The following is a 288,358-nucleotide window of genomic DNA, read 5'->3' on the forward strand; positions in this document are numbered from 1 at the left end:
TACCCACACACCCAAGAAAGCTGGGAGAGATGGAAGTGGGGAGAGTTTGCTACGTTTAAAGAAATCCTCCTTAACAAACCAGCATGACCGAAATAAAAATCATCGAAGAAAAATGATCTCTGAGAGCAGGAGCCCGGCAAAGGACACTGCAGATCAATAAACCAATAAAACAAAGCAGAAACAGTGTAGTTATTTCATTTAGCCACCTGATCTTATTTGTAGTAGTCTGGGAGGTAGAACTGCTCCGTTACAAATTATGGCTGGCTGACAGAAGCGAAAAATATTGCGTGGTGTCAAGCATCTGTGGAGAAGACGGGAGGGGGGGGGGCTGGAGAGATGGCTTAGAGGTTAAGAGCATTGCCTGCTCTTCCAAAGGTCCTGAGTTCAATTCCCAGCAACCACATGGTGGCTCACAACCATCTGTAATGGGGTCTGGTGCCCTCTTCTGGCCTACAGGCATACAGACAGAATATTGTATACATAATAAATAAATAAATAAATAAATAAATAAATAAATAAATAAATAAGACAGAGAGGGCCCTTTGGCGAAGGGGCAAGGCTCGCCACAGTCAGATTCCCTGCCTTAGTTTTTCCCATCGCTGTAGTAAATACTGCAGAAGCAGGTCCAAGAAGGGGGTTTGGCTCACAGTTTGGGGGTACAGTCCACTGCAGTGTGGCAGTCATGAGGGACCAAAGCTTAAGATGAGTGGTCTCATTGCACCCACAGTCTGGACGCCCAGAGATGGCTCAGCTCATTTTCTTCTTCTTTTTATTCAATTCAGGACTCCGACCCATGACTGGTGCCACTCACACTGAGGGTGGGTCTTGCTGTCCACTCGGTCTATGAACTCGCTCACAGGTGTAGGGAGAGGCGATTCTGCATCATTTCAAATGGACAATATTAACTGCCACGCATCTAATCCTCGTCAACTCGATACCCAAACATATCCCTTTTAAGCCATAGCTTTTCCGCCCCTCCTCCCCGTAGACTCAGGGCCAGCTCACATTTCAAAATGCGTTCCATTCAACGTCGAAGTCCTCGCTGTCTTCAACGGTTTCATCGCTATTCAAAAGAGTAAGCGCAGAGTGGTTTCTGAGATGAGCAATCTATTATCTGTGAGCCTGTACAGCACCAATAAACATGTTACATGCTTCCACATACAAGGGAGTACAACGTCAATAAACATGTTACATGCTTCCACATACAAGGGAGTACAACGTCAATAAACATGTTACATACTTCCACATACAAGGGAGGATAGAGTCAAAGCAAGACTGGCGAACACCAAAGCTACCACTGTTCTGTTAGTTGCCATGGAATCTTGTTATGCCAGAGGGAAACACTACTGTATGATACGCCCTGACTCTACCTCCTTTCTCTTATTAGTCAACCCTAGCTAGCCATGTCTAATTTCCCATATCACCCTTGCTCTCACCCAGCTTCAGATAGCCTAGCTTCCTTTCTTTCTACAGATTTCCAAGTTCTTTTGTGCCGCAATGACCTTCCACCCATTCTCTCTCTTCCCGAAAATATTGTCACCGAGTCTCTTCAACACGTAAACTCCGAACTCGTTCTCATTTTCAGCTCTCATCTTAAAGTTCCCCGTATCGGTAAGGGACTCTCCATTCAGGTCTTGGTCTCAACCCACGTCGCCCTGACGCTGCTCCGAGGTAGCTATCACTCTCCATAACGACTGACGGGTTAGTGTCTGTGTCTCCCACAAAGTACGGCACAGAGGCAGCCATTTTGATTTTCTACAGCCCATGACCCAAGAATAGATATTACATATTTTAGTGCTACGACAAAACTTGAGCGTCTTGAAGAAGAATATTTCACGACCTGTACAAGAATAAAACTCGCATCTTATTCCGAGGTACAAAATTTCTAAAGATCTAATAAAAAATATCTCTAGAAACCAACTACCGCCTTTGACAGTTGTCACAGACTAAATTGAAGAATCCCGAGTGAAAAGTTTTTGCAAGCCACGCCCTATGCAAACGACAACACCCAAGTTATAGATTTATGAATGGAGTCACTTTTCCTTTTCCATCGGAGGAGCCGGGGCCGGGGCATGGTGCTTGGGGCGTGGCCGAAGCCCTGGGGCGGGGCAAACCAGGGGGCGTGGCCTTTCTCCCTCCTCCCTTCCGGCGCACTGCGCGTCGGGACCGCACGGGGGCACCGCGCGGAGCGGGCGACGACGGCTCACTTCCGGGTCCGGCCCCGCGGCGTCGGGCGGCTGCGCCGAGGGCCGGGCCGCCGCAGGTCAGTAGGCGGTGGCAGCTCCGCTCCGCCCGCCGGGGTGGAGGCCCCGGGCGCCGGGTGGGTGGCGGGGCTCGGGCCCCGAAGCGTTGGGGGCGTCCCGAGGGAGGCCCGGCCGCTCCGATGCGGCCTGCGCGGACCGAGGAAGACCCCGGCGGGGCCTGGTGATGCCCGCTCGCCCCCAGCTCGCTCGCTCGCCTTGCCCGGTTTGGTCCGGCTGGGCGCAGGGCCGTGAGCCCTTTGAAGTGTGCTCCTCCGAGTGGAGTCCCCGGTCCGCCGATCCCCCGCCTCTCAGGCTCTCTCAATCCTGCCTTGCCCGGGGCGTCTGGCTTTTTGGCAGGCATCCTCGACGGTTCGGCGGGGAGGGTCTTCACACCACAGGAGACCCCAGGGGTTGCATCTGAGCAGTGCCATCCCCGGGACCGGCCTTGGGCAGCTGATAGTGAGGGCAGGGCCGAAAGCGGGAGCCCTGGAGGTGGGGTGAACTGTGGGTGCATCCCCCAGGTTCACTCGGCTGCCCTGGGTTATCTCTGGCTCCACGGCTTACCCCCAAGGCAAGTTCGTGTGGCTGCTGCACAAACCAGTGATTCCGTTGCCCAGTGTTGTCATCTGTCAGTAGGGACAAGGATTCTTGTGTGATCAAGTTTTTTTCTGTGTATTAGGTAATGTCTGTTTAGTTCTCTTCGCAGCGTCTAGTGCACAGTAGGCGTTCAGTAAACGGGATTATTGAGAACGACACTGCCCTTGCCTTCTTGAGTTTAGGGGAACGGGATGGTGTGGGGAAGAAGAGGTTAAACACATGCCATGAAATCTGGGCAAGGATTCTAACTCTGCACAGAAAGACCTTGCAAGAGATAAATGAGACTTATCTAGGAACAGGAACAGCTCCGGGACTTTGAGGCAGCAAGAGGTCGCATCAGTAAGTGTAAGCGTGAATAATAAAAACCCAGAGACAGATATTGGGTTCAACCTGAAGATCAGAGAAGCAAAGCAGCCAACTACTAGAAAGCTCTTACGTCTTTGAAATCTTCAGACTGAAAGAGCAAGTTCTGTCTCATACTGCCTTACATTCCTCTAGTGCGCGACCACTGCCTGCCTGGCCTGTATGGCCGACTAGTGTGTCTGTTTTGAGTTCTGGTCTTCAGGTAAGCTTTGTTGATTAAAATGCAAATGAAATATCACCATAAGTAACTGGTCTTTGGAAGACTGAACCTTGTTGAATTCCTAATGCTTTTCGTTGGTTGGCCTTCCTCAGGCTCTAGTGGTCTCCTCCCATTTTATTGGCATTTGGTGAAGTTGGTGTCTCTGGGGAAGGATTTCAGTTGATCAGTTCGTAAAGCTGAATTGGCATGGATATAGTTGAGTTTGGCAGCCACCTTAAGACTTTCTGTGAAAGTTTAGATACTTTAGATTCTTAATGGCGAGAGTACATGTTTCCAGCCCATTTCAGATTCCGCAGAGAACCATGGTCATTTGTTAACAATGTTCGGAATGGATAAAGAGATTTATAAAAGAACGTCCCCAAAGCGTTGGCCATTTTAGAATGTACGAGCTATCATTTGTAGGTCTAGAGCAGTCTGGCTACCTGTATAAATAGAATTTATTTGTGGACATTCTGTTTATTTTTGTGTATGTGGGTATTTTGCTTGCATCTGTATCTATCTGTGCGCCATGTGCACGCAGTGACCGCAGAGGCCAGACGAGGGCATCCAATCACTTGGAACTGGAGTTACAGACAGTTGTGAGACATGTGGTGCTGGGAATTGAACCCAGGTCCTCTAGAAAGAAAAGCCACATGATATCAACCAGGAGCCATCGCGTAAATACCCCATGGCGTAAATACACTTCTGATCCCAGTTAACAAAGGATATATTACCTAATTATGAAATTAGCTACAATTTCAGGATCACAGTTATCGGCAGTTCCTTATCTTCACAGTGTTTATCTCAAGTTCCTCAGTGTGTACCTTAGGGAAACTTGTGTTACCATGTAGAATTCGTCATTTGCTGCGTTTTGAGTTTGTGCCATGTGTTTTTTTTTTTGTGTGTGACCTTAACTGCTTCCTCCATTTTATATATAAGAAAACAAGAAAATTAAGACAATCGATTGACCCAAGCATCAGAGGTTGATGCCTCCATTTTATATATAAGAAAACAAGAAAATTAAGACAATCGATTGACCCAAGCATCAGAGGTTGTAATTGGTAAAGCCCTGCGCTTCCCTACACGCTGATCTCTTCAGTCTAGATGGTTTCTTCAGACTTGTTCAAAACATACGCCAGTGCCAGAGATCACAAGCATGTTTTGTCTTTGTGCCTGACTGTGTTTTACCTTGTATAATTTTTAGTTATTTTATCAAATGTGATTTATAATCGCTGGATATTTATAAATCCTCAGATGCAAATTTCCCCAGCTTAGTGCATTGCAGATGTCTTTCCTATCACACAGAATAGAATCTGTTTAAACCACATTAAACTATATTTATCTTATCCATTTATTTTCAGCAAGGTCAGTGATATTTGTCCTTTGTTTCTACAGACATCTGGGACGACTGTGATTGTTTCGAAGTGTATGAGAGCTTCTATCAAAACTTTAGGCATCCAAGGGAGCGATGGCAGGCCCCCAAGCAGAAGAGCTGCTAGATATTCTTCGTCTGAACGTGGGCGGCTGCATTTACACGGCCCGGCGGGACTCTCTGTGCCGCTTTAAGGACTCCATGCTGGCATCCATGTTCAGCGGGCGTTTCCCTCTGAAAACAGATGAATCCGGTAAATGTGCAAAGTCTGGAGCATGAGTGTGAATATTCGTCCAAGTGGGGCTCTGTTGTAAAGTCCTTTTCCTAGTTGTGTTAGAATGTATCATATTAGCCCACTAATTTCCGAGCTCACTAGGACTGTATGGAGACTCATTAAGCCTATAGAGAGATTGAATAGCAGTTTCTGAAGTCTGTAGTGCCGCTCCTGCACGGAGACACAGGAGTGAGTTGGTGAAAAGGCCAACCATGACCTAATGATGGGGACGACTGTGTTTGAAAGTTGATGCTTTCCTGTGGCATTCTGGGTGATGGTACGAGGCTGACCACACACTGGCTTCTCTCTGTGTTTCCCTGGAGAAGCAGCTGTCCTATAGTTGACAGAGCAGCCACCGTAGAGTCAATGTTGGGCTCCGTGCTTGGTCCAGTTGTGTGTGCGTATGTGGGAGCTGATGTGCGTGGCTGAGACATGGAGTGTCCAGATTGCTGACGGGTCTGCCCGACTGTCTCGGGACTGTCTTCCAGGGGCATGTGTCATCGACCGCGACGGACAGCTGTTTAAGTACATTCTGGATTATCTCCATGGAGAAGTGCAGCTTCCCTCGGATGCGCAGACCCGAGCCGCCCTGCAGGAAGAGGCCGATTATTTTGGCATCCCTTATCCGTACAGCCTGTCTGACCACTTGGCCAATGAAATGGAGACATATTCTTTAAGGTCAAATATAGAACTTAAAAAGGTCTTGGCATTTTCTCAAGTTTTAAAATACATGTTTATTATGCACAAAGAAGTATATTATTCTGCATAGTTGTGATGTCACATACCGAGCATGAGGCAATTCGTAATCTTTTTTTTTTTTTTTTTTCGAGACAGGGTTTCTCTGTGGTTTTGGAGCCTGTCCTGGAACTAGCTCTTGTAGACCAGGCTGGTCTCGAACTCATAGAGATCCGCCTGCCTCTGCCTCCCAAGTGCTGGGATTAAATCGTGATCATTTTTTAACATGCTTCTTAATTATTCCTACTCATATTGAAAGGCCAAAATTCTAGGAAAATTATATACCGTACTGAAGATGTAACACTTTTCATTCTTTTAGGTAGAACTCTTCTTCTGAAATCGTTGTTTTTATTTTGAGGTAGGGTCTCGCTCTGTAGCCCTGGCTGGCCTAGAACTGGCTTTGTGAACCAGACTGGCCTTGAGCTCACAGCGATCCACCTGCCTCTGCTTCCCGAGTGCTGGGATTAAAAGTACACACCACTACACTTGGTTTCTGAAGTTCTTTTTAAATTAGAGAAATACTGTCATTAATGAGGGTGTAATGGTATTATTTTATTTACTAAGCTAACTTGTTTTTACGAGAATTGTTCTGCTAATAATAAACTCTTATCTGACTTAGGGAGTGTAGCAGTGTAAATGCTGAATTCACTTTGAGATCAGCAAATCTTTCTTAAATGACGTTTTTACTTTACACCACATTTTAAAGATACTTAAAGACTTGAAAGTTTTGTTATCCATGTCCTTTCAATAGGTATTGTATTTGTGGCTATTTAGCACGTAAGAAAATTGTTTCTGCTGTCAGTTGTTGACCCTGAAAGTTGCTGTGCACTGATTTGAGCTTTGGCTTCCAGTGTCAGCTCAGGACAGACTGACGGACAGTTGGTTATCAGGACTGCAGCACAGAATCCCTTAGGAATTTGCATGGGCGTATGGATTCTGCTACTGATGTTTTGGACTTTTAATTGCCAAGTGATAGTCTTGATAATGCTACTTAGCAAACTAGAGAATGGGGTAAAAAAGCCTGCAGGAAGATTAGAGCGGGTTAGCATTCATCTTTTGAATCCCAGCTCTGTAGTCCTCAGCTCCTGATTCGTATTAAAAAGGATAAAGTGTACCTGCATTTATTCCAGCATCGAGCCCTTTTATTTCAAATGTTGTGGCGTGCGTGGCGTTGTGCAGGGGCTGTGTGGAGCACCAAGAAATGGAGTCCAGTTCTCACCCTAGAACGGTTCACAGTGTAGTCTGGGGTTCACATAGGTGCACACATAATGCTAAAGATCAGTATTTAGCCGTATTCAATGAAAGCGCCAGCCTGAGGACCCTGGCTGCATTACTGAGTAGTAGCGGCAGGTGTCATCTTCATGCTGCCTGCTCTCCGGGACACGAAGGATGTCAGTGGACTCAGCAGACAGTGGGTCCTTACTGTGCAAATGAATGCGTGACGTCAGCGTGTGAATGCGGATGAGTTCAGACCCTGCTGGGCCGCACCATAGCAGACCTACAGTGTAGAAGGACAAGTTAATCTTGTTATCCGTAGTTGGAATTTGGAGTAGGAATAAGGACCAGTCGTGGGGCCAGTGAATAGAAAGAAAAACGGAGGCTAAGTGAGAAGTTTGAGGGCATCTCTAAGGAAAGTGGAGAGCTGACTTTTAGTTACTATATGAAGACTAAAATTAAAAGTGATGCTGGCAAGTCAAAAGAAGAGATAAAAGAGAAACTCTCTTTGGAAAAGTATTCTCTCTAAATGAAGAGTTGTGGAGGTTTTTGTTGTTGTTACAAAGAAAAAAAAACCTCCCTCCAGTTAGTTCATTACATTTATGTTTATAGACTAAGTCAGAATTGATGGTCTTTTTATTTCTCTTTATGACCAGCTCAAATTTTAGCTTTACGTGTAAGTAATACAGCACATTTATCTTGTGTTCCATAGTTAAATCTCAGTTTATATACATATTTGCTTTAGGCTTTAACAGACTTCTGTGACTCGTACGGCCTAGTCTGCAGTAAACCGACAGTCTGGGTTCTCCACTATCTCAGCACATCTGGTGCCAGCTGTGAGAGCAAGGTTATCGGTGTCTATGCCACGAAAGCCGACGGGACAGATGCCGTCGATAAGCAGCTGGGCGGAAGGGTTCACAGCAAAAGCATCTTCAAAAGGTACGTTTGGATCGTGTGATAAAGAACAAGGTAAAGTCTGACATCTTTTAGCCATTCTAGGAATCATTACTGTGTGAAATACTGTGCCTAACTCAGGGCATGGAGCCCTGGCTGTGGGCAGCTGCCTCCGGAGCTTCTGCTCAGAGGGTCAAGGACAGTGGTTCTCAGTCACTCAGCCCCCATGCTGGGTCTTCAGAGTGAACGGAAGAAGAGCCACACACTAGCGTCTCACGAACCACAGTGTGGGCAAGGCGCCAGCCTGGAGTCCATGCCCACTGGGTGACCCAGGGTCAGGCTGCGCCTTGGTCTGTCCCTTCCAGGGCTAAGCTGCCATGGCTTGGACGTGTTAAATTCTTACAGGTTGTCCTCGTCCCTGTAGTATTACTGCACCAGGAAAGTCACTTAACGTATTTTCTGTCTTCTTCATGCTCTGTGGGAGAGTGAAGTTGGTCACACGCTCGTCACTAACTCATAGCATGTGAGCTTGCTTTCAGATGACGGGAGGTACTTTCATTTCTGAATCCTTTCCGGGCAGTAGTGTTTCTGCGTAAGACACCCAAACACCTTGCCTGATGGAAGGAAAATGGCATCACAGTTGGATCTTTTCTAATTAGAGCTAGCGGGTTTTGTTTTGTTGGCCTTTTGTTTGTTTTTGAGACAAATTCTCACTATATAGCCTTGGGTGGCCTGGAACGCCTGCCTCTGCCTCCTAAGTGCTGGGATTAAACACATGAGCTACTATATGTGTGTGTGTGTATTTTAAAAATATATTGAGATGAGAGTTATGAGTGCACACTTGAAGCTTAGGGTCACATGGTGCTTAGATGTTTTGTAACTTGCTTATCAAGTATTTGTTGAGTGTATGTTAGCTGGATATAAATAGACACATAAATAGTAGATTTTCATTCCAGTTTTGAATGTTCCTAGAGAGGCGGGAAATAATGTTCAGTACATTTGGAGCTATTACTCAGTAGCCGAGTTGAAGAGAATGATGGATGCCTTTGACGCCTGGGAAGGAAAAGGTACAGTGCCATTCTTCCGTTTCATGTCCTCGGGTGTCCTCTCTCTCTCTCTCTCTCTCTCTCTCTCTCTCTCTCTCTCTCTCTCTCTCTCTTTCTTTTCCCTTTCCCTTTCCCTTTCCCTTTCCCTTCCTTCCTTCCTTCCTTCCTTCCTTCCTTCCTTCCTTCCTTCCTTCCTTCCTTCCTTTCTTTCTTTCCGTTTTGAGACAAGGTCTTCCCCTGTAGCTCAGGCTGGCCTGGGACTCGGGGCTCTCCTGCTCTGCTTCTCAAGTGCTGGGATTATAGGCTTGCATCACCGTGCACTCCATCCCCAAACAGAAAGTGGGAGTAAATGGGGCATCTCTGTCTTTCCCTCCAGCCCATGGCCTGCCCTCCCCTCCCTCTTCCTCCAGCCCCTCTCTTCCAGGGTGTCAGCTGTCTGTCATAAGGAGATAGATGTCAAGGAGCCTGCTTTCCAGTCTTCACACCCACGCATGAGGTGCTAGATCTTATCACCTGTTCATAGCTCAGTGACTTCAAGGATGGCTCTCTGAGCTGTCCCTACTTAATCAGTTTCCGTAGACCTGTGGTGTAGCTGGCAGTGCTCTAAGAAGTGCTTCTGACCTGAGCATGAAGGGTAAGCCAAGGAGTCTACTTAGCAGGCAATGGTGCTTTTCATCCTAGAAACCACGAGGTGGAAGGAAAGAACTGACTCCTGAACCTTGTCCTCTGACCCCGGTGGAGACTGCCACATCCGTGTCTGTGTTCACACAAAGTAAAATACATATGAAAAAAAAGGAGAACAAATGGACAAAGAGTGGAATTGACTGGACACGTGCCTCACTCCTGGACACTGAGCGCTGAGGAGGCTGAGGCTCACTGTGTTCAAGGCTAGGCTGGGCTATATAGTGAGTTTTAGAGCACCCTGGTTTAGATAGCTAGTCTCTGTTAGAAACAAACAGATGGCAGCATTGGGGTGAAGATGCACTGGTGCATTCTGAACTACCATTCCCGGGTGTTGGATGGGGAGTGATTTTGATGTTGTGTTGTGGTGGTTGGTTCTGGGGATCAAACCCAAGTGCTCCGTGCCCACAAGGCAGGCACTCCACTAACTGAGCCGTGTCCCCAAGAGCAGCAAGTGCTCTTACCTGCTGAGCCTTGTTTGGTGACAGTGGCTTGCAGGGTCGTCCACACATGGATGCAGTGTGATGGTCGCAGTAGTGCAGCGTGACAGACAAAGCGGTGGTGTAACCACCATTGTAATACCCTTTACACCTTTAACCAACACCACGACTGATTGTAAAGCCCCAAACGTTCCCAGAGTGCTTAATCTGTTCTAAGGACTTCATGGCTATTAACTTAAGATCACAGCAGCCATGCCGGGTGCATGCTGTGATAATTAGTATTTCACTGAGGAAACAAAACTTAGGATGAGAAAGTAACTTTCCCAAGGTCACATTAGTAAGTGACAGTGGGATTTAGACACACGGTCGGAGCCGCTATCCTTAAAGCCAGCGTACACTCAGTCACTTTCTAGGAGCAGTGCAGAGCCCTGGCTTGCAGCCAGCGCACGAGCTGTCTCACTCTGCCGTCCTGGGGCCACTAGCGAGCTCCTGTTCGTGCTGTGAGCACCTCCATCCATCACCTGACAGGAACAAGCTACAGACGGCTGCTGTGCAGTCATGGATGGCCAATGTTCACCCATGGCTCTTAATTCTCTTTTTAACTTCAAGGTGTAAGCTACTGGCGTGTGCCTCACGAGCTGATAGAGTGCTGGACTCTAGAAGAGCAGCCGTTGCATGGAAGCCTGCGTCATATGGCCCCCATCCGAAAGAGGTTATCTGTGATTCTGTTTGTTTTGAAAGCTGTAGCTGCTAAGATTTGTCACGGAGGAAATAACTCTTGACTTGACTAAGCTGATTAACCACCTGCGCGGGTGTTGTACATGTCAGTGAAGTAAAGTTACCACCACTGTGGAGAAGTAGGGGGCTCTCCTCTAGTTGTGAAGTAAAGTTACCACCACTGTGGAGAAGTAGGGGGCTCTCCTCTAGTTGTGAAGAAAAGTTACCACCACTGTGGAGAAGTAGGGGGCTCTCCTCTAGTTGTGAAGAAAAGTTACCACCACTGTGGAGAAGTAGGGGGCTCTCCTCTAGTTGTGATGTGCCGTATGCTCTTGTTGGAGAAGGCGGTTGTGGGAGTTGTGCTGACCCTTCAGTTGTCCTCGGTGGGAGTGAGCGAGGAGGCGGGTTGCTGCCTGTAAACTTATGCCTGAATGTGAACTCTGGAGACTTGCTCTTTAGTGCTCCCCAAAGCGAAAGTGCTGAAATGGGATGCTTCTGTGTTTCCAGGCGGCTGCTGACCCTCGGTGAGGAGGACGAAGGTGTCAACTGCAAGACTGGTCCTACGCCGGTCAGATTTCTGGGCCCTTCCACAAGCACCCAAATTAAAGTCAAGAACTCTGCTTCTGTGAGAGTGTCGCCTGTCCGTGCTGCCCAGATCTCTTCTCAGGCCACAGCAAACCGGTCTCGAAGAGGCAGCTATGGAAAGGCAGCCCAGTGCCCTGTGGCCACCGAGGCATCCGGGCATGCTCCTGCTTCCCCTCACGCCCAGAGTGCTGAGAACCCAGCCACGCAGCCACCGCCTGCTAAGGTGCTCCTCTCTGACAAGAAGTCTCTGCCGCACCGAGTGATCAAGCTGAGGAGGACTCCACTGTGTCTGGGGCCTTCCCTGCCTACCCCCTCAGCTGGGAGCCAGGGCAGCTCCCCCCAGCAGCCTTCTCCAGAGGTGTCCATCACTTCGGGTGTGCGGACTGAGACCAGGGAAGACCAGCCTGATGGGTAAAGTGGACTGAAAACTGCCTGTCTGTCCTGCGGCTTCCCGCACACCGGTTCCAGCGAGTGCGCTCTGTTCCTGGCAGCAGAAGGGAAACCCAAGTGGATGTTTAGGGTGTTTACAGGGAAAATGAGTTCCATGACGTGGGGTAGAGGAGGAGACTTGGCGGTTGTGGGATTACTTCCTTTGCATTTTCCTAAGGTGTCTGTGTGCAGTTTGGTTTCTAGCTTTTAATGTAAGCTTTATTTAGATGGTTAATTGATGTCAAGGTGACCGAGCAGCGTTCACTGGAAACATCTCCCCTTTTGCAGTAATCCTACAGGTTGTCTGGCTGCTCTTATGATGTTACTCCTGTGGCCCAAGGGTAGGAGTGAGGCCTGGCATAGGTTCCTGTCAGATGGAGGGGACCAGTGTTGGCCACTCTGTATGGTGGCTGGGCGCGTCTCCGCGGGAGTGTGCAGCCACAAGCTGCTTATTCTCCAAAGACAGCCTGAGAGCATGAAGGGGAGAGGAAAACAACACAGTTAAAGACCAGACTTGGGCTCCCACTTGATCGGGCCATTCTCTTTCCTGGACTGCTCCCCTAGGTCTGTAAGCAGGTGTCTTCAGACACACTGGTGCGTGTGGTAGGAGCTGCAGAATGGGTTCTGGGATGGTTCAGATTTTGCTTCAATAGTCACGTTTCAAAGTGCTTTGGAAAAGAGAGGTTGAGCAAGTTTAACTTTTTAACTCAAGTTAATTTGTTCTTAGAAGTGGCCATTGAAGAGTCCTTTGGTTTATACACTATGTTTTATGTATACAGTTTCCATATAACTTGAATTTCATAGTTTTGAACAAAATATTTTGATTAATCCTCTATTTTTTCATGAACATTGAATTGTGTGTGTTTACTCTTACACATTGTTTGGTAACGGGATCGTCCGTTTCTACTTGTCATGAACTCTGTGCTTCAGTGGTTAAAGATGGTTCTAGAGCACTGTTCTCCTTACTTGGGTCCTGGGCACACACGTGGATTGCTCTGGAAGAGTGAGGCAGGTATGTGTGTAATGTTCCTTTTAAATAAATACAACGTATCCACAAAACCGTGACATTTAAGTGACGACTTATTTAAACTTGGCTCCCTGCAATAGTTTAAGAGCTTACTAATTTATGTAGGTTTTCTCTTCGTGTTTCCAAAATCACTTTCTTGTCTTGCTAATCCATGAAATAATAAAGCCAACTTTGAATAGATATCTACTGGTCCCTTTCTCAGAAAGTGGTTTAGCTGAGTAGAAAAACTTTTAATTGTAGATCCATAATGACATTCTGAAATATTTAAACTGTTTAATCACCTTTAAAAACTGCTATTTTAGAGAACTCAAGCAGCTTGACAATCAAAGATGAGTGCATTCTTGGGACTACCAATTTGGACATCACACTTGTTACCTGACCTAGGACATTCCGAATCGCTGACTCATTTACTGACACACACAACCAGGAAAGGGAACTTCTGAAGACTGATCATGGGCGAATCCATCAATAGTCTCCCTGTCCACAGCAGGTAATCTGAGGACATGGCTGCATACAGCACACCTAGCCTTTGTCAGAACACAAGAGGGCCGTGGGTGAAGGATGCACTAGACAGGACAGGAGAGACGCTCTCGGCAGGTAACGGCACCGCCACCACCGAGGCCAATAACCTCCCTCAACCCACGTGGTAGGAGAGAACCAGCTTCCACAAGTTGCTCTTTGACCTTCATGCAGGAGTGGGTGTCGTCCCCTCCACTATTAGAAAAGGAAATAAAGGTAAGACTGCATTTGGGGCTGGTCCTGGGCGGCAGGGGTGGGGTCATGGCTAGGTCCACGGATCCGAACAATTAAGGCCAAGTTCAGAAAGCTCGAGTGTCAGAGAGTATTGCTTGAGAACAGTTCCCCGGATGTTGCCTTTGCCTTTTGTGGGAAAAAAAAAATTTTTTTTTTAAATGTTTTACTTCTTTGTCCTTAAAACGCTTTATTTAAGCCTCTGCAACAAGAGTGGGCAGTGCACCAGAAGCCAGTGCTTTACTGGATTGGAAGAAGGAAAAAGGCGAAAAGGAAAAGTGTGTAGTTTGAAAAGTCGTTTCCTGGGTCTGGGTCAGGAGGCAGTGACTTTAGTCGAGAAGAAGTGTGGGCATTATTTATCCGAAGAAAAATGTGCCCATCCGGGACTCCTTGTTGGAAACTGGTTGGTCCTGGTCAAATCCAGTTTCTTATGAAGTGAAAAGCTGGAGGCTGACTTAACAATGGATTTATTTCTGTTGTGTTGACACGAACTCTAGATCACAGAGTATTTTTCCTATGTTTTGTTTACTTTCTTTTAGTTTCAGAACAGCATCATCATTAAGGAAGTCTTTTCTAGTTCTTAAAGATCCAGAGAACGAGGTTGAGAAAGTTAATCCTGTACAGGAATGAGCACACTCCATCATCCCAGCCCTGGCGTCTACTTGCCAGAGGGAGGACATGGGTGTAAAGCTTGGGAAATTGCTCTACAGCGGGCAAGACTTTCTGTAGGACTGTACTGAAGTAGGATCGTCCGTCTCGTGCGAGACCTCGATGGTCTCTTCTGTAGTTGTAGATGTCCGGTACCCAGGGGTCCAGCAGCACATTTCCGCACAGTTGGAGACAGCCCCTGCCCGCGGATCAGAACATCTGAGACCTTCAGGGATGCAGGCGCGGATTTCTGACGGACCCTGCAAGGGTCCTGCTATCTGGAGAAGGAGGGATGTGCTAATGATCAGTTGCCATTAGCAACCACGGTCCTAGTGATAGTTCTGGTGAAGTCATCACAGTAGTTCAGAGACACAGCTCTCAGGGCTGGAGTAGGTGGGGCCACGGCTTCCTAACCTTGGCCTGGCTTCCCCTACTACCTCCTTAGCGAGTTTATCCACTCAACCTGTGTCTGGTTAAATGTGTTGCAACTGTCTTGATTTCTAAAGAAGGGATTGACTCACAAGCATATTTAACTTGGCCTGAGAAATCTTTTGATGTAGCATTTTGAATACATACGAAGTCCTGTGGTGGGAAATTGCCCCATTAAAGCTAACACTATGAACGGGCGGTTGTCTTATAGAAGACTGTGTTACACCTTCAGCTCCTTTGAATAGGCTTGCTTACTCCACACTGGTACTGATGTTGGTTAAATACTGAATTGAAAGCATGAACGTGATGACGGAAGGGGCTTCTTTCTGCTCCAGCAAAAGTGTGTTGTAAATTCACTAGGACCCTTTCAGCTACGGTGAACACTATCCCTCTTCTCGTGTGGAAACTCTCCCTCGCAAACCATCGATGGGTTGCCATTTCCCCAGCCAGTGAACAGTGGACGGGTGACACTTGGTTCAGATTGTAGTACAGCCAGGGAAAGAAACATCCTGAATAGCTAACGGGGGGAAAAAATATTGGTTTCCAGCTGTTCCCAGAATTACGTATTCACAGAAGCTGGCTGGTGGTGCGGCCTGGAAGGAGCCGTTTCACGTTGCTCCTGTCAGCCTCATGAAATACACATAGTTTACATTGTTACAGAGAAGCTAATTTTTCTTTTTTCGGGTTTCTGTAGACAGCCCCTACACATTTCATATTCGCTAGCTAGATGGCTTCTGCTGCTGGCTGTGGCTAAGACGAATAGAATTTTACAGTAACTGCCAGTCCGGATTTCTGCCCTACTTGTTTATTTAACAGATTTTCCTTCTATAAGGTTCCTTTTGAGACTTTATGCTGGCTTCTTCCACCCCAAAGCCCTCATTATTTTAGTAAATTTCTGCTGAGCTCCAGGTATAAATTTGGGGGGCGCTGGAGCTTAGGAAAGAGAAACTGGTTTCAAAAGCAAAGGGCGAACTTGCTCAAGTTGGAAAAAGGCAAAAGTCACTTCTTTCTGTCAAGGTTTCTTAAAAATTCAGACATTTCTAGCTCAATTACAGATCTTTCAAGAATTCGCCACCTAATTTCTTTATTTGGAAAACTTGGGGACTCAGTTTGAGTGTTGACAACATGGACAGTTTAAGGCCATCAGAAGCCACACATCCAGACCAGGGATGTTGGTCAGCAGAGAAATGAGCTGGACCCAGTAGAATGCAGCCACCTGGTGCCCGTGATCTCCGTCTGTGGGGTCATCTCTTTCTCCAGTACCTAGTATCTATCCTCTTTCTTTTGCTGGGACAGGGGACCAGAGAGACTCAGTGTTTCTAAGGAAGACTTCTTATAGTTCTGGAAGCTAGGAAGTTGAAGATTAAGGAGCCCACAGGCCTTTCCTGCTCCATCCCGTGTTGTAGCAGAAGGGCAGAAGGGAGTGAGAACTTAGGACTGAATGAAAAGCCTCTAGGCCTTTTGTACTGACATTAGCTCACACGAGTGTGGAACGTTTGTCAATTAAATGCTTCCCTTAGGCCTTGTCTCTCAGTACGGTTGCATTTGGGATAAATGCATGATTTGGAGGTGACACACAGCATGGAGCCCTTCTGGATCTCGCAGAGTGATCTAGTGGCATTAGTGACATCTTGGACTAGATAGCCCTTGGTCTATATTGTATTATCTTGTCTATATTGTACATTTTGGTCATTGGGATTGTACTCTGCACCGGAGGGTGTCTAGTGGCACCCGGTCAGCGATCAGAAATATCCAGATGCCTTCTGCAACTGGCGGGAGCCACTTGGCCCAGTTGAGAGCCATTGCTCTTGAGGGGTGACTCAACCTGAGCAAACAATGCCGTCTTATTAGGGGGTACAGGCCAGTGAGAGAACATTGGGGCTGGCAGGGGCAGGCAGGGGTGGGGCTAAGAGGGAGGACGCCAACAAAAAATGACAAAGAATGCCAACCAATGAAGAATTCTCTCCTTTGAGTTCCCAATTACATTTCTGACTTTAGTACAGTGTGAGATAGAAATGCATATTCTTTGAGACAGGGTCTCACGTAACCCCGGCTGGTCTCGAACTTGCTAGGCAGCTGGGGATGACTTTGATTTCCAGGTCCTCTTTCCTCTGCCTTCCAAGTGGGAGGATGATTGCAGTTATGTACAGTCATGCCATGCTCCCTGTTAGAAACATTTTGTTTATTATCTCATCAAGCATTTACCCAATAAGGACTAAGCTCTAGGGCCCCAGCAGTCACTGCTGTTTCCTAACCGTAGTTGCCAGGCAATCAGTAGCCTCACGCTCCTTCCTGCTGCCATGGTGCCCTCATCACGACGGTCTGCACGCTCAAATCATGAGCCGGAATAAACCCTTCCCCTCTTAAGTCACCAGTCGTAGTAACAGAAAAGCAACTAACACGGAATATTGGGACCAAGGCGCGGGGCAGTTGATGTAATACACCTGATTCCGACTTGCAGGCCTTTGGGGCTTGAGCATAGGAGAAACAGAAGTGTCGGGAGCTGCTGGAGCTGCAGGCTAGAGGAGTTCCAGCATTGTCCTGAGTCTAACTCAAAGTTGAGTTCTCAGGTTAAAAATAGGATGGTTTATTTTACCCCTTGACTAGAAGTATGTTTAACAGTTTTCAGTAGCTCTTTGGGCCTTGTTGAGTCACGGCTCTGGGTTTTGTGTGTGTTGAAACTTGCTACTCGCTTCCCCCCTCCTCATAAATAAATTTCCTTTTGAACTGCATTTTATGGACACGTGTGGCGACTTCTCCTGTGAAACGTGAACCTAGTGGTGGAAGTGCCTGGAGCTTTTCTGGGCTTTGGGAAGGGACAGTCCTCAGATAGAGAGGCCTCTGGAAATGAAGCCTGAAGAATGTGTGAGAAGCCTGAGAACCAGGGTGTGAAGCAGCTAGGTTCAGAAGCCACGTCCCTGCCCATGGGACTGCAGCCGTAGGAGTAAACATTGGTGTTGGTCCATCTGCCTTCATGGATGGGAACTGAATCTCAGAAACTATGAATAGACAACAGTCTTACTCAGGACTTATAAAGACTTGTTTATGAAAAACAAGAGGGTTGAAAAAAAAATAACCCTATGTTTTGTAAGTATAGTATTAAAATTGAGCTCACATTTTCATCTAAATGATCCCAGGGACTTCTCAATTCTTCATACTTGTTTTTCTCAACCATTACAACTACTAAGATGTTCAGTAGTTTCAGGAAAACTCAACTATATTAGTCAGTTAGGGAACGATAATTGATTCTTTTGTTATTTTGTTGTTCTTCTGTTTTGTTTTTTGTTTTTTGGTTTTTTTTTTTTTTTGAGACAGGGTTTCTCTCTAGCTTTGGTGCCTGTCCTGGATCTAGCTCTTGTAGACCAGGCTGGCCTTGAACTCACAGAGATCCACCTGCATCTTTGTGAGTGCTGGGTTCTTTTGTTATTTTAAAGGTAGCCTTTTTAAAAAATTTTTTTATCAGTACCTTTACTTCATGGGGCCATTTGGGTCATGACTCTCCTGTGCCTGCATTTTAGGGATTTTCTCTCAATGGAGTAGGGGAAAAAAACATGACATTATTTCTTAAGCTGTCACTAGAATGTCTGCCGGAGAAGCAGAGTGTTTACTCTTGCTAGACACACGAGGGCACCACAACCAGCCAGCAATGCTGGCCCTGCATAAAGAGTGGGAGAGAGAATGAGAGAATGCTGTGTTAGGGGCAGTGAGGAATCCAGACATCTTCTGTACAGCTGGGGAAAAGCCCAGCCTCCTGGTCCTCACTGCAAACGGGTCTAGGAAACTCTGGCCTCCGCTTCTCATGATTAAATCAGCATTGAAACCTAGGCTTAGAAAAATCAGAATTCTCAAGTCTGTTACTTTAACAAAAACTCTTAGGTGGTCACTTTTCCCATCAGCTTTATACAATGAAGCTCCTCTGAGAATGTTTAATTAAAACGTTTCTGAGGTGAACAGAAGCCCTGTCTGTAACCCTAGCTTTCGGTCAGGACTCCCTGTTACTGGTTCCTCCCCTTAAACTCAGTCTTTAGGGAGGGTGAATTTCTTCGTGGTTAAACGCACTGCGTGCAGGCAGGCAACATTCTCATGGCCACAGAGTGGGACCTGCAGACTCCCCAGTGAAGTGTGAATTTGGAATGTAATTGGGCAGCCATCAGGGAGTTTGGATTTCAGAGTCTGGATGGAAGATCTATGTGGTGAACTATAGGGGAGATTTGAAATTATGCACACATTCTTACCATTAAACAGTTCTGACCTCTCTCAGAGACTTGTTAAAGAGAGGGCTCTATTCCGACTTCCCTATGTTAAGTAGAGAAATCAGTGTTCATAAAGCTCTTGGCTTTTGAAAAGGCTTTTAGCACTCTTTATTGAGAATGGCAGAATTGGGCTGGAGGATGGCTCAACGGGGAAGGGTGTGCCATTCTGGCACAAAGAGTTGACTGCGATGCTAATAACCCACATACAAATCTGGGCAGACACCTGCAGCCCTAGTTCTGGGGAGGCAGCCCCACGTGGATCCCTGGGACTCACCCCAGCACAGACAGAGAGTCTAACTAGGGAGCCTCAGACCAGTGAGAGACCCTATCTCAAAGAAAAAAACCAAACCAAACTAAGGTGATCAACTGAATGGTGAACAATACCAGAGCTTGTCCTTTGGTGTCCATGTACACACAGGCATCTACACACACGTGCACACACACGTGTACACGCACACATACACACTTAAGAAGTGAAAATGGAAGACTATGACCCAGATCCACTGGATTAAACAAATGGTTCTACCAGAGGGGAAGAAATATGCTATGGTACATTGGTCTGTACCCTGTCGCTTGTATTTTAATAAAATGCTGATTGGCCAGAAGCCAGGCAGGAAGTGTAGGTGGGGTGACCAGAAAGGAAGTAGAGGGGGGTGACAAGAACAGGAGAATTCTGGGAAGAGGAATGAGGCAGTCTGCAGTGATGACCCAGCTGCAGAGGAAGCCAGCTGAGAATTCCTTGCTGACAAAGGTACCAAGCCACGTGGCTAACACAAACAAGAGTAATGAGTTAATGTAAGATGTAAGAATTAGTAAGAAGCCTAAGCTAATAGTCCATCCAGTTTATAATTAATGTAGACCTCCGTGTGTTTCTTTGGGGCTGAATGACTAGATTGGGCAGGACAGAAACCTCTGTCCACAATCATGAGAGAGTATTTGTTTTAAAGAACTGACATTGGTCTAAAATATCTAATCACCACTTTAAAGTGCAGACTGGGAAATGCCCCCATGACAGAGTCCAAGGCCAAAACTCGAAGGGGGGGGGGCGCCGGGGGAGAACTGTCATCGGGTCTGAGCACTTTTCAGCATTCTTTTGTCCTTCCCAGGGACCTGGGAGTGTTTGCTCTGCACTCAGGAATGTGTCTGAGCTTTCTTAACTCCAGGGCAACTTGAGGGAGCGGGGCCAGGAGAAGAGCAGCTGGCTCCAACTCTGGAGAGGGCACATTCCTCCCTGGCATGTCCATTTTCCTTCCCTCTGTAAGAATAATCTGCCCCATCTTTACGGCTGTCACATTGCGACTGACATTTTTCAGGGGATCAGCAGGATCTTGCTACACGAAACTTGGGTAAAATCCTCCTGCTTTGTAAGCTATGAATTCAGGGCCTCAGATGGGTCAACAGAGAGTGTGGTCCCAAACATTCATCTTTCTTATTTGAACCAGTTCCTCTTCCTTCCTTCCTGGAATGTGACTTGACATTTTGAATTCCTATTAAATCTCTGGGTACACTCAGAGACCTCAGAAAGCTCTGGTGAGAGCAAACATCCTCCTGTACTTGGCAAAAGAAGAAATGGATGCCTGTGTGGCTTGAATACTGGGCTGTTCAGGAGAAGAGAACCAATGAACCTGGAACCAATGAACCTGGAACCAATGAACCTGGAACCAATGAACCTGGAACCAATGAGCCTGGAACCAATGAACCTGGAACCAATGAGCCTGGGCTGCCAGGAAAAAAAATCTCAACACTGAGTTGAAGCATTTGCACTTGGAAGTAGCCAGCGAAGGAAACCATACAGTCAAAAGAGGGGAATTGGGGCTCTCGGTTTTGGGGGTACTCTATTGTAGTTTGTAGTGACGACCAGCGGGCTGTGTTCCTGCCACCTTGCTCCTGGCCGCCTGGGTAGGTTATGCCCTGAAATAACCACACACAAATTGTATTCTTTTTTTTTTTTTTTTTGGTTTTTCGAGACAGGGTTTCTCTGTGGCTTTGGAGCCTGTCCTGGAACTAGCTCTTATAGACCAGGCTGGGCTCGAACTCACAGAGATCCGCCTGCCTCTGCCTCCCGAGTGCTGGGATTAAAGGCGTGCGCCACCACCGCCCGGCCACAAATTGTATTCTTTTAAACACTGCCTGGCCCATTATCTCTAGCCTCTTACTGGCTAACTTTCACATCTTGATTAACCCATTTCTAATAATCTGTGTAGTACCACGAGGTGGTGACTTACCGGGAAGATTCAGCATGTCTGACCTGGTGGCTGGCTCCATGCGTCTGCCTCACTCCCCTTCTTCCCAGCATTCTGTTCTATCTACTCCGCCTACCTAATTTTCTGTCCTATCAAAGGGCCAAGGCAGTTTCTTTATTAACCAATGAAAGTAACACATAGAGAGATGACCCTCCTCCATCGCAATTCTCCTTTTCTGAGGTCACAGCACCTTTACACAGCCAGTGCTTCTGGAGAAGCCCGACATCAGTGTCAAGGACTCTGATTGGTTCATGCTAACTAATAGGCTAATGAGCTTGTTCTGTTAACTCGTTCTCCCCATGGGTGACCAACAGCAATCCGGTCTGTAAGTCATGGCATGCCAGGGTTTTGCTGTGACTTCTAACAAGACACTTGCCCCACACAGAAGCCACGGAGAGAGCTCAGCAAGTTGGTCATCATCATTATTTTGAATACAGTGTCAGCATATAGAAGACAGAACTCAGAATTAAGAGAAAGGAGCGGGAATCGTGATCAAACTGGACCCAAGGCATGCTTTAATTCTGGACTTTGGTTCATGAACAAATCATCTCTAATGAACCAATCATCTCTATTGTCAAAGCTAGGCTGAGGTAAACTTCGTTACATACATGGTTTCTAATTACCATGTAGCATCCATGACTGGGCGTGTAGCACCTATCCAAATAGTAACCGAGGGAATATCATTGCTTCCTAAGAGTTCTTGTTTCAAACAGAGCTTGGCACTAAACCTCTGGTCTTTTTACCTCTGTCTCAAAAGTGCGTCAAAGAACATTCCACACCAAGGTAGCCATCAATGAAAGAACCAAGCCGGGCATCAAATGCAGCATATTTTAATTTGTTTCAAATAAAGCAATATATGTATATATATATTTATCTATATTTCAGAAAAACACCAGATGTTAAATTCTACAAAAGCACATGTGTCTTAAGCAGATCACGCTTGTCTGAGCAGGAATTTCTGGTTCCAACACTGAACTCTCTAAAAGACAACCAACGGATGGACGCCATGGCGGCGGTGGCGACACAGGTCGGCTAGCCGAGGCTCCGATCCCCAGCCTCATCTTGGTTTCCTTAACAACGAGTAAATACGGCCTGGCTAACGTGAGGAGAAGCAACTACGGAGCAAGCAAAGCATGGGCACGATGGAGTGAGCTAGAGCAGGGCATCAGGATGAGTAAAAATGACCGAGAGAGAAGGACACAAACACACAGGGTTTGTATATTCTCACTGACTCTCTTTTGGCAACGGATTGGGTCAGCACCTCGGGCGGGGAACCAAAACCAGGCAAAGCCTGCTCTTTTCTTTCCCGGCTCAGGCCACCAACGTCACAGCTGGGACCGAGAGAACCGTGGCCTCCGTGGAAACCTCTATTCTTGTGGGACAAAGATTGCACTGTGTAACCCTACCCACATTACCCCGGAAAGGCCTGGCCTCTGAGTTGTCTGCAGCGTGCTGCCGTCGACGGGGCTTTTCAGAATGCGTTGGGACCTCTGGGGCCTTTGTCCCCGAGGAGGCCTCTTGGTTTTTGGCACCACCTTTGTTTTTGGGACGGAAGCCGTTGTGCGGCTGTCTTCTGTGTTCGTGCCGGCTGTTGCTCTTCAGCACGGGGTCGGCTTCGTTGCCACCGCCCTGGGACTTGGCGGGACCATTTAGCCTATTGTGATACTGCGGGTTAAATCGTCGTCTTTGGCTAGAAGGTCCATTCTGCTAAAAAGAGACACGAAGTAAGGGTCTGAAGCCAGCAAACCACGAAGACACTGGTATCGGGAAAACCTACCCCCTAAATACAGACAAACTTTTTCAAACCACAGTAGTGAAAGACAGTAGGCAAACAGGCCAGGTTGACATAATTCTCAGTTCTAGCACTACAGTCTTGTAAATGGAACTGGAAGAAAGTTAATCATCTTCAAAGAGAAGAGGAGGGAGAAGAAGAGGAGGGAGAAGAGGAGGAGGGAGAAGAGGAGGAGGGGAAAGAGGAGGAGGGGGAAGAGGAGGAGGGGGAAGAGGAGGAGGGGGAAGAGGAGAAGGGAGAAGAGAAGGGAGAAGAGGAGGAGGGGGAAGAGGAGGAGGAGGAGGGAGAAGAGGAGGAGGGAGAAGAGGAGGAGGGAGGAGAGAGGGGGAGGGAGGAGAGAGTGCTGATTCTGGGTATATATCTCCTTGGCCTCACTGACCCCTAACTCTGAAGAAGGGACAGTGATGTGGGACTCACAACAGTTATTCTGGAACACAGGTCCCTTCCTGCCTGCTCTTCTCTGTTGTGCTTAGATATACAAGGGAATTGCCACTTAAATTAGCCATCACCTACACTCTGACTTCACCGAGCTGAAGAGGAATCTACAGGACAGCAACGGGTTTGGCAGATACTGTGGAGACGGAGACGCACTCAGCCTGTGCGTTTGTACCCTGCTCCCTTAACCAGCCACTACTTTCAGGCTCATGAAGTCACAGAAATGCCGGGCAGTGTCAGCAGCAGGAACTCCTAAAGGCCAAGAGAAGGCGACTCCCCAGGGCACTTGCTAGCAAGCCAGTGGTTTGAAACACAGAGAAAGCTGCAGAGATCACGAAAGCTCCCTCTGCAGTACCCTCAACACCCACGTCACCGAATCTGAATCCCGCTTCTCTTCCATTTTCTAAACACGGGCTACTAATTCCCTCTCAGAAACAGGAGGAGAGGTGGAAGTTCAGGGTTTTTTTGTTTGTTTGTTTTGGTATTTCGAGACAGCATTTCTCTGTGTAACAACAGTCCTAGCTGTCTTGGAATTCGCTTGATAGACTAGACGAGCCTCGAACTCACAGAGATCCTCCTGCCTCTGCCTTCCAAGTGCTGGGATTAAAGGCGTGCACCACCACCAGTGAAAAGCTGTATTTTTAGAGGCCATGGAAGACAGGAGTGAACCAAGAAAGTCATTTTGAAATGTGTGTCCCTCACTGAAATTCCCTGGCAAGACAAGTTTGCCTGACTTTGACCTGTTACTCCAAACCTAAGCAGGAAATTTTTAAAATCATAAATAACAGCAGTGGCCACTTTCCCTCTCACTAATGGTTTCAGTGGACAGTCCAGGACCTGGAGATGCTGGCAAGAAGGGCTTGAGAGGACCTGTTTCCATTAGGTGAATGAGGCAACATGGAGAAGCTCATAAGGCAGGAGGTGAGGCCAGGCAGCCAGTGCTCTCGAGCTTGAGGGAGCCTGGACAGGGCCACTAGCTCAGTGGCTCAGAGCTGTTACTTTCTTCCTCTGGAAATGGGTGGTGCCCTTGCCGCATAGTGTACCAGTACCTGCAGAGGCCCTGCAGGCAGCCCTGTGAGGCCCTCCCGGAGCTGCTTACCTGCTTGTTCGTGGGCATGGTCTGGTGACAGGCATCGGCAGTGCTGGGAAGCCCGCTCACCATCTTGGGGTTTGCCACTTTCCCCTCCGAGGGCTTGCTGTGACCGGACGATTTCCGAGCAAAGTTCCCTTGTTTCCCGGAAGCCACAGCAGGAGTGTTCAGCAGAGGCAGCAGGGAGCTGCAGGGGGTTCTTGAGGAATAGTTGTTCTTTGGATGTGTGACTGCAACGGAGAAGGGTTTGGTGTTAGGGGCTGTGCCAAGAGCGCCACTGCCTGAGGAGCCATTAGAGACTGCCACAGAGGGGAGAAATTGGCAGGAGCTCCATACAGACATTAAGGGTCATTCTCTAAGATGTAGTTCGAAAGGACATATTTCTCCTGCGAGACTCCATGACGACAGGCATTTGCAGGAACAAAGACATACATGTGTAACTTAAAGATTATTCTTTATGTCGAGAACCAGCACGGACAGCGAGATAATGACATTGTGTGTTCCCTCTCTGGCTCATGCATAAGTGAATTCTGCCTTTTAGTTCTTCCATTTATCAGGTTCTGTGTTAGCCCATGCTGCAGACACGTAAGGATGGACAGGCTGGCAGAGTCCTGCGTTCTGAGAGCATGGGCATGGATGGATATTATGCCTTAGAAATTCTGTGGCCCTGGGTCCTGAGTATCCCTGACCATAGGGCAGGCCGGTCAGTCCTGGGCATCTCCTGTACTCCACCAGGACTACCCAGACCAGTCTCTAAGCACAGACCTGCATCACCCCCAGGGCGACGTGCAGGGCAGGCCGATCAGGCAGCTGCTGTCAGGCGTACATTCGGGTCAGACAGGTCTGTTCAATGCTTATTATTGCCAGTCCTGTTGTTTCTGAAAGTGGTGGTTTCGGGCAGGATGATTTCTGTGTGATTATACCGAATCAAGGCCAGAGGGAATCAATTCTAGGATAAAGCCATAACTTCTCTCACAGCTTGCTGGGATTCAACTGCCAGGCTGGACGGGGAAAGACCTTCTTGTGAATTTTAAAATTGCCACCAATTTTTCAAAGCAATTTTCTCTGTTCCCTTTGTCGGATCAGGACTTAATCCTGGGGTTTGGCAGGAGGATTAGGAGTGGCTAGCAGGGCTCTCAGAATGAGAAGTGGAAAGGACGGGGGATGTAAGCTCCGGCCCCTTCATATGGTAGGTGAGGTGTGATAAATGATTCTGGGCTGTCCAAACACAGCCAGGGGATTTCAGCAGCTCACGGGCTCGCCAGGTTCAGGCTCCTGGGGTCGTTATTTCCCGTTTCCACTTCTGGGTCAGTAGCCGCAGCGACGCACACCCTTCACGCAGGATTTTCGTGAGGATTACTGTCACAAACACTTGAGGCTGGCTGTTTTTATGTGGACACTCGTAAATTTGATAAGGGGTGGCTTCTCTCACTAGCTGGCTCCTGGAGGAAAGCCAGTGGAATGCCCCTCCCCCTCCCCCAGCAGAGTCAGGTGGCACAGATTCACCCAGGATTGGAGCCTAACTTATCGTCCGATTCAAGGAGAACCTGGGACGGCAGGTTTCTTCCCCAAGGTCAACCAAACTGCTTGTTTGGAGAAGGGCCAAGAGGGAGGTCCTGCCATCAGTCTGAAGAAAAAAACAACTAAAAAGCACAGCAAGAAAATCAGGTGGCTAACAAAGATGGCCAACAGGAAGCCAAAGGCATTGTTTTCTGGCGCTCAACGGGAGGTTATTTAAAGGCTACAACTCCAGGACTGGTCACGTCAGTTACATAAGTGATCAACTGAACATACGGACACGGAAGAAGGTCTAGCATCTACTGTGACGAAAGTAGCTCGTATTACTACGTACGTATGTGGTATGTAATCGGTAGACAGGTGACCTGAAAGCAAGGCCACATGCTAGTCAACGCAACCTGGTAATTTTTAGATTGCGCTGATAGACTTTTTTATTTCGAGGAGAAAATAAAAAGAAATTTCAACGTAGAAAAAGAAGCGCAGTCAAATCTTAGCTTCCTGCTGACTATGGGGTTGTGGACAGCTGCGGGTCCTCCTCGGTGACTGTCCTCAAAGCCACATTAGCGCTTGTCACTCATCCCCTCCCCCCCTCGTGTGTGGGCCGGAGAATAGGAAAACGCAGCAGCCAATTTAGCTGCACAACAGCCTCTCCAATTAAGGCTTAATAGGGAACAAGACTAAACTAATGGCTGACGCGAAGTCTCTCATTATCTCCGGCTTCACTCAGCAGAGAACCCAGGCTAAGCAGGGAGCGGGGCCCGAGGGCGTGGGGGCGTGGCCGAGGGCGTGGGGGCGTGGCCGAGGGCGTGGGGGCGTGGCGCTCAGGGCGCTCAGGGCTCTCAGGCAGGCTGGAAGCGGGGCAGCAGCGTACCTGGACAAGCTCAGGGGAAGCCTGTGAAAGGTAGCAACCAGCTGACCTGCTCTATTCAGCTTAAATCCTGGGAATCTGCTGACGAGAAGTGGCATCTGAAGAGTCTAAGTTCAAATCCTGACATTTCCAGTGACTTAGGTCATGGCCGTATACAATTAAAGCTCGTCAGACCTCCGTTTAGCCATACCGGGGAGGTTGGGGGGGCGGGGGGGGGGGGGGAGACCGTCCACCTGACGGTTTCTTCCGTCAACCTCAAACGGCGCCAGGCTTACTCACGCGAAATTATTTAGTACGCACACAGAATGCACAACTCACTTTCTCCGCAGATCATGATCTGGGCTTTCAGCTGTTCGATGTCGCAGGAGAAGCGGGCCGCCTTGCCCAGCTCTTCGTCATACTTGCGCTCGCTGACAAAGTGCTGGAGGGAAGAAAAGTGGAGGAGGAGTTCCAAACCGTGGCCAGGACACCGGCACACCCCCTCACTGTGTTCTTCCTGTGCCCACAGATGGCGGGCCTGAGGGGTCTCATTCGTGTCCAGTTGGCCTGAGCCTTGGTTCTGCCTCCCTCACCCTCCACTTTCTTCTGGGAAAAAGTTAGGAGACCAGACGTTCCCCACTGCAGCTTAGACAAGAACAAGCTCTATGTTCAGGCTCATCTACTCAACCCTTTAGCATCCCTCACTAGTGTGGTTTTCCGAGATGCATCCCAGCCTGGACCACCTACCTTGGCCGAGGGCCTGGTACGGTATTAACCGTCAAAAGAAAATATGCAGTCCTCCCTGGACACCTCGTCTCTATCTTAATAAGAAACCAAGTCTTCTGCATCTAGAAAACATAATCTTCCTGACGGAATCTCAAGTGCCGCTATGGGGGAGTGGGAAAGATTAGCTTTCAATTCATTTAAATTCCACTTGAAATTAAAATCGCAGTGTAGACAGCGCAGTGAGAAACACAGAAACAACTGTGACTCACACCCTCCTTGAGTATCAGGGAGTGTACTAGAGAGGAAAGACATGCCATTAAATTCAAGGGTGAAGTGGCTGGCACTTTGGAGACGTAGGAGCAGAAGAAATTATCTCTCGCTGAGTGGCACGTGAAGAGGGTCTTTGAAGAAAAACACGGGAGCTGGAATACTTAAAAAAAATAAATCGGACACTGACTGAATGACTTCTTAAGAAATAACCTCATTTTCACCTGATCACGTTATCATGAAGTCAGTATTCTTATTACCTCTATGTTACAGATGAGGGGGCCGGACTCTAAGAACCTAAGACAATATGTAATTTACCCAAGCCACAGAAGTAGAAAATTTGGGAGCTATCTGGTTTCACGCTGAAGCCTGTGCTATCAACCATGTAATGAAAAGTGGGATTCTGATAGGCAGAAATGAAACCTGGGAGAAAATTGATTTCAATTGACTAGGAAGCTGCGATCCCACACTCCTCGCCTGATGTTCTAACAAGCTGGAATTTTTGGAGGAAATGGGCGCTGCAGTGTGTACTGAGTCCTGTACTGTATTGGATTCTGAGGCTGGGGGATGGCTTGTACTAAGGGAGGCTAGGTCTGTTTGGGAATTTAACTCTGGACCTGGAGCAGAGAAGCTGAAAGAAGACAGTTAGGAGGCTTTTGCAATTGGGTAGGAGGAAGCAAGAGCGGAAGGGGGGTGGAGCGGGGGGGGGGGGGGGGGGAGGGGGGCGGGGAGCTGAGAAGGGAAATTCTTGATGCCCAATCCCCTGCTCCCTTCCACACTTAACCAGGATGGAGGGGGATGGATCAAATGCCACCTGGCCCTTTCTGCTCTTGCCTCGCAGCTTCCTCCTGCGATGGACAGACTGTTCTAACGCCAGCAGCCGCTCTATGCTGAAAGGACCCTGGGTTTCTAGACGCCAGGCGGAAGCTGGGTGCACACGTGTGCAGACACACTGTGTGTTTAATAACTGGGTGTATGTCACCTTCCTACTTTGTTAAAGCATTTCTTGCCTTCCTGGTGACCACCTCCCCTCTGGCCACTTTACCCCGTGCTGTTTACAAGAACCATCTCAGTGGGTCTATAAACTTAAGAACAGTGATTGTTTCTTCACCCTTCTGTAGTCTGTGTTCCGATCCCATGGGAGGACGCGGGGTATATATGGTCTGAGCAGTCAACTACTGACCCAAACCACACACACAGCGGGATCAGAGTGCCAGCTAGGCATTCTGCTGGAGTTTCACAGAACTGACCTTAATCTCCGCTCTGAGTTCGGCCAGCTGCATCTCCGCCATCTGACTGGCTAGGTCGGTCAGTCTCTTCAGCTCTTCCGCTTTCTTCTGACGGGCAGTCAGGATCTCCACTGCCAAGGAGAAGGAACGACATGTCAGGACAGGGACTTAAATGTATTAAATGGCAGGGTTTCTTGGAGTCGGTTCTCTCCCAAGAGGCAGGTCGCCGTGCAGGGCCTCTTCATGTTCATCACCAACAACACATTTCCTGGTGTCCTCATCTGCCAGTCCCCTACGAAAACCCAGTCCCCTGAGTCACCGCTGTCCCCTCAGACTGCTTTCCTTCATTCTCTACCCTGGTCTCTGAACTCACTCTTAATTTGGAGGCTTCAATGTGTTGTCCAGAACCAGCTCTGAAAAAAAAGACGTTCAAATCCTATGGAATGAGATTACGAAGACAGAAGGCCACTCCATATACCCATTTTCCTGAAGGTGTTATAAGACTCTCTAAATCTTACCACATCCAGACTCGGGTGGAGATCAGTGGCAGAGCTCTTAAGCAGCACACAAAAGGCTCTGGAATTGATCCCTTGTCTGGAATATTTCAACACAAAGTCACTTGGGGTAACGAGCTGCGAGACTGGAATATGACATCCAAGATTTACTCTATTAGCTTTTTATGAGCAAAAAAAAACCCAAAACAAACAAACAAAAAAAACCCTGCCTCTGCCTCTGATGTTCTGACACACACTTCTGTTTTCCAAACAGAGCAGTTCCAGGCTAGAGTATCTCGGGTCTCTGTTTGAAGCATCTCTGGTAGAAAAAATTTTGAGGCGAGTCAAGCTACCATGAGGTGGATGTGTGTGTGTTCCTTAGCATCTACACCTGTAGAGATTACAGTCAAGAATTCCCTGGTTCCTTACTTCCTCTTCTCTGTCACGTGAACTCAAGTTTCGGAGAGATGCAGAAACCCAGGTTAACTTGTGTGTTTCCTGAGAGACTACGGTGCCAAAGCAATAAATAAGACGTTTGAACTCTGTACACAGACTTCTGGCTCTCTAGTTCATCATACATGCATTTCCTGTGTTTCTCTTGTCCAGTCACATTGAGCCCTAAGAAACAACAACCCATGTGAGATTACACGCATGTTGAACTGTGCTCCATCCTTGCTGTGCAAGGTGAACTGCCCTGTCAGATTGCATCCTCAGTATAGAGCCAATAATGGATTTTCTTGATTTTGATAGTTTTGACGTATGACCTCATTGTGTAGGTCAGCTGGCTTCGACTGCACATTCCTCTCATCTCAGCCTCCACGGCTGGGATTTCAAGCCTGTACTTGAAAGTCTACTGCAAAACCATGTCTGGATAACTTTATTGACTAATATGTACCCGAATGCTTACAATGTCATACCGAAAGATGTCTTAGGGTGTCTAGTTGTGCCAGAGACCACGGAATAGCAACCTGCTATTACTTTTAGCCAGAGAACACGTTTGGTTGATCTATACATTAGCTTTGCAGCAAACTGAGTGTCCACATTTAGAAAGTAGGAAATACTATTTGAAAGAGATTTCTACAGGTCCTTAGAATAACAGAATGTGGGCTAGGGGCGCGGCTCACTTGGCGGACTCACCCCATAATGAGGCACGGTGCTAGGGGTCCACAATCCCACCACCTGGGCGGGAGAGGCAGACACATCAGAAGCTCACGGTCATCTTTAGCTACACCGTGAGATGAGATCAGCCTGGGATATGTGAAGCCCCTGTTTTTAAAACTGATTTCCAGCCACCCTTGCTCAGCATCCCAAGGGACAACTGACGAAAGCGTGGTGCCCAATGTGCACCGTCCCCAAGGACCCTCTGACAGCATTAATGTTACCGGCCTGGAGAGGAAGACATTCAATGTTCACCTCTAACCTCCACATGTATGCACACAAACACGTATGGACACTTACACGCGTGCCACATATATGAACCAGTATGTCCCGCCCATACTAGCATAAAAAAAGTTTTTAAGATCCACGGCTTTGATTAGTTGCTTACTTGTCATTATAATTCAACATACAAATGGGACTAAAGTCTGTAGCATGAGGAATGATTATTGAGTAAGAATAGGAAATGCTACGCTCCCTTCTTGCGATTAAAAAACATATAAATTCCGAAGGCTGAGATTTGAAAGGCGGTGAGTAAAAGGGATGGGCAGACCACGGTGACGGCGCGGTGAAGCTGATCTCACTTTTCTCAATGGATCATTTGGGAGGCTGGTGACAATTAGAGGTCATTGTTCTTTTTGATTGTGTAGAAGTTGGGCATTCACTCGAGATGGGAGCCTCTGTAAAAATAGATATAAATGGGCCCTAAACTGGGGATGCAGGTGCAAGATCGCCAATAAGTTCCGAGTTTAAACTCATGCAAATCGTGAAGATGAAGACTGCGTATCAGCAAACGCCAGGGTACAGTCTCATTAACATCTCAAAGCCTTTCTTTATGAAAAAGCCTGAAAAGTTAAGATCCAGCGCCGGTGTTCTTCAGGGGCTCACATTTTCACCATCAGCAATGCCCATGACAAAAACAAAAAGCAACGACAAAACCAGATCAGACCTTAAGAACGGGGACCCGTAATTTAAAATCCAGTAACACGTATGTTTTGAAAGCACCACGCTTTCAGAGATCTGTAGAGGGAAACAGTTCCATGCAGCTTGGGTCTCCTCTACATGCAAGACGATATTATGTATGCAACTTTGTAAATGGAATCTGGCATGCTAAAATCCATTTTCTCAACCGGATTTGTAAATCCCTTCAGATTCTTAGGCCACACTGGAAGCGTGGCTCATATTGCTTGAACCACGGACAGCCTAAGCCTTCTCCAATAATACTCAACAGTGCAAGGCTTTGTGCTCAGAACTGTGGGGCCAGGTGTGGACTGCTAGCGCTTCTTCAAGCGTAGAGACTCTTTGAACTCCTTCGTATTCCGTAACGGTTCTTGAGAATTTGCTGTTTTGTTTCATAATGAGCTCTTGTTTTACAAAGTCATGTTTTCTTCCCAAATCGCCAGAAAACCTGTCAAGAATATGTCTGTGTGACCTTCAGTTCCCCGGGGAGGCAGACAAAGTCTGAAGGCCTGGTATGCATGCTGACTTGTTCATCTGTAAAATGTAACAATCCTTCACTCCCTCCAGGGTCGCTGTGTAGTTAAACAGCAACATTTGCAACGCGCTGAAACACACACACACACACACAGAGTGCTAATGTAGTAACAAAGTGAGATACATCCATCTAAAATATACTCTGAGATTAGTGTTCACTAATATGGATATTGCCATCTGTAGACACGGACGCTGACTGTAACTGGGATGGTTAGTTAGTCTTGGTTGTCAACTTGAATACATTTGGAATCAACTAGAACCTAACTAATCAGCTGGGCACACCTGTGAAGGGACGTCTTGACTGGATTACCTGAGGTAGGAAAACCCACCCTAAGTATGAGCCACACCTTCTGATGGTAATCCACAAAAAAAAAAAAAAAAAAAAAAAAAAAGGAAAAGCAAATGTTTGATTTTTTTTCCCTGCTTGCCTTCACTTTTGCTGGCAAGTTCATCTATTCTGCTGCTGAAGCCTTCTGGGAATTAGAGTCTACTTCTTCACCACGGAAGGCTAGGTAAGACATTGAGCCTCAGGACTGAACAAGTACTGAATTCTAGGCTAGAATTTACAGAAGTAGCAGAGCAGGCCCGCCACACACAAGCACCTCCCAGCACTGCACGCCACGGTGGCCCTCCTCCAGGGAACACCAGAATGCTGGCTATTTAATTCCCATGTAACCCAGCACCAGGTCCTACTCCTGGATCACCCTCTTACAGTCTGAAGTTGGCAGGCGATGGCATTTTTGGCAGTGTTTGTAAACAGAACTGGAGTATTTTTTTTTTAAAAAAAATCATTTAGTGATTTTTTTACATTTGAATTATTACTCCTATACAAGTTGCTTCAAAGTTTGGGGATCTTTTGCTTGTTTGGTTTATCAGTGCAATGGAAGGTTCTGAAAATGCTTGAAGAGAGACAGATAATATAAACACACGCACACGCTCCTTTACAAATATTTAGGCAGCCCTAAGTGGCACAAATTTTGTTGTTGTTTTGTTTTTCATTTTATGAAAGTTCTTCATTGACTCTAGATTCCTCCAAACTCACTATGTTGATCTTCTGGCTTCCACTTCCTGACGGCTGAGATTACAGGCATGCATCACCAAGTCTGGTTTAGGTCATGTGGGGAATCAAACCCAGGTCTTCAGCATGCTGGACAAGTGCTCTCTCAAATTGAGCTACATCCTTAGGCTAAACAGGAGCAATTTAAGGGAAAATCAATAACTTGAGTTATTTGAACTTAAAAGAGAATGAGTGTCTCAGTTAGGGTTTTCTATTGCTGGGAAGAGACACCTTGACAAAGGCAACTCTGATAAGGAGAACCTTTAATTGGGGCAGCTCACTTACACCTTTAGAAGTTTAGTCTATTATCATCATGACAGGGAAATGGCTGCGTGCAGGCAGACGTAGTGCTGGAGCTGAGAGTCCTACATCTTGCAGGCAACAGGAAGATGACTGACAGTCACACTGAGGGAAGCTTGAGCAAAAGAAACCTCCAGGCCTGCCCCCACAGTGACATACTTCCTCCAACAAGGCTACACCTCCAAATGGTGCCACTCTCTTTGGGGACCATCTTCTTTTAAACCACTCCAATGAGTTAAAACTACTCTGAATGACATAGTGAGATTGTAAGTTGTATAGACTTCAAAACGATTGTCTTTAGATTTAATGCCTGCTGCTCCCAGATCAATGCCAGGGCTGAGGAGATGGCCCAGTCAGTAGAGCGTTCACTGTGCAATCTGGAGGACCTGAGTTCACTTCCCCAGAACCCACATGAAGAAGGCAGGGGCAGGAGCACTCGTCTGCAATTTCAGTCCTGGGTTGGGGAGTGGCAGAGGCAGGTGGATCTCTGGAGCCTATCAGCTGTCTAGCCAAACCGATGAACTTTGGGTTTGTGACACCCTCTTTCTCAAAAGATACGGTGACATGTGATACAAAACTCAGGTTGATGTCTGGCCTTCACACCCGGGTGTGTGCACACCCTCCATGAAGTCACATGCACACGTTCACACACCCCACCCAAATACACGCTGCACACATCTACATAGATGTGATATTAGATCCATTGTCCTTTTAAATTTAAGTTTAGTTTCTGTGTGGGCACGAAAGTCCTCTTGAATTAAAAAAAACAAACAAAAAAAACAAACCAGTAGACACCTCTTATTTCTTCAGGGAACACCCTGCACAGACAGCTCAGAGGAATGGACAGCAGCTCTATTCTTTTGCCAGACGGTGTAGCAGAAATACAGAGACACAGAGATGAGTGACCTGCTTGGCATTCCAGAGCTTACCCACCAGAATTTCAGTGTGAATTGTAGGGTCTTTGCTCCAACCCAGAATTACTGCTGTCAACCTGCGTGATGGATTGCTTTGGGTTGGGGGGCATCTTGTCATACAGCCACATGCCTACTTACTGGCTTCCTCTTTGACTTTATCCATTTCTGCCATCAGTGAGACTTCTTTGTCAATGATGCTGAGGAAAAACAGAAACAAAAGGGACAGAAACTTAGGAACTTTACCAGGTGATGGGAACACACAAAAAAGGATTGTCATTAAGCAAAATTACCCCAAATATTTTGCGTGACATTGCCAGGAGGACACCCTGCCTCTAAAACAAGCACATGGAAGAGATGTCCCCAAGGATAACACAGTGACATCTGCTGATTAAATCACTGTCAACACATCTGAAAAGAAAAGGCCTTTCCGACTTCCAGAACTGCGTGACTTTGCATTTAATTCTGGCTATATTTTCCCTTTACACACTCTAAAGTTTCCAAACAATAAGTATTGAAAAGCTGGTACTTAGGCCATCAAGGACAGTTCCCAAATGATTCTGAATTCTTGTTTCTGAGATCCTGGCTTAGGGGAAGGGAGGTGGACCCAGTTCTGATGGTTCTAGGACTTGAACAAGCCTGTTCCAGGGTGCTGCTCCTGATAGCTCTGTGATACAAGCGCACACTCTCCCACCCTCCTAGCATGGTGAGGTTCTGGTGAACTCATTCTAATATAGTTCATTAATTAAAGCAATTATTCAAGTTTATTTCTCCCATCCCAACTCCTAACTTCCCAGTTCCACTCCCCAAAGCAGTAAACACATCATAAATACCTTCTATATCTCTTCTCAGATTTGTCTTTAAATCATAGATATAACCTGTGCTTTTAATTTTTATTTGATCACAAATTATCTACTATCTATCTATCTATCTATCTATCATCTATCTATCTATATCTATTGTCTATCAATCATCTATCTATCTATCTATCTATCTATCTATCTATCTATCTATCATCTTCTATCTATATATTGTCTATCAATCATCTATCTATCTATCTATCTATCTATCTATCTATCTATCTATCTATCTATCTATCTATCTATCTCCTGTCTGTCATCTACCCATCCGCACATGCACACATACACATATCTGAAGCTTAAGGACTTGCTGAAATCATAACCACATTTCTTTATCACCTAAAACATTAATGATAGTTTAATGCCTCAGGTATCTACCCTTCAGGTTTCTACAGCTGTTCCCGAATTCTTCAGTAGTTTGTTTAAACCAAGATCTAAAGCAGACTTGTTCTCGTAATCGGATGACTTTCTTCAGTGTGCTTTAGCTGACCAGTTCCCTCTCATCCACTTTCTCGTTTCTTCTGCAATTTATTTGAAGAAACCAAGTTGTCCTCAAGGGATACCCAAAGTTTGAATTTTGCTAATTATTTCTCGATAGCTTTATTAAACCCACTCTTTTTATATTTCCTGTAAAATTATTAGATGTAGAAATTTTTTAACATTCAGGATTGACTTTTTCAGATGTGGAAGGCTTTCTAAATGTGTTGTATCTTTGTGTATGTGCAGACAGAATTATACACTTAAAATATTCCTCCAGAAGACAGTTCCGACCTGATTTTCATCACCTAATAAAGACATTTCACTGAATACAAGACATTCTTCTTTTTGTTATTAGCAGCTGTCAGCATCATTGTCAAGATCAACACAGTCTGTAGGGAATTCTGATTTGTATGAATCTTTCATTTATTTCCTGAACTCTTTCTGTAAAGATAAACTTCACAGGCTTGAGCTCAGCTGAGTGTTAGAGTGCCTGGCTAGCATGTTCAGCTCTGGGTTTAATCCCCATGGTGTCTGTTACTCTGTCTCCCAAAGAGACAGAGACAGAGACACAGACACAAACACACACATAGAGGTGGGTAGAGAGAGGGAGGGAGATTGAGGTGATCAATTGTTTCGTTACCATTAAATATCCTTTGTATAGGTAAGGTAGTTGTTTGATTTTCTTTTTGTAAATTGGTTTTCAAGCTAGTTAGTTTTTTTAATCATCCTCCAAAGGGGTCAGTGAGTTTTTATTCTTGTTTATATACTTTAATTATGAATTCATATAGTGTGTGTTCCAATGCATTGCAGTTATTATTAATTTAGATTGTTCAGTCACCTGTACTTTCAACATTTACAGCGTTGACAACTTCCTTCTTGGTTGTTTGCAAAACTGGGCAAGGCAAGGAGTGGTCTGTGAACATTTCTAACAATTTGGAACTCTGAACGAGATGTTATAACCCAGACGTGGTGAATGATGCGTGTCTGCTCAGCTCTTCACAACCAGGAAGTCACAGTGGAAAGGGACAGGTGCGGTGACAGGCACAATCTCCAAGACTGGTCTTTGAGACTCGTCCCTCAACCACAGACAGGTCACGGGGTTTGAGCACTTTCGTGTAACCAGCCTTCCGTGTTGTCTTCATTGACAATACACAGAGATGACGACGGCCTCTTAAATCTGGGAAATCCGCAACACTGACAGGTTAAATGGGGAGAAGGAAGCCTCTACCCCATCCCTGCCCCAGCTGACCCAGCTCCTGTCTCTAAAAGTCTTCATCGTTCCAAGAGTCTTCTCTTTCTTTTAAGTACAAATCGGCATATACTGAACAACGTGTCAGACTGTGTCAACACACCTTGGCTTCCCGTGATTACCAAGTAGACGTAACTTCTCTTGTCGAGTCTACAAAGGCCACCATAAGAGAGACAAGTGTGGTTTTGGTTTGCGGTGCTTGTTTTAGTTAACATTTTTACAACTCTCTTACAGTGGGTACTTCTGTTTTAGTTTAGGGGAACCAGGGTTAGCAGATAAGCTGTTACGGAGATCAGGTGAAACTGGAGTCAGGAGCTCAAATGGCAAATTAACTACTCTGACTGGGAATATGTTTTGAGCTTTGATTCTCTACTGAAAGGGAGGAGAGAAGATTCAGCGAGAAGGCAGAGAGCCAGTTGCAACCCCAGAGGTGGGGTAAAAAAGACCCTCCAAGAACCAGGCCATTTTGGGTGCCATCTTAAGTGGTTGCTGTGGCCTTGCACAGCAGCAATGGGGATGCCTGTATCACCTTAGTCTTGGTGTGGATAGCTGAAGTGAGCATGGGTATGGGTGCACACACACACACACACACACACACACACACACACACACGCTGTGGACATGACTGGGCTTCACACCTGGGTTGATTTAGGGATAAACAGACAGAAGGAGGCAGAGTCTGAAGGCACAGCAAAGGAGAGAACGTAAACCCACTGGCACCCCCAGAACTCATGCATATCTTGAAATAGGCTTCGGATTTCTGTAGAACCCAGAAAGGTAGGCCAGAAAAAGCTCAAGGGTCCAAGGGCTGGGCAACCTCTGTAGTAGACCTCTGGGTTGACAGAATGACCGAGTCACATAAGACCGGCCTGTGACTCGAGCTACATGTTCTTCCCAAGTAGAGCGACACAGAGGTACGTAGGGTTTAGATGCCATTTAGAGATACGGTGCAGAGAGGGAGAGAGAGAACTGGGAAGAACCACAAAACATGAAATCATCCAGGCAATACTTGCTAAGGAGTTGCTATGTGGCAATCAAGGGTTTTGAAGCTGGGAGTACAGCCACAGGAACAAAGACGGGGGTGGGGGATGGAAGTGGGGGAGAGCAAAGATTTCTTCTATCATCGCGGAATCTACATTCTTTCTGCAGGACTCATTAAAAGGGTAAGCCGGAGAGAAGAACACGATGACGGTCAGAAGGAAGATCTAGCAGACGTCTGAAGAGAGCTGAGGGTTTTGAAGCAGACATAGGACATGTGAAGGGAAATACATCCATCTCAGGCCTCAGGGGGCTGAGAATTGGGAGAGGCTCAGACTATCTTAGGAGGCCGGCAGTCTCCACAAAGCTACCTGCCCACACTACCCCAGTCCCTCTGCAAAGAACGGAGTCCAGGAGCCATGAAGCCTGCAGGTTGTGTGTGTTCAGACCCCGGGAGGTGTGTTGGGCAGGGAACATGTCATGGGGAAGAGGCTTTGCTAGGTTTGTTACCAGCATCTCCATGATCATACTGAGTTTTTGTTGGTAGGATTTGCTAGTATAATTTTGTGCTCAGAGAGTTGACAAGATGGGCATCGGTGGTATAATACATAGCCCCAGGAGGAACTTGTATTAAACAAAGCCAGATAGTGGCACAGTGGTTGGTTCAGATCTTCTCGGCTGGCAACAGGAGGGATGGAGGTTTACACAATAAACTCTTAATCTGTTTAATGTGCGCACTCGGGGATGTGGAAAAGTCCGTGAAGTTGGCATCAAACCAGGCATCTATTCCTCCTCGTGTATTTCAGCACTGCTCTCTGTTAGACCGTTTTCAAAACTCATGAACAAAGGCAAGCCCAAGATTTTAGCTACGATCTGACACCAAGCTCAGGACGCCGTGTAAGGAGGGTCCGTTTGACCAACCCCCAAGGATCTCGTCACACTGGACCTGCGGTCCCTGGGTTTTGGCTTCCAAGGCATTAGGCTTGGGAAAGGGAAACGGATGTGGCAGATGAATTAGTAGAGGCTGGGCTGTCCCTTGTAAGCTGTCAGACAGTAAGGAGCCAGCAACACATCATCCTGAGCCCCAGACGAAGAGCAGGTCAAGAAGAAATGGCCACATCTAATACCTTTCAAAGCCTGGGTGTCCCAGCCGGCCTCGAGAGTGATTCAATCAGGACCGTTTGCATGACTCAGTCTTCTCAGAAGGACAAGGTCAGGCAGCAGGCTGAACAGGGACTGAGGGCCTCTTGGCGAAACTCTGGCACGGAGTCGTCAGAGGGGAATGATGGGAGGCCCCTTGGAGAGGACTGGCATCGGCACACACCACAGGCATGCTGGCACCCATGCTCTGCAGGTAGACATCACCTTGTAGCCGCCTCAAGGTGGCTTAGCCGGTACTGAGTGTGCATTGTCTCTGCCAGGCCCACCAGCTGCAGGGCCAGTGCCATCCGGGACAATCTTACTGAAGCCTCCTAACACCCCAAGTGGCAGGAACCCTGCTCGGTCTCCACCATAGAGCCTTGCTTGCACTCTGCATCAAAGACGATGTCCCGCTTCCTCTCCAAACTCCTCTCTTCAGCTAATGAACTCTCTTCAAATCTTTGCTTAACTGTCAGTGCCTCAGAAAACCCCTTGTTGAGGTTTTAAAACCTTACCTTTGTGTTCTTACTGTGTTATGAATTGTTCACTAATGGCTGAACTATAAAGGAAGACAGCACACCCATACTTCTGTGGCATAGCAATGATGGGGCTCCTGAGTGGGTCTACTATAGTGCTTGCATATAAATCGCGTCTTGGTAAAAATATATACGCTTTTGGACATGGGCTGTCTCTCATCACCTAAGATATAAGCCGAGGAATAAAACTGTAATGATATTCACCAAACGCAGAGGCACTGACACAGAAGCAACACAAAGAGTTGGTGGTACTGTCGGCTGAAATGTGTGCTGTTCCATTTATTCAAGAGCCTAAGGATGGAATGGTCTTGCTTTCCAGTAGTGATGCCCAGTACTTGACAGAAACACGTAACTCTTTAATTGGCTTAGACTTAAGATGCATCCGGCGTGTTCTCCATCAGCAGAATGACCATAAACCCCACGCCAAACTCAAACATTTCAGATGTACCTTTCCACCCTTCCAAACACATCTTCTCCTTTTATCTAAACCACTTGGATAATAAAATTTTAATCCTGTGGCCATAAAAAAGCCTTTATTAACAAGGCAATAAGGTCTAAGGAGGAGATTACCATGGCGAAAACTTTATAGTTTATTATGTAGTTAATCACAAAGATAAAGTGTCATTTCATAAAAATGTTCCCACTGTCTGGATTCTTCCTATAGGGAACTAATACCCATTGTAAAAGGAAGCAGAGGGCTGCTTGTGATTTTTCTGCTCTGTGGAAGACTCCCCTTTAATTCTCAAAACCGAGACACTGGATGAGAAAAACAGCTTCTTCTGGGGGCCTGGGTGAGACACACTGGCCTGTGTTCTTAAAGAGTAAAGATGCTACAGAAGGAAGCACTCACGGGACGATGGTGGTCGTGGGACTGCCTGGTCAACACTAGCCCCAGAGCCGGGGAATTTGCTTTGTTCTATACCAGTCTGAGTACTGAAGGGAGGAGTCTGTGCTGCCCAACATCTTGGGGGGGGGTCTTCGTCCCTCGGAAAAGGGGCTTGTGCCCACCAGGGAAGAGCAGAACTTCCTCTACATGTGAGGCCTCATGCCCTGGTCCCATGGGCCGCATTTCCGCTCCAACTCAAATATTCCAATCGTTCTTGAAACCAGAGCAAAACAAGTCAGAGACTTCAGCTCGGCTACCTCTTAATGATTGCAGCTGTCAGCGGGGCCGCTTCCTGGGCTCTAGGAACACAAAAGCAGCTAGACTATGTGTGGTTCTGTATCCCTAGGCTGGGGGTGCGGGGCAGCGGCTCTAGCTGCAAGTGATGCCCCATCTTCCAAGCTGTCGATCCCAAATTCTGTTCTTCACATTCAGAATCCTGCCACCCCGTCCCCTCTCCTCCACCCTGTGCTGGCTGCAGAAGCCATCCCTCATTCTTCCCTTCCCACACCATTCTGTCCCCCGAAGTCTACCCCAGTAGAGAAATAGCTCCCCTACCTGCTTCCACTGTACTGGGTTTAACCCTGACCTCATTAAAGAGTACTGGGTTGCATGTGTTTAGATCTTAGCTGCGTTGCTGGGATTCCTGGACCGTCTGCCATCCTCCACGCTATATTTTATTTGGATTTTACAACGACTTGGATTCTGTTCATAACTGGAAAGAAAGGATATTTTCCCTTGAACAGAACAAAGGTGACAAGTGGCTCTTTCTAAAGTTTTAAAACCCACACAGGACATGCCCATTTAAAAACCGAAAAAAAAATGCGAAAAGGAGGGTAAGCCAACTATTTCAAAATAAAACATAAGACAGAAATCTTTCTTCGCCTCGTGCACAAAACAGAGCCAACCATTCTCAGCTCCCTGCTGTGTCTTCTTCCACAAACATTCTTGGGAAGCCAACCGCGGTGGGGGATTATCTCTTATCTCTGTGGACGCCATCATGGATGTTCAGCACGAGTGACTGGGACTGGAGAGCATGAGAGACAGCCGTGGTTCGGAAGAACCGTCATACCTAACAAGCCAGACCTAGTCTTTACTGCCCCTGGCTATCTGGCAGGCTTTACAGTTCTGTTGGCTCTTGATGGAGAGGTGAGGAAGGAAAAATGCGTACTGGGACCCACCCTCCAGTCAAACAAGCCACTGTTATCTCAGTAACACCCTCGCTCTACGTAGCTCTACACTGGGAAGGCAAAGAAATATCAAACTCTCAAAAGTAGATCTCTTGCACACAGGTGAATGGTGACGGATTTTCTGATTTGAGAGGCACGTGTTCGCAATTCATCAATGAATTGTGGAGTGAGGCCGGGAGAATTTAATCCTCCCAGGTAAACTGTGGTCTTTCATGCTTCTGCTTCCTTCTGTTTCCTTCTTTATCTGGAAAATCTCTAGTCTTCCTTCAAGATTCAAGGGCCACCTTCTTGATGAGCCCTTTCCTAAACAGCCAATCAAGACTTACTTCCTCTTGCTTCTCCACACCCCACCCCCACCCACACACACCCTCCACTGTACCCCATGCTGTAGAGGATTCAGTGTATCTGTCTGCACCCCCCAGACACGGCTTTGCAGGGAGAGAAACCGTCCTATCCTTCAGTATTTGTCTCGGTATTCTCCAGCTGTGGTGAGCAGACTTGGGGGCTCAGGGTAATTCACGGAATGCAGATTCTGGGGCCCTACGTGGGTGGAATCAGCATCTCTGGGGGAAGGGCTCGGATGCTCCTGAGGCACAAACAAGTCTGAGAAGTGTCACTGAGATGGGATGAATGGATGAGGAAGGAGAGAGAGAGAGAGAGAGAGAGAGAGAGAGAGAGAGAGAGAGAGAGAGAGAGAGAGAGACATGAAGGGAGGGTGAACTGTCTTGGTGGCAGATGCAGCCACTCAGAATTGGGAGTTCCTTTGTTCCACTCCTCTCTCTACCCACAGAACAGTAAAGTTGTGGTGAACTGCTCACAGCTCATCCCCGAGATCCAGCACTTTCTCAACGCCCACAAGCCGGAGGGTAACAAGGCGATGGAATCTTCCAGACCCAGCCAGACAAACAGACACATGAATTCGTAGAGACTGTGACAACACACACAACGTCCGCATAGGTTCAAACCGGGGGAAAAAAATCCCAGCAATGAGAAGGGGGAAGTGGACACAAAGTCCCACCCCTAACGAAGAAGCTCTTTACAAGTGATACCTGCAGGGAAAGGGAAGCCCCGTTTTCTTCAATGGAGGGTCACGGGGTAGATCAACCAGACTTCAGGGCAGGGCGCATGCTCAGGAGTAAATGGCCAACACAAAATGAACTCCACTTTTTAAATTTTTTGGTCCATTTTTTGTCTTGTTAGTTTGTTTTGATTTTCTTTTCTTTCTTTTTTTTTTTTTGAGAGAGAGAGTCAGAGAACAAGAGGGAAAACAGAGCATGAATTGGGTGGGTAGGGAGGTAGAGAGGATCTTGGGGGGGAATAATATGATTATAGTATATTTTATGAGACAACCTTTTTAATTAAGAAGAGCTGAGAAATAACTTCCTGCCATTATCTCTTGGTAGAAGGAAAGAATGTTCCGAAATGCAATGATAGAAAAAAAGAAAGACTTAAGTGAGCACCCGCCGTGGAGCAGGCTAGTAGTTTTCTAGAATGATCTGACATTCTTACAGACTTACATGGGAATATTCACACAACCCACAGAAAGCGGTTAACTGTATCTTGGTTTCATAGCTGAGCAGCTTCTGAGCTGGAATACAGGAAATGAAATCCAAACCCCGTTCTGTCTAACTCCACACCACGGGCTTCCTTATTAAGTGCTTAATAAACCTTGGGAAGTGGGGCTTTTATTAGAATACGCCCTCATAACAATCAAGAGTTTACAGCCGCCGAAATAAAGCTGCGTGCATGGCAAGAATTCTATCACTCCTGCCTCACGCCCAGAGTAACTCCTGACTCCTTTGCCCTGCTAGCCTCACAGGTTAAAGCAAACAAACAGCCCCCCAAAGCAGCAACAACAAAACTCCAAGATCCATTCTCAAATTATAACATCGAATAGTTCTCTTTAAATATTATAATGCATTTGCTACTCATGATAATGCTTAAGAAATGCATCTTAGTTTTCCTAAGGAAGTGCACTATATTATAAATTGTATTATAAATTGTTTTCTTTCTTATTTTTAGTTTTTCTTTCTTTCTTTTTTCTTTTTTTTTTTTTTATTTCAGACAGGGGTTTCTTTGTGTAGTTTTGGCTGTCCTAGAACTAGCTCTGTAGGCCAGGCTGGCCTCAAATTCATAGAGACTTGCCTGCCTCAGCCACCGAGTGCTGGAATTAAAGACGTGTGCCATCACAGCCTAGCTATATTATAAATTCTTAGAGATATCAGACCTAACAGGGGTTTGTAGACAGAACACTTTGCTTAATTTCCCCTTCTATTTCCATTCTAAGATGTAAAACATGCACTTCTTTTCAGAAGCGCATGACCAGCGGGCTGATGGGCAGCCTTCATCTGCTGAAAAGATGCAGATGTATTTTCGGATGTCAGAGCAAACTCAGGAGCAATCCCGAGTCCCTGGCTCTTATGGGTGTACGCTCTGCAAAGAAGCCTGCAGTGGACACGAAGCCGACCCCCAGGGCACGTCGTGCGTGCGTAGCTGACGTGACATATAGCGGTAATCCACACACCGGGCCCAGGGAGGCTAGTCACGTGACGCGCTGTTTATGATGATTTCCTGGGACCATACCTAAACCCAAAAGGCCAGTTCGGTACTTTTTGTATTTATCAGCCTGCTCTTCCTTCAACTGACTCATTCAGTCCCAGTCCCAGTAGTGGGCCCAGGGAACATTTAATGTAGAGAAAAATCCCGAGGGAGGAAAGAGAATAGAAATAGAATTCTCCACCTCCACAGAGCGAGCTGCACCTATTGAGAGTGACATATATTCACAAACAAGGCGAGGTCTGGAGGAGCGCGGGACCACAGGGACATGCCACGGTTACAAAGTCGTAGGCACCTTGAGTTTCTCCGCATCATGGGCATTTGCCGTTTTCACGGTTTCCGATGAATCCTGGAGCCCACTTCTGTTGATTACACTCGTGCAGAGTGAGGAAAAGGAGTCATTTTGGGCCATTTGTCAGCTAGACGGCAGCAGAATCCATCCATATGGCTCTCTTGAGGCATAAATATATTTATTAGCTTCTTTTCTTATTGTGTCCGTGTGTCCTTCGCAAGTGTGGGCTCACGCTCATGCGGTGTTCTTTTAATATTCTCAGATAATATGGACTGTTGTTTGTCGGGGGGAAGGAACAGGTTTAATTTCCTTTGTACAGTACCTTGTGCATGGCACAAACAGGTGGGCACCGAGAGAAACCATCTGATGCGAAAGAAAGGGATTTCTGAGAAAGTCTGGTTCGGCAGGTTTTGATCGTTTGAAAGATTGCATTCCCTTCCAGAGCAGAAAGGCCACGGAAGCCTTCTATTACATTTTAAAAATAAAAGCATAAGTCAAACTTCTGATTTTGATTTAAAAAAAAAAAGAAACAAAAGCAAAAACTGAAAATCACATCTCCTGACTCTCGCTTCTGCTCTTCGTTCCGTGTTTAGGCTAAAAGCTGGCAAATCTAGCAAGCGTTTCACACACTTCTTATAATTAAACAGGGAATTGAAAGCCTTGCACGATCATTATGTAGCGGCGCCGCAGGGCTGGAAACCCTCCTCGGGTCATCCCCATGCTAGCAACCCCGCAAGAAATAGATCTTATTGGAAGGGACATGGAAAAGCATCATTCTGTGACTGTAGGATCACGCTATGCCAGGAGCCAAGACTCTGATGCGCTCGCTCCCTGTCAAGGCTCACTCTTTAAACGGCGCTGGCTTTACAATTGGGATTCCTACCCATTCCCCACGCTTATGTCAAGATCCTTGGAGTGACTGAACTCAAAGCCACATCTACTTTTGATGCCATCTGTTCTGGGACCACAGATCAAATTCTAGGGTCGCTTCTTAAAAAAAAAAACCCAACTATGTGTCATGTCTACCAAAGTATATGTAATTCCATAATGCTAATGGTTCTCTTAATTAAGGGACAGTAAGTAAGCGACCAAGGATTTGTTCAACGACCACTGCATCATCAGCTATCTGAAAAGACCTTCTGCTTCCATCTGGTGTGAACAGCACAAGGGCTTGCCCGCCTGAGTGCACCCCTGCATTAGAGAGACTACCAAGTAACATTGCTGCCCGCCCGAAGCCAAGGAAGAATACCCCCAAAACAGACGCTTAATGAAACAATTCCTGACCATACTTATCTTAACATGCCTCGATCTCTGTCCTAATCCTGGTCCCCGCTGTGATATTTGGCTTTATTGTAAAATGACAAAAGGACGCTGGTAGAGACAGAATCGCCAATGAAAGGGCCTGCCTGTCATTAGCTACAACCTCCAGTTCTTAATTTTTTCCATTTTCTTCTAAGGACTGAGTTGAATTCTTTAATGAAAAACAGACCCCCCAAAAGCGAAGCCTTCAATTTCCTTTACTACAGTGTAATTGTTTTTCTGATCTCAAGGAGGCAAAAAATGTAATTTGACCTTTAAAACACGTAGCTGGAAGGGTTATGTTTCAGGCAGTATGGAAAAAAAAATTTTTTTTTTCTACCACTGATTGAAAAGGGAAGGCTTTGTGGTTCGAAAGCAGCGGGGAAGAAAATCCCCCTTCTCGTATCCCCGTTATTGGCCTTGGAGGATGGGGTGCCCGAAGTTAGATATTCATAGTGTTATAGAGTCTGTCTTTCCCTCAACGTACTGCATTCTCTTCCTGTAGGGAAGCCTCGGTACTACCGACATCTTGGACCGAAGATGCCCTTGCCGTAGGAGCGTGGGAAGGAAGGAAGATGGGCAGAGAGACCATCCCATGTATCCTTGACTGGTTAGCAGTGCCCCTGGTCTCACTTGTGCTACCAGAGACTGGTCACATGCCCTCCCTGTCGCTCTGACAGCCAACGATATTGCCAGACTGACCGTCTGCCAGAGGGGAGACCCTGTGACCAGTGAGAGACACTGACGACACCAGTTTCCGACTAACTCTCTCTTCCACAAGGTTTGCGGCCAGTGACTTTCAACTGTTACAAGACCAAAAAGGGAACCAGCTGGATTTAAACCGACACAAACAAGTTTTCATTACCTCATCATCCGGTGAGGGGCACTAGCTTGGTCCAAATTTCTTGCTATCGTGCATTCCACTTATCTGTTAATGTCCCAATTTCTTGTTATAGTGAATAAAGCAGCAATATGCATGGGAAATTTGGTACAATAACAACAATGAAAATTACATATATTTACTATATATGTACTATACTATATATATGTAGTAGTATATATATGTGAATACTATTTAGTTCTAAAGAAAAATGAAATCACAAAATCTGCAGGAAAATGGATGGACTTGCACAGTGGGGAGAAGAAGCCCTGAGCGAGTGAGGTTCTGAGTGAATGTATATAATGTTGCCCAAGACCCCAGAGACTAAGACCCATGGAGTAACGGCAAAGCCTTCTTCCCGGGAGGGGAGACCCAGAGGGACATGGCACAGCCTTTCTCTCTGGTCCATGTGTGGATGCTGACAGTGTGTGCAGAATATGTCCACCACAGCTCTCTCCCACCTGATGTTTAGGACATGAAGACTGTTCGCCTACAGAGACCACTCCTATCTAGATTGGCTAAACAGTCTCCGTCTCCATGATCCAGCTGTATACCATAAACCCCGCCTCCTTGTTTATCTGTATGCGATAGCCCCACCTCCCTGTTCAACTCTATATAGTGAGCACACTGAGCTGCCAGGGCGCTGCGGGTTTCTCCGTCAGACTCTCGCCCACCCGATCCCAGCTTTCTGTCTGTGTCTCTGACTCTGGGTTTTCCTTCACATCCTTGCTGCCCCGGTCAGGTTCATCCCTGGAGCCACACTGGATGCATTAGATTTAGAATATATAATATCAAGCAAGGACACAAGCTCAGGAAGGAAAATGATGTATGTCCCCGCTTACACACAGAACACTGACCAGAACATGTATGTATAAGTGTGCATGTGGGTACAGTGTAACATGTAGGAAAACTCTCAGGAGTCCAAATCAAGGGGTGAGGATGGCCGTGAAGGAAGTGGACACTCGAGTCATGAGAGAGGAGACACAGCTAATTTTTTTTTTCTAGTTCTAACTCTGTAGGGATTTTTCTGGTGGTGGAGAAATCTATAAAAATACAATCCACACTGCAAGTGTGAAGTCCAGCATCTTCAGGGTACCTGTTGTGAATTTATAGAGGTTCACTGAGATGTAGGATCGGCTAATTCCAGCGTGTGATGGATTTTAAGTTTTTCAGACTCAAGTTGTAATGAAAAGGCCACCCAAAAGAAAGAAGATGACACTGAATTCTGGGACCACAGAAGTAAGTGTGGGGGTGATACCTTTGTAAAGGAGTCTTCAAACTATGGTTTCCACACATGAGGGTGTGACGGGGAAGCAAATACTAGCTCATAGGCACTGTCTCTCAGTAACTACCAAGCTGTGCACAAGGACAGCGACGAAAGACCTTCAGAGCACAGACAAACCAGATTCTGGGCATTGCGAGCAAATCCTGGCACCACACAAAAGCAGCCCCAAGGAGGCAAGAAAGGGTGAGTGTTTGGAGCTGGTGGCAGGGAGTGTTGGTCACTAACAAGAGAACTCGTCAAGGAGGAGGATGGTCTTACTTGGCCTCAGACTTAGGTGGCTCAGAGGATGTACATGTCAATAATTTTACACTCTTTGAGCATCTGAGGAGCGACACTGGGAATAGGGTATCACTCTGAGGAGTTTTTGAGATGCAAGTCTCATGGTTACTTCCCGTCGAGAGGCCTCCTCAAGCTCACACCCCCGAAAACAACACAGGATTTAAAATGTCAAAGAGACGTTATCTGGCTGGTATGTAGGACCATCCTGCCAGTTCGGGTGAAAATGTGCGCAGAAAGGCTTTGCCTAGCTACCACCAAGGCTTCAGGAGCAGGTAAATGATACAGGGAGTTCTTCAGCTTGGGGTTCTCACACTAGAATCCATCCTTTGGTTAAGGGACAGGGTATCTTAGAGAGGATTGTTGCATTCGATTATGTTGCTTTGGGTGTGGAGTACATCTCCACAAGGAAGGTCATGAACTATGGAAGACCAGCAAGGGTCAATGAATCAGAAGAAAAAAAAGGGGTATGGAGACATCAGGAGCTCTGACCTGGAGGGGGTGACAGGAGGGAGCCCCGGAATAGATATGAAGGAGGAGGAGATGACCTGAACGGTGGCAAAGGAAGGGGAAGAGGGCAAGGGCTGAGACTCATATTTCACCTCCTGAATTGGCCTGGACTAGACCTTGCTTCTGTTGTGGCTTAAACATGAAAGCTTGTCATAGGATCATAGGTTTGGAATACTTGGTTTCTCCCTTGGTGGGCACCATTTTGGGAGGTTGTGAAACTTTCGGAGGCAGAGCCTCGTGGGAGGAAGCAGGTAACTAGGGGTGGGCCTTGAGGTTTTACGGCTTAGCCTACTTCCGGTCAGCTCTCTGCTTCCTGACTGCACCATTGACATGACCAGCCTCTTCATGGTCTTGCCCCGGGGCCTTTCCCTCTAGGAGGGATGTGTTCCTTCTTTACTGTGAACTAAACAGATCATTCATTCCCTAAAGTGCTTTTTGTGTTAATTGGCCGTAGCTATGAGAAAGGTAATGAATACAGCCCTATTTCAGGAAAACAAGACACAGAGCCAGTGTGGTCCCATGCTACAGAATGAGTGCTCTAAATGCCCCCCCTTTTTTTTATTTAAAATAAAACTGCTTAAAATGATTGCCCCCTTCATCTCCCCATCTCTACAACCTCATCACCACCCCAACCCACCCTGCCACGACTTTGCTGGCTCGGACCAGTTTCCCTCTTCCTTAGGAGTACTCTTAATTAGATGTTAAACTGACAATAACACCTAACAGGATTTTTATAGCTCTGTTTTGGGATGCTTTCTCTCTCAGCATATGGCAGAAATATCGAGTATTATTATACTTCCCGGATGTTTTTTCAATTCCATGTTTTATTGCTCATTTTAAGCCCTCGTAATCAACTTGGACACACATTCGCCAGCTCTGTGATGAGAAACTAGGCTAGTCTGTGCACAGAGCAATTAAATCTGGCAGCGTTGATTCCAAAGGATGAATATTTCCCAGCTGCGGCAGAGGGCCAGTCGGACAGAGACGAAGCCAGCTGTTTCGCGTTAGTTCCTGATATTATTTTTACGCTCCCGTTGCCAAGTTTATCTTCTGTTCAGGCACAGCGGGAGAGGATCATGTCATAGCTTGGTTACTTGCTCAGATCCCTGGTTTGTTCTGAGAAGATGGGAAAGTCCCACGTGTGGCGAGCTAGTCACATGGGACAGGGTTCCGGTGAAACACCAATGTGCTTTTCATCAGTTAACTGTATCGAGCAAGCATTCTTTACGGCCTGCTTGGGAAGGATCAATGCCCAGCTCATTTAGCTCTGGTGTGTCCTCGGTAAGGCTGGAGGGTGACCAGCCACCCACTTTCTTCTAACTTCTTGAAATCGCCGTTCCCACGAGCTCCATCACGATCTTTGGTGGAGTGTCCTTGAGCAGAATTTGTGTCCTCAAGTTGGCAATTGGTGGCAAAGCGAAATTTTTTTTTAATGTTTCACATTAAATGTATGTTTTTTTAGTCATTTATTTCTGAAGGACACACAATGCCTCCTATTGAGTACTTGGGAGATAGGAGGACTGGGTGTTCCAAACAAGGACCGAAGGGAGGACCTAGGAGTGAGGCTCACTGACTCACGCCACTGAGGGTCACGTGACTTAAGTACCGTTTCAGAATGAATAATTTTTTTTTCCCAGAAAACCAAAGGATGCAAATCATGTGTTTTGTATCTATAAACCTCGCCCAATGAACCCCAAAGTTTGCTTGTATTTAAACTGGTGGTGCCAGGCACACGGCTCCCTCTGTTGCCTATGGCACATGATTTAGCCATCAGTAGGGAAACTTCTTTCCCAAGTCTTCTGTAGTATTTCTATGAGTACCACAATTCCCAAAATTCATCCTCCCCCTCCCCTCTGCAGAGACAAGGGAGGCTCTGTCTTAGTTTGTCACTGTGCTGGCTGGGCCCAGGTCTTATCTGGAACAGAAGCAAAGGTTTCCTCTTGGCAGAGACGCACGCAAATGGTTATGCTTACACAGTAATTTGATTTGATTTTTAAGTTAGCGCACAATTGTGGGATCATTTTTATAAAGGGTGAGGTCAGAAAAAGAGTGTTGGCGCTTACTCAGTAGCCGCCACATCTAGTAAATGGTTGAACTACACACTTTCTTCTTGAGTCTGGAAGGAAGCGTCCTTTTGTCTTGTGGGTGACTTTTTAGCATGGTAAGGCTTGTTCAGGCCCCGTCTCCCCACTAGGTTAAAGAGCAAAGGAAGAATCGAGAGCAGACCTTATTAGACCTGGAAGGAGGTGGGAGGTCCTTGGACTTCCCACAGGGCAGGGAACCCTGACTGCTCTCAGGGCTGATGAGGGAGGGGGGCTTAATTGGGGAAGGGGGAGGGAAATGGGAGGCGGTGGCGGGGATGAGGCAGAAATCATAAATAAATAAATAAATAAATAAATAAATAAATAAGAATCGAGAGCAGAGAAACCACACACCGCTTCCGTGGGCATTGGCTTTCCTGGCCCACACTTTCACCATTTGAGGAGTGAAAGAAACTCAAGCCTGCTGTAAACCTCCAGATGTCTCGTGATCCCTGTGCTCTTCCTTCTACTAACACACAGAATTAAGTAAATAAAAAGCAGTCATAGCAGCTGGAGGAGGGGGGATTAGCGGTCACTGTTACACTGGATAAGCCAGAGCTGGAGTCACTCAGATGCAAGGTATCATGAGGGGCCCTCGGAGGAAGCGCTTACTCTACAGTGGCATCCACATGGATAGGGTGCAGAACTCCCCTCCAGGCCTAGGACCAATCCCCCAAGACCGAGGCTGCCAAGCTGCAGACCCCAGGAGCCGACCTTGCCCCAATGTCTTTCTGCATTGTCCAAGGTTGCTTTCACAAGAGCAGAGCTGAGTGACCATATGTCTGGAATGCTTAACAAATTTACTCGACGGCCTTTTCCAGATAGCCCTGCTGCCTCTGGCTCTAGATACTTGTGGGGTAGACTTATGAGCCACGGAGCAACTGACTTAAGGAGAGATTGGAAAAGTCCTAACTAGAAATCACTGAGAAGTCTGATCTTCAATAGGACAGCACCTTTGCCGTATGTAAGTGCTCACATGCATCCTGGGAGTTGCTTTGGATAACTTAGTTACAATCTGGTCAAGAGGAAAGTTCCACAGACTCCGTGTCTGGGTGAGGGTAAAGGGCTGCTCATCTCAGAAGACCTGCAAGGGACTGAGTGGTGACCAAAGGAGACATTTTACGACAAGTTCCCCGTGTCTTCTGCACCCTCGGGATTGTGTAGGTAGCAGATGACTTAAAATTCATAAATTTTAGATAAAGCTAGTGTGAAGTTTAATCCTTAATGCCACAGCTTCTGCTAAAAAGCACAGCAGCGTCAAAGCAAGGACATGGCGTAGAAAATTATGCAGAAAATGCAACCAGCTGGAGCACCAGGAGAGGTCAAGGAGAGATGGAGACGACTCCCATGAACCTGGGTGCCACCGTTGGGTGGTTTCTTTCCGTGTAAGCGCCTACAGTGTGACCTGGATAACTGTGGCTCTTCGACTTTCAGCTTATAGGGCTGAGCTGGGACTGACCCCGTTGTCAGCTCTACAATAAGCATTTGGCTTGGAAGGATAGTGGGAAGACTGTTTTTCCTGCTGTAGTGGTTGGTGTATAGAGACTTACACGGGACCAAAGCAGCCAATGCTTTTGACCAAAATCCCACTGCTGTTTTTTGCTGGAACTACTTAGCCTTAGGGGTTAAGACTTAGTGGGAAGTCAAGAAGCGGCTGCCCTAGAAGCATCTGTCTAAGAATGAAGTAAGAAATAAACAGAAGAGGAAATGGTGGGAGATCCTGCACGAGAGAGATGGAGGGAGGAAGCGAGGAAAAAGGAGAATGGCCGGCTCCTAATAGTGGGATAATACAATCTGACTTAGAAGTAGACTTACCGCAATGAAGTTTCTGGAATATTTCTGGATGCATCAGCCACGAGATTCTCTTTTGTCTTTAGTGTGTCTTTTCTCATTTGAAATGGAAAGAGTCTTAAGTGGTACACTGAGAAGATTTTCCCCATGGTAATAGCATTCTATGTAATGATAAATACCTCACTCCGATTCTGTCCATAACTAATCATCCAGGGCTCAGAGAGACATTTTTTTTTTTCAGTAAAACCAGCTGAAGGAAGGAAAGGGCAACACCTAAACCACACCAGGGAACCATCTTTTTTTTTTTTTTTAAAAAAAAGAAAGCAAGCATGCTTATTTGGTATAGAACAGTGAGCTGGGTAGTACTGAGAGCAGCACTGTGATTGGCTAAGAGTGATTGTCAACCTGGCGGGATCTAGAGTGGCTGAGGAGGCAAGCTTCTGGGCACAGCCGTGAGCTATTACCTAGATTAACCGAGATGGGAAGGCCCGCTCTATCACTCTATCTGTGGTCGGTAGACTGGAGTCCTAAGCTGAACATAAAGAAAAAGAAGAAGCAAGCTGGGGAGCAACACCCACCAACTCTGCTTCCCAAACACAGACACAAGGCGGCCAGCTGCTTCCAGCTCCCGTGCCATAGTCATGAGTTCCTGCTACGGTGGCCTGTGCTCTCAGGCTGTGTGTCAAAATACATCTTTCCTTCCTTGGGTTGCTTTTGTTACAGGGATGCAGCCACCACAGCCTACATCAAGAGGGGAACTCTATCACTAAGTTTACTCGATAAGATGCTTTTTACTAGGGGCATTTAACGATAATGATGGGAATATTTTTGCTTTTTCAAACATCCCTCATGTGATTAGCTTTTCACGGAAGTCAACGCCACGTAAGCACGGCCCATAAGCTTTCGTCCCTAGCCCTGATACGCTATTAGGTCAGCTTCAAACTCCAGTGAATCCTGACAGCTATCAGAGTTCTTATTCAAATACCATTCCTTTCTCATTTCCAAGATCTATTTTCCTGCCTGCAGAACTTTAAAAAGAGTCAGCCAGAGAGCTGTTCTGTGATGTTTATGCATTAAATAAACCACCTTTTCCATCTGATGCTTTTTAGAGGCCACGGGAACGGCCCAGACGCTGGGAATTTAAGGCTGTGGGGTCGGCTTTTACTCACCAGTTGTGTAGCTCGGCGAAAGCGGCTTTGATCTTCTTCACGGAACTGTCCACTTCCTCCTTGATCATGACACGGTACCGAGTTAGGGAAACGGTGCAGCGCTGCAAATCCTTCACCGATTTCTCGATATTTGGGCCTAAAATGGACGCCAAGAAAAAGACGATCAGTGGGACCACTTTATGTTTTATTTACGAGCTAAAAGAAAAAAATGAGGCAAGCCACCCACCCTACAGAGATCTGGCTTTTGTTTTCTAGAGGAAAAACATTGCTAAAGGGAAATGATTTGTCTGGCCCCCGAGAATGTTTCTCAGAGGAACACTGGCTGTGCCACGTAGGGCCTGTCTGTCCTTCTGCCCCTCAGCGAGTGTCATAAACTTCAGTGCCTTCCAATCTAAAGGTCATTTGTGTAGCTGGCTCCCTCTGTAAGCACCGCTGCGTGTGGCTCAAAGTCAACAGGGATTTGGGGGCAGGACAATGACAGGGGGGGGAGGTACAAACGGGTTCCAGAGAGTGGGGCAAGAGTGTCAGGTGTGCGGGCTCCTGACTGGAATCCTGGGCCAGGCCTGGAGTGACAGGAACAGAGTGTAAGCATCTCTATGTGTGCCCATCTCCCCTGGATTCCTGCAATCCGCACCAGGGTGGAAAGCCTGCCCAGCCAACAGGCTGCTCTTATCTCATCAAGAGTATGTTTCGTCAAAGAAAGCAATCTTCCTAGAGAAAACGGAGCTAGTGTGTCAAGCCAGAGTCACAGAAATCAAATACAACTGAGGCCAAATCAGAAGTCACTGAGTTATTGAGTCTTGGAATCAGAAAGGAAGTGATTTAGCCGTTTCACTTGTACGTCTAGTCAGAAGTCAAAGACACGAAGGTTTGGAAAATGGAAATTCTGTGTGTCAAATAGCAAAAAGCCTTTCAGTGTTAGATTGTCTAAAAGTTCTACTACAGAACCGAGTTCACATAGGGAAGACTGTCTCTCAGGGAAGAGCTGTTAGGATCTACATCCATCTTCATCCACACAGGCCTGGACGTCATATGTCTGGGGGGCACTCATCCGTCCTGTGCTAACGCTGCTTCCTAAGTGACCGAACTAAATGAACACGCATCCATCCACGGTGGGGCAGAGAAGGGGATGCCATTCCACCTTGATTCTCTTAGACCTTTGACAGACATGGAAAGGACTGCATCTGTCTTCCCATTTTCCATCCGAGTGGATCATAGGGGAAAAAATAAAGAAGAAATTCCAATGTAAATAGGATCCTCTTTGCTAAGCAGTATTTTTTTTTCTGGAAAGTTCTGCCATACTGGCACTTTTAGGTGTGTACGGAACATGTCGAGTCATGTGTGCAAAAGAAACCACTTTACCTCTTTTCTTTGCCAGCTCATCCGCCTTTATTTCGAGATGAGCTGCAGGGGCATTGGACTTAACAGGAGATGTTTTTGCCTTAGGCTTGCTTGGGTTACAAGGCTGCCCAGATGACCACTGTAGACCATCTGGCCTCTCTGATGGTCCATGAATAGCTTTGGGGCTCCCATCTAAGGAGATTTTCTGTTGCAGTAGTCTGTTGCCTTCTGTAAGAGAACACCAGATAATGACTGTGAAGGGGATAAAGCAAACACACAGGCAGCCGAGTGATGGGGAAGGGTAGGATGTCTGGTTCCATTTGCAGGCTGACAATAATGCCTTGCCCTGCAAAATACCGAGGAAACCTTCTTCTAGGATTCCCAGGAGGTTTGAGGTAACACCAGAAAGGGCCGTGGGTTTAGAGTCAGAAGACCTGGGTCTGTGTGTGGGCTCTGGGAACTGCTTGCAGTGAAAGGTGGACAAGCTGTTTAATATCTGAACCCCACTTTCCTTACTTGTAACTGCTTAGCAAGGTATTAACAGGCTTGCAAGAGATGAGTATGAGTCCCCATCTCTCCCATTCCAGTAAAAGTTTACACATCTTTCAGGGTGAGCTCGCACTGAAACTGAAATACACAACCCCCCATCCCCCGCATCTCCATTAACACTTTGTGGTACTTCATTCTGAGTTAAGGAAGGCAGGAGAGGAATTGGAGATGGGGCAAGCATGGAGTGACCACGGGCAACATCATCATTTCACCTAATTTATGGCGGGATTAAATTGGTAAGCATGACGGTAACATCTCAACTATCTTTAAATTCTAAGACCTGGATTCTCTCTAGAACTTTAACGGATGAGGCAATAAATTAGCAGCACGTTGCTTTTGGCATCCTTTAAAGGTAGGGTCCGAGGTAGTGATTGCTGGTGTGAATTTAATGGCGCCTAAGGGTCCCAAAAGGGAATGTATCACTCTTTAGATTTCACCACAGAGATCTCTGGTATGAAGAGAGAGAGAGAGAGAGAGAGAGAGAGAGAGAGAGAGAGAGAGAGAGAGAGAGAAAGGAAGGAAAGAAGGAAGGAAGGAGGGAAGAAAGAAAGAAGAAAAAAACAAAACGATAGCCAGTGTGCTTCTGAAGGTCAGGTTCATGGACAGGCATGTGGTTAGCAGAAAGAGTACATTCTGGCTTAGAAGACTCCAATTCTGAGCTACCCTGCATCCTGGACAGTCCAGTAGGAATGCCTTTACCTCTCTAGCTGGCTGTGGCTCACAGTATGCAGAGTACCATCCTCTCTTTGAAGCCCAGCCTCCCTGTCCCTTTCTTAGGCACTTACCCACCCATTTCTTCCTGCTCCTCGTTGGCTTTATATATTACATTTAGTGTAAGGCTCCTACGCCTGTCTCTCAGCACTGCCTTGCGAGAGGCTATGACCTCTGCGAGGGCAGACACTGAGCCAGATTCCCCTTCTAAGCTCCGGGACTTGTGTCTGGTTCAATAGATTTCTGCAGAACTGTGATTGAGTTAAAGTACTCTTAAAATGATTTCATAGGGGGAAAAAAAAGAAAGAGGCAAGGCACACCTTTCCCGATACTGTCACAAGACGGGAGGGAAAGTGTGAGAGAATGCAATCCGGGTCCCAGATAATTTGATTTTAGACATTAGCTCATTTATGATAAATACGATTTGACTCTGATACAATCCATCATTCATAACCTGCATATCAAGGAGTTTCCCTGAACGATGGAAACCTTACTGAAAAGGAAATTATAGCACACAATGAAATGTCCAGAAAGGGTAGTGAACAGCGAGCAAACACTTAAATCGCGTTTCTTGTGGTAACAGAACAGATTGAAATGGTGAGGTGTAATTTAATCCTGAGTCACACTAATGTAGAACATCACTGTGTGAATGACAGTGGCTGTCAAGCTTCGGTGTGAAATGACTCTCCCTCGGGACTGTTCACACAGCAAGTCCCTAAGGACGGTCTCTGGAGAGCCCAGGTCAGCAGCGGGCCCCGTGTTCTGCATCCCAGGTGGCTCTGGAGGAGCGGAGATGGGTAAGCCCACCTTAGGATGGATTTATAAACAGTTGCGTTGAAACAATGTCTAAATCCAAACTGGTTCCAACTCATGCCCTTCCTACATCACAGCTGAAGTTCTACACTGTTGTGCGATTCTACATTCAGAATCTTAAATTCAGCACGGCACAGCAAATTAGTTGCAGTCTTGGAAATATGGGGGCGGGTAGCCTAATGGGAATAATGACCTTAGGGAGAAGAACAGAAATTATTCTGTTAAGATGCAAATGAATTTTAACCAGGAGTCAAGCATGTAAATAAATGTGAGCTCATTAACCTGCAGCTAAAGATATTTTGTTTGTGCGTCAGAGAAATAAATATGTAGGCTATTGATTCCGTTCACCATCCATCTCACAAATATTTATGGAGAAATTTTAATAGTAATATTTTTGCCCTTTGAAAAATCATTATTGGGGGGAATCATCGAACACTGGGGATTATTTACAATGCCCAAAGACCACTTGGATCTATCTGCACACTGGCTAGGTAGATTAGTCTATAAATATGGTGAAACCTTGGGGTTCTCTCGGATAGTTACACAGCCACAATGGAAGGATGGCCATTGGACCACAAGTCCTGGACTTGCAGTCATACAATAATGGAAGTTCGTTCCCGGACATAGTGATTTCCTTTTAGTATCAGAAGCACCATCAGGTCTCCCTCTGGAGTCCAGCTTTAAAACTGAACAGCCTGTAGCTGACCGGAGTTGATCCACACAGGTGCACGATCAATAAGGTAGCCGTTCCCCACGTGTGGCTACGGAATAGCTAAAATGTGATTATCCAAACTGTCATGAGAAGTCCAATAGGAAGCATAGACTGTTGTTTTAAAAAGCTTGGCACAATACTTTACAAAGATTCTTTAATACTAAAAATAGGAGACTGGAGGGTGTAGCTCAGTGGTGTAGTATTAGCCCCGAATATGCAAGGCCCTAGGTTGGATCTTTAGCATTGCAAAAAGTCAACAGATAAATATTAATTACATGTTGGAATGATCGTATTTTAGACATGTCAATTTAGATAACATATTACCCAACTGAAACCACCTTATACCTTTGAATGTGGTTGTTAGAAAATATAGAATTACATTTGGGCTTGCATTGTATTTCTATTGGTTAACACTAGTATAGACTGTAAGGAATGGAGAGTTTGCAGTGATCAGTCACTACTAATCTATATTCTACGATGAGAAGGCATTTATTTTAGTCTGCACTTTCTGCGTGTGAAAAGCGGAGGCAGAGATATAGGCCTTGCTTATTATCCTAGGCTTGATATCGACTGCTATAGGATAAACAATGAATGAATGAATGAATGAATGAATTAAAAATATGTAGCAATGACCCAGCATTACTGAGCACTTTGCATCGCCAGGGTCATTCCAACGGTAGGGCACCTCGTCAGATAGGAGCCTCTGTGGCTTTAATATTCATCCAGGACTTGAGCCAAATTTGCAACCTCTTAGAAAGAGCGAATTTGCTCAGATTTCAGCAAAAACTACACATTTTTACTTAATTCTTTCTCGGGTGTTTATCTTAACAATGGGGCCCAGAAACTTCTGTGGTTGTGAATGTCACAATTACGAGAACCCTTCCCAAATGGAAAATACTTAGCAGTTCCTCACACCGCTAGCGAGTGACTCGCGGAGAAGCAGTTGGCTTTCTGACTCAAGGAGACTCTAGGGACACTTCACGTGGGCTCACTGATGTGCTAGCTCTGCCTTTCCTATAGAACACAGTGAGCCACATCTCCCTGCCCTTGACACCAGTGCATACAATGTAGGAAGCTGATAGTGAGCCCGATGTGACCTTCTTTGTCTCAATTGTCCTGGCAACAAGTTTGGAAAACAACTGAGGATTTGCGTGAGTTGTTGTCTGGACTCTACTGTACCCACTGATGTAGTTATCTGTCCTCATCACATCTATGTAAGAAGTCCCAGGATCAGATAATGTATGTTCTCCAGATTTATTTATTTTTATTCTAGAGATTATTCTGTCTACCATAGGTCCTTTGCATTCTAATATAAATCTAAGAATTAGCTTTTTCAATAGAAAATCTGGCAGAACTTTAGTTGAATTTGTGCTCAAGCTATAAGCCAATCTGAGAAAAAGCTGGCCTATTGCCAATATTGAATCCTTTGATTCTAAAACATTATGCATCTCATCGTTTATTTGAGCCTTAAAAATGATCTTAACTAAATTGTTTTAGTTTTGGGGGGGTCTTAAATATCAATAATCAAATTTATTCCTAGGTATTTTAGACTTCTTTTGTTTTGGTATGTAAGATTTAAATTCTTTTTTTTTTTTTTTTTTTTGGTTTTTCGAGACAGGGTTTCTCTGTGGTTTTGAAGCCTGTCCTGGAACTAGCTCTTGTAGACCAGGTTGGTCTTGAACTCACAGAGATCCGCCTGCTTCTGCCTCCCGAGTGCTGGGAAGATTTAAATTCTTTTAAATTGCCAAATGTTGGTTACAATTACAGAAAAAGGAAACTCTAAAGTGTGTGTGTGTGTGTGTGTGTGTGTGTGCATAAACAGGCCCCCAGATCTTAGCACAACTGATACCATGATGGAAATGCCATTCAGGTCTTGGAACTCAGCATGTATACAGGGAGTTAACACTTGCCAAAATGGGCACAACAACCTAATCCACCAAAGTCAGGAGTTCTGAGACAGTCCCTAGATACATTAACCTTGCTTCCTGGTTTCTGTAGTTGTGGATTTTGGCCAACTGTTGTTGCTAATTGAGGTATGTCAACCCAGGACTTATTTTTTGTGCTTCAATGCCCATCCTGAGAAAGACTTGGGACTGCACTCGGGTCCTGAACACCTAGGGTAGTCTCTGGAAGGCTAATAAAGACTTTCTATTGGTTTGAACACACATCCACGTAGTCTTCTCTGGTTGATACCTCCTAACAGATACCACACAATATTAAACTTATATCCAGAGAATTATTTTATGACCTATTAATTGGTCTATTCTGATGAAAATGCCAGATGTCCCTGAAATGTTGGGTCTATGGCCCTATCAATCAGGTTAGTTGACAGTATTGAGTACTGATCTTTAATGTAGCTGTCTCATCAATCTGTAAGAACATAGTATTATAATCTACAACTACTATGGATTGGTCTTTCTTTAATTCTATCAGTGCTGCTGCATAGATTTTTGAAGCGCTATAATTAGGTTTAGAATCGTGAACTCTAGTTGATATACTGACTTACGTGTTAATATGAAATGGCTCTGACAGCGTTTCTTGAATTGGAATCTCTTCCTCTGTGCTAATGCTGCCACACCTATCCTCTGTATATAGCTGTTTGCACAGTGTGGTTTTCCTATGCTCTACTTTTAGCTTTACATTTACAATATCACATCTACTCTGTCACTATCTACTTTCTAATTGAAGTTTTAGCCGCTTACATTTAATGTAATTATTAGTACTATAGATTATATCTACCATGTTGAGTTTATATTAGTATAAAAATTAAAAACAACTAGAGATCATTGTAAAGATTACAAGATTGTGTTACTTGTTTATCACAATGTCCTTTCAATAAACATATTCTTCATGAATAAGTTAAGAACCATGTAAGAGTATAATTTTACTTAACCACTTCTGTCAATACAAACACATGGGCTTGCATTTATAACCATATATGAACAACTATGTACAGATATAAATTTTAAAATTTCAAAAACCTCTTTTCTCTAGATTTTAGTTGTTTTTGTGTAAATCCGATGCTTTCCTAAGAAGACTATAGGAAGTAGACAGGCAATTTAGCTCTAACCTCAAGGGGTAGAGTGAATACAGCAGCCTTAAAGTCATTATTTTAACTATTAAAATGCTTTCAGAGACTTCCCCAAAGATGATATTCCAATAAAGCCTGATCATGCTTAAGGGTTGTAAGGTAGCTTTATCTGGAAAAATCGATACACAAAGCATAACTTTGTTGCTAAATATTAGGTTTAAGATTCCTAATGTCTGTGTCACTTAAAACATGTCAACACTCTCTTAAAATTACTGAAGTAAATACAATTTCATTTTATGATGACTGGTAATATAATTTATAGCTCTTGGGTACCCAATATTACTGTTTTTCAATATTTATAATAAGAGAAATACAAATGAAAATTACCTTAGGAAATAATCTTTTTTTAAAAAAAACACTAATATTAGTGCAACCTTTCTAGACAGAAGTATATTAAGAACTTAAGCTCACATATATACGTGCAAGCACACACACACGTGCACACACACATGCACACATGCGCACACACACAGGCACACTCATACTTTTTAAACCCAGTAATTACAGGGCCCAGGAATAATCACAGAAGCCTTGCACTACAGTGTGGTTCCTAAAAGCAGAGGTAAACTGAAAGAATCCATACGGACAAACAATTTAGAAACAGTTAAAAGATGTGGCAAATTCATAAAAGTAATACATCCGTTAATAAATACAACGTTTTATATAGTTAATATACACTCATAAATATGACCTCCCCTCTCCTCAGAGAAGCTTCCCTATGGGTGGGATGGACTGTCAGTACTGAGTCTCACAACTTCTCCAAGAGAGAGACTCGGTGACTACGGAGGGAGCTTATCCGTAAATGGACAGCTCTATCGCCGTTCCAGCAAGGCTCAGGCGACGCTATGCTAGAAGAGGTAGGAAAATCTCAAGAGCCAGAGTTCAGGGAAGATTGCTTAGGAAATGGCACTCTGGGGCTCAGGGAAGTGAGGGTTCAGACCCCACCCCCAATGAGGCACTTTGGCAACTGATGGCCCCTGAGGGAAGGGGTGTGAGTTCACCGTGGCCCACAGCCTGTGATCCAAGCGGCCACCTACGTTTATGAAGGACTAGTCTGGACGTGAGCACACTCTGAGCACATTGTTTTTGGAGCTGGAGAGACGGCTTGGCCTCTGAGAGTACTCCCAGCTCTTAGACTGGACCGAGTTCAGTTCCTGGCACCCAAGATGGGTGGCTCACAGCCTCCAGTAATTCCGCAACAGGGGATCCAGCACCCTCTGCTGGCCTCAGAGGGCAGCTGCACGCATGTACATACATCCAGACAAAGACACGTGTACATGCACCTAATTATTTTATGTCTTTAAGTACACTGAACTCAAGTATGAAATGACTGAAGAATAAATAAAAAATTAAAAAAGGTAAGTGAGAAGCAGAACGTTGAGATAGGGTTGTACTATAACAGAACCTCCTCTTTGTTTGTTACAATCATAAATAAAAGATGAGATACCATGGGAAAAATAACCCTAACAGAGCTTTAATGATATGATGCTCATCCTTCCATGCTAAGTAAAGCAGAATGCAAAAGAGTCACATGCTATGTAATTATTTGTGTAAATAGTCTGTGTGTCTGCGCCTTAAACTGATTTTGAAATGAAATTTAACAATGATTGTTTTGGGGAGACAGGATTTATCTAATGGAGTTTTTCAAATTTCCTCAAATTTGGACAAAGTCATCTTAAACACAGAAACACAGACTCTATAATTATCTCTAAAAAGCAAAAGATAATAACTTAAAATAAGACCACAGCAGGACACAGGGTCCCATATGCACCGAACCTTTAGATACAGGAACAAGACTTACTCTTTATTCAAAGAAGTCAAACTTGGGTTTTTGAAAAGAGCACTGTTTGCAGAAGGATATAGGGGGCAAGAAGTGAATGTGGGGGCTTCCTGAGCACACTTCTGTAGCAGTGAGAGAGAGATGGGGCCGTGGTTTGGGTGGGAAGGAAGAGGGAGAGACGGTGAGAAATGGATCCATGCATACCTGGGAAGGAAAATCAGCAGGTCCTGATGGCAGATTGATAACAGGGGCAGGGAGAGAGGGAGCTGTCCCGAGTGCTTGCTAGACCTCTGCCTTGCATGGATATGAACTCAAAAAAAGAGAACCAAGCTTAAAATGGAGATCAACAGATGGTTTGGAGCGTGCCATTGAAGTGATTTCAAATGTCTAAATGAAAATGTCAACTATAGTCCCAAACTTCAGAGAAGAATACAGACTAGGAAGACTGGGGTGAGCCACGTGACTTAATTAAAGCCAGGGCATGGTCCAAATGATCCAAGGAGAGGGCATACCTGCATGATGAAGGACTTGGGGCCAGCCAAGCCTTGATGAGACTTAACAGGCCAACAACCAGACAAAAAAAATGGTTCTCAAAGAAACCGAGGGAAAGCAACAAAGACACAGAGAAAATAAGGGGGCCGTTTCAACCAAGTTGAAAAAGACAAGGTGGGTAAAGACAGAGGCGTAAACAATGGTGTGTCTGCTGGAAGGAAAAGATGAAGGAAAGATGAAACATCTGTCAGATGAAGTCGCTGGGAGGCCACTGCGGACCCTGGGCACATTGTCTTTGGAGAGATGGGGTGGAAGTCATCACAAACAGTCTGATGGGTGAGGTGGGGGTGATGGCATGGAGACCTGGGTAGAAATAACTCCTTTGAGATATTACAGAATGACAGTCCAGTGATGAAACCTCAGAAAAGTTCTTCCTGTTAAAGCCACTTCCCTCCCATCTCCTCTCCCACCTCTGTAGGACAGGACGGCTAACAGACACACCGACTTTGCAGTAGGGACCAGAACACAAGGGTTAGCCAGACATAATGTCAGTTCTGCCCTTTCAAAAATTTCCTTAGTCATTATTATTCCATCCGAATCCCAGGGAACCCGAGCGGCTTGGAGGCCATGAAAATGGGTGATGCCCTGACTGGAGACATTGTATTAAAAGACAACAGCAGCGGATCAAGCTGTCAGAGGTAGAAGACAGACATGTAAAGTCAAATGTACGCCACTGTCTTCATTCCTCGCGAGGCAAGTTCAACGCTCTTTGCATCCGACAGCTTCGTTCAAAGCTTTGCTCAAAGAAAAGTCTTAAAACCTTTTAGGAAACCCCTTCCTCTCCCCGTGTGCATTCTATTCAAGTCCTTTTGGAACCGAAGCCACCATGTCGAGGTTCCGAAGGTAGGATATTCAGAGATGAGGATCAATAGAGGGTGTTGTTGCTGGACAAGATACAATGTGCTTTGTCAGTGATGAAGGGGAGAGAGGCCTCTGGGCTTCACCTGCCTAGGAAACAGAGAAGTAGCTAAGGGTGTTGGCTGTCCGGTGGCCTTGGGTCACTATAGCCAGTGCCTGCCTGTGGCCATTTCTGCTCTCGACTGCCCAGGGAAAGAAAGCAGAGATCTGAGTCACGGAGGGCAGAACCGAAGGCCGCCCCTCAAGTACCTGCCCATTTCAGCCCCAGGATTGCTCCAAGAAAAGGCTGAGCAATGCACATCTCTACACGGAAGGGAACCGAGAGCTTGGGTCCTAAAATAGTAATTGAAGAGGAACATGACGGATAACTGCGTGCTTTGAAACAACAATAAAACCTGTGTTTGTAAGAGGGCACACAATCTCAGCTCTATATAAAGTATGATATCTCTAATTTTTCAAAGACAGCAGAAACCTATGCTGATAATTGTGGGGGCTTCTCTGAGGTGTTCGCCAAGTCCAAACAAACAAAAGCTAACAAAATTGACTGTGGAGCCCACCACGGCCTGGCACAGGATACTGAAGTACCCACAGCTCAGCTTAGACATCTCCTCTTCGGATGCTTATATCAGCGTGACCTCATCCAAAGCCACCGCACATCTACCATGTCTTCAGAGAAGAGGCCTTTGTGCTTTTTAGAATCTCTAACCATTTTAGGATCTTCGTTTTATGTTGGTTTATTATCTACCTATTTTCCCTACCCAACAAAGTACGCAAACTCCTTGGGAGCAAATGCACGGTCATCTGGTTCATCTTCACATCGGGTGTGCCTTTTAGATGCTCAGACAGATTTGCTCATCGAGTAAACCAGGGGCACAGTGATTTCCTCTCTGCCAGACTCTGTGCGGAGGGCTCCGAGCTATTCATTCACTGCTCACCCAAACCTTGGACAGTTAGATTTGTTTGTTTGTTTTGCTTTGCAAGGGAGTAAAATGAAACACAGAGCAGTTAACTTTCCCATGGGCACACAGCCCGTAATTACACAAGACAGAGGCTTGAGCCCAGACATTTCCATGGCTGGGCACCTCGGTTCTTGCTCATGATCTGTTGAGTCATTGGGGAGCAGGCACTTTTGAAACCCTAGACTACACAGATTTCGCTTTGCTAAGAAAGTTCCAGGCTAGCAGCGTTCCTGTGGTCTTCTCTAATCCTGTATCCCAATGCTGGGCTCAGAGGAGCAGGAGGGATCCTGTTGGAGCTCCTGCCAATAGTAACAAGACAAAAAGTCTGCGTGGGAACCGTGGAGGCACCTCAAAACACGGACGTGTTCTGGGTAACAGCCACATTAGAACACAACAAGCCCCTTTCTTTCTCCTGTGACTGATTCCACGTTGAGAACGAGGTGAGAGGCAGTTCTGTGCTTGTGAGACCCTCAAGTCTGGATTGTAAAGGGACAATCTGCAGTCTAGGTTGGGGAGGCCAGCACCCATGGCAGGGAGTACTCCGCTTGTGGCAAACAGGAAAAGAAGATGTGGCTTCCCAGGATGCTTTAGGGATGAGAAACTCTAAAGGGGAGCTGCTGGTAGTTCCAGTCCTGCTTTCCCTCCTCCGTGGGCATGGGTCCAGCTGGAGGGAGACCCGGAGGAATGTGATTTCCTGTTCTGGCCCAAACACAGATAAGGCTTGAGAATCCGAGGCTCAAAAAACATAGCAGGAGGGAGATTTGGGGAAACTGGACCCTAAGGTGCTTTAGATGTTTAGTTTGGAGGCCTTGAGGGAGTAAAAATGACTATCTTTAGCACTGCTTTTGATAAAAATAAACCTCCGTCTAGTCTTTGCTTGAACTTAGTATTTGGAAACAGGACGGTTTGGACTGGATTATATATAAAAGATCTCATCTGGGCTGTTATTAAACATTCTGAAATACAGAAAGAACGACTCTCAGGCCGAAAGCCTACTCCTCAGCCTCCACGCTCTGTGCCGACACGCAGCACTGTCTCAGCTGACAGCGCTATATTTACAGCCTAGAATGATGGCGCTCTGGGCGGTTATTTTTCACGGAGGAAGTCACGCTAACACCCGGAGCCACCGGCATATATCTTAAAGCTAACTTTTCCCCTACCGGAATAATGACTCTGTTTAAGACTTTCAAAAAAAAAAAAAATAAAAGAGAGAGATCCTGAATGTCAAGGTGTTATAAAAAGATAAAACACGCCTTGCACACGTCCACAGCCTGCTGCCCGGAGGGACGTTCGCGGCAGGCTTTGTCAAGCCGGTTTCATTACTGGAGAGCCTGATAAACGTACTGCCACGAGTAGCCGGGAGATTTCCTTCCGGCTCAGTCTGCGACTCCACTCAAGCACAGAATATCATTATATGGCTTTATTACTATTACTTTTCCCTAATTTTTCAATTACACGTTTTTTAAAATTTGTTTTTTTTTTTTTTATAGGAGTTAGAGAGCTTGTGGATTTAGCATTAATTCTCCATTGCAATTTAGATAGACCTAACCGAGTCAAGTTTTGCCAAAATTCATAAAGGGGAAGAGTACTTTTTTGGCCTCTCCATGCAAGCCTGGGTTCCCCAAAGAAACAGGGCTTAAGGCTGCACCTCATCCATCCTTCTGCTCGGAATGGGGCATCATGTATACAAGTTCTGACATTCACCTGCGATTTGTCTGTCACTGGGCTCAGGACTTCTGATAGATTAAACATGTGTTTTAGGGTCCTTGAACAGTTTTGGCATCAACTTCATGATGGGCCTTTACTATCTTTGGGAGGAATGAAACCTAACCAATCACAAACTTCTTTTAAAAATCTATGACCACACAGCACGTGGGACGCCGATGGAGCCAACGGTCAACCTAACGACCTTCTACTCCCATCATGCATTTTTCTGAAAAAAAAGAAAAAAAAACGCTCACAGAAAGCATAAAGATTTGTGAGGAGCCAATGACAGCAACAATACGTTCAGGTGACACTCAAAAGAACCAAAAGGACACCGAGTGACATTTTGTACTGATTGTACAGATTCTTCCCAGAAAGCCTCTGGATATCCCGCCGGTGAGGATAAAGTCCCCTTGCAGAGAGGACAGCTTTAGTTGGTGCTTAGCTGTCAAGGGGACACCCATGGGGAGGTGAAGGGCTTCTGCCTTGCACTCAGTCCATTTACTTGACAGATTTACGGAAACTGTTAGGACAGAGGCATAAATTACGAGTCAATGAGCACACACACGGCTCGGCTTTTAGTTTATGATTGATATCGAAACGGCAACTTGAGTAATTAGACTTTGAAAGTAATTCGTGTGAAAGCAATAGCAAGTAAAGCTGGGAATCTGCCACTTGGTTATTTACTTTCTTCCTCCCGTCCTGACTATAAATCAAAAGAGATTTTGAAAACTGAATTAGAAATTCCTGGAGAATTTGGATTCAAAATCAATGAGGTGGTTCTCGTTGCAGTGGCTGCTTGGTTTTTTGTTTTCTGTTTTTTAAAAATATTTATTTATTATGTATACAGTATTCTGTCTACATGTATGTCTGCACAGGCCAGAAGAGGGCGCCAGACCTCATTACAGATGGTTGTGAGCCACCATGTGGTTGCTGGGAATTGAACTCAGGACCTTTGGAAGAGCAGGCAATGCTCTTAACTGCTGAGCCATCTCTCCAGCCCCGCTGCTTGGTTTTAAGACACTGTCGTGTAGTCGATAAGGATGAGTGACCACAGCACTATGGACGGAGTTTGTAGGAAAGGGGGAGAAAAATGAAGGCTGGATGAGCAACTTAAAGACTTCCGGTGTGATACCGAGTGCCATGACCTGGCCTCCCCTCTCATGTTCCTCAGTCAGTGTGTACCACCATCGGGTTTTGTTTGTATTTTGAAATCCTAGGCAGGGATTTGTTGTGGAACAGTCTTTTTGGACACTGTGAGTATGCATCACTCTGATTGGTTTAATAAAAAGAACAGCCAAGAGCAAGGCAGTATTTTCGGAAACAGGGGAGTCTGGGAAGAAGAAGGGCGGAGACACCAGGAAACAGAGCAGGCAGCATGGGCATTCCAAAGTAAAGGAAACTGACCCAAGTAAAGGAATGCAGATGAAAAGATATGAGTTAATTTAAGTTATAAAAGCCAGTTAGAAACAAGCTGAAGCTATTGGCCAAACTTCTGTAATTAATCAGTCTCCATGTAGTTATTTGGGAGCTGGCAGGTGAGGTAGAGAAAGACTCATTACAGGGATAATCTCACCTTTGGCTTGTCACAGGATAACAACGCCATACTAACTGTAGGGGTATGACAGACAAGGGGACTGAGCAAAATTCTCTGTACCCCTTATAACCTTCCAGTCTTCTCCATCACCTTGTCCCTAGCCTTCCCAGCCTTCTCCGTCACCTTGTCCCTGACCTTCCCAGTCTTCTCCATCACCTTGTCCCTGACCTTCCCAGTCTTCTCCGTCACCTTGTCCCTGACCTTCCCAGTCTTCTCTGTCACCTTGTCCCCAGCCTTCCCAGCCTTCTCCGTCACCTTGTCCCTAGCCTTCCCAGTCTTCTCTGTCACCTTGTCCCTGACCTTCCCAGTCTTCTCTGTCACCTTGTCCCTGACCTTCCCTGTCTTCTCCGTCACCTTGTCCCTGACCTTCCCAGTCTTCTCTGTCACCTTGTCCCCAGCCTTCCCAGCCTTCTCCGTCACCTTGTCCCTGACCTTCCCAGTCTTCTCTGTCACCTTGTCCCTGACCTTCCCAGTCTTCTCTGTCACCTTGTCCCTGACCTTCCCAGTCTTCTCTGTCACCTTGTCCCTGACCTTCCCAGTCTTCTCTGTCACCTTGTCCCTGACCTTCCCAGTCTTCTCTGTCACCTTGTCCCTGACCTTCCCAGTCTTCTCTGTCACCTTGTCCCTGACCTTCCCTGTCTTCTCTGTCACCTTGTCCCTGACCTTCCCAGTCTTCTCTGTCACCTTGTCCCTAGCCTTCCCAGCCTTCTCCGTCACCTTGTCCCTGACCTTCCCAGTCTTCTCTGTCACCTTGTCCCTGACCTTCCCAGTCTTCTCTGTCACCTTGTCCCTGACCTTCCCAGTCTTCTCTGTCACCTTGTCCCTGACCTTCCCAGTCTTCTCTGTCACCTTGTCCCTGACCTTCCCAGTCTTCTCTGTCACCTTGTCCCTGACCTTCCCAGTCTTCTCTGTCACCTTGTCCCTGACCTTCCCAGTCTTCTCTGTCACCTTGTCCCTGACCTTCCCTGTCTTCACCGTCACCTTGTCCCTGACCTTCCCAGTCTTCTCTGTCACCTTGTCCCCAGCCTTCCCAGCCTTCTCCGTCACCTTGTCCCTAGCCTTCCCAGTCTTCTCTGTCACCTTGTCCCTGACCTTCCCAGTCTTCTCTGTCACCTTGTCCCTGACCTTCCCTGTCTTCTCTGTCACCTTGTCCCTGACCTTCCCAGTCTTCTCTGTCACCTTGTCCCTAGCCTTCCCAGCCTTCTCCGTCACCTTGTCCCTGACCTTCCCTGTCTTCTCCGTCACTTTGTCCCTAGATCTCTCCATGCTCACCAATCTATGACACCTCAATCGCTCAGGTGGAGGTGGCATCTTTGCTCTCCAAGCCTGAAATTCACTGTATTCCACAGTCTTCGCTACAAGAATATCAGAGAGCGAGTCCCACAGAGCCTACCCAACAGGTATCCTTCTCAGAGTCCACCTGGCATCTGGTACTCAACTAAGAGTCTCCCAGGAGTGCCCATCCCAGTCCTCCTGGTGTAGACTTGGGCACCCAGCACCCATCAGACTGAATTTGTAACAGTTGTGTTCTCAGAGATTTTACATTGCTTTCTTCATATATTAGACAGAAAGAAACACTGTCTACAATATCCAGCTGAATATTGCCTTTTCCATCTTAAGCCCAAAGTAGCTCATTGTATACGTGAACAAGACCTCCCAGTTCACCTGGTCAAAAAGGTCTTAGGTCTTGATTGAAATTCTGTTTCTAGGCAGGTTCCATCACATATAAATTTTATTTTTAGGATTTTTTATAACCATGGGGTAGTGGGTAGTTTTAATTATTGAAAGTTATGGCTTGGAGGGGGTCCCCAGAAGTACTAGAAAGTGAATTCCTCCTACTGAATGCTGGGAGGTAAGCCTTTAACGTTGTGACTGGGACTGAGGACGCCATACTTATGATGAGATTGCAGTGGTTACAGCAGGGGATTCGTAGTCTAGACCTTCAACTCTCTCACGCCTTCTTTGCCAGTGTTTGATTTCACAGCCTCTAGAGCCACAAGCCAAATAAGCTTCTCTTGCTTACTATTTCCTGTCTATAGTGTTTGGTATGGCAGCGGTCGGAAACAAACCCAAAACGGTTTTCTTATATTACGAAACAGAGACAGGCCAGTAGAGAAGAAACAATGCACCCAAAGATCGACAGTGTATTAAGAAATTGCCTTCTTCCATGCTCACAATATCGGGGCTGGCTTGCCCACGCCTCTGCCAATGGGGTTGGCTAAATTGTGCTGCCCACGCAAGGTGCAGGGCCTGCTCTCCCGAGTGTTGCAGCTGGTGGCAGGCAGGGGCAGCTCTCCGTCCCTTCTGACCTCAGGACCAACTCTCCACCTGTGTCAGGCGTTGGTGGTGGTGGTGGGGGGAGGGGTGAATGAGGAGCATCCTCTGATGCTGCTACTTTACAGATGAGCAAGGGGGACAGCTCTTCCATATTCATAACTTTGGGGCTAGCTCATCCACACCTCCACCAACAAGACTGGTTCTATTGTGCTGCCCAGGCCAAGAGGAGTTCCAGTGAGTGTCCAGCCAAGAAACCAGGGGCCTCAAACCAGACCGATGACTCTTCACAATGAACTCTTGCAAGTTAAGATACACGGACAAAAGGGTTTACGGCATGACTCATTGTGTCACACTGCAGCTTCCGTGACAAGATTGATTTTTTTTTCCTTTTTTTTTTTTTTTGTCTCTTAAATTTTATCCGGGGGAGAGGTGCAAGGGCAGAGGATGGATACAAAGGAACGAGAAATGAATGGGATCCAGATGTGAAAGACTCAAAGAACAGATAAAAAGGAAATTAAAAATAAAAGCACCAAAATAAATAAATAAATAAAATAAATAAAGCACCCTTCTGGGGCTGGTGAGAGAGCCCGGTGGGTAGGCGTACTTCCTGTGCAAACACGAAGACCGGAATTTAAATCCCCAAGCCCCACAGAAGCAGCTAAACATGGCTGTGCACAACCGCTGTGCACAACTGCTGTGCACAGTAGGCAGACAGGAGGGTCTCTGGGGCTTGCTGGCTGTCAGCCTGCCTTGTGGTACAGCAAAAGGCTCTATCTCAAAGGAATGGGTGGAGGGTCCCAGAGCAAGAGACCCCTTACAAACTCCTCTGGCCTTCATACTGGCATACACGCCTGCACACACGTGTACATAGAACACACACATGCATACACGTACACACACACACGTAGACTTCTGAAGTTACTTGAGAGCTGCAGAGTATATAATGAATCCACATTCTAATACCCTCAATTTTCTTCCAGTCCACCGTACAAAAGGAGATAAAATAATCTGGTCTAAAGAAAGAATTTAAAAACATTTTCTTTTGTCATAAATTGTCTTTCCCTTATTCGTGGGGAAGCATCTCTTTAAGCTGGCATTGCCTAGTCCCCCCAATATCCTACTATGACTAATCTGAGGGATCGGGACTCAGAGAGACCCTTCAGGCAGGATAGGGAGAGGGGTGGCTGTTAGGTAAACAAGATGGTAAGGGGCTTCTTCCTCACCCTCCACCCCTGAGACAAAAGTCTGGCAGCTAAAACAACTGCCTTGAGGTTTTTTTCTCCTGCCCATGGGGTCCCTGCTCCACAAGTTCAAGGCTTAATCAGGTTGTGTTTCACAACCACTGTGAGCCAATCAGTCATTCTGCCTTCCTCAAACTGAACAACCCCAAATTAGGGGATCAAGAGCCTTCGAAGACTTTAAAACAGACAAACAAAACACAAAAACAAAAATAAAAAACCCCTAGCCCTTAAGAGAAGCTGGGTGGGCCTCAGGCTCCCAAATCCCCCTCTGCTTTGGGGAAGGTCTCACTCCATGTGCTTGCTGTGTGTGTGTGTGTTTCTTCACCCCTAATAAAAACCTTTCTTTATTGGGGGATTCTGGCTGATCCTCTCTGCGACCTTGGAAGATTCCCCAGCTGTTCCATGTTAACGCTCAAGATATTTCCTGCCTTTTAATTCTTTAACCGGCATAGAACATAACCGAACAGAACAATAATTCTAGACAGGAACAGAACTATGGGGCTTTTCAGTGGGGTGGGGTGGAGGTGGGGATCCTCTGAGTCCGTGCAGGGACAGATGGAGCATCTCTTGGAGGCCACGTACTATGTGGCTTCAGGACTCAATGACACCTACACACTAGCAGTTCAGAGTTTCTCATCCTGTGCAGCAGCAGCAGCAGCCAGAGCTGCAAGGCATTAACCTCTGTGTGCATGCGTGTTGCGCTCTCTGCCCATCACCCTCAGCAAACACACTTAGGAACAACTGACCTGTGGTCCCACGCAGAGCCCTCGGTGGTTCCTCCAGTATCGAGATCTTTCTCTCACGTGGCGGGAGGGCCAGTTTTTCTCGGGCAGAGTCAGGGGATGAGCTGTCCTTGTCACAGCCATTCATGTGACCATTTTGCATCAGCGGAACCTGTGGCTGCAGGGGCCCCACCTCTGACCTTTCTGCCTTGTCCTTGGCATCTTTGTTGCTTTGATGCTGCTTGGATTTGCTTCTTTTCCTTTTATTATTCTGCATCGAGGAACAGATGAGAAAACAGAGCTGTGTTCAGCAAAGACTCCTGAACGTAAAGTAAAAGAAGATAATCCTTCTGACACCCGGTGTTTAACAGAATGGGTGAAAACACATTTTTATTAAACACCCAAATTAATCTAAATATTGTGCTTCTAAAGTCAGTTGTTTAAATTTTTACCTTGCGATTGTAGTAAGCGAAAGGTTCCCTTAATTTTAAAGGAAAAAAAATACAGGAGCAATAATTAAATAGCAGGGAGGTAATTTAAGCAACTTAAGAAATACTCTTAGAGCACGGCTGGCAATAGAGAAAACTTTAACAGCTCTGGGAGAATTGGTGAGAAAAGGAAATAATAGCTCCTGCTTTTGAAGCAGTTCAGGATCAGGAGGGCAGCTGAACACTCGGGTACCATGATCTGGAGGGAGCCGGAGGGAGCCTGAGTGACAGGAATAACCGGCCAGAGCAAAAATAGCCTCGTGTAGCAGTTTCCTGAAACATTGTACCCTTCTGGAAGCTCCTTAAGAAGGAAGGTAAGCAGCTAAAAGTAGCTCAGGAAGTCCCTGAAACTGATCAGATCCACTCTGTGCCTCCATCCTAAGCTCCTAAGAGTAAACAACACTGTTGGGAGTCCCTCCTGAACCGGACCATCTGTCCTGAGATCCTGTGGGGGGGGGCAGACGTGTGTGGTATCCCCCTAGGGGAAGTCCATCACACAACCAAAGCAGCACACAAAGCAAGGCTGACTTGAATCTCTGCAAAGTCACTGACCAATCAGGAAACTAGAGGAGTTGTTGCCAGCGTCCAGCAAAACCAAGGCGGCCAGAGGCTTCAGAATCATCCTGTGGTGATTATTTAAGTCAGGGCAAGCCCTACTACAGGGTAATACCTGGTTTGCCCACTCCACTGTCAGTGGCTAGCGGAAAAGAGCCAAGGTTCGTCTCATTCGCTTTGAAATACCTCCGCGTTACATTTTTATTCAAAGCGTTTTAGATCTTCACAGAACTTTGCTGTAGTTTTCTTCAGTCGCTTGCTTGGTCAACGAGTGTGTAACAGCATCCGGGAAATGAAGAACGTGTTCCTAATTTACACATCTGTTTTTCTTAAATTTGCGCATGCTCTCTCTCTGTTTCTATCCTGCTGCAAAGCAAGTGCGGATGTCAGAGCAGGTTGTCTTCTCCCACCGCAAACTCAGGAGGTCAGGCTGGCAGCAAGTGTCTTTATCTGCTGAGCCACCCAGGAGTCCTTGACGTTGGTATTTTCTTTACGTGGTATTCCGTGTACTTAACAATCAGTGTTGCAGCCGCCTGACCCAAATTAGAAAGTATGTACCCCCTGTGGAGTCTGCGCATGCCCGCAGGGCACCAGCCTGGCTTAATCCTCCAAGCACTCAGAGACCCGAGGAACCTGTTTTTCCCTTTTTAGCCTCCCTACCTCTTGACTCTTCCTTTAAAGTCATAATCATGTCCTGGTTGGTTCTTCTCAGTGAGAGATCTGTATTGTTGAGCACAGGTAAAAAGCGACGGAGGAGACACACACACACCCTCACACACACCACTGACTTCTGGAGTTCCTGTCCAGTGTCCACTGGGTTGGATCTGGAGACCATCTCCCTATGGAACCCTTAGGATGGAACTCAGTAAGGAGCTCTGTCTGCAGCTGCTGTTTGCGCCCGCCTGCCAGCCCCAAATCAGAGAAATTCAAAACCCAAACCACACATCTGAAACTTTCCCACGTAAAGCTAAATGCTGCCTTTCAGTCAGTTGCAAGTCCTCTTGTCTCTGTCTCCCAGGGAAGCCTGGGAAGCTATGATTAAAGACAAGCAGACAGTGTCACAAAGGGGTGGCCAGCAAGCAGGGGAGCCTTTCCTAATTCCTCTTCTTCTACGTGAAACCCGCCAGGACAGGCCTAGTCCAGCACTTCCTGTGATCTCACGGCTCCACGAAAGCAGCCTTGCTTTTTCATCTGTTCAAAATCTGTTGCACAGGCCTGGGATTTTCCCTTTCGGGGGCAGGGTGGGTTGGTATCTTATGTCTCTGAGTAGCAAAACCCAGGGCTGCGTGGTGCCAGCGTGGAAACACAGTGCTGGGTGGCCGTGAAGAGCAGCAGACTCTGTTTGTGTGTGTGCGTGTGCGCATGCATGCAAAAAATACCATGCTGTGCCCAGGAAGCACAAAAACCTGTGACCAGATGGTATAGCCTATCATGTGGATGGGGCAGAGGAAAACCCCCTGGCCATTGCTGTCTAGGAGTGGTTCAGGAGTGTTCCAGAAGGACCATGCTCTCCATGGCTTTAAGACATTTACTCTTTTCACTAAAGACTGACTTCAGGACAGAAAGTACCTTACAGCAGCCTTGGATAGTTTTTTTTTTTTTCAGTTGGAATACAAAAGTGAAAATACATTTAGAGCTTTTTTAAGTATCTTGAAAGCATTCCTGAAATTTTTCCTTTGTGCTCTGGGATATGTTCGGGCAAGTTAGCATCCTCACTGCTTTGAATTCTGTTGCTGGCCTCTCCTCAATACTTACTCATGAAGAAGCACAACTCTGGTCCTCCTTAAGCACCCCTGGTGGGTAAAGACACTGCACAGAAAACAAGGCCATCAGGAGTGGCTAGTAAGGGAAGAGAGGCCTGGATTCGGGTTCTTTCTGGGTGTGCATATTAACGAACATAAAACTGGAAGCTTTGTTGAGAGGATAACAGCTCGGAAGGTTTTATGGAAGATGTTACTAATTCGCCATCACTACTGATCTGACTTACCTTCTTCTTTCCTGTCATGTTCCATTCTTTGAGAACTTGAATTGCACTGCCTAGAAAAAGAGAAAGAGCGTTCAACAAATATCCACACAATCAAGGCGGCAGAGAATTCATCTGAGCCATGGTAGCAAGGGGGAGGGGGTGGGGCGGAGTCCTTCATTTATTTTGATACAGCCGACCTTAATAAAAGTGCCAGTTTCGCTTCTCATTTCCAAGATTTTCATTTAATTCACTGCACAATCTTGGTTTTATAAAAATATTAAGCCCTACTTCGCGAGGCTTACTTTTTTTTTATCGTGATATTGTCTTAGGGAATATGAAATATATCTTGAGCATTTTCTGGTCGCTTCATTGCCATAGGTGGAATTAAAATTGTTCTTTTTGATGTGCGAATAAAGCATTGTACTCTGAGGCGAACATGGGATTTTCTTTTTTTTTTTTTTTTTTTTTTTTTTTGGTTTTTCGAGACAGGGTTTCTCTCTGGTTTTGGAGCCTGTCCTGGAACTAGCTTTGTAGACCAGGCTGGTCTCGAACTCACATAGATCCTCCTGCCTCTGCCTCCCAAGTGCTGGGATTAAAGGCGTGCGCCACCACTGCCCGGCAAACATGGGATTTTCTGTGTTATTAGCCGCGGCAGTTGGGCCTTTCTATGTGGCCGTCCCTTCTCTGTTTCCACTCTTGCTCGCCGTGCTCGAGACTCACAGGGGCTGAGGAAGACAGAACCCATTCTGGCTTCTCTCTGTCCACCAGGAAAGAGGAGAATGTGTTCTTTACATGGCTTCTATTTCACAACCAACCACGTTCACTAAATGACTAGTGGGACCCCAAGTTCTGCCTGGTCCGGTCACATCCATGTCCTGATGAGGACACATGCCACCACTGTCAACTACAGTCAGTTTCCACGCACTTGAACCAAATCATTCCGACTTTCTGGGAGCAATTTCGACAACTTCTTGATAAGGAAGAGTCAGGGGATCCCGTATCACCAGGTACTTCTTCAAGGGTCCCAAGTAGTCCAACAATGTTAAACATACTCAGATCCCATGACACTGACAGCTACCTACAAGGTACTGGCTAACCAGAGATTAATTTAGAATGGGTCTCAATGATGAATTTCCAACTAGCAGGCCCCTGTCATTGATGGCACCGACAGTCGAAGGCTATAGTGTTTAGATAGACTGGTCACTCCTATCTATCCAGAATTTCCAATTCAGGGTCCTCCTTGTCTTGAGTTTGCCATGCCCTTGAAATAACAAGGCTGCACACAAAAGGAAACTAGAATTTATCCTTCCTTCTTCCTCCCTTCCTCCCTCCCTTCCTCTTTCCTTTTTTTTTTTTTTTTTTTGTTGTGGGTGTTTAGAGACACGATTTCTCTGTGTAGCTCTGACTGTCTTGAAAATCTCTCTGTAGACCAGGCTGGCCTCAAACTCACAGAGATCCACCCGCCTCTGCCTCCCGAGTACTGGGATTAAAAGCACGGGCGAACACTGCTCTGCCATGAATTTACAGCTTTTATTAACTGGGTCAGCGTTTCTCTAATTCACCCAAGGAGTTAATATTTGTGGACAGTGTCCTGGTTTGGGGCATTACTCATTGGTTACACATCAGAGTTACTCTTACAGCTAAGCTTCTATCTTCTAAGTAAAGTTAAACTCGAGGAAACAGTCGAAGCCGTTCTTGTCGGGAGGGGGGCTGCTGTGTTTTCGGTCCCACGCCCATCCGGTTCGTTTTCGTATTTTGATGCTGGTCTCATTTGCAATCTGGACAATGAGCTTACACAGCAATTGTCAAGAAATCCTTTTATTTACAAAGGATTCTGAAGGCAGCGTGATTCAATTGACTGTGTCAAAAATGGCTGGAGGTGTGTCCTGTCAGGCCTTTGGGTTCCTGATTTCAGTGTGGCCCACCAAGGACACTCAAAAAGTATTTTTCGACTTTGACTGGGTTTTAAGCATCTTTTCCCATTGGTTTACAACAAAACAGACGAGGAGCCTCAGCACACGGAGAGCTTTAAAAAGGTCTTGACGTGGAGAAACTGAGAGCCGCAGCGGCAGCAAGGCCTTGCGTTCAAATGCCCGCAGCTGCTGGCCTCTGTGCATCTGATTAGGGTCACACTGCAACAGAAACCCCTCGGGATTTCAGGGAGGTAGGGGTGGAAATGGAGGCTGCAAGCAGCCTGGAACGTTTTTTTGTTTTTTTTTCCCCCTCAACCTTTTCCTATGTAAGTGATGCAGCAAGGAAAATCTGACAGGAGAATTTTGAATTTCTCTATTAGGACATGCCTGTTTACAAAATCTAAATAGGGTGCATGTGTGTGCGTGCATGCATGTGTGTGCATGTGTGCATGTGTACATGCATGTAGGTGCATATGTGCGCATGACTGCATGCATGTATGTGGGTGTGTGCATGCGTGCAGGCAATGCATGTGTGCATGTGTTCATGTATGTAGGCATGTGTGTGCAAATCACAGCTACCACTTGGTCCTAATGATTAAAGATTGTACATTGATATCTTCACAGTGTGCATAGTCACCGAAGCAGGGCAAACGTTGCAAACGTCGCACACAGTGGCTTTGCTCACGTTTGTAAGAACGATCATCATCTGCCCCACGCCCTTAGGACCCGAAGTCTCAGGTGCTGAGACAAAATGTGGGCACAGTGCTTGGCTCTGGCCCTGAAATGCTATTCCCCTTGCAGAAAACTCAAGACGGTTATTCCACGCCTCACAAATTAAGGGAATTGTGCTGTCCTTGACACTGCGAGAAAAAGGTATGGCTGAGAAGTGCTGCCCAGTCTTCCCGACCTTGTCTGTCATGTCGCATTTTGTTAGTCCATTACTTACAGGACAGAAAACGATTCCAGGAAACAAGGCATATAAGAACCACGACGAGAAAGAGATCTTTACTCACAATAAAACATAAGAAAGAAAATCTCTCTACAGTTTACAGAAAAGATACCCAAACTTGCAAATGTATAGGAGAAACATTTTTCCAGATCTGAGGTTCACCAGTACCATTGGCAAGGCACTTGCTAAAAAATAAGAGAAGGACTTTTTCCTAGGAAACCAAAATCAATGAAGAGGTAGATGAACTGATGGATATGACGGTCACCAACAGAAAACATTGCAATGGGGAATTCAGTCCACCGAGACTGGCCCCACGAGACATGGGACTTCGGAATCCCAGCCACGACTCTCAGGGGACTTTGGCTGGTTGAAGAGGTAATGCCTTCCAGGTCAGCAGGGTCCTCTGCCCACAAGGACACCACCAAATAAAGGGTATTCTGAGAAAACTGAAATAATTGGCAAAGAAACCAGTAGCTTTATAATTAGTGTCCTCTAGGTCTTTACAGTCTTATTTCAAATGATAAGAAAAGACCTGTCTGTATTCTGTTCTTACAATATCTGTGTTTATTTGATGCCTAGTGTGCTTTTTAGTTTCTTTATTTGTTTTGTTCTCCGAGACAAGGTTTCACTATGAAGCCCTATATGGCCTAGAATTCAGGGTCTCATTATGGATCCCTACCTGGTCTGAAACTCACCACGTTGACCAGGCTGTCCTTGAACTTGCGGAGATCTATCTGCCTCTGTCTCCAGAGGATGGGAATTAAAGGTGTATTGTGTTTTTATTTTTATTTTTTATGAGAAGTATTAGAAACTAAGTAATGTTTGTGTTCAGTTCATTTAAGGGGAAAAAATACAGGGTATCTGGACTAGCTAGCCCCAACGTGTTCGGTTTCAGGAGGGCATGCATACGTACCATCGACAAAGGCTTGCACGGCTTTATCCACGTTAAAATCAAACTGTTGTAGCACCAGGACGATCTCATTATTGCTTTTGTTTGGAACGACTGATCTAACTGCATAGATCTAGAAGAAAAGGGAAAGGAAAGAAGAATGGTAAACACCCGAGTTTTCTTCCTCTTCAGATCTCCCGCTAGACGGAGCAGAAGTATAACTCAGAAAGGCTCTGGAAAGCCAACCATGGGTCTTCTTGCCGACAAGCGTACTCCAGGCCTTGCAAAGAAGCCAGCATTCATCTGGGGGTGATCACCTTGATGGCTACTTTATTTGTGCACACACCTCTACAGAGATCTTCTTGTGAACCCGTAGGAACAAGTGTGCAGTGCCAACCCTGGTTTGGCAGCCAACCTTCTCGGAGACTGGAATGCATATAAGATGTGTTTCTCACCAAGGACACAGACATCTGTCTCCAGCTTCCTTTCCACTGGCTCGGGGGGTATCTTTAGAAAATATACAGAAATAGCTTCCCGCTCCAGCTTCTCGCTGGGCACAGTTGGAGGTAGTCATCAGAGGGTCACAGAAGTGTGCTATGAAACTCCACCAGTGTTTATAAAGATAGGAAAACACGGAGCTCTGCGCTTGTGAAACGGTAATTCTAACTATCTTACAGAATATGCTCCCAAACACCCTTCTGAAGGGGGAAAAAAAAACATTGAACAGAGTAAAAACAAACACGTTATGCACCAAGGAGTCTGATGCTCTTGGGCGTTCAATCCTCCATGATGTCGATGCCTTCGTCCATCAGATTTAACATGGTTTCTTTTTGGTTGCATGCTAGAATTAACTGACCTTTATCTCGAAGATCCTGCGATTATTGCAGACTGTTCTATGTCTTGTAGCAGAACCCATCTCCCCTCTTTCTTTCACGAGGAGGATTTCCATGTAACAAATGCTAACGTCCTGCGCGGGGCAGCGGGAAGCGTTCATTAAAGTCCTGAACAATCCAGACACGATCCACGCGGAGTTAGATCACGGCCAGCGAGTTTTAGAGTTAAATGGATTTGGTTATAATTGGATTCGTGGGGTATGGATTATAGAAGCATGGGGTGGGCGATATGACACTATTGACCAGACATTTCACTGAGCCGCGCAGACCATTTCTTGATTATGTGAGAAAACAGACAGCCCATTGCACACAGAGCCGTGCATAATAGTGTTTAGGTTATGATGAGAAAACACCTAGGCTATGGGCACAGGACTTGTAGAAATGTTGACGTTATTATTGATCAGACGATTGCTTTCAAATCCTGACATTTAAAAATACTGTTTGGGCTTTGCTGAGTTTCTAATAAAACATGTGCTCGTATATGTCAGTCTGCACCCCGTCAGGTTTCTATTATTCTCACATTGTATGGCTCTTAGTTTCTCTAAACTTCATTAGAAAAAACAACTCTTTAAAATTCCAAGTTCCTCACTGTTCTGCTACCCCGTCTCAAAAAAAAAACAAACAGTTCGGTAAATACTATTTATTTATTTATTTGAGGTAGGGCCTCATTATATGGCCTTAAAGACTCCTGTCTTGGCCTTCCCAGTGGCAGATGGGTCACCAAGCTGACAGAATGAATATTCTTTTTAAAATACTTATTGTAGCAGTTCGAAACCTGTGGGTCACGGCCCTTTGGGGGGCTGCGTATCAGGATACCCTGTGTATCAGATATTTACATTATGATTCATAACACTAGTGAAATCACAGTTATGAAGTAGCAAACAAATAATTTTATGGTTGGGGTCACCATGCCACGAGGCACTGTATCAAAGAATGGTAGTGTTAGGGGGGCTGAGAACCACTGACTTACTGCGTGAGGCGGCACCAAACTTCCTGACACCTAAAGGCCACAGGGATGCAGACAACAATCAAATGGCCACAGAGAGAGACTGGACTCACACATTGCACATACATCATTGTGTGTGTGTGTATATATATATATATATACACACACACACACATGTGCTATGACATCATTGGCAGGGGCATCTGACGTGGCAGAAGCTCTCAGAGGTGGAGGAGGAGTGAGAGCAGGTGGGTAGGAGGAGGGGAAAGGAGAGCATTCTGGGAAGAAGGAAGAGCATGGCTGGATGCTACTCCACAGTAAGGATGGAGGGGAAAGGGTGGGGCTGTTAGAGCCCAGTGCAGGTCAGACTTGACAGGGACCACACCAGGCGGGGTCTCCTAGGCTTTGGAAATCACACCTCAGTTGTTTATGGGAGGCTCTTCTTGTGTGTATTTATCATGTTTAGAAAGATAGGTGTTCTTTCTCACTGAACACGAAAATGCTCTTAAGGGAAGCCAAGATGGGGCTGAAGATGGAGCTCAGTTGCCTGGCAAGTACAAGGTCATATTTTCAAACCAAGATGCAAAGACACAAAACCACTTAGCCCAGGAGAGTCAACAGCAATAACAGGTAATCTGTGCTTTGTCCCCTACGAGTGCATTGCATTTACCTTTTAGACTTATAATCTCTTTTAAGTAAATACAGTTTTAGCAGTTCAAGCCACTACAGTTTGTCTATATGCAAAACGTCTTAATAATGACCATTATTGTTTGCCACTTCAAGCATGCCTATCTGAGTAATAAAACGCTTAGCTATTAATTACATTAAGTACATCATTGCAACGCTAGACCAAAGTTTTCAGGCCACCTACACACAGCTGCATGAATAGCAAAGACCAGAATTAGGAAACAAACATAAAAAAATTGCTTCTTGATTACTCTCCTCTGCAAAACATAATGCTCTATCGTGCTTAGGCAAGAGCAGTGTAAGCTACTGCTCGCGTAGACAACTTTCTCTTCAGACATTTATTTGTGTTATTTCTCCAATCCTTCTAAAAGAACAGAAACAAAACCCATATGAGCATGTTCGGCTATGTGCAGGCAGACGGCATTCTGTGTCTTCACTGGCATGTGTGTTGGGGGGGTGAGCGTATGTACATATGTAACATATGTGAGTGCACATATGTAATGTGAAGGCCAGAGGTCAACATCTGGTGTCTTATGCACGGTCCCTCTGCCTTAGATTGTGAGATCTACTCTCTTACGGGTCCTGGAGCCCATCCAGTTGAGTTCCAGGAATCTACTTGACTCTACCTCCTCAGCCCTGGGATTACCGACATGCATCATTGTGCTCATTTTAACGTGGGCGCTGGAGATCAAACTCAGGTCTTCACGCGTGTACTGCAAGCACTTTACCTATGGAACCATCTCCCTAGCCCTCCTCATTTTACATAGCTTAGCTCTGCATGCTTCTCTGGGAAATCATCACCCACAGAGTTGCGATATCAAGTCTGTGAGATCTAGAGCCAACTCCTGGAGGATGATCCTTATGTAGAAGGGGTATTCCAAGCTTTGTAGAAACGAGCAGATAAATGGTACAGATCTTGCCTCTTCTTGGCTACTCCTCAGTGATGCCGAATTCTGGGCTAACTTCTGCTCTGGTCGATGGGCTTTGTTAATATGAAGAGAGCAACACAATTCATAAATCCATCATGTTATTTCTGTAGAGAAGTGTCTTCAAGGAGGATGGAGAAACCAAATGTGCTCCTGTGTGCACATCAGCATGCAGGAACCAACGGGCTGCTATTGGCCACTGGGCAGAATTGAGGGGTCTGAGCATTGACATCTAGGAAAGACCTCGTGTTCAAGTGGCAGCAAACACAGGCACGGATGGCCACTGGGGTGCTCAGAGGCTGCTTCTCTGTGGAAATGCAGCTCCCGAGAGCCGGAGGAACGGCCTCATCCATACATGACTCATGAAATGCATGCGGGCTGTGGCTATGTTGCAGGGATCACCGCTGGTGCTGCTTCTCACACAACTGCTCCTTCCCTGCCACAGCCCCTGGCGCTTCCACAGCTCTACAACAAAGCTGGGAGCTGCTGCCCTTGACAGAGCTCCTACTGGGGTCTCCTGCCAAACTAATAGAGCCGGTCCATCAGTGCCCACCAGGCAGCCATTCGGGCTTTTGGGTGACAATCAAAACTCCTAGTTAGCGCTTCATTTAGCAACGGCCTTAGCCTTCCCACGCCATGCTCATCTGTTTTGTTTCTACTAATGTATGTCTGGTCTGGCGAATTCAATTTGCTATTTGGAAAGGGCTTGCAGTGAAGTTACCTTCTGCGTCGTTTTTATCTGGATTCTCTCCTTTCTCTGGGAATTTTCCTATCCGGCCCCACAGGCTCTGGCATGTTCCATACCTGGCCTACCCGGTTGGCTCATGCACTAACCAAGCGGCAGGATGTTCAGGGTGTTGTTGGGTTGAAGAGCTGGTAGCAGATATCCTTGTTTAGGCTGCACACAATGGAGCCTGTCTGTGATGGCTCCTTAGACGTTCTTCTGGGCTTACCACTGAGTCTTAAACCATGTTGCAGTTTCCAAAGTAATTCAGACAAGAATTTCCAATCTACTCAAACTGCTGTGGGATTAGCTAAGACCCAACGCTATCAATGGACACAAAATAGCCTGTCTCTCTACTTCTAGCTTCTTCTTGAAAATTCTCTCTGAGGCTGCTGCCTTTCCAAAAATATGGCTGTCCCATGGCACAGAGAGATGTGTTCCAGGACCCCTAGATACCAAAGCCATGGGAGCTCAAGGGCCTTATTTAAAAAAAAAAATATGGGTATTTACATGTAACCTGTGCAGATCCTCTGTGCGCTTTCAATATTTATTTTAAAATACCCCCAAAGAATGAAAAGAGTTATACTGCATTGTTTAGGGACTAATGATAAGATAAAATTCTTTCTATGTTCGGTTTCTTCCCAAAATGTTTCTGATCTGTGGTGAACTAAACTCATGGGTGCAGAATATGTGGTCCCAAGTTTTGCTGCTGTATAATCAGGAACGAGAGTGTTTTCAGAGTTTGGGGAAATAGAAAAAAGTGCAAAACCAGAGTCGGCTTAGGAGACAGGCATAGGCTGAGTCCTCTTTGAGTGATAGATGCTAAGGATGCAAGAAAGAGCCAGCTACAGTTCTGCCCCAAGGGGGCGCAGTGGAGCAGCGCATCCAGCAACTCTATCATGAGAGTACCGTAAGGACCACGCTCTCTATGAACAAGGTGCGGCGGCGCTCAGAGATGAGCAAGGACACCTGCCCCAGGACAGAGGATGCTTCTTAGGCGGAACGATGTTGCGGATGGAGCACGGGGTTAACAGAGCTATGTTCTAATCTTGGCTTCAAGCACCAACTCTGTGACATGGGTGAGCTACTCAGAGCTTTGAAACTTGGTTCCGTAACCATAAAACAGGCGATGATCTCTGCAGTCTGTAGAGACGGGGAGAGGTGATGCCTGCAAGGTGTCTGCTAGAGAGGATGACCTGAAACAGATTCACAACAAGCCATGGAAATGCAAGAACAAGTAGCTAATGTGCTGGCCGATACGTATCTGGAAAAGATTACCGTCTGTACCAACTGCTTGGAGAAGTCCTTTCCTCCCCAGACTCAGGGACAGTGGCCTGGCACTGTCCCCCAAGTCCCCTGTCTTTACTCCATCCATTTTAAATGTGGCCAGCGTGAATGTCCCTCTTATCCTCACTTCTGGACCGAGCAGGAACAGTTCAGCCAGTGGCAGAGCCGGGAAAGAGATGTGCAGACATTGATGAGATGAACAGACACAGATGCCCTGTGGCTCACAACAGCGGTACAGCACCTGTGAGCTCATCCTAAGTCAAAAACCCTGTCAGCCAAAGGCACATTGGTGGGCGGGGGCGGAGGGGCAGGGAACCAAGGGCTTGGTTGGTAAAGTGCTGGCTGTTTAAGGATGAGGCCCCAAGTTTGGGTCATAAGCACCTACACGTCTGAGAACCCGGCCATAAGAAGGTGGGGGACAGGAGAATCTCTGAACTTGTTGGCCAGCTAGCATAGCCAACCAGTGAGTTCTGGTTTCAGTCAGAGATAGTCTCCAAACTAACGTGGAGGGGTGATTGAAGAAGACATCAGGTATTGACCTCTACCGTGCCTGCAGCTCACAAACACACGTGCTCACACACACGAACTTAAGCACGTAAAAATTAAAAACTTGCAAATGCATCTGGTGTACTTGCCCTAACAGAGTGCCATGGCTTAGGCTAGTCTGCTTACATGCCACGGCTTAGGCTAGTCTGCTTATGTGCCATGGCTTAGGCTAGTCTGCTTACATGCCACGGCTTAGGTTAGTACACTTATATGCCACGACTTAGACTAGTCGGCTTAGGTACCATGGCTTAGGCTAGTCTGTTTACATGCCACGGCTTAGGCTAGTCTGTTTATTTGCCACGGCTTAGGCTAGTCTGCTCACATGCCATGGCTTAGGCTAGTCTACTCATTGCCACAGCTTTGGCTAGTTTGCTCACATGCCACGGCTTAGGTTAGTCTGTTTACATGTGCTCAGAGCAATCGCAGTAGCCTCCAGTTGGGTACCGCCACTCAACACAAAGCAGGTTTTGCAGTAAGGTGCCGAATATCTTAATTTATTAATACTGTGCCCAAAGCGCAGCCCAAGCGTTTGCACAAGTGCAAGGCTGAAAATTTGTAAGTCGAATCATGGTCAGTCGGGACCAACGGTCTATAATTGCCTCTCATGGTAAGAGAGACGGCACAGGAAGCAATCAGAGCGTATTCACAGTGACAATGGTCAGGAAGCCGCCAGCATGAAAAGCCAAAATGCACCAGTCAGACTCTTTAACGATTATCCGGGATGGGAGACAGAGTGGAGATGCATGGGGCTGGTCTTGAAGAAAGCTGTCACCCCCCTCACCTCCCCAACCCCTACGCTCTGTTTCCTTAGCTCTCCCAAGTCATCTGACACCCGGACAGACCTGTGTAATAACCTCTTTTTTATTTGTACTTGTTTTCTAGAGCACGTGGCAGGTGCCTAGAGGCTGTATTAGCAATTGGAGCTGGAAATGAAAACAACACAGACAGCCCATCCAATTGGCGAAGGAAGAGAACACTGGAAGATTTTAAGGCTAAATACAGTCTGAGGGTAAAGCGAGAGGCCAGGAGATGAGAAGCCACAAGTCTACCTATATACGCCCTCTGGCTCTCACGCATGCTCCAGAATTGGAGCCCGACTCTATCTGATGCAGTGTGAGTTACTCGGGGCGAATCTATACCCACAGCATCTTAAACGCTGGGGGAACTCAGTACGTGGCGGAGGCCCAGTATCTGCTGAGCGGCTGAATAAAGAGGACACGAGGGATCTGGTAAGATGGTCACTGGAACACTCCACGCTGTAATACACCTTTGTCAGTGCATGCCCACAGTTCAGCAGGAAGTACCAGGCAGTATTAAAAAGCTTAATAGATTCAAGCCACAGCTGTGTGCGAGGCCTCCTAGGTCCCAGGTGCAGATGGCAGCCTCCAGCCTACAAGAACTGACACACTCAGAGATGAACACTAACCTACCCTGAGCAATCAGGGCAGCCGTCAAACGGCCAGCAACTTTCTCTTTGCACCAGTGAGAACCAGTTATCGATGGGTTCACCATTCCTGCCACACTGAAAGGGGTTTATCGCCGGCTAGGGTGACAATTCTCACACACTGAGCCGTTCAGAGATGCCTTAGAAACAGTTCCTTCCCTCGCTATGTTTCGCTTGGCTTGCCAGACCAGGAGTATTACCTACACATTAACGAAGGGGGTTTCCATGTGAGTCTTCTTGGAGGGGGGGGATAAAATATCTTTTGCAGCTTGATATCTTTGCATTGAGAATAATTCCATAATTTAATTGCTTTTTCAAACATCTACTTCCTGCCAGCAAAAAAAAAAAAGTATGAAGTGTTGTCACGGTCTGCTCGGCTGACTTTTTGGAAATTAACACCACTGGCACAAATCAAAATTAACTTTTGGGGGTGAGCAGAACAGGATTAGAAAGAAAAATGAAGCTTTGAAGATGGGGGGGGCGCCATGTTGACAGATTCATAGGAAACCGGAAGGGAGGGTCTTGGTGACACTCTCCATGGGCCTCCTGAATCTATCTCAGTTAGCTGGGACCTACCCAGAACCGGGTAGATAGTCAGATCATGTAGCTGAATTGTTTTCAAGGTACTGCTTGGTCCCAGAACGTGGCAGGCCAAAGTGGCTTTGTCCACGCTCTCGCTCCCCAGAACCTGCGAAGATGCTGAGCTTCAGGGCACGTTCCCTCTGCAGGGGGAATGGCGGTTGTTAATGAGCCCCCTCTGAAGGACAGAAATCACCCCATACTATGTCAGTAGGGCCCAGTGCCATGACAGGAACCTACAGATGTGGAAGGAGGGAGAGAGTAGGTGACAGCAATGTAAAGTAAGACATAATGAGCCACTTCAGGGCATGAATACTGAGGGAATGGTAAAGCCAGGAGCCAAGACAGCTTCCAAACTGGAAAAGACCAGAAAACCAACTCTTCCCATCACCCACTCCTGAAAGGAATGTGGCCCCGTGGACATATTTTGCTGAGCCCCCTAAGTCCCGGTCAGTCCCCTGACCCGCAGAGCTCTCAGGTGCTTCATTTATACTGCCTTAAGCCCCGAAGCCTTTAGTGATGGTAGGTGCAGTGAACCCCGGTTTGAGGACCAAAGTCCACTGTGTGCTTGCTCCTAATCAGGAAATACGATTCCTTCCCTACCCCATAAGCAAGCAAAGCCCCTCCCTGACCACACGGCTTCGCAGTCCCAGTTATTCATGTACTGTAGCTTCATCTCACAAGGGAAAAGTTAGAGGGGTCAGCAAAACAGTGGAGAAGACAAAGCAAAGTAATAAATACCAGCTACTCGGAGCTGGCCTGGTACCAAAATCCCTCTGCCCCTCACCTGTTCGCTCCCTCCTCTCTCTCTAACGTAGGCAGGCTCCTTTTGTCTCTCCGGGAGACTCTGGAAAGGCCTCCTAATTTATTTCTGGCTTGGTGTTTCCCCCTCTCAAATCCACCTTAAAACAATTGGTGTATAATTTACTGTCCGAAGTGCTTGGGCGTGTTCATTGATGGAGAAAGGAGCAACAGTGAGAAAAAAATTGGACAGGAAAGGAGATAAATTATGAAAGCAGATTCCCCAAGGGAATGAGAAAATGGCGTTGCACTGTGGAGGGGCTGGGGACATCTCAGGTTAAGCAAGCACTTCCCCGGGCAAACCTGAGGCAAGTTTCATAGCCAGCGTGTACCTAAGAAGGCAAGCATGGTGGTGCATGCCTGTCACCGCAGTCCTGGGGACATACATCTCCAGGGTCCAGTGCCCAGCAAGCCAATCTAGCTGAAGCAGGACTAGAGAGACCGTGTCTCCAAAGACAAGGTGGTGGATGGCTTCTGAGGAACAGCACCCAAAGTTGCCCTGCACGTGGGCGTGCACACACTCAGAATTCTGAGATGGAAGGAAAGGAGAGAGAGGCAGAGCAGAGAAAGAACAAGAACTCGACAGTGTGGGGGAAACGTTTATGGGAACCATTCGTGTGAGTGTCGAGGCTTAGACAGTGGAGAACTGCCCGCAGAGCTGCCCTTGTAGGAACTTGAGAGGAAGAGGCCGTAATAAATAAAGAGAGCCGGATAGGCCTGAAGGTCCGTGAATGCCGGACGGCACGGATCGGTCAAGGAGTCCGCTGGCACGGCTTTCCCCAGAGATTCTTAGCAAGCTACCAGCAGAGGAGAGGGATGATCCGTGTTTACAAACTGTAAAGAGCAGAGCGGGAAGTCCCAAGGCTTGGACATTCCAGCATATTGTTAAAGTAGTTGATGAAGTCATCTAAAGCCTACAGAAGATTGGGATTAGGACCCCAGAGAGGAATGATGGGACCAGACATCCTGCCGAGATGAAGGAAAAAATTAAAAGGGCAAGAGACATTGGCGATAAGAAGCACGTAGCCAACGAGGGACCGCTTGGTCTTTTTAACCCTTGCTCCCGGTGCAGCCTTCTGGCATCTAAGAAGGCAACCCCTTTTCTACAGCCCAGCCCAGCACACCTGTTTCAAAGAATGGAAGCACTCCGCAGAACGCCACCATGTCAGAGCAAACACGCTGCCTTGCGTTTTCCATGAGTTTCAAAATCCCCTAGCTCTCGCGGTCCGGCCAAACTCTCGCGAGTGTTTCCTATTGAAAGTGCCTCTGTAAGTAAGCACACTGCTCGACTTTGGGGGTGCAGGGACCCAGAAAGAGAGCTGTGGCACCTGCATCTGTCTCGGGAGGGGGGGTCCCCACCTACTCATCCCAGCTGTCAGAAACAGCAACGATGCTTGAGGGAACACACTAATCGCTGGCCTCCATGGAGCTTCTCCTGTGATAAGCTTGGCCTGTGATGAGAAGCTAACACACGGGTACGGGTTTGACATCCATCTTTGTTAAATGTCAGTATGTAAGTTTGGACTCGGCGCTCCAGCCAGCTGTTACCTTTTAGAGCCTTGCGATCTCGCCACCACAGACAAGGAACATGTTAGCCATGTCTTCCAATTTGGTAGCCCTTAAAAAGCCAGTTGCTGGCTTCTCTTAGAGAAGAGTTATTGATTTAAATTTTGCGTAGGCTAGAGCCAAATTGTTGATTTGAATTCTTACGCGCCTGAGTTGAGTCAAGGACGGGAGCGAGAGTATGACCACAAGAACGTCCTCAGAGTTCCGAGTAATCTTTTCATTCATGTTCCTTTTCTATTTATTCACTAACTCAGTCACAGTGAACAGACTCTGAAGCTGGACCACAGGCAGCGACAGATACGCTGCCTGGCCTGCCGAGAAAAGTTATGATCCCCAAAGACAGATGTTTGATGAATTTAGTTAAAAGACATGAAGATGTTTTGTTGTCTGAGAACCAGAGAAATGCAGAGGACTGATACTGGCTTAAGGGGAATGCAGGGGAAGGAGGTGATGGGGTGCCCAGGAGGAACAACACAAAGGATTCAGGGGATAGAGATGATGGAGTGCCCAAGAGGAACAACACAGGAGGATGCAGGGGAAGGAGATGATGGGGTGCCCAGGAGGAAAAACACAGGGGGATGCTGGGGAAGGAGATGATGGGGTGCCCAGGAGGAACAACACAGGAGGAGGCAGGGGAAGCAGATGATGATGGAGTATCCAAGAGGAACAACACAGGAGGAGACAAGGGAAGGAAATGATGGGGGGCCCAGAAGGAACAACACAGGACACAGGAAGTATCCTCAAAGCAAAGCAGGCTTGATCCTTGGAACATCAAGTAGTAAAAGTTAGGATGGAATTTCAGAAGCAAAGGCATGGGACCAAAGTGGTCCAGGCCCTGTAACTGCCAACCTGGAGCCTGATTCTAAGGCAAAGTCTCTGAAGATTTACGCAGGGGAAGAGTATGATATTTGCACATTTAAGGTCAATCTGTTTTCTTTGTGTATGAGCTCAAGGAGATCAAATGAATGCCCGTTAGGATATTCACACAGAATCCTGGGCAAGAATTTGGACCAATCTGAGCAGTGTGGAGAAGGGCTCGCAGCTTACTTGTGAAGAAACAACTGGTTTCTGTCTAGATGCAAGGAACAGGAAGCAGGAAGAAATTTGGGTGAGGATCAGCTTAGCAGTAAAGTTTTCCAGGCTCTGATGAGCACCCAGAATTGAGAACCAGAATCTGAGATATAATGGGAGTTACAGGTCAGGTTTGGCCTCATGCCTTTGTCTCTGAAATTCCAGCCTTTTTAATACTTCGCCTTCAAGGAGCATGGGCCGTGCTCCTTCCTCTGAGGATGTGTCCTGTGTTGTTCTACTTGGAACACCCCATCTCTACCTTCACTCTCTTCTTAAACCAATCTCAGTCCTCAGTGTTTCTCTGGTTCTCAGACAGCAAAACATCTTCACTCTCCTTACTAAGGGGAGGGAATAGAAAAAGCAGAACGGTGACACAGGAGAGGGCTCTTTGTAGGTCTAACTGCTCACGTCTCAAGTAATTTTGAGGATGCTACAGTTCTTCTACAGCTCTCATTATTCACGCAACACTATCACTTCAACGATAAAGCTTTTGTAAAGTAAAACGGTTGCAGGCAGACGTACGCTTTCTTTTTCCTTCTCTCCTAGTCTCGAGGAGCTTGAGCCTGGCCTCACTTACTATATAGTGGAGGGTGCCTCTGAATTTACAACCCCCCCTCGCTGTCTCCACCTCCTAAGGGTTCAGATTACAGTAGTGTATCGCCATGCCCAGTTTATGTGGTTCTGGGGATCGGACCCCAGGCTCTATCTGCTAGCCAAGCTATACATCCAGCTCAGGTGAGCCCTCTCTTGAAGAAGGTATGGTAGTTACCTACTGTTGAGTGACCACTAAGCACAACTGATCTGGTACTTTCACTGTCTCTGTGGAGATGCACTTGGGAATGATGTGGGAGTCCCCTCTGTGTGCTGTGATTACCATTAATGAATAAAGAAACTGCTTTGGACCTACAGCAGGGCAGAACTTAGCTAGGTGGGAAAAACTAAGTTGAATGCTGGGAGAAAGAAGGGCGGAGTCAGAGAAGAAGCCATGGAGCCACCACTGGAGATAGAAGCTGGGAACTTTACCTAGTAAGCCATAGCCATGTGGCAATATACAGATTAATAGAGATGGGTTAAATTAATATAAGAGTTAGCCAATAAGAAGCTAGAGCTAATGGCCCAAGCAGTGTTTTAATTAATACAGTTTCTGTGTGATTATTTCAGGTCTAAGCTATCAGGATGGCTGGGAAGAACAAGTGGCCTCCTCCAACATGGGAGACGTTTGGTTGAATGAATTTTCCCTGGGTCACAGACACAGAAAAACAATGGGGTGAGACCATTAGCTGGACAGTGTGATCTCTTTGTATAACATGAAGATCACTCCATGGGGTTTCTTGATGAGCTTGGCTGGTCTTTCTCATAGCATGATAACCTTACAATAGACTGTTTATAGAGCAAGCCAATACCCCATGCAAGCACTCCAACTATGACGTAAGTAGCAGGATCCCCCCACTTTGGAAGCAACTTGTTTCTTACTACACTAAGTCAGCCTGCTGCAAAGAGCCTATCTCCTTTTAAGATGCTAGGTCTTGATACGGGAGATACTTTTGTAGACGTCACTGCTGAATACGATCGGCCTGAAAGGGTACAGACAACAAAAGCAAGGGGCCATGTATATGATGGTTGCTAATGGAAACGGTCCCTCTAGTTTACATAGAGACACACAACAGGCTAACAAACCCTTCAATTCACCCATTTAGATACATGTATTCAGTGTAGGCCTGAGTTGGATTTTGGCTGTTGCTTTTTTTTTTTTAAGTCACTGTGTTTTGTTTTTTCTTCCAATTTCCCCAGAATGATTAATTAGATTTGCAGATAATTTTAGAGCCAGTGAGCCCCTCGGTCCACTAAAAGTCTGCTTCCATCCAGCTGACTACATACACGGTGGCATTAGGTCTTAGGTAAATATTCTGTCTGTGTCTCTGATGAATTCCATATTTAGACTTATTCCTGAAGAAAAAGAAGCAATTCTATATCCACAAGCTGCTGTTTTGGTTTGGGTACATTAAGAAGAGTAGACAAGTAAGATATTTTTAATTTATCCTGTTCCAGAAAGAACATCCAGAACATTCTTTCCGCATTTTCTCTGCGGTTTTCTCTACTTGAGGAAAAAGTGGTAACTATTTCCATTCATCCTTAATGCAGTTCTTCTATCTTTTTCTCATTCACCAAAACTTCCCAGATAAAAAAGGGTGTAATTCACTTATAATCCTTAAATCAATACTAGAATAGGAAAAGCTAATTGCCCTTTGGTCAATAGCAGCTGAAGAGAGTTAACTTAATCTCTAAAGTATATTAGCGTTGAATATTTCTTCACTGTGGTGTGGGGGCAGCAGATCATAAACCTCCATGGACACTGGGAATACAATTCCTTTTTATTTACAAGGGTGGACCAGTTTTTAAAAGGCACGCTGTTTTAAAATAATCAAAATGGTTAACTAACTGATCAGATCCTGTTTTTCCTACAAGTTTCTGTTTGTTTAGGTTTCCTCTAAAGACAGTAAAGAAAAAAAATATATAAAATGGCCTTCAGTCCAATAAGTCAGCTACATCTGGCTGTAGGTATTAAAAGGAAAGACCAATCCCTCTCCCTAATGGATGACAGACACACACAGAGGACTTCCGGTGAAACGCGATGCAGCCTTAATAAAAAGGAAATGCTCAGATATGCAGCAATACGACGGTATGGATAAACTTTAAGGACACTCTGCTAATGCTAAGAGCCTGTCATGGGACCCATGTGGCCCAGCTCCACTCGTAGGAAGTATTAAATAACCAGACTCTTAAAGCAGAGGATACTGTGGTGGTTTTCAGGGACTGTGAAGGTAGGCATTGGGAAGAGAAAAAGGGACAGCTTGATTCTTACCAGACAGGTGAATCTCAGAGACATTGTGCCCATAGCTAACGCCATGTCATAGGTTTGCGATTCTAAGAGGGACATTGTCACATTAGATATGTTACAATAAAAACCCCCATTGTTATATAATTGAGCATTGATATTTATTTCAACAGCTTTTCCTAATAGTTACCTTCAAAGATGGAGAAGCAGAATTCTGAAGAGTCTTAAAGACAGAGCCACAAGGAATGTGGGCCGGTGAGTCACAAATGAACCCTTAGGTGGTTTAATGACATTTCTGCATTTTTCACGGAATAGAAGTTGTGCACGATAGTCCAAACAGAGGAGCTACCATGGAGTCTGAGGCAGCACCCTGTCTTTATCTTTTATAGTGCACGAGACCACAGGTTGTTCTATTAGAGGGAGGGTTCTGATGCCCCTTCAGGGTAATGAATCAATTCACCTGGGGCAAAAAGACAACAAGGTGGATAGAGCAGACACAATGTAGCAAAAGAGCAGACACAGTGTAGCAAAAGAGCAGACACAATGTAGCAAAAGAGCAGACACAATGTAGCAAAACACCAGACCTTTTTTTTTTTTTTTTTTTTTTTTTTTTTGGTTTTTCGAGACAGGGTTTCTCTGTGGTTTTGGAGCCTGTCCTGGAACTAGCTCTGGTAGACCAGGCTGGTCTCGAACTCACAGAGATCCGCCTGCCTCTGCCTCCCAAGTGCTGGGATTAAAGGCGTGCGCCACCACCGCCCGGCAAAACACCAGACTTTTCAGTGGAAGGAACTGGACCTCTTTCTACTTTAAATGTGGCTAGAAGCAGAGTTAGGGGCAAAGGTTATTAAATGATGCCTTACTCTAAAAGTTGAGAAGCCCCTCATACCAGTGGTAGCACAGTCCAGTGTGCAAAGGCAAGGGAATTCTGGGTCATGAAGTATGTGTGTGTGTGTGCGCGCGCGCACATGCCCTTGCACATGAGTGAGGAGATCAGAGGAAATTTAATTACTGCTCCTTAGTTGTTGTCTATTTCTGGCCTGGAGTTAGACAAGTAGGCTAGGCTGGCTGGCCAGGGAGCATGCAGGATCTACCTGTCCCTTCCTCCCAGCAACGGGACACACATACACACTTCTGTGCTTGGCCTTTTAAATGTGTGTTCTGGGGACTGAACCCACGTCTTCTTGCTTCATCGACTTTTCTATCCCACTAGCCCCTTAGGAGTTTGTATTTTAATTTTCTAATTATTTCAGAGCAGTGGTTCCAAAACTTTTTATTCATTTTTTTCCAGCAAAATAAAGAACTCGTGCTTTTACCATATGATAAAATTCCAAAATAAATATCTGTGGTGATATTTTGCTTGTGACCTAATAAATAAAGCTTGCCTGAAGATCTCAGTGCAGAGCTAGCCAGTAGCTAGCCATGAGGCCAGACAGTGCTGGTGCTCACCTTTAATCCCAGCACTCAGGAGACAGAGGTAGACGGCTCTCTGTGAGTTCAAGGACACCCTGGGTTGCAATAGATTGATTCAGTTGCAAAGAGAAACAGAGCCAGACGGTGATGGCTCATACCTATAATCCCAGTACTTGGGAGTCACACACCTTTAATCTCCACACTAGGGGGGTGGAGACTGGAAGGGATATGGCTGGGCAGGGAGAGGAATATAAGGCAGGAGGAGACAGAAGCTCAAAGCATTCAGACTGAGGACTTGTAGAGACAGGACACTCAATTCGGGCTGGAGATTTCATAGGAGTAAGAACTAGTGGTTGGCTGCTCTGCTTCTCTGATCTGTCAGCTTTCATCCCCTAATATCTGACTCTGGGTTTTTATTATTAAGACCAATTAGAAATTGCGCTAAGTATATCTCAATTTCCTTTTTACAGTTTTTTAATACAATTGAGTTCTGTGAGGCTAGAGAAGACCGTTGTAGGAGGCACAGTTTGATTGACAGCCCAGCCATGCTGGGCTGGTCCCATGCATTGCCCCTCTAGATGCTGTCAGTTCCCACTGTGAGGGACATAGAGTCTTCCGGTTGGCAGCTTTGATCGGAGCCTCCCCATCAGTTGGAGAGCTTTCCTGCTGGATTTTTCTCTTTTTCCCCTCCTCTCAAAGATATCATAAAGGTCGTCTCTATCTGCATCTGTCTTCTCTCTCACATTTGCCACTAAATCACTACCGTGCACCTCCACCCTACGGAGGCACACCCCACCTCCTGCCTTCCTATGAACGGTCCCTACCCATAATTACCTACAATTACCATTATAGAATTTTGACTAAATTATTAAACCAAATTTTGATGGACAGTCACTGGGAGCGGAGTAAAATCTATAGCATTACTAAATACACAAGCAAGTGCAAAAGTCTTATCTGCTGGCACAATGAAGAAAAAGTGGCTTCAGGAAAATACAAGAATTTACTACTAAGTGCTAAATCTGCTGATCTGTGTACCTATGGATTTCTCTCGACGGATTTTCAATGTGCAAGGTCAGAAGAGAAGAAATCATTGCTGCATCCATCCGCGTCAATCTTTATCTATAAAACTGGATAATTTAATTTGGAGGATCACTGTGGGAAATAGCTAGACTGTGGGAGAAACCCCTATACATTCCAAGGGATTGCCAACCAAGGTTACTTTCCCCTGCTGCCAAATGATTTCGTTTTTGACACGCTCTTATATTCTTTAGCATTAATCATCTGTCTCCTACACATACATCCTTGAGCCGTCGTACAAAAGGGTCTACCATGAAAAGCCAGAAGAAAAGGGGGGGGGGCACAGAAGAAACAGAAGAAACCTTGTGTATTCCGGTCATGCAACTTGGCCAAAGCAATGTGATACTAATCCTGCGATAGCAAATTCCTTCTGATCCCCTGAAACTGATGGTGACATTTCCATTGATTCACTCAGTTCCTTTAGACGCCTTGTCAGGCCTCCTCTGGTTGCCAAGCAACAATAACAGCGGTTCTGTACGTATGTATTAGGCAATAACTGTTGTCAGTGTTTCTCCTTTCTCTGAGAGGGAAATTTAATGACCGCCTCCCATGAGAAAGTGATGACAAGCACGGGCCCCACCGTGGAATCTGAGAGCTATAGAGCTGGTGTTCTTGTGATCTGATTCAAGGTTGGGCTAAATTCAACTCTCATGAAAAATTATAAAGTTAAGGCTTCCCCTGGAGCATAGATTCTTGTGTGTGTATATATATATATATATAGTATATATACTATAACTACATACCATTAAAACTCATCCCAACTCCTACGAAATGGTTTCTCTATGAGACGGGTTAATATTTTAAAGATGTTTGACACTGAATATCATTACCTCCAATCTGCTAAAATCTCTAATCAAACTCGTGGCTTCTTCTGGCCCCCTTCCTCCCAAACAAACACCCGAGCTAGTCTTCAGTACTTTACAAAACACGGACCGAGAGAAATAATAAAACGGAGCTTATTAGAGATAATCATCTGACTGCCACAGACAGCAGCTTGGGCTCAGATCTGAGCGTTCTGCAGTGACCTGCAGAAATGGTGATGATGCCACTGCCTCGGACGCAGCATGGACAAGAGAGTCTTGTCCCCTTTCATTTCAATGACGCTACGCGGTGATTGCTTACAATCCAATTTACCCCAGCAGCTCCATCTTCTCTGAAAGCTATTCCCAATAGATGACTTCCCAGCAATGACATCGCAGGCCGAGCTGGTTCCCATTTCTACACTGTCATACCGTCCTGCCTCAATTATTGGCAGGGCAGCTCACCAATGCCTATCCAGGTCTGAGAGTCAAGGCCACTTTTCTGTCTTCTCATCGGGACCATTTCCCCCTTCCCAATCTTGGTTCTACAGGGATTTGCATTTTGGACACTGAAAGACGTGTTAATGAGAGGCAATGTCTCCATTTTTATTTGCAAAACCAACAGATGCTCTTGCCCTACGCCTGTATCCTTTAGCTTCCTGGTACTAAGAACTCATAAAACATTTCCATACTTACTGTTGTATTTGATGACTTCATTCTGGGGAACCCTGGAACTTCACACGTGCGTAGAAGAGCTCAGTGTTTGTTACAGGCCATTCAGCACCTCACTGCGGAAATGAGAACTCCTGCCTTCTAGACGTATGCTTCCCCATAGCCTTACTTATTGAGGTCACTCCCAAGGGCATGAAGTCCCCTATGGTGGCTCAGGAATCATTCATCACAGGAATGGCTTACTACACCATACCTGGACACTAGGAACACGCCCGCTCTGTTTTATAAGCAAGGATTCCCTTTACTTTTCATCAATAATTTTCTTACTAAATTGAAGGTAACTGATAATATATTTTTAAAAAACCAACAAAAATCCTATTTTTTTATACCAATCATTATTATCCTTTATGTTAAAGCTCTGTAAATCAGTATTACTTGATAACTATGTATTTTAAGCAGGAAGAAGTTCAATAGTATGCTCTCAACTAATCTATCCACGGAGTTTCTAGTGTTGAACTTGGTTTTAAGAAAAATAATTTAAATAAACTCATGTACACACACCCAGCCCACAGGTGGACACACACACACACCTAAATTTTAATTAAAAATAAGAAAAACATACCTTTAACAAGGTAAAATAGATGAGAAAATACCTGTAAACAGTGAGCTATCCCCAACGATAAGATCCCGGGTTGCCTAGATATGATCTTCTGCTGCCTGCCTTCCATCAAGTTTGCTTTGGAGATCTGTTCCAGGAGCCACTGCTCACCTAGCAAGCTCGTTAGTTATCCTGATTCTTATTCACCATCTTCTAAAGTCCATGTCGTCAGCCCAAACAGCCCAACTAAGCTCCCGTTTCCAGAAGCAAATTTAAAACACGCTTTAATAGCAGCGGGTACGAAAATGAGATGACATTTCCATTAACCTACATTCCATTTTTCAAGAAGCCTTGAGATTTGATAAAATTTCATAAATGAGGTTTCATCAACTCTCTAAAGACCTTAACTATTCAAATACTTGTGTTCACTGATCCACTACCCATTCATTTATCCAACTCTAGCCAAGGGGCTAATCATGGGTCAAATCCAAGAAGGTAAGACCACACCCCGCTCCCAAGAAACGGCCGGTCTTGACGCAGGGAGACAGGCACCTAAGCCCACACGACATTTAAGCAAACTGTGATGAACGATGCAGAGAATCTAAAGAGTTCCAGAATAGAAGGGGAGTGAGGCTCAGGCTCGGCAAGGAGATAAACCACACAGGCACACAGGAACCTGCCTTGGCAATGCCCTGTGGGCAAGCATGTTCAAGGTCACAATGGTGGGCTGAAGGGCACGTGTGCAGAGACAGTGGTAGAGAAAAGGAAGGAAGAGGATGGATCTGGTCCTGAAGAAAATGCATGCCACATTGAGGAAATTAGACTTCTGTTTGAGTCACAGATACAGTTTAAATCCTTGTAGTTGTCATCCAATAATACAAAGTTATTTTGAAATAAGTGTTATAAGTATCTATTACAAGTTGATGTGGGAGGTCCTATGTCTATGTGTTGCTTTGATTGGTTAATTAATAAACTTCTTTGGACCTCTAGCGGGGCAGAACTTAGCTAGGCTGGGGGGGGGGAACTAAACTGAATGCTGGGAGAAAGAAGGGCAGAGACTGAGAGAAGCCATGGAGCCCCACCGGAGAAAGATGCTGGAACTTTAGCCAGTAAGCCACTGCCATGTGGCAATACACAGATTAATAGAAATGGGTTAAATTCATATGTAAGAGTTAGCCAGTAAGAAGCTAGAGCGAATGGGTCAAGTAGTGATTTAATTAATACAGTTGCTGTGTAATTATTTCGGGTCTAAGCTAGCCCGGCAGTCTCCTGACTGCCCCAATAAGTGGCCTCTCTCCAACATTTATTTATCCTGGATATTAAACATTATTAGCTTCTTTTCTGAACTAAAAAAAAAAGCTGCACAAAGACAAAAATTGCTTGTATTCAATCTGTCCCTTTGATCCACTAGAGATATACAAAGGACTCATTTCAAGGTCATACCTTTTTCTAAAACAGAACAGATTATGTATTTCCTCATTACTTGTTCTATGCCTGTGTGTGTGCAGGTGTGTATGTGTGCCTGTGTGTGTGCAAGTGTGTGTGCAGGTATGTGTCTATGCCTGTGTATGTGCAGGTGTGTATGTGTGCCTGTGTGTGTTTATGCCTGTGTGTGTACAAGTGTGTGTGCAGGTATGTATATGGGCCTGTGTGTGTCTATGCCTGTGTGTGTGCAGGTGTGTATGTGTGCCTGTGTGTGTTTATGCCTGTGTGTGTACAAGTGTGTGTGTGCAGGTGTGTATGTGGGCCTGTGTGTGTCTATGCCTGTGTGTGTGCAGGCCCGTGGTCAGCCTGAGTGTCATGTCTCAAGAACCATCCATCTTAATTTTTGAGTAAGGCCTTTCAGTGGGCCCTGGAGCTCAGAGATTTGGTGAGGCTGACTGGCTAGCACACTCCAGGAATTTCCTGGTCTCCGCCTTCCTGATGGGTTGACTAGATATTGTATCTAAAGCACTGAGGATCTGTTCACTAATCAATGAAGACTTATAAATTAAGACCTAACAGTTGTTATTATTCTTAATTTTCAGAACGGAAATGCCATTGCTTTGTGTGACAGACTGAGAAACAAACTCATCATTAAAGGCCACAAAAGTTAATAACTAAAGGAAACAATCTACTAAAACAAATCAAAGTAAAACTACATATGATCAGAATTTCTCTTGTTCCTTATGGTTGATTTGATTGAGTTGACATGGGAGGGAGGAATTCACTAACTGAGTTAGAGGAGTTCTGCCTTCACTGTCATGTAGCGTCACAATATTTACAACTTAAACATCAGCCTTTCCCAAAACACTGCCGACATTGTGATGTTTACAGCAGAGCAGTCGCCAAATAACCACCAACCTCACATGGGCACTCACAGCCCCTTCCAGGCAATACACTGAAGCCAAGCATGGCACCTTCCTGCTGAACCCCCACAGGACACATCCACGGTGGTCTGCCCACTTGCTGTGCTCTGTCATGGCCCAGGCAAGCGGTGCCCCCCTCGCCTTATGTCCCACCCCTTCTGCCTGTCACCTTAGGCCCCTACTGGCTCTCTGGTCTCCGAATACACTCAACTCCACACGTTTTATGCACTTACGTTTGCTTTTTTTTACATAGGATTCTCTGCCCTCAGATCTTTCCGTGGTTGCTTCATTCCCATCAACTTTCTGTCAGTTCTAATGTGACCTTCTCTCAAAGGGCTCCTGGGACCTCCTCCTGTGAAGTAGTTCCCTCCCCACTTGCCTTCCCATCAAGGCACCCTACTGTGTGTTTCTCAAAGCTGTTGGCCTGAAACGAAGCGTTCAATTATATGTTCTTGCATTTACTTTTGGCTTCTCAACGGCACTCAATGGGAGCAGGTGCCTCATCTGCGTGTCTGGGGCCACGTCACCGGCATCAGGTAAAGAAGAGAATCACTAGGACTTCACAAATGTCACTCCTTTCAGGCTTCATGCTATATTTTTAGGATGGCATGAATACAAAGTGATGAGGGACAAATACCTGCCCTTAAGGAAGTGACAGTCCAGAGGAGTCTGGGGCACCTCTGGGGACTGTGACGTGAGAGTGGAGACTGACAGAGGTTCCTGTGCGTGAGTCTATTAGTCTCTGTTGCTAAGAGGTAGGTGGGGCAGCCTTATCTCAATGACCCAGGACTCTGGGCCATTAGGCGTCAATCCTACAATGTATTAATTAATACACAGATGAAGATAATGATGACCCGCTGGGAAGAGGACCAGTTCATAACAAATGATAACAATGGGAGGGAGAATCAGCATCATGAGCTCTCAGGGTTGAAAGACGCCTAACAGGCCATCTAAAAGGACTGCAGGATGGCTGGAGAGATCGTGTCAAATGTAAGCTCTTAGACGCTGCCTCCCTGCTATGTGAATTGAGCCATGTGACTCAGCTGTGCAGCATGGAGATCAAGGTCAGAATTGAGCAAATGAATGGGCTGTGCTGATCACACAGTCCACAGATGTAACTTTCTGATACATAGTATACCAGCGCAACCGATACATAGTATGCCAGCGCAACCGATACAGAGTATACCAGTGCAACCGATACATAGTATGCCAGCGCAACCGATACATAGTATACCAGTGCAACCGATACATAGTATGCCAGCGCAACCGATACATAGTATACCAGTGCAACCGATACATAGTATGCCAGCGCAACTGATACATAGTAGACGAGCGCAGCCGATACATAGTATACCAGCACAACCGATACATAGTATACCAGCACAACCGATACATAGTATGCCAGCACAGCCGATACATAGTATACCAGTGCAACAAACTTTCTATGTATCCCTGCAACTCTTTTTTCCCTCCTTCCATTATAATCAGGTTTTAAGGATTCTGGCATCCAGTTTGCAGTTCCTAAGAGCCAATAGGCAGCAAGATCTTACCTTCTCCTTGACATTCACGTGAGTGTTGAGCTCAGCCATCTTCCTTTTAGGGGTTTTAGCCCTATAAACAAGGGATAAAAGAAATGGTTAATGTTTGAATGATAGATGATTTCCCAATGTGTCACTTTTTAAGGTCCTGTTGTGGTTTGAATGAGAATGCCACCCCCCACAAGCTCATGTATTTGAATGATTGGTCCCCAGTTGGTAGAACTGTTTAGGAAGGATCAGGAGGTATGGCCTTGCTGAAAGAGGTATGTCACTAGGCTTGGGCTTTGAGATTTCAAAAGCCAAGGCCATTCTCAGGTTGCTCTTTCTGTCTTTCCTCCAGCTTGTGTATCAGATGTGAATTCTCAGCTACTGCTCCAGCACCATGCCTGCTTGCTTGCCGCCACACTTCCCACCATGATGGCCACAGACTCACCCTCTGAAACAGTAAGTTCCCTACAAACTCTCTCTTCTATTTGCTATTTTGGTCCCGGTGTTTTAGCCCAGCAAGAAAAAGGAACTAAGACATGCTCCTTTTGACATAGCAAACAATTCCATTCAGTCCTGATCGTGAAGACTATTCAGAAGGCAGAAACCCTTTCCAGTTAACCATTTGATTCAGGTATGTTCTCAAAGCATGGTGCGATAACTCTGGAAGCCAAGGCAAAAATCTTTTCATTCATGCCGTGTTGACATGGAAAAGGACCCAGGCAGACGGGAATGAATCAAACTGCATTTCTTATCATAAAAAAAGAAAAGGGGAAGTGGTCAAAAACTGAAGTTGTGCCAGTTTCAAGTAAGCATTTTCATGGCATTCCTCGCTGTCACAAGGTTGTCAACAGCCTGGGTGATCTCACACATGTGTTAAGTGTTTTAAGCACAGGTGGCAAGGACTACAGAAGGAGCCAGGGAAAAGGACTGCAACTAAATAGAAGAAACAATATTCCTGCTTTTCCTTCTCTCTGGAATGGCCTCTAGCAACTTCATCTTAGCTCAAGTTTCTCTTTCCCGAAGAAGTGGCTCTCCTGGCCACTCCAGCTACAGCAGCCGCCTCCCTCGCTTGCTCTCCGTCGGCACACTTAGAATGCACTAAAGCTTCCAGAGCACGCGGGTGCTCTTAGCACATCTTTTGAAGACCATGAGTGGATCATCTCCAGTCTCGATGGACCCTGGACATGCTCGTTATCTTCCTACCCCTAACTCCAGGATGCCACCACGACTGTCTCTGAGTCCCACTGTGAGATCTGTGTTCCTCACATCAGGCTCTGGCATTTTTCTTTCTCCTATCTGGTCAAAAATTGCTGGCTGCTATTATTGGAAGTGTATCTCAAGTCTTTAATCGTTTTTATTTATTTATTTTTTTTTTTGAGATAGAGAATACATTACTGACACACCTGACAGCTTGGCCCGGAATTTAGCAGTTGACCACTCTGAAGACATAGGACCTATCTGCACACTCACCACTTTTTATCAATCAAGAATCACGAAAACACTTTCTTATGTTCTGTCTGACTTTTGACATAAAGTAGCCCCATCTCGAGAGAAGACATGTGGAAGACGCTGCTCGCAAGAACATGGTTTGATTTCTTCTACTTTCTTTTAAACCTAGGTCTTTTTCGTTTTTGTTTTTTGAGACAATGTTTCTCTGTAACTTTGGAGCCTATCCTAGAACTAGCTCTTGTAGTCCAGGTTGGCCTCAAACTCACAAAGATCTACCTGCGTCTGCCTCCCAAGTGCTGGGATTAAAGGCCTGCACCACCACCGCCTGGCTTAAACCTAGGTCTTAAATAAACTATAAATTTTGATTTAATACCTTTTGCCAGGTTTTGGATGAAAGCTTGACAGTATCCAATGCAGACTCAGTTTTAATCTTAATTATTCTCAAATAGGATCCCATTTAGACGTATTATTAAATACTGGAAACAATCAGATTTTATTTTTAGAACTCTCCAAAGAGCACTGCCAGCTGACATGTGCACTTGGGCGTGCTAGCCAGAGGCCCCGCACACTCACTCCCAGGAAGGCGGTTCTTGGGAACATGCTCCGCACAGACAGACAGCCACACCCCACTGCAAACACTTCTCCCTTCATTCAGTTGGCAAATGCTGTGTCTCCAAAGCTGGCATAAGGGAGGCAGCAAATATACTAGCTGGCAAGCCATACCTCTGCTTCATTCTGGATTACCCTGACCTTGAATGGTCCTAGGAAAACATTATTCTCTGATTGTCTCTGATGATGGACACGGAAGGCACACAAGGCTTTTTCCAATCACAGCCATGAAAAGGGAAACCTTTGTCGACCTCTGCCTGCAAACAGGTTCACAAAGATGGCACTTCAGAGACTTATGCTTGGTGGTCTGTTTCTGGCCTTACATAAGCACCCACCAATTATATGGCTTTTTTAGGGGGTGTGACTGTGTATATATGGAAGGGATATCACGATGTACACACATGAAGCTACACGGGCAGAGAACGGTGCTCTTGCTTTGCTGCCATTTGATAGAAAAAGCCTAGAAGAGCTCTGGCAGCTGAGTTCTCTGGACACAACCAGTTTTCCATTAGAGATGCATGAATCCAGGTGGAAGAGGTTTTGCTTTGTTCTCTTTTTGCATTTGGGCTTTAAAGGCTAGAATTACAGCATTGTCTAAAACTGAACAGTCAGAACCCTCAGAGGCCTCTGGGAGAAATCCCAGTGAACAGGTGTTTCTAAGTTCTGAGAAAGTGGGAGCGCTAATAGTAAGCTATGTTCACAAAACAGAATGTGTTCTCTCTCCTTTTTTCTCTCCTCTCTCTCTCCTCTCTCTCTTTCCTCTCTCTCTCCTTCTCTCCTCCTCTCTCTCCACTCTCTCTCCCCCCTCTCTCTTTTTTCCTTCTCTCTCTCCTTTCTCTCTCCTCCTCTCTCCCCGCTCTCCGTTACCTTACCCCCTCTCTCTCACACACACTCCTCTTTTCTTGGAAATTTCTCTGCTCACTGACCTCACAGTGCGATACAACAAAGGCCCTTCTTCAGGAACGATTAATCATGACATTATTTTTCCATGAAAGGAAATGCTAGCTACAAATGCGGGTTGAGGCCACGTAGGCTTCTCCAATGTGAAGATAGGAGGAATTGGAGGAGTTGAACTCTATTTTTTTCCCCATAAGGAAGGCTGCCCCTATAGGCTCTTCTTTCTGGGTAGATTCCAGTGTTGCTTCCAAACCATGTTCTTTTTTGCTGGTTGGTATACATTAGAAGGTTGGGAAATTGCCCATACATAGCGCCAATTACAGAAACAAATCGAAGGGCTTTAATCTAAACAGACAAAAAATTAATTTGCCTTTAAAAATAATGAGTTAAGTAGCTAGACATGAAGTTGGGTTCTACTGGTAGGAACAGGTGCTGGGGCACTGTGGGGGGGGTGAGCAAGAAATGCAGCTTTGGGGTGTTCATGAGTGTTCACCCCTTCCTGGCTGTTCAGAAGCACACTTTTGCCTTGTTCCTATTCCTTGAGGACGAGACTGTGCTGTGGCCCTCAGCTTTTGAGACTCTCTGTCCTGCTATGGACTGCATCTGGCCAGCCAGTCCCAGCTAATCTCAATCTTGTTTACTCAAGGTAGTGAAGGAACATGTCCTCCAAGGAGCACATTTTCCCCTCCTCCCAGACAACAAGCCCAGGATCCAGCTCTGCAAAACTGTAGCCCTGGAAGCTGTAGACAGAAGCCCCCAATGCTGGCATCCCCGGACTCTGTTGTTGAGAGACAAATCCTCCAACCTATGCTTGGCTATCACACCTGGTAGCACACAGGGCTCCATAAGACACACCCTTCATCCCTTAGCCTTGTTGAGTTCAAGACTGTCAAGTCTACAAGGCAGGGAGAGCTCTGACTTCTGGGAGAAGAAAAACCAAAACAGATTCTAATTCTTATTAACACTTGAAGATATTCGTGGAATAGACTAGTTCTTGGGGCTTCACTGTAGGCAGGCACTGTAGTGAACGCACAGAGGTTGACACACGACACATAGCCTGTGTGTGAAAGAAGTTGCACAGTCTAGAGTTGTGTACGTATACCCCATGATGTTTGCACAACAACGAAGCTGTCTGTGATGCTTCCTGAATATCAGTGTTCTAGGACATACACACTGTATGTATCCAGGACATACACACTGTATGTATCCAGGACATACACACTGTATGTATCCAGGACATACACACTGTATGTATCCAGGACATACACACTGTATGTATCTAGACATACACACTGTATATATCCAGCACACTGTATGTATGTATCCAGGACATACACACTGTATGTATCCAGAACACTCTATGTATCCAGGACATAAACAAAAAATAAAGTCTAGTCTATGGAGACACGTTTGCTGTCAACCTGTCAGCCAGCGCAGCTAAGATGCCCAGAGACCTAAATGCTGGCTTTCACAGCATCTCCAAAGCTTAGTTAATGGCTGAAGATTTTTTTCTTAAAACAATAACTTAGATGTCAGTAACAGCATTAGAAATATGTCTAGCTACCATGTTTTACTATATACCCTAGACAAAAATAAAGACCAAGGAGTTGTAAAAAAACTTATCAGGCAAAGACATCAATCACAAAGAAAAGATCTCACCATTTTAATATATTATCTCTATGCCCCTCCAGAGTGAAATTAATAAAACATAAATACGGTTAATGACAAGCACTTCAGCCCCAGAGTTCTATCAAGATGCAGGCCTTGCCGAGCAGCGGCCTTAAATAGTATGCATCAATGCCCTTCTGAAAACCTACTAGCTTCCAAACAAAAGTAAACATTTTTATGAGAAATAAGCTCGAATAGTAGGAATTCTGGCAAATATATCTGCCTCAGCATTTCCAATTGACATAATACAATGAAGTTTAATGTGTATGTCAACGTGATCAATTACCGACTCCAAGTTCAAATATTTGTGTTCCTCCCGCGGTCATGGAAACAGGAAAACTTCCAAGAGTGGCCTGAGCCTGGCTGCCTGACATCTCAGCATTTCCCTGGCTCTCTGGGGAGGCGATGACAATTTCACTTTTGTTTCTCTGAAACCTACCGTGGCTCTGAGATTCACTTTCCTGTTCTAAGGCGTGACGTCACACTGCCCGAACTGGACTTGGAAAACCAGAAGAAGGCCGGGAGAGAAACTAAAGAAGACGATCTTAGCAATTTCTGCTGAGGCGTTTAGGAGCAGCTTTAGGAGCAGCTTCCCACAGTCTGTTGACACATCAAAACCAGACTGTGGGTCTGGGCTCATCAGCAGAGTAGTGAAGTCATCTTCTGTGAGCTGCAGGGGCAGTTGGCAAATGTCCCGACTGCATCCTGGTACAGGGCAGGGACCCTTCTGATCTCCTGGCTGATAATCAGAAGCTCCTCTACCGTGTTTGCCAAAGGGAAGTGTGTGAGGCCCCGGGAAACCTTGGTAGTGATTAGTGACAGCCGCCCTCCGGGTCACCCTCCTACACAGCCTGTCTGGATCAGAAAGTGCTGGAACTATATAGTAGTTCCTAGATTTTACAGACTTAGCACAAGAATGCAAACTCTTTCGTTCATATTTTTATATTGACTGGATGCTGAAATCATTGTATTGTATTTCATAGATTAAGTTAAACAAAGTATATTATCCATTTTGTTCCATTTTTCCCATCCATTTCTTTTATTATTATTATTTTTAATGTGCCTGCCACAGAATTCAAACTCGTGTCTGTGGGCACATATTCTGTTTCTCTTGCAAAGTCCTGGACCAGTGCAGCCGTTCTTGGAGAGTGTTTCCCAGGGGAACATGCTCAGCAGCACTGGGGACTTGTTAGAAATTCAAATAGCCTGTCGTATGCCAGGCTGGGCGCAGAGGAACATGGTAATCAGGATTTCAACCAGACTCAAGGTGAGAGCCCACTCACTAATCTTAGACTAGATCTCCGTCCTCAGACATAAAGGAGTGTTTCCCTTGGTCCCAACCCAACACACAGTAGCCGGGGTCCCATGGAACTTTACATGGATAACTGGTAGTTCCTTGCTACATACTAAAGAGTGGTCCTTTTGCTAACATTATTCGTATCAATGAGCACACTCATGGAGAGTGTGCAGCGAGCGTGCCAGGCACTCTCCTAACCTTGGACACACGTAGTTTGGCTTGGTTGCTTTTCATTTACCCCCTCTTGACTCTAGGATGCAAATGATAGATAACTTTCTACTTTCTCCTCGTGACCAGTGAGGAAAAGAGATTAGTAAGTCAAGAGTCGGCAAGAAGCCACATGACCAAGGCTCAAACCCAGGCCTGCTGACTCGGCCCCTAGCCATTATCACAGCATCGTGGACTTTGAACTGTAGGAAGAAGACAGTCCTGAGGGTCCAGCCTTTGGCCCACCAGACAGGTATACGATGTACACAGACAGAATCCACAAGCTGCAGAGTCAAGCACCGGGAAAGAAAGTCCATTGATGGTTCTACCAATGTCCTACCTCGGCTGAAAGTGTGGGGAACCACATCAAATGGATGTAGGCGACATCTATTTGATGCTACAAAGCTGCTCAGGGACTGCATGGCATGCAAGGGCTTATCATCCGTGTCCTTGTTCTACAGCAATTAATATGTCTACGCGCCTGACCTTGGCACAGCCTAGAACATGCAGTGATCATGTATGAACGGAGACACTTTCTGACATCGGTCTCAGATCTTGCATACAAGATGTTGGTGACGCGACACGGTGACCACCAGTCTCCCGGGATAGGGACATCTTGATGACTGAGTTGTGACTTACTTCAGGGCATGCAGTTACTTTTGAGAGAAGGTGTAAGGGTCACAGACTGACTTCTTTCATTCTCTTCCCAGCATGGGTCATCCCGGAGTGGTGTGTGGTGGTTAGGAAACCGGACGGTAGGCATGGACAGGGGAGTTGGGAAAAGCTGCCCTATGGTGTGGTTTCTAAAGGGTGTCTGCCTGCCTTCCTGATGGCCTCAGGTAGCTCTGGCACACGAGCGTCAGGTCTCCAAGGGCGGAGAAAAGGTGGACATATTCAGTGACCTTTAAGGTCCTTTGAGTTGACAGGGACTCTTAGAGTGGCTGGGAGCTGAACGCTCACCTTAAAACACAGAGCGAGTGGGTGCGGAGTTTGATGTAGTAGGCTACTCTTCTATCTAGATCACCTTTAACTGAGTTCAGAGACCCACCATCTAGTGTTCTGTGCACAGAGGGGTGTCCACATGTCAACTGGAGAGTAAAAGGTTTATTCTGTATAAATGAGACTTTCTCTAAATTTACTACCTGGACTGGTGGCTGCTGCCTGGACTTCCGTCAGGTTTTCTGGGCCCTCTCAGCCGAGCCTGTAATTATTGCGATCTCAGATTTACATTCCAGGGATTCTTCTTTTTTTAAATTCTCACTCTTTAATAAAAGGTCTTGTGTGGTAACTAACCTATCCCTCAGAGGAAAGTCTCTCTGATTGTTAAGAATGAGCATTCATAAACAACGAGACAGCGTGGTGACAGAAATATGAATTTCATAGGGCAATACTTAGTTGGGGCATTTTTTTAATTTGGAGGAAAAAAATCTCAAGGTTGCATTTTTATTCAAAGACACTTCAATGTGCTCAACCTACTGTGAGCACAACTTCACTGAATAGCATTTTAAGGGCAAATGTCAGGGGAAAAAATGTTCATATTTAAAAGCTTTGGCTCAGCCTCCTTTGAAAGGCAGGGCTAGCCTTTCCTTTAGAAATGTCTCTGCCGACTCAATTCTTTGTTGGGGGGAAGAAAGAGAAATTGAATGTTTTATTTAAACAGGTCATTAACAGTCAATACTTATTTGAAAAGGCTTGCTTTCTGAGGCAGATAAAAGCTTCCAATCACTTAGAATATCACTTGAGCAGATCTAGGGCAGAATGTGCTGACAGAGCTGAGTTCCAGGCCATTTTCACCCCCAGGCAGGTGCTGAGGTAGGGAGCAGGGTCCTGTGGTTCTGAGCTCCTTGCACACACAGTGGGGAGACAGAGCAGGGCGAGCACTTAGTGCACACTGCATGTCAGGCCCTGCTTTGAATTTTCCCTTTTACTAACAGCACTAGCGGATGGTTATGAGTGAAGATTAACTGTTTTTTTTCTTTTCCATAAAGTGCCAACGTATTTCCCTTCCTGGCTGAGCGCAAGTTGGGAGCTAAAGAGAGCAGAGGACAGTGGGAATAAATGGTACAGGCACAGACTGGGGCTGGGGATGGGAAGGGGGAGGCTGGATGTGTGGTGGGCTCTATTAACATTCTTCTGTGCCATGGTTTTTCTGCTTAATTTGAAATCATTTGATTTCACAGGTCTTTGATGGCTGGAGAATATAAATAAAATGCTTATCTCCGAAAGCGAACTGATTAAAAACCCACTTTTGATTGCTAGGTTTTAAAACAAACACTCGTTTCCATAGAGATGTAGGGTGACCTGGACCTTGTACAAGTAGCCGCTTGTATCAGCAATTCAATTACAGTTGGTTCTTTTACGATGTAACAATGTAGACTCAAGTCTTTAAAATGTGCTCATCCTCAAGGCTGTCTCCACAAAGGCCAGTGTTGTGGGAAGCAAAAAAGGGTCCCAGAAGACCCTCCCCCACCAGGCACACCCTAGGAGGCTCTGGCCATTTAGATCACCCAGGTCTCTTTTCCTTCCTTCCAATTGCCCTCAGGACAAATCCCAAATCCCAATAGGCTTGTGACAAGAACATTAGGTAACTCTTTACACCCCAGAGCCCAAAATTCTTACCACAAACTCTCTTCAAATGCTAAGAGAGAAACAGTATGTTCTCCTCCTCTCCATCTCTAGCTCCCTGAAGGTGATCCCCTCTGCAAGGACCAAGTTGTCCCTTGTTCTCTGAATATTTAATACCAACTGTATCAGGTCCACGGAGAATGCTGGGAATAGTTGACCACAGCCCTCAGTGACTCTTTACAGTGTACCCAGGGCTTCTCTAAGAACTTTTCATGCATTTCCAGGTATTCATTCATTATAGCCTCACGGTCGGCCTGACGCTAGACAAACCTGGGTTCTTGTCAACCGACTCTTGCAGAAAATGAGCTAAAAGTAGAGGGGCAAGGCACACGCACAAGTCACACACAAGGCACACGCACAAGGCACACACACAAGGCACACACACAAGTCACACACAAGGCACACGCACAAGGCACACGCACAAGTCACACACAAGGCACACACACAAGTCACACACACAAGTCAAAAACACAAGGCACACGCACAAGTCCCACAACCAGCAAGCAGCTAAGTTAAAATAGGAACTTGAATCTCTGGTTCCAATGCTCTCCTTCTGCAAAGAGCTCACAGATCAGCCATAAAAACACATGTGTCCACACAAGGTCTGGATGTGAAAGCGGGAGAAGACACTGGAGCCGGAAGCCATACGATCAAGGTTCTGCAAGGAACTGCTGTGGGATGGGATTTGGTCTGCACCAATGGGTGAGCTCCACCAGAGTCCTGCCACAGGCTTGCCGTTTGTTGGTGGTGGAGGTGGCAGGGCTGGGTGATTTTAATCTTCACAGTGTCTTTTCCAGAAGATGGTATGGCTTCCCCCAAAGGAAACAGAATTCTGGACCAGTAAAGAGGGCCCTCACGAAAGCCAGAGAACAAACCTACAGGAACACAACTAATTCTGGAAGGCTGGCTCAGTTACCACTGAGCAAATTCAGAGCACATTCCAGCTTCACAATCTCTAGGCCAACCAAGGCACTAGAGTCCTTGTTCACGAAGTCAGAATTTTCTTACTGAATCTCTAATGCGTTTCTCATAGCAGCAGAGGTTCATCCCAGACTCACTGTGAGTGGGTGCAATCGAGAAGTTTGACTCTCAGAATCAACCAGTGCCCCCTGGTCCTGCCCCCCATCCACCCCGTCCTTCCCAAGTCGTCCCAACCATCCCACCGTGACTCACTCTCCAGCTGTCTTGGGGCTTTGGGCTGTCAGGGCCTCTTTCCAGCTCCTGGCTTCCTTAGGCGCCAAATGGCCAATTCTGTTCCTCCGCGGGCCACCTCTATCAACTTTCGTTTACTGTCTGTAACTGTGACGCAAGCAGAGCCAGGAACAGGAGTAGTGGCAGGATCTGGGGTGTGGCTGAGTAATCAATCAGGACTGAGAGGGCCTCCTGGACTGAAAGGAGACGCCCAGTGTCTGTGTCTTCATGCCCACGCTAGCAAACACCCAACTTTCTTCTTCTTTCCCCGAGGAAAGCGGATCCATAGAGATGAACCCACAGCCTTTACCTGGCAGAGGCTGGGAAGCCACATGGGCTGGGGAGGCAGCCCTCGTTTCAAAGGGCAGTTCTGAGTATGACTGTCTGCTAAGGGTTTCTCCAGGGCCGGCACAGTCAACAATGAGCCAACAGTTCCGGCACTGGACCCAGAAGCAAACATTTATAAACCCTGTATCTGGCTCCAGACCCAAGTGGAAACATCTGTTAGCTAACTTAGCATTCCACGATAACATGCAGTCGGGGCAGAGTCCTCCCAAAAGGAGGCGGCTATCCAGTTTGCACGGGCGAAAGCCTAGTGGAAGGAGCATGGGTTGGGGTGACCATTCGGAGGAAGAGTGTAGAAGGGCATGTTACTTCTCAGACCCATTTCTCCTGACAAATTGGTCTGATCTATTTATGTTAACTATTTGTCAGTTTATTTATTTATTTATTTATTTAGACAACTAAAATGTGTCACCCAGCCTTGGACTCTGTCTTTTCGATTGGCCTCACCTGACCCCAGCATTAAATGCCCAGTCAGTTACCCACACACAAGCGGTGGGCCCAGGAAGTCTCCCGACCCGAGGGTCTCTGCCGTCACTCCCTGGAGGAGCCACGCCTCTTTCCTGCTCGCCAGAGCTTACGATACAAACGTGCAATGATGCTCCATCACGGATCAAAGCCAGCTCTGCCTCTGACTGATTCGGGAGGTGAGCAGGTCAGCCGATGCCCTGAGCATCCGTGTTCTCATTAGCACGGCAGAGATGATAATAACGGTAGATACCCCACTGGGAGGTAAAAGCAACTGGAATGAGTTTCATATTTGTAAAGTGATGACGAGAGTGCCTGACATACAGCAAGTCTCATAAAAATACTATAAAAGAATATAAATAGATTCTGGGGCCCACGAGCCCCATTTCCTGCCGTTCTCTTCGTACAGATGAGAACCCGAGGCTCACACACCAAGCTAAGGATAGTACTAACCCTCAAAGCTCAGCTTTCTGGCAGCAGATGGCCCTTGTGCAGCTCCACCCTTCCCTCCTCCCACCGAGGCTGCTGCCTGATTTAGGACCCAAGAGCTGGTCGTCCCAGGCAAGGGGTGATTGCCCCATACTTTTAGGCCATGAATGTCTATATTCCCAGCGTTTTAAAGGCCCAGCACTGGCCGGAGCAAGTTCACTACGCAATCCCTCTTGCCAAACACCACACCTGTTGTGTGTTTTGGTTTCATGGCTACCTGGTGTCAACATCACTTTTGTGACCTAGCTCTCCTTTAAGGCTCTATCTTTAGAGAACAGTAAACAGTTAAGTAGATAGAGCAAAGTCCGAGCAAAGACGGCGAGCTAAGGAGGGAGCCACCTGGAAATCACCAACTCCTCTGATTTCAAGTCATTACATCAAGGTGGACACAAGAATGCACGGGATCTGGCTGTCTCTCTACTATCCAGATAAGAAAAGCTCATTTTGGTCCCTTCTGAATGCTCAAGATTCAAGAGGCCGTGGTTAAAATCTTAACAAAATGTCTTCCCATTTCTAATAGTACTAGAAATAAGTGTGTCACCTGAGTTATGGCGTAATGGGAAATTAGTAAATAATAAAACGATTCACACATAAGGCAGAAATAGGTTGAATGAATTCCTCTGAAGAAGCCTACGTCTTACAGATTCTGCTCACCTGTCTCTTAGCCAGAGTACCGAGCACAATGCACAGGATGAATTAGCTACAAAAAGATGTGGGAAAGAGGAAAAATCCTCTCACGCCATTCCTTCCTTTTTGCAGAGCACCTGAGTTTTCCATTTACTTCCCAGTTTCTGACTCTTTCTGAACAGGAACCGTAGAATCAACACGTGGTACCAGCCACACCACAGGGGCCCTTCCCATCCCCCCCCCACACTGTCAACATAATATCACCTCCTCGCCATGCCATTCCATTCGGAGTGTTGAGGTGTCCTGGGAACCACTGCCTCTCGTGTTTCCCTTACTGGATCTCATTGTGGTCCCAGGCAGCTTCCTCAATATCCTCCTAATACTTTCTTACCCTACATAGAGCTCTGTAGTCAAAATAACAAGCTACTCATTAAGTTCCGGTTCCTCTCCACCAAAGTGTATACTTCTGCCTGAGAAAGATTACAATGTATCCACTCTTTGGAATGTTAGGGGCATAAGTCCCTTCCACCCACCCGACGCAAACACATTCAGCCACTAACGTTGCCATTACGTACTTGATGTACCCCCCCCCCAACTATGAAGGTTTGCTGCTCTTGATGCCTCTGCACCCTCCTGGGATCTTAGAAACAGGTTTCCTCTCTGCCTGCCTTATTTCTCTCCTCGTTCAGAGGACCAGAGGTTTGAAAGCCGACAGTCACGTTCTCTCGTCTTTGTTGGGAGCTTGGGCCTGCCCTGTAGCTCAGCTCATACTGGGAATGCTCGTGAGAGGCTAAGAGCCTCAGCCATAGGTAGTTTCACTCTCCCCAAAGCATTTTTCTAAAGATTGAATGCATCAAAACTGTTTTTTTTTGTACAGCACATCAAATATTTAACAGGTCTCTCAACCAAATACAAGACCATATATTATTTCCCGTTGGAAGACTTTCAGCTAGTTACACAGTCTACCTTCAAGCAATTCTGAGGTGTATATCTATTAGGTTGGGCCACGTGTTTGATGAAATAGATCCATCTTTCAATCTCGGTTCCATTTGTACCCATTCTTGGCAGATTTACAGGGACAAGCAGTCAAGGATGGCTTTAAGAATTTCTTCAGCCGCGTGAAACACGCCCGGCATGCCTCTCCTGCAAGTCGGACCCTGTGGGGGTGCTGTTGGCCAGAGTGCCCCCTGCACAAGCTGCAACTCCTTTCCGGATGAGGATGTGTGCTGTGTGGTATTCAGATGTCATAACCACGATAAACTGGAATATAACCAAATACGAAACAAAACAGTCTGAAAAGACGCTTCCTAGGGGCTGGGGGAGAGATGACTTTAATTTAGCTGACTCTGGCCAAAAGGGCTTCAGGGAGAAGGTACCCTTTGTAGTTCCCCGAGGGAATACCAGCAACGGTGGACAGGACACTTCTGGTAAGAGCGGATGGAAAAGTGTAACAAATGAGTCCTGGGCTAAGCCAGAAAGAAAACCTACCTTCTTAGTGTCCTGATGTCAACTGATAAAATATTTATTGGTGATCTCCTACAGGCCTCTATGAGATAACCAGCCGCCAAAAGGATATCTGTGTTTTGCTAAATCTTTCTGTCACGCGAACCCCGACGTATCAGAGATGGGAATGCCTGAGACGCAATCTAGATTGTCCTCTATTTGTGAATGACTACCAGTCATTGGGTTCCAATTTCATTTCAAGCTTTCAGAGATACGCGCTTAGCTAGAGTGAGGCCATTTTAAGCTCACCACAGAGAGCAGAGCAGGGACCAAGATAAGACTATGAAGACTTTGCATTTGGAAGATCCGGAGGTCATGTGACATGGTGGGGGGAAAAACATTTGGCTCTGACAGACCCCGTCAAACCTCTCAATAACACTCATTTGCTCTCATGTCTGACAGGTCTTTCAGCTTTCACAACAGTGATCATTATCAATCAATTCATTCACTCATTCATTCATTCATTCATGTGCTCATTCACTGAACACCAACAAGCACCTACTCTTCATCCAGACTGTCCTTTGTGTTGGGGATAAACACGGGACAAAACCAAACAACCCTTCCTGGAGCACTGCAGGTGTTGTTACTATTCCACTACTTCCTTAGAGCGCTCCACCGGGCAGGCATTATTAACTCCATTTTATTGGTGGGAACTAAGGCTAACACGCTAAGGCCAGGTCCCAGAACCCGTCTTCAGCAAAGCTAGTGTTAAGCCTGCGTCACTCCCATGCCTAATGCTACCTCTTTCATACAGTGTACGTCGAGGTAACTGTCCCACAAGGATCTAGGAGGTTCATTACAATCGAGGTATCTTAGTATTCGCAAGCATTATGGCCACAAACTAAATGTTCTTTTTTATTTTTTAAGCCAAAGAGCTAAAGAAAGTTTCCCCATGGAAAAAATGATGCTTTCTTGATATATTAAATTTTGTTTCCCACTTCTCAGTGAGGACAAATCATCGCGACCTGCTCCCCCGCACCCCACCAGTTTGACCCCATTCTCTCTCAGCCTTTCCTTGACCCGTGGTCTCATATGCTCTTTCTCCTTTCATCCTGGTCTATCCAGTGTCTTCAAGGGCAAGAAAAGCTGCCCTGGGCTGTCACTGAGTGTGCTGGTAAGGGGCTGGCTGGCCACCGGTGCTCACCGGCAGTGCATGAAGAAGAGGGGGAGGAGAGACTCCAGGATTGTTGGGAGCTGATCCTGAATTTTTTGTAAACAACTTGTTTCCCTCTGCTCTGAGACAGCCTGCAGCTGCACTGAGCACGAGACCATCAGGAGTTCCTGATGGCAGGAGAATGGTTTCTGGTGGGTTTGACTGGGGCATGGCTATCCCCATATAAGCTGCCCCTAAACACAATAAGAGGGGCATTCTTGGGGCATTCCTGTTTCAAGGATGACCCGTGTCCTCGTCTCTTTGTCTGTCCCTGTGTCTTCGTGTGTTTCAATCTCCAGCCCCTTGCCTGACTCACAAACTGTATGGCAGTGCATAGAGCGCAGACGGGCTTCATGCGCTACACAGGGAGGGCAGCAGCCATCCCTTCTGCAACAGTCCTTACCTGTCACTTCCCATGAGGCACCGAGAACATTCTCATTCCTGACTTGGTTGACATTTACAACACAACCCTACACTGAAGGCTCAGGGAACAATGTTGCAGATCATGGCCCAGACTCTATGAACTACAGGACCAGGAAATCTGCTCAAGATAGCTTCTTCTTTAAAAAAAAAGAAAGAAATAATAAGGAGTAACCTTTTTTAAAAAGAGGACACAAAGCAGGGGGCGGGGTAGGGAAGAACTGGCCAAGGTATGCTGTACGAAGGTCCCAAAGAATTAATTAAAATATATTATTTTGAAAGTAAAATGTAGCTTTAAATCAGTTTCATTGACAATCACATCACTCTATAACTCTGGCCAAAATAACCCCACAGCCCCAAATCTCCAAGACCTTCTCCTGGCAGGGAGAGTTTCCTTTCGCAGTTGGTATTTTTGGTAACTTAAGTGCATGAATTTATATTTGGCTCAAATTCATTTGGCGCAGTTTTCAAGTCTATTAGGGTGCTTTTGAGGAGCAGATCTGTAACTTTCCACTCGAGCAGTCCATCTCGCCCTGGCCATTCCCAAACCGAAGGATATCATTTAAGTCACTCACACCATGAAGTCGGCAGTCTGGGCTTGAATCAGCTGTGTCACTGAGAAGCTGTGTAACCTTGAGGACGTTAGCAGCTCTGATTTACTTCATTAGAAAGTGAGGACAAACACCATCAGCTGCAGAGAGCTGGTGTGAGGACAACGGGGAGAGCACAGAGGACCCCAGTGACCAAGTTCACTGATGTCTGTTTCTGCTATTGTTTCTCCCAAGTTCACAATTTGCGTTGCTGACAAAAAGAGGTCCATCCTCTGCGGCCACGCCCACGCTCTAGATTTGGTTCCATGGTTCTAGCTGGGGGTCAATCTGCTGCTGCTATTTAGTTCATACACCTCCCATTTTGAACTCCTGGAGTTGGGAAGACGACCTTGATGTGCTTCTGGCTTTACGTTCCACGTTCTGTTGCATTGGCAAGGACGCCATAACGGGTGATAGACGCAGCGTTGCCGTTAGCAACTTCAAGTTTGACAGCGAACAGAAAAGGCATAAAGGAGACTGTGTGCCACACAGCTCTGGACTTTCAGGGCAGGTCCTTCTTTTTTTAGAGTCTCGGGCTCTACTGATCCTTCTTCCCACTTGTCTGAAATATCTGGAATATGCAGTGCCCCGGACTGTATCTATCATCTGCTTCACGGCTATCACAAACGCCACAAGCTAAGCTGACTGCCAGATACCCAATACTTTTTATTAAATAGATGGATAAAAACTTCCTCTACTTCTATTTCACCAACCAATCTCCCCTTGGTTAAAATTAGATCCAAATAGCCATTCCCTTCATTTCTTTTCCTCTCCTTAGAGATGGAAATGTCAAGAGAGGCAAATTGGTATCTGGGATCCTGTTTTCATTTAGACATGAATAAGACTTGCAGTTGGTGTCCAAGTAGCTTAAGTTTTTCATCACTCTGACTTATTACCCTTGTGTCATTTTTGTGTGCTATATCAAAAAGTAAATTATCCTGGGCTTGATCAGGCTGAACAGTCTAAAGTTCATTTATTCACTCAAAATTATGGAGTGTTTACTAAGTGTGAAAAGCTGTTCTGGGCATGATGATGTCTCCTTCCTTTTTACTTCAGAAAGTCTGTGTCTCTTGGCTTCTGGGCCCTCACCTCTCGGGCCGTCTAAAAGACAGTCGTGAGTCACTGGTGCTTGGAAACAAACCTGTGTACTTGTCCAGTGCCTTCTTCCTGGGTCCATTACAAACTCTACCATGAACTGACCTCGTATTTCAAGGGAAATTAGTGAAATCCGGGTTTCTCAATGCTTTCAAAATGACAATAACGTTGTTACATTATCTCAAATATCCAACTAAGTAACTGGTACTAGTAACAGTATCCATAGTTCACAACCCTCATGACCCCCATCAATTCGAAATTTTGAATAATTAAAATAAGTAATATTTTGAAAGAATGTAGCCAAATTTGCAGTATCACTCTGTGGATCACCCATGGGACAATTACCTTTCAGGATTTGAGCTTTAATTTCATATTTCCATGTGTGGAATAAACACAGGAGTTAGGTAGCAGGCAGGCATTGGCCACCCTGGGTATCCAACCCTCGAGTGAGACAAGATCATCAAGATTTTGGGGTATCTTCAATTACGTACAGAGGTCAATGCGAGCCTGAGTTACAGGAAACCTAGTCTCAAAATAAAAATAAATAAATAAAATAAGAAAAGAGTAAAAAGAGAGAAAGGAATCCTCGTTGAGAACGGGAATACATGTATATGAACACTACTTTCTTAATTTCTTCAGACCACTTCCAGTAATTTATGTAGAACCTAATGCAAAAGCTGCTTCCCACAGCATCACAGTCTCTTTTCAACACGAGAGAAAGATGTAAACCATGCTCCCATCCTCCTGGAAAAATATAGATTTCTATCAAGGTTTCTCTACCAACTACCTGAGTCATCAAATCACTTTTTATTGGCTGTGATGTGATTGCAGAATATCTTGTTTACAGAAAAACAATAAATCCATCTGTCTTTCCTGCTTTCACGGCGTGCTGTTAGCAGAAGGCACACACTGTCCGCACGAGGTCACAGCCACCTGACCCGGATGCGGCTTTGCTGACTCAGCGAGTCCGAGAGCGTTACTGACTGCCCCTAAGTAAGCGGCTTATCATGAAGTCATGGGGAAGGGGACCCCCCACTCTCTTCTCATTAGAATAATGGTTGTGACGCCAGAGTTTTGTCCAAAGATAAAAGAAAAAATTCTGCACGGAGCAACAAACATTCAATACAAACTAAATATAAACTAAATATTAACTGTAGTGATAATTACATTAAATATAAACTAAATTTTATCTGTAGTAAATTTATTTAGGACACTAAAATTTTATATTCCAATATTATCATTTCAAGAATATTGATATTTTGCAATAAGGTAGCTTGGTATGCCAGTGAATGCCTGAGTGCATTTCCAGCTAGCCGGGAGACTGAGGCAAAAGGAGCACCTATGTTCAGGAGTTCAAGGCCAGCCTGCACAGCGCAGTGACACCGTGTTTCAAAGATGGAGGACTTTGCAGTAAGATCAAAAATTAATTTCAGCTTACTTTTGAGTCTTGAATTTGTCACAGTTGACGGTGAACACAGGGCAAAATTAAGACAAATTAATTACACCCCTTAAGAATTCTTAGCCAATTACCTCTTTAGCATGTACGGTGTTAATGAAAGGCTAAGCATGTTTAATTGACTAGCGAGAAGTGCCTACAGCATGCTAAGATTCTGGCGCCTAGGGTAACATAGTAGGTTACTGCAGGAAACACCCTCTAAACTGTGAGACTCAAGTCCAGTCTTTCAGACTGACACAGACACCACGTGCGAGCGGTTGTGATTATTTACGTACAGCTGACACTCACATGTTCACTCCTGTCAAGCTGATGGGAAGTGCTCTTCTGTCTCCATAGCAACTGTTTCACACGGTTAATTATGTGTATTGCCAAAGCAGGTTCATGGATGGCCAATATTGGCAGGTAATTTTTATCCGACACCTCTCTTATATAATAGTTCATCGGATTATCACCACCTGATAAATCTTAGTACAGAGAAAGCTCTTGTGGATAGGGGGAGAAAAAGATGAACATGCGTATCAAAAGTGGGCGTAGCGGAACACACGGCTTTGCTCAGCGGTGTCCTGTTAGAAATGTAGAGAGTATCTTGTAGGAAAGAAAGTCTTGGGTGAAGGGCAGAATTACAAACATAAATAGGTGTGAATCTGTTCACTGTGCATGAGGAGGTGGAATTTCATTCTTCAGAACCAATTCACGTTGGAAAAACGAAGCTCCCAGCAACACTCCCAACTTACAGTTTGCAAGCTATGGACTTTGATTTGTGAGGACAGGACAGGTAAGGAGCTACATCAGCGTGTCCGTATTTCTTTAAAAGAACTTTCTGTCCTCCCAGAACTTGTACCCCCGCCCCCAGCGTCACATTTAAGAGACCTGTTAATAGTCACACAGTAAGAACAGCGAGACCGTGACAGAGTGGAGTCTTCTGGTTTTGATTTTCTCATTCGGGTAGAGTTTACTAACCATCTCCCCCTTAGGTAACCCTGTGCTGAGAACCAGATGAAGGCAGATGAATGCAGTGGAGACCTTAAGGGTTCCGGACGAGGACCACCAGGCGGGGCACAGGGCCCACTGGTGGAATCTATCAAGGGGGAAGCGCCACGTTTTCTTAGAGCACTCCGAGTGGAGAGAGAGCCAGGCCTAGGAGACCAAGAAGAGCTCCCCACTGGGTGTTAGATCTAAGCTGGGCCTCGACTTTGCCGGTAAGTGGGATATGGTGACAACAGAAAGGCCACCTGTAAGAAGAAAACAAACTTCTGTTTGCTCAAGCCTCCGTGTTGCAACTTTGTTAGCCCTTCCTTGAATAGTCTGGTCATTTCTGAGCTCAGAGAGTCCAGGGTATGGAGGACTGTTCCACACCCAGCTTTGAAATGAGAGGTGGCACATAGGCAGTTGGCCAGCAGCAAGTCCCATACCGTTCTGCTGTTCCAGACAGGCCTGTGCTGTTACCACCTGTCATGAGCCCTTGTTCGTTGGCTGTGGACAGGGGCAGCCCTATCTAATGATTTACAATGATTTGAATATCCCACATAAACTCACATAGTATTATTAACACTCGGGTGTTAAGGCTTGAAAGCCCATTGTGCTGGCTTCATTTCCTGACACACAAAGTTGTATAAATCTGACCTGGCAAAGGGGAGGCTGTACTGTGCCTTCAGTTTATTTGCCACAGGCCCTGCTCCAAAGATGCCACTGACCCGAGGCGAGTCAACCAATGTGAAGCCATGAAGTCCCCTTTTCAGAGGTTTTCCTGTGTCACACACACTCACAAAAATTCTCATTAGTTAAAAGACAGGAAGGAAGGAAAGAAAGAAGGAAAGAAAGAAGAAAGGAAAGAGATAAAGAAAGAATGGAAAGAAGGGAAGAGATAAAGAAAGAAGGAAAGGAGGAAGAAATAAAGGAAGGAAGGAAGAAAGGAAGGAAGGAAGGAAGGAAGGAAGAAAGGAAGGAAGGAAGGAAGGAAAGAAAGCAGGCAAGCAGGCCTGGCCAGCCAGGTCCTGACTCAGGACACACTGCTCTGGCAGGGCAGCCTCCCCTGGGAACTCCCCTCCCTTCCCTGAGATCTTAGAGGCTGGCACTTCACACCTCTGCTGGGAACACCCCTCCACCTCCCCATACAGTCCAACAACTTACCAGACGCTTCCATGAATGGAAGAGGAGCACACAGAGAGAGAATTGCTTTGAAAAAGTATCTACAAAAGCACACAGAAGCTGTCCGAAGGAACGCTCCAGAAAAATGTGTCCCGAGAGCTGAATTAGAACATTAACGGATGTCGATGAATCGTTCTGGAGATCTACAGAGTCCCTTCAAAGGGTCAAGGCCAGTACAGGAGCCGACTACAGCGCCTAGGCAAGCAGCAACTGGAACACGGGCTAAGTGCGCCCACGTTCAGAGAGTGCAGGTCAGAACACAGTGTCTCCTCAGCCAGTATTCCCGTGAGCTACTCTGTTTAGAGCTCACAAGAAAGGGTGACATGGGCCGTTTTAGCCTCACAGAGCAGGACGACAGGAAACTGAGAACACGCACTTCTTCAGGATGCTGCAACAGATCAAAATGAACTTGATGCAAAACATCTCTGAGTTCGACGGGCCAGCAGTGCACAGTTCCTTCCCGAAAGCTCTGAGGGACGGACTCCCTGGCTTTCCTGGGTTCTAGATGCCACCTGCCTACTGTCCTTAGCCTGAGCCTCCGTCTTTGGTCCACTGTCACATCTCATGTCCTGTCTCTCTCTGACCTTAATCACAATTGCTGATTTTTTTCCTACTCCCTACCAATGGTCAAGTAAATGACTATCTCAGAATCACACTTATCTGGGTAACTTTCAACATCTCTTAGATACTGAAATTAACCTACTATGTAGGTGGAGTTATAGATTTACTTTTTGTGCCTCACTAAAAATCATAGATATCCATGTTCTGATTTTATTCTGGTTTTATTGCTTTTCCCAATAATGAAAGTAAGGGGTAAAATCAGATTTTTGCTGCTAGCAGCTTAAATAGATAAAAAAAAAAAAAAGAAAAAGAAAATCAGCCAGGCTGTCAAAATGCAGGTTTGTCTTGTCAGGATGAGATGAAAAGCAGAGTAATAATTGAAAAGGATGAATGTGAACGACCGCTAACAAGGAAAAGCGCTTGGCTAATCAAGTAAACAAACCGAGTCCCAGATGGAGCTTCTATAGCACCGTAAGCGGCAGTAGTGCCTTTTTCGGGTTATTTTCCTGGAGCAGACGTTCTTAAAGAGATGCACATTTGCAATATGATGTTTGCAGCAGAAGTACAATTTTTTTTTCAGCACAACTTTTTCACGCACCAGCACTGAAAGCCTAATTATGACCATTACAGGCTTCCAATCCACTCTACGATCCCTCTCACTGAAGTGGAGCCTGGACTCAAGAGGAGGATCTGGGCCGAGGGGCAGCGAGGTCAGTGTGACCTGGAATCCCACATGAAGCAGCTACCTTGGTTTTGTGCAGGACTTAGAATAAAAATGTCACCTGGAAAATGTACTTTTATTCAACTGTACCATAGCAATAGTTATCCGTGGGGATTATGCATGTGTGCTTGTGTCTCTCTCTGTGTATGTACGTGGACACACACATGTGGGGGCCAGGGGTCAACCTAGGTATCATGTCTCTGCAGCTGCCCTTGTTTTGATACTTTCTAGGTTTGAGACAGGGTCTTTCGCTGGGACCTGGGGCTCGCTAACTGATGAGGCTGATCGGTCCCAGGAATCCCCCTGGTCTCCATCTCCCCATCTCTGGGACTATAGAGATGTACTGCCCTGTATTGTTTTCACATGGGGGCTGGGGAGTGAACTCAGAGCTCCACTCTTGTTCCTGGACACTCTGCAGGTAGACTAAGTAATTTCCCCAGGGCGCTCTCTCTCTCTCTCTCTCTCTCTCTCTCTTTCTTTCTTTCTTTCTTTCTTTCTTTCTTTCTTTCTTTCTAGGAAAAGAGGTTATCAAGTGTAGAGACCTGAGATGCACAATGCAGCAATGCCTCGTTTTTACACACAGGAAGACTTTTTTCCCCCTTAAGATCTTAAGGCATTCTCTGCTCTGTTTACAGGCCCCCTCGCTGAACTCGGGGCCCAAAACTGCTTCTCAGTCCAGTACAACAAAGCTGGAGGCAGAGAGAACTGTGATTTCCATATCTATTCTTGCCTTCTATGCAGAGACCTGGGCTTCCTGACTTGCGATGTGCCTCAACTGGCTTCTTCCCTCTTGCCCCCTTCACTGCTCCCTCTCCCTTTTGATCTTTTTCCCCCCTGCACAGGGCTGGCAGCATGCTGTGGCCAAGGGGACGGAAGTGGCGGTGGTGTGCAGGAGTCTAGGCACCTTTAGAAGCAGGGGCTGTGCCTCCCGCTTCCTTTAGCTCCTTCCCTGCAGTGATGGGAGACAACACCTTCAAATGGAAACCAGGAAGTGAGGGCAGAAGCTGATGAAACACGGAGCCTGTGCTCCCTCACCGTGGAGAGTCTCCTGTCAGAACGCTTGGCCTATTACACTAGAGAGGCTGACTTGCTTATTCTTAAGCCACTGCTATTTGTCTCTTACTATAGCAACCAGATCAATATCGCAAACAATACTCAACTACAAAACTTTCCACACTGGCTTTGCTGAGTTTCCAGCATTCAAGACTCTTTGGATCAGGCCAGGGGCCCTCAAAGTCTGTTTATATACATCTCAGTACTCTGGAGCGATCATATGGAGAGGAAGGGGACTGATTCTGAAGTCCCAGGACAGGTGTTAAAAAGATGAATCTCGCCGGGCAGTGGTGGCGCACGCCTTTAATCCCAGCACTTGGGAGGCAGAGGCAGGCGGATCTCTGTGAGTTCGAGACCAGCCTGGTCTACAAGAGCTAGTTCCAGGACAGGCTCCAAAGCCACAGAGAAACCCTGTCTCGAAAAACCAAAAAAAAAAAAAAAAAAAAAGATGAATCTCTGGGTTAAATATATAGACGTGCAGAGAAAATATCAACCAATGCCTGTATTTAATTTCTGCTATTACAGAGGGGTGCGGAATCCAGAGACAACACAGAGAAATGCGTATCCCCAAACAAGCATGCGACGGCAGAGGACAGGTTTGCCAGGTCAGACATCCAGTCACGAACTTACGATTCCTGTATCAGACGAAGGGTGATGACGAACCATCTCGTCCACGATGGGAACACTTTAAAACTGATTGGATAAGAGTTTACTGAGTTTACCTACTTAGTAGGTAGTTTTTAACTGGATAGATTTACATTTTTCACAAGATTAGTGTTCTTCATTGTGAGGGCAGGTGGCATCACCAGCGACCTGGGCTTCTTGGCTCAAGACTTATTTCCCTCTTTGCAGCCCTTCCTCATTCTCTTGTTACTTTTCCTCTTTTCCCCACTGAAGCTGCTGACCAGTAGTAAAAAGGGTCTTGTTTCTCTGCGTTTTGTTTCATGTGACCATGCCTTCAGTTCTAGAATGTTCCAGACAGACTCTGCAAAGTGTGATGGTAAGAACAGCATGCACACACGCGTGTCTAGGTGTGTGTAAGTAGGCAGGGTAGTAGAGGGGATGGAGTAAGAACAGCATGCACACACGTGTCTAGGTGTGTGCAAGTGGGCAGGGGTGGAGAAGGGGATGGAGCTAGGGAGGGGCTTCAGAACATGTGTTCACATACGGTTCACTGCTACGCCACGTTAAAGACAGACACACAGACAGACAGACTGTGCAGGAGCATGCATGCATGAGCCCATGTGCAAACACACATGGTGGTGAGGGGCAACACACAGAAGGACCTCAGGCTTTAAAATGGCTGCATCTCCACTGACTACAAGGCTGCTGAGCCTAACATTGGGTTTTGTGACTTTCATTAGTTCTTTTGAGAAGAGAAGTAGTGTCATTTATTTGGGGCAGATACATTTGAAGTGACAGAAATCAGTCTGAGCACGGAACAGAAGCCTAAGCAGTGCAGGATTACTTCCTAGGAGGGACCCCACATCACCCGGACACTGCTGTGCGCCCACTGCTCCCTCTCCTGATACCGAGGCAGCTGGAAAGGGTGAACTGGGCTCGTTCCACTACATCTTCTCTCAGTGCCTGCAAAGCCTGGGCCCCCCTCACTTGCTCTTGACCTTAAGGTAATTTGGGGTACAGGTTCTGAACCTGGTTAGGGACAAAGGAGGTAGGAAAAGGGGTGCAATGCTCCCTTGGCCCATGACTCATCTGCCTACTGCAGAGGTCAAGTATCTGCAAATCTTCCTGGCCCCCCTCCAAAGCAACCCCCACCGTCTTGGGGCAGACAGCTGAATCACCTTGCTAGTGTATGTATTTCAGCTGGCCTTGATGTCTGTGACTGCTCATGTCTCCTCGTGGGGGAGTGAGGGGGTCACAAGACCTGAGTATCTGGTCCTCCCTACAAGCCAGTGTGTGCAACTGACTCTACATTAACTGCCTGACCTGCACAGGCCCGGGGGACCTGCTACGGTTTGTAGGTTGAGGACTACCGGGAAGGAGACTCCATCTATAGGCATCTACTGGAGAGCGCTCTTCCCTGCTGGGCCTTTTAGGGGAAGTGCGCCTACACCCCTGTAAGTAACCTCTCACCTCTGTTCTGTAAGGGAGTTCAATACAGTCATCAGTCCCCCAGGAAGATCTTTTGATGGAGTCACCCTTGGTTTCCTGTTGGGACCTTTGGAGGGGGGATCGCCGTTGCCTGTCTCCCACTGGGAAGGGATTTTAGTGACACCAGCTCTGAAGCCATCTTCCAGTAAAGCAGCTGTCAGACACAAAGATGGCGGTTTAGTCTCCTATTGTCTGCCCTCTCCATCTCAACAGTGTGTGGCACGCTGCAGGATGTCACCAGATAATGTCTGAATGAGAGCGTTAATGGACGTCGGTGGGCCGTTTCCTGACTTCCCGAAATGCCAACGAAATTGTTCTAACATTGAGGCATTGCAGTTTTTGATTATTAACTCCAGTAATTATAGTGCTTGCACATGTAATGAGAGAGAGAGAGAGAGAGAGAGAGAGAGAGAGAGAGAGAGAGAGAGAGAATCATTCAGTACATTCATCCCAGGACACTAAAACCCACGGCTACTCAAGTCGATGTCGTATGTGAATATAACATACACAATACACAATCTTTCGTATACATTAATCATCTAGATTAGCTATACCACCTATACAATATAAATGCTATATAGAAAAATGTTATACTGTATTATTTAGAGAATAATGATCTCAGGGGAAAAAAATCTATACAAGTTCAGTAGGCTTTTTTTTTTTCTTTTTTTTTTCTGGGTACTTTTGATCCATAGTTGGCTAAACCTACAGAATAGAGGGCCCACTATGTTCATGGTATTTATAAATGTCAAATATGTATTTTGGCATGAATATGTTCTACACTTTATAGAACTATTCAAATAGAAATTGAACAGATATGAGAAATGTCAGAGTAGATGCTGCTATGTTATTGTGGCAGCCCAGGGGTTTTCTTGAGCTCTATCCTGGAGACCACTGGTCCAGACTCTAAGTACTGCGGAAGCTTAGGAGGAAACTGATGACCTGCAGTGGTCCCGAGAGGCTCTGAAGGGGCTTGGGGCCAGGCCACGCCCTGAACCCCTCACTCTGCCCTGTCAAGGGACTTCCGCTTTAATGGTAGACGCATGTTTTGAACTAGAATGTGGGACCCGAGTCAGTAACAGCTGAATGGGCAGGACTTACAGGGCTAGAAGGAATAGGAGGAGGGTGTTCCAGCAGACACCCTCTGGGTGTCATGTTGAGGCACCTTGTGCAAGAGCAGACGTATCACGAAAGTGGGGTGGGGGTTGGTGTCTATCACACTAGTGCCTTGGGCATTAGCATGCTGTAGAATACAGGAAACAAAGCCAGTGGCTGGAAAAGGGAGTGGAAGTCAGTTCTGTACTATGAAACCGAAACACAGAAATCGGGACTTGGTTTGCTACAGGATGGCAGAGGGTCACTGGACATTTAAAGCGAAAAACAGAATCCTGTCGATACTGTCTAAAGATCAGGCCGAAAGCAATATGTGTTGTGGATGGAAAGGTTCGGTTTTGTCTAGAATAGCTCAGAAGTCTACCAGAGAAAGCAGCAGTGATGAGACCAACAGTAAGCGTGCGTGCCTTCCTCTGTAACCTTAATGGGATTTTCACAGGATGAGGTTTATCTGTGCCTGGGGGAACGTGAGGTGGGACAGGAGGATTGTGTCTTTAACAGTGCCGGAGGAAAAGGAATTCCAGGCCTTTATCTCGAGAGACCCTGATTGCATGCACAGTCATACAATGGACCTTGCCTGAGCAGTCCAGTTTTGGAATGCTGTGTGCTAGACTCTTCAATGACTTCCTTTGAAAATGGTCTCTGAAGATGGTAAGAGATGACCAAAAATGGCACAAAGCTTATTTCTTAAATAGAGTCCTGCAGCAAATATAGCTGCCATCTGGTCTTCGGGCTCTCTGCACAGCTTCAGTTGGAGGTACATATTGTTTAATTCAGAGCATACCATGTATTCCTCCAGCTGGTTCAGGGGGCTTTCTGCACATAGGGTGCTTGGTGATTGACGGCAAACCCGCTCCGACTGAGGCCAGGCTTGCTTTTGTCTCAGCGGTCAAGCAACCACGTGTTTGGGTGCTTTCGGCTCCTAAGCCAAGCTGATTAACCTTGTCACCTCTCAGGATGACAACGCCAATACACAAGGAGGTAGGTGTACAGCCATGCTCTAAAGTAACCAGAGACTTCATTCTGACGGTCTGGTTGAATGCAAACGGATCTAAATGTAGTGGCTGTATTTGGTGGACGCCAAATGACAACAGCTTCTTGGTTCTCACTGGATAAACTTCAGCTGTGCGTTACCGCCTAGCCGGGAAGAATTAAAGTATGGAAAGAGGAATCTGGTCTAGGTTGGCTTTTGGGATCTTGTTTAGAGCAAGAAAACAGCATTTAACATGAATAACAAACCAATCACTTGAGTTGTATAATTGCTTTTTTTGGGGGTCTTATTTTTTTATTTTTAAAGGCAGACGCCATTGGTTTTCATAACTCTTGCATGTCTCAGGCGGAACTGAGAGCCTGGGCCTTGGGACTTCTGCCAGTGTTCAGCTGGCAGGGCAGCTTTTAACATCACTGGGTTTGGTTTCATCTCCCCGTTGTCAGGTATATGAAGGACTGCAGCAGAACCCGTAGCTTGATCCTACGGCTACCACCCATGATGCACCATTTGGACCGCAACGGTCTCTCCAGAGAGGCGGGTCAGACGGAGGAGGAAAGGCCCAACCCCAAATTAAGATGGAACTCATGAAATCAGGTAGCTGTGAAGTCAGATGATGACGCAATAGTTTCCATCATCTTGTTAAATTCTCCTGTATCCTAAAGAATGCTAATTTCACGGTTGTTAAGACGTCGTTAATGCTTTATCAAGCAGTTCTCAGATTTTTTCCTGTTATGTCATTTGATGACAAAGTCATTGTTCATTTGTAATGAAATAATTCCACTTCCTTCCCTGTATCTCATTTATATCATGACATCATAGTATCAAAGAATGGAAACGTCGTGATTGCTTGGTTTTCTCCCCCCTCCTTCTAAGCTAAACACGTACAATTCCTAACACCTTTTTTTCCCCCTTGAAACCATTTTTACTTCTGGCTTTATGCTAAATGTGAGGCCTTTCTATCTCAGAAAATGGTCCTCGTTCCTCTGTTATAATGTTCCCATTGTTGACCGTCAGCGGGACAATCTACGCTGCGCCATTATGGCTCCTTAGATAGACCCAGGTAATGTGCTCTCTGTGATGGGCTTTGCCATGCATTTATCACTTTCAGAACTGTGCTATCTAGACTTTCAGAAAGGTTACCACATGCAAACATTTAATGAGCTTTACTTTCTGGTACTGAATTCCAATAAAATATTACAGATTAAAAAAAAAAAACCCGCTCACTTACCAAGAAGAGTATGCTGGGTGAGTCATTCTAAACCACGGCATAAATACACTGTTAGTGTGGGCTCAGTCTATAAGTAGGAATATAAAATGGGAACATGTGTGTGTGTGCGCACGCGTGTCCACATGCGTGGGTAGTATTCCCACTCATATACATGCGGAGGCCAGGAAGGACATTGGGTCCACTCCTCTGCCCCTTGCCACCTTATTCCCTCGAGGTACAGTCTCTCACTAAGCTGCAGCTCACTGGTTGGCTATACTCGCTGGCCAGGGAACTCCCATAATATCCCAGTCCCCGTCTTCCCAGTCCACCTCCTATGCTGGATTCACAGGCACACAGGGCTCTCATCGGCTTTTATGTGAGTGCCAGGGATTTGAACTCAGTAAATCATGCTGATCTGTCTCCCTAGCCCTAAGGTGACAATCTTAACAACAAGGGTCAGTGTATTGAATAGGTAATTCTCAGTCTGGAAGAACTCTGCCTAAGACTCATCAAAATTTCAATCTTCCAGAAACAGGGATCTTATAAAATAGCCGAATACTAAGATTGGAGATGGCCTGAGAATCTCTGAGTTATATTCTACTTTGCCAGTCGTCTGCATGTGTGTTTGCTTCCCTGTTTAAAAGGCTCAAGGGGCCGCACCATGCAGCAGAGGACAGAAGCAGAACACAGTTCAGAACTTAAACCTGGAGCCCCCAGCCTAGCTTTCACAAATTCAAATATTTTAAGCTCTCCGAGTCCTGGCTCCATCATTGGTAAAGTCGCTACACAAAGACCAAATGCTTGTGTGGAAATCTTTCACAAACAATGCAACACAAACTGCCGAACATACGTACCCATGTGTGAACAGGCTTGCGTCTGTGTGCGTAGGTGTGGGCACTAGCATGACCCATTTCATCAACAAACACATCAATGAAAAGGGATATTTTCCTTTTTCTCTTTCATAAACACCTGATCTTTATAAAAAAAGTTATTCTTAAGTCCAAACGAATCAAAGAGAAGTATATTTAAAATAATTATAACCTATTAGAAAAATAGATGCTGGTAGTCCATACCTGGTCCTACCCAGAACCTAATTCTGGGGTCACCCCTAACTCAGCGGCTTCTGACTCTCCCCACAAGGGTTTCCACAGCCTAAGGGCTGGCCCTGAAGGTGCCACAGCGAGGGAGGAAAGGTAGAAAAGCAGATGAAAGGCAGAGAGGGAGGAGGTGGGCAGCCTTTTCTTGCATCTACGGGAAACTTGTTTGTCCAATTCTTGTAAGTCGGAGATTGTCTGAATGGCCAGCCAGACGTTACTGTAGTGTTTTAAAAAGTCATTCCGAGTTGACATTTCCTAAATGTCATGTTTAGCTACGAAACACAAGCCCGGCAAGACATCAAAGGTGTGCCTTTGTTGGTAGGAGCTGGCTCGGGCAGTTTCAGCAAAGTCGTAACACGTGTGTGGTTGTTTCCTCTTGAATTTAAGTGTTTTTCTTGCATATACCCAAAAGCACCTTAAAACACACTCAGAAGCAAAAGCTGTGCGCTTTCTACAAACGTCACCCAAAGGGAGGACAGCAAAGTAGCAAGAAGTCTTGGCAGGAATCAGGAATCAGTCTTTGTTCTGGTGAGGGCTTGTGAGGCACAAGAACGAAGTCTAAGTGAGCATTTCCTAACTCTTTACCCATGATAAAGACATATCTAAGGCCTACACATCACGTCAGGGAATGGAGGCAAAGGTCAAAGTCACACCACTGTACAAAAGCAGGAGACACCAACACTTTCCCACCGAGAACATAGCTTGCATGGAAACTTGTTTTGGCCAATGCATCTGCTCCTCTATGGCAGGGACGACAGGGTCTGAGCTAACGAGTCACATTGTCGACATTCTGGGCACAGGCAAATAATCACACATGATTAGTTAAGCTTAATCAGCTCCAAAAAGCCTTTGTGAAGCAAGTGCTCTCAGAAGAAACTCCCTCAGCAAATATTAGGTTCACTGAAGCCTCTACTGACATCAAGAAAGCGTCGCTCCCGTCGAGAAGACACGAGAACATGGGCTGGGTATCTTTAGCATAGGCCTTGTGCAATGTGCTGTCTGCAGAAGCAAGTTGCCCTCAACAACGGTGACTATTTCTATTTTAGAACTATTACTCCGGACGTATAAACGTCACTCTTCAGCGCAGTTAATTGTGTATTTCATTTTCAGGGACAATGGGAACGGGTCTGAATGGCAAACACCTCCAGTGCCCTCCCTTTTTTTTTTTTTTAACTTCAAGGAATAAGCTTAACCAAGACAGAATTCTTTCTTTAAGAGCTGATATGACAAGATAAATATGGCTATATTTAAAGTCTGAAAAATAGGGGGGCACCACATCTACTGTGGGTGGAAGACAGAAAAGGGTTTATGGGGGTGAAACTAGTGATTCATGTTCATTTGTCCCTGCTTTCTGCAATAGGGGTAGTGAGTGACTTCATTTAAAAAGCTGAGGGCTTGGGGCTGGAGAGATAACTCAGAGGTTAAGAGCATTGCCTGCTCTACCAAGGTCCTGAGTTCAATTCCCAGCAACCACATGGTGGCTCACAACCATCTGTAATGGGGTCTGGTGCCCTCTTCTGGCCTGCAGGCATAGACACAGACAGAATATTGCATACATAATAAATAAATAAATAAATATAAAAAAAAAGCTGAGGACTTTTTCCTTCCTTCCTTCCTTCCTTCCTTCCTTCCTTCCTTCCTTCCTTCCTTCCTTCCTTTCCTTCCTTCTTCCTTCCCTCCCTCCCTGCTTGCTTGCTTTCTCTCTCTCTCTCTCTCTCTCTCTCTCTCTCTCTCTCTCCCTCTGTCTCTCTCTCTCTCCCTCTCTCCCTGCTTCCTTCCTCCCTCCCTCCCTCCCTCCCTCCCTCCCTCCCTCCCTCCCTTCCTCCCTCCCTTCCTTCCTTCCTTCCCTCCTTCCTTCCTGTCATAACAAGCAACAGCAGAGAGAGGCAGATGTGTGTGGGTTGGTTCTGACCCTTGATTAGCAGCAAAGCTAGCGCCTCTAAGATTCACCAAATCCATCCGTTGGAGCACAGACAATGGAGCTCCTCTTGATCTGTGCAATCAAGACCCCACATTTCAACGGAGCGACTGTGCTGTGTTAGCAAGGTCTCAGTGGGGCCAAGTTTCCTCTTTCCACAACCCTTCTCAGATGTGGTTTCCAGAGCAGACTTTTCCATCACCACCCCTCAGCTCCCCTAGGTTGAAAAGTCTGAAATTAAGATATTTGGAAAAACCTTCTGCACTTTGATCAGAGAAGGAGCTGACAGGGGCCGGTTGCAATTGCCCAGCAGTGCTTCATGGTACTGGGAAGGGCATCCTTGGCACAAGAATGCTCCCAGCTCTAGAGAGTGGTGCACAGAACTTAGATTCTCCTGCAAAAGTGGCTTTGAGAACACCTGGGAAAGCTCCCTAGGTGGCGATGCTTGTGTATCTTTGTGTTCACCCCACCCCCACCCCACCTTCTTCTCATTTTTCCCCTCAAACACGCAGGGTTTTGTGCTGTGAAGCCACTTGGAAAGTAGCGGAACTCATTACCCGTTTAACCTCCTCTGTTGTCCCGGACGACCAGGCTGCAGAACAGGAGAGGGAGTGTCTGGGCAGAGGAGCCCTGAATTCATGTGTGCCAGAACCAGGGTACCCTGCAGCTGATTGCTCCCGTAATCAATAGTGAAGGGGCAGAATTCAGAATGCGTTCCTCACCCAGGGAATGGTGGGAACCCAGGGAGTAGTAGGAACAGGCCTCGTGGCACAGAAACTGCAGGTCCCTGTCATTAAACCCAGCTATTTAAAGCCAATGGCTCTTTAAGAAGCAGGAGATTCCAAAGAACAACCTGAAATGCCTGTATACAAGGCCAGGATCATTAGAGTGTGTGTGGTGGGGGTCAGGGGTTTAGGGGGATGACTGGTTAAGCCATCTGTCTTGGATAATGATTAGAACAGGGCGAAAGATATTGTTTAAGTCTCTCCTTTATCTCTTAGTATTTGCTGGGTACACAGTGGCTTCAAAACCAAAATGTGGATTTTTTTGTTTGCTTGCTTTGTTTCTTTGAGACAGGATTTCTCTGTGTAATAGCTCTGGCTGTATCAGAACTCACTTTGTAGACCAGGCTGGCCTCGAACTCAGAGATCTGCCTCCCTCTGTCTCCCGAGTGCTGGGCTTAAGGATGTGAGCTACCACTGCCTGACAAAAACAAAATGTATAACTCCTGTTAAGTCTTCCTGTACAGGCCTCTCTACAGCCCTTAGATCATTAGTCCGCTCACACAAGAGAACAAACTCGGATCACAAATGAAGCAAGCGCCCCTTTTGGTTCTATGTCAGGAGACATTGCCCCCGAGTGGAACATATACCAGAGGTGGGGCCCAAGAACCCATTAGTCTCTAGTTCTTTCTTAAAGGACATACATACAAATTTGAGCTATATACTGAAACAGGGAAGTGCTTAAGGCAGAAAGGCGACTGAACAGACTGTAGAGAGGCCTGGAGAGAGGACTTAGTGGCTAATTGGCAGGTCCAGTCCCCAGCCCTCACACTGCCAACTCTCAACTGTCTGTAACTCCAGGTCCCGGGGATCTGATTCCATCTTCTGGCCTCTATGGGCACCAGGTATGCACATGGTACATGCACATACATACAAACAAAGCATTTATATACATAAAGTAAAAATAAAAAAATAGATCACAGAGGATACATAACATAACCAGGATTCATGAAAAGGCAAGTGGTCATCAGCTGAACACAGAACTAGGTCGAAAGGATGGAAGTGGCAAATGAATTTTTGATACTCTTAAAAACTGTGCCAAGAGGCAGGGGTTTATAACCGAACCCCAGGCTAGCCAGACTCTACCTAAGGCTAGCCAGACTCTATCTAAGGCTAGCCAGACTCTATCTAAGGCTAGCCAGAGTCATCTAAGGCTAGCCAGACTCTACCTCAGGCTAGCCAGACTCTACCTAAGGCTAGCCAGACTCTACCTCAGGCTAGCCAGACTCTACCTAAGGCTAGCCAGACTCATCTAAGGTTAACCAGACTCTATCAAAGGCTAGCCAGACTCTACCTAAGGCTAGCCAGACTCTACCTCAGGCTAGCCAGACTCTACCTAAGGTTAGCCAGACACAAGAACACCTTATGCTGAAGTCTGTATTACTGCTATACTTGTCATTGTTAGCTATGTCAGTTCAAGGTGGAATTGAGGTTGCATTAAAACAAAGACTCAATCAATAACCCCTCACTATGGGGGGGGGAGGAGAATATAAAAATTTTACTGCCCCATCCTTCATAGCCTTAGCTATACAAATCAGCCATCAGCTCCGAATACGACATTAGACAAATCCCTTCGGTGACAATTACACAAGTCAGAACGCCAGGAATAATGCGGTAGGAACAAAAATATATCAGGTGTTGGGGAAAAGTTACTGACAAGTTAGTGTATTTGTATTTTTCACGAAAAAAAAATTCAGTTCTTGGCAAAATGAAACGTGTGCAAATTCCTTTAATTTTAATTCTCAGGATTTTGAGGAGTTATTTTGCTTTGGATTCTTCCTACGGCAAACATGTGGCGGCTGCCATGGCATCCCCCATACGTCGTCTAGTCACTTAGCAAACATTTGTCACCAGTGTGAACTCACTTGGAGGACAGTTTTCTGTGGCTCGTTGGTGCGTCTGAAAACACAGACGCTGACGAGATGCTTGCTGCTCCCACCTGCCAAGTGCTGGGCTCCAAACAAACAAACAAACAATACTGATTTCCACCCTTGCATAGTGGCGCGCTTCACTGTCAAAACTCTTCCATAAGTGTGATCATGAACCATGCTGTGAGGTTAATTCCTGGTGGTAAGGCAAACCCTGCGGGGATTCAATTTCTTCTTCTTCCCACTCAAAGGCTCCTGGCAGGGCCTGAGCATATGGCCCCATCTTCATGGCTGCTAACTTCTTGCCCCTGAGAGCTGAGATTTCCTTTACCCTTCCCTGTATGGCTGAAGGCCAAGATTCTTGACATTTCGTAAACAAGCAGATAGATGAATACAATGTAACACCATAGCCCAGGTCATGACTGCAGTGTGCAGACGGTGGGTCCCTGTTTCCTTCCAGAGACCAAGCCCCAAATAGCTGAGACCTGACCCAACATGCTTGGGAACACAGAGACACAGGGATTTGTAGACAAGGATACAAAGAGGACAGCCTGTGCTCCCCCTGCCCCAAACCCTAGGAAATCCAGGTAAGCAGGAGCTCTGCCTTACTCGGGGCAGCTAGCCAAACACCCGTTTCCATCCCTGTGGGACATGAGTGATTTATTTTCTAGAAAAACTGAATCTACAGAGAAACCCTGTCTCGAAAAACCAAAAAAAAAAAAAAAAAAAAGAAAAACTGAATCTACCAGGCTTACAGCTCAGCCATGTGGAGGCTCTGTGGAGGGAGGAAAGAGGGAGGAAAGAGGGAAGAAGGGAGGGAGGTAGGGAGGGAGGGAAGGAGGGAGGGCTTTAAATAAAGGGTTGGGAAGGAAGCCTGGGCGACAGCATTTTCAGGACTAATGCTACCCCAGACTTAACTTCTTCACGCTTACTGTTTTTAACTTTCCCCCAAAATGAAACAAGGGAAAAAATGAGAGCCAACATCCTTTTCCTCTCCTAGGATTAGCTCTGATGCAATACTGATTGACACGTATCAAAAACTTGGGGCAGATTAAAGTACTCAGCTTGGGTCTCTGTATAAATATCTCTTCCCACAAGAGTCTCGCACATGCCCATTTCCAAGAGCCACGGCCATCTGGCCACACGTGAAGTCACAGCGTCCAGCTGAGGCCACACGCACAGTAGACCCTGCCTTCCTCTTTCACCGCCTTGCTCCAGCCCGTCTCCGCTGTCCTCAGCTCAGTTAGATGAGCCCTGGCCACTGAAGAAATTCCTTCCCCCGTTCTCTCTCTGAGGACTCTCCCCATGGTCTCAAAGGATCAGCACGACCAGACTCAGTGCTGAAAGGCTAGTGGAGGGCATCCTGAAAATTCAATCATCTGCAAGACGCTGCCTTGTCCAAAGCTAACCGAGGGCCATCTGAACACGGGTCACCACGTCCCGGCATGACTGCAATCATGTCAAAATCACGTTTGCATATTCCTCCGTACCCCACGGAAGACAACATTTCTGCCATCCCCCACAGCTCATCCATTTACGCTCAACATTACTATTATGGTTACATAATAGGCAGCCTGCTGACATTCCTATTTTGAAGCATTACTTTTTCAGGGTTTATCACGCGTCGTTTTAAATTTCATTTAGCTCTAACGCATTATACAGCTTTATGTTCAGAAGCGATGTTCTCTGCTACATCAGCAAGCTATCTTGGAAAATACAGTGGCTGGGAGTTGGAAAGAGTTTGTTTGCTAACTTTTGATTTGATCCTTTCGGAGAGGCATGCATAGAGCGGTAATGAGAAAGGAAATTTTTACCGCGTGTTCTTAAGACATGACTTTGAAAAACCAGAAGAGAGAGCGTTTGCTATCTAGTCTGAATTGATGATATAGCTTTCAGTTTTCCACTTAATTTACTGCAAATGATTCCGACGTCCAGATCATTGTTTATGAAGCTTTGCAAACCAAGTGATTAGTTTACTAGATTTCCAGTGACTACAATAATTGAAGAAACTGGCAAGCTTGGTGAGAGGGTATTTGTGGCTTGGTAAAAGTATCCATCCATATAACTTCCACTAGCCAAAGAAGTACCATGCCCTTTGGGAGATCCAGTGAAGTTACTGGCAATCAGGGCCCTCACAACCCGACCCAGGGGAGCTCACCACTTCATGTGTCTTGGTTATGGGTGAATGAAGCCCCAATGGGTAATCAGGCAACAGCAAGTAGAAAACTGCTTAAATTGTGAGGAAAATGAGCTTTCTTTTTCTTGCCCATTTCTCTTGGATGATGGGATTTAAGCTGGTTCAGTTACCTCATAACAATGCAGGGCTCAGAAAGGAACAAGAAGGAAGTCACATCAAGAACTATACAGCCCCACCAACTCTCACTGAAGATGTTTCCTGTAAGACGTCACCTGATGGTTTCTGTACAGACCGCTGCTGACTGCCAGGGAGGGGCAAGCAAGTAGGCCTTCTGCTGGATACTTTTACTTCACAGACTAAGGTTTTTTTTTTTACAATAACAGGCTGCTGTTAGTGGCTTCCTCTGTGCCTGTATGGGTTAGATTTTCTTGCTTATTGCAGACAGCAGGTCGGGTATTTCACATACAGATAGGAAGAGTAACATATTCACAGGTCTATAAATTAGACTAATTAAACATACAAGTATTTGATTTGTAAAACCTTTCATGAGACAACAACCTGGTTTATTTCACAGTAGCTCCAACTGAAATTATCATTCAATTTAAAAATATCCTATCTACAATTAAAAACGCAAGATCTAAGAACACATGCATTAGCCCGATCTTGTATATTAAATTTAGACACTGAATGAATAGTTCCAAAAGTGTTAAAAAAAATCCTAATATCGTCTTAAATTATAGGAATAAATCAAGCCATCTATTTATGAGCCCACTGTCTCCAGGCAGGAACCACTCTGTTTCAAATTATGGCTTAGATTTCTATTGGTTAGGTTAGAAATGATAACAAATGTGGAATTCTCTGAATTGACATTTAGTGCCCAGGGGAGAGCTTTTAAAATTGGAGACTAATGGAAACCTCTGCCTTTAAGATTTTTTTCGGCAGGAGTCTCAAAGATACATCATACATCGGAGAATACGGAGATTGTCCAAATGAGATTTGCTCTGAAATTACATAGTGTAACACAAGAAAAGGAAAAATACACAAGAAAGCAGTGGCTTACTGGGACAGTAGAGGTAAGAGGTGGGAGAGGGGATTCCACAGGGCAGGGTGTCAGCTGATGGTCTTTCCTCCACCCTAGCAACAGAGGCAACGATAAAGGACCTCTGACCACTGCCGCCATTCAGTTTCAGAACTGGGAGAGAGTCCGAAAGTGGCCAAATTCAACCCTTGAATTTATCAGGCAGGGCCATCTTTCTTACGTGGCCCACTGGCCTGGGTATCAGAGTGACATAATTTTCTCAGAGACAAACAAAATTTACCAACCAACTCAGCGCAAAATCATCCTATATCCTTTCTCAGATATTTTGGAGTTGGCCCCTTTCACAAAGTTTGGCTAATTTATTTTTCATTTCAGCCAATAACCTTTTACTTATTAAGAAAACAATACCAAATTAAAAAATTATCAAGACACAGATAAAGGAACATTTTAAATTCCGATAATCTTACCACCCAGTGAATCACTTACAAAGCTCTCGGTGTTCCTTTCTTACAAGTACATTCGTGTATGAAAATGTGTTTACACTGTACGTCTTTGGTTTTTAACATTTTATTTCAACAAGACGTTAAAAACACTTCATTGCTGCTATTTACCTGCTCTATATCCATGGTGCCTAAAGAGCATTTCTACAAATGACAGTAACATGAGATATGTATGCATATGATATACACTATCTTAGTTAGGGTTTCTATCGCTGTGAAAAGACACCAATTGAAACATTTCATTGGGGTGGCTCGCTTAAATTTTCAGAGGTTCAGTCCACTATCATCGTGGTGGGACAAGGCTGTGTGCAGGCAGACATGTGCTGGAGGTATAGCTGAGAGTCCTACATCTTGCAGGCAACAGGAAGTCAACTGAGACACGGGGCGGTATCTGAGCATAGGGCATCTCAAAGCCCACCCCCACAATGACACACTTCCTCTAACAAGACCACACCCACTCCAACAAATCCATACCTCCTAATAGTGCCACTCCCTATGAGATCATGGGGACCAATTACGTTCAAACGACCATGCATACTATATGTGTTACACTATTGTATCTATATCATTTGGATATTATATATAATAGTATAACATACATAGTATATGCACTATATAAATATCATACATATATAAATAGGACTATTTAACTAATCTATTATCTTGTTTAAACAATTTGCTATTTTCCATTTTGTAAACAGTGTTCTAGTCAGTCTTTGTGGCCAACACCTTTGCATAATCCTCAATTCTTTCATTAGCTTGAATGCCTGGAAATAAAATAAAGCTAGCTTAAAGGAATAAGGGAAAAGAACATACTGTCAAACTGCCTTTTAGAAAGTAAGTCAAACATCTTAACTTACATGAGGTGCGTGGGAAAACTCTAGAGGCAGGCTGGGATTGGCTGAAAGTCATAGAGGTGCCCAGAGGTGCCCAGCTCTCTGATGGAATGGGATGCTAACTGCAGTGGAACAGATGACAGGATATTATTCCACCCTCTCTCTACTCCTCTCTCTCTAGCCACAACTCACGGATGATATCGTCTTCTTTGGCCCTAGTTCCAGTCGCTCATGGTCAGCCATGTTCCAAAAATTTTAAAATGAAACTTCCAGCAGCAGACAATCCATAACAGTTTGACCACCATGCCGCCCTGAGTGTGGCGACCGTATCTTGCAACGCCCTGTTCTGGTGGCTGAGGATGCCAGTCATTCCTTTGTCCCAGGCATTCCTTCGTACTGCAAATGCCACCCTACCGTCAATCACTCGCTAGCTGTGGATCTCATTTATTAGATTAACCAGGTGATTCTGCGGCACCAGTGTCCCTGTCACCCTCAGACAGGACCCTAGCGGTGGGTCACAGCGCCTCCACCTTCTCCTCTCCTCCCCTCATCAAAGAGACAACGCCACTTCACATCCTAAGAATGACACACACAGAACGGTAAGATATTCTAGGAGAAAGAACAACTTATTTCTGCATGTCAGAAAATTGCTCTTTTGGAGGTGGAGCTGGACGGATGGCTCAGAGGTTAAGAGCACTGGTTGCTCTTCCAGGGGACCTGGGCCTGACCCCATGACAGCCCATAACCATTTATAACTCCAGTCCCAGAGGATTTGATGCCCTATGCTGGCATCTGGGAGCACTGTTTGCATGTGGTGTACAGACATACAAGCAGATAAAACACCCATACACACAAAATAGTAAAACAAAATTACTTAAAAATATTTTTTTGCTATTAACTGTTGTTAATAATCTCTCATAATGCCTAATTTATAAACTGAATTTAATTAAAGAGAAGAATCAATGTTCATAGGGATTGGCATTGTCCATGGTTTGGAGCATCTATTAAAGTATATTTTTCATAGATAAACAGAAATTGACAGGGCATTGTCTTGAGCTTTTTCTTTGGGATTTCATGCTATCTTTCACCCCCTTTACTAAGGGCTTTTCTTGTACACTAACCAGTACATATTCTCATTCATTCATATTTTCTCTGTGTGAGTATGCATGCACACATATGTGTGTGCATGTGTGCTCATGTGCATGTGTGTGTGCACACAGAGGTCAGATGTTACTTCAACCACTGCTCTACCTATTTTCTGAGCTAAAGCATCTTACTGAACGTGGTACCAACTCATCTAGCCTGGTAGCTAGCAAGCCCCAGGGATTCTTCTTTCTGCCTCCCCAGAGCTGGAATCAGGGGCATGTGCCTCCATGCCCAGCTCCTGCATGGGTGCTGGGGATTGACCTCAGATCATCAGACATGTGGGATAACCCCTTTTCCGAGTGAAACATCTCCCCAGGCCCATTTTAAATGACATTTAAAGCAGAAAACCCCTAGTTCTATTACTGACGGGCTCGGATTACACACATCAGCTCCAAAATTTTCATCCAAGTTTGCGCTCCCAACTAGGGGTCAGAACTAGTCTTCCGCTTGGAATTCTAACGAAGTGATAGAAATGACGTCTGAAATTGAAGCAAAAATCAACAAACACTCGCAGAACTAGAGAGAGTAGAATGTCTGATCAGACCACACGTTCCCTTACAGTTTCATGTTTATTCATTTGATTCTACCTGGTTCCAAAGATAACTTGCGGCAGCTTTCCCTTCTAAGCGTGTTTTCTAAATTGGACATTCACATCACCGAAGATACCTTTCCTGGCGTAAGGACATTCTTCTATCATAACTGCTTGCTACATTTGGAGACTGAATGGCAAGGATATTGTTCTTAACTAGAGAAGAAAAAGAGGGGGTGGGGAATAACTCATTATGATCACAAACCCTGCTTGGAAAACCTGCCAAACAGGCAGCGATTTTAGGTACCAGTTCTATTAAAAAAAATAAAAATAAATAAAAAAAAAGAAAGAAAGAAAACAGAGCACAGTTCCTCGGGTGCATAAAAGAACTAAAAAAAAAAAAAATCACACAAAGTTGGGCCTCTGGGCTATTCACTTTCCCAAAGGCACTGCAATAGCTCAGACACCCCAAAGTTTGCAAGTGAAGAGGACACAGGGAGGAGCCCCCCACCCCCCACCCTGCTCCAGGGAAGGCAGACCCCCTTTGCTCTCCAGGAAGTCAGCAGCAAGGAAGCAGCCACTCTCCTGTGGTTCTGCTTCCTTGGTTCACTTTTTCCTCTCAGGCCACCTGGCTCTTCCAAAACCAACCAGACCTTTCTGCAGTGCTGGCTCTGGTTTCTTGTTCCACATTTTGGATGATGGAGAAAGATGATGGTGATCACGATGATGATGATGACGGCTGGTTGGTAGCCTTTGCGGATGCCCATCTTTGAATTTCTTACCCCACATTCTTCGCTGGCCTAACCCTTGTCTAGTACCTCTGCTTGTTGAATGCTTCATGCCTGCAGTCAGGGACATGGTCCCAAACCCTGTATGACACCCTGAAGGACAGCTAAGTTCATGGTATATGGCAAATGGATACTCAGAAGAAAATTTACTCTGCATGATTTAAGAACAAGAATAAAGGCTTACTGCTCCACTAATGGGGATGGGATTAACGGGAAGCAATGACATTGAACTTGTTTGGCAGGGCACATATGTTACAGTTAGTTTTGCTGTCTGAATGCTTCCAAATGCCACTGTTTTGGGAAAAAGGATCATTCTCATGATGAAATCTCATGTCTTTTTCAATTTAAAGCCAATCTTAGGGTAAATAGATCTTTGTTTTTATTTTATCTGATTTAGCAGTATGTTCAAAATAGCAAGGGTCAAATACAATAGAACTTCTCCAATATAAAATAATATGTTGATATTCAGACCAAACATAAACTCTGAATCTTAACCTTTCATGGCTTACTGAACTATTTTCAATTGCTTTTCTGATTCTTAGTTTAGTAGGTATTCTTGTCTTCTCTCTTCGGAGAATCATTTAGGAAGTTCAGCACAGAGGTTAAGAATGTGGGTACATACTCAACATCTCAGCACTTGGAAGATCAGGAGTTCAAGGCTATCCTCAGCCAGTTAGAGGTCAACATGGCCCTAGAACTCTTTTTCACACAGGAACATCGACAACAGAAGAAGACACTGAAGCTCGTTTGCCTGGGTTTAACTTCAGCCTCTGCTCACAGAAAGATCCTATAGAAGTCATTTAAACCTTCTATGCCTCTGCCCATCCCTACCCCTATAAAACAGAAAAACCACTCATCCTGTCCACCCACGGCACTGCTTCATGAGTACCGACTATGTTCAAGCATTAAGGCAGCCGTGGTACAGAATCAAAACAGTCAGCGACACAAGAGTCTGCACGTAAACACCTAAGGAGTATCAACAAGACTCCTCCCCGGAGCTGAATATTTTACAACCATAGGGGGAATCCTTATCTTTAATCAGGATGCTGCTCCTGTGCTTCATAATTTTATCAGGGCACAGATTATCTACTTTCACAAAAGCAAAATACGTGCTAAAAGGGAACCGCTAGTCGGATATAATGACCCAAAAACGGAAGAGCGAGGGCGAAGGGTTCAAGTGTGGCTTTCTGCCAGAACCCGATTTAGTTTCTGTTTCCACATAAATACCTGTGTGCAATTTAAGTGCTTGTAGTCATTTCCAGACACAATAAAAGGCCATGCTAAATGGAAGTAATACTGATGACTGTCACCACGTGTTTCCCACGGCTGTTTCCTCACTGGCACAATGCGGTGTTTCTGAGGGGACTGCAGAGCAGCGGGCAGCTCTCTGTGGGAAAGAGCACCTTCACCAGGGAACGAGTGGGGCTGGGAAGTCGGCGGCAGCACCTTAGGGAACATGCTTTCTTGTCTCTGGTTTCTCAGAGCAATGAGGGTAACCACAGGTGGCGTGAGAAGGGTGTGGTCCTGGGGGACAGGGAGAAACAGAGACCCAATGAGACACAGGTGGGTAGAAAAAGATGCAGGAATCTGAAGTAATCACAAAAGCAGCACTAACCTGAAGATAATACCAAATCAAGAAGGCCGCAGGGGACAGAGAGCTAGACTAGATAGAGCGAGCCATAGTAGAGAGACAGAGAAGAGAGAGAGAGAGAGAGAGAGAGAGAGAGAGAGAGAGAGAGAGAGAGAGAGAGAACCACAATAGAGAGCCACAGGAGAGAACCCAGGTGGTGTTTTCATCACAGTGTGATGGGTCAAGTTGCCATAGCAGGGCTCATAGAAGCCATTGACAAATTGCTAAGGTATCCTCAAGGTTCCTTCCTAGAAACGATACTTCCTGCTAAAGAACAAGTGTGGCCTGGAAGATTCAAAAGGGAAATGCAATATGAAAGTCCCCAATTGGAACATTCAGGCCACCTCTCCACAGGGTTCTATGCTAAAAGTGAAATCTCGCTCTATGCAAGAACACAGCAACACACTACGGACTGTCACTGGTCTATATGAGCCACAAATAAAAAAGATCAATAACGCGATTCTTTTCTGTCGATACAGGAGAGTTCCCATCTCCTGTTCCCTATGGCTATTTTGCACGGAGCTTCTGGACAGGACAAAGTTCTTCCTGTGATTATCTCTTCTTTCCTTCCGGCTTGTGCGCAGGGGGCACTGGGGACAGAGCTGGGGCCTTACTCACGCCAGGCAAACTCTGCTGCAGAATCACACCCACAGCCTATGACTTAAGTCCCCAAGAATCGTCTTTGTCACCATAAGCAAGCTTTTGTGTACGCGGAAGGGGTGAATATCTGAGGGGGGGAGGGGGTGTGTGCACATGTGCCTGTGTGTGTGTGTGCACACAAGAGGCCAGCCTTGGGTATCATTACTTGAGCCCCATCCATCTTGTTTTTCAAAGGCAGTCTCTAATTAGACCGGAGCTCACCAAATAGGCTAGGCCTGCCGACCAATGAGCCTCGGCGTTTCCCTGTCTCTGCCAGGATAACAAGTATATAGCATACATCTGGTTGCTTCTGTTTGGGTTGTTGGGATTCAAGTCCTTCATGTTTACAAGGCAAGTACTACTTCACTACCTATCTCTCCAGCTCCCAGACAAGGTTTTAAAATCTACAGATACGACTGAGAAACTTACGTGCGGGGCTGGAGCTATGGCTTAGTGGTCAAGGACTCTGGCAACCAACTGTCACCCCAGTCCCAGGGGGTCCGACACGCTGCAGGGCACACGGTACCTACACAGTGCACAGACACAAGCAGGCAAAATGCCCACACGCATAAAGATAAACAAAATTCTCAAAGACCCTTATTTATGACTACTTAACATCAAAAGCAAACTGTGTTTTAGGTACTAAATCTATTCTCAAATATCTACTTCTGTGGGGGGACTAATTAAATATAATTTATGCCAGCTAAGCCAGGTGTAAACACTGTGGCATCCGGTACAGACTGTTAACCATATCTCATTAGGAAGTTTCTGAATCTCCAACCCTGCAAACATTCTAAGGGCTATGATATAGATGAGTAATTATGCTACCAAGGAAAGTACTAAAGAAGGTCCCTTAAGGGTCTTTAAAAAACAGCTCTTAAAAGCCGGAACAGGAAGCGGGCTACAAGGTTATGAGGAATGGCAAAATAAAAATATGACAGTGGCCTATTTCCATAGCGAAGCACCAGGAAAAAAATGACTTCCATTAAGTGAAAATGAACTGTTATTTCATTAAGCTGCGGTCTTATTTACTCTCTATACGATAATAGCGTGCCGTGTGGAGGGTCAGCCGTTCACAGCGGCACCTTTTAATTTAGGAAAAGGAGGAAATCGTAAACCCTACGGACATGTAAACCCTGGTTGACACGGTTTGGCATGCTGGGTGTGTGTGTGTGTGTGTGTGTGCGTGTGTGTGAAGCGTATCTCAGACTCAAATCTTTATTAAACCTTCCGTCCTTGAGATGCAAAAATAACCCTCGTACCCACAGTCATCAGGGCACGCCCTTGAGGGTCTTCGGGCTTTTGGGATAAATGTTTGCCGATCTACCCCCATTTGGCCACTGGTTTTCTGTATGGCTAGTGGTGCACATTTAGAACACACCTGTCTCTGGAAGGGGAGGGAAGCAGAGAGGTACCCCTTGAGCTTTCTAATCAGCCTGAACCCCCTATGGGTCTTCCACAGCCCCTCTAGCTGTGACTACTGTGTTACTCCCTCGGCTGCCTGTTTCTTTATCATCTGGCCCCGTGTGTTGGATGATCTCAATCCATTCGGGTTAATTCAGAGTCGTCTACTGAGAAACCGATCTCCAACACACAGAATGCAACGGGTGAACCTGAATACCTTCATTTGTACCGATGAACGTATCAATGGAGTATTCTTGTGGACCAGTCTATAGACAAGGCAGCATTGGGAAAACAGAATGAAATGGAAGCAATGTCACTCGCTGCTCTGTCTCGGGGACAGCTGAATATGCCATGTGCTACATAAAGCTTTATTTTTGAAGAGACCACAGAGAGGGAGGGAGACCAGCCATTGGTCGGCAGAGCAAGCTGTTACAGGGCGGGGCTATGCTTCTCCTCCTCTTGTGATTGTCCTGGGTAAGCCACAAATGTCCAAAACTTTTTTAGAGCTTTTGTTTTTCAGAAAAAATTTGCAAGCCTCGTAAAGTATTTTGTTATGGCCCAAAACGTTCATTTGGAGGTACTTCTTTGAAAGAAAAGAGGCATTACTTTGAGGTTGTTTTTTGTTTTTTGTTTTTTTCTCTCAGCAACAAGGAAGGTAATTAGGCCTCTACCTGGTGCTCTGTCTGCTCACAGCTGTCCTCTGCCACGAAAGCTTAGTGGTAGAAGAAAAGCCCCCAAGATGCCTTCAGTACTGACCACAGCTGGCCTAGAGTTTGGGGGACAGCCTCCGAGAATGCTTTGTTTCCCTCGGAAGTAACCTCCAAATGCCAAGGATTACAGGACCCAGGGTGCAGAACCCTCTCATCACAGACCCAAAAAATTACAATCTATTAGCCAACACCGGGCTCTCAGTCAGAACACCTGCAAGTCTCTGGCGGACTGCTGCCCATAAGACATTCTGCAGTTCAAGGCTCAGGGCTTAAAACCGCCAAGCACACCATTCTTGGAACCAGTGTGAGGCTCTGGGTTGATCACGTATTGAGAGAGCTGGTTTACCAAGTAGGACTATGGGTGATGTCAGAGCTCCCCACACATTGGAAAGTGGAAAATAAGTAAAATAATGGCTGTCATGATTTGTTTCCTAAGAGAGACATTTTCTGTTTATACAAAGACGGAACAATACAAAATTCGACGATTTCAGATGTATACAAACTTGACAATGATTTTTGTGTTCTTTAACACTTATAATGAACCTTCCCACCCGCCGCTAAAGGTTGGTTTAAGACACTGTTAAGGAAAATATTTGAAAACAACCTTTGACTTGTTTGGGAAAACTTACTGATTTTTCAGACTGCACAGGTTCAGCACTTCCGTTCTTGGTTAGCACAAGGAAACGCTTGAGTCCTGGTACAGCAGGTGCTATGTACTAGAATGGCTATTGGCTACAGACCTCTGTTTAGGAGGGTCGAGTTATTAAAATATACTTTAGCAGTCCACCAGAGAAAACAGTTCAAGGCCGTGGTGTGCAGACTCACCTATCATAAGAAGACTCTTCGGCCCTATTTTATCTTCTTTGCCTTTGGCAGAAGTTTTAGGGTAAACCAGGCTGTTGGTGAAGGAAGTGCCTGTCCCCATTAGTAATGTTGAATTTGGGTCAATGCCTCCTTCTTCATAAGAGGTCAATGAAAAGTTTGATGCGGAAGTGAAAGCAAACTTTAGAAGCACATTCTAAGCTCAGGAAGCTCCATGGCATATCCAAAGACCCCTCTAGAAATTAGAGCAAGGGACATTAAGCCCAGTGCTCACTTAGAAAAGAAAACAAGACACGCAGACTCTGTTACGTGACACATTGACGTATCGTCAATATATCTGTGCTTATTTCTTTACTGTTTACTAAATTTCTCTAAAGAAAGTTGAGTCATTAGCAACCGTTGAAACACCAGTAGCATCAGTACCAGCTGTGGGATGCAGGACGAAGGTCACAGGCATCCTGGATTTTTCTAAGACGGCCAAGATGTGCCGGGTGAGAACTCCAAGCCTCACATTCACACCGTGGGATGATGTCCCACGGTGGAGGCTGGCAGGTTAAATGGGAGCCAATCAACCTGAGTGGAATCAATTAAATTCCCTCTTGAGAGGCTTCAAACTAGGGAATTTTGCACCCCAGTGCCAGAAATTTATGCTGCTTAGTTTCAGCAACAGTGACGCCTTAGAGAACACACAGGCCATCATTTTTTTAAAGACGGTCTCTAATTGACCTGGAGCTCTCCAGATAAGCTAGACTTGCTAAACAGCCAGCTCCAGGGTATGCCAGTCTCTGCTAGATTAACAAGCATGTACCATACGTCTGGCCGTTTTGATTTGGGTTTCTCTTCAGAGTTTTTGCACTGATGCATGCTTACTTGGGTAGCAGTTTAGCCTTGTCTGTCTTCATACTTCACATAAACGTAGTAATGTTCTATGCAGCAACCCTCTTCAGTATCTTCTTTCGACATCATGTCTGTAGGTAGCTCATTTCATAGCTATGGTTGGTTCTTCCATTGCAACCCAGTATTTCAACACAGGATCACACTGTTGACACATGTCTCTGGACGCACTTGAACATATACTTCTCCAGAACACACATGTGGCGGCAGGTAGTTTAAAAGATCTTAAGTGGAATCTAAAGGAAATTTATTCTAATGTGTCTCTTGCCAATCAATTTTGGTATTAACTAGTTCTTATATGGCTTTGAAGAAAGGTCATTGAATTTCTAGATTTATCTTTCTGCAGACTTGAATTCCTGCACATTCACCAAATATAAGCTATGACATTGATACATCTTAACTTGTTCTCCCAATCTGTGATTTTCCCAGTAGATTTATTGAAGCTGCTTCCCCCTAAATCAATCTCTCACCCCTCCCTATTTTTTTACCTGAGTATTTTTCTTTTTGATAGAGTCAATGTTGCATATACCAAGAGAAGAAAACGTTCTCTCAAAATTTAAAGCAATTCTGCAGCCAAAGTGTTCCATGTTAGCACTGAACATGGCTGTACAGTAAGAGGTTTTGATTCCACAGGTGAATTAAAGAATGCAAGTATGAATAATAAAGACTAATTTTAAAAGGATTAAATCCAGCTTCCAAGCCTTCAATGTTTTCATTACTGTGGAGGATATTCTGTAACTCAAGTGTCGGAACGGGACCCAACCGACAATAGTGTGGCACCAACTATATATGTCTGCCAGTTGTGACTGGCTCCTTGGTAACAAACTTAGCAACTCACGTCCCTTCCTGTACCGGGGACTTTCCACATACTGTTCACATACGTTTCCTTTGATACATTAGTATGCTGAAGTCGATATTGTCATTCCTTCCATCTTATAAGACACGGGAAAGTAACTTAAATTCCCACATCTGTGACTCAAAAGCCATGCCTCAGGCTGGGGTGCTATTTCAGATTCAGTTCCCAGCACCCACCCACATGGCAGCTCAGAACGGTCTATATAACTCTAGGGGAACCAACACCTCCTTCTGCCCTCCCCGGGAAACGCACACATGGTACACATACATGCATGAAGGCAAAGCACTCCTATGCATATAAATAAATAAATATTTTTAAAAGCCATACTGCTCTGAACCTTAGACTGTAGTGCTATGCATTACTACCTTACAAAAATGTTAGTGGCATTGTTGATGGCATTGTTATTGTTGTTTTGATAACAGGTTTTCAAGATCCGGGAATGGTATGCGAACCACGGGAGGGAACTCTGCAGACATTTGTTCTGGTTTTATGAGAAAGCTGTGACGATGACTGTAACTAGGCAACCCTCTGATTCTGGGAGAACTAATTAAGAAATGAATTAAGGGATCTACCGGGTACCCAAATTCGTCATTAGGACTCGAAGATCTGGAACATGGGTCTAAATTCAGCGTTGGTGTTTGTTTCCAAAATAAACGTGGTCAGCTAAGTACCACGGCTCGCAATTAAAATGGATTTAGATGGCTTATGCATTCACATGGGAAAGACCTAATTGAATTCGGACATCTCTTCAGTTAATATGCATCTCATTTACCACCGTCCCGGTCATTCTGGAACTGCTGGCAATAGGATTATGCTGAGGGAGAAATCATTTCAATCAGTGATGTCTGCAGTGCAGGCATAAAAAGATAAAAGCAGAGCGTTTGAGCTGTAATTAGAAAATTCCTTAAGTGTGTTCATCTGCCATATGTTTTAGACAACCACCAAGACTGGTTCCAGAAGGGACGTCTCATGGCACCGTTCTGGGGCAAACCGTCAGGAGAAACAGCGCTCCAACGTGAGATCGGAGCGATCTCTTCAGGCCGAAGCACTTCCCCGTGCCACCTCTAATGTGATTACTGGCAGACAGCTGGAGGCGTCTCAGCCTCCTGATGGAAATATGATCAGAATTGTTTTCATCTGGTACATCTTTCCATGAGGCTGCTGCCTTCCAGCGCGATAATCAGAGCTTCTTATTATCGGGTGCTCGTTCCAAGGAAACAGGAATTGACTGTGTCCTTGCTTGTCTGATGGGGAGAAGGCTGCCAGAATTCACGTTATAGCTCTTCAGTTGCCTAAGTGAAAGGCAACTAAACAGAGAGGGGGGAGAGGGGAAGGAGGGAGAAGGGAAGGAGGGAGAAGGGGAGAGAGGGAGGGAGGTCCCATGCTCACACACAACGTGCACACGTATGGACACAGAGATAGTTCATCCAGGTTGTACTATAAGAATTCTCTTTCAGTAAATATAAAAGACTTCTATGGGGACTCAAGCACAAGGAAGTCAAAAATCCCATCCATGCAAGCACTAGGACCGACTCCCACCCACGTCAAAGGCTCTTTTTAGAGTTAGAGTCTTCTTACTGAAGTTTCGGGCTTACGGAAAAAGAATGAAGTTTAAGCATCAATGGGAAACCCAAGTGGCACCACGGCACGGTTCATCTGGACTGTGTCAGTTTGGAATTGGTGATTTTTATTTTTGGAATTTAAGACCAGAAATCTTTTCACGTGGTAATCAGACTGTTGGGGAATTTCAGACAACGTACGATAAACCCGAAACAATACGCTTTCTGTCCACAAAGGCTTCTAACCTAACCGGCCACACACGGCGGATAACGACAGAAACAGTGATGTTTTTCTTGTGTTTTTGTTTGTTTGAGGCAGGGTCTAATGCCTTAGCCCTAGTTGGCCTTGAACTCAAAAGAGATCCCTCCCTCAGCCTCTGCAGCACTGGGATTATGTGCAGGCACCACCACACCTGGCAACAATACAGATTTTCTTAGAGGTCAGTTTCTTTTACGAAAACGAACTTGAGTGAGCCAGGGCTTCAGAAGCTGACCGCGATGATCCTAGCTCAGATGAGATCAGGCACGTTCAGGGTGGCGTGAATGTAGGCTCTCCATTTACTAGTGGAAACCGGAGGCTCAGAGAGGCTAGTAAATGAGAACTAAGGCCATGCCATGATTAGGCAGCAGAAACTGGTGGCAACGCCAGGCTGTTTTGACTTGGAGGCCTGAGTCTTTCGTGAAGTCCTCAGTCCATGCTGACTAAGGACAACCGAGAGTCCAGCTTCCAGACTCATTGGGGACAGTCTTCCAAAGCAGCGACAAGGGCAAGAGTGGCTGTCACTGCAAGGGTGGAACAGCCAGGCAGTCTGGAGTCCAGTACTCTTAGCTCCTTTCTAAATCACAGGGATGTCTATAAATGACTTGTTTTCGTTTTCTTTTTGCGGTACTCCTAAGTATTTTACATGATGCTATTCTAACAATAACCATGGAAACCATACAGCTTGGAGGGGGATGTGGGTGGGAAGGGTGACATAGATGGGAAGGGAAATGTGGGCAGGACAGAAGTGGCTCCGATCGCTCGGCCACAGGGCCCTCACTGGACTGCCTCGGTCCTTGTCCTTCAATGGCAACTCTGGTCTGAAATCTTAAGAGGCAGCTAAGACTCCCACAGCTGTGACAGGTCTCCAGGATTTAGCGGCGAGTGAAGGAGAAAGAAGGGACCATCTCTTCTTACCTGGGAATCCACAGAGATGATCCGGAAAGCAGCTTAGGGTTTGGAGTATTCTAGAAAGAAAATGAATTTGGAGGGTCAGACTGGTTGGTCTCCCACTAGCAACGCCACTACCCCTTAAGAACATCACCACCTCCTCCCTCCCCTTGCTAACACAGAATCTTGAGTCTGGCAGATAATGAGTTGGTCCTCACACATGACTTAATTTAACCTCGGGTAGGCAGAGTAGTCTCTCCGTGTCTCTGTTTACTCGGCAGTAAACTAGGCATAATAATAGCTTTCTCACCATGTGTTTGACTGGATGATAATGCCACGCATTCAACATACCTAGCGCATGACGGTGATATTTAACAACAATAGCTAGAGCGTTTATTATGAATTCAGAGAGTGCCAGGCATTGTTCCAGAGCGCTGTTCCCACATAAATGCCCCTTCAGTATTCCAAGGGAGGCACCAGTATCACTGAAATCTGATCAATAAATAAGGCACAGAAAGAGCAAATTGCCCAACTAGTGAAATTATACTAGAATGTGCTATGCTGGGAGTCTACGGTGACAAACAGGACCTAGATCATGTTCGCATAGTATTTGCCCAACTAATTAAAAATAAATGTCTGCTGTTGCTTTTGCTGTATAATATTATCTTTTACCAGACCTAACCTATAACGTATAACTCTACAGAACTCACCACTAAGTCAGTTACTATTAAGACACAGAGATGAAACCAAATACAGCTGTTCTGCTAAAGGGATATAGCAATAAAATGACTCCTAATGACATTCTGCCTGATGGATAGTTCAGTATCTTTCTCAGCCATCATCAGAGAAGCTTCTTCCTTCAGCAGATGGGAACAAACACGGACACCCATGCCTGGACAACGTGCAGAGAACAAGAGACCTCGGAACACCCAATCCTAAATGTGATACTGCAGGTCTCAGGGACCTATGTGGAAGAGGAGGCAGCAAAAGCGTAAAAGCCGATGGAGGCAGAAGACACTGAGAAAAACGAGACCCTCTACACACCAGAGGAAGGACGCACATGTGAACTCAGAGACTGGGGCGGCACGTAGTTACCACCCGGTTCCAAACCCGATGGGGTCCCAATGCTGAGAGAGGGAGCAGACACATTCCCTTATCCCTAGCCCAGAATCCATCTCCAGTTGATAACCGCTTACAAAGGAGAAGTGAGTTTTCTCCAACAGAGTACCAGTGGACACACAAAGCACACTTCAGGGCAGGCCTCGTGCTCAGCAGTAGGTGCCCCACGTAGAACAAACTCAACAGTATCTCCAGGGGCTTTTTTGTCTCATGATCCTTTGGACAATTTTTTTTTGAATTTTACAGATTTTTTGCTTATATAGTATGGTTTCCAAATTTGTTTTTAATGGGTTTTCTGTGTGTGTGAATGCGGATCTCAGCATCGGTGGGTTTCTTGTGCTTTTACTTTGACACTTTTTTCCCTGTTTATTTTTTCCTATTCTGGTTTGTTCTTTTCTTCTTCATAATCATCATCATCTTATTATTATTATTGTTATTATTATTATTTTAAATCCCTAGTTGTGTTTTAATGAGAAAGAGAAAGAAAGGGGGTGGGTTTGGGAAGGTTGGGGAAGTGGGAAGGATCCAGGAGGAGTCGAAAGAAAAGATAATCAGAATAAACTGGATGAAAAACGATATCTTAAAAATTAATGAATGAATTATTTGCTCATTAATTCGTTTTATGTGCTTTGGTGCATGGCCTGCATATCTGTGTGAAGGCGTCAGGTCTTGGAGTGACAGACAGTTTTGAGGTGCCGTGTGGGTGTTGGGAATTTAACCTGTGTCCTCTGGAAGAGCAGTCAGTGCTCTTAACCACTAAGCCATCTCTCCAGCTCCTGAAAAACAATATCTGTTTAATAAAACATCTTTTAAAATATATACATACGTATAATGCCATGCCTGGCTCTGGCACCACTTCTCTGGGTCCTTCTCCATCTTCACTGACATCTCCGGGGGCCATATTTAAACGACAAGACTGCTCTGGACATCCTGAGTTCCTAGTCGCCAACTCTTCCCTTCAACATTTGCCTCAGCAATCCAGTTTCTGAGAGAGACTATACTGCTCCAGTGCCACAAACAACGTCAGGACAGCGCCAAGGCCATTAACATAAAACACAACCCACATTTCATAATTAGCTCCGCGAGCAGCATCGATTCTTAGCACGGGAATATTGGCAACCAGAAGACACGGGTAGGATGCAGCCCTGAGGACAGGCACACAGGACTACTTGGCTTGCATTCCGAACCCTGGGAGGGGCCCTGAAGAATTCTATAGACTAATCTGAAACCCAGTGTGTTCTGCAGTTGGGGCATAAGGTGAGGAGGCTGATGGGTAGACAAGAAGGACCATTAACAAGTAAAAGAGAAATCAGCCAACTAATGGGATGCTCGATTTGTCGGTGAGGCGAGAACACCATGGTACAGAGCTCCCTCTCCTGACTTCATACCAGTGACCATTTTGGTAGGGGTGTGTGTGTGTGTGTGTAGAAAGAAAAGGAGGGAGAGGGAGAAAGAGAGAGAGGGAGGGAGAGGAGAGAGAGAGAGAGAGAGAGAGAGAGAGAGAGAGAGAGAGAGATCTTTGGGAAACATTTGCTTTGATGTGAGATGCTACCGACTTTATTTACAGACCAGTTCATCACATTTAGGTCCATTTGCTCTCACAAAAGTCCCTCGGAGGGGAATAATAGAGCGAGTGTAATACCTTCCATTAAATAGGAATTGATCTCAAAATACGCTCTTCAAACTTTTGACAAAAGCAATTTTCTGATTTTCTTTATGTTCCACCGAAGGCAAACATGGTTGTGTTGACAACGTAATAAATGAGTTGTCAAATAAGATATTAAACATTTATGGATTTAATTTTTAATAAAGGCCTCTAAACGTAACCCCCCAAAATATCCATCACTATTCGACACGAGGAGCAGTAATTTTGGTAAATCCAATCCTCTACTACAGCTGAACTTGGCACAAGATATTTATGGTTCTTCAACACGACAAGCTGGTATTCCTTATGGGATGGTAAACAGCTACAATGCAGACATTCAGAAGGCACAGAATGCCTGCACATGTCATGGAGTGTTTTGCTAGACAATGAGGAATGGACACGCTGCCTTTGTAGTGTCTTTCCCCACGCCTGGGAATCACAGAGACTTTAACTCCTAGCAGACTCCGAAGTGGACTTTATCTGATGCAACAGCAATATGGTTGATTTCATGTGTCAGCCTCCAAGACAACCGTGCACTGCAGTGCTCACTGAGACATACAAGTGATGGCTCCCTTAAGGCTGGAAAGAAAAAAGGTGAGATTTGGTAGTGGTTATTCCCAGGGTGCAGGAAGACAGGTAATGGGTTTTTCTCTTTATTTTGCTTTTTGGACTTTCTATAATGAGTACATATTATTGTAACAATTTGGAAAAAAAACTTAAGTCTTGTATATGATTAAAAACAAGCTCATGCACGGAAGAGTGGAAAAGGCTTCAGAATCAAACACACTTGAGTCTGAAGCCCAGCTTGGACCCTTCTGACCTTGATGCCCTGTGAACAGACATCAGCAGCTCACATTTTGCACAGATCGGTGCAACGAGAACGCCGTGCAGCCCTGGCAGGGTGGAGGATGCATGGAAGATGCTTAGTGCTTTCCTGGTAACAAACAAGGAATCAATAGGTTGGCGTCAATAAACTGATGCCCTGGACCAGCTGCTTATAGAACGGCTGTGAGTTAGACCAGGTGATTTTCAGAAACCCTCTAACAGTTAAAAACCCAGAAGAAGAGAAAGTAGGGCTTCACCTCCTCGGTCCCCTTTACTCCTTCCCATTACAGTAACTAGGTTTCTATAAGCCAGGACTCTGTGGTTCCCTGAACTAGCTCAAAGACCTCTTACTGGGAGCTGGGCAGTGGTGGCGCACGCCTTTAATCCCAGCACTCGGGAGGCAGAGGCAGGAGGATCTCTGTGAGTTTGAGGCCAGCCTGGTCTGCAAGAGCTAGTTCCGGGACAGGCTCCAAAGCTACAGAGAAATCCTGTCTCGAAAAACAAAACAAAACAAAAACAAAAGATCTCTTACTGGGAGAAGCTTCTGTTTGCACAGTGAAGGCAGAGACCTGGAACCAGTCAAAGTGCTGAGAATAACCAACAACTCTATCACCCCCTCCAAGGCTCGGAGAACATGGTGGAAGAGGAAGTATTAAGAAGGTTATGTGTCGGAAGACAGGAACACTAGGACACCTCATCTTCTGGACGTGATATGGCTACCTGTGTAAGGCCTTCATAAGCCTGGGCCATCAGTATTCATCATGGTTTGGGGGAGCTCATGAGACCCTATTCTTTCTTAAGGAGATATAGGCAGGTAATGGTTGCTGGAAAGTGGGGGCCCTATTCCTTAGTTCTGCCAACTTTGGTTAGTCACCCTTGCTTAAGTGAAAACAAAAACCCCAAAACCCACAAGCAACCTAATCAAATTCAGTGGGGGTACACCCAATCAGAAATGGACGTTGGAAGGAGTTTTTTAGCAAGAAATGCTTTGGGGGAGGGAGGGGAGAAAGAGTAATGGTGAGGGGAGCATATGCGAAGTACATTATAAAGATGTATGGAACTGTGAAAGAATTCAGATTTAAAAGTTAAACCAAGAAGAACACTGAAGTCCTCAGGCTGGGGATAGGAGTTGGGGAAAGGCAGAGAAAGAAACCACGGCTACTGTAATCCAAACCTTCACTTCGTATTTTCTTACAATTAACGTGAACCAAATGAATCAGGAGACGGCTTAAATGGGAGTTAAGAAACAAGGCTATAGTTCGTTGCGATTCTTTTTACAATATGTGGCTATTAGCATCCTAGCCATGAGAAAACAGGTCAGTCAGCCAGGTTTATGAGGAAAATATACATATATGTATACTCAACAAAATACGGTGGTTTGGCTATGCTGCCCCTTGGATGTCTGCTGGTGTTGATACAGCAAGAAGAACTGATTTAACAGGCTTTAATATCCGGCCAGGTATTTGTTGACATGTGGAAATGAAAACTCTCAAAACTGTGAAAAGCTGGATACACAGGTAGGTCAAATCCCATCTTGTTGCACCCCGAAGGGCTTCCCAAAGTCTTTGGCTGCATCGGGACTGTGGACTGTGGATGCTTCCGGGGTCGCAGTCAAAAAGGAAAAGGATTTTCGTCATAACTGGATTAGCTACATTAATGAATACTGGCACAGTCCACATTACTGTAGAAAAATTCAGCAGGGCAAAAGAAGGCGCAACATTGATCCACCCCCTTTCTCAACATCCATGGTCTGCGAGCATAAGCCTGCTTCTTTCCCTTTCTGTATGTCTGCTTTCTCGCGGTACTCTCGCCGGGCCTAGTGCAGTGCAGACACTTGGGAAATGGCTGCTAAAGAAATGAATGGGATGAAGCTTTGGCACTGAAGCGAGAGGGAGTTTCATGAGAGTTTCCAGTGTGGAAAGAAAAATGAAACCCACAAACTGACTCCAAATGAGAACAGCATGCAGGTTTGGGCACCTCCGAGCATGCTCAGGGAATCCTGGGCCCAGTGGGCCTTGGCTCAGTTAACCTGGGTCGAAGGGGTTCATTTAAGATATCTATCTAGTACATGGCTCTCACTCCTGAGGGACACCTCAGATGTATTTCAACCTTTAATTACCCTCAGACATCTTCATAAGCATCCTCCCACAGAGCCCAATCTATCAAGGGTGGCCAGTGAGCAAATCCTGACAATCTGGAAGGCAGGAAGAGAGGGAAGTGGGGAAGTGGGAAGAGGGGAAGGAGCAAGACATTTCCACACGGGCCTGTCTTTCCTGGTGTCGAAGTTCCTTTCTTCTCAGTCTCTTTCCCGCTCGCCAGCAGCAAGATTATCTCAACAACCAAAGTCTCTTACAGTTTTCCACGAGGCTATCTTACCAGAATATTTTTCTACTTTTTTTTTTTTTTTGGTTGTTTCCGTTGAGTCTTTTTATGCAAAGCTAAAACGGAGAGCAAAAATGTCAGCTTTGCCTGTGTTTCAGGACAGCCTATTCGACCCAATGTCTACATTTTAAATTGGAGGTGGAGTCTTGACTATTATAGCTTTGCTGTCCTGGAACTTCCTATGACCTCTGGGTATCCTGCAACTTCCTATGACCCCCAGCTGTCCTGGAACTTCCTAGATAGTCCTGGATGCCCTGGTACTTCCTAGGTAGCCCTGACCAGCCTCCAATGCATGAGTGATCTTGTTTCCTCTGCCTCCCGAGTCCTGGAATTGTGGGCGTGTGTCAACACACCAGTTTAAATGCCCACTTTAATGAAGGACTTTAATGTGTTCCCAAAACTACCCTTTCAGGTCACAGGGCCCCCTTATTCCTTAGAAAAACTTGCCTCAGGAATGGGCATTCGGGTTTTGAGAGATTCTAAGCTAGGCAATCGGGAGTTTGGGAGCCGAGTAAAGGCCTGTGCCATTATCAACAAAGAAGGGAGCAAAGAGTCAGAAGGGTCTGCGGGATCAGGCTAGGAAAGCGACCTGTTGCACACATCTTTATGAAAATATATACTGTTCATCTGAAGATATTTTAAACTGGCTTCTCCTCTAGGGGGGTGGCCTATGACTATTACCTACTAACCAAGGAAACAAAGCAGAAAAGAACTCATGAGTTAGCCAGATAGTTTGCCCCATATATTTGATCTTCTAAACAATCTATGACTTTAATCCTCGTTATCTCTGCTGGAGAGTCAAGGGCCTGAGTGGGTCACATGTGAGGACAGGACCCTGTCCAGTAGACTAAGCGACAGGCCCAGTCTTTAGAAAAGAACTAAAGAGTAGCTGGTGGGGCTCTTCCCACCTACAACACAACCATGGCCGATGCAGTGGCAACACAGTCAGCAGCTCCAGCTGGTGGAGAAGTTCTGCCAAGATCCGAAACTTTCCTGACCCCTGGGACTCTGGAGACAATGCTTCAAGAACTGAAAGTGACCAGAGGAAGCCGGATAATTTTCAAAGACAAAAACCAGGCGAGCTCAAGAGATGCAAGGCCTGGAGACTCCAAAGCCCAAAGCCAGCTGCCCCGACTCGACAATAACTGGCTATAAACCCTACGGCAAAGCATCGCTCCTCTGTGGAAGCTTTGAGCCCAGGGTTTCTTTCTTCATCGTTTGTTTTACGAGGCATTGGAATCTACGGAATGACAAACCAGGATCGCCCATGACAAGGTGGCTTCAATGGCCCCTTTGTTATGAGGAGCGGGGTGAGGTACTGACTGGCAACACCCCTGCTGTCTTCATCATATTAATTATACACTTTTCCTACAAGATTGGCTGCCACCCTGCATACCATGAGTCATACCTGAGCGCTGCCAAGATAAATGTTCCAAAAGCCGACTTTTTAAAGACAACCTGCCAGCTCACCAACTACATCTTTGGTCTGGGGGGCGGGTGCTCCGATATCCATCAAGGTCTCCCTGTATATGGACTGACTGTTGCCCACAGTGGTTACTGCTTCTCTTTCTGGGTGCACCGTCTTGTGGCTAAGGCTAACGATTTTTTTCTTTCAATACCAAACCAGCAAGTGGAGAAATGTACGATTTCTTTTGACGGTATCATTTTGAGTGTTGGCGCAGCTTAAATTCCTAAGCTGATTTCTGTGAGCCACTCCGGTTCCTGGGGAGATAAGTGATGCTGGCCCAGTCCCTACAACTGAAACAAAGAAGGGCTTATCGCAGTGACTAAACAGATGTTTTCTCCGTGTGCTCTGCCTCCCTCAAACAATCACACCGACCCTGCTTTCCCTGGACTTAGCGCCTTACTTTAACGAGGCTCGATTCCAAGACACAGAAGAACATCCGTACAGAAGAGGAACTCTCCTGAGCCAGCTGAGAGTTCCAGCCAAGAGTCCTATCTTTTACGTGGCACCCAGTGACATTTTATAGAAAGCACAATAGTGACTATTCATTCTGCAGCCTCAGAGTGACAGGCGGGAGTGCATCCAGAAGGCTGCCTTGACCTCCACCTCCACTATCGGTGACCTCAGGCAAGCAACTTATCTGCCCTCAGAATGTCCTCCTCTGAAAATGGGGGGTGACAGCCTTAACCTCAAAGGGGCTGCATCACGGTGCACGGAGAACTCCGTCATAAAGAACACATAGCCTATAATCTGTCACGTTGGTACACATTAAAGAATTCTTAAATCTTTTATCTTTCCATAAAAACGCCATTAGTTTTTATGGAAAAATAAATCTTTGGATCTGTTGTCTATGCACATAAAATAATAGATAGGATATTAGCCGTGGTGTTTTTGGAGAAGGCGAAGAATTAGAAACGAGCTAACTATAAGGAAAGGAAAACACCCAAGTATATTCATATATTGAAATTTACGCAGTCACTCTAAGTGTTTTCAAATGTTTTCTGACAGGGAACTTTTGACCCTAGAATTTAGGACAATAAAGTGAAGAAAAGAACTCACCTAATAACAATAGCTCAAATGTGCACAGCACAGCCTACGATCCGAACGCCACTCTTCCTAATTCTAGCCATAAATACGCACGATGACCAGCCCATTTCATAGAAGAGTAAGTGGGGATTTAGAGAGTTTGGGAATCAGAGTCACTACATAATGACAGTCGATAGGGGGAGAACTAGAATCTCCTGGTGTTTAAACTGAAACCCTTGAGAGGTGGGGTTATTAAGGATTGAGCCCAGTGACCCCCGAGTTACACCCTAAGGATCCAAAGTACCGTTAACCACTGTTCTACCCTGGTTCTTCAGCACTAGCTTTCTGTGTTCACCGTGGGGCTTGTTTAGAACACACACACCCCATGCACCCCAAAATGTGTACCTGGGAGGAGCGCACATCAAACGTCAGTAGTGACAACCTCCAGGAGGTAAAATTTTAGCGATGTCCACTTCTGTGTAGTCTAAAGTTAATAGATATGTATATTTCCACATTTTCCCCAAAGATAAAATGTGTGAGAATACTTCAAAAAATATTGACTATAACACAAACACTGCTCTATTAATGGGGCAGCAATATATGCCTTAACTCTATGGGTTTGAGTTTCTTATGACTAAGTGACCTTTTACTTTTTACATTTAGTTCAAAGCAAAAGAAGAAAGTCTATAAAAAAAGTATTTTGTGCATAAATGCTACAAAATAGTAACAAAAGCACTTTGTGGTATTGGAAAGATATTTGACATGAATCTAAAAAGTCCAAGTAGTAAGTATTCTTGCAAAAGCAATCAAAAAAACAAACAAACAAAAACAAACAAACAAAAAAAAACACCCCCAAAACTTGGCAAATAAAACAGACTATTCTGCTTGGAGAAGACACATGCATGATTGACAGTGTGCACCAACACAGCTGTACTCGTGCGTTGCCATGGAGCGTGTCTGCATGTCTGCAGGTGTCTGCTCACTGTCTGGACATGCCTCCGCCTAGCACTCTCTCTCCTAGGAGGTGTGGACGGAACGGCATGCTGGAGTGACGCTGAGAAGTGACTTCCTGTCACTTCCACGGTTTACGAACATGACTCTACACAGAGGAGCTGAATGATGTGATAAACTCAGGAACTTTTTCACAAGAAAAAAGTCAGGGAACCTAAAACTCATTCTAAGTTAATCTCGCTTCATTCACAAAAGGGTTTCTATGCTGTGTAATAAACAGACCAAGAGTTAGCGTATTGGGCTGAAACTTGGCCCCGCCACACCCTCTGCAACAACAAAGGGAAGGTGAAGGCCATCACGTTAGTTTTTAGTTAAAAAATCTAACAAAATTCTCGAGCTGAAGTCTCCTGTAGAAATAAAGAGACTCAGCTGGGCCGTGGTGGTGCACACCTTTAATTCCAGCACTCAGGAAGCAGAGGCTGGTGGATCTCTGTGAGTTCGAGGCCAGCCTGGTCTACAAGAGCTAGTTCCAGGACAGGCTCCAAAGCTACAGAGAAACCCTGTCTCAGAAAAAAAGAAAAGAAGAAGTAGAAAAGAAATAAAGAGACTCAGCTGTCTAGAGTGGGCTAGGGGCTGACTCACGGACAGAGTGCTCACCCTGTCCATGAGAAGCCCTGGTTCCATCCCCAGAACTGCAAAAAGCCCAAAGCAAACCAAACCACAAACTCAAGCACGTGCTTGCTAAGTTAATGAAAGTATCACTAAAAAAAAAAACTAAATTCCGAACTGGATTTCAAAACTGTCTGGACAAGGAGAGGAAAAAGCGCTTGACAAAATCAAAAACCAAACAACAACAAAAACTAAGATAGATATGGGTTCCTCTGAGTAAATCCTCCGAATGCAGAATTGGTTGCTTAAGCAGAGGAGGGACCCCAGCCATGTTAAGAAAAAGACCTGGAAGGTTTATTCGCCTTTGAATATGAACTAGGATACACTGGCCTCGGCTTATAAAGGGGGCCATCATCATACCTGACTAGATTAATAAAGATCGCCCGTGGTCGAGGGAGTCAAGTAGTTCTTCTGTATTTTCTGCTCCTCAGAATCTCGGTCCTAGACTGATGAACTGGAGAGGTCTCCTCTTAGGAGAAATGGACAGCTTGGTGGAGGAAACAGCAGGATGAGAAACACCAGGTGACAACTGGGACCGTGTCACCCTGGAAGGGGAAAGGTCTAAGCAGCAAACACGAGAGCTCTCCAGAAACGCTACTCCCTTTGGCGACATGACAGAGCCTGACAGGAATGTGGGGGGGAGGCTGCGATGCACGGTGCAGAGGGGCTTTCAGAGATGCTTTCTCTCGTTTGTGCTCACTAGTGAATATCAGTGTGCTCACAGTGACACAAGGCCGACACTAGACATGCTTCAGACCCAGGAACAGTGCAAACTGCTTTCGTAAGTGTTCCCTGGCATCACAAGTGTGTGAAGTCCCCCTTCCCGGATGGGTTCAAATAGGTGTGGGCTACTGTGGAAGGGATTCCTGCATTTGGGGCGACACTGGGCCACAGTATCCATCTCCTTCCAATTTCTTCTTAGAAACTTTCCTGTAGGAGCTACATTTTATGTCAGCATTAACTAAATATGCCTCGCCTTGATCAATGAGAAAACAAAAACAAAACAAACAAAATAAACAGCTTGAAGTGCAATCCAGGAGAGTCCAGAAGGTGAAACTCGATCAGTGTCTGGAAATTATGAATCAGTGTTGCCTGGAAAGCTGAGTTGATGTCACCCCACCACATCTGAAGCAGTTCAGAAGATATTCAATGCCACAGATGAGCATTAAATTATATGTGTTTAAAAGGTTGTAGCCAGGCAAGATGGTGTATGACTTTAGTCCCAGCAAGGAGGCAGAGGAAGACTGATCTCTGTGACTTCGAGGCTACTCTGGTCTTCCTAGCAAGTTTTAGGCCAGCCATGGATACAGAGTGAGACCCTTGTCTATAAAAGGTTCTGGCATTATAGCAGAGCAACCAACTCTATCAGGAGTGTGGAAGCCTATTGTGGAATATGAGTTAAAGATGTATTGCATTCTTTTATCCCTGCAGGATATTTGTTTAATGATGCAAAGATGTGTTACATTCTTCTATGTTACGTTTGTTTAACTCTGTGAAGCTGTGTTGCTTTGCCTGCCTAAAACACCTGATTGGTTTAATAAAGATCTAAATGGCCAATAGCTAGGCAAGAGAAAGGATAGGCAGGGCTGGCAGGCAGGGAGAATAAATAGAAGGAAAAAAATAGAAGAAAGAGGAGTGGGGAAAGGAGAAGGAGAAGAGGATGCTGGGGGGGAGGGGCAGCAACCCAGCCAGATATGAAATGAGAAGGAAAGAAAAGATATACAGAAATAGAAAAATGGAAAAGCTCAGAGGCAAAAGGTAGGATAATTTAAGTTAAGAAAACCTGGCTAGAAAAACCAAGCTAAGGCCGGGTATGCATAAGAAAGGAGAAGACCCCATGTATTTATTGGGGAACTTGGTGTCAGTCCCCCCAAAATGGTAAAGAATAAGGGAAAAAATACATCTACAGAGGACAGATACATGTTACTGCATCCAGTCCCCGGTGTGGGAGGTCCTTCTGTCTGTGTGTTGCTTTTATTGGTTAATGAATAAAGAGATGCTTTGAGCCTGTGGCAGGGAAGAACAGAACTAGGCACTAGGCAGGGGAAAGCTAGGCTGTGTGCTGGGAGAAAGAGGGCGGAGTCAGGAGAAGCCATGGAGCTGCCGGAGACAGATGCTGGGAACTTTAACCGGTAAGCCACAGCCCCGTGGCGATACACAGATTAATAGAAATGAGTTAAATTAATATGTAAGAGTTAGCCAATAAGAAGCTAGAGCTAATGGGCCAAACAGTGATTTAATGAATACAGTTTCTGTGCGATTATTTCAGGGCTAAGCCAGCCGGGTGGCCAGGAACCAACAAGTGGCCTCCTGCAACAACAACTCAGATCTCATCAGAGATACAGAAGGACGAAGTCCTGGTACTGGACAATGGTCGGTGTAACACCTCCCAGTTTCCCTTTTACGAGTACAAGGCCAGCCATACTCACAGCTGCCTGTAACACACGGCATCTGCTCAGCCTTCCTCTTGTTTCCAGAAGGTCAGTGAGAAGGCTCCCTTGGTCAGGTGCAAGCAACCAGCAAAGTGTGCGGAAGTCAGCCCTTAAGGGAGCAACACTGCCTCTAATCAAAATCCCGTTTTCTTTGATGTTCTAAAGCTTTTCTCTCCCTGTGAGCAACAAAGCCCACAACAAAAGAACTTCCCCAACACCCACAGTTAAGCAAAGAGTGGCTCCCACCAAATGAGTCTAAAGAACCCTCTCCGGTATCTACTTTGGACACGAAGCTTCCTTTTCAGGGTATTTCTGTGACTTCCTTTGTTTGTAATTTATCAGCGAAGAAAAGAAAAACCAAACCGCGAGTTTATTTTGATGGCAATGCACCTGACGATTCCCGGACTCTAAAGCCCGCTCTGCTTAAGCACTGTCAGGCTATCCTGGCAGAGGATGTAAACAAGCCTCTCCTCCCCATGGCTTCCTGTTGCGCCCACAATTCCAGAGGAGAATTTTCACAAATGCAAACTATTATACGGGATCAGACGTCACGAAAATACGAAGGCAGCTTCCTTCTGGTCCTTTTTTTCACTGCTGAACGGGCAGAAATTGAGCTCCTTGGTCTGGATTTTTATTCTTTTTTTTATCAGCCTCAGAGAAAGGCTGAGAAATTGTTCCGGCCAAGGAGTGTGTGTCTAGTAAGCTTAAGTTACCGCTTCCATGGCGTGAGTTTGAGGAACTTTATATGGTCTTATTTAGTCATAATCAAATCATAACATAACGGTAGACATGGTCATGACAGAACCTAAGTTCAGGAAGATTAAAGACTTCAGTCTAACTCATACAGCCAGCCTGTCAGGAGCCGTGTCCCCCCAAAATTTACAGGAAGCACCACCGTGAGGAGTTTTTGCAGAGGGCTTCACTTTCCAATTGTATTGAGAATAGTCTTATTGACCAAGCCTATCTCACACCCAAATTAACTGTTAATTGAGAGCTATCTGCTAGCGGAACCTGCCTCACATTCCAGACTATCTAGAGAACTAGGTGTGTCACCTTGTGACTTCCTGACCAAGGAATCAAGGAATCGTGACCTGACCCATCGTAACCTCTTGGTTTACGTGACGGGCGTGGACCACGTGGCAAGACCCATGCCCCAGCCCCCAAAGCTCCTCATCCAGGAGCTATATAAGCTGTAACCATGACTCTAATAAAGGGAGGCTTCGACAAATCTGCCTAGCCTCCTTCCTGCTTATCAGCTTATGTCTTTCAGGTGGTGCCTCTCCGTGACCCTGGAATAACTGACCAGCCAGGCGGGTTACAAACCCTAGACAGAGTAACCCGTTGAGTAACCATGTCAGGCAACAAACCGGGACTTCCAAATGCCCTCCTGGGGCTTCTTTTGCCTTTAGGACACACCGGCTTTAGGAAGGAGGATAGAGTTTCGTAACATGGACTCTTCATGTGTTAACAAAAGGAGACTATTGAAATTTGAAATGCCCTTTTAGGAGTGTGGATTCTGAAGTCACACAAAAAGGCAGTCACCTCTCTGCTCTGCCCAGCCTTCTGTCTGGAGACAAACAGAGAAATGTGTCATCTGTGAGAAATGAATGCTATCCTCAACCTCTCCTTTGCTTTTCGGTTGGATGTACATATGGTAAAAACTTCCTAGACATCTGTGGAAGGGCCACCTGCAAGGTCATCTCTTGTCGGGCATCTGGAGCGAGGGGAGAGTCAATGGTATTCCATGTTAATGTATTTTTGTATCCCAAAGGTTCATGTGTTGGGAGTTTGGTCCTGAGTGTTGCAGTGTTGGGAGGTCTTTTGGGAGGTCCTGAGGTCACTAGGAATGTAGTCTTGGAAGGGGTTACAGGGATTTTGTCTCCTCTGGCTTCCTGTTTTAAGATATATTCCCTTCCTCATACCCACAGGTACTTAAGCCACCTTTTCCTGGACCCCCGCCAAAGCCGGGGCTGTGTTGTTTGAATTTGCAGCTTCCCAAGCTGCGAGCTGAATAGACCTTCAGTGTGCCTCCTTAATTTTGTTATAACCACAACCAGAAAATTAAAAAAAAAAAAACAAACAAAAACAATGAACGAATGCAGCCAGAAAGCAAGGAAGATATTTCAAAGTTTTATTCTTAGCACAGACATGTCTTCTTAACGAGATCTTATACAGATTTTCACCACGTAAAGCAAATCAAAACAGACGCTCACAGAGAAATCAAGACAGGAAGGGGTTCTTTTCAGACCTTAGGGCACAACAAAACACAGCAGCAAATCCCCTCTTCTGGAGGCCCCTAGTCACACTGCCTATCTCAGACTCTCCCAGGAATCAGTTCTTGGAAAATTTTCTCTTGATCACCTTGGTTTCTCCAATCGCGTCCTCCTGGAGGACGTTCCTTCCTCTTGCACCAACCTGGCAGGGATTCCCATCATGTTTGCACTGTGAAGACATGAAGCTTGGTGCATCTCTTGGAACACAGCAGTGTCTGCTGGGTCTTCCTGATAACCCACATAAGCTTCTCCCAAAGTCTTTGTGGCTAACTGATGCACAGAAGGCTTCCCAGAGTGCCCAGCAGGAGTCTGCAAAGTTCTTAGCAGCTTTGGACACAGTCTTGCTGGATGCACATTATCGACTCGAAACCCCTTGATTCGGGAACTAGCTTGGGATCCTAAGAGCTAAAAAGCAGGAAAACTATGACTTAACCCATCAAGAACACTAACTGCGAATAACAGGTGGAACAGACCTGGCCCCGGGCATCTCTCCTGGTACCTCAAGTCAGGGGGCTTCTCGGAGTGTGCTTTCAAGTTCCTTTAGTGTCTATCTCAAGCTGCCTCCCCTTCCCCCCCCCGCCCCACCAGACACCACAGGGCTGCTGCTTCTCTTGCAGTAAGTGGGAAGGCCTAGGGCGAGAGGCGCTGTACCTCCATGCTGTGCACGCTGTGAGACCCTGGCCCCGGTGTGCAGAATCCGTCTCAGATTCTGAATCTCATCGAGAGCACTTTATACCTCTGGATTGAGAAACCAAACAACTGCTGTTTCTCTGTACTACAGAGCTGACTAAATCATCCCCAAGGCTCGTGGTGTTTTGCTTGTACCAGGCACACTTCCTAGGAAGGCAGAGCTGTTCCGTAGTGATGCTGTCTTACAGTAAAATTACAATGCAACCCACACAGGCAATTTCAAATTTTCTAGCAGCTAGGCTAAAACAATGTGGAGCTAGTTTTAATAATCTATTTTATTTAGCTGATGATATGCAAACCAAAATTATGCTAATGAGGGGTTCAGGAGATGGCTCATTCAGTTAAGTGCTTGGTACACAAGCGTGAGACACTGAAACCAACCCCCACATCCTTGTAGAAAAGTCAGGCACAGAAATGTAACCCCAGAGCTGGGGACACAGAGACTGAAGGGTTACCCACCCAGGGCAGCCCGGCCAGTATGCTGTAGGTTCAGTGAGAGATCCTGCCTCAAAAACCAGGGAGAATATTTGAGGAAGTTATCTAAGGTCAACTTCTAGACCCACATTCTCACTTGTGCGAACACAGGCACACACACACTGATGTTAACGAGCTATCTTACAACCACCCCGCTGTCCCATAAAGTCTTCTGCTACACTCCCAGCCCATCAGACTTGTAACTAACCACATCTCAGGTGCTCACTGGCCACAGGCAGTCGTGGTGTGACGGTACCAGACCCATGGCGCTGCAATCTCTCTCCTGTCCACATCCCTCCCGTGGGTCCTTTCTAATAACTCCGCATTTCCTTCAGGGAGGATGCTGCGGATGGAAGCAGAGACAGCAGGGCCCAGGATCATTACAGGCAGAAGGATACACACCTGAAAGGAAGGCCTGACCCACCAAGGCCCTTTGGTGCCCTGCTAGGGAGTTTAGACTTGATCCTGGGCTACAGCCGCTGTGCTGGGGGATTTTAAGTGAAGAGTCGCGATTCGATGGGCCTTTTACAGAAGCCCTGTTGTGAGGAGGAGATTGAAATTGAGCCAGACAGAAGGCAGAGAGACTCGACTAAACCTCGAGAGAAAGACTGAGGGCCTGACCCAATGCAGCCACGAAGGTCACTGTGGAGAGAGAGGAGGGCAGACTCTGGCCAGTTTGAAAAGATGACCACCTGGTTTCCACCAGGGCTTAGTGGCCATGAAAACATAGGTGTTGGAGAAGAGAGGCTTCCTGCATTCGCTGAAGTGGTTTTGTTAATTAAGGCAGAAAACACAGAGGCCTACGTGGGTTTAGAGCTGGGTCCCGCTGTAGACTCAGTTGACAGCACCAGAGATAACACTAGAAAAGGTACCTCCGGCTGGACATGCAGGTTCAAGGAGCAATGGCACACAGAGGGCGGGCAGAAGCAAAACACATGAGCCACTGCAGACCAAATGCAAAATGTATGCAGAGGCCGCACCCCAGGGGAAATGAGGCTTGAGGGGAGGAGAGGGGCGTAGCAGATTTACATATAAAGACATATATATCTTTTTTCTGCATATCATACATAAAACAGATGGAAGACAGGAAGAATTCACTGGCGTTTTGTTTTCTTCTGCGGCACACTGATGCTGTGGGTTTAAGACACTGTGAATCCTTCACACACCCGTAGACACTGTGGGCAGTAGTGTCCCACACGGAACCTGTTGATCGTCCGAGAATCGCAGTTACAGAGCATTCACTGTGGCCAGCAGTCTTCCGGACTAGCCAGTGTCTGGCCGAACTGATATAAGTGTCCTCCACGCCACTGTGCCGCGCTCCCAGGGGGATGTGGGAAGCAGGAGATGGGGTCAGACCACTCAGAGCCTGACACTGAGTGGCCTCTCAGCCAGTCACATCCTGGACCTTCCCTGAGCTTCGGCAGCTCAGAAAGGGCATACAGACACCACCTCGCCCATCCATGGTGAAGCCGAAACGAGTGGACTTGTCCGTCATAGCTGTGATAAGTTATTCAGCTGGTTCTGGATCTCTGGGAACTGGGTGCCTCTGACGATGAGTGAGTGCCCGGCCATGGAGAGTTCTTGTTCCCTCCAGATAATTACACAGCCAACCTCAGGGATGGCAAGGGACCTCACATTTTCAACCAGGCTGTGTATCTTTGTGACGTTTCTCCATCACAAAGCATATTTGGTTCCTGTATTTACATTGCCTGGCTTTAATGCATGCTTTATAAAGTACTATCAACTTTTCTAGACTTTTGTTTCTCAGTAAAATGGGGGTTCATACATGCTTCCAGCATATCTGGGGATAAAGGGGCATAACATGTATAACTAAGGAAGGCATTTCCTTAAAAAGTCTATTTGAACACGTGTCCAGTGATGGATGTTTTACCACCTCATAAAATGGAATCCATAACATAGAACTCCCCTTACGATCTCAAGTGTGAGATTGGTGCCCAGGGCTCCTGGCTCTAGGGTCCATGAGGGTAGCTGTATAGTCGGTTGAGGGCTCTGTGTTAATGTCCATGCACTCCCAGAGTTCCAGCAGACACCTGGGTAGTGTCCCATACTAGTTGCTTGGGACGACAGTATGAAGGATTCTCTGTACTTAGTACTCCTGGGCACGTGTCATCTTTGGTGATGTCTATCCTGCAGGGGGCCCCTCTGAGCATTCTAAGTGAGCTGGGCAACAAAACCAGGCCCACACTGGGTCATACAGCTCACAGGATTTACCCTGTGCTTTATCTCACGGTCAGTTCAGCACTTGAATGATCACAAGAAACATCTAGACACACTTTAGGCTCCATGATTGAACATTTCAGAACTCTGGTGCGAGAAGACATTTAAAAAAAAAAAAAAAATCCTGGAAACCAAGCTTCCATTCCACGTGAACACTTTCCCTTCCCATTACGCTCCCAACACCGCGACTGAAATTGTAACAAATTGCTTTAATAATCAGCCCAAACAACTGTCGTTCCACAAAGTCCCCACCAGCAGAAGTAAATGTTCCCCTTCTGAGCTCCCGTAGACTCCATCTCCTGCTAGAGTGAGCAACCTCTTCAGAGAAAAGATGCTTTCTATGAAATAAGTCTTAAAAACAAGTGTAAGGAGCTGGCTTCCCACACAATACACATTTTTGACCTGTGGATCACAACCCTCTCCACGAATGGCCTTTACACAAGGGTCTCCTCAAACCATAGGAAAACACAGATATTTACATTATGATTCATCACAAAACCAAAATCACAGCTATGGAGCTGCAGCAAAAATAAACTTATTGTTGAGGTCGGACAACATGAGGACCGGATTTAAAGGGTTGCAGCATCAGGAGGTTGAGAACCACTGCTTTAGCAGATGGGAAAAAGCTCTTCCCTGCCTAGGCCTTCACTCTCTGATGAATCCCCAGATGATATTTTCCCCCAGTTTACAGAGTTGCTTTTAAATGAGAAGGCTGGGCACCCCTGTTATAGAGTCTGGAGTCTTAACGCCAATTATCAGACCCTTTTCCTAAGTGATAACTTCAGCCTGATTATTTTACATATAAAGTACTGGCATCGAGCCTGATACTTTTCATTCTTGCTCACTCTGAGACTCATCAGCCTATCTTAAAATAACTGCAGCCTCCTCAATTCCAAGTCACAACCGCCAGACTCGGTCAGTCATTATCTCAACTCGGGAGAATGCCCCTGCCTCAGAATCCCCACAGCTGATGGAGAGACTGATTAGAGCCACCCCAGAATGCTGAGAAAGGCTCCCTGACAGATGCCTCCATCCAACGTCTGTCCCTTTCATCCAACATCAACACCAATTTCTGTGTTAACACACGTTTATTGAGGTCATGACCAAAAGCCAGGCTGTGAGTCAGGCCCTCAACATAAACCAGCGAACAAGGCTGAGATGCTCTCAAAGCCCATCCTTGAAGAACAGACCCTTCTAGCTTAGTATTTCTGTGGGTGCATTTATCAGACACTAGATAGGACTACTGGTTTGCAGTCGTTGCACACTGAAGGTATATTGATGCCTTCAAGAAGCTCACAAAGCACCTGGGAAAGCAAGAAGCAACAGCGTAGGAGAAATCTAATCAAGGGTCTAAACCGAAGGAGGATGCAGACATAGAGGCAAAAGAAGCGATTAACAAAGGCAGCATGACCAGGGTTTGGCTTTGAAGATGGGTTGGGTTGGGTTGGGTCAGAGAAAAGCAGACAACACATTTGAAAGAGCAGGGCACGGAGAAAGGGGACAAAATGAAAATGCGTGCCAGAAGGAGCCAAGCAAAGGAAAGAGGGCATGTTTGGAAGAAGCAGGAAATCAAACTGATGGGTTAAATTTGGGCAAGAGTATAAAACACAATGGGAGGTTGGACCTGATGCCAACCAAGAGCAGGAAGACTGGAAAGTGTTTGAACTCTAGGTCTTCCTTGACTTACTTTGGTTCCCAGTCAACCCTCAGAGAGCTAAAACTATATCCCCTAACCTGCTGAATATCAGAGCCCACCCTAGTTCACCTTAAACACACACAGGACACTGCTATTAGCTCATTGGTGGACAATGAGCATCTGACAGGGCACTATTTTATAATCAAGTGTTTAATTTACTCAACATATTGGGTACCAACATCTAAAACCACTAGCAACATAGGCGGTGTTCTTTTGAATTTGCAAGAGAATGCAGCCACCTACAGTGTTCATGCTTCATGCTACAGAACTGTGCAAGCAAGTTGCAAGAGAAAAATTTGCAAGCCAAGAAATCTCATAATGTTTTAAGGAAGTTACAATTTCGTGTTGGTCCCCATTGGTGGCTCCACAGTACCACATGTGGTCTACTGGTCACAGCTTAGACACCTGTTAGAGCATCGGTTCTTTCTCCTCCTGACGTCATAGCGAACTCTAGCTCATGGTCACGACTCAGCATGGTGAGAGAATGTCACATTGTCTATCCCTACCCTGAGGCAAGGACGAAAATTCAAAGTATGGTTTCTGCTGAATGTACGTCACATTTTCACCATGTAAGGCTGCAAAATCTTAAGTCAGACCATCCTCATCTGGGGACCATGTTGCATTGAGATTGGCAGTGGCTCCTGATGGATGAAGCCTGAGCTCACAGGTGCCTGACTTTCTGTGGGAAATGCTTGGAGAGGCGCTCTCAGGAGATGCGTGTTAGCAAGAAGCTGGTGTGGCAGATGGGATGGGGAACAGCAAAGAGGTGAAGGCAGGGAGGGCTGTAAAAATCCCTGGCTCCAAGGGAGATGGAAGAAAGATAAGGCCATCTAGAGCAGTCTCTGGGAGAAATTGTCACCAGAAAAAGTTAACACTATCTGATGCAGTTCCTTAGTTAGAAAAACAGGTGGAAGGATTCCTAGCTCAGCTGATCTGGAGAAACCACAAAGTATTAAACGAAAAGAAAATCACGGAAGGAACTTTTATCACCTAAGGTACAAGTTCAGTAGCAGCTGTAAGGAAAGGCCATCAGGTCTCTCGCCTGAGGATAGGACAACCACCACAAAATGTCTTTTAAGCAAGCAGATAAACCTGAAAAGATTCATCTTGACTACAGCTAAAGATCTGGTATGCTAAAAGGCTAGAGGCTACTGTAGAAGTCTTTATTAGAAAATGAAAATGAACGTAGAAGCTATCCAAAAGGCATCACAGAAATGCTAGGTGCTATAGACAGACACCTTCACAGATTGTGTTCCCTCTGCTGCGGTGCTGAGGGAGTTCTAACCATTACGGCTACGCACGGAACAAACAAACCTCAGCAGAAAAATCGACACCTATGGCCTCTTTATCAGTCTTTATAACTGCAAATTAGCCATTTTGATGTATCAAGGAAATAACACCTTCATAACTGCCGACTTCAAAAGAGGAAAGGGGAAAGCAAGGTTTGCTTTTCTCCTACAGTGTTTACCATTTCTTTAACTGTATAACGAAAACCCCATTTTAATGAGAGATTCCACTTGAAGGACACACAGCAGCGGTAGAATCAACTGGTGAGGTGAATCACGTTCAACCATTCAGAGATCAACAAGCAATCACTGAAGTCTGACTGCATGGTGTATGCCCTTACACCCCGTGCCGTGTGCTATGGGAGCCACTCTCCTGTGCACACACCTTAGAAACATCGCAGACTGAATTGTCATCATCAAGGATGGTGATGGCACCACAGACGTCACGAGGGACGCAGGACTGCAGAGCTGTGACCGAGCAGTACCTCTCCCACACGTAAGATGGACTCTCGCGATATAGTAAGAAGGGGCGGTAGCAGCCTGAATCGCGCCCTAAGCATTCTCTACGTTTTGCCTTTTATCAAAACTGGAGCTAAAGCTTCTTATCCTGACTTATGTCTTAGGATGTTGGTTGTAGCTTTGTAAAAGTCCTCAGGACTGCCTTTGCCCTTTGGAAAAAACCACGAACAAACGCCCACTGTTAATGGCGCCACCCTCTGTAGACTAAGAAACTGACTTCTGGTTTCAAGACGGGGTTTCTCTGTGGAACAGTCCTGGCTGTCCTGGAACTCGCTCTGTAGACCAGGCTGGCCTCCAACTCAGAGATCCGCCTGCTTCTGCCTCCTTAGTGCTGGGATTAAAGGAGTGCGCCACCCACCACTGCTTGGCCTGATTTTTTTTTTTTTCTTTTAAAGGACTAAAACTGAGGCCTTTCTAAGGCTTAAGGGCCATTTCCATGTGGAGGCCACCTACTTGGCAGTGTTACTTCACAGACTGCCATGATGTGGCTTAAGTATTTGTTTCTCTGTTTACTGCTGACACGGTGAGGTACCTTCTGGGGTCAGGAGATTCCTCTTTCCACAAGGGCCCCTTGATATGTGTGAGCAACTGAAGACTTCTGTGGGGTGCTCCCCACAACAAAATGAACACAAAAGAAACCCTGCCCGTTTTGCCTTCCTAAACCAGCCCATTAACTAAGCCGATTCCTGAGAAATGACTTACTATTTCAGAGATTAAAGAACAAAATTTGCCAATTAACACTCTCCTTTCTCAGATGTTCAGCGTTTCCCCCTCAAACTCTTAAATAATCTCTGCATTCAAGTGATTGTATTTTTATGCAAATTATCTTTTGGAGCTAGTCGTGTGTGTACACACACACACACACACACACACACACTCACACGCAAAGCCATACAGAATCTGACATATTTTGTGCTCTGTTGCTCCACACAAAAAGGGTTTAACCCAGCTTGAGTTTATTTCAAAACTCTAATTAGAGACTGAAGTTGTATTTGCCTTGTCCAAATAGAAAGTCATTCTTAAAGTTGATTTTTTTTCTTGGTTAAAATAATAATAATAATAAAGAAACAGTAAACACCAGACACAAATTTTTTTTAAAGCACTCCAGTTACTTTGATAAGATTATCCCCCATCTACACAGCACATTGCTTTTTGGCTAAGTAACACAATTTCATAAGGCTCATAAAATATTTTATCCAGAAAGCAACTTTTTTTTTTTAAAAAAGAGTTCTTTCAAAATAATTGGTTTTACTACTTGAATAGTCTTTTCTATTTCTGACTTCCTGTCCTTTCTTTTCCCTGCCATATTGCACATCTGCGTACTCGCTGGAAAACAGAGTCTGAGTAGCAACGAAACGTTCCTCTGAAACAAAACAGAATGATGACATAAAGACCACACGACCTTACTCTTTCTCTGCAGACTCTAAGATTTCCGTGTTTCTTTTTTTTTCTCCCTCCCCACCCCCTTAAAATCTGCGGGGTGGCAAGGGCGGCTGATACTTGAGTGTCTTAAATAAGCAAGTGAAATAATACACATCATGGTTTATGAAAGGGAAGTAAGGCTCTGTGCTTGGAAGTTCAAGGGTTCTCACCAGCCTCAAGCTACAGAGAGACTGCAATGCACTCAAAGCAAAACGCTGTACAGAAAGGATCTTTAATGAAAGTATCGGGTCTCCACAACCTTGGCACCTGCTTAAAACCAGGACTGCTGGGAGCTGAAATCTCATCAAGTTCATAAACACCAACCCCGCTGCGCACTGGAAGCCTCCACTCGCCAGGATGGGGAGGAAAGGAAAGGATGGGAGGCTTCCGTTGCATCCCGGTCCAGGTAAAGGCTGGGTCCTTAGCCCCGTGTCCGCAATAAACGCGGACCTCCCCGCCTTGAGCGAGAAGCTTGGCTGATCTTCCAGACACGCAAAAGTCAAGTTGTTTCCGCACCTCAGAAACGACCCTCGGTCGGGTCTGCCTGTGGGCTCCCGGGTTTATCCGCCCAGCCGCGGTGCAATGACACCGCTTCGTCCCGCGGCCCCGGCGCCCGCTCCCGCCTGCCCCGCGCGCCGTCGCCGCGCGCACGCGGACGCTGAGGACCCGATCCCGCCGGCACCGTGGGGTGCGGGGTGCCGGGGACCTGGGGCCCCCGTTCCGGCCGGGCAGCTCGGCAGCGCGGAGCTGGAGCGCAGGGGGGCGCCCGCGCGGAGCAGGGCCGGCTGAGCCCACATTCAGCTGCCCGCCGCCCGCCCGCCAACCCGGGAAAGGCAAGGAAGGCGACCTCCGCGTCCGGTCCGCCGATCGCGGGCCACACCCAGCGCCCCGGGAGGCGGCCTCCGGGAGCCCGGGCTGCGGAGTGCACGGCCGATCGACCACCTCCACCCCGGCCGCTCAGGCCCCGCCGCGTCCCGCGTCCCGGGAACCCCGGTTTACCTCGGATGCTCTGTCCCGGGCCGGGGCGCGGCGCTGGTGGCCCCTGCAGCGCGAAGGGCGAGCAGCGGAGCGAAAGCCGCGGCAGGGCCGCTCGGCGGGGCCCTCTCGATGGATTCCTTCACTGCCTCAACTCCGCGCCGCCAGCCCCCACGCAGGGACACTCCCGCCCGCGCAGCCGCCCCCTCCTGGCGGCCGCCCGCCCCTCCGTGTCACTCACCAGGAGCACACACCCCGCCAGCGCCCCTCGCTCCGGCTTGCACACACGCCGCCTATCACGCCTCCCTGGGTTTTGTATTCGCTCACACGCACGTTCTGACACAGATCCCGTCCCTCCACCCGCCCTCCCTAGCTCCTTTCCCACCCTACTTTCTAGAAGAATCCCTTATACAGCTTCCGCACTTCGCTGGGTTGCCCCGCACCAACCTCCACCCCTTTCCCTCCAAACCTCCACCTCCCCTGAAACTGCCCACTGTGATCCAACACACGGGTCACTACCCGCCCGAGGAGCAAGAGAATCTTTTTTTTTTTTCTTCCCTACCCAGGAAAATGAACTTTGCTGCCCCAGCACCCTCTGTGAAGGCGAGATGCTTCTCCCGGTAGAAGGTAGTAATGCTTTCTGGGGCTGAGCCAAGCTCAAAATGTAAACAAAGATAGCTTATTCGGAAATGCCGCGGAACATCAGGCCCCCTTAGCAGCGCTGGAGCACAGCCCGACCTCTGAAACCCGACTAAGCCCAAGGGTTCTGGCCCCTCGCCTTCGCTGCGGGTCTCACGCGAGGTTTCTAGGCGTGCGTGATCACCCACCGAGCTGCCCTGAGACGCCCGTGGCATCGGCCGGTGGTGTTTCTGCCTGGGAGCGCAGTAGTTGGGAGAGTTAAGGCGATCATTATTCATGATGGATGCATTTTAGATCGTACACCTCTTCCAGAGGCAGCCGAGGGAAATGCAGGCTGCTCTCAGGTTTATTTTTGAAGGGTAACTTCCTAGCCGCCTTTTCTCCAGCGGCTTCACGGATCTCGGAGCCTTTTTTACAAAGATCTGTCTAGTCAGTTACATCTCTAGAGCTCGTCTATTCCATGTGAGGAAGCCGTTATTTGAAATGAATTACCCTTGCAGGTAGCATTAGGATCTACAATACATCATACCCCAGCCGACAATGCCCACTCTGGTTACAAGGAAGAGTTACCTGACTGGGAGTGTTCGTCTACCTCATAAGGCTAGGTTGCTGAGTCTAAAAATTAACTCGAGTGAGTGCTTTAGTATCTGATTTCATCCTTCAGATAATCTCATCGGGCAGGTGTGGGTTTTTTGTCCTCCTTTGTGCAAATAAAGAAAGGAGACAAAAAGGTTAATTAACTGGCCCAAGTTTTCTGCTAGTAAGCAGAGCAAGAATTTGTACGTAATCTGGCCCCACCTTGTTGCATAGGGCAAGGCTAGCTTCTGCCCTGCATGTCAAGGACAAAAGCCATTCTATTGGTTACTGAATTCAGAGGAGAATTAATCGGTAACTTGGAACGATTCAACTCGGAGTGTGGCGAACATTTCATATCTTGCGAAGTAAGTCATTTTTGAGTGGGGGTTCCCCGAGACTAGAATTCGAAAAGGAGTAATAAGTTATTGCGTCCCTAAGGAAGGGCTTGAGAAATAACATTGAACTCAGTTTTCACTGCTTTCTTCTATGGCTTCATAACCTTCCCGGGGACTCCAAATCCAACTTGCTTACTGAAGTCTGACAGAAAAACGCTTTCAAGACCAGAGGGATGAAAGGGTTCTCAGAAGCCAGACCTGGCCTTTTCATATTTGAGGGTGGCTTTCCAGTAAGTCATACCTATAATAAAAACCGCTCTGTGGGCCAAGCGCAGAGAAGTCGAAGTGTGGAACAGATGAAAAAAACACAGCAAAGGTTACAGTTAGACGGACCCGGCATCAGCGGGGTGGAGGCCCAGCCCACGCAAGGACAAGGATGTGATAACCTTACGATTACAGTAGGATCTTTCAGGAGTTAGACTGGCCCAGCAAGAGAAATCAGACTTCTGAATGTTTTATAGTTTCAAATCAAACTTAGACCGTTGGTTGCTTGGAGTTAATTTACCCTGGAAAAACAGACGGTATGTTTCTTGAACCAAAGGTTTAAGACGCTCACTGACGTGTAGATAAAAACTTCTTCCATGTCAACTAACTAACAAGGCTGAATTTTGATGAGTCAAACATAAAAGATTACAAAAGCATATAAAATAGATCCCCACTACCGCTACATGGAGATTTAAAATCCCGAAGAAACAGGAAGTGAAAGAAAGTGATAAGTCCGTGTTTTTGAGGCCATGTTGGAAAACTGAAAAAGTGCTTTGTTTGAAAATCATAACCAGAAGGCTATGTCAATATGACACTCTATTCAGGATTATTTTGTAAGATTATAATCCATGAATCTTATTTTACTGTGTGTGTGCTTTTAACTAAATTTCAAAAAATTAAAGAACTTTAGGACCACAGCAGCAAATGTCTTCAGGCCGGCAAAGTGTGTTGGTCTCTATTTCCTAACGTCCCGTGCAGATATTTTAATTGGCGGTCACTTCTTTCTTCCACATTGCCTCCTCAGTCTCTACCCAGTGTCCATTGCAAGCATCCAGGTCAGTAAAGCTGACTGTCACAGTATTGATTTCGGCAAAATGTCACATTCCCAGCTTTTCAGTCTCCGTTGGGCTGGATTCCTGAATCTTCGAGGTCGAGGTGGTTCAGAGCAAAGCAACACCTTCAGGAAGGCCTGCTTCAGGCAATTCTGTATCCATTTGAATCCATGTATCCATTTGAAAGTCTGAGTGAGTGATGTGGACGGGGAATGAGGCAGCTGCTGGGCTCGGGGCAGCAGACATCTTTTGTCCTGATGTCCTGAGGTGAGCGGCCACCTCAGAGAGACCCTGGACTTTGTCTGTCCAGGTGCGGTCACTGGGTAGAATCAGGTTATCTCCCCTAGGGAGGTGACGTATAACTGTTGGAAGATAGGCACTCTTCAAAACCACAGTGGAATTTCACCTCTTTGTTGGACGGGAGCACAGCCCAGTGACTTGCTCCAGCCAACAATGCAGATGGGACAATTGGCGACAACCTCCAGGCGAGTACACCGGTGACCATGGTGACCATATCGTCTTTTCCTCTCAGTGCTACAAACTCCTTCAGATGGGAGTCAAGGGCTTCATTGAGCACAGCCACATCTGTGTCCCTAAGTGAGGAGAAAACTTGTTCTGAGTCACTGGGGCTGGGGCTGTCTGCTTCTGCATTACAGTCTAGTCCACTTTGGTTAAAAAAAAATATGGAGGTGGTGCAACCATCTTGGTAGTAGTGAGGATGTTCTAAAGGGAACCACAGTGTTCTTCCCGTAGGGGATCAGATTACTGAAACAACAGTCCCCAGGAAATCAGAATTTCACTATATATGTATGTATACACACACACACACACACACACATATATCAGAGCTTTCGTGTACTTGACTGTCTGAAATATGAACTATGAGCATGCTCATAAACTAATTCACAGTACTTACAAACACTAAAACTGCACACAGCCTCCGCCAGCCCTTGGTCCGTGTAAACCATCTCTTCTATGGAGATTGCCATGCACAAAACACACTGACACCGATGTCCATTGTGGGCTTAGTATAAGAGACAGAGCATTTGGACCACACCTCAGCACCCACATAGAGGAGAATAGCTACAGAGCTGGGCCTGTCTACACGGTGGAATAATAAGCCCTTTAAAAGGAGGGGGAGGGCTTAGAGAAAGGACTCTGTGGTTAAGAGCTCTCATAGGAGCCCAGAGTCCAGCTCACAAATGCCTCTAACTCCAGTTCTAGAAGGTCTGATACCTCCGGCTACCTTGAACACTCAACTGCATGCACATACAAATACAGACAGGCACAGATACATCAATAACAATCTATCTTTTAAAAGGGGAGACATGTACGTGCTGTCATGGAAGACTCTAGTATGTTTTTAAGTCACAGAGCTCAAGGCATTCACAATAATATGAGCTCTAGGAAGAAGGGACAGAAGACGCTGAAGGGCGCTTACATTGTGACTCACTCCGTGCCAGGCTGAAATGTAGGGGACTCTTCCACGTTCATCTCTGTGCCCTCCTGGTTTTCCCCGTCAGACATCATTTGTACATCATAATATTATTTTAGACATGAAAGGACGGACGTCAAGCAACTCTGAAAGAGAAACCCATCATGAACCTTGGCCGAGTGGGGGCTGAGAGGCAGGCACGCGGAGAAGCAAACACTGGTGAGTCATTCCCTTGACGTTCAGCTAGAGCAGACGAAACTACTACCTGGAAACCAGCTTCTGCTCAGAAGTGCTCTAGAGGAGACAAAGACTGGGGCAGAAAGAAGAAGCTTCTAAAGCCCATGAGCCCGGAAACAAACAATACCAAACACAAGACGGAACAACGATGCATCTTGGACACACTCGTTAATCAATCCTCACTGCTTCTGACTTTTTGGGCTAACCCCCTCCTCTAGGAAGCGCCTCCTGTGGTGAGCACACACCTGTGATCAGGCTGGGCTTTGTTTTAAAAGGCATGTCACTAGAAAAGATCCGTCTAGGTCCATCCTGCCTTGGCTGTGTTCATAGGAAGACTGAGGTCAAGAGTCATCAAAATAATCCGTGACTAGCCTACCAACCACTCAAGACACATGAAATCATTCTTTGATGAGTATTTAGCTTCCATCCACAAATTGTGGCCTTTGTCAAAACAGGGAGACAGAACACCTACTATGTCTGCTTACAACTTAAGCAAGGTGTCTCTGTGGTCTTTTAACACGAAGTGTCATTAAGTCCACGACACTCTAAGAGTCTCTTCGGTGTTGCCTAGTCTTTATCTTATTAACAGTCCTGCTTGATGCTGTTCTTGGGGGTTGGTGCCAGTGGCCCTGGAGACTCAGAGTCTATGAGAGGAGAACTCTTCTGATTCCTCAAAGGCTTGGCCCAGGAAGGAGCCTGAGGCGGTTGTGGGCGTGTCTCTGGTTGGTTGTGCTCTAAGTGTAATCTAAGAACTCAGATTTCTTCTTGTGTGAGGCTTGCTTTTTCTAGAGTGGATTCTGGGATGTGACATGTGTTTCTAGGACCATGCTAGTGCATTAGCTTGCTGTGGCTGTCATCACACAGGACCTTACATGGTAGACCAAGAAACGTGCTGTCTCTATGAGCTGGAGGATGGGAGTCCCAAATCCAGGTGCCGGCAGATTGTTCCTGTCAAGGACTGCAGAGAATCTGTTCCAGGTCTTTCTCCTTCATTGGAGATGACCAGCTTCTCCTTGTGGCCCTTCTCATTGTCTTCCCACTATCTCTAGGCTCATATCTCCCCTTGCATAGGATGCTAGCCATATTGGGTTAGATACCAGTCTGGTGACTTCCTTGTAAAGATCTCATTCACACAGGGTCATATTCTAAAGAACTCAGGGTTAGGGCTGCAGCAGATCTTCCTATGAAGGAGTCGGTTCCACCCACAACAGACAACAGTGCAGTGAAATGATTGGTTGAAATGGTATGAGAACCAGAGACTGGTTACTCAGGGCTCCTGCTCAGATCCCACCTCCTCCATATCTTTACCGCCCCTCCCCTATGGTCCTGTTGATTCCTGTACCTAGCTGTCCTAGGTAACTGTACACATTATGAGATGCATGTATTTTCCTCAAGCATTTGTTCTCAGTGCCTGGCACCATGCCCAACCTGGACTGTGTGAGTGAATGACTGAATGAATGATTGATTGAATGAATGAATGATTAACATTGCTACATCTTCATCTATGAATCTATACCACCATTTGTCTCCCTACTTATTCAATGCAGTTGGAAGGAATCTAAGCTCAGGCTTATAAAAGAAAGCATCACCCAAAACTAAAAATTTTAAGACCCCCTTTTTAAAATGCACTGTGATGTAGAAAGCAGCTCTGAGATAGGAAAAGGTGGGATAAGGAAATCCAAACCAAGGGGAAAGAATCCTGTACCGTTTCTTCCTTAAAGGAAGCACGTTCAACCAAAGGATGCTGCATCCTGCTTCCACTAATAATGAGCATTAGGTTTAAAGTCTAATTGAAAAGTTACTGGGAGAGGAAAGGTAAGTGCTTCTACAGAGATTATTCTTTGGTTAATGGAAAGATTTGTGGGTAAAGTTTACTGGGTTTTTAAAACCTTGGGAGATAAGTCAGAGGGCAACTTTCTCTGCGTCTTCCTTGATACCTGGAGGTGCTGATAAGCTTTGCCGTCCCTGCTAAGACAGAACAGGAAGAGTTTATGCCCCAGCACGAGAGGGTTCAGTTGACCATGAAGGAAGACCTCCCCACAGAATACTAAATATTAGGATGGCGTGGATTTAAATGCCAGCTGTGAGTTTACGCCTTTCTGTCATTTAAATGAAACCTGAGCCAACCTTTTCTCTCGCTACTCATAAGAACATGGAAGAGTGATGCCATTCGCTGAAGATCAGTGTCCTTCCTGACAAAATGGCCTGCTGTCGCTGGCTGCCTGAGATCCTTGTAGGAGAATGAGCGTGAAGCACGTGGTACAGCGTGAAGCACCTGGTACGGCGTGAGTGCTGAGAAACACCCTACAAGGAGTGCGGCGAGGGGCTGGCTGCAGAAACAGCTCAGGGGATGAAGGGCTTGCTGTGCGAGCGTGGGGACCCGAGTTCGGATCTCTAGCGCTCACAGGCATCCACAAACCCAACACTACACAACGGAGGGCGGAGACAAGAGGATCCAGCAGCTCATTGGCCAGCCTTTGTGCTCCAGGTTCAGGCAAAGACCATGCCTAAAAAGACAAAAATCAACCAAACAAACAAAAAACAAGCCAAAAAACCACCACTACCACCACCACCACCACCACCACCACAGCAACAACAACAAGAACATGGTGGATAGCTCTGAGGAATGACAGTTAAGGTTGTTCTCTGCATGTGAACCTACACACACTCACACACACATGCATGCACACACACACACATCACACATACATGCATACACACATTCACATTCATGCATGTAGACACATACACTCACACACGCGCACATACACATGCACTCACACACATGCACACACACGCACATACATGCATGCACACACATACAGACACACACATACAGAGAGAGAGAGAGGAACATGGATGGATGTCTGCCAGTCTGAAGACCTTTTTACTATGCATAAGTCCCCACCCTAAAACTGAAGGGTGTAGCATCTCACTGGGGTCCCCCAGGCATCGTGTGAAGTAGGTGTTTTATTTCCATTGTTACAGATGAAGAACAGTAAGGACAGGAGGGCTTAAGCAACTTGCCCCAAGTCACGAGCTAGTGTCTGCATTCTGCAGAGCTCTCATGTGAGCCCAGCAGCCTCCACGGCACACGCTGCCCGTCCACCCTTGACACACCACCCCTCTTGATGCCTGCTCAAAGTGGTATTCACTTAAAAAATATTATCACTCCCTTTAAAAGTCTGTTTTTTAACATTATCATTGCCCATCCTTTTAAAAACTGTGATTCCTTCCGTGTTTGAATAATTTTATATGTTAAATGCTTCAATGGTAAGCAATAAATTTAGTTGTTATTGTTATTAATCAGAGACATGGGTCACCCAGCTCCAGATCAATATGAGGTAACAGCCTGACCTGACTTGCTGTAACTCCTGCTGAGGGCACAGACGCTCGGTGTTGTGGTTGGCTTGTGCAGTTTTATCGTTGCAGGGCTTGTTCCAGCCTCTCTGAAATACCTGTAAGAGTTAATTGGCCCTTTTTCTCCCGATAGTCATCTCTGATACTGGTTGGTGGACTCACCCCTACTGCGGCATCACTGTTACGGAGGCAGGTTTTCCGCTACAAATGAGACCTCCTTCTGAATTTTATGCGTCCCAAAGACAGACAGATGGACAGCATCAGCAGCTGTCGGCAATTCTGGGAATGTCCTTTTAGGACCCAGAATGTATTTTCACAATAATGTTACAAGGGGATGCTTGACTACAGAAGCCAACATTCTAAGTCAAGGGGCGGAGCAGAGGATGGAGGGGTGATTGAGGCAAAATGGACTGAGAAGCTGAACTCCGGGGCGAGGAATGGCCTCTGTGTGTGCCATTCTGAGGGCAATCAGTAAGAGATGGTGTGTGGTGAGCTACCGTTCAGGGAAACAGAAAGCCCTGATTAGGAAAGCTTGTCGGTCGATTTCCATGTTGTCAATAACTCTCCCGCAGCCAATTTTAAACGCCAACAGCTCAACAAATTATATTTTTGCATTAATTTTTATTTTTAACCGGTCTCCCCCCTCCGCCACTACCACCTCTCCCTCACCAGCGTCTCCTGCTCCAGCAGCAACTCTGGAAACTGTTTATCAATAGTCTCAGAATCCGCTCAGGGGTGGCTGTTAATGAGAAGGGGAGCGTGACCGGCCAGGTAGGGGGAAGTCGAGGAAAGATAATTTCCAAGATTAAACCGAAGCCGAAGACTTGTGGCTGAAAATGACAGGGCTCCAAGGAGGCCGTGAAGACGAGATGTTTCTGGACGCAGCCCTGTCATGGACAAACAGAAAAGATAATCTCAGACACGGGGACAGATCCTGGAACTGCTGATTGATTAGACTAAGGATGAGAAGGGATGGAGCTGTAACGGCCGGCCGCGCCAGGTAAGCAAGTAGAGGCTTGCCTGCCCCTGATGAGCGGTACTTCTGCCTGTGATGCCTGTCACTGCCTTTTTCTTCCACTTGCTTCTCCTGCAATGTGCCCCCAGGAGATTACACATGGCTTTGACAGCCCTGGAAGGTCCTGCTTACCAGGCCGTCATAGGCAAGTAGTTCCTACCTGGTGCTCAAGGCCTGGGGAGGCCAATAAGGAGTAAACAAACAGTTTAAACACACAGGGATAGCGTAACTACATATTCTAGAAGTAGACAGCTTGGGGCGACCTAGGAGGGCAGTGAACAGGAAGACAGATGAGCAGAAATCCACTAGCAAGCTGACCCTAGGACAGGAAAGAGGGGGGTTGGGAGCAATGATGTTAGTGGATGCTGGCTTCCCACCCTGGACCACTCTGTCTCCTCCCTGAGAGCCCTACTTCCATTTTGCCAGTGTAGCAAGGTTTGTCATTTGGCAAATTTATAGCCAACAAAATAATGGAGAAACTTAACAAGGAAGGCTTTCTAGAAAGTTCCCCAGAGAAAATGATAAGAAGATGGTTTATCATATTTGATCTCGCCGTGTCCTTACTCCCCAGCCTTTGTCCTGGGAGATGACAGTGGTGGTTGGGGTTTGAGCATGAGGCAAATTTGAAAAGAGAAAGTGTCGGAGCCCATGTGGGTCCAACATAGATTCCCTAACCCGGCTGAAACGGAGTCGCGAGGAATCAAACTGACACAGCTTACGAGGTCATCTTGGAAAAGGCCAACCTGAGGAGAGATGTTGGCTAAAGCTGATGACTCAAGAGTTTCAGAGGTTCGGTGCTTCCTTCCTTTTGTAACTAAGAGGATGTCTTATAGAGATGCTAATTCATGGCCTACCTGACTGCTAGATGCGGACATGACCTAAGCCCAGGCACCTGGTTGCCTTGGAGACAGCCTAAGGTGTTTTCCCCCACTAAATGTAGATATAAGATGTTCCGAGAATAAAGAGTGATTATGGCCTTTTCCAAGATGACCTCGTAAGCTGTGTCAGTTTTATTCCTTGCGACTCCGTTTCAGCCGGGTTAGGGAATCTATGTTGGACCCACATGGGCTCCGACAAGAAAGCAGTTGGGGATCGGTCCCTGTCATAGTGTTCTGTTGCTGTGAAGAGACATCATGACAGTGGCATTTTTTGTGAAGGAAAACATTTAATTGGGGCTTGTTTGTCATTGCAGAGGTTTTAATCCATTGTTAATAAAGGCAGGGAGCATGGTGTCACACAGTAGACACGATACTGGAGAAGCAGCGGAGAGTTCCACATCTGGTTCCGCAGACGCCAGGGAGAGAGAGACCCTGGGACTGACTTGGGCTTTTGAAACTTTGAAGCCCACCTCAGTGACACAGGTCCTCCATAAAGCCTCACCTCCTGATCCCTTCAAATAATGCCACTCCCTGGTGACCAAGCATTCAAATCTATGGCCTCTGCAGGACATTCTTATTCAAACCACCACAGTCCCTGAGTGCTGTGGAACTGTCATTGCGTGTCCACACTGTACACACACACACACATCACACATACACACACATACACACACACCATACATACACACATACACACATACACCATACACATATACACACACATACACACACATACATACACATACACACAGACACACATACACACAGACACACATACACACACCATACATACACACATACACCATACACACATACACACACATACACATACATACACACATATATACACACACATACACACATACATACACACACAGACACACATACACACACCATACATACACACATACACACACCATACATACACACATACACACATACATACACACATACACACGTACACACACATACACACAAATACATACACACACATACACACACACCATACATACACACATACACACAATACACACATATACACATACACACACACATGAGGAAACACTTTATTTAAGGCACTGATATTTTCTGATTTGCTTCTTGTCCGCTAGTTGAAATTGCGGTAAGGACACAGCGACAGCTGGCAGGTCAGACACTGACAAAAAGAAGCAGAGGTCACAGGAAAGAAAAGCACAGTGTAGAACACAAGATGAAGGTCACGCTTGCAATCCTGCTGGAAGCCAAGTTCCCTGGAAGAGAGAACAGCTTAAACTCAGCTCCTAGACTCTCTATTCAGGACTCTCCCTGTTTGCCAGTGAGCTCCAGGCAGGGTGACAGACGACTTGCAGACCGTAAGCCAGAGCCTGCTATAGAGAGGGCCCCCTGTCAGGGAAGGGGTCGGGCAGGTCACTGTGCTGAAAATTAATTGCCTGAGTTTGGAGACAGCTCAGTGCACTTCCTGTCTGGGAAAACCAACCATGTTTGCCTGCCTACCAGCCAGCCTGGTGCGCAGATCCCAGGCTACCATCTCCATCTGTGGCCAAACGGTCTCATCCAATCAGGACTCAGATCTGTGGATGTCTCCAGGTGAGAAAAGAGACGTCAAAGTGGAGGTGGCAGATGCTCACACTTTTCCGTGGTGTGCGGGAAACCAGATACGGCTAGGAGGGAATGAGAAGCTGGGCGGCGTGGGTGGGGGTGGAAAAGATAAGAGGGTGGTAACAGTGATTGCTGATTAAAGCGGGAACACTGGTCACGTGTCCTTGCGGGAAGAGGAATGTGGGAGTGAGAGACAAGGCCGAGACACAGACATCACCGTGCTATAGTGTCCTGCCTGCTTCCTTTCCAATAACCACCATGCAGGGCGAGACATTGGTGCACCAGTGTCTGCCTCTCTACCACAATTTACAAAGTGCTCTACCCAAGGGTCCTGGAGACCTTGTCACCAGTTCCATGGACGGTTTAGCCCCCGTGGTCCTGATTGCTCATTATCCTCTCTTCTCCCTTCCTTCTCCTCCTCCTCTGCTCTTCTATCTCCCCTGCCCCTCTTCATCACCTTCCTCCTTTCTGAGACAGGGCCTTCCTGTGTAGCCCAGACCAACATTAAACTCATGACCCTCCTGACTCAGCCTCCAAGTGCTGGGATTGTAGGCGTGTGTCCCATCCCATTCCACCCCTCCTCCCGGGTGGCTCCTTAGGTCTTCAGGTCATCTTCCTTCTGAGAACACTGCACTATCGCTGAGTTCCCTTTTAAGCTCTCAGACATCTCTTCAGTTTCACCCCAGCTCAGCTTCCTTTTCCCACTTAAAATATTGTGCCCAGGATGGCCTTCCCTCCTCGGTACTATTTCTGAGCAGCCTTTCTGTACCAGCTACGTTGTTGACGTCATATATTCTTACTGCTCCAGTATTTCTGTCTTCAGTCCCAAATCTGCTGTTAGCTCTAGATTCCTGCATCTTGACTCCCCATCCTTATGGCCCCTTCATACACTGGTGCGGGACAATGGTCTGTATTCTGTCAGTTATATTTTAAATAAATGCTGATTGGCCAGTAGCCAGGCAGGAAGTATAGGTGAGACAAACAGACAGGAAGCAGAGGCGGGTCAATGAGAACAGGAGAATTCTGGAAAGAAGGAAGTCCTAGTCCGCAGTTGTGATTCAGCCACAGAAGAAGCAAGATGTGACTGCTTCACCAAAAAAGGTACCAAGTCATGTGGCTAACATAGACAAGAATAATTGGCTAATATAAGTTATAAGAGTTAATAAGAAGCCTTAGCTAATGGGAAAATCAGTTTATAACTAATGTAGACTCTGTGTGATTTCTTTGGGACTTAACAATTGCAGGAACAGGGCAGGACAGAAATCTCAGACAACAACACACTTCTGAACCCAACTACACAATGCTCCAACAACTCTCAAAGCCTTGGGAATGTTGGACTACCTATCAAGCCATGAAAAACCACCTTCAATCCTTGAGCGCACCCAGCAAATATTATCAAGGAACAAGCCATTTATTTAAAAAGTATGATTAAACTTCTTTCATTTAATATTTTTGAGATGTAATATTGGCATACAAGAAACTACACATTTGAAGCCGCACAGCCTAGTGAGGTTGTGGTACCTATGTCTTTTCTATCTCCACTGTCAGGGTTGAGAACTTGGTCACAATTCCCATCCATCCCCTCTTCGTGTTCCTTCACGGTGATTCCCTTTCTCTGCACCCCATTGCTAGCTAGTCACTGATCCAATCTTTCACAAATTAGCTCCCATCTTGCATTACGTTATCTAAATGAGCTTATATTTGTTTTGGACTTGGCTTCTTTTCCACCTCAAAATGATTCTCAGATTTCCCTGAATTGCATTCTATATCAGCCATCCATTCCTTTCTCTTGCCGAGTGGTGTTCCGTGGTACTGCCGTGCCGCTGCCGGTTCGTCCATTCATTCCAGTGGAGACTTGCATGAACTTCAGTTTCTAGCTCTTACAAAGTGAGTGGCTATAAACATCTACAAAAAAGTTCCTATGTAGACTTACGCACTCATGTCTCTTAGTTCAACAAATAACAGTGCAATTGATGGGTTGGACAGTCATTGTCATAAGAGATGACCAATCTTTCCCCAAAGTTTATGCTGTCTTATGGCTAGCTTCCTATTATCCACCTTTTCACCAACACTTGGTACAGTCAATTGTTTTCATGTTAGCTCCTTGAATAGATACAGTGTCTTATCTAAGTTTTGGGATCTTTTAAAAGATTTGTTTTCTTTGTGTGTGTGTCTCTCTGTGTGTGTGTGTGTGTGTGTATAAGAGAGAGTAGGCACATATGTGTATACAGGCACACATGTTTGTGTGTGTCTGGAAGCCAGAAGGGAGCACTCCATCCCTTAGAGCTGGAGGTCCAGGTGTTCCTAGAAGGCCCGGCTTGTAATGCCGGTGCTGGGATTTGAACTCTGGTCTTCATGGTTATGCTGCAAACTCTCTTATCTGCTGAGCCATATCACCAACCCCTTGCTGAGGTTTTGATTTCATTTTCCTGATGACAGATGCCGAACACTTTTTTCTGCACTCATCTGCCACCTATGATCGTCTCTCCTCCTGGTTTAAAATGTGTTTATTTTCTGATTCTGAATGTTGACAGCTCTCTGTACACACTGGATGCAGAACATGAAAACCTAACTTTCCTTAATCGTATGCAAGGTTTGGAAATGTTTTCCCCAGTCTGCAGCTTGTCTGCTCATCCCTTTGTCTATGTCTCTTGACGAGCGGAAGTTGTGAGTTTTGCTGAAGTTCCGTTTGTTCTTCTATGGATTGGGCTCCAGGGCTCGAACCTAAGAGCCCTGCCTGACAGAAGACCACCAATCTTCGCTCTCACGCTCCTTTCCGGATATCTTACACTTTTGGAATTTGTATCATGCTCTTTGTTTCATTTTTTCAATTCATCCTTAATTCATGTGGATGGTCTAAGTTGAAGGTTATTGTTTTACATATGGAAATTTAATTTGCTGAAACATGTTGGTTTGTGAAAATTATGAAAAACACCTCTTCTTATGAATCAGCAGAATCCTTCACTTCAAAATTTTGCATTTAAGATTAATATGCCCATAACCCAATCTAATAACTTGCCTATTTTTTGAAGAATATATCTTTTATTTATCCTATTTTTTAAGTTTTTCATTAGTTTTCTTGTTTTTATAGTAGAGGAAAAATGAACATTGTTTTGTCTCTTGAGCCATTGGGTGATTGGCTTATCAGATTTTGAAATTCTGTAAGCTTGCTTTGATCTGCATCCCTCCTGAGCCTTGCCAGGTGGGAAAGGAGTAATGAGAAGCAGGGTGGGTGTGGATGAGGGATTATGTGTTTAGACACCTCATCAAGCTCCGTCTCAGATGGTGTACAGCATCTTTTCTGCGTAGATTCTCACACCATCTAGGTCAGAATAGCTTTCTCAGCACAGCAACACTAGAAACAGGAAGAGGATGATGGACCAAAGATATTGTTTCAATTTAAAGACAGCTCTGCTATGGGAAATCCAGCTTGCTTCTTTTGCAGGGCCCATCACAGCGTAGCAGAAAAACGTCTCCAATATCTGGAGTGACTTGTAAAGTCGTCAGGGCACCGTGAGGCTGGAGATGGCAAGGGCATCAATGCAGAGACAGCTTATTTGTCTTCGTGGTTTTTTACTACTTTATTCAGCGACAGGGTCTCACTGTGTTGCCTGGACTGGTCTCACCCTGCTAAACGACCCTCCTGCCCTAGCCTCCCATGTGTCTGAAACTAGAGGAGTGTTCTGCCCGCTGTGCCAGCCTGCAGACTCTGCCTTTAGGTTGCTTCCTCGCTGTCTTAAATCTCAGCTTCTCTAACAATGGTGATCGTTACTATATGTATTTTGTTAACAGGGTTATCAGTGGAAGATGGAGGTTTAAGCAAAGAACTTTATAGCCCTAGAGTGTCAGAACTGGATAAACCAGTGCTGGGAGAGTTGCAATGGAAGAGATACGGATACCTGCATACTTCCGAGCATCCATCCATGCACTGCACAGATATGGATACCTGCATACTTCCGAGCATTCTCTTGCTGCTGTGCCGTTCTCCACAGTCTTCAATATCTTCGGGAACTTACACATTTCAATAAAAGCTCACCTAGCATCTGCCTTCAGGTACAGAACACCAAACCATTTGCTCCCTCAATGTTCCTGGCCCCCGAACAGTAGACACTGAGGCAAGTCCTTGGCTGCTTGTTAACCGGCTGAGTCAAATTTCAGCTAACCACTTCGAGTTCATCCCATGAGCGAGGCGACGGGTTGACTCCTCCTTTCATCCTTCTGACTTAGCGGAAGGATGTGATGACGCTCTCAAGGTCTCCAAGTGCACATTCTGTTCCGGCGTCCCGGGATCTATTAGGCTCTATCAGGACATTTCCGCAAGATTAAAAGAAAACAAAAGGAAAGAATGGAAGAAAGAAATGGATAAACAGCTGATGTTTATCACCTAACCGTGTGTTAGAGCTGTGTTGTCAATTCAACCCTTCCTATCGGGAGGGCGATCCATTACCCGGCTGCCGCCCACTTGTGCTCTCACGTTCCAAGTGTGGTTCAGCCAGTTCGTTTCAATTCCAAGCAAGCATTTGTTCCTCACGATCTCTCTCAAGCATCAACGACATATCAATCCCTGCCTGGCCCGCCCTCCCTCCCTACATGAGAAAATCAATTGTTGGAAAGCACCGTGGTCTCAGCAGCTGGCCTTAGCCACTCAGGAGCCTTCTGGTGCATAGCGGAGGGGTGCATGCGGAGACGGGGTGGGTTCTGGTTTCTGGAATCCTTAGGCTCATAACGGGCGGTATGCTGAGGGAGCTGAAGGGGCCAGGAGGCTAAGAAGCATTGGCGAGAACCTGAGCATGTATTTATAGGGTGGAATGGCCCTGTCGGAAGTTCCTGTGCATTCAAACAGTAAAAATAATAAAAGATAGCACGCCTTTAATCCCAGCACTCGGGAGGCAGAAGCAGGCAGATCTCTGTGAGTTCGAGGCCAGCCTGGTCTACAAGAGCTAGTTCCAGGACAGGCACCAAAGCTACACAGGGAAACCCTGTTTCAAAAAACAAAACAAACAAACAAAATAATAAAAGATAATTTTTTAACAAACACATCGTGGGTCTATAAATGCCACGTGATGGACACGGGGCCCCACAGAAGCTCATCCAGCTGTTACAACTGGATCTTGCCTCTGGCTTCACGTTGGGTTCAATCAAGAAGGCTACCTAGTGAGAAATGAGGAGATGTTAGCCTGTTTGCTGTCCTGGCTCCCTTTCTACAGGGTGGCCTTAGGTTGTCTGTGTCCCATAACTAAAGGCCATTGCTCGGCATTCTGTTGACCACAGAACCTCTGGATTTTCTCCTTCTGGGTTCTGATTCTTCCTACCCTCTGCAGTTACCAGCTTTGGTCTAAATCTCTTTCAGTGCCTCTGCTGACTTACCACACCCTTAGAAATAGACTTATTCTCGTATTCATTATTGTCTCCAAATCAAACATTGCTTTTTATGTCTGATCTAAGACAAAAATGCTGTCTATCCATAGCCATGAAGCTATTCTTCTAGGTTCCCATTTTAAAAACACGATTTCAGCCCATATGTTTAAGCCTGCCTTGGGCAGATTAATTGTCATCTACCGTATGAGCAAAGGTACAAAGGTCTCCTTGATTTGGATGACGATGTACTATTCAAATGTCCTCTCTTGAAAAGACTCTTTTCTCTTTTGAATTGCTTTTATTCTTGTAGAGACTGAATTTGTTCTTTGTTAACTTTGTATGTGTATCTAACACACACCTAGTGCAGTCATCACCCCATCTCTTAACCTCCTCCCACTTCCGTCAACCTGCTCTCTTCCCTTCAACCCTCTTCGCTGCATTCCTGTGTGTTGTGTGGTCCTCTGAGTTTAACCAGGGCTGTCTATGTGGCCCTAGGTTTGGAGCTGTGCACTGGAGCCTGTGGATGTATAGCTGATGACAATAATATACCCCCGCCCACCCAAGACTCCATCAACAGCCAATAACTCACACCTCACTCCTGAGTGAAGGGTAAGGTCCCAGGAGCACCCCTCTCATCCAAAACTACTGACATGGCCAGTCTCACACAGACCAAGCGCAAGTAACAGTGGCTGCTGCGTATTCACGGTTGCAATGGTCACACCGTTCCTAGAGGATGACAGTTTGCAGTCTCTCCCAGTGTCACGGTCCTAATGTCTTGTTTAGGGCCGGCCCCTCAACGGCCATTTATTCTTCACATCTTTATTGATACAGTTGGATGTAGCTATAGCATTTCAACGTTGGTATGTTTCTCTGTTTGTTTCTTTCTGAAAATATCCCCAAATTTCATTTGGTCTATCTATTGATTAAACATTTTTTTAAAATTGCTCTAGGAAGCTTATTATCTATCCTTTCCCTTTGGGGATTATTATTGACCAGTTATGTATATGCAGAAACGCTGAGATCAAATTTCACTTAGCCCCTTTCCTCTATCCAAAGCTTGCTCCCTGAAGCCCTGCGTAAGTCTAACCTGCGTTTCTAAAGGCTGAAGAAAGCGTGAGTTTAAAGTGACTTCCTCTCTACCATCTCCAGCATTCTCGTTCTTTTTCCAGGGTCACAGTTTTAATCCAGCATTCAGTCCCCTCCAGGATGAAGAATATTCTTTGTATTTCTTGCAGTGTATGACTTCTGATAACGAATCCCTTTGACTAGGCCTGTTTACTTCCAATCTGATTTCCAATGTCTTTATTTCCTCTTCAGGCTTGAAGGATACTTTCTCTCGATGTAATATGCAGGTGCAGATACTTTACACTTTAAGGATGTCTCTGTAATGTCTTCTAGCTGACCACTGCTTTCATCTCATGAGTGCTAAGATTGTGCCACCATGCTTGGCTGGTAAGATGCTGGAGATGGAACCCCGTCCTTCCTGCCCATTAGGAAGGCGCTCAACCTACTGAGCTACATCCAGGCCTTCCCGCTCTCCCCAGTCCTTTTACGGGACCCCAAGTATTCATGTCAGAAGTTTTGATAACATTGTCTCGCTGCTCCCTCCCTTTCTGTACTTCTTTTCTCTCTTCTTCTTCATTTCAAAGTCTGTTCTTTAGGCTGGATAACGTCTATTGGTCTGTCTTCAGATTCTTTTATTTTCCTTGTCATTTCCTTTATTCTCTATCCAGTGTTTTTTTTTTTAATTTCAAACACTTTCTTTTCAGTTCTAGAGACCCCATTAGATTCTTCTATGTGTTCCTTCTACTAACTGCCTGTCTCTTCATTCATCTTGAACATATTTTTATCCATTCCATTCACTAGATTTTAATAGCTGTTTTAAAATTCAGGCCTGCTAATTCTGATATCTGAATCGTTTTTAAGGTTGGTCTATACATTGCTGTTTCTTTTGATAATTGGTAACCATGTTCTAACTTTAATATGCAGGGTATTTTGATTTGTACCATAGATACCAGTTTATTATATTATCAAGACTGAGTGTAATTCCCCTACAGGGTGTTGATTTGTCCTTGTTTGGTTTTGACCAGTCAATTAACTTGCTTAGACTCAAACTTCAAACTGTTTTTATTCAAATTCAGATTTTGGCTCAGTTCTCCAGCTTTCCACTTCAGGGTGCAGGCGGACACTGGCAGGTGCTGGAGTTCTAGATCTCCACGAGCTTTGTGGGGTCAGCCTCTCGTCTTCTGGCATCTGGATTTCCCGTGCCGTGCCTTCTAGTCCGTTGGGGAAGAATTACAGTGGGTTTTCTGTTGTCAGTGCAGCAGCTGCTGGGCACGGTGCCAACTGCAGCAACGCCATTTAAAGGTGAGAAGCCCCCCATGCCATCTCGACTTCTCAGACTCGTTCTCGTTTCTTCTCTGTGCATGCCTTTGTGTTGTTGAGTTATTACCTTTCTCCTAGAGTTGATAGCTCTTATCGGTGGTCTGACAGGCGCTTGTTCATCCATCTCTAGGAGCAGAAGCGAGGGAGCCACAAATTCTCAGTGTATTCTTTCACAGGACCTGGAGTCCTGCTACAATAACACCATGAGATTCACCTACCTAGAAATGTAGTTCCTGTATCTACTGTTTGAAATTTTTTCTCTTAGCCTGCCTGAGTTTTCTGCCAGTGTCTACTGGGTCATCTTGTCTGTGTAGTTCCCAGGTCATGGCTTTGTGGGCATCCTATTTGGCTTTCAGATGAAGCTACTCAGTACCTTTTATTTGCGAATTATCTCGAGGAGCGTCACTTCAATTTGTTTCCCGAGATCTTGGGTCTCTTTAACATCTTTCGTCCCATTTTTCTGTGTTACATTCTCATTCTTATAATCAGTTAGACTCAGTGCCTCGTCTCTTACTGGGTAGATTGAGTGTGATTTCCAATATCTCCTAATCATTCTAGCTTGACTTCAAAGATTACATTTCTCCCAACAACATGTCTCTCTTCCCCCAGCTTTAATCATCCTGTGTCTTCTTTCCCTGGCTTCCCTGCTGCTCCTGTTCTGCAAGTCAAAACATATTTTAATATCACTTTTTTATTTTATTAAAAGAAATACATGCATAGAAAATAATCAAACAGTCTTACGAAGTCTTAATGAATGGCTATTGTTCTCTGCCCATTGGTTTCTCCAGCTCTATTCCGAATCCCTTCCTTGGAGGGGGTCCCTTTGTTTCAAAGCTTCTGTCATCGTCTTCCACGTTGCTCAATCACGGGCAAAGACTCTTACAGGTTATTGATTATTACTACCTATTGATTATTTTACTACTGTCACCATTCGGGGATCCTGAGACCAGAACTCGAGTCAAAGAAATTAGAAAACTAGCTAATTTAGGAGGGGAACCTTAGGTGTTCAGATAAGGCAGTGGGGAGCTTATTTAAGAGAGGACCCTTAGCTGTTCAGGTAGGGCAGTGGGGACATGAGACAGGACGGGAAGAAGACTTAATCAAGGCCACAGCTTCAAGCATCGCCACTATGGACAGCTGGGGCACAGTCCTACAGACAAACTCTGAGAGACAGCGCAGAACACACCTAGTGACTATCCCTGAAGGGCCCGGGGGAGTTATCCTTCAACTCTTATCAGTGAAGGGCCCCTGCCAGAACTTCCTGCTTAGTACTCTCTCCCTCTGCCTGCCTGGGAGTTGTATAAATTCCACCAACTTGAGCAACCAAGCGTGTGGAGTTTCAGGTGCTTCCGCTAAGAGATCGTTGAGTAAGCGTATGCCAAAGTGGTGTTGGGGGGACCCCCCCCCACACACAGTCTGCCATGCTTCTGATGCATTCAGTTTAATAGGGAGATACAGTGGAAGAAGGGACAGGAACAGCAGAGAAAAATGGCATGGGGGTCTTTACCAGCTTAGCTTTCTTCCCGTGTGATTGTCTCAGGCTGTGCTGCAGTCTGGAGATCCAGGTCCACTCCCGGAGACCTCACCTCATGATTAGTTCTTGCTGTCTCTGGTATTCTCTTACTACCCTGGGTTGTCAATCAGCTCTGTCCTGTTGCTGCCCTTCCCTGTTCTATGACCCCATCTTTGTAAACAACCCCTTTGCAAATACAATGTCTTTAAATTGTCCTGCTTGAATGCTGTCTGTCTCTCATTGAATCCTGAAGGGAGAGCATGGCTGGAAATAGCCCCAAGTGGTTATGGGTAAGTGAGCCATTTAGTTACCATTTGACTATGCGATTCTCTTCTGCAGGAGACAAAGTCCTAGAAGGTGGAGAAGCAAGGCAATCTCCACTCCAGGCCCAAATACATCAGCAGCAAAGAAGAGGTGAGGGAAAATGGTCCAGTTCCCTTTCCCAAATCAACCGTCTGACTGTGCCGCCCACTTCTCCAGCGCAGACGAAGACAGATGTATATCCTCTTCCTGCGGCTTTCAGTCGGGTGGGTTGTCCTACTCTGTCGGCCACAGAAGGGGTGGTGGGAGGAGGAGGGAATGTTCTCCGCTGCTCCACGGGTCTGAGCTTACTAAACCTGCTCATTCGATGCAGCCACGCACACGGAGCTCTGCGCTGGTGTCAGGCGTCATGACCTGAGGACCAAGTGAAGTGGGACTGGAAGTGGCTGTTTATGAGCAGCGGGAATCTATCAAGAAAGTGTGTTTCTTACAGCGTGCGACTGTTAGGAGAATAATAAGGTTATTCCCACCACACAAATGAACACTCGCAATCTGTATTCTTATGCTGGCCGGTGTCTTTTCTTTCTTTCACTTGGTGTCTTCAGGAGTCACCTGCCTGTAACCACGAGAAGGGTTATATTGTCAAGAATATTTAACAAGGTTTATTATGTTTATTTATGTTCTTTACCTGCATTGCTCACAGATTGTACTGGAGTCTATGACACTGGGGCTCTATAGGTAGGGTCCCATGGTACCTTGGGCCCAACCCTGCCTCTGCAGGGGAAGTTGTTGTCCAGTGACTTAGAGGGTGTGGTAGTTTGAACATAATTGAACCCTAGAATCTCATTTGAGTGGTGCTATTAGGAGGCGCGGCTTTGTTGGAGTGGGTGTGGCCTTGTTGGAGGAAGTGCATCACTGTGAGGGAGGCATTGAGGTTTCCTGTGCACAGGGTACTACCCAGTGTCTCAGTCGACTTCCTGTTGCCTGCAAGATGTAGGACTCTCAGCTACTCTGGCAGCAAGTCAGCCTGCGTGACTTCATGCTCCTCACCACGATAATGGACTAAACTCTGACACTGTGAACAAGCTAAGCCAATGCAATGGTTTCTTTTAAGAGCTGCCGTGGTTATGGTGTCTCTTTCACAGCGATGGAAAACCCTAACCATGTCAGAGGCTTTCTTACAGCCTCTGAGGCTCCTGTTCCCACCGAAGGCGGTTTTTGATGCCGTCAAAGGACTGAGCCATCAAAGTCAATGAGAGTTTTGCACAGAGGTAAGTTGAATTGTCTCCTCAACTTTAGGATGGCCTTGACCCCTCGAGTCCCGATCCTAAAAAGTCAACTAGACTAACTGAAAGGCAAGTCCCCCCAAATCTCTGGATTCTAAAGCTATTCTCTGATTTTTTTTTCTCCTTCTGTAAATTTTCTGACCCCATGTCTGCCTTCCTGAAAAGATTCATGGGCCTGGGAAAGTTAAAAACGTCACAGCTTACAGCTTCAGTTGGAAAAGTCCACGCGAGCTGTTCTCGAAGAACTGCTCTGCAGAGCCACGCCAAGCAGCCCTGCGAGAGGTTATTATTACCGACTTACTGGCCATTTCCCTGCAGCCCTAGCCGTCAGCGATTTGACTAGGCTCAACATTAAATAAAACCAGAAAGCCACAACGCTGGTTCAAAGAGGAGGCTAGGGATTGGCAGCAGGAACATTTCCTCAAATTTTCTTCAAATGTGAATTCTGGGGTACACCCAAGACACAGAGTCAGGATTTTTGGAGTTCAGCTTGGGAGGTCTGTGGTTTAGAAAACCCTGTGTGTGAATCTTCAGAGAGGTTCAAGTTTTGGAAACCTACGCCTAGCGTCTATACAATCTCTTAAATTTGGTTAGACGACCAGAGGCTGAGTGTGGGTGAGCTGTAACAAAGCGAATCACTGTGAATGGCTGCAGCTAATGGGTCTAAACCATCCACAAATGGACACGCCTAGTCTTGCCCACCTGCAGCAGGAGCAGCACCTGGAAGATGGGTCGGTGTGGGTGGAGAACTCACAGGGCTTTTGTGCGAGCCAAGCAAGAATCAGAGGCAATGCTTCTTTGCTCCTGCTTGTTAATAATAATTGTTAATGCAGCTCCTTTAAATGCTAGGGTCCCACTCATTAACATTTCACTTCAGAAGACTAAAACAACACGCACAATGTCTCAAGATGCTTTCGTTCGAGGCTTTTTATTTATACATAACTGTATTGTCTTTTATTCGGCGACTTCTCCATATGGATCTGGAATGTGTGAACCTCAGCTCCTTTCTGCCCTCCTTCCTTCTTCCTCCCCTTCCTCCCTTCTTTTTGCATAGATTTAAGAAATATCTTTTATCTTATTGACCACTCATCGTCAAGCCGGATAAAGGATCTTTGACTCTCCCGTGGTTTCTGTGTTAATATGTGTGGACAATTCCGGCACATTTTAGAGGAATAAATGGGTCTTTTACAAAGTACTATTATTTTTCCAAATTGCTACTCTTTTTCCTATAGATTCATTAACAATTCAAAACTTCAATTAGAAGTAACCTAAAACTGTCTTACTTTATAGCGGCGAAGTCTATTAAATACAGACGCAATCCATTTTTACAACTCTCAGTGGAAAACACGTCACACCTCACGGACATCTCTCCTCAGATTTCCTAGAAAACCAGCTGAATAGAGACTGCCTAAGTAAAATGTAATTTTACTGCTATCCTAGCGTGGCAGAGCAGAGGAAAGGGAAGGGTTAAGATGCTGAAGACCTTTTGAGCTCTTGAGGTAAGTGCTGGATGTTCTATGTTAATTACACAGCAGGGGGAAGTGTCTTAAGAGAGTTCAAATAAACACTGATTTTCAACCTGAACTTAAAGCATGGAGCTTAAAGCCTTCAGCAGCGTCTCTATACTCTGGTGGAAGCCTCAGTTTCCCTACCTTTGTCTTCTCATTAGGTTTATGATGAGAGGAGGCTGTGTGGAAACACGTGGCACAGGCGTTAGCGTGTATACGTATGACAAATGCTATTTCTCTCTTTGTCTCTACCCTGTTGTAGCAAACTCAAGCAGACCTATTAAATTTCTGGCCACATTTTTTTTTCCTGAGCTTTCTATGGCCGTTTTATAAATAGGAAGTAAATATTCTTGGGAAATGGAATTAGAACTCCAGAGAAAATTAGAGTTCTCGGAAGATAGAAATCTTTTACGTGCTGTTAAGTTCTTAAAACATCGTGCAATCATACGCGACGATCAGAAGCATTTTAACGGAGTGTGGTCATGCGCCTGTTGTCCATGCTCACACTTGAAACTGCTATTTTCAGACATTACAAAAGCAGGTGGAGGGGAGCTAGAAGCCTCGGATGGCAGAGGATCCAGTCAAATGGAATTTGCATTTAAAATAAAAGCAAACATTCCTCTTTAACTATTTTTAGGTCACCGACAGAAATTCCAAACCCAAAGTAGATTTCGAAGTCACTAGTTCCACTGCTCCAGAGTCCCCACTGTGATATTCTGACTGTGATATTCTCTTCTCACAATTGAAATTATAGATCCAAGCCCAAAGTGACGTAATGATACCATTGTGTATACTTACAAGTTAAAAATTGAAATTGTCCATATGCCCAGCAGCTGTTACGTGCTAGACATTGGATTCTGCGCATTGTGAACATGGCTCACCACACAAAGGGAGCATACACTATTCATCTTTTCCAATGTCAAAAATGCAGGGCCAACTTCTACCTCCCTTCCACTTGAAATTAGGGGTCTCGAAGATTTCGGACTCGAAAACAGGAAATGAAATCCCCTGACCATGCCCACAGAATAGGTACCAGATGGAGAGCCAGGGTTACCCAGTATTTGGGGCAAGGCAGCCCAGATTATACCCTAGAAAATGGCAACATGAAAGTCGCTGGACCATTAAGAACACGCTGTGGGTTGTTATTCAGCCAAATGTACGGTTATGCTCTAGCCTTCTCCTTTAATCATTTAGGTTGGAGTCTTCAAGGAGACCGTACAAGACTGTAGAGCAATCTAGCTTGCTGTCTTCATTGTACACACCAGGCTCTGAGGGATTGAGCAACTTGCTCAAACCACCAAGGAAGTGAAAGCATAAAGTCTCTGCCCTGAAGCACCTCCGTTCCAGAAGTATGCCATCCATTGTGTTTCCTGCCTGCCCTAAGGACAACCTCCCCCTCCCCCCCATATGTAAGTCCTGCATCACAAAAACTGTACTGGGCTGGAATCAAGGTTTGCTCTGACTTGGAAGGTGTTCTAGCCCTGTCCAGATGAGTTTGGAGATTTGGGTGTTACAAGTGGGAAAGCCTATGGGGTCATTAGCACAGGGGAATTGTCACCTCCAGAGCTCAGCATGGGGCACAGCAAGACAGATGGAAACAGGCAAACTGGAAGGAACCTCATCGTGGAATCCTGCACCACCAGGCTCCTGATGGAAATGATCACCATTCCAAGCACTGCCTTTAGAAGTTGGCATCAGACAGACATGAAGATCGCATAGTTTTTGCATGTACCAGGGAACAACTCATTTGGGGGCTGGCTGGCTGCGGGCCACACTTGTATCAAACATCCATGTCAGTCGGCGTCAGATCTTTAGGGAGGATCTGACCCAAGGCTGAAGCCTATTGGCGGTTGAAAGAGTAGACTCAGTCGCTTGTCAGAGCATTTGAATGTGTATGCCAAGAGACTTTAAATAGCCTTATTAGTGCATATAATTAGGCTTTTAATTTCTATTTTTGTCGCAGAGATGTGGCTTTCTCTTTACAAATGATAGCTGCTAGAATGTCTACCGACTATTGTGGAAAAGAGGACTGGAGAATTGTGATTCCCCCCTTACATTTATCTCTTTTATTGGAGTATATTCATTGTACACAGAAACAGACTTCATAAAGACATTTTTATCATGGACGTCAAGTTCTTTGGCTATATCTCCGTCTCAAACCCACCTCTTTCTTCTCTTTCCCTCTTCTTGATAATTCCCTTCTTTTCCCCCAACAGTCTTGGTTCTCTTTTCATGTTATACGTGTGTGTTTCCCTATGGGATTTTATGTATCTGTGTAAAGCCTAGGCTACACAAATGAGCAGAAAATGTGATATTCACCTTTCTGAGTCTGGCTTACTTCATGTAACATCCATTTTCCTGCAAAATGCATGATTTATTTTTTTCCATTTTGTTGCTGTGGACAGAGGCTCCTGTATCCCAGAGTACTTTAAACTCACTTCACTGTTTAGATGCAAACCTGGAGTTCCTGATCCACCTGCCTATACTTCCCAAGCACTGGGATTACAGGTTAGTGCCACCATGTGTAGCTCAAATTAGTTCGTACATGGGTGTGTATACACACATATGTATGTGTGATACTGGTTGCAGGATTTAGCTCAGAGCCTCATACGTCCTCGGCAAGAGCTCTGAGACATGCACTGAATCCACCAGGACACAATTTTGTTCTCTTTTATGGCCAAACAATGTTCCATTAGATAGATAGATAGATAGATAGATAGATAGATAGATAGATAGACAGACTAGATTCTTTATCCATTCTCCTGTTGATTGCACAATTAGCTTTTTCATGGGGTGGGTTACTCATGAGTGAATCTCATAAATATATAAAGTGAAGAAAGCCAGAAGTGTATCTGCGTGCACGCACACACACACACACACACACACACACACACTTGAGACAATGTAGGCCCTCCTTAAAGCAGGCATTACAACAGAACAGAAATCTAGAGATTATGAAAAATAAGTATAGATATAGATGGAAGTGGTAGGCATGTGACAATATGGGTTTATACCTGTGAGAGGAAAGGGGGAAGGGAGGAGGACCGGGGGAGAAGAGTCTCTGTGAATGTCTTGCCTGAGCTCACGGCAAAATTGTCTCTTAAAGGTCCTTGATTGAACAATAAGACCATGTCATTCCATGTATTTGTTTGTTTACTATGTGTGTTGGTGTTTGGCCTGAATATCTGTGTGAGGGAGTTGGACCCACTGGGACTAAGGTTACAGATAATTGTGAGCTGCCATGTGGGTGCTAGGAATCGAACCCAGGTTCGTAGGAAGAACAACCAGTGCTCTTAACCGCTGGGCCATCTCTTTAGCCCCGTGATTCCATCAGTGATTTCTGTTAGTGAGAACGCATACCTGAAGAGCTTCTGGGGCCCGATAATGTCCTGTCCTTTAGTCTAGACGCTGGCTACGCAGCGGGTGGGTGCGCTTCATGGAAATTCTCTGAGCTGTGCACACTGACAGTTGTGTCTGTTAATGTATTATACCATATTAACAACAAAAGATGTAAAGAGACCATTCACGAAGCTCAAAAGAATAACACAGGATGGTCATATGGTAGAAAATACCGCAAGGTTTGCTGAAAAGTTAAATAATTTATGTATAATAAAACCCAAACAGCTGGTCTTAGCTTTTTGTAAGGGTTTAGAATTGGGCTGAAATGAAAAAATATGGAGCAAGAGAGGTCACGGGGGTCTGGATGGCAGACTCTGGCTATTCTAAGTTAGAGGCAGGGCTGTGGGGAAGTGGAATGGGGACAAGGACCAGGTGGGGTGCGAATGTCCCCTGAGGACAAGGACCAGGTGGGGTGTGAATGTCCCCTAGAACAGGGTGGCAGTAGAAACCACAGAGGCAGGCGGGGCAGGAGGAAGAAGGACCACTGCACTTAACTCCTGGTACCCAAGCATCCAGCACATACTTTGGAGAAGAACAAAGGCAGTCTGTAGATTAGGAAGACCAGCTGGATCATTCAGACAGTAGAGCTAGATTTCAGGTGCAAGTGCATGGTTTGGGGTCCAAGGCTGGGTCCCAGGTTAATGGACGAGTCCACTGACCCATCGATTCTAATGGCCCTTCTGTTTATCACTGATGGTGCTGTTATCTCTGGTTAAAAGAGCGATGTAGCTACTGTGAAAATATTCATAGGCATAGGTTATATGTGACCAAGTGAAAAATATGATTCAGGAGAAAAGTCGGGAGACTAAAAAAATCATTCCGTGTTCTTTAGGGCTTTGAGAATATCTCATGTCACCTTGCTTTGAAGTTTTGAATCTACAGTGTATAATTTTAGATCGAGGTGCAGAGCCTTCTTCATCTTGGGCCCCTCCGTGCCTGGCAGCATAGTAAATTTTCTGCAAAACCTCGCTGAAGGAATCTGTAAATTATAAGAAATGGGATCCACCAGGAAGTTCCTGTGTTGTCAAGTCCTGGTCTTGGTGGGCAAGAGCGTATATGAGCATCTCAGCTCTTCTGGAAAAAAAACCAAGCACCTTGGTGATGGGAAGAGGGAGGCTAGAGCCCGCCTTGGTGAGAAACAGGGGTAAGAAACACAAAAACTCTAGGTAGAGAAAAGTGGGGATAGAGGGATACAGGGAGAGACTAGGAGTTAGGAGGGTGAAGAGAGAAGCGGGGGGGGGGGAGGGTATGAGTCTATGAGTTGAGTCAACACAACAGGCTGGACACAGAGGGATGAGCCAATGCCTGTAGTGTAATACACTTCTGTGTGTTGTAGATTGTGCTTTGTTCTTGCTATTTTGCTTTGTTTCAAGACAGGGTCTCATATATTCTGGGTTAGCCTTAAACTCCCTGTGCTATACATCCAAGAATAACATCAAACTCTTGATCCTTGGCCTCACTTCCAAGGACCAGGGTCACAGGCATGGTCACCAGACTCAGCTTGTACACTCTTGGAGGGGTCCAGTCAGTCATTGGTCTTTTTTTGATGTCTTTTCCCCAAGACATCACCTGATTAGATGAGATCTACCCCCATTATGGAGAGCAATGTGCTTTACTAAAACCCTGCTGTTGTAAAATCAGGCTGGAGTGATGGCTCAGAGGTTAAGAGCACTGGCTGCTCTTCCAAAGGTCCTGAGTTCAGTTCCCAGCAACCACATCACATGGCTCACAACCATCTGTAATGAGATATAGTGCCATCTTGAGAAAGAGACCTGGTCAGTCATCCAGGAGCCCTGGGCTTGCTCAAGCTTGTGAAGTCAATCATTCACAAAGTCATTTCTAAGCTTCCAGGCTTCTCACATTTAGGCCCCAGAGGGGCCTGCTGAGGCACTAGAATGATGGTCTTCACGAAGTCTACTTTGGGAAGAAGATTGGAAAGGGACTATTAGTCAGTAACCAGAAATGCTAGCTCTCAACTTGGTAAATACTGAAAGCAAGAATCAAACCCCAAATAATTGGAGCCATGGAAAACCTCACTGCTCCCCCAATAATGTTATGTATAATTATATAAAATCACAAAACCATAAACAAACTCAAAATAAGAGGAAAGAAACTAAACCATCTGCCTAAACGTAAAAAGATGCCCGTAGAGACACTTGAGTTTCAGGCTGGACTGGGTTATATTTTACCACCTCTAATAGAGATGTGGAATAAATGGGCAGGGTAAGGGTTGTGGGGTGGGGTCTGGAGAGGAGCGAGGCTTGACCAGAAGGCTGTGCAAGCTGATCTGTGCTGGAGGGCAGGCTGGGGCTTTCCACCTCCCGAGAAGTCAGAAGTGGTCAGATACATACATTCTCTCCCTTTCACGTATCACTCCCCATCCCTCCAAATCTTGGCAGGGGTTGGCCTCTCACACAGCTCAGCCAAAGCAGCTCTCCATCGTGATGAGTGTGCGATCCACGGCAGACATTCACATCCCAAGCCCATAAATCCCGAAACGGATGGTTCCGGAGGCCTTCCTGCTGTAACGATTGGCGGTGAATTTACAGCCTCTGCACAGCCTCCCCTATTTACCCATGATAATGAAGAACACACTTGGCGTGAATAGTTGAGGACCTCCGATAATCCCCAAACCTAATTTTTAAGTTAAATAGTTTCAACTGCCTGCTTCGCTAAACAGCAATTTTTTTTTTAGCCCTTGCCTTGCACAAATTTCTGTTGGCAGCAAAACGGCCCCTGCAAACATGAGCCCTGTCTTCTACATATGAAAAGTATCCAGGAGAACTGCACGCAGGCAGCTACCTTTTTAAGGGCATCCTAAGCGAGGGGACTTCTAACTTAAAAGAGCATCAAGGGGAGACTCCATTTTCATGGTTTTACAGGGTCTGTGTGCTAATGTACCAGCAAAGTCATTCCGATTTTCACAAACCTTAATTGCTGAAAGTGGGGGGCCAAACACAATTGGTGGGAAGTTGGGGGGCAAATATTAAACAGCTACTAAGTGCCAGGGGTATCCTAGACATCGTTTGAGCTCTCGGCAACAGACAGGCACATTGAGCGTTGGGCTTCTCAATTAGCATTTTGTGGCCCAGCGTTGAGGCTAAGGATGGGGTCTGAGTTTCTAATGAAAGAAGACTCTAGCTGGGCGGTGGTGGCGCACGCCTTTAATCCCAGCACTTGGGAGGCAGAGGCAGGCAGATCTCTGTGAGTTCGAGACCAGCCTGGTCTACAAGAGCTAGTTCCAGGACAGGCTCCAAAACCACAGAGAAACCCTGTCTCGAAAAACCAAAAAAAAAAAAAAAAGAAGAAGAAAGAAGACTCTGCTACGGAGCATGCTTAAGGAACAGCCAACGTGCAACTGCCTAAGACAGAACAATGAGTCACGTTCGTTTCCCTGCCTGAACCAGAGAAGCGCCTCTTTGTCCTGCCTTTCGTTCATGTTCGGCAGACGCCGGCTCCCCCAAAGATAAGGCTTTCTTTGTGTGCTGTGCCCTCAGCTTCCCTGGGTAGAGGGTGGCAGCTTCTACAGGCAGTTGCTGAGAAGTCTTTCTGAGTGTGTTTACACAGTACTTGTCTCTTGAGTACCCGTTTATTTTCAGAGGTGAATTATCAGGGCGCGTGAAGCTGAACCTCACCTATTCTTTGCATATGTTTTAAGTAGCCACATTTCTGAGCCAGGAACCATAACAACCCGGACGGTAGTCTCCAGGCCTCGCAGTCAGATGGTGCCAGGTGATGGAAATCGATTAATGAGTTACTCGCTTAACTGTGGTTGGGTTGGGGCAGAAAATACTTATTTTCAGATTATTCGCAGGTGGAAGTCTGTCTGTTCAGAGGATGGGTGAAAATACCACTCAAAGCATCGGAGGGAAAAACTTCGATCTCAATTCACGGCTCGGCATTTGCAGTCAGAGAGAAAAAAGGGTCAGGTCCCCAGATCTGAAGGCAAGCTGCTTAAATTGCTAATATGGAGGTGAGGCTGGCCTAGGGTACTTAGGATTCCGTAGATGCCACCGTGAATGGATTCCTGGTTTCTTAGCACGAGTGGCAGAGAGGGCTTCAAACCCTTCCGGAAGAGACCCGAGAAACCCGGGGAGCTGGAAGCCAAGAGCACTGTTTTTATGGGACATGGCAAATGAATTTCAGGGCATCTGCGCCAGGCCCTCTGCTCTGCCTCTGTTGCCCTCAGGGATTCAACGATGCAGCTCCACTAACCAAGGCTGAGCCAGATTTAAAGCTAACAAGACTTTCTTTCCTTCCAAGTAACAAGATCTCAACCTAACTTGTTCTTTCAAACAAACTTCTGAGACTGCTTCTTTAACTTTAAGTTCCACCAAAACAAGCAAAAGAAAGCTTACGTGTCTGTCTTAGGGTTTCAGCGTGACACCAGCAAGGCACCACGGCCATGGCAACTCTTATAAAGGAAAACATTTCATTGGGGCTGACTTACCATTTTAGAGGCTTAGTGCATTATCTTCATGGCAGCGTGCAGGCAGATGACGGTGCTGGATGGAGAAGGAGCTGAGAGTTCTGTATCTTGATCCGCAGGCAATAGGAAGTGAACTATCTACCACACTGGGCATAGCTTGAGCATATATGAGACCTCAAAGCCCACTCCCACAGTGGCACACTTCCCCCAACGAGACCACACCTACTCCAACAAGGCCACACCTCCTTAAATAAATCCACACCTCCTGATAATGTCACTCTATAGGCCAAGCATTCAAACACACGAGTCCATGGGGGCTTGGGTATGTCCGTGAGGATGTTTCTGGATCAGATTAGCATCTGAATTAGTGGACTCAGGAGAGTAGGTTTTCCCTCCCCAGAGAGAATGAACCTGTCTCTTAAGAGCCTGAATATAAGAAAAGACAGGGGAAGGCAGAAGGCCCTTTTGCTGTCTGCTTGAGCTGTGGCTTAGGTCTCCAGCCTTTAGACTGGGGATTCACTTTATTGACTCCTGTTAGTCTTTGGGCCTCCCCTCCAACACACACACACACACACATACACACACACACACGCACATACACGCACATGCACACACATGCGTGCACACACCCTATTGGTCTTACTTCTCTAGAGATTCCTGACTAATAAATATAATCAGCAAAGTATTGAAGATCTTATAGCCCCAGCTTTCCCGGGGTCTATTTAACCTTGCAGAAAGGGTTCCTAATGTTGACCTGATAGACTAATTCAGAAGCCACTGAAATGGTAGTCAGGACACTTGTCACATAAGGAATTGTGAGTACTGTCAAAAATGGTGATGTGTACCAAGGTCAGGGACCAGAAGACAAAATCTGCTTAGGATTTGTCCACAGCGCTCCATTTACACAGCTAGGAATAAGAAAGTGAAGCCTGTTGCTGAGGAACCTATGGCCGTTCACCCACTGTGACTGTCTTCCAAGCTAGCGATCCCGACAGCTTCAACGTGGTTTTCTTTATCATCACGTAGTGGCTTCTTGACATAAATGCAGGCATGGCTACCAAAGAGAAACCACTCACCTACAACAGATGAGGAGCCACACCACGGAAGGTCGTCTTCGCCAGGCTCGGACTCATTCTCAAGCGCCGCTAGAAGATGAAAATTTCAAGGTGATGGTAATCCTCGACCTCACTTTCACAAAGACGAGCATGTAGCAAGTCTCTCCAGAGACAACGGGTCCCCTGCTCCCCACAGTTTGTGCTGAATTAAGTCCTGCCCGATTTGAGGAAGCCTTACATTTCCCCCAATGCAAATCTATTTTAAGGCCAGATAAACTCAACGGAAAAATAAAAGCCCAAGGCAGGCCTGCTGTTAGTGCTTTATATGCCACATTTATAAAAGAGCCTATTGGCTCGCTGCTGTACACTGATATGCAGTAGGCTGTTGTTAGACATTGATTATGTCTGTGTGGGCCAACTGGGAATTATGGACTGTGTGGCTGTCAGTGTACAATCCTTTCTTTATACCGTATCACAATCTCACAAGATTTGGACTTGTTAGAGTTTGAACATACTTTGCACTGTGATTTTTTTCTTTGTGTATGTAAATATGTATGTATACTATGGAGGTATACATGTGTGTTCACGTATATATGAGCACATGTGTATGTGTAGGCGCATGTAGAGGCCCAAGGCTCACACTGAGGTTTTCCTTGGTTCTTTTTTACCTTAGATATTGAGTCTGGGTCTCTACTTGAACCAGAACTTACCATGTTGGTGAGTCTGGCTAGGGAGTTTCCCTGCCTTGCCTCCCATGCTAACAGTATGGGCGGTCACTATACCCATTCAGCTTTTTTTGTGGTTTCCATTGACGTAGGTTCTGGGGATCTGACCTCGAGTCTACACGCTTGGGCAGTGAGTGCTTTTCCTCCTGAGCCACCTCTTCAGCCATATCCTATGATTTTGCAAAGATTTGAGTCTAAAATGATAGGCAGAGATGCTCCACATTAGGCCTCCCTGGGTTTGCCTCTGGTTCTGGGATTGGGCCATGGCTGCTTCTGGCTCAGACTTTCTCTATTTTGCTTCTTCACAGGGGGAAGAGGAAAGGAGTAACTAAGATGCTGGCAGGTGAGGAATATCGAAACATAGTCCTTTGGTAATTGTCCCTGCCTGATGATAATCTCTGGTGGTTCTCCGGACCGCTCAAGGCCATGGTGCATAAAACATAAGTTAATAATTTCTCTGTCAAACCTATTAATTATCCTTGGTTATGACCCTGTCCTGGTAGCATCCTTCCTACCTAGCTAATCCGATACGCTTAACTACTTGCCTTTCGCTAGTGGCCGTAATTTACCGTCTTGTCCTTCTGGGATATTTTGAAACTTTCTCAGTTCAGTCTTTGGTCTCCAGTGTCATTGTCATGGGCTCACGTATTCTTCAGCTGGGCTTTAGCAAAGATGCCGGACTCTTCTCTTTTCCTTCTACAACCTTCTTTTACATTCTTTATCTGCTAAATATATATTGGTAAGACACAGATGTGGTCATTTCTTCTCTTGCCTAAAACACAAACAAAACAACCCCCTGACCATCTCAGATCATATTTAATAACCATGGCTCACGCAAACTCTTATCAATATTTAAGAAACCTATCATGCAAAAAAATAAAGAATCATTGCATTAATATTGCATCAAAGGTTATGGGATGATGGAATTTAATGAAGCAAAGTCTACACAGCTCATCGGGGCTTGATGGAGAAAATGCTCTTTTAATCTACTGAGACAGGTATCTCAGGACCTGTGTGATCAGAACTTCTGGGGATTTATCTATCCCTCTTTGTACCTCAGAAGGGAAACTCAAAATGCTAGTTGGCTAAAACGGAAAGCAAACTGCAGTTATTGAAAGACTGTTGAAGTATGTTCACTCAAAATCAAGGATCGAGACAAGAGGACAACAAAATGGGGCAAGGAGATGCACACCCCCATGCCCACCCAGCTGGACGTCTGTATTTCAAAAGCAAGGCCCCATTTTCCCCTCAACTAGGTCCTGACCTTGGCAGAACAGTCAAAATTTGCATCCATTTTTTTTTGCTGCGGATCAGCATGGCTTCAGATCTGGCCCAGGAAGCTGCTTATTTTGTAAGTGTGCTTTTCCCATTCTGATAAAAAAAGTTCAGAGGAGGTTTGCTTCCTATAGGATAGGCAGTGGCATTTGATACACGTTCACAGTTTTCTCCTGGGATAACCTCTTTCATGACTTGTGTTATAGCATCATCTGTGTCCTCTGGACATCCCACCAACATCTCACTGACTCACTGTATCGATATGATATGATGCGAGTTGGAATGAATGATTCAGGGTCTATGAGCAAGATGGCTGAAGGCTTGAGTTAAGACTCATGGGTTCCAAGACTTGGGAGATAAACCCATGAAAATCCAGGACCAGCCTCACTCACAACTCAAGATTTTTAGACTTCTCTGGTCATGTTGAACATGTCTTTCAAAACTATTGCTGTGTTGTAATTTTGATAATTTTTATAGGCCTTTTGTAATGTGCTGTTTAGCTTCTCTTCAGAGGGTTAAGTCTGATGCCGTATATTTTTGTTATGTGGGGGTTGGAGGTGGACAGAGTCTCATTATCTCATAGGCTGGCCTTGACTTCACTGTGTAGAGGAGCATGACCCTGAACTTCGATCTACCCGTCTCTACCTCCCAAATGCTAGGATTACAGGTGTGTAGTACCATAACTGATATGTATGGTGTGGGCACTCAAACGCAGGGCTTTTGCGGTTCTTTCTGCCACTTCTCAGAGAGTGGCTTGTGTTCCTGAAATTTTGTTAATTTTTGATTGTGATCCATTATTTGAGTTTACTTCATCAGAGCCCAGGGAGTTGTGGGTCAGTTTTCCCAGATACGATCTGCAATGTTAATGGTTTAGGAAGACTTTCTCTGAGGCCACTTCAGTCTCCCTGAGGGTCTTAGCACTTGGAACGTGAGGGCATGTTGACTCCTGTTGTAGTAGGCCCTACCAACATCCAGTCCCAGATCACCTAGCTTCCTGCAGCTGCCCCATTCCTAATGCCTCTGACATAATCAGAACATAATCTCTACACACCCTGTGAAACCAGCCCACCTTCATTAAGACATATTTCTTCAGCCTCAAAGAGCTTTATTTTTCAAAGAACAAACTGGTATTTTTCAATATACTCCCAATGTCTAGGAATTTACAGACCTTATATTGGGTAGTTTCTAGTATTTGTCTTTATGCTAAAGCTAAGAACATCTATTCAATCATAGTGGTAAAAATGATAACTTTTATTTAGGCAAAACCACAACAGATAAAGATTTATTAGACTGTGCGTACCTATATCTGTCTTCCACTCGTGTTCACACACATGAACATGATTATAATAAGAGCTACTGACATTTATTGATGGCTAATTATATACTTCATATAGATATTTAAAAAGCATTTTGTCTTCTAAGGGTGGAAAATGTCAAGAATATTCAGAGGGAGCTAATAGATCTTCTAACTTCATATCACCCAACTCCACCAATTTCCTGCCATTGTATTTTCTTCTACTTTCTATACTTGGTTATTTTGAAGCAAATTCAAGAAAGCATGTGGTTTAATTAATAAATATTAAAGTATGGGTCAAAAAATGAAAATATTTTTTCAAAATCATAAGCATAAGAAAAAAATCACACTTATAAAGTTGACAGGGGTTCATTCTCATCAACCTCTGCACTGAGACTTCTAACTCTATTGATGATGTTGATTGTCAACACTGAGACTCCTAACTCTATCGATATGTCAATTGTCAACACTGAGACTCCTAACTCTATGGATGATGTCGATTGTCACACCGAGACTCCTAACTCTGTCAACACTGAGACTCCTAACTCTATGGATGATGTCGATTGTCACACCGAGACTCCTAACTCTGTTAACACTGAGACTCCTAACTCTATCGATGACGTCAACTGTTAGTTAACACTGAGACTCCTAACTCTATTGATGATGTCAACTGTTAATACTGAGACTCCTAACTCTATATCGATGACGTTGATTGTAAACACCGAGACTCCTATCGATGACATCGACTGTCAACACTGATACTCCTAACTCTATCAATGATGTTGATTGTCAACACTAAGACTCCTAACTCTATCAAGATCAATTGTTAACACCATCTTTAAGTTTGTAATTTCTTCTGATACTGTGCTTAGGATATTTTCTTCCACACAAAAGCCTGGAAAAAAGTATCAATAAGTGCATCCATCTGGTCCCCTTCTTTATTCTAGATATCTGAGTTCTAGTTGGGGCATTTCCCCCAAAATTCTATGTCCAATCGTGTTATTGTCTTCCTGTTAAAAAAATGATCTTACTTATTTATATTGATGTCTTCAGCCCATTGGTACTGATTCTGGTGCATGGAATGAGGGATGGATCCAGTTTCTATCGCTCCTTGTAATTCTCCAGTTGCCCTTCGTTGGTCACTAGAATGTACACTCACCTCCCTGAGCTGCAGTGCCCATTTCTATCAAACAGCATAGTTGTCTGGATCCACATCGGTGTCTTCTGTTCCTCTATGTCCATCTCCTCCTCGTTTCCCCCGCCAGCTCCACACTTACAGTTACAGTGCTTCATAGCATGTTTTAATAGCTGCAGACGCCCCAGTCCCAGACACAATTTCCCCTTTGGAACCCTTTCTCCTTCTCTCTGCTGTCCTTGGCTGAATATTGGATATAAACTCTTTAAAAATATTTATTTTAAGCTGGACGGTGGTGACACACGCCTTTAATCCCAGCACTTGGGAGACAGGAAAAAGGCAGATCTCTTAGTTTGAGTCCAGCCTGGTCTACAGAGTGAGTTCTAGGATAGCCAGAGCTAATGCACAGAGAAACCCTGTCTCAAACAAACAATAAAACACACACATATATAATGTGTATGAGTGTTTACCTGCATGTATATGTTCATATATGCACCATATGCATTTATACATGCCTGGTGCCTGGGCAGGGATGGGGAGCAGAAGAAGGCATCAGACCCCCTGGAAATAGATGATTGTGGGCTTCAGTGTGGGTGCTGGCTGGAACCAAGCCCCAGTCTTCCACAAGAGCAGCAAGTGCTCTTAACTGCTCAGCCCTCTCTCCAGCCCAGGCACAAGGCCTTGTTAAAACTGATTTTTTTCCTTCTTGCTTTTCCTGCTCGGTTTTTGTAAAAGTAAAATTTAAAATCATTCTTAAACCCTCGTTCTTAATACATCCACACAATTTTTACTAAACTAGAGCTACCTTATCAGTTGTGTATTTACTCTCTTATTTCCCTGTACATAAACGGGTGTTTCGGAATGCACTGCCAGTTTACAGAAGCTGTGCACGGTGCCGTATTGCAGCGCTCGTTCTGAATAGCTTCCGGTATTTATCATGGTAAAGATAAGAAGACGCGGCACAAAGCAGAATGTGGCCCACGAATGGCCTCTCTCCGTACAGAGTGGTCACTGCACATCAGAAGGTCTTTACTGACACATTTAGATTTCACTTATTTTAAACACTTCATTGTCGTTGCGTACAGAGAGGGAGCACAGCATGCCATTCTGATCCACACGTAATCAGTGAAATTATTACTATAATCAAGGGTGTTTGTGCAGCTATCGCCGTCCGTACTCTCCTTGTGCCCCCTAAAATCTCTCAGCACACTCTTAGCACAGATGCGATATCCCTAGCTAATACCATTAAGCTGTGCATCCAGTCTCTAGGCTTCTTCGCCCCACTGAAGAGCAGACTTGTCTTTTTGGCTTGTTCGTTTGCTCTCCTACCCTGCCCCTCTCCACTCCCCCTCCCCGCCACCATTGTTATACTCCTTGTTTCTATTTGCTTGATGTAAAAGAGAAAGATTCCATGTGATGAGATTGATCGGCGTTATTCTTTTTGCTCCTAGCTCATCTCACTTAGCACAGTGACCCTCGGTCCACTTACATTGCTGAGAAGGCTCTCTTTGCTGGGATCACGTCCCTTTGTAGAGGTGGGGCAGTCCTGGGGGTCGGAGGATGCTTAGAAAGTATTAATTGGCTGTCGCATGACAAATAGACATTCTGCTCATGTCGTTTATGTTTTCAGAAAGTTTACCAAGGGCAAAACACTGTGCTAAATGATGTGTAAGGCTTAGAGCTGAGCCAAAAAAGACCAAGACCAAAGAGACTGTAACACGGTCAAAAGGGGGCGTATGCCTGAGTAATTAGATCACAGGAGCATAACCCAGAAGAGGTGCACAGATGCATCCTAGAGGGAGAAGGGTGTGGTGGGGGGACAGAGATAGAGAGACAGAGAGACACAGAGAGAGTCAGAGAACCAGAAATGCAGAGACAGGAGGAGAGGAGAGAGAGAGAAAGGGGAAGGGGGAGAGAGAGAGCGCGCACATACACACACACACAAACACACACACACATGCTTTACAGCTGCATTTATAGTATAAGAGGCCACGCCCAAGTGGGCGGTAACTGGCTGAAGGATTTCCTCCATCGAAGATTCAGGGTAGTTTCTTGCAAAGAAATTAATGTACATTTCTATGTAGAGTAGTTGATTTTTCTCTCCCAGATTTACTTATTGTCACATAGAGCTACCCTGTAGGGGGTATTTTTGGGTAGGGAACAGACAACAAATTCCTTCTAAGTTATTCTTTCCAATAAGCTCTCTGTGCTCCAGTGTGGAATTGCTAAGGACTTCTCTTCAGGCGGCAGAGCACAGACCTGCACCCTGAGGTCTGAGAGAGAGGGCGTGTCTTGGGGAAATTTTTAAGGTGAAATGTATTCCAGGTAGCAAAGGGATGTCGAGAGAAAAGGCAGAGTGGAAAAAAAGATCATCTCCTGGGAACGACTCCCGTGTTCAACCGTCAGCCAAGAGGTCCCTTTGTTTCCTCTTTGAACAACCTCACGGTGTCCTCAGCTGTCCCCAAGAGGCTGCTGTGTCAGGGTAGAAAGTTTGGGGAGTTCCGGCCAGAACAAAGTAGCTTCCAGAGTGTTCCATGCAGCATCCCGCGAGGCCAAGGAGGCTGCTCCCAGACCTGGCTGTTCCCTCCTGCTCCCAGTTAAGGGGTAGCCTGCCCTACAGAGGAGAGGCAACGGAAAAGCACCCTTCAGCAGCAGGCAAGGCCTGGTTCCAGAAGGTGAATTCCTGACTGACTCTCTGGCCAACGAGACAGACACAATCCATCTCACACTGTGCTCTGCAGAATAAAAGCAGGCATTATTTATGATTTCATAAACACAGCTGAGAGACTTATCTCTGCGTGTCTGCTTGACTGGGCCATGGGGTGCTCAGATCCGTGATACAGGCAACAGCTGTGATACTCTTCCTTCTTTTGTTGGAACGTTCGCTATAGCACAAGTGATTCCGATGATCATCTGATTTATTCTCTTGCTAAATTCTTGGGAGAGTTGCCGGTGATGACTTAGCAAAAAAAAAAAAAAAAAAGAAAAGAAAAGCGAGGGTTATATGTAAGTACTAGACTCATAACTTACATATTAATTTCTAGTAGACAGTTCTGTGAGCTGTATACCGAGACATGGTTGCTTGGGGGGGGGAACAAGACCCCCAAACAAACAAACAAACAGACAAGAACGATCTTTGGTTTTTCACCATGGGGATTGGAAACATTTTCTAGTTGTGGCAAGAGTTTTGGGGTCACATTAGGTACCTCTCATTACTACACACAAAGTAGATCTGGCACTTGAGGCTTGTCAGTGAGATGTCATTTGAGCACCGTTGAAGCCATAGAGATACTGACTGGAAATCTAACTAAATGACACAGCACCCTAAGGCCCAGGATTGCCTGGGGCGGTGGTTCCCAGCCTTCCAGATGCTGTCACCCTGGAATACAGTTCCTCATATTGTGGCAACCCCAAACCATCAAATTATTTTCGCAGCTCCTTCATAACTATAATGTTGCTACTGTTACGAATCATAATGTAAACATCTGTGTTTTCCCATGGTCCTAGGTGACCTCTGTGAAAGGGTCGCTTGACCCCCACTCCCACGGGATCGCGATATACAGGTTGAGAAAGCCCTGGCTTAGGGGATCATCCAAAAGAAGCTAAGAACCGTTCACGTCTTCGACTGTGTATCTCAGGAACGCTTCCTCTCTCCCTGTGATTGCGTGAGTTTTACAGTGCAGTTCAGAGCCTACGGCAGCTTTTCTACAGAGTCGGCTTCCGCCTCTCCGTGTGAATTTTCTGCCGAGTCACCCTCCACAGTCTCGGCCTTCGACTCTCCTCATTTCCTCTCACTTCTTAGCCGGTCTTGTTTTTTTTTTTTTTCCTTTGCCCTTTCCATCTGCTTAATTCCTCCTCACAAAACCTGGGACCGGGGCCAGCAAATAAAGAAGGCGGTCTGTTGATAGAGGAAGGGCAAGAGGGACGTCAGAGGTCGAAAATGCAAATATCCTTCAAGAGAAAAATCTTTTATCGAACCTTTCTTGTAATTGCATTCACCTGTATATACGGGCGCGCTTGCGTGTGTGCGTACGTGTGCGTGCGTGCGTGTGTTCGAGTGTGTGTGTGTGTGTGTGTGCGCGCCCGTGCATATGTGTGCATGCGTGCATGTGCGCGTGTGTACGTGCTCCCACACTTGTGAAGATCAGAGGACAACCTGCACAATTTAATTTTCTCCGACCACAGTGTGGGTCCCGGAATCAAGCTGGAAGGCTCAGCGGCAAACGCCTTGAGTCCTGAGCCACAGTGCTGGCCCAAGATGAAGATCTTAAAATGCTGATCTTTCTTTTTGTCTTCTTGTCAGTCCCGAAGTGGCACTGCAGATGGGCATAGCCTCGGAACTAAGCCGTGTGACTTTGAGGGATATTCCTTCCACCCACAGTCGCCTGCAGTGGTCTCGGCTTGACCATGGAAAGACCGCTTGCAGGTCTTGGGGATTTGTTCAGCTTCCCAGAACTACTTTTGTTGGAAGCCAAGACACTCATCTTCAGCCTGGATCTGGACAAGTAGGGCAGAGACAGAGGGAAGCAGAGGTGCCCATGCTGGGGCAGGGACCCTGTTGGAGATAACGCTGGCTCAGTTTTGTCTAGGGGACCCACCCTGTGGGACACACAGGCCAAGGGCAAATGTCACTCTTCTCTTTTCAGAGCCCAGCACTGGCATTTCTGTGGAATTCTGGGTGTCTCAGAACGATGGGGGACTTGTTCAGACTAATTGTAATGATATTAAATCACAGGAAACATCTCGGGTATTTTTTCCTTTTGATGTTAAAAAGGAATCAAGTTTAGACCACGAAAGGGACGTGGTATCTTTTTTCGCCCACTGGAAATCATGTGCTGTATCTTTTACTCAGAAAAACACTGAATTCATAAGCATACTTATACTGTAATCATTTCCTGTGATTACTTTTCATTTTTATGCTAATAAAAGTAGTATTTATGTATTGCATTATTTTTCCATAGTGCATCTATTTTGATAAATAGAGAAAAAGGGGTAAAGCATCCAGAAAATCTCCTGAGAAGGGCCATAAATAATGCTTTTATCATCTTTAATAGAAAACCCCTTTATTCTCTCTCCTCCATCTTTGGCCTTATTAGAAATAGCTAATATTTATACATGTTACATAGATTTGTGAGTAGGCTTATTTACAGGTAAAAGAAGGTACCAACTCCAGCTCACTCAAACCAAGGGGCTTATCAGATCCCATGTCTCCTAAATCTGCAGCCTTTATACGGACACACCAGACCTGGCCTTGCAAGGAATTTTGAAGAACTCCATATGTGATTACAAACCCACCTCTCAGGGAACCGATCACTCCAAATGGCATAAAATACAGTCAGACAACTAACAGGCACCTCAGGAGGCATTCTAATATATAATCTTGAAATAAATCTGAGATAGAGGACAGAAAATACCTGGCCATGGTAATCGAATGGCTGGCTAGTTTACGGGAACTGGAGAGTAAGGTTTTCATATTCTGTGGGGTTGGGGGAGGAGGGAGATGTCTTAGTTAGGGTTTCTATTATTGCGATAAAGCACCATGACCAAAAATTAATTTGGGGAGGAAAGGGTTTATTCGGCTTACCCTTCCGCATTGCTGTTCATCATCACAGGCAGTCAGGGCAGGAGCTCACACAGGGCGGGAACCTGGAACCAGGAGCTGATGCAGAGGCCAGGGAGGGCGCTGCTTACTGGCTTGCTCCTCCTGACTTGCTCAGCCTGCTTTCTTACAGAACCAAGGACCAGTTGGGAGGGGGGGGCACAACTCACGAAGGGCTGGGCCCTCACCCTTCAACCATTAATTAAGAAAATGCTCTGTAGGTGTAACTGAAGCTTGGTCTTATGGAGGCATTTTGTTCACTGAGGTTTCCCTCTCTGATATGACTGCAGCTTGTGTTGAGTCGACATAAACAGTTCAGCTCAGGGAGATGGGCCAATGTTGCATCGAGAGGTACAGAATCAAACCAGTAGCTGGATACTTGCTTTCCTTTCCAAGACATACTTTATTAGTATTTTCCTATGTGTGTGTGTATGCGTGTGTGTGCACGTGTCTTTGCACGTGTATGTGTGTGTGTGCACTTGTCTTTATGCCTGTATGTGTGTGTATGTGTGCACGTGTCTTTGTGCGTGTGTGTATGTGTGTGCACATGTGTGTGTGGTGTGCAGGTCAAAGGTATTTTCCTCGATTGCTCCCTACCTTAATTTTTGAGAAAGGGTCTTTCTCTGAATCCGAAGATGCTTGTCTTGCTTAGGCTGACTATCCAGCCAGCCCCTGGGATCTGCCCATCCCCTCTCTCCTTCCCCCCAGCCCTAGGGTTGCAGGCAGAGGCCACAGAACACTGGATCCAGCTTTAGGTTCTTATGCACAGTAAGCTGTCCCCACATCTCCTCAGCATGAGCTTTACTTTAATAGTTATGTTTGAGATTTTTGTGACCAATATGACAAATTGAATTGAAGTTTAGAAGCATTTGTTTTTTATGCATGTATGTATGTATGTGTGTATGTATGTATGTGTGTGTGTGTGTATGTATCATGCAAGTTTGTTGGTTTGTTTTGAGAGGGGCCTAGGAACCTTCCTGCAGAAGGTCTGTGCATGGACAATGGCTGCCTCAGAAAACTTAAATTATCACGTTTTAAGATCAATAGATAGGCAGATAAATAAAATAGGTAGGTAGGTAGGTAAATAGGTAGGTAGATAGACAGACAGACAGACAGATAGACGGTAGATAGGTAGGTAGATAGATAGACAGACAGACAGATAGATGGTAGATAGGTAGGTAGATAGATGATAGATAGATAGATAGATGATAGATAGGAAGATAGATAGATGATAGATAGATAGATAGATAGATAGATAGATAGATAGATAGATAGATAGATAGATGATAGACAGACAGACAGACAGACAGATAGACAGACAGCCTGGCATGGTGTATTAGCTCCATTTCTGTCACTGTGACAAAATCAGCTTAAGAGAAAAAGGGCTCCTTGGCTCCCAACTCCAGGTGGTAGTCCATCGTTGAGGGGAAGTGAAGGCAGCAGGAACAAGCAGCGTCTGACACACCACACCCATAGTCATGAGCAGAGCAAGAGTTAACGCACACACACGCTTGCATTCTGCTCAGCTTTCTACATTTTTATACACTACGGTACTCTAGTCAGAGGAGGCCCCACCCACGGAAGATGGGTCTTCCCACCTCAGACGTTCCAAGAGGAGCATCTCCCAGGGGATTCTAGATTCGGTCAGGTTGGCAATCAACATTGCCCATGGCCCTGGTGGTTCACATCTGTACCCAGCACTCGGAGATTGTCAGCTCTCTGGGAAGACATTTCCATCCACTTGTTTCCAATTCTGCTCCGTAGAAACCGACCTGAGACAAAGACTTACCTGTAAACAAATTGTCAAGAGATGGTTCCAAGGAAGGATCCAGCCTGAGATGGACACACGTCAGTTACCCCTGAGAGGCTGCCCTCTCCTGAGGGAGGCTCTCTGCTCAGGTGAGTCAGTCAGTCATGGACATACACCACAGAGGGGATGGGTAGGCAGTGGAGTTACACCCCTAGATACCTCTGTTTAGTATGCAGGAACCCAAGTAACCTTGGACCAGCCTGAAGGATGCCGCTGTGAGAACTACCAGAAGCGGAGACCAGAATAAAAGCTAGAGGATGGATGTTAATAGACCTGAGCCCCCCTCCACCCCAACAGAGACAGAAAGAGATCATCACCTATCCTTCCAACCATCCATCCTGTCTATTGTCTATCTAGTCTGCTCTTATCAACTATCCTTTTGAAGGGGGATAGTCTCTTATTCCACTTATGGTATTGAGGTGTTGCTCTTTATACGAAGACCTGGTGACAATGGATAGCAAGACTTTATAGTGTTTTGTATTTAGCAAAATAAATGTTGGTAACTGTCTCTCAGCTCTCCAGCGCGCGCGCATGCTCACACACACATACACACACACACACACACATCCACCAAATGAGAACCTGGTATTAGTTCATACCTCTTCCCCTTAGGACTGGTTTCCAGAGGAGTTTGCAGCGTTTTCTCTGGGACAGACACCCCAAACAATGAAGAGTCTGGAAGTCAGCTCAGTCTTAATTGTGTAAACACTGCTTTTCCTTCCCAGGGCCTCTGCACTCAGCAATGTGCATTTTCCCCTGTAACTCACGGGGGCTGAGGGGGGGTGGTGGTGGAAGCTGAACCAGAAAAAATGTCCCCCGGGGCTACTCTTGCCTCACTGCTGCATAATCCTGGGCGAGGGATTGGCTGTAGCCCTGGGTAGAGAGAATTCTTCTACCTTTGCCCAGTTCTGTCCAGAAATTTCAAGAAACTGAAATGCGTGTTTAATGTTCAAAGTGTGTGTGAAAGTGTGAAGGATTTGTGTGTGTGATGTGTGTGTGTAATGTGTGTGTGTGAGTGAAAGTGTGAAGTGTGTGTGTGTAGTGTGTGTATGTGTGTGTGTATGTGTGATGTGTGTGTGCACAGGTAGGTTGGAGAGGGAGAGGGGGTGACTGTTCCTCGGAGAACTGGAGAATGATCAAGTTTAATATGATGGGAGTCTAGCAAAATGGGAGGAATTAGAAGTTATTCAATACTCTGTGACCTGTTCCTATTCAAAGAAATAAGTGGCACCGGGTTAATATTCTCCCCAGTGACAAATTCCGAGAGCTGGCAATTTTCCCTCTTCTACTTTACCGAGAATGACTGGGTTTTCCATTTGGATAAAGCTTCATGCGTTTCTCATCTGCCAGCTGAAAATTGCAAACAGGAAAATTCTGCTCACTGGAGCAGAGGAGTAGTTTCAGTTGATCAAAGTAGTTTACAGAGGCTGATGGTTTCTGCCTTGAACTTTAAGAGTCAAAGACTTAATGTGTAAAGGAAGGTGGCTGGTCACTCCACCTGGTTTTGTGCTGTTGACTCCTGATAGGTCGGCGGCAAGCAGAAAGGGCTCTTCAGTGGCCTTGTTGAATGAATGATGATGCTTACGTTCAGACCCCGTGGGATCTTACAGAGAGCTGTGTTTAGAGACTGTGGCTTGTCATAGAGTTGTGTGTCTCAGATTAGTTTGACCGACATTTACTCAGAATTGAGTGGGTCCACCTCTCGCCCAGTCTTGGGGACATGCAGCGAGAATGATTGAACAGCTGCAGCCGTGTGATTGACGAACAGCCGGGCTGCTGTTTTCTGCAGAACTGCCTTTGAAGTCAGGTATTTTCACAGGGGAAATTCAATGTGATACGATGCGGAATTGGAAACTTAGTAACTAATCTCGAATTGCTATTATTTTTGTTCCTCGGAGTAAAAAAGGAAGCCCTCCCCAAGGCAGACGAGATCCCGTTTTAATACAGACGTGTAGCTGATTAAATCTTTTTCTCAAAACAAGTCCTGCATTTACATAGAAAATAACTTCAGAAGTTCTCAACTTCAGAAATCCAGCCAGCGTGGAGGAGGAGTGGATCTGGGGGAGAAGGGAATGGGAGAGTGACTGGGAGGAGAGGGGGCAGGAAAACTGCAGTAAGGATATAATATATGAGACAAGAATTAAAAAAAAAGAATACACAAGACCTTGGGTTTGATCCATAACACTGAAAAAAATACATAATAAACAATACAAAAAAAAAACATCCCTAAACCTGTAAGATTTTAAGGATTAAGAGCCAGACCAAGAACCCTGATTCCATCAAGCAGACAGCAACAAGGAAACTATGCAAATAAGGAAGAAAAAAAAAAACGAATATTTTCCCCAGACAATTATTTGAATTCCCTCATTTTTAAAGGTTCCCTGGGGCAGGGGGATAAGCTAGACCAACACCTTGTTCAGGGCTGTTTAGATCTTTGGATTCCTTGACGATTTATCCTCATCTAACAAAGCAGCAAACCAAGAGAATCTGTTGAGGTCTGCAACCCAGTGAACGTTTTCTTGTCAGAGATTCTGGGTCTGCAAATGACTAAGGGAAGCCGGGTAGCTTGGGTGTGCTGGAGCTGCCTCCTACAGGATGGTGCCGTCCACGGTGTCACCTTGCCGGGTGGTCTTCTCCTGAAACACGCTACTGCGTCGGGGCATCTTGTGATGCTCGGGGCATCTTGTGATGCTTGCGAGCCGTCTTCCCGTTAAGCGTTCGGGGAGGGTTAAACTCTCCATAAGTCCCCTCTAAGTAAATCTGGAGTTCTGTAAAATGAATGGGGCCTTCTGTAGCACAAAGGTGTTTGCTTCCGGGTCATGGGAAATTCGCTTGGAGCAGATGCGATGGCTCGGTGGGCTACGGAACCTGCCTTACGCAGACCTCTATTCTCAGGAGCAGCGTGATGGAGGCAGAGATGGATTATTAGAGACTGCGCTCTGACCTCCACACACTCGACCGTGTGCATGCCTCCTCCCACATGAAATAAATGAATAAATGTAATGAGAAATTAAAAACACAGCCTCCAGTAGCTATCTGTGATGTTTCTGTCAAGATCCTAAAGTGTTATTTAATGGCATTCATTGCACATTTTCTACGGTCGATGTTTTCTTAAGTGCTTTCTCATTTAGCCCCCCATAAAATTCGGTAGCGTCCGGACTCACACTCTCCAGAGGAGGGGTGGGAGGGCTCAGAGGTGTACAGCAGACGGCCTAAGGTCAAGAAGGGAGATTAGAACTTTAGGTTGGCAACCGGGTCTCCAGAGGGCCCTGCCCATCTTGGCCCGGCTCTTTCTTCCTGATGTCATGCTGAAGTCACTGGCAATTGAGTTCCAGGGCCAATGGCCAGTTCTTCAAGGAAAGAAGGAGATCTCTTCCTAGATCCATTTCTCCAGGCGCCCCTCCTGGCAGGCTTGATCCCTTGAAGACAGTGTTGTGCATTCAGGGTGGGTTTCTCAGCCAAGCGAGCCCTTTCCAGCAACCTGCTGGCACCCACACTTAGGAACATCTTTCAACAAACCACACTCAGTATTTATAATATTAACTTACCCTGTACAGCTCAACCCTTTCAGGAAAAATGCATAATGTGGGCTCAGAAAAGCATTTTTATCACACAGTTTTGTTCACGACAAATGTTGGCAAGGGACCACAAGAACATCATAAGCCTTGTTAAGAATGCAAAAATATAAAAATAAAAACACAGCTGAATTCTAAGAGGGTGTATTTATTTCAGAGAAAGATTCTTAACAGTCCTTCCTTCAAGATCAAGCCGGCCATGTTTCCCAAGGACGGTGTCCCATCTCAAATGCCGCTCTTGAAGAAGAGCCTCCAAGGTACTCTGTCATTTAAAAAATAACCTTGGGAACAAAGAAGGACTCTAAAGTGGTGTACGCCTGTGTATTTAGATGTTTTCTTAATAAGACTCTGCAAGTAAATTTAGAGTTTCTGCTGCAAGTCGTATTTATAATGTAAATGTTTTTGAGAGTCGCAGAGCTGTGGCTCGGTTGGTAAAAGTGCTTTCTGTACAGGTCTGGCAGCCTGAGTTTTATCCCTAGGACCCCCGGTGAAGTGATGTCGGATGCCCTTCTGTATATGTGTTGCTTTTATTGGTTGATGAATAAAGCCGTTTCAGCCAGTAGCTTAACAGAGCAAAGCCAGGCAGGAAATCCCAACAGAGACGTATAGAGAGAGTGGGTAGAGTCAAAGAGACACCAGCCTGCTGCCAAGGAAATAAGACATGTAGAAAAGGAGGCAACACCATGGCTACGTGGAAAAACATAAACTGATAGAAATGGATTACTTTAAGATGAAGAGCTAGCTAGGAATATGCCTGAGCCATTGGCCAAACAGTATTGTACTTAATAAAGTGTCTATGTGATTTTTGGTCTGGGTGACCAGGAAATGAAAGCACAGACTATGGAGTCTACTGTGAGGGACACAATCAATTTTCAAAAGGTTGTCTCCTAACCCCTAACATACACCTATACTACCACCAATAGCAACACCAATACCACCACCACCACCACCATCACCACCACCAGCAATAATAACAAATAAAATATTTTCTTTGAGACAGGGTCACACTATGTAGTACTGACTAGAACTTGATATATAGACCAGGCTGTCCTGGAACTCACAGAGATCTGCCTGCTTCTGCCTCCCGTGTGCATGGATTAACTGCATTTGTAATGACCTCCCAGCCACCAATAACGCATCAACATCACATCAAAGAAAGAAATCAAAGCAGTTACCCTTGGAATCATGTAAGCAAGAATAAGTTCAGGCTTGAATTCTCTCCTTCATGTGCCCTGTGTCTTCTGTCCTCTGTGTGAGTCTGAAACTGTGGCTGTCTTGTGAATCTGTCCCTGCATCTATTTCTGTGTATCTGTACATGTCTGTGTGTCTGTCCCTAACAAAGGACTCCACGCTGTCTTTATTGAACTCCATAGGAATCGTAACACAGGGAAGGACTGTGGCATGCTCTATAGAAATCTTTAACAGAATTCTACAAGAGATTAAGCCACCGGCTCCAACTGACCCCGGCTGACCTAGATACAGGGTATTACAAACCTGATTGTTTATCAGCCAATATCCAAATGTTGTAGTCAACATTTATGCTAGATATTAATTTTAGAAGATTGCTTTAAATCTCTGCATTTGCTACTCTCGGCAATTGAGAAACACGAATTGTTTGGAAAAGTCCATAACCCAAGATTACAGCTATGCATTAGCTTAGGTTGTAAGAACTGATTACACAGAAAATCCAAGGCAACTACAGTTGATTGTTACATGGCTCTCTTAAAAGCAGGTTAAGCAATCAGGTTGAGCACACAGTCTTAAGTGACCTCAGGGTGTATTATTAACCCTGGCTGTGAGGTTCGGCAAGAGTTCCATTCTTTTTGAACAAGAAGAAACTTGGATGGCAGTGCTTTGCCCTGCTTGAGCGCTGGGATTGAAGCCGTGCCTCTGTACCTGGAAAAATAAATGTTTTAAAGACAGAGTTGCGTTCACTCTTAAAGATACACATAAGGAGACACAGAATTGATTTTCTTAGATTTCAGTGGGTTCAGGAATCTTATTGTTTTAATAAATAATCCTCAAATTTAATAAGAGGCAACTCAGAGAAGAGGATATTATTCTATTATAATTTTCATGCATGTGCTTAGTCTCACATCAAACATTTTTTCCCAGCGAAGATACTCATGTTCAAAATTCAATCTGGAAAGTATAATTAAAAATAAAAATTCCTGAGTTAACAATAGTCACCGTAAGTGTGGACCCAAACTGCTGCCAAATACCTGTGACCGTTATCATATAAACAAGCATCCCCGCAGACAGTCTCGGAGATGTCCTTTATAAAGTGGTGAGCCGGATCCTGATGTCCTAATGTGGGATGCAGCTTAGTAGTCGGTTGAAACAACTACTAACCAAAGGTACCCAGAAAGATGACATGCAATGGTAGAGATTATGAATGTATCGCATGTCAGGGAATTGATTTTAGGTCACCTTTCCTGCAGGTACCCTTTGAGGGATGCTGATGTGGATGTCAAAGGTGCCATCCAACACAGCTGTTCTTTTTTTAAATATTTATTTATTTATTATGTATACAATATTCTGGCTGTGTGTATGCCTGCAGGCCAGAAGAGGGCGCCAGACCTCTTTACAGATGGTTGTGGTTGCTGGGAATTGAACTCAGGACCTTTGGAAGAGCAGGCAATGCTCTTAACCACTGAGCCATCTCTCCAGCCCAACACAGCTGTTCTTTATACCCTTTTATGTGATACTTGATAGGGCTCTAAGCCAATTATTGGCCAGCGTTAGCATGTCTTCCCAGGCAGTTATAGCCATGTGCCCAGGTGCTATGTATTGGGAGCAGTGAGACCCCAGATCCTGAATTTCTTGTGATCCCCTGATCTGAGTGCCTACAGCTGCTCTGAGCATGAGACCTTCAGGAGTTCCTGATGACAGAAGAGTGGTTTCTGGTGGGTTTGGTTGGGGCATGGCTATCTCTATATAATCTGCCCCTGAACACAATAAAGGGGGCATTCTTGGGGAATTCAAGGATGACCTGTGCCGCTGTCTCTCTGTCTGTGTGTGTGTGTTTTAACCTCCAGCCCCCTTGCCTGAAGCTTGCGAACTGCACAGAGCGCAGACACGGGGGCGCGGTGCGCGGCAGCTATGGTTCCTAACTCTTCTTGAATAGACGGGACCTGTGACAAAGCCTTGGCAGTGGAGGACAAGGAGAAGCTGCACACATCCCTTGTAGACAAAGTGGTTAAGGAGTGAGTGTGCTCGCTTTCCCTTCTTGCCCCTCTGCTGGCTCTGAGAATCAAGTAAAGGAACCTTAAGGAACTCTGGGTTGAAGGTTGGGAAACGTAAATACGGGACCAATCCAGTGCTCTAGGTAATACTTAGAGACCAGGCTCTGCCTGTGAGGAGCGGCTAGTTAGCTGCTCAAGAACAAGAAACAAAACCTCATGTCTTTGGGCCTTTATCATGGTGAAGGGTTTCTTTGTCATGTTACGGATTCAGACACCAGCATCTGGAGGCACAGAGAGGCAGGGCAGTGCCTGCCCAGCACCCAAATAATGCATTTGGTTTAGGCCTCCTGTAGGTATTGCGGCGTGCTAAGACCGCACTGAATGATGGGTACTGCAGTTCTACCTTTGATGACAAGTTGTTTGGCCCAGACTTGGAAAACAATAGATGAAAAACCCTGCTGCTGCTGTGGCAACCCTTTAAAAGCAATTAAGAAAATAATTTGAAAAACAAACCCGGAGGACCTCACAATAGGCTTGGTTTGGAAGTTGCTTCCTCTACTCTTTCTTAAAGTAACGTTCTGCATCTCTCTGATTCTTCATGGTCTGTAAAGTGCTTTTGCGTGCAACATGCCATTACCTGACCCCAGCAATAACTTCAGTGATAGGAAACGCAAGGATCGTGTGCAGTTATTTCAGGTTTGGGCAGGAGCAGCAGAGGCCACAGGAGCTGGGTTCCTATAGCTTTTCAGTCCTAACCTGAACCGGGTGCAGTGGTGCACCCCCGAGATGCCAGCACTTGGTAGGTGCACGCTGGAGGATTGGCCGTTCAAGACCACTCTCGGCCTGGGCTTCACGAGACCCCATGGAGGGAAATGTGCGTGAGAGGGTTGGTCAAGAAATGCCGACCTGACCGCTCAGTGGTATGGCTAAGGTCTTTTATTGCAGATGTGAGAGACCAGCCCGAGGCGTCTGGAAGAGTAAAGACAGAGAGAATCACGGCAAGGGAAGCGGGAGAGTGGGAGAGAAACGAAGAAGAGCAGGTTATAAGAAGGGTTGGTAGCTGGGGGGAGGGGAGGGCCGGGAGACTAGGCAGGCAGGGGCTTTGACAGGATAGCAAGTATTGTGGAAAAGGATTGAGGGAGCCTGGAGACCGCCATGGGCTTTGATATGCAGACCCAGGTACGTGTCTACTGAGAGCTACGAGTCCCTTCTGCCAGGGGTAAAGGAAATGACTGACTTCCTTTGGCAGATGGGAAACAGCTGAGGGACGCTGGCTTTTATCTAACCTCCAGAAACCTTCCTAGAGACCAGATCCAGCTGGATCGAGTCAGTGGGTCTGCCATTTTGGGGGGTAGGGAGCAATGGGTGCCCCTTGGACCCGATAGGAAGTACAATTTGTGGAGTCTAAGTCTGGCTTTTCTGGGTTTGGTAACGAACCCCCGAGTCTTGTTTGTTGCCACTTTCTCCACACCGCCCTAGACCACAACAGACGTGAGGAGGGCGAGCCTTGCAGCGCCTCCTTATTGGCTGTTATGCCCCAGCTGCCTCTGCTCCAAACACACACACAAAAAGGAAGAAGAAAAAACGCTAGGGCAGCCATGGAACAGTAACTGTTGAGTCTGCTGGAGACTGGAGTTAGAGAAAGTTAATATGCGAATAACGGGGGTTCACAGTTTCCTGATTAGGAAAGGTAGGGTTTTGTTTTTCCACTTAGTGAGATTTCAGTATTCTGTAACATCTTCTAGGGAATTCGAAGCTCCCTCAGAATCATAAGAACTACGACATTTGTTTTAACCATCATAATGACAATATACACAGCATTGCTAAGCATTAAATGAAATAAAAAATACCCGTGACCATTTTCCCTGCTAAATATAGGCTAGCGTTTGGAAAAAAAGAAAAGAAACCATGCCCGGATTTTTCTGGGAAAAAAAATAAAGTCCTTATCAACGAAACATCCGCTCATAAATACCTGAGCAGGCTCTGTTTTCGTCCTTTTCTTTTTGTGGTCTTGGTTACGCTTATAGAAGAGGTTGGGGAAGGGAGAAGAAAAAGGGTTTATTTTATTTTTTCTAGTTGAAAAGCTTTTCCAGAAGGCACACACAAAAAAGATTAAATACTGGGCCCTCCTTGAGCATTTCAGAAATGGTGTTTTCGTAGCTCTGTTTAAATAAAACCGTCTCCAAAGCAGAGGTCCCTGTAGGAAATTTTGGACCAGTGTTTCCATTATTAAATAAATCTCTGAGCTAAAAAGTTTCCTAGACTCCAACCTGCCTGTCTAGTTATTTTTGGACACAGCATCGTCTGGAGCGCCAAGGGTAGAGACACCATTTGCAGTGTTCTCTGGGGTCGGAGGCCCTGAGCAGAAGCTTGGGTGAGCACAGCTGACTGTCGAAGCAGAGAGCCGTAGGTATTGTTAGAGCCATTCCTAGGAGTGTGGTGGAGAGCTGGTCTGTAATAGCCAGCATTGAAGGTGACTACAGGGAAGGAATGGAAAGAAGGTGGCGGAGAGCCGCGAGCTTTGAGTTCAAGTTTGAGAACTGGGGCCTCTTAAATGCTTCTCAGAGACCAAAGACAACTGCCTTTCACGGTGGAACTCATCCAGTTTGGTGATCAGTCCAACATGTGCGCAGCTGAGCGTTCCACTCTGGTTTTAGATTTGCTCAATCGATGGCTAGCGCACACTAAACGGTTCTTCCAGATACCAAGGCAGGAGAGAAAACATTCTTTGATTTATTGGCTTCAATAACCACACGGTTCTCACGCTGCAAACTGTGGGTCAGCAAGCAAGAACTGGGCTCCCTAAGTCTAAGAGACTCTGGAATTGATTACAAAGAAATCACGACTTCAAAGGACACGTGTTAAAACAATCTCAAGTAACAAAGACGTGGGAGATACAGTTCTGAGACCACCTCACCTGTGTTGATAAAGGAGGCAATCACAGACGGACATAGTGTGGCTTCTAGCACAGGGCAGTGGTTAATGAAAATCCCTGGCTAGAGAGATGAATATATTACGAAGGTTTGCATGAGACACAGTGTTTTCCATGGCATAGCACAAGATCATTGCGACGATGAGAGGGAAATAGCTTTATAGTTAGAGTTGCTGCAGGGAGAACAAAAGCCAGCATTAGCTTTGTTTCCTCTGCGCAGGGTTTTATGTTTATTTCCTTATAGATATGAACAGCAAAAGAAGGTCCATTAGCAAATTCTTTTGTGGAGAGGAAAGCATATTTGACCTTCACAGGGATTTTATAAATACACAAGGCATTGAGTGGTTAGTTATTCATTTGTTAAAAACAGCTCTGGAATGTCATCCAGAGTGACGGTCCTCTATGGGAAGGACAAAGGGATATATAACTAAATACCAAAAGTCTTACCCTTAATGAATTCGCAGGATAGAAAGTGAAACAGTAGAGACCCCCAACTGCTATAAAAACAGGCGTGATACCGGAGCAGGCGATTGTCACAGGTACCACAAAGGAGAAGAGTGAGGCCTTGGAGAGGAGGAAGCCACTGAGCTCAGCCTGGAAGGAGTGGGATTTCTGGAGGGAGTCTCAGAATCCAGGATGACTTCACATTAGAGAGAAAAGGCAGGAAAGCCTGCTGGGGCAAGGGAGGGTGTTTCTGGAGTGGTGGGGAGCATGGCATGCAAATCCCCTAAACTTAGGGAAGTGCCCCGGGAAATAGGCCTGGCAAGGAATATGGGCAATGGTAAGATTCCACTAAGTGCATCCTACAGAGCCAGGATCGTCCCATTTCCTTCAGGGAAATGGCGCCCTTCACCTGTGCACCCGCTGAATTGGGGACGTAATTGGTTGTTTTAAGTCCAATTATATTTAACTCGGCTGAAGGTGAGGATTATGAATTTTGATATTACTTATGACAACGTATGCATAATAAGGCCTTTGATAGAGGTTAGAACAATGGCACACAGTGCAGCGGTCTGCCCCTCAGCTAGGAAACAAAAAAGAGATGACAAGAAATGAGAAATGAGCCAATTAAATTACGCAGAAGCATCACACTTGTAAGGAAACTGGAAAAAAAAAAGAAAAAAGCAAGCTGTGGAGTTGTGTTTGGAAGTCTGATTCTCTTTTTCTTTTTACAAGTACTTTTACTTCTTCCAAACTATTCAGTAATTATTTAAACTCAGGGGAAAAAGGAAGGATTGGGGGTGGAGAGCGGTAAATGTAGCCACTGCCTAGCTTCAGGAAGTGATGGCATAGTCTAGCCTAAATTCTATTATCATTTCTGGAATCGTGATTTCTTCATGAAGGGGAGTGGCTGCTCCCTCGGACCCATGCTTCAGTCTTGAGAACCAGAACAGAGATGCTTCCAGGTGGATCCCAAGTCAAAGGAGGTCCACAGTCCCTGGCTTTCAAGAGAGGTAAGCACCTGTCCTAAGATTTTAGGAAAAGAAACAGGCCTCTTAACACAATGCTTCAGACCCATTCTATTAGATTCTACTAGGCTCAATATTGTAAGAGCTATTTGAGTAGGCTTTTATATGTGTGCTGCAAACCCACCAGCTCGTTTCCCCACAAGTATTATACCCAGACAGAAAGGGAAGCACTTACTGTGGAGGCCATAGCTTTCTTATTCATCAATATTTTTCTTTCAATTAGCATATTGCTTAGGGAATTAACATCTTCAGGAAGACTACTATCACATAATTAAGATTCCTTGAATAATTAACTTACTACGTGCCTTTGTATGTGTTACTTAATGAGTATTTAAAGTGCTTTCTTTCTTTCTTTTTTTTTTTGTATAGGATCTTGTGTAGTCCCTGCGTAGCCCTGATGACCATGAACTCCTGATCCTCCCACCTCCGCTCTCCAAGTCCTGGGATTAGACCCAGTCTTGTGTTTGTTGAATATATGCATTTCTCTTAAAGCAATGGCACATACTTTTGACACATTTTTCTAAATAGCTCACTAACGCCCTTTGTTTGCTTTCTTGTGACATAAAAATTGGAGACTTTTTTTGAGAAAGGATTGAGAGCTAGAGAGATGATTCACTGTGTAAGATCAATTGCTGTACAAGCGTGAGGTTTTGAGTTTGGATCCCCGCACCTGAATAAAGGCCTTTGTGGGTGAACATTTCTTTTCTGGCCACCAGTCCCAAGGAATCACACAGAGACTTATGTTAATTACAAATATTTGGTCCATAGCTCAGGCTTACTATTAGCTAGCTCTTGCAACTTAAATGAACCCATTTCTATTAATCTATGTGCTGCCACATGGCTCGTGGCTTTACCTATCCTCCAGCATGTCTGCTCCCTCTGCATCTCTTGGCAACTCCAGTGACTCCGCCCTTTTCCCAGCATTCTCAGTTTGACTGTCCTACCTAGACTTTCTGCCTGGCTCCTGGTTCTCTATTAACCAATGAGAGTAATATATATTCACAGTGTACAAAACAGTTATTCCACAGAATGTCTTGAAAAGCTACGCATGCACGTATAATCCCAGAGCTGTGTGCGTATTTATGTGGTAAGGGAGGTAGCAGGATCACTGGGGCTTGCTGGCCACTCGCCTAGCTCCAGAATCAGTGAGAAACCCTGCCTCAAAGGAATAAGGTAGACAGTGGCAGAGAGGGACACTTGATGTCCTTCTCCGGCCCCTGCATGCATGAGTGTGTGCCCCTGCACACAAATGCACACACAGCACACGCACATATACATATCACTCACATACGTATGTTTGTGCATGAAGAAAGAATTATCAGGAAGGGAGAAAATAATGGTGGTGAAAGCCAGCTGTTTTAGCTGGGTTCTCAGCATCCATATCGGCAGCTGTGTTCTTCATTAGATAACGTTATTCTTTTTCCTGTCTTCATCCTATGAATATGCATTCCCGGTACACGTCTTCGGGAAAGTTTATTCCATTCTGGATACATTTCATTCATCCCTCAGGCGTGAGCATCTTTTTCTCAAGAACACACGGCTGCCTAAGCAACAGAGATTTCAGGCCCCGGCAGCGACTCTGTGGTTGCACTGATCATTCATTTAAAGCACCTGCCTAGAGGGAACTGATTTTTCTTTGAACTGAATCTCAAATCAATATATTAAATTTCTTTCTTAAGAACCACTTGGATTGGAAAATTAAAGGGCAAATTAAAAGCTAGTCAATTCCTGGCTGGCATGCATTGATTCTCAAATATTGAAGATTATAGCAGAACCAGTCGGGTTTATTATGATGGGAAAATAATATGCCCAACTAGCCTTGAAAGCAGGAGCATCTAAAAATTTCCAAGTGGTTTTTAAAACACATTTAAAAATTCTCGCTAGTAGACATGCAATGCCAGAAAATGAGCATTTAGAGACTGTTACCTGATCATGCCGCTGCCATTTCTTCTTGTCCAAACAGGCGGTGACCATGGTTTTTAAATTTCAGAGTGGAAGAATATCTTTGCACGGCAGTGAGACAGCCCCAGCAGTCCGGCACCTTGTGAAGCTGTCTGGGTCAGAACCAATCTGCTAAATGGTTTCTTTTCATCTGCAAAATTCATACAAGAAAGGTAGCTGTCTCAGAGAATGTGTAGCTTGCAAGGTACCCGAAGAGGAGGCCAGTCTAGAACAAAAACCTGCTGGCACTGGAAGGATGATGCGGAGCTCTGTTTTAGATGCCAGGAGTCAGGATCTTTGGGGAGCACCCGAGGAAGGCTTGGATCTCAGGGCTTCCGGGTCACATTCCTTCTTCCGACCCCTTTATCTCCTCCTTACCTTCCCAGACGGAAGCCCAAGATGGGAGCATTTTCCCTCAGCCACCGCCTTACCTATATTTTGGGTCCAAGGCACTAAGTATTCACCTCCCCTTCTTGCTTAGAGTAAGAAAAGCCAGCGGATGCGCTGTGCCCACTTACTGAGCTCGGAAGGATGCTGAGGTCCGATGTGGGAAAACTCTCACGCAATGTCCTCTTTTCTTCCTATAATGAGCGCATAGAACGGTTAAGATGAGATTTCTTCCCTGGCCGTGGCTTTATCAGTAATTGGACTCCTTCGCCGTTGTGCTATCCAAAACTGTACACCTTGGCCCCTCCACTTTGTGTGGTGTCATTCCCCGAACATCAATAAGCTTGTTCGTCACCGGCTACAAGTGAGTTCTTTGACTTCTCCCCACCTCTGCTGGAAAATCGGAAGTGGTCTGGAGATAAGGTTCAGTTTTATTTAGACTTCTGAAAAGATCCAGAGATTTCCCTCGAGAGATCGAACTAGACGAGGTTAATAAAGGTTCTCTTCAAAGAAGTGAGGGCAGGATGTGAGGGCCAAGAGGGGATGGCAAGGCTTCCAGCCTCGCGCTGGAAGCAGGGGCCTCCAGACTTTGAAGGGGTTCACAAGAGATTACCAGTCTCATGAAAACTTTGAAGAGGAAGCTGCTGGGGGACAAAGGGAACCAGAGGAATCCAGAGGAATGTAACGGCAGGCCAGAGACTCTTGCCCCATTAGAGAACGAGAAAGACAGGCAGTGAGTGTCCCAGCAGGGCCTGCCCCAATGTTGATCTGCTGCTAGCTTCTCTGATTGGGACTGGCTGAGCCCAAAGCAAGGCAAGGGGATGTGAGAGCTGGTAACAAGGCTCAGGGGAAGCAGACGGACAGCATTAGTTCAGAGGACTGACAAATGCAATTACCAAAAGGTTTTCCTTATTCCTTCTCCTTTCTCACCAGTTTCCTACTCAGACTTTCCATACCCACCCCTTCCATCTGCTACTATTTATGATAGACTTCCCTACGTTGTGGCTATTTATCTTTAAGAAATAGTTCTTAATAGTTTCCAGGCAGTGGTGGCCAGGCGTTTCATCCCGGCACTCGGGAGGCAGAGGCAGGTGGATCTCTGTGAGTTTGAGACCAACCTGGTCTACAAGAGCTAGTTCCAGGGCAGGCACCAAAGCTATACAGAGAAACCCTGTCTCAAAATAACAACAACAGCCATAAAAAATAGTTCTCGTGATGTCCATTCATGTGTTGACACATTTTCTCTTTCCCCTTAGTGCATTGAACAAGGGTGGAGAGCTGTCATGGAATAACTTTGATGTTTTTTTTTTAACACTACAGTATTCCAGAATGACTCTGCCTGCCTTCCTCTCCCTATTGCTGGAAAATACTTAAAGCAAACCCCATCCCTTTCCTCCAGCCATGTTCTTTGTTTTAAACCTCTTTTATTAGTTTGCGTGTTCGCTGGACACAAGGTTTTACCGTGCAGCCCTACCGAGTCCTGGAGCTCACAGCTGTTCTCCTGCCTCAGTCTCCTGAATGTCAGGATTGCAGGCATGCAAATCCACCCGGCCGCTCCAGACACCTCAGTACATCAATGCGCGCTGATGTTCTCAGGGACTAAGAAAAAGTCCAGTTCATTTGAGGGAAGAACATTGAATTGCGAGCCATGATGTCACGCGCTTGTAATCTAAGCTGTGTGAGACAGAGGCAGGAGAATTTGAAGTTGGAGGCTAGTCTGGGCTATGCAGTGAACTTGAAGTGATCCTTGAGTAAATAGCAAGGCTGTCTTGAAATAAAGCAACATCAAATACTAAACCCCAAACACTGCCTTTCTCAGGCATTCTGGAGTTTTTTCCTTGGCCTCAGCAGCCTCACCGGACTCCTGCTAGAATGCCGCGGAGCTGAGAGGGGGACACAGAGGGCCCGCTTTGCTTCTTACTCCTTGATGTTGGGCTCTGTAGCCTAGCTGATGGTTTTCTCTCGTCGGGTGCCTTTGTGAACTCTGGAATTGTTCAGTGAGCCTTGTCCCTTCTGTTCTTCCACTGTGCCTTTCTGTGGTTCTGCACGGTCCGCCCTTCAGCTCCTCCACGTCTCTCAGCTCCTAGGATGCTGTGTCCTGATGCACACATTGTTCACTGCTTCCCCTTGGAGCTCAAAGGCATTCACCATGCTCAGCTTTTGGACGTCAGGAACCCTTGTCCACAGCCCTCCTGTAGGTTGGCCGACCTGAGAGTTAGATCTTCTAAGAGGTTTTCCTGTGCCATGCCAACTGTGAAGGTGACCAGGTAACAGCATGCCAATGGGTCAAAGAAGTCTTCCCTCCTATCCTGTCCTCTTCTTGCCTTCTCTTACATATAGACAAGATGGGCCTTGAAGTCACTTGGGACCCTTGAAACTTTCATGGCGGTACCTTGTTATTGTGGTGAGCCACTGGTTAGAAAGGCCGGCTCAGACTCCAGATAGAATTTGCCCCATTCCGTTCCCTTTACCTTTCTTTCTTCCTTTTTTCTTTTTTTCTTTCTTTCCTTCCTTCCTTCCTTCCTTCCTTCCTTCCTTCCTTCCTTCCTTTCTTTCTTTCTTTCTTGCTTTCTTTCTTTCTTTCTTTCTTTCCTTCTTCCCTCCTTTCCCTTTCCCTCCATCCCATTCTTCCTTCTTTCTTATGCTGGGCATTGAACCCTGGGTCTCATGAATCACAAGTAGCTAAACACCCTACACTGAGGTACAGCTTTAGCTCTATAATTTTCATGTCTCAAAGTAGTCAAAGCTAAACCCCACCGCCTCACCTCACAGTACTGTTGTCCTGAACATTCTACTTCAGCCGCTTCCAGCTGCGTGGTATATAGTCGCCAGCTAACTGTTGTGGCTGATGACTTTAAGTCTAATGTTTGCTTTTAAAGCCGCGTTTCTATTCCTAGATGACTTATTTAATAATTTGGCAATCATAAATCGAACATCAGTTATGCACAATAATGCCGAGAATAGACCAGTGAAGAAAACAGGCATGGTAGATGTTGTACATTCTAAACGGATGACCAGATGCTAGAAAAAAATCACAAAAAGCTCCAGACCTGAGAACACATGACACGTATAATTAATATTCACAAAGTGAGTCTATCGTATTTTATTAAACAATTTCCATATGGGTTTACATTTGGCATTATATAATAATCATGCAAACAGTATTTTCCATATTTGGAATTATTACATTAGGCTATGTTCCAACAAGGAAGATTAGGCACAGCTTTAATTAGCTTTAACTGAAATATTTTTTGTTTCGAGCAGTTTTATATAATTCCACAACCTCCATATGAAGCATTTAGGCGTTGGACAAATGGCGGCTACTGCCACACATTAAATACTGGTGCTATCATCACAAGAGCCTGATGAGGGATGCTGAGACACTGTGACATGAAACACAGGCTGTCGGATGCAAGAGAAACCACCGTTTCCATGAAGAAAATATATGACGTGATTTCCTTAAATAAATCTTCCCATTAAAAACAAGCCAAGAAAGAAAACACAAGCAAAAGTCACAGTCTTCTTCAGACAAGTGTTATATAGTCAGCAACTGATCACTACAGTCCTCTACTTTACATTAAACATTTAAATAAAAAACTAATCTAAATTTTAAAAGTAGCAATGGTATTAGATATTTCAAGTTCCTTGCTTTCCTTAGGTTTCTAGGCTAAGTAGTTTTCCCTGGACCGCTATCATTTCTGTCTGCTGCTGAGCGGACTGGTGGGTGTCTCGACGGACCAGAGGGTCATCGGCCCCTCTACTGTCACCAAAGCTCCTGCTAATACCTTCCACCCCAATTTCCACCGACTGACTCGATCTTCCCTGATTCCCCTCTGAGGTTTGCGAGAGGATGTCTAGGAGCAGAAAACACGCCTGTTGCTGGAAAAAGATTTCAATGTCTTTTAAAAGGTTTATTTATAAATGAATCATGGCTTGGATCTAGAGTGTCCCACGGAGGTCCATGACTTGACTACATGCCTACAGATGTGTAGGTTCAGAGGGAGGTTAGGGGTGAGTGGCTGTTGAATTCATAGCTTAATAGCTATTCAGAGGTAGACGTAGCCAGAGGAAGCAAGCCACTGGGGATGGGACCTGGACTGGCTCCCACTCATCTCTGCTGATCTTCTTGCAGGCACAGGGCACAGAGGAGGGCTGAGCTGGAGGGCTTTCCCCTTAGCAGGACCTTCTGCATCCCTCAGCTAAATTCCCAAAAATGTCGCTGAAATTCTAGGACAAGTTTGGGGTCCTGTGGGTATGGAAAAATGACAAAGACAAGGGCTCCTAGAATGTTCAAATGGAGACAGTTAAGGGCTCACCACAAGGGATAAACTTGGGGCTCTTTACCCATTAAAAGCACAGTGTGCACCCCAAGCCCCCCTTCTTCTTATGCTATCTCAACAGTTTGGGTTTATAATATTGGGTTAAGCTCAAGGCCACGGTGTTACAGACCAGAAATCCTAGACCAGTTGAAACTGGTGAGATTGGGGAGGGCAAATTCAGATGTCAGGCAGGATAGCAGAGCAAGCCATACCATGTGATCTTACTTGATATAAAAATTACTTTATATCTAGGACACAATCCAGGAATTATATGATTTGTTCTGCACCAGTCTGACTGGATAGCATTGATGTGTAGGTGACATTAATGGTTCCTACGATACTTTGCAAGAAACGGTGACCCTTCACTTAGACGGCAAAATGGAGAACCAAAATGAGGTTCTGGGGCTTTGAGATTAGTGTCCTGGGACCTAGTTTATTCTTCCCTAAGAAAGAGATGCTTATGAATAACATAGAGCAGAAATGGCAGGAAGGCAGTCCACACGATTACCAAGATTTGATTCTGTTCATGTGCAGATGCCAAAGCAACCCCTCGACTTTGAGATTGACAAGCTTCAATTCACCGATTACTGAAGATACTGGCCACCATTTCTTATGCTTATTGATGGTTTGGGTATCTAAACTGCCTATCAAGTCGTTGGTCTCTTTTTCTGCAGAATTCTGTTTGTCTGTCTGTCTCTGTCTCTCTCTCTGTCTCTCTCTCGCTCTCTGTCTCTCTCTCTCACTTTCTGTCTCTCTTTCTCTCTCATAGAAATAGGAAACTTATGATCTGATTCAAGTCCTTTGTGTGACTTGCATCTTCCATAAAGTGAGGTGGGTTCTCTATGATGTGTAGATCATTGACCCCTTAATATAATCTAATTTATTCATCTTTCTTTTGTGATCTCAGCTATTTTTGTGTCCCATTCAAGAAAAATGCCTTTGTAAAGAACTTGGAGATATACCTGTACTTCTTGTCCTCTCTTTGAAAAGTTAGCCGTCAAATGTTTACCCTGTCACACTGGTCCAGCTGTCACTCTGGGGCAAGAAAGATTGATCTGCTACCCTGCAGCTTGATAACCCAAAGTCTGTGCACACTGTGGACTGGCGCCACCCTCAGTGTCAAACCTAGGTGCAATCGGAGGATTGCACAGGAACACCATTTGAATTTAACTTTTGTGAAAAACGAATCTTTGGGGAAAAAAAATCCCTGAATGCTTACCAATCTCTTTTCCATCTTGCTGGGATTATGAGTTTTCATAGTCTCTTATTCATCAATCCCCCAAACTGTTCTCAACTGAAGACATGTTTCCCTAAAGGCAACAGGGAAAGACAGAAAGATACTAATTCCAGTCAGATTCCTGGTCAACTGTCTCACCAAAGAAGCTGTATCATGTAGTTTCTTCTCAGCTTGACACAAGTTCGGGTCATCTGGGAAGAGGGAACCTCAGAGGAGGAATTGTTTCCATCAGACTGGCTTGGGGCCATGTCTTCCGGCATTTACTTGATTACTGATTAACGTGGAAGGGCCCAGTTTTCTGTGAGTGGTGCCACCCCTGTCTGTGCAGGTGGTCCTGGATTGTATAAAAAAGCAGGATGAGCAAGCCAGGAAGCAGAGCCCTCCACAGTCTCTGTTCAGTTTCTGCCATGACGCCCTTAGCGCCAGACAGTGTCCTGGCAAGTTTGGTCATGGGATTTTGCTAAAGCAACAGAAGCCAAACGGAGACAGGTACCTTTGCTTTCCTCCTAATCATTCAAAAGAGGAGACAATGGGGCTCAGATGGCTCAGTTGGTAAAGTACTCGCCCAACAAGTAGAAGAACCTGTGTTTGGGTTGCCGGCAAGCATGCAAAAAGCCAAGAGTGGCAATGTGCGCCTGCGTGGCAAACTGCGCCTGTAATCCCAACGCTAGGGAGAACAGACAGGAGGATCCCTGACCTCACTGGTCGGTCAGTCTAGCAGAATGCAGGAGCTCCAGGTTCAGTGAAAGAGCAAGATGGTGGATGAGGACCTCTGTCCTCTGCACGCATGCGCACACAGCAACGTTCGCCTGCTTAGTGATATCCATCCGTATGAGCACACACACACACACACACACACACAGGCATATACTACACACCAAGGAAATAATGGCTTTAACATAATTATTATAAAGCAAAAGTTGTGGTGCTGGAGAGATGGCTAGGAGTTAAGAGGTTAAGAGCTGTTCTCCCAGAGGATCCAGGTTCATTCTCCGCACCCACAGCAGCTCACAACCATCTGTAACCCGAGTCCCAAGGGATCTGATGCTGTCTTCTGGCCTCTTGAGCACCGTACACATGTAGTGTACAGACATACATGCAGGCAGAATGTTTGTACAGATTAAAAGGAAAAAGGAAAAAAATGAAGCAAAACAAAAATTAGCTACGCTGAATTTGGTATTCTCTATGATTCTACCTGTCATGGTTCATTTCAGGGACTTTAGGGGCCCCCTCTGCTCCAACCTCCTCTTAGGCACAAGCCGAATTTGAGGTTTTTTTTTTTTAATTTTTATTAGATTTGAAAGAAGGTATTATGAATGCAGGTCTCAGGATAACTCCTTATGGGACCAAAAATAAAGCATTTCTCACAGGAAACCCTTCTGGAGTTTCATTTTCTTCCAACAATTTGATGAGAAGGTGTTTGCAGGAGAAATGAAGCCATTATTTAAGCATGACTTTGGGAATTGTTGTAAGGTTAATGAATACATTTTATGTCCTATGCCAAACTTCATTTTCTCTACCAAATGGAAAGCGGTAGGAAACCAGAGCATGAAGAAATTATCTAAGTTGCCTTGGACGTGAGAAAGCCGACAAATCAGGGCGCGTCTGCGTGGAAAGCCTCTGCTTCCATCCCGCCCTTCAACCTAGGAACCGGACCTAGTTCCTCAGACCGGATCACAGTCCAAGCCCAATAATGGCAATAACAACGAAATAGGTGTGCGTAGGCAAACGAAATTAGCAAACCAAGCAAGTAAAACCCTTCACTTCCACACAGCATCTTGCGCTAGACTCAAACACTGTTCCTCAAGATTTCCTTCTTTAAATTAAGAAAATTTTCTTCTATGATTTTTGTTAAACACATTTTCTGGCCCTTTGAGCTGGGTTTTGTCTCCTTCCTCTATTCCTATTATTCTTAGGTTTGGTATTTTCATAGTGCCTCAGATTTCCTGGATGTTGTGTGTCAGGAATTTTTAGGATTTAACATTGTCTTTGACTGATGTATTTATTTTTTCTATTGTGTCTTCAGTACCTGAGATGATTCTCTCTTTTGTATCTCATTCATATATATATATATATATATATATACATACATATATATATATATATATATATATATATATATCTTGTATTTTGTTGCTTCTGTACTTTCCGTTCACTTACCCAGATTTTCCATTTCCAAAATTCTCTCAGTTTGTGTTTTCTTTATCACTTATTTCTGTTTTCAGGTCTTGAATAGTTTTGTTTCCTTTAACCGCTCTTTTTTTTTCTTGGCTTTTTTTGACCTTCTTTAAGGGATTTATTGATTTCTTCCCATTATTTGATAGTCTTTTTCTTGATTTCTTTATGGGTTTTATATATTTCCTCTTTAAAGATCACTATTGTCTCCATAAAGTTGGTTTTAAGGCCATTTTCATGTGCTTCCATTGTGTTGGGATACTAAGGGCTTGTTACAGTGGGTTGGCTGATTGTGGTGGCAACATATTACCCTAGCTCTTGTTTGTGTTCTTAGCATGTCTACCAGGAGGTAAATGGCAGTGCTGTGTCTCTCTAGTCTCCTTAAAATTTCCTCCTCTAAACAAACTATTGATGATTCTCAAATCAATCAATTCATTATATTTCTTATCAATCGGTGATTTTCTAAATCCATCTACATTTATTAACTACATCCTTACCATAAGGAGGAGGTTTCTGTTCTCTATTTAATTAGCTGTTTGTTCTTATCTTTGAGTCCTTAAGGAGTCTTATTTTCATTATTATTTAACCTGTTAATACTGGGTAGCTTTTTAGGCTGCTGCAGTGAGTTTATAGGCATGGGAAGAGAAGTCAGGGAGATGGAGAAGAGAGTGTTAATGGCCAGTGCAGCAAATCTAACTCATTTTCATTCGTTCTGCAGCTTTTCAAACCCTGCCAGGCCAGATGCATCCGCTGCATCTCCTGGGAGTGAGGCCTAGGGAGAGGCAGCCCAGTGGGAGTCTGGACAGACCATCTGAAATGGGCTGTGTAAATGCTATGGATAGGAGAACAGAGGTTCTAACCCATAGGAAGAAAATGATCAGTTTCGATAGTCTGGCAAGAATTTTCTTCCCAAATGAACAAACTAGTTAGATGTGCCAAAAGGAAAAAGAGAATAAAAAAAAAGAGTGGGAAAGACACGGGACAAAAATGATATCTCCAAAGACAAAAAAAGTGGCGATCACATTCCTTCTGGAAATCTCGGGAGGTAATGGGCTTTTGACTATCAGCTGCAAAGGCTGCTGGGATGTGATGACCACCTCAGGCTTTGGATACGTTTTTTACAGTCTGCAGATTAGGGGTCAGAAGTTCAGGAAGTAAAAATCCCCCCTGCACCAGGGAACTGAAAAAAAACGCACCCCCTTCACTCCCAGTATCCACAGTCCACAAAATCAGCTCTGCACCTACATCAAAGCCCCCGCTGTCAGGTCTGGGAAGGCTTCTGGGTGGGGGGGATCCTGAGGGTCTGTGGAATTTCCGTTTAGACATTGCTTCTGGCTTCTGAAAAGGTACTCACAGGCCATTGGCACGAGGAGGATCTGACTGCAAAACGGGAACATTTAGCTTTATTTATTTTATCTGTATGACTCAGAAGCAGAGGTAACCCCGAAAGTTATTTCCGAGTTTACGTTAATCCCAAAGACGCAGAAATGCAGTATGCGAGCTGAGTTCCCAAAGAACCAAAGAAGTTCTCAAGTTTTTCCAAGAAATACTTTAACCTGAGAGCGTTTCTAGCACTTGGCTTCACACTCACTGGCTCTGCTGTTTGAAGGACAGAGAGGCAGATTACTGTGGTTTAAGATGTCTGGAGGCAAAACTCGGAATGTGTCCATTACCCTATTATCCCATACATAATACTCCCCAAGAAAATTCAAGTTAAAGGCTCTGCATCCTGGATTTCACTTCAGGGAAGCCTGTCTAGCTGCAAATGTAGGTCACACGGTTTTAGCATCCTGTGTGGGTTTCCAGCTGTCTGCTGAACTCTGAAACAGAGGAGTGCGGGTTTGTTTCAAGGCACAGCACACTGGAGAGCAAGCCCGAAGTAATTCCCTTACTGACATTCATTTTCCTTTACCTTTCTCACTTCTGGTTTTTCACTCACTTTGCAATCAGAATTTTTAGGTAAACAAAAGAATGCAGTGTTTCCCTCTTTCTTTTCCTTGGTTTACAAATGAATCTCAGGTTTAGAAAAAGTTAAATTAGATTAATCTTATTGGCCGGGCGGTGGTGGCACACACCTTTAATCCCAGCACTCAGGAGGCAGAGGCAGGCAGATCTCTGTGAGTTCGAGACCAGCCTGGTCTACAAGAGCTAGTTCCAGGACAGGCTCCAAAGCTACAGAGAAACCCTGTCTTGAAAAACAAACAAAAAAAAAAAAAAAAAAAAAAGAACAGCAACAAAACCAAATAACTACAACAACAAACTGGCCTGTAATAGCTGAGATTGCTCTTATTACAAACAAAGAGAAGGTGATAAGGAAGGACTTACTGAGCACTGGGCACAGAAGTGCAGGGAAGACAGGGCCCTATTGCAAACTGGGTGTTCAAGGATCCTGATAAAACAGGACAGCAAATGGCTAAGTGTACTCCGAGTGTTGTAGAAACCCTAAGAAAACACAATTGGAGGAAAAGAATAAGAAGAAGAAACGTGAGGTCTTAACCTTAGGGTTGCTCCCAAATTCATGTGATTGTAAGGCTCCGTTGCTCTGCCTTGCTGGAGGTGCTCAGCCAGGAGGGAGGTGTCCCCAATCAGCAGTGACCATATTGTAAAGCATGAATTGAGGACAGACACCTCAATTCGTAGTTACCAACGAATGGAGCGTCCCTGTGAGTGGGAACACTTAAAATATGTCCCATCAAATGCCTCCTGTGTGTAAGTCACGGCGCTGCAGAGTCTGCCTGCCTTCACACGGAAGAGCGCGCTGGTAACTTAGACACGCCCACCACGAGACAAGGCGTGGCAACGGTGCGTTAAAAATTCTAGAGGAGCCAGGGATAGTGTGCCTACTTGTAATACCAGGTAGGTGGGAAGATGAAGGTGGGAAGATGGAGGGTTTGAGGTTAGCCTGAGCTGCGTAATGAAACACTGTCTCAAAGCAAAACCGAGTAAGGAAGTGTTTGGAAGACCCGAAGCAGTGGCTAATCTAGGAATTGGAGATTTGGGGTTGTCTGGACATGGAAGGCATTTAAGTGGGGCCTTGGCAATGAGGTAGAGACATACAAGGCAGAGAATCTAGGGTTAACAAGGGGATGGTAACACCACAGAGCAGATGCTAAAAGCAGGGAGGCCCAGTGCCAGGAGACGGTGTTTGGGAAGCGCGAGGAACAGTGCTGGTATCAATTAAGATTCGCTTCAGCTGCAACTGATTAAAAGGGAGAAAGGAATAGATAGCAAAGTAAACAGGGTTTGAGCAAGATAGAAGCTCCTTTTAGTCTTACATTAAGGAGGCTGGAAGTTGTGGGCTGTAGGGTGGGTAGAACGGCTCCAAACCCGGAACCCAGGTACCTTTCTACGCTGTGCTGACATTCTTCCTAGTTGGTTTCCATCTTAAGGTCCGAGATGACAACCCAAGCCTGGCTCCAAATCCACATTCCGCCCAGCTGTCCGAATACACACGCACGGGAGGGAGTTGGTACCGCCTACCACGTGAAGGCGCCTCCTACAGGATGTGCACGATATTTTCCAAGACTCCCTATTCTCCAGATGTCTTTATTACTGTTCTGTTAAAGGTTCTAACCGCAGGTCCTTAGGGAGGAGCAGCCCAGGCAAATAAGGGCAGGCACTCAGGGAAGAGACCCGGAGGCAGGAACTGAAGCAGAGGCCATAGAGGAAAAAGGCAGCTTACTGGCTTGCTTCTCACAAAGGGCTCAGCCTGCTTTCTTCTACAACTCAGAACCATTTGCCCAGGGTGGCCCTCACCCTCCCACATCTCTCATTCATCAAGAAAACGCACTATAGACTTACCTACAGGCAATTAGCAATGGAAGTTCCTCTTCCTAGACAACTCCAGCTTGCAAGGACAAAAATAGCAGCAAACTAACAACAACAACAACAACAACAAAAATCCCCTCCAAACTCAAAAGCCAATCAGACCACTAAAACCGGATAAAATAGACGTAACTAGAAGGTCAGCTGGGAAATACGGTGGCCCTGTCCCCACGTCAAAGTCAAGAGGACTACTTCTAAGAAGGAAAGAATAAATAAATAAATAATATTGACAAGTCTTTTTCACTCCTACTGTGCCAAACATGTAGGCCCTCTATGAGAGATGAAGCTGAGAGCTTAGTTTGACTCTGAGGAATACAAACAATGTCAAGGAGGTTGTAGGTGTGCTTTCTGTCGCCTTTGACCAGTACCGAGGACCGCCAAATGTTTAGGAGTAGCTGAGTGACATGACCAAGGCTAGACTTTAGGACGTTTGCAATTCAAATGATTATCTAACAAGGTGAAAACTCCTAAGTCCCATTTGAAAGCTGCTCCCGAGTTAAGAACAATAGGCCGTCTATGTTGGAAGTGGAGAGGTTATGTAGGGATGGGCGAGGAACCCATTTAGGAGACAGTTGGTCTAGAATTGCATTCTTGGGAACTAAATAGTTCCTATAGCAATTTGGAAGACAGAGAAGAGAAGGAAGACAGAGAAGGAAGAGAGAGATGAAAAGGACAATTCCAGGGTTGAGCCTCAGGAATTAGCAATTACTGGTGTCATTTATAGAAAGGAAGGAAGAGGAGGAAGATGCTGGACCGTAAACATGGACGCGAGTTGGCTTGGCTCTAGGTCCTGTGGTTTGGGCATTCAAGTAGGGGTTTCCAATCCAATGGCTGGAAAATGAGGGGATCTGAGCAAGGACCTGCAGGTCAACTATTGGCAGTTCAGGGTCTCTATGGTGTCGCATTGCCAGGACTTTAGCAGTGGCTCAGGAATTATGATAGCACTGATTCATAGCCCGTACTTGCAAATTCTCCAAGAGGCTGAGAAGGCAATCAGCCCCCATCACTCATTGGTATTGAAGTTTCCAATTATTCAAGGTGCTTTGGGCACATTTAGCCCGGGCGAGAGAGACTTGCGTGTGCCGATACCGCTATATTTCCAGAGGAATGTCAATAAGGCTGGAAATGTAATTTTGGACATGGATTTTAAGGGAGAGGGAAAATGCACGTTGGAGGTAACGCTAAAAGGCCCTTCCGAGAAGTTCTTACTTCAGGGTTTCTTAATCTGTTTGCAAATCAACTATTCTTTCTCTCAATAAATGTTTGCTGAGAACTGCTAAATACAGGTTCGCGAGAGTGTAAGGCAAGCATGGTCTGACTCTATGGGGGTTAGTCTAGACTGGGGGCTGGCAGACTACTGAAGAAGGAGCTGAGGGCAGCATTCCCGCCCGGCTCCCGGCCGCCTGGCTAGCTTATGCCCCGAAATAACAACACACAAACTGTATTCTTTTAAACACTGCTTGGCCCATTTTATCTAGCCTCTTCTCGGCTAACTCTCGCACCTGGACTAGCCCATTTCTAATAATGTGTGTAGCACCCCAAGGTGCGCTTACCGGGAAGATTCTAGCCTATGTCCATCCTGGGTCGGAGCTTCATCGCGTCTGCCCCAGAGAGCAGAGCTATCGAGTCTGAGCTCACTTCCTCTTCCTCCCAGCATTCTGTTCTGTTTACTTCACCCACCTATGTTCTAACCTATGAGGGCCAAGCAGTTTCTTTATTTTTTAACCAATGACCTTCCTCCATCATTTCCCCTTTTTCTGTTTAAACAAAAAAAAAAGGAAGGCTTTAACTTTAACATAGCAAAATTACATATAACAAAACAGTTATCAAGTAAAAATTACAATATTTACATCTATTTTGTCTTTATCATAACTAAGGAAAACTATAACTGTAACTATAACTAACTATTCTTCAACTCCATCAAAGACTCCAGAAAGATACAATATTACCTAAGCAAACAAGAAATAAGCAACTTTCAAACTCTAGAAATGACAGAGACATCTCACTGCCTGGACAGTCACCCAAAGTTTCTCTGTACCATTGGGGCATCCATCTTCAGCCTACAGGCCCATAGTATCCAGAGACATTTCCATGAAGCAGGAAATTTCAAAGTCAGTTCAGTCACTATCTGCTGTGTCCTGCAGAATGTCTCGCAGACTCCTTCATGAATCAGGAACCCCAAAAGATCATCTCACCTTTAGGCAAGTTCAGTAGTCCTCTCTCTCTGCGGGTTCTCTGTGTCCAGTTTATACAATAGTCCAGGCAAGAGCAGTTTCTTGCCCAAATGGCTATCGATGCCCATCTTCTTTCTTCTTGAAGTAGATTGGTGCTGCCAGGAGCAGACATGTCTCATTGTCATGAAAAACCCTAAGTTATTAAAACATTAAATAGCATATTCCATAGTCTTTGAAAGATACGAAGAATGTCTATCTAAAATATATCTATGTATATCTAGAAAATCTAACTTGACTACAAACTTGACTATTATAGATAACTATTCATTAACAACTTATATACATAACATTTTTACATGAGCTACACAATCACAATACCTTATTCAATATCAGAAATACATATACATATAACAAAATTGACCTTAAATTTAAATCACTAAAGCAAAATCCATATCAATGCAAATTATTCATACCTATATCAGACTACAGCTGGTGGGTCAGATGCAGGCAGCTGCTTTGCTGTTGTTTGTTGGTTGGGTTTTGCTTGAAAACAAAGAATGGTTTTCACATTTGGAAATGGTTAGGAAAACACCATTTAAAAAAAAACAGGGATAGAGCGATGGCTCAGTGGTTAAAGGGCTTGGTACTCTCAAAGAGGCCCAAAGGTCAGTTCCTAGCACCCCCGTTGGGTTGGGGTTCATAAAAATTTTAATTTTCACAGAACACCCACTAATTGCATATTGTTCCCGGTTGTTTTCACACTATGATCGCAGAGTCCAGTGTGATGGAGACTACACAGATTGCAAAGCCTAAGATATTTAATACTTCATGGTTTCCAGAAAGTTTACCAATTCCTAGTCTCAACAGAATCATTCAGAAAAGGGTACCATCCAAGTTATGCTTCATCAAGCCAGGTGAGTTTCACTGCTGCTGCGTTCTGTCTAAGGTTCTTGTTCTCCCTACAATACCCAGGTATGTGGTTGATCTTCCAAAGATGACCGGCTCTGAACTGCGGCCTTCAGGATTCAGAATTTTGGTAACATTGTCTCACCTCTCCTGTTGCTAACTGTAACTTGCTTGTAACAAAGAAGAATTACCATGGAGACTATGCTGTGTGGCTTGCAGACAGTCAGAGGAAAGCTTATATCTAGTCTCTTGGAAGGATCCCTCTGAGATGATCATTCTACAGTGTCTATGTCCACTACAAAGTAGCAAAGCCCAAAGTGGGTCTGAGGTGAGGCCAGACTAAGTTTTACCATGGATGCCGGTTCAAGGAATACGCGTGCGGGTGAAGAAGCCATTTTAGGGACCCGTGTGATGCCAGCTCATCAGACCTTCCACTGTGACCCCAGCAGAAGGGACCCTGAGTGAGAACCACCCAGTTAATCTAGGAAAACTTTAGAAGTAATGAGAGATATTTGTGTTAACCTGAGAGTCTGGCCATGAGTCATTACACAGACGTAGACACAGGGTTCAGATAGTATCTTAGTTAGGGTTTCTAATGGCATGAGGAGACACCAGGGCCACGGCAACTCTTATAAAGGAAAACATTTCATTGAGGTGGCGGCTTACAGTTCAGAGGTTCAGGCCAAAAATGGGGACTTTGAAAAGTTCTGAGGATGGGCGTATGGTTTGGATTGCCCATGGCTGTGCAGGTAGCGTCGGGGTGGATGGGAGAAAAATCCACAGGCAGGATTGATATTCCACATGTGCCTTGATGTACTTGAAATATATGGAAATGTTTTTGTACCAACTGGGAAATAACAGGAACTCTTCAATAAGCAATAATATTACAGTTTAGCAAAATTAGAGATCCCATGCTGTGCGGCACAGGCTTTTCTGGAGTGGGCGCTTGGAGTGCGGATCTGTGGGGCACACTAGGGCTGCCAGGTTGTTTGTCCTAGGCCTTAGGGAGTGGTGCCCAGTTCCTAAAGTCTCAGTATTTAGGATGTGTTCATGGTGGAGCGTAAGGAGCATCATATACCAGCTGAGGAAGACTAATTTGGCACACTGCGAAGAATTCAACTGAACTATGCTCGTGAGAAAAAATATACGGTCCAGGCCCAGGGAGAGATTGTGAAGGATCTCCAAGACCCAAGTTGGTGACTAGGAAACCATGAGGTTAAGCAACTGATCATGAGAATTCTGTTACCTCCCCTGCTCTGAGCCCACACTCTGGCCCATCACTTCCATCGCTTTGTGCCTGGTCCCTCTCTCAGTCGCCAGAGCAGATCACGCAGTGAGAGCTTCAGACACTGTGGGGTGAGAGTGCCGACCTCGCTGCCAGTCATTGCTCTTCCTGTCTGATTTTCTTCCACCTCTTCTGTTCTCTTTTCCCTTCTGTGGTGACCCATCTTCCACTTGGTCTCACATCCATTGGGGTCACCTGACACCCCTCAGTTTGTCCTCTTCTATCCTCCCTCTACCCGAAGCCTATCTATCTCAGGAAAGAGAAGGAGGTTGGCAGGGTATGCGAAGGCCTAGGGAGCACTGGGCACAGCTAGACTGAAATGGGGTACCAGGTAAACAGTACTCTCCAATCCCCGGTGACCTCACTTGAAGGGGAAGCCATTGAAAAAGCTCACACAGTTCCTAAGATTAGCTCATGACTCACTGGAGATGGAGTTTAGAGACTCAAAACCAGAGCCCTCAGCAAGGCTTTGAGTGCAGCTAGCGTGTTTTGGAAGGTCACCTAGGGAAGCAGGATGAGGACACAGGGAGAATAATTAATTCAGAAGAGGGAGAGAAGCAGAGAGGAGATGTGATGGCATTGCTCTCCATCGTGGGCCACTGGGACCTGATATGATGGGTGACCCTTTGAGAGACTACACAGAACGTGTCCCCTAAACCATGTCTAGGGGCTTAGGCCCCTAATTCCGGCTTCTTGGGAGGTTGAGTCAAGAGGATGGCAGAATGCGAGGTCTTGGGCTCTGGACATTGCTTCCTGTAGATGCCAGTTTACCAAGATTCGAGGTTGCTCCCAAGAGGTTTGCTTCAAGGCACCGGTGGCCTTTGCTTAGAGAAAGCCCCGGGGCAGGAGAACAAAGAGAGTCGCTGCATTTGGGATGGGAGGTGAGTGTGTGCCCGGGAACTGACCAACTCAGCTCCATCTGAATCCAGAGGTTGGTGGAGAATGAGGCCTGGCCGCAAGGAGAATCTTCCTCCTCTGGCAGCAGACACAGACCATACCTATCAACTCCCACGACTCGACGATGCTTTAGATCAGAATGAACTAATACATGATTTGTGCTACAACCTCTATGTTATATTAGCAGTTTTATATCAATCATGCATAATCTAGATAATTTAAACAATAAGAGAAAGTATGTTCTGGAATTTTTATTTATACACCAGCATATTCTTATTTCTATACTAATGAGTATGGGGGCTGCTGAATACTTTAAGTGGCACCTGTGATAATGTCAGTGTCTGCCAGGGCTCCCTAGGGCCGGCTGAGGATAGCTCGGCTGTGTCTGGATGCAGGCTCCACTTCTGTCTATAACTGCTCCTCCAGACAGCGTTGTCTCTCCTCTCCACTCCCTGACCCATGTTTTAAATTCCCTCAAGCTTTTACAGGAAAGTCAGAAGATCGGGTGGTAGATGTTTCTTGTTCTTGTCATATTCTCTGAAGAGTCCCGCTTGTTCCTAGGTAAATGGCTATGTCTGATTAGGGAAAAGGTCAAGTGTAAGCCGTGGAGGGAGAACAAACCCCGAGATGCATATTTCAAGGTATTAGTACACTTCACTAACACCTGTGAGAGGAGCATCCCAGCCAGAGCAGAAGGTGTTACAAAAAGGGTTTGACCATTGAATGGGAATCAGTGCGTGGCTCTGAAATGGCTCGGATCTAAAGGCCAAGAGGAAAGTAGGAAAAGGTCAGAGAGAGCTATGAGTTAAAGGAATCGGCACTTGCTAAGGCCTTGAGAATCAGGGATGCGAGGGACATTTGGGTAAGGACGGTAACGGGATGTGTGTGCCTTCTTGGCTTCCTTCTGCAGTTCCGCTAAAAGGAAGACAAAGGCAGGATCAGTATGACAGCTATCAGTATACAGTGAGGTCCAGCCAAGGGATATTTCCTTAAGGACATATAAATTGACACATACCCAATTGTTTGAAAGATGGAGTCAGGCGTTGATGGCATATGCCTTTAATCTCAGCACTCGGGAGGCAGAGGTAGGAGAATCTCTGAGTTCAAGGCCAGTCTGGTCTACAGAGTTTCAGGATAGCCAGGGTTACAAGAGCAACCCTGTCTCTGGAAGAAGAAAAAAAAAAAAAGAAAAGAAAGAAAAGGAAAGAAAGATGGAATGCTGAATGCTGTCCACACTCCTAAATAAGAATTTGCTGTTGAGTTGGTGAGATCGATCCAATGGAGAAAGCATGGTAATGATCAACTCTGCGGCAAATAAAAGCTGTCCCGGGTGGGAAGAGTGAGTTTCGCTACTCTGTGGCTCAGAAGCGAAAATGTTGATGTAGCCAAATGTTGATGTAGCAGGATATCGATCTAATCATGACGATCAGGTAACTCATCATGGGGAAGCACCAGAGACGGATGTCAGAGAACAAACCTCCTCTGTCACAACGCGCCACCAGCAGAACATGCCCAAGACAGAACCAAAAGTCAGTTTGAAAGCGCAGTCTTGAGAGATGTGTGCAAAACCCTAGAGCGTATCAAGAAATAGTTGTGCAAGGTTTCCCCCAGAGAAACAGAAGGAGGTGACATTTCCTCAGGGGAGTATACATTCTATAGAATTTTTGGGTATGTGTATTCACATGCACGGGGTATGCACACGTGTGCATATGTGTCCTGCTGTTTTCGGTATGTGTATTCACATGGGTGGGGCATGCGCGTGTGCCCTGGTTATCATGTGTGCTTCTGGAGGCTGGAAATGTCTTGCTCAATCGCTCTACACTTGATGTGATGGCGGGGTCTTTGGCTGAACCCATGGCTTGTCAATTCAGCTCGTCTTGTTAGACCACTTACTGGGGGTCCTCTCTCTCTCTCTTTCTCAATTTCTGGGATTATAGACAGGCTGCCACACTGGCCATGCCACGTCTGTGGCTTCCCGAGATCCCGATTCGGTCCCTCACGCTTGTACATCAGGCACTTTAGCCACCGAGCCATCTTCTTGGCCCACGCAAACTTGTTTGATTTTCCTATGTAAGCACACCGTAATCTGGATTGAAAATTAAAACCATACCTTGGCAGGTTTTTTGGGAGGGGAGGGCATTGGTTGTGTAGGGTTGTGGGTTCTCTGGAGGGAGGTGGGGTCACGGCTGTTCAGTAAAATAGAAAGAAAGCAAAGGGAGGACTTTGTCCAAGGAAGTCAACGTGACCAAGTTGATAGCTCAGAGAGAGTATTCTTGTGCTGTACTGAGAACAGGTTGGAAGAGCAGTCACAGGAGACCAGATTAGAGGCACCACTCCCTCACTGTCATGGGAGAGGGGAGGGTCATTTGGAAGAGGGTGGTAGGGAGGGGGCTGTGGAGATACAGAGAGGTGGAAAAGTTCAGGATGTGCTTTGAAGAAAAATCGCTTAGTCAGTAACCATATAAAGGAATATCAGGAGGGGGAGAGAGCCTTTTCTTTATTAATAAGCACCATATGCAACTTCAAAATCATAGGCAATAGCTAAAATTTCCCCATAGCCGAACTACTCCCATTACTGTTGAATGCCGTGTTGCAAATTGGCCAAGATATTCATTTCAGCTGAGCGCCTTCGTAAACGGCCCTGGCTGCCCCTCCGTGGCCTTGCATCCGGCGGTCCCATTTTCTTCAATTAAGCGGCTGTTTCAAAGCCGTGACATCTGCTTACCATTAATACATATTAATACAGCCATCCAAGCGTCCCCAGGAAAGATGGGCTAGAAAACTGACATCGTATTGATATCATTTCTGGCCTCTTCCAGATGCATGCACGCTTCGATTCCAAACCAGCATTTTCAGAGTGAAATGCGGCAAAAATAAAAGGAGTGCAAACTCAGTGCTGCTTTAACAGAGACGTGTCGAATCGTATACGGCTAAAAATCCCTCTCTCCTGGCGTTTGCTTACCTTGTTCCCGAGTGTGAGACTCTCGAGAGCCCTCATAACCCCACAAACCACTCCCCCACTGTTTACTTCCAGGCCATCTGGCAGCTTTTCTTGGCCGTGATTGAAAATCTTTCTTAATATTTGCTAACAAAATTTGGGTTTTGTTTTCCTCCCACGACAGCCCTTTTCATTTCCCCGCGGACGAAGATGTTCTGAGAGGCTCTGATCAAGGTTTAATTTTAAAAGGGGTGGGGGAGAGAGCCATCCAATAACTCCCCCAAAGCTCAGTCCCCACAAAGGCACCTGGATCCCATGCCTGTAGCTGGATTTGCTGACTCAGGAAACAGCCAGACAGATACCCACGCCAAAGGAGAGTTTGTAGGTCCGGGGTTTAGAACCAAAGCCACTGAGTGTTCGGGAGAGCTGGAGTGGGGTTTGCATGTTCCTGGGAATCTCTTATTTCTTTGCATATATATCTGGATCAGTTTGGAAGCATAGACAGGGGATGGGCTAAAGCGATTAGAGTATTCTGAATCCCATGGCGTGTGTATCTGACAGGCGTCTCAACACTAGGGCCAAATCCTATTTCCTTGGCTCTCAGTAACACGCTCCCCAGCAAACTCACCAGACTCATAGGAAAGGCATTATGTGATCCAGCCATCATATTCCACATATGTTAGTGGTTTTCATATTTCCTGTCATGTCATCTATATTAGGAAGTTCAGTGTCACAGACACAGCACAGCCTCGAACTCGCCTGCCTCTGCCTCCTTAATGCTGGGATTAAAGGTGTAAGCCACCATTGCCTGGCAGATTAGCTAATTTATTTATTTATTTTTATTTTATTTGCATTGGTGTTTTGCCTGCATGTATGTGTGAGGGTGTGAGATCTTGGACTTACGGACAGTTGTTAGCTGCTATGTGGATGCTGGGAATTGAACCTGGGTCCTCTGGAAGAATAGTCAGTGCTCTTAATGGCTGAGCCATTTCTCTAACCCCTGATTAGCTAATATTCATGTCTTGCCATGCTCAATTCATAAAGTTTATCAAAACCAGACTATGTGCAGGGCTTAGCTATTCACACTTGTAGACACCTGTGGAAGGGTGGGGATCCCTTGGGGGACGTCCCTTTGCAGACAAGGGTGGATGCTATAACATCCCATTTCCCACTTACCTCTGCCTTTTCTTGTTTTCTTCAGAGGCTTACAGTCCTGGCTGGACCCCCCACCCCAGCCATTTTATCCCAGGCTCCAGAAGAAGCCATTTTGGAAATGGATTCTCTTGCTCCAATTCTTCTACCCACCAGCCAGGCAGGACCTTCCATCAGATCGTCCCAGCGACACCTCGGACCCTGTGAAGCAGCCACTCTTTCGTTCACGTAGAATCCACGAACACAGTGCCCTCTCTGTTGCCACACACCACTGTGTTTTAGGGTGCTTTGCTCAGCAGCCATGGGTAAAGGACACTCAGCGGTCTCTCCAGGCAGCATCAAGCCATTCTGGTTCCATTGCCGTGCGAGAGTTGACCTCTGCTCGCCTCTGTCTGCTGGTACCTGGAGCTTTGCGGGCAGACGCTGCCACTCCTCGATGGCTGCTTTGAACGTCTTCTTTCGGTTCATCCACGAAACTTTCTGGTTTTGTTTTGGAATTACGTCTTTAAATACTCTTTCTGTATGTCATTTCTCTGTTGTGTGCATGGGCGTGTTTCAAACTTATAATGCCATCCTGTCTGATTTGCGTCTTTAGCCCGAGAGCTTATTAAGTACGTGGCCAGTTGGGGCTCCTGCATCATAGTGACACTTAATCTATTCATTTATTAAAAATATTAATTGGCATGTCCTAAACACAGGCACTGTTATTGACATGCTGAATGATAGCCAAGGCAGGAGATGTGATGCTCACTTGCAGACAATGTACGGTCTGGGAGAACGGATAAGGTCTACACGAGTTACTGTGGTATCACAGAAACCGTGTGAAGGAGATACACACTGTGGCTGGGAGAAGAGACAGAAATTAGCCGTGTTGGTGGATGCTCAGAGTCAATGAGGGTGAATCTGTTGCCGTGTGTGCTCCCGTGCCAGGGAAACGGTCACCTGCCTAGAGTCCAACACCGTGGCCCCGGTGACTGACCTGGACACCACAAGAGTCTCTCTCTCCCTTCCAACTTCCCCGCCTCTGCTCAAAGCCATTATTTTGGGCGTGCCAACATGTGGATCGTGGAATCGTCTTCCATGCTTCTGCTTGCCTTTGGCCTCCTCTCAGAACTCCCTGTGTCCTAAGGCCTCCATCAGCTCAGCTTCTTTCAGCACGCCATGTAGATTTGGCGTCTCTAACTCTAGGCTTTCACAGTTTCCAGCCGCTGGGTTGAATTCTTCCCTTGAATGACATCTTTTTTTTTTTCTTTAAACCTATGCCCTCTTTCTGACTCTAAGACTTTCAAAACTTCCTTCTCGTGCTCCGTATCTCATTTAAACCCCTCACCCAAACCTCAAGATTTCTTAAACAGCCACACTATTGCTTCACAACTCCTGAGGCGCTTGCTCTTTGTCCTGTCTTGTATTTCCAGTCTTGTCCCTGCTGCCCAGCGTCTGGAAAACCCTTGCTTGGCAGCACAGTGCTCTCTGCCATTGTCTCTGGCAGTTCTTGTTACAAATGTTTCATTGTCTTTTAAAACTGGCAAGTGTAAAGTATCAAAAGAGGCTGCTTTCTTATGGGGGGAGTGGGAGGGTTGCAAAATGGTTGGCAGTGAGGTGTATGGAGAGGCAGGGGAGCATCTGTAGGAGCCCTGAAAGAGGCCGGCCATATGTTCCTCATTTCCTAGCAGGTCGGGTGGTTTCTTAAAGGCCCAATGCTGACCAGTTTCTGGAACCTCTCGTCCGACTCTAGGAACATTTCCACAGCACAGAAGACGTCCACATTGGACAGAATCAATGGACAGAAAGATCTCAAAGACAAGCTTCTGTTCAGAATGAAAAATAAGTTTCTAGCAGTCTGGTTTCTGTAAGAACAGAATAAGAAGACATATTTTTAAAACGTTATGCACCCTTGTAGCTGAGATGGGACCATGGAAGGGGTGTCCTGTGGAGAAGAGGGAGGAGACATGGATGTCACCTTTGAGATCTCTCTGAAGGGCACCGTCCCTGCTCCCCAGCCTGTTTGTAAGAGCAGCGGCTTTTACCTGAGCACGGCCTGCTCGGTGATGTGGAGAAGAGAGGGGGAGAGGGATACGGAGAAGGTAATGTTTATTTAATCAGCAGTATAGGTGACGCCCCAAGGGATTTACATTTTTATTTAGTCATTATAGCAGCCCTGTGAAATAGGATTTTTATCGTCACTCGAGATTTGAAAAGAAAGGAGTAGAAAAGAATTCAAGGTTAAGAGAAGCTAATAAAATTGGCCAAGAGCGCACACCTGATAATTAGATAAAATAGAATTTAAGCCAAGTAAAGGTGGGGGAGATAGAGTTTGTTTATTCTATCAATTCCCTCTGTGTGGGTCTCCAAGGACAGCTTCTTGTCTAGAACAAAGGATTTTTATCACACAGCTTGACGAAGGTTTGCTTGCGCCCCTTCCCTCCCTGTTTCTCTCCATCCCCTCCCTCCTTTCTCCCTTCTTCCATCTCTGTTCCCTTCTCCCCTGTTTTCAGATCCTGTTTTATAAGCACGTGTGTGCATGCGTGTGCATGTGTGTGCAGAGATGCCTTCCTCTGCCTGCATGTGGAGATCAGACAACAGCCTTAGTACCACCTGTCTCGGTGGCTTTTCTATTGATACCACCATGACCAAACCAACTTATACCAGAAAACATTTCATTGGAGCCTTGCTTATGGTTTCAGGGGTGAGCTCGTGACCATCCCATGGCAGGGAAGGCAGCAGCAGGCAGGCCAGCATGGAGCTGGAGAGGTAGCTGAGAGCTTACATCTGGTCCACAGGCATGGCGGTGGGGGTCGGGGGTCGGGAGGCTTGGTGAGCTTTTGAAACCTCAAAATCCACCCTCAGTGTCACACCTCCTCCAACAAGGCCACACCTCCTAATCCTTCCCCAAACAGGCCAGCCAATAGGGAGCAAGCACTTAAATAAATATAGGAACCTATGTGGGCCATTCTCATTCCAAACACCACCCCATCCACTGTTTTCATGGCTCTTATTGGCCTGGAATTCTCTGAGAAGGATGGGGTGGTTGGTCAGCTAGCCTCAGAGATCCACCTGACTCAGCCCCCTCAGTGCTGAGATCATGGGGGTGCACCATCACACCCCTTTACATGGGTTCTGGGAACCAGACTCAAGTCTTTATATTTGCATGGAAACTTTCTTGGCTGTGGTACCAACTTAATGTGTTGTTTGTTTGTTTGTTTTTGTTTTACAACACAAGGTTTCTCTGTGTAACAGGCCTGGCTGTCTTGGAATTTGCTTTGTAGACCAGGCTGGATTGAAACTCTCTCAGATCCTCCTGCCTCTGCCTCTCAAATGCTGGGATTAAGGGTGTGCACCACCACCACCCAACTTCTGCTTGTTTTTATTAGAGAAACATGATCTCAAGGTGTCTCCTAGATCGACCTTGAACACAAGGTCGTCCTGTTTCAGTCTCCTGAATATTGATTGGGATTGTGAGGTTTTACCAGATCATGCTATCGTTAGTAGGTCTTTTAAAAATGCTTATTATAGGATTATCTAATAAAGAGAACACATCAGTAGACATGGTACCAAAGGAAGAGCAAGGCTTGGAAACTGGCTGGAGTCTATTGTTTCTGCAATCATAGGGGGCATCTAGAATCGCCACCATAAAGTTGTTTCTGACCTACCACGGGGGTATGAAAAACAGCTTTAATTCTAATACAGTCTGACCGGAGCCTACCCGGGTCATATTGTGCACGTCCGTCATAAGGAGCCAGCCGCTCCCTTCTCCTGCTATTATTGGGGCCTAGATATTTCTTAAATGACTTTTTAAGAGACTCTGGCTTGCCCAGATATAGTGGAGCAAGTGAAGAGATAGTGTCAAGACTCTACTCTTAAGCATCTCTCTGGATCCGCATCCCCTGTCTTGCCTCGCTGACTGGTATCTGCCTTCCGTCCTGGCAGCTGCTTTGGAGAGATGCGCTTGGCCAGCTAACTTGATCTCCCCTGATTACTTTTCCATTTAGGAAAGAAGGCATCCGAGATAGGCAGCCTGAGGGACGTGGGGTTTGGATCAAAAATCTGCTCATATAAATACCGATGCTTGCTTGAAAAATAATCCCTGTGAGATGTGAAGTAATTTTGTATTTTAAAAAACAGGCCCTATGACTCTTTGCCTGGAGGCCAGTAGGCGGGGGTTCTATAGGAACTCAAGCAAGGAAAAACTTTATTGTAGCAATGCTGCAAGGGAAGATTTTGCGTGGCAGGGGGAATCACGAGTGGATTTTTTTTTTTTCCGTTGGAGCAAGAAAAAGAGACAACCATTGTAGGAACATTGGCAGTCACACATTCTTTATGGTTTCCTAGTCTGACTTCTGTGAGTCCTTCCAGATTGACGTCCCACTGCATAAGGAGTGTGCACCACTGTGGGAGAATCTGAGCACAGAATTATTGAGAATATGCTTCATTTTACTGAAACAGCAGTTCAGTTCTGCGTTTGACTGGCAGATTTTAATCTTTACTCTTTTAGTATGAGCTCCAAAAAAATGTGCACTAGCATGTGTTAAAATAAACTGTAGATATTTAAATTCCCAGCCCGTTATCTGTGTGACAGAGATAGCAGACCAGTTTTCTAAAGGCTTACTTTGGGTTGCAACTTTTGAAATCGTCTTGGAGTTTAGGAACCAGACAATCAAGGTCTCTGGAATTAAAATAGGTCCCATCATTAGCAGACAGAGGAATTTAAAAGAAAGAAATTGAAATCCGATTGAGGGAGAGAAAAATAATGGTCTCAAGGACATCTTAATTATGTCATTAAGCCCGAAATCAAAGGCAGAGATGGAGGATGCAGCGGCCTGCCCCTTGTCTTCTCTTTACCCACACCCACCCCCTCTCTCTTCTGTGCCCCAGGATCCAGGCGTTCTCCGAAACTGTTGTCAGTTTCCAGGGCTCGCTGACATCCGGCTGGAGTGGATGCTCTGGAAGAAGGCTAAAGGAGGAATTTGTTCCATCAGCACCCTCCCCAGGAGTCCCCTAGAGCTAAAGGCTGCTCCTAGCTCCTGTCAGAAGGTGATGCCTACACAGCTCACCCCACCAATCCCTCTCCCCTGTCCCCTTTCCCAGGCGCTCTCACCTGTAACCTGGACCACTGTTTGTGTTTTTTCTGCTATTGTTAAACTCTACTCAAGTTATCATTTTTTTTCTTGTTTTGATAAGTCTTCTGCTTCCTGAGAGTCTTAACCCTTGAGCATTTGATAGAAATAGAGAAAAAGGAAGTGGGGGATTCGGGAAGAAAGGAAAGACGGAAGGAGGGAAGGAAGGAAGGAAAGAAGGAAGGGAGGGAGGGAGGGAGGGAGGGAGGAAAGAAAAGTCTGTGGGTTGTGGTGCTCTGAGACTTGACTGACACAGAGTGGATGATGTCTGCTAATGTTTGTCCCATCCCGCCCTCCCTGTCCCTCCTCCTGTCCTCCCCTCTTTGTTCCCCCACACACAACTTCTGCAGGCAGAGCCCAAGGCTATGGGGTCACCCTGGATAACAGGAGCTAAGCAATGGCCACTTGGTGATTGTCCTGCACGGAGACTGGCTTCTTCAGGAGGGGGGGAATCTGTTGGATTTTGTTCGAGATCCTTGCTTGTTCAATACATGTCTGTTGGCATCCCGGAGCTTTACTGGGCAATGGGTGCCAGGGTTTGGGTTTTGCATGTTTAATTATTTAGAAGGTAGTTTTTCTTTTCTGGCTAAATTGAGTGCTCAGTGTTTGAACTCAGCAGTGCAGAGACCTGTTTGATAATTCTGAAAGGGAAGTGTCCTTCAGGGGCCTCAACCGAGAAAAAGATCTTTTTTGTTCCTTTGCTATTGGAATTTAAGACCCTCAAGGTAAATTGGGTGTATCATTTAAAATATGGACGAAATCAAGGGAAAATACATTTAATAGGATATCTTGTTGTTGTTAAATTTTAGTAATATGTGGGGACTCCTCTCACAGACCATTTATAGGATGGTTTAGGCTAGCTAATTGGGTGTTTAAAGCAGTCAGCATTATTTAGGGTCTAATTGCTGTATGCCAGCAACAAGAACAGCAAACAAAAAACTTAATGTTGATCAAGACAGTCAAGCATCCAGGTCTGGGAGGACGTGCAAGCTGGTTAACCTGAGGCCACTGAGCAAATTTCATTGCCCATACAGGAAAATACAGGTAAATAGCAGGAACTTGGTTATATTTTGGCTTCACAGTCAATCGCTCATACAGGGCTTATCAAATACAAATTTTCGCCATCACTGCATTGTGGGTGGCCTCAATGTCTCACCTTGCTCCCTAAGCTTTGTATTTTGGCAACCAAACACCTCTATCTTTTGTACAAGAAAAGACAACTTCCCGGACACCCAGCATACAGTCTTTAGAAAACGCTACTCATACTCTCTGGCCTGCAGTTACAGGGCATGGGGATTCTTGCTCCTCTGCTCTGGGTGAATCCCTCATAATTACAAGTCCCTGAAGAAAAGGATACTGGAAGGGTGGACTCTTTGAGGATTTGGGGATCATGAGATGAGCCCCAGGCAGTGCCTGTTAGGAATCTTCCTAGAGAGCTTTCTTCAGTATCTTCCTTTGACCAGAGATGCTCTCTGCTTTGCCTTCAAAGGGACTTTTAGGAGTCAGATGTTCTGCACAAATCGTGTTTTATGACCGAAGGAGGAAGTCTGGGCACCTGGGAGGGGGAAGTATTTAAGAAAAGATAAGGAAATGTCCAATTTATCCAGCCCATTGTCCAGACGCTGCCCCACTGTGTGATGGGTTTTGCATTGTTAGATCAAACAAAGTAAGGGGCTGGGGTGGGCTTGTTTTAGTCCCTAATGAGATACTCCTTTACAGCTGGAGTCTTTTTTTTAAGATTTATTTATTATGTACACAGTGTTCAGCCTCCACGTATGCCTGCAGGCCAGAATAGGGCACCAGATCTTATTACAGATGGTTGTGAGCCACCATGTGGTTGGTGGGAATTGAACTCAGGACCTCCGGAAGAGCAGTCAGTGCTCTTAACCTCTGAGCCATCTCTCCAGCCCACAGCTGGAGTCTTTTAAAAGCTATCAAAGAAAGCACACTAGACAAAGGGCTAGATTATGTGAAGCAACTGTGATTTTTTTAAAGTCTTTCAAGATTCCATGATCTTAAAATTGCTCAAGACAGCCTTCCTGTAGCCATTCTGAATCTTCTACCTTAGGAGGGAGTCATAGTCCAGAATAAGCCCTGGAGTTCCACCAGACAGTTTAACCTCATAGTTGTGAAAATATCAGAATTAAATGACCAAATAACCAACATGATAACTAAATGCTATGGTCACCACCCGCGGAAGACTACACTCTAAAAAGACAAAGTACTTTGGTCCATTCTATCCTTTTTCCCCCCTTTATGACTTCATTCTCTCTGACTCTATTCACCAGTGACTGAACTCAGGAAAAACTTGCAGGTGATTGTCTGGGCAGCTGAGAGCATGCACTTTAACTGGGTGCACAGAGTCAATCTACAGTAGGGATTGGGGTGTCAGAGGCACAGGCAGAAGATGGGTGGGGGCAGTGATCTTTCCTCACGGTCTTGACGCCTCTGTATGGTGGCGGGAGACCAGAAGTGACCAGTGACACCATTTGTTGGGTCATAGTGCTGATGGCAGTAACGTGGCCAGCAGCTCTTAGTGGCATATACGCTAGTTTTCAAGGAAACATAATTCCTTGCCCTTCTGGGATTGAGCTCCAAGTCTTACGTCTGTTTTAGAATGAAGTAAAATCATGTCCAAAACTTCCCAACTCTGCCTTCTCTCCAGGTGTGAAGCTGCATGCGTAAGTAGCACAGTATGGCGAGGCTGGGTCATTTCCTTCTTCCACCGAGTGAAGAAAAATGTCAGTTATAGATGTCAAAGAAAGAGAAGCCTAAAGGCAAAGGATGTCACCTGGTTACAAGCCCGAGCTCTACATCCTTCCTGGGTTCAGATTCTGAATCTTCACTTGTTAACTATGTGACTATCCTCTAACTAAGTAGGTTAGTTAACCGTTCTCTGCTTTGGCTTTGTCACTTGAGAAATAGAAAAATGCCAGTGCCAGCACTGTAAGCTTATTGTAAACTGTTGGTGGCAGGCGCTCAGAACATTGCCTGGCATATAGGAGGTGTGGTAACTACCAGGAAGAATGTGAGTTTCCGTTTGTAATTATTAATGGAGATATTGACATTCTTTACCCACCTCCTACAGCTTACCTCATTTTAAATTTGATTTTTCTTAGCTTATACTCCATGCATACCTGTTTACAGATAACTACAGAAGATGGATGCTATTTGGCCCTCCTATTTCACATTCTGAATCAGTTACCAACATTAAAAAATCTTTCTTTACTCTTCCAGATTTACGTCCGGCTTAGACTGCGTGAATCTGAACAGAAGTTGCTCTTTATGAAGTTGGCGGATTCCAATGAACTCCTCAAACCAGGTCCACCAGCTCCAGGTTTCTTTACGCTGGCTACAGTACTGGTGGACAACTCATCTCTGGCACCTGGCAATGTCTGCTCCCCAGCAATCTCAGATGTGTGTGGGAAGTTCCCAAACAGGCACAGCGATGCACAAGATTGAAGAAGGACGCTTAAAAGAAATCCCACACTAGCTCAGAACTGAGTACAATATTGGGTTATTTATTTAGGGGTAGACTCACAGACTGACAGTCCTCTGTTGGAATGGGGAACAGCAACCGAATCCCGCAGCCAGAAAAGAGAGCAGACACGCTTTGCGTAGGCATAAATAGTACAAGAGGCCACGCCCAAGTGGGCGGGTAACTTAAAGGCTACAGGAGGTAGGATTTCCTACAGCACAGGATTTCTTTGTTAGGTTGATTCCTGGACAGGCGGGCGCTGCCTCGAATTCAGCCCAAACCCCTTGTCTGTGTTGCCTCCTTGCCTGAGGTGTGAGGGGTCACCTCGGAGATGTGCTCACGGGGTTTTCCCTCCAACAGTTGGCGATGGAGCCTCTCTCTAGTCACACAGCTTCAATTTCCAGCTCCCCACAGCCACCCCGCGGTAAAGGCAAAGGATGTCACCTGGATGATCAATCCCTCCTGGGTCTTCCCCCGTGATTACAGTAGTCACTTTTGTTGAAGCTGTTCTCTTGACTTTGAGCGGGTCTCACCTTAGTCCAGACACCAGCGCCAGTTCCTTCACTGGTAGATTGATCTCTAGCTGCCTTGTTCCATCTTGGAACATATGAGTTGTTTCTATCTCTGGATGTCCAGGATGTCCAAGCCTTGCAAGAGACCTATACTGGAGTTGTGCTAGGGCATGTTTTATTCTTTCTGGGTTAACTCATTGCAGCAAAAGAGCAAAAACCAAAACAACAAAACCCACCAAGATGGAAGTAAACCATTTTCGTGGTGTCCCGCTGTGACATAGAAATGATTTCAGTAGCCCTGCCCTGTGCTGTCTTCTCTGTTGGACTGCAGGTTTCTCGAGCATGGGGCTTTTTTCACATGTTGTTTTTGCCCTCACTTCTTGCCATAGGTTCTACTATATAATATTTGCTAATAAATATTATTTCAGCAAATGTACCCTTCAGGTTGGTATTCGGGCCTCTTATTTCTTGGGGAACATAAATTTTGATGCCGCTGTTTCTCAAGGACCATGATTCAAAAGTAGCCCCCTGTCGAAGTCCGCAGCTCTTCAGTAACAAGTTTTTGGATTTGCCTCATTCCACGAACGTCCCCCCTCAGACACTTAATAGTGATGACCGCTGATGCCATGACTGAGCAATTATCTCTCTCTTTCCTGGAGTCTAGGCTGGGCTGTTCCAAAGCTTCAATCCTCACTCAGCCACTCTGATTTCTATCATTTAAAGTTATTTTTGAAGTAATGAATACTCACGTCTTATCTTGGGGGCTAAAACTCATCGGATAATCTGGCCATCCTTTGTTTGCTCCAGCTGGGAGTTCACATCTCTCTGGAACATAGGCGACATGACCAGGTAAATTGTACCAAGGTTTGCATGTGATTTCCCATTAATCACGATTATCAATTCATGAATTCCTGATAAGCCCCTTTGGTTAAATCTGATCTTTCACCTCTGTACTTGGAAGCTAAATTAGGGATAATTGCATGCATTCTGCCACTTGTGACAGTATTTGAGCTGATTAGCTTGGGGCGGGCTGATTAGGTGGTGGCTACCATCGTGGGGAAAGCGCGCATTATCGCGGGCTATGTAGATGAGCTTGTCGTGATATTATATATGACATGAAACCAAGAGGAAGCATTTTTATTCAAATCAGAGACCCTCTCAGCTGTACGCCATAGGCATCATGGCTCATGACAGTCACTGAATAACTATGTAAATTCCGCTCCACATTTTGCTTTTTATGGCTGTCCATAATGACCCTCCTCTCTTTGCTAACGGAAAGGAGGAAGCATAAATAGAAAGTTCTGACGGGTGAGATGAAAACCTCCAACAAAGACACTGAGGGCTTTCATGTGTGATTCTCCACCAGGCACCGGCAGCACCCCTTGCTTCCATCGACCGCCAGGCTTTCTAAACCGCTGTGGACTCCATCTTAGAGATCTGGTTTGTCACAGTGCGTGTGGAGGTCTGTCTGGTCTCACCTGCAGGCCAGCCCTCCTGTTTCCGTGTGCCCTCCGTCTTATTAGCGCTGGGTGGAGCGGTTATCCAGTCTGCTGGATGTTTTCCTATTGCTTATTGTCAGTGATTTATCCTTGCTGCTTCTGGAAGCCTCCATGTGCTTGGCCTGCTTGGTTTCTGCCAGTTGCAATTACTTGATGTAATCTAGGCTTCTAATTTTCCAAGAGAGTATCACGTGTCAGCAGTAGCTACCCTGAAAAGCAATACAATAAACAGGAGTGTTTCCTGCTCCACCTCCACCTGACAAACCTTTCATTTGACTCAATTTGAAATACCTTTTTAATCTTTAAAGAAAATTAATTTATTTGTATATTTGTGCATGTGTATGTGCATGTGTGTGTGCATGCACACGTGTGTGCGCGCGCGTATGTGTGTGCACGTATGTGTGCACATGTGTGTGTGTGCGTGTGTGTGTGCATGCACAAGCTTGTGCCCTAGCACTAGCATACGTTCAGAGGTCAGAGGCCAACTTTCCTTCTACCATGAGAGGTTTGGGGCTTGGACTCAGGTCACCAGGATTGGCTATAGGCACCTCTACCTCCTGAGCCATTTTGCTGGCCCTGAAATGCCACATTTGTGCATAAAATGCACAGAAAATGAAATGAAAATATGATGCCCTAGTGTGGTGATGACTGGAGACTCTTGAATTATCCCAATCTATCCAATTCAGAATTTCCTTGGAAAAATACCAAGAAGAAATTTTTCAAAAAAAAAAAAATCAGCAAATGCTGGGCGCTGGGTGGATGGAAGACAGCCATAGGCCCACCTAGGACCTTGCACCCCAGGCAGGTGCTAGAGGGGTCCCTATCCATGAATAGGCATGTGGTGCCGAAAAGGAGGAGGGGAGGCAGAACGGTCCCTGCAGTGTAGAAAATCAGAACTGAAGATGCGGAAGTAGTGAGGGACAGGTCTAAGCTGCCTCCCAGGGCCACATGATGTTCCAGACCGTGCTGCTGCAGATGGTCACGTCTGGGTCCCTGCCCCTACGACAACGGGGATCACTGTTAATGTCTGCAATGTGTGTTACTACGAAGGCCGCCATCCGCGGCCATGCTGATGTTCAAGGGGCTGTCTCTGGGGTCATCGGCCCAAGGTGTGGCCTAGAGTCATGCCTGGGCCCATAGCCCGTGTTACCACGACAGGAGAGTCTTTTGGGGTCTGAATGGGCTAGACCGGCATGTCCATGGGGTTTTTAAGTGCTGGAGCAATCAAGCCGAGGAGCGAAAGAAGAGAGGCACACAAAAAGCCTGTCTGGGTCACTTGAAAGCAAACTGACAAGATCCCTGTCAGGCCGTAAGGAAAAGGACGGATGAGAGAACCCAAATGCCGTACCGCCAACTTCCGCAAGGCTTCCAAAGCTGAGCAAAGCCGCGCTAGAGGCTTAGATAGAGGGGCAGGCGAGCTCTACCCTGCTGCCTGCAGTAGAAGATCTGGGGAGGAAATTATCACCTGCAGGTGAGAGTCAGGGAGGACAGCTAAAGGTCCCGTCTTGAATGTAGATTTACCTACTCCTAGTGTGTGCCATACTCGGGCTTTGGGGATGCTGGAACGAAGTACACACTCATTACTAACAAAGTCCCCCACCCAAGCACCAGGGACAAGGACAGCAGTAGGTGGATGTGGAGACAGAACAGGGCAAGCAAAGATGAGTCTGGTTTTGGGGGAGGCGATTATCTCCCTGGAGAGCGTGCTGCACTGCGTGCGCTTCTTCCCTACAAGGAAACACAACGAGGTGCATGCCGGGACACCAGGGATGACATCACCTAAAGGCATAACTATAGCAGCGGCTGTGGGTGGCTGGGCAAACAGGAGTCTAGAAAGTGCAGAGATTCTGCACCCAGATGGAGGCTATTCCAGTGACCGGGTGTGGTTGGTGAGGGGGTGTGAGGGCCCGAGGAGGATGCTGTGGGCTAGGGAGGGCTTGTTGGGAGAGTGTCTCCTACCCATACCACCCTGCGTTCTTCTGGCGAGTGATGGGATTCAATAGCTGGGCACAATGCCACGTTTCTGTAATAAGCGGGGCCATGGTGGTGTAGGCCTTTAATCCCAGTACTTGGGAGGCAGAAGCAGGTGGATCTCTGTGAGTTCGAGGCCAGCCTGGTCTACAAGAGCTAGTTCCAGGACAGTCTCCAAAGCTACAAAGAAACCCTGTCTCGAAAAACCAAAATAAGTAAGTAAATAAATAAATATGAAATAACAGAGCAGATAAATCTGCTTTTCCAAAGTGCCTCGAGGAGCCCTAGGTAATGGTGGGTGTTTGGAAGCCACAGCTACGGTTGTGATTAGGGAAAGTGCAGAATATTGTTGCCATAGTTTAACCCAGTGTACAAAGGGAGACAAGGAGATGACAGCTGGTAAGATGGAATGGCAATTTTCTTTGAAATTGTCAGCATAAATAAATGTACAAGCCTTTGATTCTGTGTTTTCCTGCAACTTCAATTAATTGTGCTTTCACTTCTGAAAGTCTTTTCTCAACTTGAGGATTTTGCTAAGTGAGAAACACTTAGTGTAAAATTCAAAGTAAATGAAAGCAATATAGAATCCAAGGGTTTGTGTCTCAGCACGTTTCAGCCATAACTAACATACATCCTCGCTTGTAATCAAACTTGTCCCCCTTGATATTCCCTCTATTTTATGAGAGTTCAGATTAAAATCCTGGCTGCCACGCAGACCTTGATCAGAGTTGGAAGATTCTAAAAACTGGCATTTGTCAGTGTTCCCCTGTAGTGTGATATTTAATCAAGCACCCAAGGCCTGTCTTCAAGATACTGTCTGCTGTGGCGGTTATCCATCGTTACATGGTCACTCCCCCTGTCTGGACCTCCTCCTTCCAGGGTCTATGAAATCTGTTTATTAAGGTCTGTCTCACCATGCTCATTGCCTTTGAGCAGTGCAGGACAGACTCTGCTTGTCTCTTTCTTGGTGTAGGTGACACATTAGTCAGCTATAACCACAGTATTGCCATCTTAAAACTTCAACAGCATACAACAGAAATTATTATCATTATACTCACCAATCTGTCAGGGAGATCTAGTTCTAGGCGCTGGTGCTCTGGTGAAGGCTGCCTCTCTCTTGGGTCAGCACTGGCCAGTGTGTCAACTCTACCTCTGCTTCATGTATGTAATACCCAAGACATGTTCTCACATTTAATACTTAGTACATAAACCAAACCACAAAACAAAACAAAAAAAACAAAATAAATAAAATAAAAAAACAAAAAAAACAAAAAAATTAAAAAAAAACAAAAAAAATAAAAAAATTAAAAAAAAGAAAAGAAAAAAAAAAACCAAACCACACAAGCACATGCAAGGCCTCTGCCCTCAGACGCGTCCTAAGCCTCTATATACCAAAGCAGAGCCAGACGGTCAAGGCAAATATCAATGGGTAGTCCACCCACTCTGGGAGAGCATTGCAAAGTCTCATTGCAAAAGGGATTATGCATTGAGTTAAAAAACATAACATTGCTGATGTTGACCATTTTTTATGAAACTCAAAGTGAAATGAAGAATTAGAATGAGTAAGATGATCTGCTGTAGATATCAAGTAACTTTTGATTAGTACATTGTCTTTCATGATTGACACATTTACTCCTTAAGTAAGTTAAAACTTCCATATCTACAAGTGGGTTATAGTACATGATATATTGATAAATATCCCCAGAACCAGTGTTTAATAACCAAATCTCAGCTGGGACTTTTAATAGGGACAATGTTAAATCTAACAATTACTTTGGGGAACGCCAGTCTCTGAACACGGTGTCTTCTGATGTACCAGCATGGCTGTACCTCTGTGTCGCTACATCTTACTGCAGTTTCAGGAGACAGACCTGTTCCGGCCTTGTTAGCTGTAACCTGACCTGGTTTATTCTCTATTATAAATGGGAGTGTCTTCTGAAATCAGTTTGGGGTTGCTCCTTATTACTGTGGAAAAAATAACATTTTTCTCCACATTGATCCTGCACCTTGCAGAACTCCTTTCTTGGCACTACAGTTCTGTGTGAATACCTGAGGGCTGGATACATACAAGACTGTATTGGATACATACAAGACTTACTGGATACATTTGATTAATTGCCCCCACTAAGACTTCCAGAACAATGCCGGACAAGAAGCAGCGAAAGTAGATACATTTGTTTCACTTTGTGTTTTAAATCAAACACAAGGTTAGATTTGAGAAAGATACTTTTTATCAGGTTAGAAAAGGGCCCATCTACTTCTACGGGGAAGAGGGCTTTAATCATGGAGGGGTAGGGACGACCTCTTAAAGGTTACGGTACACGTCTGTGCTGTGATGTACAAGGGGCTGGTGAGGAAGAGAATTACTCCCACTTTCATCTCGACTTGGGGGAGATTCATGCCCCTGTGCGGCTTTCATATCCACCGTGGCTAGTAGTTACCTTTCTGAAGTATGCTCATAACCTTGTTTTTTCAATCTGGAGAAAATGCTTAGGTGAAGAAGAACACACAAAGACTGAAAATCTCAATTATTGCCAAGCTAGCCTGTTTTTGGCAAGCTCCGTCAACTGCTCTTCCCACCAGAAGTCCTTGACCTGAAACACTGGCTACTCTGTAATTTTCCAGGCTAATTAATTTTCTTCAAATCTAATAGCAACTGAAGACTCTTATAATGAGTTGATCCATCCAAATACTTACATCTTTTCTTTCATACAAATGAAGTAAGAAAAAAAATTGGAAAAAAAATTTAGAAAGGTAATTACAGAAAACAGCAAAAAAATCCATATATTGTACATTTCATCTTTTTCCTGGGTCTGAACTGCAATTACGAGCTAACAAAAAAAAAATCTCCCATAAAAAAAGACTCCCTGTCTTCTGTCTTTCACCCTTTGCTTTTTGTCTTCTAACTCAGCATTTGTTTTCTAGTGTCCTGGCATTTTGGTGGTGGTGGTGATGATGTTTCAATGTGTGTGTGTGTGTGTGTGTCTGTTTGTCTGTCTATTCTAGGTCCAAAGAAGTATCTATTTCATGGACAGAATTTGTCTTCCAATCCCTAAACCCTCTAACAGAAAATGTACCCTCTGTAATTGCAAAGCACACATAAAGTATTTAGAAATAAATACCATAGCGAGACAGTGTTTTAGCTTTATGGCTATAAATATCTTTTTAAACTCCAGTGATTGCTATGCATTTACTCCCTAGATCCATATGTAAACACATAGGTAAACAGCCGGGTGGTTGTGATGCACGCCTTTAATCCCAGCACTCAGGGAGGCAGAGGCAGGCGGATCTCTGTGAGTTAGAGATCCAGGACAGCCAGAGATACACAGAGAAACCCTGCCTCGAAGAACCAAATGAATTAATAAATAAATAAAATGTAAACACCGAGACTATTTAAAGCAGATGCATTAGAAAAATTGCAAACATGTAGGAACTATCAGAGCCTTTTCATGTTTCCCTGCTGTCTTTTTGTTGGGTTCAGTTTCCTGGGGCCCAGATTATCACACTAGATAACCCCATGCTTGAGAGACTTCAGCCTTGGCGGGCAAATCCTAAAAGCTCTGTCTCCTGGCACAGCAGACAAGCAGTTAAGACTCTGGCAGACTGGAGAGGAAAAGAGCAAGGCAGAAAGAGAACCGCTGTTTCATTTGCTCAGGATCTCTCTTTTATTGAATTCCCTGTCCCCTTTGTCCCCCCCCCCGCTCCCCCAGCTTTTACTATTGTCTCACACAAGTTAGGGGAAGGAAGAGGCTCATTTTTCAGCGAGGCTCTTCAATGCCAATGACGTGACAGATGGATTTGTAGGTTCAGAAATCACCGTTTTCTTAATCTTGCTGGCTACCATATGGGGCATGGACACAATTGGAAATGAAGCTTCATCCAGGAGAAATGTTTGCACGGAGCCTTATCTAGTCACCAGCTATGGAAAGTACAGCTGCTTTGCTGAACTGTAGAGCCCTGCTTGGAAATGCTATAGCTCTCTCTCTCTCTCCTCTCCTTCCCCCTCTCTGTGACTCTGTCTCTCCTCTCCCCCCTTCTTCTTTTCTTCTCCCTTCCCCCCTCTCTCACACACAGAGACACACATTCACTCACACACACATGCTTCTAGTCGAGCAATTGTCTTATAAAGATTCTCTCTAAAGGAAAACACATCTTTATCTGAAATAAGAAAAGACGCCTTGTACCATCCATCAATCTCCGGCGCTGGTGTTCACAGATAGACTCCTCTCTTTTAATTTTTAAATCACCTTATCAATCAACGTCCTGCGCTGTTCTCAGTCTCCTTTTAGCTATTCTGAGTTGATCCTATCTCCTGGCTTTCGGCTTGCTTCTTGGGCTTTCTCCTATTGTCTGCGTCTTACAGAAATCCTCCAGAGGCTTCAGAGACATCTGCTTAAAATAAGGCATTCATTTTTCTTTAATAAACACGCCCATTGACTTCCTCGGCAAACTGTCAACATTGGCTCGGTGAAGTTCAGACCATCAATCTCTAACTTTGGGTCATGGCGGCACCAGGGCCAGGTGCTGGTCGTGAACATCAGCGGAGGAAGAGAGCTCAAGTTGAAGCTGTGAGAAAAAGATCTGGGAGGCGATTCCCTTAACCCTGCGCTCTATTGCATTTCAGCGAGCACCTAGGGAAATAAACTTCATGGTGGCTCCGCCTTCGTCTTTCCTGGAAGGGAGTGAATGGATGAGCATCTAACTTTTAGTTAAACATCTCAGGCCTGATTTGAGTCCCAGGAGATCCACTTTCCCTGCTGTTCATTTCAGTTATCCAGGGTGGAGCGACGTAGCTCGGTTACCCATTTATACTGAAGGAAAGCAAGGCAGTAAAGCACTATTCTCCTTGGCCACATTAGAGAGAAAACGACGCCCTTCCTGCAGGTTAGAACATTTGTGAGCCGAAACGTGTTAGAGTAACTGCCTTTCTTTTCAACATTTTGAGGGCAGCCAAAGCGAAGGTGGGTGGGTGGTGCTTCCCCTCTTCGTTTGAAACTGGAGAATTTGAGGTCATATTTTGAACATAGTTTATGAGCTTCATTGTCTTTTTTAGGGGAGAAAGTAGACATCTCCACACTAGTAAGATCCTTATGTTCAGGATGCTACAAAGAAGGCGGGGCAAGCAGGTGGAGCCAGGATGTGGTGTGAGAGATTCTGTGGTCTCCTACCACACACAGGGCAGAGCTACAGTGACTCTCCTGTGTCGCCGGCCTGTGTGACCACATCACATTCACTCTTAAGAAGCAGCTGCGCAAGAAGCATAGCACTTTTTATTCCAACGTGGCACTCAGAAAGGAGCTAACGCGCTCGCAGTGCCGTGTGCATTGCTGCGCCACGTCTTCTCTCATAGCGTGCAGAAGAGTCGGGAAGATTATTTGGCATCTGCCACACTTCCAAGCCCTTCTCAATTAATTGACAGGAATCGACCATGCATTAATAGTCTACTAGATCATTATTGACAGATGCTGAGAAGGATTCAACAGTTAAGAATATGTAACTTCTGCTCTCAAGGATCTTAAAATGTTGTATTCTGTATGTGTGTGCACGCACACATGTGTAGAGACCAGAGGTGACAAAGGGTGTCTTTCTCAATCACTCTTCACCTTACTTTTTGAGACAGGGTCTCCCACTAAACCTGGAGCTTGCTGATTAGGGTCAGATTGGCTGGCTAGCAAGCCCTAAGGTTCTCCTGTCCCCACTGTCCCCGCACTGGGATTCTGTGTGTGTGTGTGCGCATGTGTGTGTGTGTGTGTGTGTGCATACTACCATGCCTGGCTTCTTTTATTTAGATACCGGGGATCTAACTGGGGTCCTCATCCTGACATGGAAAACACTACTGATGGAGCCAACTCCTTGGACTTCTGGTGTGCAATTTTAAGATTTGTGATGAAGCAGTTTCAAGTGTCCCATATTTTGATGTTCGTATTAGGAACTGAAGCATTCAAATGTGGAGTTGACGTTGGGGATCAATGTATACACATCTTTCTGGGAATACATTCTTGCATATATTATGTTCAAATGTACTTCAAAATAAGAGGCATGCTAGGTTGTTAAAGAACTGAGCCTTGGTCATTCTCTCTAGCTCTTTTCTCTGCCCTCCGCCCCCACATTCCAATGGTGGAAAGAAACATTGTGAGTAACTGCACACAGAAACCGTGTGGGCAACTGATGGTTGTGCCTTTAGACTTTTTTTCTCCTCCAATCTTCCTGTCCCTGAGACTCTGCAGTAGGGCTCCTGAGACCTGAGTGCTACAGGTTGGTCTTGGCATAGTTGAATGTGCATGAGAAATTACTAAATGAAGATGCTGGGACGCCTCCTGAAGATGCTCAGAATGAAATGAATGACTTCTCAGGTTTTGTTACTGTTTGCTAAGTGCATATGTGCCAGAGGCAAGCCCCAAGTCCCTGCCCTTCACCGATTCTCAAGCCCTCGGTGTGTTCTTCTTACTAACAGTCCCAACCTCACATCCTCCACACAGGGTGTTGGAGAAGGCTGCTTAGACCCAAAATAGTCACACAGAAACTGTATTAATTAAATCACTACTTGGCCCATTAGCTCTAGCTTTTTATCGGCTAAATCTTATATTAATTTAACCCATTTCTATTAATCTGTATATAATCATGTAGCTGTGGCTTACGGAGTAAAGTTCCCAGCGTCTATCTCCTGCAGCTCCATGACTTCTCTCTAACCCCACCTTCCTCCTCCCATGCTATAGGCCAAGCCAGTTTTTTTATTCATTAACCAATAAAAGCAACACATAGACAGAAGGAACTCCCACATCAACAGGGTTCAAGAAAACCTTTAAAAGTCTCATTCTTCCCCTCCTACTTTTTACAAACTTCACTTTTAGCATTTCTTATTTTTAAACAGTTATTTATGCATTCATCAATGCTTTAATTATTTATTTATGTTCACGTGTGTAGGGCTTTGTGTGCATGTGTATGTCACACATGGGCTTTGGTTTACTCCGTACACTATGTTGGTTCTAGTGATAAGACTCAGGTCATCAGGTTGGGTCGGTGGCAGGTGCCTTTGTCCACTGAATCAACTTGGCGGCCTCAATCTTAGTAATTCTGCAACTATCAGTAACCTCATTTTGTTCACAGAAGCCACAGACTCATCTAGGACAACTCATGCATCGTGAAATCAGACTTTCTTAGCGTCCCCTGGCTCTAGGGTCTGCTGTCATTATGATCATCCTGGAAGGATCTGATGGCTACGTGAAGAAATCACTTCCTGAGCTCCTTGTTAAAGACGCCTATGGACCGTGTTCCGTTTATTTCAATCCCAAGATGTAGGTATTGGTGTAAGTTTGTCATAGCCATGACAAAATTTGTGAGAAAAAGCCCTTGAAAAGATGGATGAGACATCACAGCATAAGAGGATGGCAGAGATGCTTTCTCTGTAGCTTCCTGGGGTGAGAGGACATGTGGGGGGAGGGGGAGAGAGGAAGTAGAGGATGGAGCGGAGGCTGTGTCACTGCCCATACAGCATGGCCAAGGTTAAGATGTATCCTCCCAGGAGCTGGAAAGATGGCTTAGGATATAAGATTGCACACTGCTCTTACAGAGAACCAGAGTTTGGCTTCTGGCACCCAGGATCAGTAGCTTTTAATCTCCCCTCATTCCATCTACAGGGGATTCAATTAATTTTCTTCTGGACTCCATAGACCCTGCTCTCATGGGCGCATAGCAACACAGAAACACACACATATAGATATACATAAAATAATACGAATAAATTTTTTCTTTAAATAAAAGTGTGCTCTTCCATTGCAAGCCTGTGCCTTCGACCACAGGAACACCTCCTCTCCGTCTCTCCTACTGACCAGTAATGCCACAAATTCTGCAAGGATCAGTGATGATTCCATTGTTAGGGTAGAGTCTTCGTGATCAATGACTCCTGAAAAGCTGCACAGAAGAATATACTCAGGGCCAAGCCCTAAGTGGGAGGAGCTTTCTGGCAGACGCTTGTCCAAAACATAATGGAACTGTAGAATTCCGTTTTACAGACGGCACAGGGGACAGGGGACAGGGAGGTAGCTGTCATGTCCACGCTGATGCTGAGTCCCAGACTTCAGAACCATCGTCTTTTAAATCGTCTCCTTTCCCCCTCCTGTTTATAAGCTAAGGGGGAAGTTGAATATGAAGTTGGAAAAACAAGTCAACGTAGGCTATATTTTCCGCGAAAATAGGAAGCGAAACAGGGCTGCATTTCCCCCCAAGTTTCCCAAACAATGCTTTTAAAAACCTCATTTATTCTTGCCTGGGCATTATAATATAACATTTTAGCATTTTCCATTAAAATAAGAAATTGCCAGGTAGCCAAGTAAACTATAGAACACTGTAATTGCTCATGTTTCAGAAATGTCATTGGATCTGTATGCAAAGAGGCTTGGTAACCATTACTGCATGAGTGTATATACATACTCTTAAAAGTCCCAATCAATGTTCTCAAGCACTTGGGTCCTGAGTAACCATGGCAGCTTCTCTAAGTATTTTGGGTGCTCCCTCTAAGGACTGAAGCAACACACACATGCTTCATTCTGGACGTACCACAAGTTTCCGACAAGCATGTTCCTTTGTGTCGAGTCTGAAGCAGAACACTGTCATTTCATATAATTCAGCGTATTAGACACGAAAGAGTTATTTTAATGAAATACCATAGATTATATTTTGTTCTTAATAGAATTTGAAAAAAAACACCCCTAAACAGGCATATCAATGATTTTGTAACAAGATGTTTGACCAAGTGGAAAACCCACAGAAAACCAATAGCCTTGAGTAAGGTAAAATCAAATCTTGGTAATTTCAGGGAGTTTTGGATTTTAAATTGTAAATAAAACATTATGAACCTACATCTTGAGCTAATGTACTCACTTATGGGTGAGAGCTCTGTCGTCTTGTGTGTAAAACTAGGGTTGGTTTGGGTTCTCTGGGAAGCACATGTTAAAACAGGGTTTAAAGTGCAAATAATTTGGGTCAGGGGATGCCTGTCCAAGATGTGGGGGAGGATGGAGTGGGGAAAAGCCCCCAGGCTAGGAGGTAAGCCTAGATACTCATGAAAGGGAATGAGAAAGTGAGGGTGTGTTTGGGATAGTCTCAGACCAGAGAATATGGCGTCATCCACTGGGGGCTGGTCTTTCCTACCTAATCAAGACAATGTCCCACGAGCACGCTGAGAGATCAGTCTCCCAGGTGAGTCTAGATTCCATCATGCTGAGCACTATGAAGGGCACAGAAAAGATGCCTGCAATGACCGTCACCAACTGTCAGGCAGCCATTTCAGGGTGTGAGCCTACAGCTGTCCTCTGAGGAGGGTCAGCCATGCGGGATGGACAAGCTCACTGAAGACTGAGTGTGCTTTTGCCAAGGTCAGCTAATACACCCGTGGTTATTAACCATCAATGAATACAATTCCCTTCAAGGCTCATGATTAGATAGGAAATTCCTCTAGGAGTGGCCAAAAAAAAAAAAATGGATAGGGAATCTAGAAAATGCTTAATATATTAATCTTTTTCTCATAAAGAAAGTTCTCTCAGGAAATTGCACCAAAGTCCACTATGTGCCACAATTCTGTGTAAATCAGTGTGGAATAATACTTTTTCTTCTAGATGTTTCTGTAGGACTATAATGATGAGACGGAGAGGGAGGAACACTTTGCAAGGCTCCTTGGCATCTGAGGAAGAAATTCTGCCACCACAATAGAAAGGGAGAGATATTTTTAATATGCAAAAGAGTGACTAAAATGAGCATTTTCTTTCAATAAGTAAGCCTCATATCTACCCGCTATCTTTCTAATCCTCCAGCTGAGGCCTATCTACGTCAGCGCTGATTCGTCCTTGATAGTACGAGCCCCTAGGGAGCTGACTTTGGCTCGTAGCACGTAGTTCGTCACGGTGGTCGGAATGTGAGGCAGCGGTCATTTCTACAGCCAAGGAACAGAGAGACGGATGCTCGCACTCAGAACCCCTTAACTCTTCTCAGTCCAGGGATTCATCCCATAGGATGATGTTGTCCACATTCGGGGTGTATCTTCCTTGTTCTGTTAAACCTTTCTGGAGATCCCCTCACAGACTTTGATAGAGTTTCTCTCAAGCTTGCAAAGAAGATAACCATCACGACTTGCTCACGGAGATCAAAATCCACTTGGCAGGCGTTCAGTGATCCCCTGGCTGTCTTGTGGCGGCCAGGCTGGGGCTGAAGATAAGAACAGGATTCTTGTTCTCAAGCTGTTCCCTAGGGTTAGAGAAAGCCACAAAGGTGCGTGGTAGAGACTACACGACCCGTACGCGGGAGGCGAGCCTGAGACTTCCCAGCCGGTCAGCATCTTCAAAATGGAAAGGCGATGATAAGGCTTCTATGCTGATGGAAGCATTGAGGGTGTGGTAGCTGCTCCAGAGCAAACTCAAAACTGGTGTGGGGAGGAGTGGGAGACGAAGCCCGGTAGCAGGCGTTCTGGGAAAGCGCGGGGGTCTGGGGTGCTTTTGTGGTCCACCGGCAACCCGGGACTGTGTTCCAACCTGGTCACTTAGGGCTGGCTGCTCTGGCTTGGGCTCCGGTGCCCAAATCTCAAAGCAGCCTTTTCTGTGAGCTCCTTACACAGAGCCAGCTGTTGGCTTCTCCTCTTTCTACTTGCTTTACACCCTGACTGCTGCCGCCAGCTGGAGGAGGAGGAGTCAACGCAAACAACCCCGCGTGCCAGCAGTCTGCCTTCCAGCCCACCAGTTCCCAGGCTAGGGCTTCCAGCAGCTGCTACTGCTTCCCCAGGGAGGCAGGCAGTTGTCTGTTTTGGCATGGGGTGAGGGAGTTAGAAGCGCTCCACCATGCCAACCCACCGGGCTTAACCAACGCAGTGACTTCCTAGAGGCAATCAAATTGGACTGGAGAACTAATTGAGAGGACTCAGAGCTGAGAATCAAGACCTATGTCTGAGCTTAGTGAGAAAACCCTGCTCTACACTTCTATCCACACACTCGGGATTCTTTTGGGTCATTCAAACCTTCCACTCTCAGAGATAAAAAAGCTGAACCCGCAGGAGCCTGGGACAACCAACCTAGAAAAGAACAAGTGTCGGTATTGTTGAATAATGCCCTTTTCTTTAACGTGAAGTCAGTGGGAAAGGCAACTTGCCGATATATGGCAGACATTGTGCTAAGGGAGTGAAGATGATGTAAACCAAATCTGGTCACAAAGCCTTTGGGTTGGTGTGGATGCTCCTGTCTTTTCAAAGAAAAACTAAGACTTGGAGAAGCTGAGTCCACTGTTGAGAGTGAGGCGTAAGATCCCAGGACTGTCTACCTGGATGGCCCTGGTGGTCATAAAGAAGCAACTCTTCAGCTGATGTTAATACTGCCAACTTGATAAGGTCTAGAGTCGCCTAGGGGCGCACATCTGGACCTGCTTCTTAGGGGTTATCTGGTGAACTTCTGGGAATATCTGGAGAGGGTACTCTTGAGGTGGGAAGACCTACTTTAAATGTGGGGCACAACATTCTACCGGCTGGAGTTCTGACCTGAATAAAAAGACATACTGGAGTATGCCTGTGCTTCCTGAGTGTGGATGAGACCGGACCAGCTGCTTCAAGCTCCTGTTACTTTGGCTGCCCTGCTGTGGTGGTCTGCACCCTGGAACTGCTAGGCAAAATAAATTCTTGTTTCCTGAGTCTTGCTTCTCTTTTTTCATTTCCAGCATTTTTAATTGTTTTTATTGAGATGTGCACTTTCTCTGCTCCCCTGCTTTCCACCCCTCTCCCCTTCTACCCTCTCCTGTGACCCCCACATTCCCAATTTACTCAGGAGATCTTGTCTTTTTTTCCTTCCTATGTAGATTCATGTGTGTCTCTCTTAGGACCCTCTTTGTGGTCTAGGTTCTCTGGAAATGTAGATTGTGGGCTGATTTGTCTTTGCTTTATGTCAAAAAGCCGCTTATGAATAAGTACATATTATATTTGTCTTTCTGGGTCTGGGTTACCTCACTCAATATGATGTTTTCTAGCTCCATCCATTTGGGTGAAAATTTCAAGATTTTATTATTTTTTCAGCTGTGTAGTACTCCATTGTGTAAATGTACAGCGTGCTTGGTTTTCTGTTGAGGTCTTTGATCCATTTGGATTTGAGTTTTGTGCATGGTGATAGATTTGGATCTATCATCTCTCTCTGTGTGTGTCTCTCTCTGTGTCTTTCTCTTTGTCTCTCCCTCTGTCTCTGTCTCTGCTGTCTGTCTGTCTGTCTCTCTCTCTCTGTGTTAAGGAGCAGACACAGATGCTTAGCACTGGAGAATCTGCCTCTCAAATGATCTGATCCACTCCTCATCTTGCCAACGAGGAGACAGGCTGGAGAAAGAAGCTTTTTATCAGCAATTCTCCCTTCTCCTCCCTTCCTCCTCCGTTGATGTTCTGCCTCACGGTGCCGGGTAATTTTCATTCCAAGTCTTCTCCTGAAGCAAACCTATTGACAGACTCAGGCCCCGTCAGAAAGATGGATGGATCTCAGATGAGTGGCAAGGTGAAGAGAAACCATGAAATTAGGACCAAGAAGGAGACTGAAACCTTGGTTCCTACACATGAATGTACAATTGGATGCCATTCCCAAACAGCATTAACTATTTATTGAAAATTGTTTAAACCACCCTCCTCACCCAAAATTCTTTTTTTTTTTTTTTTCGAGACAGGGTTTCTCCGTAGCTTTTTGGTTCCTGTCCTGGAACTAGCTCTTGTAGACCAGGCTGGCCTCGAACTCACAGAGATCCACCTGCCTCTGCCTCCCGAGTGCTGGGATTAAAGGCGTGCGCCACCACCGCCCGGCTTTATTAATTTTTTTATTTTATTTATTTATTTTTTCTCACCCAAAATTCTAATCTCCAAATAAGGTCAGCTGAGGATTTTTGCCTCAGTCTGTACTGTCTCAGAAGTTGGAGCACTCAGTGGGAAACGAGGAGAGAGTTACAGAATATATACTGAGGGAACGCTTCTGCCTGCGCTTAGGTCTACTGATCACGTAAGCTACGCACGGTGGTGGTGCTGATCACGTAAGCCGCGCATGGTGGTGGCGCTGAACACGTAAGCACCCACGATGGAGGCAGGTAAGGTTATCCTCCTCGTTGCCACTTCTGGGGAAATTTCTCAGAAAAAGACATAAAACTCACTCATTCTAACGTGTAAATAGCTAACGATGCTGAAAGTGATATTTCTCTTAAGAGAATATTCACATTAAAATTTTAAGCAAGATAAATGAAGCTTTATTAGAGAAACAGCAGGCTTTGTTTCAAGGTAGAACACCTCTAAGGATAGACAGAACATTAAAAAGTGTTCCTTAAGTCACACTATACAAGTGGTCCTTTAGTTCCTCAAATAGATACGTCCTTTATTGTTTTTAAAAATAATGAGCCCATCGGTTAGGAGGCAGAGGCAGGTGGACCTCAGTGAGTTCAAGCCCAGGCTGGTCTACAGAGAGAGTTCCAGGACAGCTAGGGATACACAGAGAAACCCTGGCTCCAAACACCAAACCAACCAACCAAACAAACAAACAACAACAAAATCTCAACCCCTTCTAATGGTTTATTAGTTTATTAAGTTATATAGACTTTGGGTCTGGCTAGTTTTAGTGTGTGATGTTTTATTTGAAAAGCTTCTGTTTAAAATAATAAAGTTTATTAAAAAAAAAAACAGAAACCAACCAAGAGGCCCTTCAATAGGACTATACAGATAATGGAATCGTTTTCAGCACTGGGAAGAGACAGGAGAAGAAGAGACTTGAATAAATAGTATGACATTGGAAAAAGAGGCTTCATATTACTTGCTGAAATGGTTAAAAAATATGGGGAAAGTAAACATTTTAAAAGGTCAGTGGTTTCCAGGCTTGCGGGGAGATAAGAATAGATGGAGCAAAGGAGATTGGTTTGTTTGTTTGTTTGTTTACTTCAGCGAAACTACCCTGTACAGAACTAGAGCGGAGGCTACATCGTTTTAAGTTTGTCCAAAGTAAAAACATACAAGGTACCATTCTGATAGGAGATATTGACAATATCAAAGCTGGCCTGTGCAGGGAAAAGGGTATATGCAAAATATTTGAAAATTCAATTCAGTCATGCTATGAGTCTATAACTTCTCTAAAATATTGGCTTTTCTTTTCTTTCTTTTTTTTAAAAAGCTGCAATTAGTTAAAGTAAATCGAATTTTCCGTGTGGATGACAATAACGAGTTAAAATGTATCAAATGTTCGCTAAACACTAGGCATTCACATCTGAAAGCAATTTCATACTCCGTCTCCTTTATGAGCTGGGTATTATTATCATGTCAAGCTCTTGTATGAGATTTCAGGTTTATAGATTCCCAGCTAGTTGCCAAGGAAGCTCAGTTTACAGGTAAGGAAACAGAGGTGTGGAGACAGATGTGGCATCCCCCTGGTACGGTTCTCCTTGTAGTTCACAGAGAGAGAGAGAGAGAGAGAGAGAGAGAGAGAGAGAGAGAGAGAGAGAGAGAGAGAGAGAGAGGAGTGGGGGAGGGAGGGAGGGGGAGAGAGAGAGAGAGAGAGAGAGAGAGAGAGAGGTATTCACTTATTTAAAACTCATTTTGCTACGGATTTCTGTGTTCTGTATGATGTCTAGCAACACGCTAAGCCATTACATCTGAAACCAGTATAAACAACTCCAATCTGGCTCACATCACAGAACAAGACTGATAAGGGCAGTCCTCTGTGAGGCTCATTTCTGGACACACATGATTCTATCATTTCTTGAGTGGACATGGGAACCCCAGTGATTAGGATCTTTTGAAAAATTCATGGTTGAAACAGACCCAGCTCAATTATGGGGTTGACCCATGAGGTTGTGTGCATGATTTGTCAAGGGAGGAAGGAACAGGGGTCATGGGATTCACATTCATGCATGATAAGGATCAGCGTGTCTCTCACAGGCATGGCCTCACATCTGGCTTGATTCAGTATCAGGGGATTCAAAGTTAGCATGCAAACCAGTTTTATGTGTGTAGACCATCGTGGGAGCAGCCAAGGGATGCTCAGTAAAGAGCTAAATGATTACTTGCCTGAGCCTCGTGTGCAATCAAGATCCCACGTCTTCCTTTCTTCTATGGGACAAGGACCTTCGGTGGAGAGATCACAGAGGGCTGGGCTACATGCTCGCTCTGAGTAATGCCTAAAAGGAAATGAAAAACTATTGTTTTATCATGATTATGAGACAGACCTTTCTTTTAGGTGAACCACACATATGGCTTGTGTGTGTGTATGTGTGTGTGTATGTTGTGTTGTATATGCACACACAGGGAGTATAGTACATACACCTGCATAAGCGTGTAGAAAGCAAGGGAGGACATTGGGTGTCATCTGCAGTCTTTCCTTGATACAGGCTTGCTTGATGAAGCCTGCCACATGCCTGGTGTGGTGGTTTGAATAAGAATGCCCCTATAGACTCATACGTTTAAATATTTGGTTCCCAGTTTAGTGGAACTGTTTGGAAAGGATTAGGAGGTGTGGCCTTGTTAGAGGAGGTGTGTCACCGAGGGTGGGTTGTGAGGTTTTAAATCCCACTCCAGGCCCAGTCTCTCTCTCTCTCTCTCTCTCTCTCTCTCTCTCTCTCTCTCTCTCTCTCTCCGTCTCTCTGTCTCTCTCTCTCTATGCCTGCAACTTGAGGCTCATATGTGAACTCTCAACAGCAGCTCTGATGACATATCTGTCAGGGCCTGCCACCACGCTCCCCACCATGATGGTCATGGGCCCTCTCTTTGAAATTGTCGGCAGGCCCACAATTAAATACTTTCGTCGATAAGTTGCCTTGGTCATGGCATTTTGTGATTATAGTAGAAAAAAAACTAAGATACCTGGCCTTGATGACTTTCCTTGCCCACGGCTCCTTCACTAACCTCACAGTCCACAGTTCCTCTCAGGACTGCTACCTTCCCAGTTCCTGCTAGGATGGCCCATTAAGTCGTATTTGACAGTGTTCAACTACTTTTCTAGTTCAAATACCAAAGTTTTCTAAATTCTAATGTGGAAGTTCCCTCTGTATGCTATGATTAGTGTTAATGAATAAAGAGACTGCTTTGGACCTATAGCAAGGCAGAACTTAGGTAGGCAGCGAAAGCTAGGCTGAATGCTGGGAGAAAGAAGGGCAGAGTCAGAGAGACACCATGGATTCATTGCTGGAGATAGACATGCTGAAACTTTGCTGGTAAGCCACAACCTCGTGGTGATATATAGATTAATAGAAATGGATTAAATTAATATGTAAGAGTTAGCCAATAAGAAGCTAGAGCTAATGGGCCAAGCAGTGACTTAATTAATACAGTTTCTGTGTGATTATTTTAGGGCAAAGCAGCTAGGAACAACTAGAGGCTTCCTCGCAAAAAAAATCCCTCCATAAACAAGTGTGGTCAGGCCTGTCCCAGCAATATCCTGCTCCCTGGTACCAGCTTCCATCTCAGTTACTTTTCTATTGCTGCTAAGAGACACCCTGTCTTATAGAAGAGTTTATTAGGTCTCATGGCTCCAGAGAATTAGAGTCCATGATTATCACGCCTGGGAGCATATCGGAAGACAAGCAGGCAAGGTGCTGGAACAGCAGCTGAGGATTTGCATCTGTGAGGAGGAGACAGAGGAGCTAAGAATGGCAGGGGCTTTCGAAACTCACAGAGAGCATGGCCTATGGGCTCCAGGGCACCCAGCAATTAGGATGCCCCACAAGGTCTATCTTTCAGATATGCTTGATTTAATCACATAAGCATTCTTATAATATCATACTAATATAAAGGTTAAACGGACATCTCACAAAGTAGAGATTTTCCCGAACAAACACTGTGTACAAGAGACAGAGGAGACACTTGTCAGTGAGACATGGGAGAACAGGCTTAGTAGGGAGTACAGGTTGAAGCCCAAGACTGTCCAGTTAAGAGTGCTCAGCCTCGGGGTTGACTGGCATATGCAAAGGGCAGAACTGAAGAAATGAAGAGACTTCCAACCAGGCCAAGTCAGAGAGGGTCAAGGAACCAGCCTTAGGGCAGGGCAAAGGCCAGTGAGCTGTGATTTCTCACAGGTGATTAAAAAGAGCATTTCAAGACAGAGGAAGGGACGGACAGTTGAGGGGGTCGAACAAGAGGCACGCTGAGAAAGGTCATTAGCGTTGGCAAAGAGAGGGTCTTAGCTGAGTTTCCCAAGCCCTGGTACAGCATGGTGAAAGCGGGCAGTGTGCAGGAACAAACGAAAGAATGATCCAATTTCCTGTGTGTATCTCTTAAAGAATCTGGAGTATTTCCCTCTCACAATATAAAACAAATGGCCTGGAAATCACCCCCATACAGCTGGGGCACTGGCTGAGGCGTGTGCGGAGAGAGATTCAAGTTCCGATTTTTCACAGAGAGGAGATTCAAAGAGTTCAGCTTCTCCAGGGCTGGACTGTGGAGACCATCATAAAGTCCCATTAAGGCACTACCTTTGTTTATTACAGGTAATATATCTTACTTATGGTTAGAGACAGCCTCCGCAGTCAGTTTGCTGGCATGAGAAATCTTGATTCCACCACTTATACCTACACGTAGTCTAAAAATTGGGTTATATTGAATATTTTTTCCCATCCTTACCTACCCCCAGATCACTCTCAGATCCCATTCCGTTTCTCCTTCTCAGGTCCATGCATCCTTTCCAGAACACTTCTTGATACTCAGCCTCTCTGGGTGTGTGGATTGATGCTCGATTATTATTTACTTAATAGCTAATATCCACATAACAAACCACATTTGTCTTTCTGGATCTCGGCTACCTCTCTCAGGGTGATTTTTTTCTAGTTCAAATTTTTTTCTTGCCAATTTTATAATATTACCGTTTTTTATTGTTTTTATTGAGCTATACATTTTCCCACTCCCCTTCCTTCCTCCCCTCTCCCCTTTTACACTCCCCCGTCCCTTCCCAAGCTCACAATTTGCTTAAGAGATTGTATATTGAATATTAATGTATATAATCATGGTAAATTTTCACTGTTAGTGTGTGTGTGTGTGTTTTGCAGGATATTGAACCTTGGTCCATGCAGATGCTATACAAATACTCTGCCACTGAGCTATATCTACAGGTCAAATATTAGCTCCTATTACTATTAATTATTGTCTGGGGAGAAAAGATGCTTCTCGTGCTGGCCCAAGGTAAATCAGTATTGAATCATCGTGTATGGTCTTGCTGGAGGGAATTCTCTGTGTTCTCTTGGATGCAGTGTTATACAGGTTGCCTATGTGTGTAGGATTTCACCATTCTCCCATGGCTCTAAACATGTATTGTTACACTTCAACTAAACACAGTGCAGCTGTGTTTAGCTATTGTGCTTCCCTCTTTTGGCTCAATGCACACAAAGAACTTTACAAACAGTAAGGAATAGTGCCGTTAAATTCTTCACAGACCCTGAAAGAACAGTACTCAACTCCATATGGAAAAGCAAAAACCCACGATAGCTGAAACAATCCCGTACAATAAAGGAACGCCTGGAGGCATCACAATCCCTGACTTCAAACTCTAGTACTACCAAGCTACAGTACTGAAAACAGCCTGGTATTGGCATAAAAACAGACAGGAGGACCAATGAAACCAAATTGAAGACCCGGATATTAATCCACACACCTACGAACACCTGAGTTTTGACAAAGAAGCAAAAAATATAAATGGAAAAAAGAAAGCATAATTAACAAATGGTGCTGGCATAACTGGATATCAACATGTAGAAGAATGAGAAGAGACCCATATCTATCCCCATGCACAAAACTCAAGTCCAAATGGATCAAAGACCTCAACATAAAGCCAGCCGCACTGAACCTTATAGAAGAGAAAGTGGGAAGTACACTTGAACGTATTGGCACAGGAGACCACTTCCTAAATAGAACCCCAGTAGCACAGATACTGAGAAAAACAATTAATACATGGGGGCCTCCTGAAACTGAAAACCTTCTATAAGACAAAGGACACGGTCAACAAGACAAAACAGCAGCCTACAGAATGCTTCACCAACCCCATGTAGGACAGAAGGCTGATCTCCAAAATCTACAAAGAACTCAAGAAATTGGACATCAAAAGAACAAATAATCTGTCGGGCGGTGGTGGCGCACGCCTTTAATCCCAGCACTCGGGAGGCAGAGGCAGGTGGATCTCTGTGAGTTCGAGGCCAGCCTGGTCTACAAGAGCTAGTTCCAGGACAGGAACCAAAAGCTACAGAAAAACCCTGTCTTGAAAAATCCAAAAAAAAAAAAAAAAACAAACAAACCATATAATCCAATAAAAAAAAAATGGAGTATAGACCTAAACAGAGAACTCTCAACAGAGGAATCTAAAATAGCTGAAAGATACTTAAGGAAATGCTCAACATCCTTAGCCATCAGAGAAATGCGAATCAAAACAACTCTGAGATTCCATCTTACACCTGCAAGAATGACCAAGATCAAAAACACTAATGACAAGTTATGCTGGAGAGGTTGTGGGGTAAAGGGAACACTCTTGCATTGCTGGTGGGAATGCAAGCTGGTATAGCTCCTTTGGATATCAGTAGGGTGATTTCTCAGAAAATTAGGAAATAGCCTTCCTCAAGACCCAGTAATAACACTTATGGGTATATATCCAAAGGATGCTCAATCGTGCCAAAAGGACATGTGCTCAACTATGTTCATAGCAGCTTTGTTTGTCATAGCCAGAACCTGGAAACAACCTAAAAGCCCCTTGACTGAAGAATGGATAAGGAAAATGTGGTACATTCACACAATGGAGTACTACACAGCCGAAAAAAAAATAATGACATCTTGAATTCTGCAGGAAAATGGATGGAGCTAAAAAACATTATTTTGAGTGAGGTAACCCAGACCCAGAAAGACAATTATCACATGTACTCACTCATAGGTGGCTTTTAGACATAAAGCAAAGAAAAACCAACCTACAGTTCACAATCCCAGAGAACCTCGACAACAAAGAGGACTGACCCTAAGAGAGACATACATGGATCTAATCTACATAGGAAGTAGAAAAATACAAGATCTCCTGAGTAAATTGGGAGCATGAGTTCAATGGGAGAGGGTTGAAGGGGAGGGGGGAGAAAGGGAGGGGAGCAGAGAAAAATGTATAGCTCAGTCAAATCAATTTTTTTAAAAAAGAGTTGACCAAAAGGAAAAATGGTTCTGTTCTAAGTCAGTTTGAGTTTACCACTTTGATCTTACGACTTTAATGTTGATTCTTTAGAGCCCCATAGGCTTTGAGCACAGCTGTCCTTCCCCCAATCCATCATTACAATCTATCATTAATATGTGTGCACACACATAGTATGAGCTGTTCTGCTGGTAGAAGCTCTCGTAGTACCACACTTCAAATGGAGCTGATGGAAAATGCTCAAAATGTCTAGAAAGGACCACCTAAAACCACAAAAATGTCCCACAAAGATTACAGATGTGGGAGCTTTTCAAATTTAGTATCTCCAACGAATCCATGTAGTAAAATCCTGGTCTGCATGAAAGCA

General features: G+C 45.6%; 2 protein-coding genes across 11 annotated transcripts; one reads left to right on the forward strand and one right to left on the reverse strand.

Moving 5' to 3' along the window:
• The first annotated feature begins 2,177 nt into the window (after positions 1 to 2,177).
• Kctd18 (potassium channel tetramerization domain containing 18) lies at positions 2,178 to 12,979 on the forward strand. Of its 5 annotated transcripts, none has more exons than XM_057758637.1 (7): positions 2,178 to 2,263; positions 4,798 to 5,027; positions 5,537 to 5,748; positions 7,744 to 7,937; positions 8,865 to 8,959; positions 10,669 to 10,771; positions 11,284 to 12,979. In XM_057758637.1, exons 2-7 carry the CDS (start codon positions 4,871 to 4,873, stop codon positions 11,774 to 11,776), a joined length of 1,254 nt encoding a protein of 417 aa, XP_057614620.1. In that variant the 5' UTR covers positions 2,178 to 2,263; positions 4,798 to 4,870; the 3' UTR covers positions 11,777 to 12,979. The 5 variants fall into 5 exon arrangements, with proteins under 5 accessions (XP_057614620.1, XP_057614619.1, XP_057614622.1 ...); XM_057758636.1 differs by lacking the exon at positions 2,178 to 2,263 and adding an exon at positions 2,665 to 2,814; XM_057758639.1 differs by lacking the exons at positions 2,178 to 2,263; positions 4,798 to 5,027 and having other exon boundaries at positions 5,597 to 5,726.
• Positions 12,980 to 22,036: 9,057 nt separating this feature from the next.
• On the reverse strand, positions 22,037 to 177,018 carry Spats2l (spermatogenesis associated serine rich 2 like). Of its 6 annotated transcripts, none has more exons than XM_057758630.1 (13): positions 176,939 to 177,018; positions 152,638 to 152,687; positions 102,339 to 102,399; positions 79,602 to 79,710; positions 75,848 to 75,897; positions 72,842 to 73,088; positions 55,273 to 55,479; positions 53,911 to 54,046; positions 34,597 to 34,655; positions 29,066 to 29,175; positions 27,162 to 27,264; positions 24,467 to 24,687; positions 22,037 to 22,847 (listed from the first exon to the last, which is right to left on the reverse strand). In XM_057758630.1, the coding sequence occupies exons 3-13, from the start codon at positions 102,375 to 102,377 to the stop codon at positions 22,452 to 22,454; spliced, it is 1,677 nt and encodes a 558-aa protein (XP_057614613.1). In that variant the 5' UTR covers positions 102,378 to 102,399; positions 152,638 to 152,687; positions 176,939 to 177,018; the 3' UTR covers positions 22,037 to 22,451. The 6 variants fall into 6 exon arrangements, with proteins under 6 accessions (XP_057614613.1, XP_057614616.1, XP_057614612.1 ...); XM_057758633.1 differs by lacking the exon at positions 176,939 to 177,018 and adding an exon at positions 176,722 to 176,857 and having other exon boundaries at positions 22,037 to 22,844; XM_057758629.1 differs by lacking the exon at positions 176,939 to 177,018 and adding an exon at positions 176,722 to 176,857.
• Between the last annotated feature and the right edge of the window lie 111,340 nt (positions 177,019 to 288,358).

The sequence above is a fragment of the Chionomys nivalis genome, chromosome 26 (genome assembly GCF_950005125.1).
Source record: "Chionomys nivalis chromosome 26, mChiNiv1.1, whole genome shotgun sequence".
Taxonomy (NCBI): domain Eukaryota; kingdom Metazoa; phylum Chordata; class Mammalia; order Rodentia; family Cricetidae; genus Chionomys; species Chionomys nivalis.

Excerpts from the sequence above, each read along its gene's own strand:
- Spats2l (XM_057758630.1), bottom strand. The coding sequence starts at position 102,377 with ATGGCTGAGCTCAACACTCACGTGAATGTCAAGGAGAAG. Across the intron at positions 55,480-72,841 it reads GGCTCTGCGTGGGACCACAG|AAGGCAACAGACTACTGCAA; the intron begins GTCAGTTGTTCC and ends GTTCTCTTACAG. Across the intron at positions 34,656-53,910 it reads TTCGCCGAGCTACACAACTG|CATCATTGACAAAGAAGTCT; the intron begins GTGAGTAAAAGC and ends GTTTTTCCTCAG.
- Kctd18 (XM_057758637.1), top strand. The coding sequence starts at position 4,871 with ATGGCAGGCCCCCAAGCAGAAGAGCTGCTAGATATTCTTCGTCTGAAC. Across the intron at positions 5,028-5,536 it reads TCTGAAAACAGATGAATCCG|GGGCATGTGTCATCGACCGC; the intron begins GTAAATGTGCAA and ends ACTGTCTTCCAG. Across the intron at positions 8,960-10,668 it reads TGACGCCTGGGAAGGAAAAG|GTGTAAGCTACTGGCGTGTG; the intron begins GTACAGTGCCAT and ends TTTAACTTCAAG.